At 34.7% G+C, this 230,435-nt stretch overlaps 3 protein-coding genes and 3 pseudogenes across 5 annotated transcripts; 3 read left to right on the top strand and 3 right to left on the bottom strand.

Moving 5' to 3' along the window:
* Window positions 1–628: 628 nt before the first annotated feature.
* Window positions 629–35,645, top strand: ERO1A (endoplasmic reticulum oxidoreductase 1 alpha). Its single transcript, XM_016120813.2, has 16 exons — window positions 629–968; window positions 8,992–9,111; window positions 9,933–10,016; window positions 12,731–12,769; window positions 16,680–16,756; window positions 16,850–16,923; window positions 19,520–19,640; window positions 21,570–21,616; window positions 23,775–23,786; window positions 27,356–27,382; window positions 27,488–27,580; window positions 28,530–28,776; window positions 29,227–29,296; window positions 32,697–32,783; window positions 32,871–33,004; window positions 34,188–35,645. Exons 1-16 carry the CDS (start codon window positions 855–857, stop codon window positions 34,246–34,248), a joined length of 1,407 nt encoding a protein of 468 aa, XP_015976299.2. The 5' UTR covers window positions 629–854; the 3' UTR covers window positions 34,249–35,645.
* LOC118601264 lies at window positions 27,648–27,766 on the top strand (annotated as a pseudogene).
* Window positions 35,646–37,006: 1,361 nt separating the features above from the next.
* GPR137C (G protein-coupled receptor 137C) lies at window positions 37,007–87,349 on the bottom strand. The gene is made up of 7 exons (XM_016120814.2): window positions 86,601–87,349; window positions 61,536–61,579; window positions 59,781–60,009; window positions 43,007–43,156; window positions 41,652–41,777; window positions 41,364–41,482; window positions 37,007–40,656 (listed from the first exon to the last, which is right to left on the bottom strand). The coding sequence occupies exons 1-7, from the start codon at window positions 87,042–87,044 to the stop codon at window positions 40,479–40,481; spliced, it is 1,290 nt and encodes a 429-aa protein (XP_015976300.1). The 5' UTR covers window positions 87,045–87,349; the 3' UTR covers window positions 37,007–40,478.
* Window positions 87,350–87,662: 313 nt separating this feature from the next.
* Window positions 87,663–164,743, top strand: TXNDC16 (thioredoxin domain containing 16). Of its 3 annotated transcripts, XM_016120810.2 has the most exons (23): window positions 87,664–87,839; window positions 92,191–92,254; window positions 94,873–95,174; window positions 96,150–96,232; window positions 101,072–101,145; window positions 101,941–102,015; window positions 107,768–107,889; window positions 112,608–112,698; window positions 116,312–116,462; window positions 119,658–119,824; window positions 120,213–120,270; window positions 124,775–124,898; window positions 128,195–128,338; window positions 128,886–128,945; window positions 133,187–133,355; window positions 133,702–133,838; window positions 139,405–139,489; window positions 141,157–141,295; window positions 145,502–145,662; window positions 147,873–148,063; window positions 152,042–152,257; window positions 164,166–164,244; window positions 164,538–164,743. In XM_016120810.2, exons 3-22 carry the CDS (start codon window positions 95,012–95,014, stop codon window positions 164,225–164,227), a joined length of 2,472 nt encoding a protein of 823 aa, XP_015976296.1. In that variant the 5' UTR covers window positions 87,664–87,839; window positions 92,191–92,254; window positions 94,873–95,011; the 3' UTR covers window positions 164,228–164,244; window positions 164,538–164,743. The 3 variants fall into 3 exon arrangements, with proteins under 3 accessions (XP_015976298.1, XP_015976296.1, XP_015976297.1); XM_016120811.2 differs by lacking the exon at window positions 92,191–92,254; XM_016120812.2 differs by lacking the exons at window positions 164,166–164,244; window positions 164,538–164,743 and having other exon boundaries at window positions 87,663–87,839; window positions 152,042–152,416.
* Window positions 132,545–132,663, bottom strand: LOC118601216 (annotated as a pseudogene).
* Window positions 133,867–133,985, bottom strand: LOC118601316 (annotated as a pseudogene).
* Window positions 164,744–230,435: the final 65,692 nt, after the last annotated feature.

Raw genomic sequence — 230,435 nt, 5'->3', positions numbered from 1 at the left:
CTGGCTCACATCATCTCACCCCTCAGGCCTGTTTCCTCCTATACAGTGAGAGGAAAGTCCCCACCTTCACTGTCCCATACAAAGCCACATTTGATTATGAATGTGGCTAGTAGTTCGTATACAATACACAATAGCTTTCAAAGATAAAAAGAAAAAAAAGTAAAATATTGATTGTATTTTGAAATATTTTGCATATTGTGTTAAATAAAATATAACGTTAAAATTAATTTCACCTGTTTCATATTGTTCTTTTGATGTGCCTACTGGAAGATCTACATTACATATGCAGCCCTGGTCTAGATGATCACTAACATCTCTTTCAGCTTTAAAATGGCCAGGGACACTGGGGACACGTACTCGTGCGGTGGAATACGGAAGGCCTGATCAGGGGTCGCGCGGTGGGACGCGACCCTGCAAGAAGACACAGACTCCTCCGGCTCTGGGTCTTAGAGTAGGAAGGACCCCGACTCCCGTGCGGGGGCTGCGGGCGGGGGGCGCGGAGCGGGCCGGGCCGGTCCGGCCTTGTCTCGAGGCTCGCAGCGTTGGTGGGGCGGGGCCGCGCGCGGCTGTCGGGCGGGCGGAACCGGGAAGCAGGTTCGTTTGTCAACCTCACGCGCGGGAAGGAAGCGGCGCGAGGACCCAGGCAGCCGGCGCGGGCGCCTCGGCACGTCCGCAGGCTCCACGGGGTGGTGGCGGCCGCTGAGAGGCTGGATCGCCTGAGGGCGGGCCCGGGAGGCGGCCTGGAGGTGGGGCGCTGGAGGGGGCCGGCCCGCGCTGCTTCATTTGTGGATGCACGGCCTGCGCCCCAGTGCTGGGTTCTCCGAGGTGCGCGGCGACAAGCGGCAGGAGCGGCTATGGGTAGCCGCTGGGGCTTCCTGATCCACCTCTTGGGCGCAGTGTGGCTGCTCGGCTTGGGCCACTGCGAGCAGCAGCCCGCAGAGACGGCGGCGCAGAGGTGCTTCTGTCAGGTGAGGGGTGTGCGAGGCCGTGCTGCCCATCCCTGTGCTCCCAGCCTTCTCTCTGCGCTCTATCCCGCGAGCCGAGGCAGGTGAGGGGCTGGGCGTACATCCCTGCATCTTCACCCTCCCGGAACGAGCCTCTTGTGCTTCCGCTCCCTGGCTGGGCTGAGTCCTCTGCAGCTCGCCCGAGTCGGTGTGGACGGGTTTCCTATCGCAGCCTGGACCTCGAAGTGCCCTCCCGCACTTCGGATCAGGCGTGGGGAGAGAGGTGTAGGTGCACTCTGTGTGTTTTTACCGAGTTGCTTTATGCATCTTTGTTGGTCTTCCCCACCCCGAGAGGGTGTGCGCAGTGTGCGTACACACTCAATATCTCAATATTTGTTATTTCTGCAGAACTTGGGTCTTTCTAACTTCTAACTTGACCTGGAACTGTGTATGCTGTGCCTGTACTGGATGTCTTTTCCAGTCTTTCTGGCCAGGACAGTTTTTTGTGGGGACGGGTTGGGGTGGGGTGAGGGGTCTGCTCTCAGAACTCCTTGTCAGGCAGGAGAATGGCTTCATGTGACTTTTCTGTGTCTAAGCCCAGTGCCTGGTGTCTTTGGGGTGGCGGTTGCCCTGTGTGGCCTTTCTTTTTCCTTACTGTAATGAGATTCTCAAACTGTGACAACAGTATAACTGGTTTGAATTGGGAGGATGGTCCTTACTACTCAGTGCACAAATTTGATTACAAGTATATTATGATCATTTCCTTCTGTTAGCAACAGATGAGCAAAAAATTTAAAAAAAAATCCAGGTTTCTGGATCTACATTGCTTACATTTTAATGTCATTGCTCTTAAAGTCATCTTTTGGTTGGCTTCTGTTGATAAAAATTACTTATACAAAATTGGGGGTAAGCATCTTTTTAAGTGGATTTACTATTCATTTATTATCAAAAATAACATTTTATGTGTGTAGGGGCGATGATACTATTTCACAGAGTACAGAAACACTTTAAATATCAGGAGAGGAAGAGATATCTTTCTCACTGCTTTATGTTCTTGGATTTTGTTGTTTTGCTGAGTAATTTGGCAGTTCTGTTATCTGAAAACATGTAAGAGAAGTTAAAAAGTAAGTTGATGCTTTACAACTAAGATTGAAAAGCTCTTTTACCTTCAGTGATTGTAAGTGGCACACAGAAAAGGGTCATTTTTCTTCTGATTACAATATAATGTAGTACAAAGTTTAAACATTTAAAGAGTTTAAACGTTTAATAAGTAAAATATTAATAAATGCCTTTAAAATAAGGTGTTTAGGACTTCACATCAAGATAGTGGAATAGGTAAATGCTGCACTTTCCTTTCATGATCACATCAAAGTTACAACTAGATTATAGAACACCACCCTTGAGAACCACCTGAAAACTAGCTGAACAGAACCCTTATAACTAAAGATATAAAGAAAAAGCTGCATTGAGACTGGTCTGAGGGTTGGAGATGTGAACCGGATTGGTCATACACCCATATGTGGCAGTTAAGAACTGGGAATGATGTCTTGGCTGTGGAGACCCCTCCCCTCTCCTGAGGAATGAGGAGTCCCACCCCATACCAGGGTCCCCAACACAGAGCACCAATACTGGGAAGAACAGTCCACACAACATCTGGCTGTGAAAATCAGCAGGGCTTCCATCTGGGTGAGACAGAAGGCTGCTGGAGTCCCAGGTGCTCATCTTAAAGGGCCCAAGCACAGACATTCACTGATGGTGGCACTGACTATGAGCTTCAGAACTGAACAGCAGCTCAACATGAAGGGCATACAGGAAGGACCTGAATTATCTGGTGTCTAGGCAAGGGCTGGAGAGCAGCTCTCTTTGCCATTTTGTTTCTCCAGAACAGCAAAAAGAAATATAATTTTTAAAAATGAGGGTAGTTTAAGGGACCTCTGGGACAACATCAAGCATAACAACATTTACATTATAGGGATACCAGAAGGAGGAGAGAGAGCAAGAAATTGAAAAATTATTTGAAGAAATAATGACTGAAAACTTCTTTATCCTGCCAAAGGAAATAGACATACAGGTCCAGGAAATGCAGAGAGTCTCAAAGAAGATGAAACCAAAGAGGCTCACACCAAGGCCCACACATCATAATTAAAATGGAAAAGACAGAGAAACTTAAAAGTAGCAAGAGAAAAACAGTTAGTTATGTACAAAGGAGAGCCCACAAAACTGTCAGCTGATTTCTCAATAGAAACTGCTGTCCAGAGGGATTAGCATGAAATAGTCAGTGGTGAAAAGCAAGGATCTATAACCAAGATTCCTCTACCCAGCAAGGCTGTCATTTAGAATCAAAGAAGAGATAAAGACCTTCCCAGACAAGAAGCTAAAGGAGTTCATCACCACAGACCAGTATTAGAAAAAATGTTAAAGGGACTTCTTTAAGAAGAAGATAAAAATATGAATAATAAAATGACAATAACTACATACCTATTAATAATTAGTTTAAATGTAAATGGATTAAATGCTCCAGTCAAAAGACAGGGTGACTGAATGGATAAGAAAACAAGACCTAGTGTCCATCAATAGACAATTGGATAAAGAAGATGTACTATATATATACAATGGAATATTACTTGGCCATAAAAAATGAAATTTTACTATTCGTGACAATAAGGTTAGACCCAAAGGGTATTATGCTAAGTGAAATAAATCAGACAAAGACAAATGCACCATGATTTAACTTATATATGCAATCTAAAAAACAAAATAAATGCACAAATCAAACAGAAACAAACACAGATACAGAGAACAAACTGCTGGTGGCCCTGTGAAAGTTGTGTTGAGGGGCTGAGTGAAAAAAGTGAAGGAATTAAGAAGTACAAATTGGCAGTTAAAAATAGTAATGGGAATGTAAAGTATAGCATAGGGAATATAGTCAATAATATTATAATAAGTATGTATGGTGTCAGGGGGATACTAGACTTATTGGGGGGATCACTTTGTAAGTTATCTAAATATCTAACCACTATGCTGTACACCTGAAACTAATAAAATGTTGAATATCAACTATAATTGAAAATTTTTTTAAACGAGAAAGTCTCCCCCTCCCCCCCCAATAAGGTATTTAGTATTGAAAGATGTCCAATATGGACATTTTCAACTGCATTCTAGAGGTTGGATAATGGAATAAAAGTAGATCTTAAGCTTTTCACTTTTTGCCCTCAATACCTTTTTCAGATATCTGACTAGAATTGGGGAGCTATTAAATTTTTACATTTACTTTCTTTTTCTTCTGATTTACGTTTAAACTTTTTTCCCCCTTTCATAATATTTTCAAGATTTAAATACTGCCCCAACACAAAAATTTGTTAGACCCCTTTCTTTTCCTTTTAGAACAAGAGTGGATATCTGGTTTTCTTTTCAGGGTCAACTTTAAAAAATAATAAATTGAGGGTCACATACTAAAAAACAATTTTAAGAGAAATTTAAAATGGTCTACTTAAATAAACTTAATAACAGAGGCCATCATTTCAATTCAATAAGTGAAACAAAAGTATACTTTAGTTCTGTTATGGTCAATAATGTATCTTAGCAGATTTCCTTGTCAAGTGTCTTGTTTAGGTCAATTAAAAAATTTTTTTATTTGTTAGTCAAGAGTGGCCCGGGCATGGAAAAGACACTTGATAATATGTTTGGTGGTGGGTGGATATAAGTCCAGGATTAAAACTTAGTCAACGGGATCTTTGAAACAGGTTGTACTAGAGAGATGTGCATTGACTCTCAGTGTTTGCTACATTCCAGGATTTTCTGAACAAAGCATGCGGAACAGAAAACATGCATCACATTGGTTGCTCTACTTTGAGTCACTTAACAGCAATTTAGACTTCTATCAAGACCGAAACTTAAAGCAGAAATAGCTTTTAGCATTCATTCCATATCTTTAGAATGGTACCAACTACCCAGTATGAAATCTTTGTTTTCATGCTTTTATTATTGAATGAATACTTTTCATGTTCTTTTTTATGGTCACAAAACACAATAAAATTAAAAACAGCTAAAGTTACTTGCCAAATAAAGCACACTTTGAGCACTTTTATGCAAAAAAAGGTATTTCATGTTTCGTATGAATATGAGGAATATATTCTTACAGTGCTTTGGGATAGAAATGGTAATCTGTGGAAGGGCTAGAAGTTCTTAGTACACAAGGAAACTATTTAGAAAGTTTTTTGTTTTGTCTTTCATTGAAAAGTAGAGAATACCTCTTACCAGAGAATAGTGAACAAGCAGGCCGGTGTTATTTTCTTTTCTTTTGCTTTTTGTACAGTATTTTGGCATTTGGTCCACACCCATCAATCAATGGAGAAAGTGATTGAGGCTTCTTCGGCAGCTAACTTTTGGTTATCTAGTTCTATGTTCCTTTGGAGCTACAAATGCAAGATTTTTGGAAAATTTTAACTACAAACTTGGCCTATTTTTTTTTTTTTTTATGTTCATTAAAAAAATGTAGTTTGCTTTGGGGACTAGTAAGATCCCTTTCACTGAAAGCATATAAGTGGCAAGGTAATAATCATCAACACTTACTGGTATTTTTAAATTTTGTATTCAGATTGGAAACTGAGGCCTAGAGAGCTTAAAAAATGTGACTAAGGTCAATAACTAATATGTAGTAGGGATGAGATTCAACCCTAGAAGGCCTGACTCTGGATCTTGCATGCTAACCATTGTTATGTACTGCCTCCTCCTTGAGGGTTTATTGGAGGGGGTGGTTGTGTTGCTTGGGAGGTTGCACTAGAAGGCCTTCAAAGCCTCTCCAGCTCTTAAGAAACTAGGACATTAAACTGGATGATGCTATGGTCAGGCCCACGTTGGTCCTTGTATCTACCATCCCTCGACAAGGGGCTTTAATTGTCTTCTATTAGTTTGGGCCCCTACCCCCAGCTGAGTATCACCTGAGGCCTAGAGCAGTGAGCTTCAAATTTTAGCATACATCAGTCACTTTGTGTGTATGGGAAGGGGGATACATTTTTTTAAATTCAGATTTCTATGGTATGACCAGAATTCTTTTTCACTTCAGGAGATAGGAGTAGTAATTATTTAAGCAGCCTTAGTACATTCTTAAGTGCAACATCAAGTCACCCTCTTTACAAATCAGTCCCTTTTGGTCTTAGCTTAGGTAATAGGACTTTGCTTTGTTCCTAAGATTCTGCTCTGTGTCTATTAATTGTATTTCTACCTTGGTCTTTTCCTGAGACTCTATTCTGGTAATGTACTTGGTTCTCAAGTTTCTAAAACTGGGCCTGGCATCATACCTGTCAAACTTCCTAGAAGGGACCAGGTTCTGCTGCCTGTTGGCAACCTTTCCAAATGGTCAGATGGCTTGGATTCCCAAATATCTTCCTTTCTCTCCTTTCCTGGGCTCTCTCCATCTACTGAAACTCTGGCCATCCCCCATTCTACCTCCTTAACTGTCCTTCTACCTGCTGCATAGTTGGGAATACTTCCTACTCAATTTCTAAGAAAAGGGGCAGGAGATTTTCAATTTACCATGGTCCTGCCTTCTCTTCCTCCGAGGTCTCTAGTTTTTAAGCCACCTCTGCTCTGGATGCATCTTGCATTCTTTTCTGCTTTGGGGCTTCTTATAACTTCCTTTGTAATTAAAATGTGGATCCATAGAATGTTGGGTCAATAGGTAGGTTGTTTACCTTTGCTACCTGCTTTCCTTGCTCTGTGAGTGCATTCCTGCCACTTGAGTTTTTGTGGTCCGGGGCACTGAGCACCACCATAGGTGACATGGTGATACTTAGTTATAATTAGATAGTATGGTACTGCTCTCCAGTGAATGAGAATGACAGTGGGCAGCACTCATTCATTAATTCACCCATCAATTCCACAAATAATTTTTGATCATCTACTGTGTGCTTTCTAAAAAGTACAGTGCAAAGTACTGAGAATACAAAGGTGAATAAACATGATTTTTCTCTCAAGGATTTTAAAGTCTAGTGGGTGGGAGTCGAATAGATACATTCCATACAGTGAGAGGTAATTCTCATATATGGGAGCACATAAGAGAGACAGTTAACCCAGCAGGGGTGAGTGGTATTGGCAGGGCAGCTTCCCAAAAGATGTGATTCCTGAGCCTGAATATTGAAGATAGATTTTTACCTTAAAAGTGAATTACTTATGTGGAAAAATGGGTTGCTTCAAATACTTTCTCTCAAGTTTTTTGTGTGTTTCTTTTGTGATTTAATGTATCTGGCATGTGTTCCTTTGGCCTTTGCAATCTTTGAACCTGTTATTGTTTGCATAATAATTTGTATCCAAGGGGAGAAACAGTAGCTATTTTATATCCTTAGAAATTCTGCTATTAAGGTTTAAAAGAAACAGGTGTGAAAAATCAAATTGTCTGGGTTAGAAGCACTTTTGTTAGCTAGAGTCCAAAATTAGGACTCTAAGGTTATTGTATACTCAGAGATCTTTTTTTTAACAGGAAGCAAGGATATATTTGCATATGAAATGAACATAGTCATTATAGTGACAAATATGTAGATCAGATTTCTAGAAACTGAATTAGTCCAAAAACAAATAAGACAAAGCAAATTGGTAAAAAAAAAAAAAAAAAAAAGCAACTTAGTTCTTGAATATTGCTGTCATTATCCAAAGTATTCTTGTCTCTTAGGTGAAAAATTTCCATTACTGTTCTGTGATGTTTTGAAATTAAAAGGTAGTGTTGGATTTTACATATTCCAAAAGGAAAACATCTAAGTTCAATATTTCAGTAAAGTATTATTTATTTGGTTCCTTATCACTAGATTAAAAAAAAAAATTTTTTTGTTGGCAGCAAGTCTTCCTAAAATAAAATTGAAAGTAGTTTATAATGCAAATATTCAAACCAAAGTATGATAAGGATTCCTTTTCTGCAGTGTGTTGTATATTTTTTTAAGTTTTATTTACTTTTTAAAAATTATGATCTATTTATTACTTACTTAAAGCAATGTTTAATTAATTCTGTTAGGTATTTGCCTAACCCCAAATAAACATCTAAGAATTTTAGTTTACAATTTAGTAGCATTGATTATAATATAATTTCCCTTTGTATCCTTGTATAGGTCTATTTAATAATTTGATTTAGTAAATACAATTGAGACATCAGTATTAAGCATTGGAAGATCAAGATTGGCAATTTGCTATCTCGGTGTTGCTAAAAATAAGTAATTGCTAAGCACTATTTCAAACCTTTAAAAATTGTCATAGCCCAATATTTGAGGGTCTTTAAATTTTTATAATGAATTATTGTTTGCCTTATAAATTCAGTATTAATTCTTTTTATACATTCACCAAGCTTGTCTCTGACCTATACATCCTGTAGGAAACTAAAATAAAGGAGAAAGAGATAACTGAATTATACGACTATAGTCTCAGAAAAGCCAAGGATGGGAATGCAGCTGGGCTTCAGGAAAGATGGGTAGAAGTGGGAGCTGGAAAACACTGGGGAGTCTAGGTAGCATGTGTTTCTAGGTAGCATGTGTTTTCTGTCTCCAATCTCTATTTCTTTGTGTATCTTTTAAAATCTTTCCTTTCTCTGCTAACTGGTTCATGTGCTCCTCAGTTCACATGATGGAATATGGTCTGAGTTTCCTCATTTACTGGTATAACCACAGGAAGAAACATCTCTGCCTCTTAGTCTCAATTCCAGATTCCTGGAGTGGGGACCATGACCTGGTTTGGGTCAGATGCTCACCCCTGGTCAGGCCTGGTGGGCAGGGTTACAAAGTGGCTGCAGAATTAATTAAACATTGCTTTAAGTAAGTAGTAAATCTTTGGGTTTGTGTGGATCATTATAAGCTCAGTATACCCTACAAAAGTATCCACTGCATTCTTCTAGGTCTATAGTAAGAGCAATAGCATTACTAGATTATTGTCCTACCTTATCTCAGAAAATTTGGGAGAGGAAGGAGAATAGGGTGATTTAGTGGGCTTTCATTATAACCATGGGAGGAAAGAGAACCCTGTTGAATCTAAGACATTTTGATTTAATACTTTGTTTTCTTTGTAACAGGTTAGTGGTTATTTGGATGATTGTATCTGTGATGTTGAAACCATTGATAAATTTAATAACTACAGGCTTTTCCCAAGACTACAAAGACTTCTTGAGAGTGACTACTTTAGATATTACAAGGTATTTTTATTTTTAATTCTTTGTAGAAGAGAATGTAAAGTTTAAATGGATGATTACATTTTTCTTAGGCATTGCTAAGCCTCCGAATTGTAATTATTACTTAAAATTGATTAAAGCTATGCTAGGAAAATTCATTTCACAAGAACGAACCATGTGGTTCTGAAACTACCCATTGGATACTTTTAATGTCAATAACTGAGTTTTGCACTCAAAAGTTAGAAGCTAGTTAGAACAGAAACTATTATATGTATTGCTATCAAAATTGTGAGTTGTTTATAATTTTCTAAAACATCAGATTTATTTCAATTAATTAAAATAATTAAATATTTTTGATAAACTCTTCTGACTTGTATTATTTTAGCAAGTCACTTGTCATATTTCATTTTTAAATATCTATTGAAAGAGTTTAGAAAACCTGATCATGGGATTGTAGAGTTAGAGTCTGAGTTCAAAATTGTCTAACTGTTCTATTTTGTTAACTATACTTGCTTAAAAAGAATAGAAGTCAACCAGTGGTGACCTGAGCTACTTTGACTCCTAGTTGCCATTGGTTTAGAGTTTGTTTAGTAGCATTCTGTATCTTTCTAACCAATGCTACCAATTTACTTACACTAGCTACACATTTATGTTATCATTGGAACTTGACAAGTAAAAGTGAAATTAATAGAGTTTTAAAGAGTTTCTGATAGGTAAGTGAAAGAAATAGAAAAATTGCAGCCAATAACATAACCAGGTTATAGCATTATAATTCAATATCTGTCAATTATAAAGTTTCTATTTTTAGAGATTATTTTTAAACTTTTTCTATTATTATTTTACAGGTAAATCTGAAGAGGCTATGTCCTTTCTGGAATGATATCAACCAATGTGGACGAAGAGACTGTGCTGTCAAGCCTTGTCAATTTGTAAGAACCATTTAAGAACTGTTACGTCTTTTTTCAAGTAATTGAAACTCTTTTAAATGGGCCAATAAAACTAAAATAACATTAGGCCAAATATAATGTTTAACATTCACATGTTAAAAACCCAAACTTACAAATATAAAACCAATTTTGAATTATACTACCTTCATAATAGAATTTAAATTTTGTGGTTAATATAATTCTTTTACTCATTAGTGAGATTACAACAAACAGTCTCCGACTTAATCAGTGGTTCAATTTATGGCTTTTTGGCTTTACGATGGTGTGAAAGCAATACGCATTCAGTAGAAACTGTATTTTGAATTTTGAATATTGATCTTTTCCTGGGCTAGCATATACCGTACTATACTCTCTTGTGATGCTGGGCAGTGGCAGCAAAATGATTTTGCCCAACCATAGGCTCATGTAAGTGTTCTGAGCACATTTAAGGTAGGCTAGACTAAGCTACGATGATTTAGGTTATTAGGTTAGATATATTAAATGCATTTTGACTCAGTATATTTTTAATTTATGATGGGTTTATTAGGGTATAACCCCATTTTAAGTGAGGAGCAACTGTAGTTTGTTTTTCTTCTTATATCTTACCTGAACAAAGTTATGCTTATAGTATAATAAAATGAGGATTTTTTCTTTAAAAGATAATTAGATGATGTTTGTCCACTTAAGTATATTATAGAAAGGAAGGAGTTGTGTCATGATTAGACCCAAGATTTTGGAAACATAATTGGCAATGTTGTAGGGGGTTGGAGGGAAGATGAGGAAATGAAGAAGAAACTGGTAAAAGAATATCAATTAGCAATTGAATGTAATTTGGTTCAATAGTGAATATATTTTGAGGGTCTACTAAGTGCCATGACTTGGACGTATAAGCTGAGCTTTTATATTGAGCTATGGTTTACTAAGGGAGAGAAACACTACGGGATTATTTCAATACAGATGTGATAGCCCAATAATAGATATACTGAACAGATATGCACTATGGGAGCAGAGGGGAAGGGGAGCAGAGGAGGGAAACATGAGAAACTACTACATTTCTCTTAGGATGAGCCTGGCCTCAGTTCTGATATTTCCTAAGTAGGGCAGTCCGTCGGAACCAAAAAGTGACTAGAGATCACTTCAAATACCTTGAAATACTTGCTTCAGCCTAGATAATCAGCTTTCATAGCTAGCATTTATATTGCACATTACTGATATTTCGATACCTCATTATTATATACTTCAGTATGCATTTTACCAAAAGGACATTACATCATGAACTCAGTGCAGTTATCACACCTAAAGCAATTAATAATTCTTTCATAACCTAATAGATGTTCAAGGTTAAATACAGTTAACTCTTTACATCAGGTGGTGTGCTGCTGTTTTGTTAATACCTTTTTTGAACTAAACAAAGAACCAACACCAACTTCATTTGTCAACAGTTTGATTTCTTTTCAGTTCATTTTTAGAGTTGGTTCATGTTATACCCTGGGACCCAGCAGAAGATAGAAAAATAATAAAAATAAAAATTCTCTTTCTCATACTTGGTGCTTTAAAGTCCATATCCTTTGATTTGCATCCCTGATTCCAGAGAATATTTGAATGTGGCAGATGATCTGCCCATAGAGGCTGGAATCTCACTATAAGCTGAAAAGCCAGTTATTTATTCCCTTTACAATGAATTAAAACAACGTTCTTTCACCTCCAATATTAATTGTTCAGTGTGAAAAAGAATAAAATAGCCAGTATTAATCTGGGAATAAGAATTGAACACTCTGGTGGTTAAGTCTTTCCGGAGATTAATTTGAGAAATGTATCAAAAAAATTAAAATGCTACATATTCTTGGACCTAGCTACTAGGAATTTCACTAAATTACTAAAATAATTAAGCAAATGTTTAAAGATGACTGTAAAGCAGTACTAAATTTTATAAAGTTGTCAGTTCTGTTGAAATTAGTCTATAAATTTGGTATAGTTTATTATATTTTAAAAAATGGAAATCATCGAAATATCTGGCCATAGAGAAAGAACATACATTGACTTAGTTCAGAGTCTGAAAGGGTACACAATGAAGTCATTGTCTCTGTGTGGGTCGTTCCCTTTGGGCAGGTGTAATCTAACTCAGGAATATAGTTAGCATTAGGCTCTGCAATTTACTGAGTTACTGCAGATACATCATTATCTTTACTCATAGCATCACTTTGATGATAGACAGATAGGTGATGTAGTTAGAGTGGCCAATGCACAACTGAAAACCAGTACCATTTTCCTCTGAAAAGAAGTAAGGCTCTTTAAAAAACATGATTGATTCTAAGACTAGAACAAGAAATATACAAGATGAGCTTGTAATATCTTATCATAACAGAAAACAAAATATGGTACTATCAAAAGGACACAGGTGCAAATAAGTAAGCAATTAGTGGGCCCCCTACTGGCCAAATGTGGATAATTCAAGCATCAAAAGAAATAATAGCCAAGTGGCATTTTTAAGTGGCATTTTTACATTTCGATGCTACAATGTAATATACGATCAGAATGTGTTGTTGAACTTTTTTGTTTACTTGTAAGAAATAATATTAAAATTGCCTATACCTAGTTTAAATAACATGTTAACTTCAGTAATTTGTTTTATGAATTTTTCTTGTAAATCATTGAAATTTAAAATATGTTTTAGAAGATAGAATGTCATATAAAAGCTTTTTTTTTTTCTTTTTCAGGATGAAGTTCCTGATGGAATTAAATCTGCAAGTTACAAGGTATGTACATATATTTATTAATGTGTCTAGCATCTTAACAAAAATCTTGAATAACTCTTTTCGCCTGCTAGCTACTGCTCCACTTCTCTGCTCCTCTTTAGAGTGAAACCCCTTGAGAGCTATTTGTACTCAATGGCTCCAGTTCTTTTGTTCAGACTTTTATTATGGAAAGCATGGAAGAGAAATAAAGGTAGAGAAATAAAAACATGTATCCATCACCCAGCTTCAGCAATTATCAATACATCATCAGTCTTGTTTTATCAGTACCTCCTACTTCATTCTCCCAGTTATTTTAAAGCCAATCTCAGAAAAATTATTTTGTTTCCAAATACTACACATATATCTCTACAACAGACATATACTTTAAAAAAATATAACCATAGTCAGGCTTCAGATTTCTCTAGTTGTTTCATAGGTGCCTTATTAATTTGTTTGAAACAGTATTCAAACATATTCTACACATTGCATCTGGTTGATATGTCATATGTCACTCTTTTTAAATACATTTTTGATTTTATAATACTTTTAGATTTGCAGAAAAATTGTACAGAGTTCCCACATACTCCACACCTTGTTTCCTCTGTAATTAACATCTTACATTAGTATGGTACATTTATTACTGTTAATGGATCTAGATTGATACATTATTACTAACTAAAGTCTATACTTTATTCAAATTTCCTTAATTTTCTACCCAATGCCTTTTTTTGTGTTATAGGATCCCATCCAGGATGGCAAATTACATTTAGGAGTCATTTCTCCTTAGATTCCTCTTGGCTTTGACAGTTTCTCGGAATTTCCTTGTTTTTGATAAGGTGGTTTTGAGGAGTACTAGTCAGGTATTTGTGGAATATCTCTGAATTGGGATTTGTCTGGCATCGTGCTCATGATCTGAGTATGGCTATGTGTTTTTGGGAGGAAGACCACAGAAGTAAAGTGCCAATTCATCACATCACATCACATCACATCACATCACATCACATCACATCACATCACGTCATGTCACATTCTATCATCATGACTTATCACTGTTAATGTTAACCTCGATCACCTGGCTGAGGCAGTTTTGTCAGGTTTCTCCATTGCAGGTTTACTCTTTTTCACCTTTTCCATAGTGTATTCTTTGGAAGGAAGTCACTATGCACAGCCCACACTTAAGGAGTGCTTCATCTCTTTGAGGCTATAAATCATTTGGAATTTTTCCATATGGAAGATTTGTATTTTTTCCCATATTTACTTATTATAGATTCTAGAGTTTCTCATTTTCGATTCTATGTTTTCTTGTTCGCACACAAAGAGTGAAATCATAGCCAATGTGTTGGCTCCAATGCAGAACATTGTACATAGTTAAATGATGCTATCAACTGTTTCAAATAGAAAATCTTTAAATTTTTTTTCATTCATTTGATAGACTCAAAGAAAACTTTTGGAATTTCATTTTGTTGAAGGAAAACATTTGTCACTATTGTGAATGCTAATATAAATTCATTTAAAGTTCAAAATTGAAGACAAAATATTTGTTTTATGGCAATAATACATATACAAATTTTGATAAAAACAATATCCTTACTAAATCAAGAAATCTGTGGATCAGAAATGAATTTGCATTTGGTTAAGATACACATAATTCATAATTGTGTCCAAACACACTGTGATATTTTACCGATTGATAGAAGTAGTAATTTTCAAATATATAGATTTTTATGCAAATACTGTAAAATTTTTGAGATGAAGCTAATGCTGAAAAAAACATACCTTTGGCATGGTAGGAGTACTTGTTTGCTGTTTATCATCAATCAGATTTTATAAATGTTTGAGCCCTTGCAGAACTGTTTTGAAAACAATCTAAGCATCCTGCAGTGGTATTGAAAAATTTTTTAATAAATGAGCCTTTTGAATGTTGATTATAATTTGTTTAAAATTAATAGAAAATCATTATTCAAAGTATCAATGAATAGAATGCTTAAGGCAAAAAAACAAAACAAATTTCAGCCTTTGAAGGTTTAGCAAATCACAATTTTTATAACAAAGTTTGTATACAAAGACCTTGAAATTTATTCCTACAAATATTTAAAAAGCTGAGGAAGGAATTGAATACATTAAGTGAGGACAGTTCAAATGGCATTCTAGGTTTAATTCTGAAATTTTATAATTGTCTTTACCTGTGGGAAGAGTCTTCTCTTGATGAAACTCTTGCTTTTAGTTTGATAAATTTATATTCTGACCTGAAGTGGAATGAATTTAAGGCTTGCAATTTTATAGCATATGTATTTGGAAAAAAATTTAAAATAATACAAAAAATAGACAACTTATTTAATAAGTTTTGTCTTAAAATTTTTATTGAAGCAATGTATTTTGGAGGCAAAAGAATAAATGTGAAAATATTTGGACTAAAATATTTTCACATGTTTACATGTAGACAGAATATCTTCACAATTAAAAATTATATCTGCAGAGAAGAGTCAATTGAAGGTATTGATAATTTCAAATTGATTAACCATAAAAACTAACTTTAAAGAAGATTATGAGATATTTCATGAAAACTTAAAAATAAGGACAAATTGAAAAATATTTTTCTTCCAGAAAATACTGATTACATAGTACAAGACAGATGTGACTCAATGAAGCTGATCGAATTATTACTAGGAACTAAAAATAGTTATTTTAATTTATGTTTTAATGTTCAGATAATTACAATAAAGTTAAAACATTTGTTTTAACATATATCAGTATATTAATATACATAGGTATATGTTCTTTTTTGAAAAAATTTTGATCATTTTCTGACATGTATTTTAAGCTTTTTATTTTGAAATTATTTCTTATGTAGAAAAAGTAACAAGTTTAGTATAAAGAGGTTTTATGTACTCTAATTCTTAATATTTTGCCTCATTTGTTTTAGCATGCTTTTTATAAGTGCATATTCTTATTATTTTCTGAACCACTTGAAAGTTGGTTGAATATATCCTATCCCTTTACCCCTTAATACTTAATTTTGTATAAAAGAACTTTATTTTTACAAATTATCTTTGAATTAAGCTATTTCAGAGGTCAATCAGTATAATGAAACAAAGTTTTTATTTAGTAAAAAAATATTTTAGAAAATTATATCATTTTCAGTTATTTTAATGTTCACTTTTATTCTCAAAAGTATCATAGTCTGGACGGTCATTTGTATAGTCATCCTAACAATAAGCTGATCATAGGCACTCAATGTATATTTGTTGAGTGATTGAAGTTGTGGCCTTCTGCTTCCACTGTTGCCTTCTAGCTATGTGGTGGTGATGACTAGTGTGTTGTGAAATCTTGCGATCCATACTCGCTTTCCCTGTGCCACATACACACCTAGAAGTATAAATGCATCATGCTTTAGACATTGAGAAGAAATGCGATTGGTAAAGAATATATTTTAAACACCTAAGGACATTGGACTACTTTTTATAAGACCTAGTAAGCCCCAGGAAATTTTTAGAATGATGACATTTATAGTGAGATGGACCTTAGACACACATCATCTAGTTCAATCACTTATTTTATGGAAGAGAAAACTGATGCTCACAATTAGGTCTTTCAAGAAGTGGGATATTGCCTCATGATTCTTTGCCTAGTGACTTCCTCATACTTTGAGGATTTTTTTAGTGAAGATTTTGATACTGAGTTATCAGAACTATAAACTATTCTTTTTTCGTGACTCTAATAGTAAATGTGTTCTTTGTTAAAAACAAGGGGCAAAGACTTCTAACTTATTTTTAGTTTCCGAAGGAATGTGAAGGCTTATTTTTTTTTTTAAAGCATTGAATCCAAGGAGATGGTGCCAGGTATGAAAGAACCTAAAATAACTTAGAAATTCTTTTCAAAAGTTTGAAAAATGCGGTAAGTTGTTTTCTATTTATTCCTCTTTTCGTTTTAGTATTCCGAAGAAGCCAATAATCTCAGTGAAGAGTGTGAACAAGCTGAACAACTTGGAGCTGTGGATGAATCTCTAAGGTCTGATTTTTTTTTTTTTGCGGCATTATTTCATGTTTTTTGTTTTTTTTTCATCTGAAATGTTAACTTAAACACTATTATCTTTGTTTAAAGTGAGGAAACGCAGAAGGCTGTTCTTCAGTGGACCAAACACGATGATTCCTCTGACAACTTCTGTGAAGCCGATGGTATAACATTTTTCATAGTATGCATTTTGTTTAAAATTGTACCTAAGGAAAAAAAATTCTTTTAAAATGATTTTTAAAAACTTAGTTTCTGTTTGACAGCTCCTCAAAAAAGCTAAACATAGAATTACCATAGGACCTAACAATTGAACTCCTAAGCATATACCCCAAATCCAAAAACTCTGAAAAGTGAATATTTTTCCCCCTAAGTTTAGTATAGATTCAGTCAGTGTGAATATTCATTCATGTATTTCACAGCAGAAATATTTATGGCTTTAATTAAAGGTTGCTGCCCTATTCCCTGCTGGAGTAATAGTCAATATGTGTTGCATGTACTGTATTACTTTTCTAAAATCTGAAAAGTTCTGAATTTCAAAATAATCTCTGCTGAAATTTTTGTCATTTCCTTTGGTTGTATTGAGGCCATTTTGGAATTCCTTTGGCCCCTGGGGTGTTGTTGGATAAGGAGATGCAGACATACCAAGATTTAGACTGGTAGAGGAAGGGGATAAATACTCTCCCAAACCCTTAATTTTACCATCTTTTCTACAAGGACTCTTAGGCCTAAACATTGCGATCTGAGATAAAATTAAACTTATAACATGCAGCACATTTTTTTTAGGCTTGCAATGTTAGAGGAAGAATGGTATTATTTTAACTTCTATTTAAAAAGTATCCTTTTGAGATGATCTGCTTATATTTGTTTAGCAAAGACTAAGAATCAATAATTCACTTCTTATATGGTGGAGTTCTGAAATCTTGGGTGAATCACTTGTCCATTTGCATTTGCTTATTCTGTTAAAGAAGGGTTTTTTTTTTTTAAGAACAGCTTTATAAGAAATAAATAATGTATGTAAATGGTAGGTGGATTATAGGAGGTATTTTATAATTCTAAATTTAAAAATTGGAGCTTTTGTCATCTGGCAAAGTATGATTATAGTAATTTTTTAAAAATAAAGTAGGGAGACATGAAGTATTTTTTATAAGTAAAATTATGAGGAAACTAGTGTTTATCTCTAGGCAAAATATTAAAAATATTAATCATTTCTTGGTGATTAGTTTTCTGCCTTAAAGTAGTAGATGCTGAACATTATTTAGATATTTTGAGAATCAGGGTTATTTTTATGAATTTATTATAATTTGCTATACTGTGCATTACTTCTGCATTAGACTGTTATTTCTGGATGCTCTCACAATGTTGCTTCTAGAAGTGAATTTCCCCCTAATTTATGCCTTTAATATACTATAAAGTGAGATAAAAATAACTGAGCTTAGTTTTATTTTTGCTTTTGTCTTTTTTTTTTTTTTTCAATAAGACGTAGTTTCTAGTGAAAACTTGATGACTCTCTCATAAGCACCTTTCTGCTGAAATTGTTGTCATTTCCTTTGGTTGTGTTGAGGCTATTTTTGCCCACTTCCTCATTCTTTGTTGGTTTATATTATTAAGCTTTTTAGATGGGTAAGGTATTGCTGTGCTATTAAAAAATTTCCCAGAGCCACTGGCAGACTAGAGCCTTTATTTTATTTTATTTTATTTTATTTTATTTTATTTTATTTTATTTTATTTTATTTTATTTTATTTATTTTATTTTATTTTATTATAATTTTTTGATTTTTAAGTTATAATGCACATATAAATTATAGAACATATGAGAAAGCAACATCCCACCAATTTTTATATATTTTCATATGTGTATGTCTGTAATTGGCTTTTCTAAATGTTCACCTTTTCATTTCATTAGATAGCCTTTGTACCTCAAGTGTTGACTGTAAATGGTCTATTAAAATACATCATAACACCAATACCACTAGCTAATATTTATTATTCTCTTATGATTGTCCTAAACTCTCTGAACATAAAAACATGTTTAAGTCTCATAGTAATACTATACTTATTATCCCAATCTTACAAATGATGGCACAAAGCATAGAGAATTGATATAACTTGCCCGGGGTTGCGCAGTGATTGGATAGTGGAGCCTGGATTCCGACCCAGACACTCTGGCTCCAGAGCCCCTGCTTTTACCTGCTCTGCTCTGTTGGGCAATGAGGTTGCTTCTAATTTTCCTTTTTATAAACAATGCTGACACAAATGTCATCTCGCATATAGCTTTTTGTATATTTAAGATTATATGTTTGGGGTAGCTTTGTAGTGGATCCTGATGGCGCTCCAGTAAGAAGTAAGTATTTGGTAATAAACAGTGTATGGTACTAACACTTCTTCATTTACCTTAGTTGCTACTGAACCACTGTGGTTTAATGTGGAGGGAAATGTATAGTATAGTCTTTGTCTGTATAGCTTATGAAAATTGAATAATCATGTTTCTTTGATTCTAAAGATCACGTATATGTATATATATATATATTTTTTACCATTTTTAAAAGCAAGATGCTTTTGTGTACGTTTAATGTGGCTGTGTTGGTTCTTTTCATTCTTATTGTTCTCTTGAAAAGTTGTTTTAAATCCCTGAGGCATTGATACGTCTGTGGTGCCTTAGAATCAATAGAATAGTCTTGTATACTAGGTTTTTACAGGTAAATGAAAAAAGAAAGGCTTAATAAAACATTTTTTTTTTTTTTTTTTTTTTTTTTTTTACAGACATACAGTCTCCTGATGCTGAATATGTAGATTTGCTCCTTAATCCTGAGCGCTACACGGGTTACAAGGGACCAGATGCTTGGAAGATATGGAATGTCATTTATGAAGAAAACTGTTTTAAGTATGTGTCATTTTCACTTAGAAATTTTCGGAATATGTAGTGGTTTCTCTTTGTAAACAAATAAACAAAATCCTAAAGATTTAAAGTGCAAATCAAATTCACCTTGTTAAAGGCTGTATTGAGACACAGAAACGTACTTATTTATTTATTTATCCAGTTCTCTGGAGAAACATGTAGACATGTTTCAACAAATATTCCTTTCTTCTTGAAAAGACTTAGAATAGAATTAGACTTTGATGAGAGCCTTGTAGGCACTTAAAAATGTTCCTTGAGTGGATGATCTCATTTTAGAGATAAGGTGAAAGGGAGCCAGAGAGATTTATTTCATTTTCCAAGATCACATAGTGGTAGAGAATAGAGTAGAATAGATTAACTCCTAATTCTCTTTTTGGTGCCTTATAATTCTCTTTTTGTGGCTTAGTTATTTTACCCACTTTAAAGTTAAAGTTAAATTAATTTCAGAGAATAATAGCTAACACTTTTGAGCACTCACAGTGTACCAGGCATTGTGTTTGCTAAGCATGTTACATATATTTTCTCCTTTAGTCCATGTAATTACTCTGTGTTGTAGTCGTCACTGTTCACAGATGGAGAAACAGATTTGAAAGCTGATTTTAAGTGATTTGTCCAGAGTCAAAGATCTAGTAAGTGGAAGAACCCACTTTATACTCAACCACCACAATGGAAGCAGTCAATTTAATCACTGGGTGACTGACACATGCTTCTTCAAGTTTACCCAGTTGAGAGCCTTTAGGCTCTAACCAAAGTGGTTATTGATTTTTAGAAAAAATTTGTATGTATGTGTGTGTGCATGTGCGTGTGTGTATTATGCTATCTCAGATGTGGGGGAAATTCTTGGAAAATCTGTGGAGTTTCCAGATATGGAGATAATACACTTCATTTTCTGTAAGTCAAATATAAATATGAGAAATCAGCAAGTAGGTTTATAACAATAAAATCAGAGTGTTCCTGTTTTTGACTTGAATAATTGTTCCAGTTTGGGAAGTGGAGAATTCCATTATTTATTCATTTCTGCCATGTGTTTCATTTAAATTCTCTTGACTATTATTCAGAATGTTTAGTGTATTGACTTAATTTAAAAGTTTTTTTTTAAATGTATGAACTAAAAGAAAGTTCTGCTGAAGCACTTGTTAGATATTGTATTATAGTTCTTTTCTAACTAATTTATATCATGATTCCTACAACATTTCTAAAATATAAACAATGCAAATTGAGTATGTTAAATTATAGCTTACACATTCTATTCCAAAATGTCTCAATCTGCACAAATTTGTAAAATTTAAATAATGGACATTAAAACAATCCCTACACTTTACTAATGAAACTAATGAATATTTATTTTGAGATTTAAAAGCACTTTGATGACATATTAACTCTTTTTTCTTATTAAAAAATACCTTTTATTGAAATCATCACAAACTTGATGGCCACAGGGCAAATCGATGTACCTAAGATTACCTAAGTGGAATATAATCTACCCACATTGTCTTTTTTCCTTTTTTATTTTAGTGTTTGTTTTGGGTATTTATATTTTGCTTGTTTGTCTTTTAATTAGGAGTGCACTTTGTGTCAGACACAAACAGGTATATATAATATATATAAAAACATACTAGTGACTCTAGGAGAAGAGCCTGAGTAGTATTTTTTTCCTTTGTTTGAAGAAGTGGTTAGAAAATGACTTTGGCTGCTACAATGGGAAAAGATCAGAAACTGTTATCACTAGAACAAGTAACCATCACCCACCCTTAAAGCAGTTAGAGAAAACTAAATAATATTTTATAAGCTCAATAAAACAATTTGATTTTGGATATAGTCATTCAGAAACTGAGATAATTTCACTTTTACTTAGATAATTACAACACGATAGGTGTAACATTTATATTTTATTCTTAATTTTTTTGTTTCTAGGCCACAGACAATTAAAAGACCTTTAAATCCTTTGGCTTCCAGTCAAGGTGAGTCATTTATTTGCACTGCTGTGTTATTTATCAGCTTTTGTTAGATGGGGAAGGATAAGGCAAGATAAGGATTGGCAAGAGCACATGAGATCATATAGTTCTGTTTCCATAGAAGCTATGCCTCACCCTTGCAGAGAAATTGGAGTTTAAAATAGTTACACTTCAGTGAGGAGTATTTTTATAATTAAGTTCATGCTATTAGACTGTCATAGGATAAAGATTAGGTTATATTGTTTATTCATTTTTTGCAGAACGTATATTCAGTTTTTCTACTATTTTTGTTCATTTTCTAGTTAAATGAATAGCTAAGAAACTTCTGCCTCAAATCTTTCCTAAAACTTAAAATTATTGTATATGTTGGGAGTCCAATTTCAAATTCACATGTCTTTATATCTCATTAACATTTTTCATTTTCTACTTATACTCAAGGTCTGGCCCAAATACATCCTTTTCTATAACACTTTCTTTGATCCTCACAACTGGAAGTACTCTCTTCTCCTCATGAAGTGATCTTAAGTCATGTTTTGTTTCTCTTACAGCCCTTTCCACTGTCTGGCATTATTTTATTATTATTTATATATCTATTGACCTGCCTAGTACTTTGGACATATGGACAACATTTTTTGGTTTCATCTCATAATCTAGAGCCTGGCACATCACAGATGCAGTTTGTTGGATAAATGATGTTGAAAATTGTCCTCCTTATTTAATGGTCTCATCTACAACAGTGAAAATCACTGTTCCTTCAACAAACGATTATCTACCATTTACAATGTGCTAGGTAGGCACTGTGTAGGTGCACAAGTGATGTAAAATTGAAGTTCACAAACCCTTCTCCAGTTTATAAAAAGCAGTTACACTATATATCCCTGTTCTCTGAATATGTGCTTACTGATAAAATCTTTGATGTGCTTTTAGCAAATGTGTAAGGTTTTTATTTTTAAAATTTATTTGAAAAGCTGCTGACCTTGTATGGTCCATAAACATAAATTTCCTCTTGGAAGGCAGTGAGATTGTATCATTCCCTCAATGTTGGCAGGCTGGTCTTTCTGAGATTAGAAATGAAAGAACATCTTTAAATAAGGCTTTTGGTTTATACAGAGTCACATATGGTATCAGTGGAAGATATTGATTTAATATCAGATGAAATGCAAACTCCTAGACGAGAAGTGATCTTCACTGTGAACTCATATTATGATCTGATAAGTTAATTAACCACTCTCACTTATCTTAAAGATAAATGGGAACAGTTTAAATGTTTATCATTAGGGAATTGGTTAAATGATTTATGGTATATTTACGTAGTAGAATATAGCCATTTAAATGTTGCTGAAAATTTGTATTCATTTGTATCAATACCACATTGAGAAAAAACAGGCATCAGAACATTATACAAGTCTGTATAACACATTTTTGTAAAAATACAGTATCTAAATATCTATACACGAAGAAAAAGTACATTTACCAAAATGTAAATGGTATTTATCTTTGGACAGAGGGAGTTATGGATGATACTTTTTTTTACTTTATCTGTGTTCTTTTTTCTTTTCTTTTTTTTTTTAAAAAAACATTTGCAATGAGCATATGTTACTTTAATAATCAGACAATGATGGCATTAAATAAAACTAGGCAAAATGAAGATAATTTTTCAGAGTAAATGAGCAGCTGCATACAAACTCTTGAATTGTGCATAATTTGAATCTTACAAAAAGCTCTAAAAATATTTCTGAATAGAGTAAAATTTTATGATGTCAGTCTGGAGGTTTCAAAACAATAACAAATCTGTAGCAGAAACAATTATAGCTTTAGGATAAATAAATGTGGAAAATAACTAACTGTAAGTCCTTAAGATATTTAAGAGTACTCTCAGATGATGAATTAGATTTTCTGTCTTGTTAGCCCATATTAAATCTTGTATGAGTCAAAAATACTCTTTATCCAGGCTCTTGGAGATGATGCCATTTAGTCGAATCAGGCATAATTTCTACCACTGATAAGAGCTCCAGTCAGAAGTATCTCACAGATTTTGCTTACGTGGATGAAATGATGAACTAAAACCAACCATTCTAAAAAGTCTTATTTTATGGAAGTGTAGCACTTTAAAGGGGCATCTGGAAGGAGTTTACAATAATAAACATTTTGTTTTGTTTTTCAGGGAAAAGTGAAGGTAAGTATAATTTCTTTATCATACATTATATATATGCATTTGCTTATATATTCAGATGTTTATTTGGCAAACCTTTTTCTTTCTGCATCTGAAACAAAGAAAAGGTTAATTTTTATTTCTTTATCTAAAATTCTGGAGGTGAAAGCAGATTAAGGAGAAATGAAAGTGCCTGGCATCAGGCAGTAGAAACACCCTGCCTTAGCCTCAAGTAATTCACTTGTACATTTTCCCTTGGCATCTAAAAATACCCTCCCCTGTACTGGTTGACTTCTAGAGTCTGCTGGGTTCTAGGCATGATCACAGTGTCAATCTGGTTTCCAAGGCTTATTATGCTGATTCTTGGGAGTAGGTATCACTACTAACCATTTAAGTTAATTGTAATTCTAAAAATTTTAACATATTTTTGAATCTTTTTAAGAATCTTTTTTTTTGATTTATGAATAAGATTAGAATGATTTTTGTTATTCTTAAGGTCATGTGTTTAACGATATTAAATAAAAGACTAGTACTTAGCTTTAGTCTAGCTAGATGAAATTGCTAAATTTGCTAAAGTGAAGTATCACTTTCCTCTTCTTCACAATTCTTGATCTTCTGAACATTATTTTTATGAATTGCTTTTGCATTATGTCTAAATAACAGAATACTAAAGTCCAATAACATTACTATTTTATTATTATACTTTATATTACAGTAATGATAGCAGCTAAATAAAATACTGAATCAACTGTACCTTTGGAAAGAGAAATAAATCTTTAACAGTGAGATTCTTTTTCCAAAGATACCTATTTTGTTACTGTTAGTGGTGATCCTATAATTATCAGTTTTAATATTCCTGGTTCTATGCTATATTCCTGGTTCTATGCTATATTTCAGCAACATCAGAGGATACTATTTCGGTTTTTCAATACTATTTGAAGATGTTTAATCAGAGAAAAGATTTTAACCTGTGGAGGCTGTCCTTATAGAAACTATCATATTTATGACTACAAGTATTCATTTGGTCAAATGTGAAAAAGTTATCTCTGACAGCTGTCATATTAGGTGATTATCTAACTGGATCAGAATCAGGTCAAGTTGAAAATAGCTACTTCAGGATTATAAAACTGAACTAAAAGTTTCATCAGAAGGCTGGGTCTCAAACAATATTATAGTTCTGGCTCCCCTCCAATTCATGGTCCAAAACTTGAAAGGAAATGCTAAAGGTTTTTTATAAGGGAGCACGTCACTTATAATCCCACAACCCTAAAATAATTGATAATGATAATGGGTAAGACAACATGCCAGTACTCTTCTAAGCAATTTACAAATATGATTTCATTTAATCCTTCTAATAATTCTAGGAGGTATTATTTTTATCTCCATTTTATAGACAGAGAAAAATGAGTCCTAGAGTGGTTTAACAACTTAGCCAAAATTATATGACTTATAAATAGCAGAATTTGGCTCCATAGTCCATGTTCTTAGTTACTAGGCCATACTGCCTCTCTATTAACATTTGGTAATAATTATTATTAATATTATATATTTTCATAATAGATATATTTATACATTTGTATATTATTATTCCCATGTCTACTTGCTTCCCTAGCCCATATCTTAGTCACCTCAGGCTGCTCTAACAAAATGCCATAGACTGGTGGTTTAAACTAAAGACATTTATTTTCTCACAGTTCTGGAGGCTAGAGATCCAAGGTCAGGTTGCCAGCAGCTTTGGTTCCTGGTGAAGACCCTCCTCCTGCCTTACCGATAGCCCACTTTCTTGCTGTATCCTCATAGGGCATAGAGATAGAGTTCAGGTCTCTTCTTATAAAAACACCAGTTCTATTATAGAGACCCCGCCCTCCTGACCTCAACTATATCTAATCACTTCCCAAAGACCTACTTCCAAATACCATCATTCGTAGGCTTAGAGCTTCAACATATGAATTATAGGGGGGACACAAATATCCATAACAGCCTAGATTTTTAGAAATGGACCTACTAGATCAAAGGATATGGACATTTTAGGTTATTAATACATATATACGACCAGATTGCTTTTTGTCATTGAAAAGATGTGCTAACTTACACCCACAATCAATGTGCCAGCTAGTTTTACCTGACCCTTGTAGGCATTAAATATTATCATAATTTTATCTTTACTATTAAAAGTGGTATCTCTATAGTGTTAATTTGTACATTTTATTAATAGTGAGACTGAGCAATTTCTCTTATTACCATTTGTATTTTTTCCTTTGTGAATTCTCTATATTATTTGCTCTTTTTGGGGGGGGAGGATCATTTTTTAATTGAAGAAATGATTAAATTTTTTTCCCCCATCTATCTCCCCTCTGGTAACCACTAGTCTATAGTCCATGTCCAAGAAGTCTCTGTTTGTCCTGTTCCTTTGTTGTTTTTAGGTTTATATCCCATACATAAGTGATATCATGTGATTTTAAACTTTTTTCTGTCTGAGTTATTTTCTTAGTATGACTATTTCAAGGTCCATCCATGTTGTTGCATTATTTGCTCATTTTTAATGGGTACTTTCACATTTTTATTTAGTTTATTAGATTTTTACATATTTAGGATATTCTTTGTTGGGTTGCAACATATGTTTTACCCACTTTGTTGTTTGCAATTTGTTTTGTGAAGTTTTCTGACAAACGGCTGTTTTAAATTTTCAAATAATCTGATTTATTGCTTATTCTCTTTGTTATTTCTTCCATTACTTTTATGCCCATTGGTTCATTTTTAATATTACTATAAGCAACTTCAGTCAAAAGAACTATATAGTACAATGTTTGCCACCTCCAGCAAATGCATATTTAGAATCTTTAAGTAGTTATAATTATTTCTTATGCCTTTTTATATATTATTTCGAATAAACATTTTCATGTGTTGTCATGTTTGACATTATTGTCATTTTGATAGTTTTATATCATTCTATAATGTTAACTACTGATATAGTATTCTATTGTGTAACTTAGGCATTATTGTACATTTTGATTATTTCATGTTTTAAAAATTACCTATAATAATAATCTTTCTACAAATTATACCCCCCCCAACATTGAGTTATTTTTTTAGAGCATAATTCTAAAGGTATAAGCATATGAACAGTGATCATTTTAGGTCATAGAATATGTGATATTTGGTTTTTGTAATATTTCTTTGATCTACTTTTTTGAAATATTGACTGGCATATAATACCGTGAGCTATATACAAATAATACACCTCCAATTTTACTTTATAATTTTACTTTTCAAATTTAAAAAACTGTATAATGAGTTTTTAATATTCATAGCATGTGCTGTTATCAAGGCTAAGTATTTTCCCATGTATTGATTTACTATTTAAATTCTGTTTTGATCCCCTGAAAAACACTTTATTCTGAAAGTTATGAGAGTGGGACTACCTAAGGCTATGCTAAAGCCTTCTAAAGACTGACCAGGAGAGTGATGCTTAACTGAATCTACACCAAGAATGTTTCTCCTTCATTTGGAGAAATTGCAAATAAACCTTGGACCTTTTGAAAAACATTTTGGCATTTTTACACTCTTGTGACTTATTTTTCTTTTAATTTCAGAAAACACTTTTTACAGTTGGCTGGAAGGTAATTGGAAACTTAAACAAATATAAATGATGAAATTTTTTTCTCATTTTTAAAGATATGAAGTTAATTTTATAATCTGACAAGTTTTACAATTACTTTTCTTAGGCCTCTGTGTAGAAAAAAGAGCATTCTACAGACTTATATCTGGCCTACATGCAAGCATTAATGTGCACTTGAGTGCACGATACCTTCTGCAAGGTATGTTCCATTCACTTTTATTCATTTTACTGTACTTATTTTCAGGTATTCTTAAAATTCATTTACCATCTGTGGCCATGCCACCCTGAACATGCCCAATCTCATCTGATCTCGGAAGCTAAGCAGGGTGGGGCCTGGTTAGTATTTGGGTGGGAGACTACCTAGGAAGACTAGGTGCTGTAGGCCTTTTTTAAAAAAATGTCATTTATCTAAACAAGAAAAAATTGACTCTGTTGAATATTAGGCAGAAAAAATTCATTATTAAATGGTAGCAGTCAGGAATGTAGGGACTACAGATACTATAGGGAAAAGTTCAGCATTATTTTAGCTTTCTACCTTCTTTTAAGAAGCTGCTCAAAATTTTACACATCACTTTGGAAATGTTCTTTTGTTGTGGGAATTAAAATAGCTCCTAACAGCACAGTTTGTTACTCATTAAAAATTACTCTTTCATTTGTGTGCTATGAGTTTGGAGTTTAATAGGTAAAAGCATTTTCTGCTGCTCTTTATGCTGTAAGAACGCTGTTGAAAAATGACACTATAGTTGATTTTCATCAGTAACATATTTCTTCTGGAATTAAAGTATTTCTTACCTCTTAGAAATAAAATACAGTAACTTAAAAAAAAGAGGGCTTGAAACTCAGTAATTTCAGATAGTCATTTTTAAATTGTATATTTTGTGAATATATTTACATTCAGAAATTTGATTTTTTTAAAAACCTGGTTTCTCTGTAAAATATGATTTTCCTTTTATGAATGGGTTCTAGAAGCTAAAATAATATAGAACTATTAAAGTCTACATTATATAAAACAGTTTTCATAGTTATAGTAGTGTGTATTTTAAAATATAAAATGACATTAACTTCTGCAGGCATAAATGACCTAAGTAAAATGAAACTTACTTAATTTAAAAATTAGGATTAAAAATTTAATTCTTCTTTCTTCTCAGATACATGGTTGGAAAAGAAATGGGGACACAACATTACAGAATTTCAGCAGCGGTTTGATGGAATTTTGACTGAAGGAGAAGGTCCAAGAAGGCTTAAGAACTTGTATTTTCTCTACTTAATCGAATTAAAAGCATTATCTAAAGTGGTACCATTCTTTGAGCGCCCAGATTTTCAACTCTTCACTGGAAATAAAGTTCAGGATGCAGAAAACAAAATGTTACTTCTGGAAATACTTCATGAAATCAAGTAAATTATATTATTATAACGTATACATTATTAGAAGAGCGAGAAGTGGTATCCAGATTTAAATTCTTAAATATTCACTTCAGAGAGAGAAAAACCATTTAAAAAATAATTAAAGCTAATTTTGTTAATAGGTCTTTTAGAATTCTTTTGTTTTTGTTTTTGTTTTCACATAGCTAATAAAAGGCATATATTTTCAGTTTTAGTACTTGATACCTGCATTATTTTCATATTTAGTCGAACAGGGTAGGTTTGAGACCAAAATTCTAATATATTATAGTTAGATTTTAGATTTGAGGGTAAGAATTTGTGTGGGGGCATCAGGGTGTTGATTTTACTGTATTTTCCACTCTATTTTAATTACATTATTCAACCTGACCAGCAAAATGTTATAGTAGCGAGACTTTAATATTTTATAATATATGGAAATGAATATTCTGTTTTAAAATGCAGGTCATTTCCTTTGCATTTTGATGAGAATTCATTTTTTGCTGGAGATAAAAAAGAAGCAAACAAACTAAAGGTAATTACTTTTATTCTATAATTTTAAGATACAAACTTTTATGCAGGTATGAATATAAGCCCATGTTTTATACTTAACAATAAATCTTTACATACATACTGAAATTCTAAGAAAGGAAGTCTAATGTCAGGTCCAACTTAAAATCTAGTATGTGTTATGTTCAAAATAACAACTGAAATCCATGTGTCACTGCACACTTTACAGATGGCTTTCATATCAATGATATCATGCAACAAATAGAGGTTATAAATTAAAGGAAAAAGATCTAGAGCATGAGTGGCACTATATATCTTTGGCTGATGAGAATTCTGAAAATGGTTTTGGTTAAATTAAAGGGTCTTTGTTAGGGAGAGAGGGCAGTATTTTGTCATTCATCTTACTCAGTGTGACTAAAGGCATTTAGGAATACTAGCATACAGTTGTGGAAAGAAGACCTGATACCCCACAAAATGGGGTTTTGTTTTGCCATGCCTCTTGTAAAAAATTTGTTTATTTATTTATATTTTTAATTTCTCAATTACATATAGTATTATATTAATTTAGGTGCACAGTTTGCCTTGCCTCTTAATAGAAGTATAACCTCAGGCAAGACCATCTTTGTGTATCTTTGCATCAAAATACTATAAATATAAAATATTACTAGATTTATTAAATGCTTATTATGTACATAGAGTATGATTTTTGTCATTAAATGGAGAGACAGTCCTACCCTCAAGGGATTTCTAGCCTATTTGGGAGTCAAGTAAAATTATATTACTGTTACAAAGCTGCAGGTAAGTAAAGGTGGGTGGGCTTTAGGAGAGCTGGGCTTGATCTAATGTCATCAGAACATTTTTAACAGTCTTCCTCTAGTTCTCATTCTTAGCTTCTTTCTATAAAGAACCTGATTTTATGCAGTTTGCAGACAAAATACTTTTTGCGCTCAGTTTTTTGCTGTTAGATAATAGTTATTTTTGACCTCACATCTACCTCCTACTTAAAGCTTTCTTGCTAGAAATACATACCTCAGTGCTTATATAACCTCCCCCAAAGCTTCCAGGAACTTAGAAGTGAGAGGAAAGATGCTGTAATGACTTTTTTCCCTACTATTTTCAATATCTTTCTTATTTTTAGGATACTTACTGGCTTATTGGAGAGTGTTTTGGCATCCACTCGTTTTATATTGTGCAGAATAGAAATATTTCTCACAGCATTTTAATTTTATCAGAATGGAAACACTCAAGTTTGATGTCCTATGGAGGTTAACAGATAATTTTTCTGAATCCTTATACAAGAAAGGAGTTAAAAAATAAGAAAACTTTTTAATATCATAGATTTATTTCTTTTAAAAAGTAGTTTATGGTGAACATCATTGATTTGAATAGTAACATAAGTTCATTTTAAAATCTCATCTTGTCTACTTTTTACTCCATCAGTGTATGGTTAGAAATAGAGGACTTGCATGAAAGAGAATTGTTTCGTGTTCAATTCAAAATGGAATAGGATTTCACTTGAAGGCTTATAAAACATTTGAGAATAATTGGATGAGAATTTTTGTGTGTGCGTGAGAACCACAGCAAACTGATTATTCTACCCACTGATTGCAATTTTAATTGTTGACCTAAAAACTACATAAACAAGGAGAATTTGTAAGCTATTTAGGTCTTGGTTATTTTAAGGGTCACGAAATTTTCTAATCTGAGATCACTTTGGAATATAATCACTTTATTGGATACTGATTATTATTGTGGAAGTCACAAGGTTTTTATCCTCTTCTGAGTTCCTAAATTTCTAGCTTATTAATTTGATTCTACCATATTAAGTTCACTTAAGCACTGTGCTTGGTTTTAATTTTACAGTGCTCTTTTGGCTATTGTAAGCAACCATGCTTAACTTTCTGTGTATACCATACAAAGATTTACTCAAGAGCTACTACATTCAAGTATTCAAAGTACCAAAGATTTAAATACAGGATTCAGACAATGTCTACAAAAGCAAGCACAATCTTATAACAGGTATCCATCCTTTTCAAAACACAAAATATAGACCATTGCTAACATTTAACATTATTACTATTATTAATAGTAATAATTTGGGCTTTGTAGTAATACAAAATTTGTATTAATAAAGATACAAGATCTGGGATCCTATTAAAAATCTTTTACATGTTACAGTTGTTTTAAAGTCTCGAGGTGAATGAAGCTTCTGGGAAAAGACTATCCCCAGAGTGAATTGCAGTCTGCTTTAAATAGTGGGTTCTAATCTTTGCAGATTTATTCCCATTTTCAGATATTTGGTACTCTTCTCTTCTGGTTGAGCCCAGTGTGTAGTTAATCACCTTAAAAAAAGAGAGAGAGAGAGAGAGAGAGAGAGAGAGAGAGAGAGAGAGAGAGAGAGAGAGAGAGAGAGAATATGCTTCCCAAATTATAGGACTATTGGTATAATGAATGTTCCATCTGAAATGTATGTCAAATTTCCTGTTTATAGTACTGTAAGCTTGGGATTCCAGTATAAATCCAAGACAAAGGGAGTCACTTGGAGGATCAATTATAATTACCATTGGAGTAAAAGAAGGATGTGTTCTTGGCTTTCCTTCTTTTTTTCCTTATTACTTAAGGACATATACTGCTTTTGGATAAACTGGATACATGTTGCTCTATTATAAACAATATAATACCCTAGCATTCATAGATGTATACTTATTTATAAAAACAGAGAGAGAACAAATTCAATGTTCAATATTACTTGTAATGGTTTCTTTCTAAAACTTGGTGAAAGGTACTTGGATGTTCACTATATTTTGAATATTTTTGTATGATAACAATAAAAGATCCGATTATTTTACCCAATTAATACCAGAAAAAAAGAGGGGGGCTTTAACTATTACGAAGCCAAAGGTTTTTATTTTTTTCTTACTCCCTCTCTCCTACTCTTTTTTTTTTTTTTTTTTTTGATAAATGATGCTATCCAATCCTTTTCCCCTCTCTTCCGATATTGGCATATAGTTAATAATAAAATACGATAGAAAACCTGAACTCAGTTACCTTTGTATATATTTGCAGATAGTTTAGTTAGCTTTGGAATCAGGCAGGTCTGGGGTCTAAGTTTTCTGTTTACCACATATGGGAATTTAGGCAAGTTACCTAACCGGCTGAACCTTTACTTTTTCTTTTTTTTTTTTTAAATTCACTAGGTATATATTATAATAATATCTCCTTTTGGATTTGTGGTGAAGAAGAAATGAAATTGTGTATATAGATTCTGGTGTGTAGTAGGTGTTCAGTGAATGTTGATTTTAATTCCCTTTCCTTTTTTGGTATTTTATAGTGCCTCGTACAGTGTTAGGCACATAGAAGACACTCAGAAATTAGTATTTGACCATATACTACAGCTTAATATAATTTTGTTAAATTGTTTTTAGGAGGAATTTCGACTGCATTTTAGAAATATTTCAAGAATCATGGATTGTGTTGGTTGTTTCAAATGTAGACTGTGGGGAAAGCTTCAGGTAAGCAAATCTAACTCAACTTTTATTTTTGAATTATTATTTACACAAATAATTTATTGATTTTTCTTTTTTTTATTTCTATTATAGACTCAGGGTTTGGGTACTGCTCTGAAGATCTTGTTTTCTGAAAAACTGATAGCAAATATGCCAGAAACTGGGCCCAGTTTTGAATTCCATCTAACTAGACAAGAAATAGTGTCGTTATTTAACGCATTTGGAAGGTTAGTTTGAATGTACTGCAATTCTTTCTGCTAGCCAAGTAGTCTAATGCAACATGTATACTCTCAGATAAAACTGGGTAAGGAATATCCTTTATAGTGAAATTATCTCACTATAGAATTTTATGATCTTAAATGAAATATATTAAGTATGTTGACACACATAATCATGATTAATTTACTGATATATTTCCATATTCATCTTTCTAAATTTGTATTCTTTTCCTAGTTATTTGAAAGTAATTTTTTGTGGTGCCCCCAAATTTTTTGAAGCCCCTGGGAAAATCATGTTGTTTAATATAGGTGTACATGTAAAGTTCTTTGTGAATTCACCATGATGTAAAAAGGTTAATAATTCTTTTAAAAATAATTTCATAAAAATGATTAGAAGATAAGCTTAAAAAATAAGGAAATTATAATATAAAATTTAAGTATAGGTGCATTTCCTTCTGGCTTATCATATGTAAAAAATGCAGATATTTATAAAAACTAATATCTTCTAAACTGCATTTCTTCACTGAACAATTTCGATTTTATACTTTTGATTTAAAATAATTGACCCTCAAAATTATTCTATAGTATGCAGTAGCTTGGTAGTTATATTTCATGGAGAAATCTACTTTTCTCATGATGGAAAGCAAAACTAAAGTACATTTGAAATAATGAATAAACTTTACTTTTTATAAAAATTAGCGAAAATAATTTGGTCACATGTTTACTATTCTTACTCTTTAAAGTCAAAAAAGCTTTGATTCTTTGTATATTTACTAAATATGATATATTGATTAGTTTTCAGTACTCATATACTTATGCATATTTAAAATGAATATTATAATGCTTATATACTTTATACTTATGTACTTTGAATACTAAACATATGAACATACTTATGATTACTTAAAATACTTAAATATTTTAATATTGATGTACTTTGCAATTCTGTATTTTAAAACTTAAACACTGAGTTACGAATACCTAAAAATAACTAATTTCTGAGCAATATTATCTTAATTTTACTACATCAAGTTAGGAACTAAAATACATTAAAGTAGATTAAATGGTTTATGTGCCTTTAAATTTGTTGAAATAAAGTTTTTTCTTTGCTCTAAAAATGCAAAGTGAATAACTTACAGAAAAAAAGTTATCTAAGATCGTTTTTGAGTGAAATTTTGTTTTTTGGTTACAGAATTTCTACAAGTGTGAGAGAATTAGAAAACTTCAGGAACTTGTTACAAAATATTCATTAAAGAAAACGAGCTGAATTGTGCATGTTTCTGGATAATGGAGGTCAAAGAGTGGAATTTCATTCAAAGGCATAATAACAATGACAGTCTTAAGGCAAACATTTTACATAAAGCTGCTTTTGTAAAAGGAGAATTCTGTTGTTTTAAGTAAACAAATTTTTAAAATTGTATTAAGTCTATGTACAATATTATTGTAAGTAAAAGTAATACTTGATAATGTGGTACACATTTTAAAGTTTAATATTGAATAAAATCTGGATTATTAAATTTACATATGGTAAAACTTAGGTAAATGATGTTTTAAGTCTCTCAAACTGGAATTTTGTGTAAAAAGATGTAATATAAGTAAAACTATGGCCAATGTGACAGATGTTTAATAGAAAAATGCTAAGGAGGCTCTTGAATAAACCATAATTAACAGCTTAAAATTTTTCAATACATTTAGAGCTAACAGATTTAGTAAATAAAAATACAGAGTGCCCAGTTAAATTTGAATTTCAGGTAAACAACAAATAGTTTTTTAATATGAGTATGTTGCATGCAATATTAGGGATATACTTATACCAAAAAATTTTTCCTTATTTAAAAGTCAAATTTAACTGGGAGTCCTGTTTTATCTAAAATACATTGGTATGAAGCAAATCACTTTTAAAATTATATTACTATTTTGACTGGCTTGTTTTGGTGTGTAGAAAGATACAATGACAACTGAAATGTATAGAGGATTTCCAAAAATGTGAGTTTAATAGATTTATATATTTATTCTCATAATACTTTACCTAATACTGAATAAAATTTGGGGAAAACTTTTTATTTTTATATAATTTTAAATTTATGGGAAAGTTTCCAGGATAGTACAAAGAACTCTTTTACCCAGATTCACTAAGTGTTCATACGTGCTTTATCTTTCATGCTCTCTCTGTGTGTATACACATATTATTTTTTTCTCAATCATTTGAAAGTCAGTTACAAGCATCATGCCCTTTGAACCCTAAGTACTTCAGTGTGTAGTACTGAATAATTTATTTAAATTTTTTTTTCAGAAAAAAATAGAACTGTAGTATAAGTCTTAGAATAAGGAATCACTTTGAGCTCTAATCTGAAGTTCTTTTTGAGTTTTGTTGTCCTTTTAATGCTTGATATGTATAGGACATGTAACTTTTGTTTTGTTGTACATGAGATTCATTTCCTTTTTCTCTTTAAAACTAAACTGTAATTTTGGGAGGATTCCGTTAGTAGAAGCTCTTCAATGACATTCGAATGGGTTGAGGAATTTATATTACATGGTAATTGAAGGGAAGAAAGAAACTGTATACCTCAAAATCATGTGCCTCTTTATATGTTCTTATTGGGTATACTATGTTGAGATGTCACATTATTAATAAAGCAGGGTTTACTTATATAATGATTTAGAAATGTCATTTTACACTGCTATATACTTCTCTCTGTCCCTAAGGACTGGTATATTGCCAAGCACATAGTGGGTATCCAATATTTGTTGAATGAATGTATGAATATGTAGTCAGTATATTTTAAATGAATAATCACAGAGCTAAGTTTAACAATATATGTTATAGTTTTCTTTCCCCCCTCATTTGAATAGGCCAAGAAAAGAAACATATTAACCTACTAGTTAAATCAATATTCTTGGAGACTCAAAGGACCATGAAGTGAGCACCATATATAAAAGTTTAAAGACATTTGTAGTACTTTGAAGATATGGTTGATCAGTTTAAATGGTAATTTTGTCTGTATGCCTCTCTCATGTCCCCACCTTTTTTTTTTTTTTGACAGCGAATGTTTTGAAAAGGATATTCCAGTCTTCACTTTGTAATTTCTCACTCGCTCCATAACTAAAATCTGGCATTTGGTTCCATAGTTCTTAAGAATCTCTTTCTTTGAAGCCTAAAATCCCAGTTCTAAATCCATAGTTCAGTCCACAAGGCATTTCTTATTTAACTTTTTTTTTTCTGCATTTGACACTATTTCTTTTGCCCCTGGTTTCCTTTTATTTCACTAGCTCCTGGATACCTCCTTTTCAGCATCTTTTCATTTATGCCTTAAATGTTATTCCTCAGGCTTTCATTCTTACTCTCTTAAAAATCACCACTTCTCACTTTTGGGTAACTCCAATTCAATGATTTCTAAATCCCTATCTTTGGCCCAGACTTGTCAATCCGTCTGTCTACCACATATCTTTAGTTGGTCGTCCCACAGATACCTGCATGTCTTAAAACAATCATTCTCCCCCAAATCTACTCTTATGCCTATTTTCCTTATTCTGGTTACATTCTGAACCATGAATGTCTAATTTCTCTAGGCTCACTCCTCTCCTCCATCTTCCTATCCAATTAGTGTCTAAGCACTACAGGTTTTTCTCTCCATATCTGATACATCACTGTCTTTCCATTTTCATTGCTCTTACCTAAAGTACTAACCTGTCTCCTTATAGCCAGCCTGTCTCTTCTTTTTGCTCCAAAATGCTACCAGAGTGGGTTTTCTAGAAGCACTCTAACAAGGTCCTCTGGTACGTGCCTCAGTCCCACTTCCCCTAGACCCCATGTTCTGGTAAAACTGACTTACAGGTTTTCAAATGCACCATGGTCAGCCCTCCACACTTAGGTGCATGCTGTTCTCTTTGCATTTAGTGCCCTTGCCATCCCTCTCCACTTGGAAAATTTCTATGTATCCCTGTAGGCTCAGCATAAAGCATTACCTCTGTGAAATCTCTCTTGTTCCATCCAAGGAGGACCATATTTAACTTTTGTGTGTCGCCACTGTAATGACAACCTACCTCTATTGTGTCACTTATTGTACTGTATTGTCTTTTTAAAGCCTCCTTTACTAGAATGTGAGCCCCTTAAGGGCAGGAAAAAGAACTTTATCCATTTTTACATCTCCATAGCATAGTTTTTGTTATATGAACACTTAATAAATGTTTGTTGAATAAATTGTTTTTAAAATGACTTTATTATGTTAGGTCATACCTTCACTCTAAATATTCTTTACACTGGGTCAGTAGACTCCCAAGGATTTGTGGACTTTAGGGGGTCAATAAAGCTCCCGAAATTGTATTCAAAATTTGGTGTGGTATTGGAAGGTTATGAAAGGAATCTATTATGTAAAAAAAGAGTAAGACCTCTTCTTTAAGGAGAAAAGGCAACATCACTGAGGAATTTCTTGAATAATCAAAGAATAGCTGCCCAAGACTATAGGCTAGATAAATTTATTCCTGTTTAAAATTCTAAGGGAAAGGAGAAAGCTGTTGTAAGTAATTTCATACAAGGGTTTTTCTTAGGCTACTATTTGAATAAATACACTATCTGATATCATGTTGATATTTTAAAGTATATGGCAGTTCATAGCAAATTCGTGTATAATACTAAGGGGACATGATGTCCAGATGTCAGTAATTATAAGCTCACTCACAGCAGACTATTATTTGTAATTCCTGATATTTTCTCTTTCCTTTGGTAGCACTAGGGTTCTTGTCCTCATATGATAGAAATTCAGTGTAGTCCATAAAGGAATTAAGAAAACCAGACCGCCAAATAAAAGCACAAACACTTTTATTTTTAACAGTAGTGTTTTGTTACAATTTAGTGAAACAACAAGTAAATACATTCATTGGCCACAGCTATACTTTTATAACCAGTTTGAAACTGATTATATAGCTGAGAAACACTGTTAAACAATTAAAAAAAAAAAAAGGCAACTATGCATTAAAAAGCCACTAGCTATAAATTACACCTTTCATAAAACTACAACCAGCTATAATGAGTGGTAAGAGTTTCAAAATTAATGGCCACCCGAATGAAATGATAAAAACAAGTACTGCTAATCACTGTAGAATTACACAGTGAAATGCACTGAAATGCACTGTTCTAATGAACCGAAAAGGAAAGTTTGAAATTGTCATCATGTGCTTCAGTGCAGGATGAACAGGGGATCGGTAGCCCTTTGATTTTATAAGCAACTCCTTCTTTCAAGACCAAACTTAAAGTGCTCCTAGTGCTTTGGAATTTTTAAGCAAAAACTGGGCCAGAAGCTTATCTTTGTCTTTGGTGATACATTGTGGGAGATGTGTATAAAGAGACAAATGCAAGAATTCAGGTACCCTAGTCAGTGGTAAGAGTAAAGTTATAGATCTCAAATTTGGAAGAATCAACTGATGCAGCTGAAAGAACCAAGTTACTTTATCTGATATATTTTTTAAAAAGTAATCTTTGCTTATCTGGTCAAATAGGAACATTATCTAGAGACGCTTTACTAGAAAAAAATTTACTTTATTTACTTTGAACCCTGAGGATTAACAAAGACAACACAGATCTCTTCAGATATCTCTAGATAATTAGCTACCTAACATTATTAGGAAAATAGTTGGTATTCTTAAAAGTAATCTAATAACTTCAGTTATTAGATATAATATACTCAGTTAACTGCACATGATGTTGTCAGGTAAATACAAAGTTAACTTCTGTATTATAAATTTTTAAATAGTTTGGTTATAATGAGAGAACTTACAAACAAACCTAAAGTAACATTTTAACTATAGGTTTATGCTTCTGATTGAATTCAAAGTCATTTTGTATGATAAAAGGAAGAAATTTCATTGGCCGTACACAAGCCTCCCAAAAGATTGGAAGCATTGAAAATTTCATTATTCTTGGGGTTTCACCTACATTATACTTTTGTGAAGTTACTGCATCCATTATTAAAAAGTTGAAAGGTATTTTAAGTAAAAGTAGAAATAAAACACTACTTTCCAAGCAAAGTAGACAACAGAAAAGACAGTTGTATTAGTTCCAGTTCTGAAGAAATAGATCAGCAGACAATCGTATAAAGTTAGGCATCTTTAGTTAAGCATGTTGTGACGACTTCCCAGTGTTGCCTGTTCCCTTGGCATCTTGAGGTATTCAGCATCTCCTTTCCATATAGACACTGATAGAAAGTGCATTTTAAAATTCTCTATTACCTTGGCCTACCATATATTTTTTTTTAGATTTGGGATAGGACATTCAAGGTAGTTTTAATGTAATTCTAACAGTATTCAAATATCGTTAACCACTGGTTTAATACTTACCTAGTTAGTACCTTCACATCAATTTGCTTATTTAATCTAGTACTGGAATTTGTATTAAATTTAATTTGGCCTTGCCCATATATAATATATAACAATGTGAAACTAAAGAAGGACTTACGTTTTACAAAATATTGCACTTGAGTTCACTGCAATAATGTATCATGATTAAATTTACCTGAGGACAATCCTGATTTTTTAGGTAAAATCAGTTATATCTTGTTTCAACTAAATCAAATGTTTTTGAAATTGTATTCATGTTTTAACTTAAAATTGTATATTTTATGAATAATTCTTAAATGCATCTATAAACTTGTTTAGTCCCAAGAAGTTTCTACCAATATCTCCCTATGCAAAAACCACTATTGCTTTCTTGAAGAATCATGCTTAAACTACTACACATATCTTAATCATACAAAATAATCACTTAACCAATTCTATTCAAAATAGCCACATAATTTTCACTGGTCTACTTTCTTCTTAAAGAAATGACTGTGGCTTTCCAAAGAACACTGCTGGTCATCACGGTAAAGGTTTACTACTATCATTTAAAAATGTGATTGTTTGAATAATTTTAGTTGGTATTTACAATCATGCTTAAAAGAACTATATTCAATGATTTTATATTTTTAGTAGATTTTTAAAAACAATAATACATTTTTATGCCTTCATTCTGTGCACTGTTCACTCTGTAAAATTTTTATTGGGTAAGAATTCCACATAGAGTACACCACTGAATATTCAGGCTTTGATTTTAATAGAAAAATTACCTCCTCATTTGGTGTACAACATAACATCCCAGTGTGAACCCTGAAGTATGACTTTGGGGACTACAGTGTACTCTTTAAGAACAAAGATAAAAGTGCAAATAGGCAAATATGCATTTGATATTCCAAAGTCAAGATGTCTGGAGGCCATCAAGTACCGTAAGGTCTAATCTCTCTTTTTTCCCCACTCCAAACTTTCCATTTTCCTTCACTTTACTGTGAAGAGGTCAAAAGTAATAGTCATATCCTCTGCTGAACACAGCCACATTTCCAGGCGTTGTTTTCAGTTGCAACAGATAATGGAATGTTTATGTAGATGGAATTTAAACGCATTGAACATACACATTCATGAAAAACAACTGAAGATTCACCACTTGGCAATGCTGTCAGTTTTGTGGTGTTACATATAAGCTATGATGATTGTTCAAATCTAAATTACTACAAGTAAAGAGCAAAGGAGCAGTATCTGTCAGAGGTCCATTCAGGCGGGGAGACACTGTATAACTGTTGCTGCCACACCCTGTCATGGTGCCATACCAGCCCAAACCTTGTGAATTTGATAAACTGCAACAACAAAAAAGCCATAGAACTATGATCAGGATATAAAAAGACACATTGACATTTTTAGCTTTCAATGAATATTATAAGAGTTAGTGTCAAATATACTGAAATATGTTCTTTGCTAAATTAACAAGATAACTTTCTACAAACTTGAATGACTTTTATCTAATATCCTTGATTCTATATCATATATTATAAAAAAATGACTAAATACCACTCAGAACTAGGACTTAATTATCAGATAATAATAATAGTATTTATTATACACTAGGCTATATTCTAAGTCATTTGTGTATACACACACTCATAGAATTATACACATACACACACCCATGTCATCTTCACGACAGCCCTATAGGTTCTATTACCACTCCTATTTTACAGATGAAAAGCAAGCTAAATAAGCTGAGGTTAAGTAACTTGTCCAGATGAAGTAAGGATTACAGAAAATACTATATCACGCTGAAAGCATCACACAGGTGTGTATTAAGGCTTCTACTTTGCCCTGATACATAACTAATGGCATCAACCAACCCCCACCAGCTTTGAACCAATAAGAGATCCTGAAATGAAATGGTGTCATTTTACCCCCAAGGCATTTCTCAAATAAAGGTAGCGTTTGGGCTTAGAGTCTGATGATAGTTCTTAAAGGTACAGGTCCCACCATGGGTTCCTTTTAATCTATTTCAGTGCTGATTCAGTACATCTACCTTCCTTCTCTTGAATTTCCCAGTCTTGGCAGGTCATCATCACTATCATATCGTCTTGGATTGTCGAAAAAGTAAGCTCTGGAACTATAACTGTGACTATTTATCATGCCAGCAGGTGCCTGTGAACAAAGTATTAGATAGCTCATGAAGATGTACTTTTCAACAAAGAAAGGAGGCTGAGATCCATAATGCTTTTTCATGTTACATTTTGCCTAAAATAGTAAATCAGTATAAATGTTCCATTCTTTTTAAAAATAAGAACAGGCATTAGGGAATATTATATCATACCAAATTCTGGTTTAATCTCTGTGCCCGGAAAAACAGTACCACCGACCATGCTGGCACATGTTCCCACAGAAAAAGGACCATTCCAAATACTATATACTCTTCTCCACTTATGTCTTCTACGTGAGCCTGTAAATAGAGTATGGCAAAGCAATTTTGAAATCTGTTTTATGTATAAGCAATCATCTTCCACAATCAACTTGCTTCAGGTAGGGTAAGCTGAAACATATCAAGTACAAACACATAAAACTCTAAAGTAATTTTCCATATTTTGTATTTTTTTTATATAATGATATTTATCCTCTAAAGAAAAATGCATTGATGTTAAGTAGAATAAAAAGGTATAACTTTTTTGAATGCATCAATTTATGAAAATTTTTTAATATATGGATAATATAGAGAGATCTCATTTTTAGTCCCCATAGTCAAAACAGGGTTATAAAATAGACTACCAGTTCCTGCTGCTCTATATACGAATAGCACTAACTCTGAGTTACAGCTCTAGAGAATGTAATATGTCAGTCACTCAGGTCTTTTGTTACTTAAAATATGCTTTGGGGCCTAAACTCCATATTGACGTTGTTTCTATTCTATTAGATGTTGGGAGACAGAAGTGGGAGAAAGAATGAAGAGAATCTGCCACATGGAACCACATGTGAAAATTCCTTCTTCATAGAAAGGTAACTGAAATTCTGATAAAAGGTGATTCCAAGATTCCTTAAATTCAGTACAAAGTTAAATGAATATAAATAAAGATATGACATAAAGTATGTCAAACTGCACTTATAGGAAGGGAACAGAGCATGTTGGGAGGTTAAATATGCATAGCTAGAGTACTGAGAATTACTATAGCAAACACCTGGACACCCAAAGAATGCTCTCCCATTATCAAGACTGATAATGCCGATTTTCATAAAAGTCTCTATTTAAAACATCTAAAATTGAACCAAATATTTGGGTTAAGTGTAGTTCTTGGGTAAAAGAGAATTAATTTCATCCTAAGAAATTAAAGACATACCTATATTCACTAGCTAATGACAGGCAATCAATTTATCTAGGGATATCTAAATATCTTTTAAAGATTTGGTAAAATAGGTTTATAACCAATAGATTTTTGGCACTATGAGTATTATTTACAAAAAGAGTAGAAAATACGCCTTTAGGAGAAGTGTTCTAAAGACTGATTTCAAGTACCACATGTAAATGACGATTTTTAAACCTAGAATTTTAAGTATGGTTTTTGATAGTAGCTAGAAATTCCATAAAAGTGTTTATAAGTCAGCACTTAAAAAGTTCTCCTAGTGAAGGCTAACTTCATTATCATATTATTAGAGTGGCGATACATGGTAAGTACTTACCTTAGCTGAAAGATTATCCCAGCCATAATTAAATGGACTTTCTAATGTATCCTGAGATATGGTGATCACCACCAAATTATAACATGCTCTTGAAGAATAAAGAAGAATGACTACAGAGCCTACAACAACAGTCTGGCACAGAGACATACCCTAAAAAAAATAAAAATCATCATCATGATACTCTGCACATTTGTCATGATAAGCTGTTCATCCACAAACAATATATTCACTCTTGCAATGCACTCCTAGAAAACACTGAATGAGCACCTATTGAAATAAACTCTTTAATATCTTGCTTTACAATTTCTATTCTTAGAACCATTTGCATTTAAACTATCCTATTAATACAAATAAATTCTTTGTCAACTTGCCCAATGGCAGCTGGAGGATTTGTTCTGCCACAGTTACCTTACTCCCTTAACATATGAATAAACAAGTTGGCATAAGGTCTAAGCTATAATTGATATTAAACAGAGAGGTAGTTTAGTCATAATGAGAAAAGAGTGGGGAATAGAAGCATTAGTCCATTTAATACTCTGAATTTCCAATAAGACAAAAAATTAGAATAGAAATACAGCTCTTAGTTATTTGCTTCGCTCTATTAGATTCTGTTAAAGGTATTATATTAATCCCCTACTGATACCATTACATTAATTACGAAGTATAATTATGAAGTGATATAGCCATCAAATGCACTTTTGAATCCATAAAATTTTAATACTAAGTCTTTTCACTGTTTCCTAAACATAGAAAATCCTTAACTTAGTGTGTATATTAGAAAGGGGTGTAGTATCAACTTTTGCAGGGGTCTTAACCTAGGGTCTGTATTTCAATACAATTAGTTTCTTTTGTAATCCTATTTATCTTAAGCATTAAAAACATTATTCTGAGAAGAGACACAATTGCCAAAGAGGTCCATTGCAAAAAAACACTCAGTATGGTATTTTGTAAGTTTATGTTTTGGTTGTCACAATGATTAAGGTGTAATGATGGCATTTTAGCACACAAGGTCCAGAGATACTAGATGACCTGCAATTCGCAGGAGAGTTCTCCAAATAAGAGAATTCTTCTCTGACCTTTATAACTTTCCAATGTCCTCCCGGACATTCATGAAGATGAAAAAAAAAACAAAACCTGTTTTTGATTATATCAGCCAAAACCTAATTCTGTTGTACATAGAAACAAAGTTTATGTTTGCATAGTTTTAACAGATGCCAGCATTTCAAGAAACACATATAACAGGTAAATTGAAGGAAACCTATCCTTTGTTTTGTTCAGAACTTTGTCAAGAATAGTCAAATATTTGAGAAAATCATGAAACTGACAGCAACACTGCTTGTGGTATGTAAGGCACCAATGCAACAGTCTGCATTTGTAGCTGTCCCATTCAGTTTCTATATATAGAGATGAGCATCTGACTACTGCATCATGTCCCAAATTTTACATGTTGAAATATTTATTGCTTTCCTTTTATTTCCTCTTTCTATTGCAATAAGGCAATTACACTGAATTTTTGAAGTTATGTGTGTAGATAGGCTAAATGATCGATTAATTTCAGGATAGAAACAGGTTATTAAAAATATTTGTTACTAGAAGGGTGCAGTGAGTTTGGTATGATTAAGACCCACCATTATAAAAAGCTTCTTTATAAGCACAACACATTTTTAGGTATATAAGAAGAAAGAAAACTAAAAGATGAAAGATATCTTTAGAAATGTTGGGGTAGTAACAGAGTACCTTCTCTGAGCTACATACAAAAAGTATGTAACTAAATTTTAAAAAAATTTACATACAAAAAGTATGTAACTAAAATTTTTAAAAATCAACGCTAAAATTTTCTACAATGTGCATTTTTATTTTTGTGAATTCCCCCCAAAAAGGTTAATAAAAAAGTGAATCTAAAATCAATTCAGATCCAATTTTAAAAGTACTATATTAAAGAAAAGTTAGGTAATGAGTTAGAATGTTCAATACATTACTATCCTTTAAACACAAGTAAGCTTACGATCACTCTTTAAGAAATAAAATGAGTGCTAAAAATATATCTTATAACATGGAGAGACTGCTTATACTTGTGAATTTTTTTTAGAAGGTTGTGAGCAAGGAGCAAAGAATTAGTAATACCAAAGCAATTAATAAAACAAAATAAAGCAAAATTGCAGGCAAATTACATACATATAACAAAGAAATAACCTACTGATTTAGAAAACAAAGTAAGATTTTTTCTGCAAAACACAGGATTACAAAACAAAAGATATACCAACATGGAACGTGTTCTCAAAAAGTTGAAGAAAACCTTCCCAAAATGAATGGTTAAGACAAACAATTCTACTCAGGAGCAATTCTCAAGGAATGATTCTCCCTTCCTCCATCTCTTGACATCTACATACCACTTTTTTAGAAATTTCACACTTGACAAGTAGAGTTACATCTCACTCTAGTATGCATATCATTAACACTTCAGTATGCACATCGTTAACCAGAATTCAACATTTGTTTACAGGTATTTTTAGAATGCAGCTAGTCAGAGACCTAAACTTACCTAATTCATTGAGTTCTGAAAATGTGTACACCTGTGTAACCCAAATCTCTACCGAAATAGAGGACATTACTATAACTCCAGAAATTTCCCTCACAACCCTTCCCCCAAATCCACAGAAAAAAAAATACTCTTCTGCTTTTGTTTTTACCAAATTAGCTCTATCTACTCTAGCCCTCATATAAATGAAATCATAGAATATGAACTCTTTTGTAAGCTTCATTCAATCAGCATATTTTGAAATTCATCCATGTTGTTGGATGTGTCAGTAGTTAGATCTTTGTATTGCTGAAGTGGATAATTAGGGTGACCAGCCCCTGCTTTGCTCAAGGGTTTGCCAGTTCTAGCACTGAAAGTCCCATGTCCTAGAAAACTTCTTAGTCCCAGTCAAATGAGGACAGTTATTCATACTAATTCCACTGTATAATTATGTGAGCTTGTTTATATGACAGTTTATCCATTTTTCTGTTGATGGGTAATTTCTATGAACATTCTTATACAAATCTTTTTGTGGATATATACTTTCATTTATTTTTTTGGTAAAAACCTAAGTGGAATTGCTGGGTCACATGGTAGGTATAAGTTCAGCTGTATGAGAAACTGCCAGATTTTTTCCCAAAATGGATGTACAATTTAACACTTCCAATAAAGTAGTAGAATTCTAGTTGCTCCAAATATCAGGCAACTTTTGGGGTTGTTAATCATTTTAATTTTAGCCATGCTGGTGTGTAGGTAGTAGTATCTCGTTTTAGTCTTAATTTGCATTTCCCTAAGACTAATGATATAGTGCATATTGGCCATTTGTATATCTTCTTTGTGAAGTCTATTTATATCTTTGACCACTTCCAAATTGAGTTATTTTTCTTGTTATTGAGCTGTATTTTTATGTATCGAGATCTCTATATACACTGGAAATAAGTTTCTCATCAGGTATATTTATAAGAATTTTTTCTTGAAGTCTGTGGCTTGCCCTTGCATTTTCTTAGTCTTATCTTTTATGAGAAATTTTCAATTTTAATTAAATCTAATTTATCAATTTTTTTGTGTGTGATTACTTGCTATGACTTAAGAAATCTTTGCCTATACCCAAGTTATAAAGACATTCTACCATGTTTACTTTTAGAAGCTTTAGATTTTTCATTTAAATTTAGATCTGTGATCTATTTTGAATTTTGTTGTTGTTGTTAAGTATAGTATGAGATGCAGTTAAAGGTTTATTTTATTTCATATGGATAGCCATTTGTTCCAGCACTAGTTAAAAAGATTTCGTTTCCATTTCAGATGGCTTTAACATCTTTGTCAAATAGCGAAAGACCTTATCAATGTGGATTGATTTCTAGGCTCTCTGTTCTGTTTCAGCTATTTGTCTATTTTATGCTAGTAGCACACTTTCTTTGTTGGTACTAAGCTTTGTATTAAGTTTCGAAGTCCTGTAGTGTAAGTCTCCTTTTTGCCAGGGTAATTTCCTGCACTGTTCAATACAATAGCCATTAGTCACATGTTGACTAAATTTAAATTAAACTAAAAGATCAATTCCTCTGTCACAAGTCAAGTTTCAAGTGCTCAATAGTTACATATGGTTAGCTACCATATTAAAGTGTAGATATAGAATATTTTTATCATTGCTGAAAGCTCTATTGGAAAGCACTACTTTTTTATATTTAGGTCCTTTGCATTTCCTTACAAAATTTAGAATCAGTTTGTTAATTTCTATTTTTAAAAAACCTCATTGTAGAATTATGATTAGGATTGCATTGAATCTATAGATCATTTTAGGGAGAATTGGTACCTTAATACTGCATCTTCCAATCCATGAACAACGGTCTTCATTGATTTGAGTTTGCTTTCATTTCTCTTAGCAATATTTTGTAGTTTTCAGGATAGAGGTATTGCTTATGTTTTGAAAATTTGTTTTTAAGTATTTTGGTTTTTGATACTATTGTAAATGGAGGGGTTTTTTTAAATCTCATTCTAATTGATTGTTCCTTCTATATACAAAATACAATGAAATTTGAATTTTGACCTTGTATCCTGAGAACTTGCTTAAAATTCACTTATTAGTTATAGTAGTTTAGTAGAGGCCTTAAGATATTCTATATAAACAATCATATTAGCTACAGAGACAGTTTTACTTCTTAATTTCTAATTTTATACCTTTTGTTTCTTTTTCTTGTTTTACTGGAATATTGAATAGAAATGGTGAGATTGGACAGCCTTCTCAATTTTAGGAGCAAAATATTTAATTCTACAATACTGATTGTGGGTTTTTAAATTAGATGTCTTTTATCAGATTGAGGAATATTCCTTGTATTCCCTAGTAGCTGAGAGTTTTGTTGTTGTTTTTTAATCATGAAGGGTACTAAGTTGTGTCATGTTTATTCTACATCTATTCATAGGATTATTTAGTTTTTCTTCTTTATTCTCCTAATATAATGAATTACATTGATTTTTCAAATGTTAAACCAATATTGCATTCTTGCAATAAACTCTTCTTGGTCATGATGTCGATTTTTTTTTTTTTTAACATGTTGCTTGGATTCTGTGTTTCTAAGTATAAGGAATACTAGTTTGTACTTTTATTTGTTTTGTAATCTTTGTCAAGTTTTGGTATCTGAGCAATGCTATTTTCATAAAACACATTAGGAAATGTTCCTTCCTCTATTTTCAAAAGAGTTTGTATAATGTTATTTCTTCTTTAAGTGTTTGATATATTTAACCAATGAAACCTGGAGTTTTCTTTGAGGGAAATTTCTGATAATAAATTCAATTTTTTTAAAATAAGGACTATTCAGGTTTTGTATTTCATCTTTTATCAATTTTATTAAGTTATATTTCTAAGAAAATTTGTCCGTTTCATCTAAGTTGTCAAATTTACTCACAGAGTTGTTTATAATATTCTCTAATTTTTCTTTTAATGTCTATAAGATGTATGGTAATAATCCCTCTTTCATTCATTGAATTGGCAGTTTGTATTTTCACTCTGCCTTTTTCTACACATCACATTTGTTGATATAGTCAAAGAATTAACTTTTGGCTTTAATTTCTCTTTACTGCTTCCTTGATTTCTATTTTTTATCTTTATTATTTACTTATTTGGGCTTATTTTTTAAAAAGTGGAATCTTAGGTCACTAATTTTATATCTTTTTTTCTGAAGCTATACTTTTCAAGCACTATTTTTGCTGCATCCCATTAATTTTGGTATATTGTATTTCATTATCCTTCAGTTTGAAATATTTTCTAACTTCCCTTGTGGTTTCTTCTTTTGTCCATGGGTTATTTGGAATTATGTTGCATAATTTCCAAATGTTTGGATTTTTTAGGTGTCATATTGTTATTGACACTTAATTGCATTGTGGCCAGAGATCACTCTCTGATTCCAATCTTTTGAATGTACTTGTCTTATGGTCAATAAACCATTGTTTGGTTTATCAATTGCTGAGGATGGGGCATTAAAATCTCCAACTATAATTGTGGGAATTTTTTTCTTTTATTTCTATTTGGTAAGTCCTTTTTTTCTACATATCTCTTACTATTTTGGTATCATGAACACATTTATGATTTTTATGTCTTCCAGATGAAATGTATCTCTTTATATTTGGTGATATCTTTTGCTTCTTGATGAAAGGTACCTTTTCTTATCTGGTAATATTCTTTGTCTTGAAGTCTATTTTATCCAACATTAAAGTTTTTTCTTATTCTTACTGAATGCATAGTATATTAGCATCCACCTATTTATCTTCAACTTATATTTGTCTTTATATTTATGCATTCTGGAAGTCAGCATATAGATGGGTCTTATTTCTATAGAAATCCATTTTGACAGTTCCTACTTTTTAATGATTGTATTTAGTCCATTAACGCTTAATATAATTAGTGATACCTTTAAATTTAGTTCTTTTATTTTACTATTTGTTTTGTGTTTGCCTCTCCTATGTTTTGTTGTTTGTTGTTCATCTGTCCATCATTTCCTGTATTCTTTTGGGTTAATTGACTATTTTTTTAGAATTCCATTTTAATCTATTGGATTTTTAACCACACTTTTAAATTTTGTTTTGTTTTCTGCCTTAAGTGGTTGCTATAGGACAGTAGTTCTTAAAATGTGGTACAGCACATTAAAGGTCAAAATCAATACGATTTTTAAAAGTACTAAGGTGTTATTTGTCTATTATACTCTCATTCTTTTTTGAATGTACAGCAGAAATTTCCAGAGGCTACGTGATATATAATGATGTCCATCCATACTCTGTATGCATATACATTCTTATGTTTTCTAAATACCTGATATAATAGAATTAGGGTATGAATATGTACATTTTCTAGGATTAACCCAACATGTTTTCTATACTTTTACTGGGTTCTTGCTTTTTCTTTGGTGATACCTGCTATACCTGCTGAAATCTCTTTATCATCCAATAAATAGTTATTTTAAAAACCTAAAATTTTCCCTGAACCCACATGGAGACACATTAAGAATAAGTACACCTTATAGATTTGTTTTACAATATTAAAGAATTTTCTCCAAAAACTTAAAAAAATTTTGATACTCGTAAATTAATCATATTTTATTCTGAAATAAAAATATAATTTTTTAACATTTAAGAATGGATTATTTCTTAGAAATAGGAAATATCATTTAGGGTACAAGAGTTTTAGTATGGGATAATGAAAATGTTCTGGAGATAGACAGTTGTAATGGCTGCAAAACAGTGTGAATATTCGACTGTCCATTTAAAAATAATTAAAATTGTAAATTTTATTTTGTGTATATTTTACAATAAAAAAAAAATCTTTCTCAACACACACCTTCCCTGTTTACCTATAAGACACTAGAAAGATGAAAGTGTTAGAATTTTGACTCAACAAAGAAAATAATCTACCTTACTGGAACTGTATGAAACTAATTTCTTGTTTTATCAAATGAAATGTAATGAAAACTATCTTTCAATAGGCTTTATAGATGTTAATAATTTACCTTATTGTGTGCTGTGACTGAACATTTTTAAAAAGCATTATGCTCCAACTATCATTATTCAGAGTTTAAAGCAAAATAAATTGAGATTTTAAATGCAGATGTGGTGAGAACTTTACATACCAAAAACTTTTTTCATAATTTTCCAAAATGGAAATGAAAAAGCCACTCAAGCATTTCACATACTAAGTATTATACTGCTTTGGCTGGTAAAGCATACACAATAGCTGAGAGACCAGTAAAGACTTATATACCTGACATTACTAAATGCCTATTGGATGGAAAGTCCATAAAAAAAATTACGGCAATGCTAATTTCCAATAATACAGAAATATACTGATTTAAAAATTAACTGAAAACATAGTGATTTTATATCTTGTCTACAAAATTATATATTTGCTTTACAAAAAATGAAACTGATATAGCAGAACTAATTTTGTTTGTATTCATATTGTATCAGCAGTACCAATTAATCATTCAAGAAGATATTCTTTTATGTCAATGCCTTAGTAGAAATACAAGTGGTACTAAAATATTCAAAATATTAAAAACTCTTCTGATCACTTATCCTGGGCCAACTGTGTTGATATTTTCATTAATGGTACAAAAACAATGGTGGATAAAACTTTTGTGCTTTAGCACAAATCAAGGAAGTGTCACCAAACTGCATTATGTTCTTTACTACTATGCACTCCCAGTTAAAAAAGAAAGTCAGTTTCACTTAAGAATTTCCTTGATGAAGCAGTGAAAACATTAAATATCAACCTTGGAGTATGTGTTTATTTAATACTCTGTGTGATGAGATGAGGCATGCACTTAAAGCAATTCTGCTGCATACTGAAGTACAATGGTTTTCTTGAAGAAAAGCATTTATGTGATTGACTTGCAAGCTGAACTAGCTACTTTTTTTCATGGAACGCCATTTTTTACACTTAATAGATAACTATGCCAGACTTGGTTACATATTTGGCATATATTTTTTCAAAAATAAATGAAATGAACCTATCACTTCAAAGAAAACATCTGACAATATTTATTGCCAAAGAGGAAATATGAACTTTCAAGTGAAAATTAGAAATTTTGAAAACTTGTAAGCATGTGTATTCACTGTAAGACTGACAGCTTCTCAAAACTTAAATATTTTTCTAATGATATTAGTGGTGATATTAACAAATGTAATTTTTGGATATTGTCAATAAAATGTATCAACTTTTGAAGATCTGTACCACTCTTTTCCAATGATCAGTGCATGATGTTACAGAATCATTTAAAGTGCAAGATAGACCAATGGAGAGTACAAAACTTTCACTAACATTGTTTTCAGATTCCGCATGGCAACTAACCTTTAAGAAACCTCCATTCGGAGTTTTGGTGTAGTATTAAAGAAGAATATCCACAATTATCTGAAAAGGCTATTAAAATTCTCCTCCATTTTCCAACTACATGTATGTGTGAGGATGGATTTTCTTCATATACTTCAACCTAAACAACATATCACAACAGATTGAATGCAGAAGCAGACATGAAAATCCAGCTGTCTTCTAATAAGTCAGACATTAAAGAGATTTGCAAAATGTAAAACACTGTCCATCTTCTTACTATTTTTGCTTTGGAAAATATAATTATTTTTCATAAAAACATGTTATTCATGTTAGTATATAATGGATTTCTTGTTATTTTAAATTAATTAATAAATGACTTTAGAATTTCTCAATTTTTACTTCTAATGTATATATAGAGAGGTAGATTTAATCTACATAAACAAAAAATCTTTAGGGTTCTCAATTATTCTTAGGCATAAAATGGGGTCTTGAGACCAAAAAGTTTGAGAACCACTGCTCTAGAAATTATAATATATCCTTAACTTCTCGTAGTCTAATAGACATAAAATATAAGACTTTATAACCATATAGGTCCATTTATCCCTATCTTTTATGCTACAGCCGGTATAGTTGTTATATACATTATATAGAGAATTATATATTATATATTATATCTATATATGTATTCCTCACATTATAATTTTTGTTTTGCATATTTATTTTTTAAAAATTAAGAAATTATATTTACCCACATATTTACTATTTCTTGTTCTTCATTCCTTTCTGAAGAGCTGAAATTCAAGCTGATTTTATTTTCCTTCAGCTGTAGAATTTTCTTAGCATTTCTTGTAGTGCAGATCTGCTGGCAACTAACCCTCTTAGTTTTCTTTTATCAAACAATATTTTTATTTCTTCATCATTCTTTTAGAATATTTTCACTGGATATAGCTTTCAGAGTTGACAAGATCTGTCTTTCAGCATTTTAAAGATATTGTTTCCATGTCTTCTGGATTCCATTATTTTTGATGAGAAGTGAGCAATCATTTGAATCAATCTTTCTTAATGTATGGAACATTATCATTTCTCTCTGATCTCAAGATTTTCTTTTATTTTTGTATTTAAGCACTTGGACTATAATGAACCTGGGTGAGATTTTCTTTATATTTATCATATTGAGGTTACTGAGCTGCGTCAAACTGTAAATTTCTGTCTTTCATCAAAATTGGAAAATTTAGATCATTTTTTCAAATATTTTTTCCCACCTCATTGTCTCCCTCTTTTTCTTTGGCTATTACAATGATACATAATTAGACCCTGAGACTCTGTTCATTATATTATAATCTTTTCCCCCTACCCTTCTCTGTTCTTCAGATTGGATGATTTCTATTGATTTAAGTTCATTGACTTGTTTTTCATCTCCAATCTGCGGTTAAGTCCAATTAGTGGCTTTTAAATTTTAAATACTGTATCTTTTAAATTTAAAATTTCTTTTTTTTATTTTTTATATAGCATCTATTTCTCTTGAGGTTTCTCATTTAGTTATTCGTCAATGTATATTTTCCTTTACGCCCTTGAGCATACCATAAAATCTTTGATAAATTTAACATCTAGGTCATTTGTGGAGGATTGCCTCCAATGATTGCTTTTGAGTTTCGCTTTTTGTTCCTGAACATAAGTTATCGTTTTCCTGTTTCTTCATTTATCTACTAACCTTGGATTGTGTGATGGACAATGTGAGTGACATGTGTTAAGAAATCTGGTTTCAGTGATATTCCTTGAAAAGTATTGATTTTTTTTTCTTTTTTTTCTTTTTTTTTTTTAAGCAAAAAAATTAACTTGGCTAGACTCAAATCCCAAATTGTTTCTTATGGATGGATAGCAGGCAAAATCTTTTCCCTTAACTGTGCTGCTTGGAATCTATCCTGCACATGTATAGTTTAAGTATCAGATAAAATTTTGGTAGTTTTATAATCAGAATTTGGGGTTTCCTCTATCTAGCTGTCTTCTTCCTGAAATTTCCCAATCATTTTCCACCTGTGGTAGTTACTTGAATTTTGTCTTCTGAATTCTTCAAGCAAATAAAACAGCAGGTTTCTCTTCAGGTTTTGATTGCCCCATTAATGTGACCTTCCCTCAGGCTAGAAGCTGTAAAAAACAGGAAACTCACTCAGTGTTATTTCCTCCTTCTAAGTGGTTGCTTTCCAGTGCCTTCAGTGCTTTTTATCTTTTGTCCAGAATTTATCATTACTATATTTGTGGAAAGTGTGTCCAATAGAAGCTACTCAGCCATTATCAGAAGCAGAACATTGCACATATTTTTTTGAAACCATGTCACAAATGCTATTTCCATTTCAAAAATAAAATGCCAAAGTAAGCCTCAAAAATAAGAAAACAAAGTATGAGTCTCAATTAGTGAGTTTAAATATATATTTTGAAAATTATAAGGCTCAAACATTTTCAAAATAATTTCATGCTGCTAAGACACAATGAAATTAGATCTCTGGCTCCTATGGTACTGCCACTATGGAGTATATGGCTTTTACTAGGTTGACCTTCTGGACATGGCAAAAAAAAAAATCTGAAAATGCTGGTTGGACTAGTAAAAGAATCTAGAATATAAGGAGAAGGCTACTTGAGTTTAGGAGTAGATAAAAGTTATAAATGCAAGATTGTAAGAAATTTTTCAATGGGGCCAACATGTGGTTGGTCAGCATATAACAACGAATAAGACTTGGGGTATAAGAACTGGAGTAATAAAGGGAACAAACTAAAGTGCCAGTTTAAGGTGGATAAAGTAAATCCCAGTAATCCAAGAAAGAAATGATAACAGAATATTGGAAAGGTGGCAATCATACCTATCACAGAGAATAATGTAGCCTCTTTTTCTCAATCATCATCCTCCCTAAATTCTGGTTAAGTTGTATTTCAGGGTAGTGGAAGAGAAACTCTAATAGTGTTTTAGTCTGTTTCTTTAATTATGGCCTAAGTTATCATAAGCCATTGCTTTAGTCTTATAGGATCAGCTGGTCTGAATGAAAGATGAGAAATATAGTTTAGCTGAATATTACTATCTCCATAAGATGCTGATGCTGCCTGCCATCCCAACAGATTAATTAATATGGATTAAGGGTTGAGTGAACATGGGTCAGAAAGGTTTACATAGTAATTAAAACTCTTAGGAAGTCAGGAGAGAAAGAACACATTATTGCAAATGGCTGATGAGGCTGGGACACAGCTGATCTTGAGTATCAGACAATGATTCCTTTTAGTTCTTAACTAGATATAAAATTGTGCATCTTCCTAATAACAAATATAAACTTAAAAGCTTAATTTTCACCCTACCTTAGTGTGAACTTTCAAACAGATAATCCCAATTTGCTGTTATAGGAACTAAGCCTCTATCATTGGTTTAAACAGTTTTGTGCTAAATTATTTTCTCTATTAAAAGTGATATGTCTTCTTCTATATTCTTATAAGTTTTTTTATTTTTCTGAAATACAAATGAATATTATAATACAAATAATTTTATCAATATGCATTTTAATGTTAATAGCTATGTCATAATTGATAAAAAGTGAATAACATAAAATATACCACAGATATCATACAGATGAAGGCAAAGCAAACCACAATAAAAAAAAATAGGAGAAAAAGATCAATACTAATATCCATGTCAATAAATATAAACTATTTGTTTACCCTATAAAGTTTATAAAAAACAAACTATTATTTTGTCAAAGTTAATGAGACACACTTAAAATGTTAGCAATAGACAAAAAGTTAAAATATAGCATTAAGTCTGATATAACCATGCAAATAAAACTGAGACTGTAATAAATGATACAGTAGATTTAGGAACAAAATATAATTTAAAAGTCTATTATATAAAAACAAACAAGCAAACAAATAAATAAATGGCTATCACATAATTTCAACAATATTTGTTTCAAAATTTGTAAGAAAAACTAGTTAAATATTAGATGAAATGTAATCTGTCAGAGATGTCAACCTTTACTAAAATCTGAGTGGAATAGTACATAATTAAGATAAAATTGAGTAAGATTAAAATAAAATATTTAAAAGAGAAATTCTGTTCTTCAGTGATTCTTATTTTATTATTATTATTTTTTGGATCACTGCTCCTTTTGAGAAGGTGATTACATATATAGGACCTCTCTCCAGATAAATTTTGCCAAGAGTTTCAGGTATTCAAGAATTTTCTCAAGCTACATTACCATCCCCTAGTACACATTAGGATCATACTAGCTAACATTTATAAGCACTTTATATGCATTTTTATTTAATCCTTATAACAATCTTATAAGGCAGGTACTACTCTTATCCTCATAACAATCTATGAGAGCAACACTATTATTTCCACTTTATAGATCAGGAGAATGGAGTTTAGAGATGCTATTACTTGTACAATGTCACACAGCCAGTAAGAAGGAGAGATGAGATTTACATCCTTTTCTCTCTGATCCCAGGTTTCCAGATCTTAATCACTATGATACACTGTCTCTCACTAAGGTCTTTCAAAACTAATTTTAAAAATCGATAGACCTGAAAAAAGGGATACAAACATATCCCAAAGTATATCCAATCCTATTTTTTTATTATACCACTCTCACCGCAAAAGAGAATTTGAAGTAGTTATAGAGACACAAAAAATAAACAAACAAACAAACAAACAAACAAAGGAGTGTGTGTGTGTATGGTAAAGGGTGGTGATGGGGTGCTAGTGGTAAGAAAGTGAGAAGAAACTAGAGGTGGAGCCAAAACCAAAAGTGGATATCATGTCACTTATGATTGATGAGCCACATAAATGTCTCTGAAAAACATAGTATCCTGGGGAAAGAAGGATTTAATCAATACTGTTTACCTGGTACTGAATCACAGAGAAAAGATCCTTTCTAGGGAACATTGTGTAGAGACAATATACTAAACACTATTATGCAATAATGACTTTAAGATAAATGTTTTTACAAGATACTTCTTACATATTTCTTGATGTAGGCCAAAGCATTATGTCAAAGTGTACATCAGAAAAGACAATTCTATACAGGGTACAATGTAGTCTTAGCACAAAACTACAATGATCTGGATTGGGCTGAGGATAAAATGTAGGATAGAGATATGGACAGACTGTACATCTTCAGGTAATCTTTCTGGCAATTAAGCTTTTGAATTTAACAGTTGAGAGTTTATTTTCTCTAATAACAATCTATAGTGTAGAAATTATACATTGTTTAGTAGACCAGATTCATATGCATGAACAATCAAATAGAGAGTAAAACTGGTAATTCTTTATGAAAGTTACAGGGCCTGAATAGAACAAGATGCTTGAATTTTAGACTTTCTGCTAAAGAGAGTTGAAGGAAGACCTATACAGAGAGATAATATCTAATTCACACTGATGCGTAAATATGTAATGTATGAGACATGTTTGAAATCCAAACAGCAAATGCTCTTTGTTTTTGTTAAATAAGAATGCTGCTACATTACAAGATTATGGAAAGCTGCCAAAGCAGCACTTGAGAAAACATATTGCTCTAAATAACTTTATTAGTTTACAAAACAATAAATTAAGTATCTATATAAGAACATGGACATGGAACAAAGAAACCTTAAATATGTAAGAAAATCAAAAGATGACAGAGCAGAAATAAACTATTCAAATTGACAGTAACATATTTAAAAAGCAAGTTAGAGTTGCTACTTTGAAAAAGAGAACTAAATCACAGCACTGTTCTAGGTGCTAAAAGAATAAAATAAAATGTTAAGAAAATTTAGTTAAGAGTTATTTTATTCTGGAGATGGAGAAGGGACCAAATTAAATTCCTAAAAAGGGGAAACATTAGAGCTATGCCTTTAAAATTGGGTAAGATAAGGACAAACATGTATAGAGCATTGGGAGCGGGGAAAGGCATTCCTAGAAGATGAAACAGCCTAAGGATATAGAGACAGTAAAGCATACTATGTGCGACTTAAAAATAAAGTAGGTCAGATTTGCTTAAGATAAATTATGGAGGACCTCATTATTATGAATATATAGAAGGAAGGAAAAATGAAAAGAGAAAAAAAAAAAAGACCCAAGTCTGGACCTTAAGGAAATGCTCTTAGGAATAGCAAGAAACAGTGTCAGTGTGAAAGTAAAGCAGGTAGATGGCTTAACAGACATTTGATGGCAGAATAAAAGAAATGGCCATTACAGTATATTGTTATAGAAGTCAAAAAACAAAAATGAACCTGGCGATTTTACAAGAAGAATATAAAAGCATGATGTATTCTTTGAATAAAGAAGCTTATAACCTAGTTAGGAAAGACCAAGAACTACATAAGAGTAAAAAATAATTAAATAATCTAGTATCTCATGTTATATTTACCTTTATATGTATATATTTGAACATGTCTCTCTGTAGTGTTGCTAGAGTCTGAATCTAGGTACTTTTTAAATTTAGGACTTAAAAAACATTAAAAAGTGAATACCTTTCATATGATAGTTAGGGGGAGATGTTTGAAATAATTCTGGAGGAGTTCCAGATGAACTTTTCTTCTCAGATTGGCAATTTTTCAATATTCAGAGAATTATCTATTTCAAAGCAAGTAAAACCAAACTTAGAAAGTTGCTAGGTATCCAGAAAAGAAGCCCTTTAAATTCTACCACATCTATTTATGCTTTATCGCTAGACAAGCAAGAGGTATAAATTCTATGGTGATGTTATCACACTAAGTGAAGATGTTGTTGCTATACTAAAAGATTATGTACCATAATAGTGACGGTATTATTCTTCACACTTAAACTGAAGCTAGAATTAGCCAAAATATTTAAATTTTAGGAACTTTCTAGAAATTGAATAAAATAATTTTCCATGTAAGATTAATAGGTGTGAAAGTCTAAGTCAGTCTCTCTCCCTCCCCCAACCTCTCCATTTCTCTTTCTCTCCCTCTCTTCCTCCCATTTATATATTATGTATTTTAAATATATTTCTATATTTATTCTACATTCTACTGATATGTTTAAAAAGTAAAATTAAAGTCTCCACCTAAATTTAAAGACAAGTTGATTACCATACATTTAATTATAATACCTTTCCTTATTAGGACTACTGTAAGACTAACAACAATATAGAAGTCTAAAAATATTTCAGAGAACTGTTCTGTTTAAGGATACTATCCTGCTTCATTTTAGGGAACAGGCAATGATGCCAAAATAAAGCAAGCTTGTGTATACATATAAATCCACACCCCGATATCCACAGATCTATACCCTCACACTCAATGCCACACATATACTGTGATGACCAATTTATGGCTCAACCACACTTTCAATCAACAACAGTAGAAACTTCAATGGTTCAGTTTGTCTTCTGCTTGCTTATCCAAAGTACAAGGAAAGGGAGAATCAAGCCTTTTATAAATTTAGTTTCATAACTAGCTATTTCAAATTTCACAGGGACTTCATATTATAGGGTGAAATAACATTTTCTAAACCTTTATACAAATAAACATCATTTCACTGGTATGACGTCTTAACATTGTTAACCCAAATGTATATAGACATAATCTGGTAAATCTGTTTAATGGCAATACTGCCATCCTTACTGAGGAAATATGAAGTTATTACTGTGGCTTTATATATTAAACTACTTGTGATACATTGAATAAATTCTGGTTTATTTAATTTAATTAGCCTCCAATGCAGAGGATATAAGTCACAGAAAATACCATCTGTTCAGTATAAGTTTCTTTTTTTAAAACCATTGTTTAGTAAGGGCCAACTTTTGAATACTTTTTAATTTCTTGTGACCATTCCTTTATGCTCAAAAATGTACCAACATTAGGAATACTTTTTAAAAATATAAGTTTTCCATTAAAATATGCTTCATATGATAAAGATTTGAACCTATATTTTCAAGTGAAAATTTAAGAGATATACTTACCTTTGATTCGAGGTAGACATTTGCTGATGACATTTTTGTAATTTTGCATATGTAACTAACTAAAGAGATGGCACAAAGAATAAACAGGCTATCATTAATTAATGCTCGAATAAACACAGTCCATTTCAACTGATTTTCTGGGACATCTCCATAGACTAGCATTGCACAAGTCAAGTTCACCACTAAAAAGAGAAGGCTTGCCAATATAAAGCCCAAATGCAATAGAATCCTGAAAGAAAAAGAATGAGCTTATTAGATGTTTTTAAAACTAATGAGAAATTAAATTCATTAGTGTGTTACTTTAGGTACAACAATTACTTCAATTTAAAATGTTTATAATTTCATTAAATATAAATTTAATAATCACTCAAAGTTAGGCTATCTTTGCTGTTATTAAATTAGCATCTAAAGCATTTAAAGATGGCATTAAACTTTAAAGCATTAATTTAAAATTATCTCATATAGACTTAAATTCAGTTGTCTCTACCAGGAAGAATAATAAAAGATTATTTTAATGCTAATTCAAGTAATCCTGAATTTTTCATTTTTATAACTACTAAGTATATTTTCATTGATCTTTTCATTCTAAAAATTACCAGGTTTTTATAATTTGCCTGGATAATTAATAAATTGTTTCTAAATTTAAATTGATCACTGATATTAATTTTAAGAGGTAAGGGAAATATGTTTTAAACAATGTTCAATTTTATGAACTTCTGATTATTCATAGCAAACGTTATTTTCAAACATGACTAAATTAGAACATAGGGACAGCAGACTTCCCAGCACTAATCAATACCTCGTCTTTCTATAAAGTTGCATATTTACTATGCATACAGAGCAACTCTGAGAACAAAATGCTACTTCCTCCTAAGAAAAATTAGACCACCTCATAAAAACCCTTCCGGGAAGGTGTGACTATCTGTATCAAGTAGCTGCAACAGCTACCTATGTTAATCCCGATACAGCTATATTATACCTCAAATTAAATATAATACAGAAATTTATTTGGCATCCTAATATCTTCTATCTTGGGTCACTTTCAATAGTAGAAATCATAAAATGTCGTTTGACTTTGTAAATAGTTTACATAAGGTAAATTGAAGTTAATGTGTAATCTGTAACAAACAATCTTTGTTAACTGTACATGCAAAGTACAAAGATTTTAATTTGGGAAGCCAATGTCACCCAGATAAATTTAATAAAAATAAATAAATAAATATTAAAAAGTTTAGTCCTTAACAGTCTCTCAGATTAAATAATAAAAAACAATAATTATACAGTTTGAAACCCAAAACAGATCTTGGAATTATCCATATATCCAGGTGATTACAATAGTCTAGATACCAAAGCATAGGGAGGTTAAACGAGTTGCAGAGTTGGCAAATTAGTGGGAGAAATGGCCTGAAACCCCAGTCTTCTGACTTCTCAGTTTAGCACTCCAATTTTTTAAGTTTAATTAGTACTGAAACATCACTTATTCTATGGAACTATACGATACATTCTTGCCCCCAAGCACCACAATCTAACTTTAGTGTTTGTGGACCCTACAAACACTACATCTGAAGTGGGACATTGGCAAAACAAGGTTAATATGACTGAAGGAAGAGTACTGTGGGTGACTCAATTCACTTCCTATGAATTAATCTTTCTACTGGCTTTTTCATAAAACTGCTAAGGCACCCTCAATCACCATGCCCTTCGACCTCGAGAACTCTACTGTGGAAAAAAGATCTTGCTACTCATGAAACTTACTTGTGTTTGTCAAGTTCAGTGGCGCATCTGACTTTACATATAACCTATAAAGAAAGTATAGAAAGAAAGTTTTGAAAGCATGCAATATTCTTAAATGTGTTTCGACTTTGTGTTTCAAACTATAGATAACAAGTAAAATTCAAATGTTAACAGTTGAACAACCTTGAAGCAAAAATAGGCAGGTTTTCAATGGCATAAAATAATAAATTAATAATTTTTATAGTCTTAAATTTAACTTTTTATCTTTAAAAATTTGAACAGAATTAATTCAGTTTAAACATTTTTTGAACATTTATTATCAGCCAGACATTGTGCTGAATGGCTCCCCACCTGTTCTAAACTTCATTATGCCACTCATGTTTTGTCCTAAAATGGAACTTCTTGCTATATGATTATGGCTGAGTGTTCTCCAAAGATTATTTTCCTCTACGATGAAATGAAGTAGTAAAAGGAAACAAGAGACCAAAAAATGATCACAAAGATATCTATTTATAAGCACATATCATATGCAAAAGGCAGGTCCTCAAATATCTGTTGAACAAAGTTATGTAGGTAAGTAAGTAGAATTTGAAATAAACATGGTAAATTTTGAGAGCATAGCATGGAAGGTCTCAATTCCTTACTGGTGAATTGGGACTTCATTATTTAGATAATGGAAAGATATTACAGGTTTTTATGTAGGCACTCTAAACTATGGAATTTCATTAGCCTGGTATCAATACTATAGACTAGAAAGACCCTACCTATTTCATAAGACTAATAAAATAGGGTATGAACTTTGAGAGCCTGGAAAGAGGCAAGTAAGAAATATTATAAAGAAAAACAGTGTAAGTACTTGATACGTTACTGATTTCATTCAAACATTTGCTGAGCACACACTATAAAAGGTGCTATGGATTCATAAATACGGTAACTGTTTTGGATCTTAAGGAGCTCAGTGTATAAAAGAAATAAACAAACTATTTTGACACAATGTGATATCAATGCAAAAGATGCTATCACAACATCTAGGATGGGGGAAAGACTAATTTAGTCTAAAAAATTTTAAGAGGCAAAAGGGGAAAGACTGTTTAAAGAGTTAGGGAGAATGAACAATAACAACGAACGAGCAAAAACAAAAGAAAAAAGAACTAAAAAAAACAAATAAAAACAAACAAACAAAAATAAGACAATCCAACAACAAAAAAATTAAAAAAAAAAAAAAGAAACCAAAAAAGTTAGGGAGCATTTCTCAAAAGAGGTTACATTTGAGCCAAGTTATGAAGGGTAAATGAGTGTTTGACAGGTAAATGCTTAAGCAAATATAGCAGCCTGTGTTCATCTATTCATATCTACTGTATCTTGGTTAATAGTATCACCATTTAGCAGAAGTTAGATGTAATACAGGAATCTAAAATATTATCCTATTAGTCTCTAAATTGTACCACTTAAATCATTCTCAGAGGTATCCATTTTCTCTGTCTCCATTACTACAGAGGATTAATACGATAGCCTTTTATTGTTTTTTGGTTTATTTATTTATTTTTTGCCCCCATTCTTAACTCCATCCATATCTTCAGAGGATAATTGTTCATTTTAATACTTTTCCTTTAACCTTGTCTCCAGTTAAAAGACTGTTGTTGAATTTAAGTGAGTCCACTCAACTATACTCTCAAATTTCAAATCTGAAGAACTAATAGAACAAGGGCCCCAGACACAATTTTTAAAAAATCAGGTCACAGAATTTATTCTTAGTTTTAAAATTTATTCCATACAGGCAGAAATATTGAGAAGGCAGGTAACTTTTAGAATATAAGAAGGAAATTAGAGTCATATGTAGAGGTGACAGCTGAAACTCAAAGTCATTTGAGGGAACAAATATGAATTTGAGAAGTCAACCTGTGATATGTTCACATTTAATAGTTACAGCACAAAAGCACAAAGAGTAAAGAAAAGAGAGATGGGCAAGGGAGAGAGATCTAAGAATCAGATTAGTCACAGAAAACAGTGGAGTAGTTTAGAGGTAAAAGGAAGAAAGTATAGCCCTTGTTAAATTCTGCAAAAAGTCAAGAACAATTTAAAAACCACTGAGTGGGTTACCAGTATGTCATTGGTACCTTGGAGAGAATAGTTTTCAGTAAATGACAGAGCAAAAGTACAAGGAGTTAATAGAAAGTAAGATAACAAAGGCAGTGAGTATAAACTATACTTGAAGATAAGAGAAACCTGGGAAATTTTGTGTTGGGAAACGATTCTCTGAATAATGCATGTTTCTGCATGGCCCAGGTCTTTTGAGCAAAGGGGTTTCCATGACAAACAACCCTGAAAACAAGATGTAGAGTCTACCTTAAGGTCAGAGGGAAAATTTTTTCCCTGACTAGTATAATATAGAGTACATGTCTATCCTTGGAGAAATTTCTTGGTGAAAATTTGCTTACATTCCAGAGTAAAGATAAGCCCTGTCTTTCTTCCTTATTTTGGAGTTCCTTTCCTATAACACACCCTGCTCCATGCACAGGTAACATCTGGCTCTCACTGTGTTGCTTTACGGGAATTGGGGCTTGGCACATAATGCAAGACACTACTTTGGTTGTTGTTTTTGTCATGAGTAATAAATGGCCTTTTTCTCTGACCCACGGGTCTTGTGTTTTCTGTCAGAATATGTTTAAAAAACTGTGACAAGCTAACCTGTTAGCGTACAGGTAGGGTAAAATCTCAGACCTTTCACAGTTTGATTTAATAATCTGCTGGTCAGAAACAAACTAGAGGGGGTCAAAGGGTAAATGGAAGAGAGTAGGAGAGTTCAATTGTTAAAGAAAGCTCTAGAACACACAGGTTAACCCTGAAAAGGAAGACAAATACTTCTGAGTAAACAAGGAAGAAAAGATAGTTGAAGGAAAACATGAAAGTCTGCAGAGAAAGTTTAAATAATCTACAAGTCTCTTTGTTAAAATAAATTTGGATATAGCATGGATACAGACATTTTTGATAAAGAAGATGAATGAGAACTTGGCAGATGGAGTCTATTTCTTTTCTAGTAAAGTGTAGGAGGCAAGGTCATATCCTGGGAAGGGATGTTAGATTTAAGCAATTGGAATATGGAAAACATTTGCAACACGTGAATAGCAGGGGTATAAATGAATATACTGTATGGAGAAGTAGAGAGGTCCAGGTAAAGTGAGGCAGCTGACAGTAGACACAGCCAGTAAGGTTTCCTGATTTTAAAATTGAAATAATTCTAATAGAAAAAAGGTTACATTATACAAAGTTCAAACAATGAGGTTGCATTTTCCTGTAATAATTTAGAACTGTAACACACGGAACTACTGGAGAGAAAGAAAAAGTAGGCGAGTTAACCATATTGGCACAGCAAAAAGTCAAGGGATGAGGAATACTAGATTGACTATTGGTTCTAAGTGGAAATGACATTAGCAGGGAACTAATTGAGTGAGGAAAGCAGAAAGAGTAAAGTAGTTAAAATATAGGATGAGAGTGAAAAACAGATAAAAGGATGAATTCAAAATATATAAAGAAAAAGTGAAGACACTAGTCGGAAAGAATTTTGCTTCATTCAAGAGCTGATCCAAAGGGTGGCCATGCTGTTGGGTGACTCAAATAGAAACGGAGAAAAGCTCTAAGCCCATGAATTGAGAGACATTGAATAGGTTATCAATATGGGTTTTGAAAAAGACCTTTATAACAGGAGACCAGGCCAGAAGAATGTGCTGATTCATACAGGAAAGTGGAAGTTATTATTACAGCCAATGATGACCTAATCAGATGGCATAGATTTCAGAGAGATGATGATGGTATCAGTAGTATAGGGAAACCTAAAATAGGCTGACTGTTCCCACAAATTGAGATGGAGGGCTTATAAGGCACAAAGTGTCATCTGGAAAAAAGCTCCATTTCAGTGACAGCATTTAAGAGGTTTAATAAAAAAGAGAATGGGGACAAGGTGGGAAGTAGGGTCCATAAGATTACAGGTCATGGGATGGGATAAATAACGAGTGTAAGAGGTTGCTGAGCAGAATAAGGAAATAATTAAAGGTCAGCTATTATGCAAGATTTTCAGACTATGTTACAATGCATCACATAAACACCATCTGGCACTTTAATCAAATTTAGATTACCTAGGGTTAAAAACAATCTGATATTAGTAGATTCCAAGTATTTTATAGAATTTAGCTAATAGGACATGACCCTGAGTAAAAAGAAATTAGTAAGATCAAAAATGTCAAGCAATTATATATTATTTGTTAAGACAGTGAAAGATAGTTCATGAAACACAATAAATGTGGACCTTAGGTAAACTTTTTGAAGAGTAAATGGTAAATAACATATATCTAAATGACTTTGTTGATGTCCATTTATGTCAGAAGAGCCTTATCTTTCGAAGTCTTTCTTAATACCAGGATAACCTGAATAAATGGGCCATCTATAGAGTGATATTATACTTTATTATAAAAGTATGAAGAATTATATGGACTGATGGCTATCAAATGTTTTTCATCATATAACCTACCTTTATATCATATACAACCTAGCAGTCCCTAATTTAGAAAACACTGATTTAGCATTTTTGAATTAATGAAGATTTTAACATACTGTTTATCACTAGAATACCTGATTTTAAAATATTTAATCTAAGTAATCTGAGATGATTTTTCCATTTAAAAGTGTAGACTTCCATATTTTTTCACCCTATATTTAGTTCCTCAAATAAAGAGGAAAAAGATGAGGATACAACAAACATTTTATTTGTAAATGTTGCCTAATGAAAGTTATTAATTAATACTGGTATCCCAAGGTTTGAGGAAGAGTTACACTGGAGTTGTATATCACTTGCTGTCCCCCATAGCATGTAGGCTCATGTTGCTTAGAGATGGTAGGGACTAAAATACTTATTAGAACAGATGATTTTCTATAGAATCTCTTTTTTTCAAGTTGATTTCCCACTTTTTAAAAATTTGAAATAGAAACTTAATTGGAGAATGTATCTATATAAAATTTGGAATTGATGCATAAATAAATGATGGTGAACATAATTTCTTCTTCATGGGAGATAGGCACATACAGCCAACTATGTAGATTGCTTTACAGAAGCAGTTATCCATAATTTCCATCTCAGTTGCTTAAATTCCTATGGAGAGTAGTACACCATTCCCAAGCTTACCATTGCTGCTGTGTGCATGTAAAACAATGATGCTTTTGGCTACTTTAGCTGTAAACTGAGGAGCCAGCCTTTTCTCAGATGTTCTCTTTCAATGCATATCATACATTTTATCTTTAAGAACACTTTTTAAAGAAAACCTTCTTAAATATTTTTTCTTTACAGCAGCCTGTTCTTTCTAGGATTCGAAGGATACTGTATCTTTTTTGTCTTTCTCTTGGAATACTAATACCTTTTTTTTTAAGTTTCTTCTCTCTGCTTAGTCTATTTTCTTTTGAGTTGCATAAAAATTATTTTTACATATCTAATTTTGTTCTCACCTGAAACTCCATTAAAACAATAGTAAAGAGATTTTCTTAACAGGCATAACCCCATATGCGTGAGTAGAATGGGAAAGGAAGCCAGAAAGTAGGTGGATGTGAGTGCAGAAAAGAATTAACATAGCAGGCCTGAGACTGCTATCCTTAGAAAAGCCTGCTTGTAAGGTTGGTCCTTGGTGGGCATTTGGGAACTTGGATTTTGAAAGGATTCTTACCATTCCCTGAATGATAAGGGTGTTTCACTGTGTCTAAACTGTTTGTGTAAACAATACTTTATATTCAACACCTGCTTTCCTTCTGGGAATCTGGAATTTGGGTATGTGTTGGCAGAGAGTGCTTACATGAATAAACTCCAATAAAAGACTTTGGCACAATTTCTAAAGACCTTCCTCAATAAATAATGTTTCGCATATACTGTCATAACTCGCACAGAAGGAATTAAGCATATCCTGTGACTCTACTGGGAGAGGACTCTTGGTAGCTTGAGCCTGGTTTTCTTTGGACATTACTTCATCTCTCTTTTCCCTTTGCTGATTTCACTCTGTCATTTCACTGTAATAAACTTTAATCATGAGTGTAACAAATGCAAGTTTTTCTAGCAAATCATCAAGGCTGAGGGTGGTCCTGGGGACTCCAGTACAATGTGTGTTTATCTGAGAAAGATAAATCTCAAGCCAATTGTGAGGAGGGTTGCAAACCAACCTGATGTACATTTCAGAATCTTCAAAAGGTGCAGGAACCAAGAGAACCAAGTACCACTGAAACTGAAAGGTGCAGGTGACTGAAACAGAGGTAGATGAACGCTGTTTAAGAGCAGTTAAATCCCTAAATTTCTTTCCCTAGTCCATGCCCTGGGCAAATGCCCCTTATTCTTCCTGGCAGATATCTAAGTATTTATTCTCTGGAGAGTCTATTCTGCCCTGGAGTATGACAGTTAGATGCCAGGTCCAGCTGATAGTTTGGCACCATACTAAAAACAAGGAGATTAGTGATGAATACCACGTATAGAGAGTTTCTCTTGCCTCAATCCTCTTCTTTGATTAGGTTCTCAAAATGCAGTAAATTAGACTTCCATTTTCTGAAGAATTAGAGTATTTACTCCCCAAGGAAACTGATCAGCGAAAAGACCTAAATATATCTGCATCAGGGGTTCCCTAACAAATTGTCCAGCCAGATCACCCTACATGCTTAAAGCTTCCACTTTTATTTATGAATATACAGCCAAGGATAACCAGATAGCTTAAAAATTTTTAATGAAAAAGAGATTAAAATATAGAAAAAAAGAAATCTGTACAAAGAGAAAAAACTTAACAAATGAAACTCTATCCTTAACAGACTCAGATACTATATTTATGAAACAAAAACAAGATGCTATTAATAAAAAATTTTGAATAAAAAAGAGCTAATAGAAATGAAACATGCTAATAGGAATGAAAAATTCAGGAGAAGGGATGGAAGTTGGGGAAATTTCCCAAAAATGTGGAGCCAAAAGGCATACAAAATAAGGAGAAAAGAGATCAGAAAAAGATCTGTCTTGGAGGTCCAACTTTCAAATGTTCAGAGTTCCAGAAAGAAAGGAGAGAAAATTAATAAAAAAGTTAAGAATATTTCCCCAAATTAAAGGATACATGTGACTCAATTGAAAGGGCCTGTTCAATGCCCAGCAAAATGGATAGAAAACAAACCCATATCAAGAGACATCATTTCAGAACACTAGGGTCAAAGAAAAATCTAATAGTTTTTAATAAGAAAAAAAAAAACAAGTCACATGCAAAGGATCAAGAATCAGAATGGCTTTCAAACTTCAATAAGAACACTGAAAGTGGAGCAATACCTTAAAAATCTCCAGGGAAAATTATCTCTAACCTAGAACTCTATTGCTGCCTAAACTATCAATCAAATATGACAGTAGAATTAAAATATTTCAGACATGAAAAACCTCAAAAAATTACTTACCAAGTACCCTTTTTCAAGGTAATACTAAAAAATTACTCCAACGAAACAAGGTATGCAGTGAAGGATTAACTCAGCAGGCCCTAGTTGTCTAAACATTGCACATTCCAAAGAAAGACCTGGTCATTTCCTCGCTCTAGGAAGATAATTTGTAAACCCTTGAGATAGGCTGCCTAAGAGTACCTTTGTGTGCCTGGGGCCTTGGGCCACACTTAATGGTCTATGCTAATGATGTAATTTATGGTGGAGGCCCTGGACCAGGTGGTATCAGTTTGACCTTTGTAGAGTCCGGAGACTAAGTAACTAGTCAGCCATGAAGGCACTCCATTGCTTACATGACTGACCCCCAATAAAAACCTTGGACACTATGTCTCAGGTGAACTCTTCTGGTTGTCATATACTGTTGCTAGGAAAATAAGTGCTGCCTGTAAGACTGCTGGGAGAGGACAATGGGAAGCTTTTGCCTCATCTCTCCTGGACTAAGAGAAACCTTAGAGATGTAATTCAATAACTTAATTTTACAAATGACAAAGCTGAGCTTTAGAGATTAAGTGGATTGTCCAGAAACGCACAGGAAATTAAAAGGATTAAAACCCAGGTGTCCTGATTCCTAATTCAAGGCTCATAGGTGTCCTCGTTTTCTCTGATATATTTGTACATTTAGATCTTCCATGGTATATAAAGTTAATTCCCTAAATTTTAAGGTGGCAAATACTACTTTATTAACAGTAATGCCACTACCTGTTAGTTATTCAAGATTTGCAGAATGAACATGCACAAGAAAAATATATTCAGAAATCACATTTTCTGTTTAGTAAAAGGTAATGTTCTAGAAGCAATTTAATAACTTCATTTTACATTGTTTTGCTGAATATCAAGTACCTTTACCATACCCTTTATTTAAATAGAAGTATAGTTTTAAAAAAGCATAAATATCTAAATTATTCAGGAATGAAATATTAATTTTATAAGTGAGAAGAAAAATCTGTGAGCTTTCATTATTGAAAATCAGCCTGAAATAAAACAGATTACTATGGACTGTTCATTAGTTTCCTATAGAGAGTTCTTTGAAGATAAGTTAACATTAAGGAATACACGGGATTTATTTCTGAACTGAATCTCATGCATTATAAATTTAGACTCTAGGAAACTGATTTAAACTGAATTTCTACTGAAACTTTTCTAATCTTTAAAGTTTTTCAAACATTAAATCCCCCATTGTATTTACTGATTTTTCATAAAATCTTTCATGCTTTTTTTTTCCTTTCATGCTTTTTGAACTAGGAAGATAGCAGAATTGCTTTTTGTAAAGATAAAGCCAGATTCAATAGAAAAAGTCTCACTGATAATGGTGTAGAAACAAAGGGCAGAATGTTTCAGAAGTATTAGAATATCACAGGGGAGAAAGAAGCAGAAGGAATGCTGCTTATGTTCTTTTCATATTGATTTTTTAAGGACAATAACAGCTTGGATGTAATCAGTGATGATCACTCACATTAGTTTAAAACATGCTAATTCCGGTGTGTGAAAGAAAGTTCCCTAGTGTACATGCTATCACCTCAAACCAACCCAAGTGTTTCAATCAGCAATTAGACAAAGTCCTATAGAATAGCTGAGAAAAGAGCACAAAAGTTTAAGAAAATATTACTTAAGCATTTTTATAGTGAGACTAAAGCTAAAACACTGTAGTGTGTGATCATTATGCTAATGAAAAATGGCAGCTAAAATTGAATTTTTGTAAAAAGATAGAACGTACAGATTTGACATCTTATTTTATAAAGTAGATGATCCTAAATATTTCAGTATTTATTTACATCCTAAACTTTGATTAGTTTTAACATGACATGTGTAACTTTTTAAAATTGGCATTCATGTCTCGGAGACAGAATTTAGAGACACTGTATTAGATCTCAGAACTAGGTCACAGAGTCTTTATTAACCCTTCAAATTCTAGATTGATTTATTAGTGTCAGACTATGAGATTTAAAGGTGTCTTAGATATCACTGACATGAACCACTTTATTAATTAAAGAACTGGCCCAGAAAAATAGCGATCTGGCAAATAACAATTAGCCAAATAGATTAGAATTTGAACTAAAACTCAGATCCCCAAACTCCTAGTTCAGGGCTATTGATGAAATTATACTACTTTAAACACATCCCTTATCAAACTTAAAATAAAACTATAACAAGGACATTTAATTTATAAAAATCTGTCTTTATTTAAAACAAAATTAGATGAAAAGTCTAATTTCCAAGTTAGAGATTCTGATTTTATTTGTGGAGCTGGAGAGAAAGCAGCTTTTCTTTTAAATTCTTTTACTTCACCACGAATTTACATAAACATCCAAATCGTTAAGCCCTAACCACATATATAACAGTGCCAGGTGCTGAAGAACATGTAGAATTTCCTTCAAAATAAATATACAATAGTGGCTGACCTAAAGCAATGTAGCAGAGGAAGGCAGACATTGATGGTATAGCATGTAATGAATGGTACTTTCTCTACATTTGGTTAGACTTAGAACACCATAAATTTTCCATAAGTTAAGGTGTAAATTACTCAGAGTTCACTTTAACTAATGTTGTTGAGTATTAAATGTAATTCAGTTTTGTTACATGGAAATTATAAGGACAAGATTGTGTTGATTTGTTTTATTTCTCTAAGGAAGATAATAGAGAAGTAGAGAGAGAGGAGGGGAAGATACAAATTAGGAGCTCTTGGGTTGGGTCTTATCCACAAAATTGTTTGGCTTAGTCACTGTTAGTCTATAGTATTATTAACAACACTTTGATACACTGTCATTATTTAAAAGTAGATTTCTTATTTTTAAAATCTGACTTCTGATTTCTCTTGAAAAATCAGGTGATGTGGCAATGCCATCTTATAGGTAGAACTAAATTGATGTGGCTGTCCTCTTTAGATACATGCTCTTTAGTTCACCAGAGTAACCACCACTTCCTATTATCTCTCAAATGGTAGTATCCACCAGGACCCTCTAGATATTTGAAGGACCCTCTAGATATTTGAGTTTGAGATTCTTGTTTTAAAGCAAACATTTTTTTTAAAAGGGAGAGGGCAGATAAGTAGAAAAAAAGAAAAGAAGGGTAAAGTTCTGCTGTAAAATTATACATTCAGGGATTCCTCGATCCCAGGATATATGGGCTATGAACAAGAGCTTCGTTCATTCAATAAATATTTACTAAACACCTTCTACATGCCAGGTATTAACTAACAGGTACTAGGGATACAGAAAGAACAGACTGGGCCTCTCTTCCTATAATGTTTACAGTCTAGTAAGCTCCCACAGAAACCACACAAATATACAACTATGAATGTGCAAATAACATGAAGGAAAGGAGCATAATGCCTGAGAGTCTGTAATTTTGGAATCTAATCTAAATGGAATTGGGTAAAGGCTTTCCTGAAGTGTCATGCTGGAGCTGATAGCTGACTCAGCAAAGAAGGAAAGAACATTTTAAGTAGTGGAAAAAGAATATGGAAAGGCTCTGTAGCAGAAGAGAACTGGCAAGTACAAAGTCCTAAAAGAATGCAAGTTTGGCCAGAGGGGCAAAGAACAAGGAGGAGCACAGTATGAGATGAAGCTGGAACCATAAGTATCTTGAAGTATGTACAAAAGTTTGTGTTTAGTCTAAGAGTAACCAGAGCCAATGGAGGAATCTAGGGGTGGAAACTTTATAACTAATTAGATTTTTGTTTAATAACTCTGGCAACAGTGTGGAGAATAGACTTGTGTAGCCAGAGAATACAGACACAGCCAACTAGGGGGCTAACTACCATAGACTAGGCAATAGATGGTAGTAGCTTGGACCAGGCATTGTGGAAGGGGAGAAGTGCATGAACTTGAGATGTTAGGAGGCAACATGGACAGGATTTGGTAATGGAGTTAATGAAGTATGAGGGAGAGGGCAGCACTGACAACTCATAGGTTTCTGAACTATATAAATAAATAGCAGTGCATTACTGAATTGGGGAAACAAAAGAGGAAGATCAGGTCTTGGGGGAGACAGGTGTGTGGTAGGGAGCGAGAAGGAAAGATCGTCAGCTCAGTTTGGAACATGTTGAATCTGAGGGTTTCAGATATCCTCAAGGAGATATCAAGTAGGTGTAAAATATAGAAAGGCAGAGCTCAGAAGAGCAGTCTGTGTTAGGATCATAGATATGTGTGTGAGTCATCTGCTTTTAAGTGACATGATGCATGAATATGGATGCAATCATTTGGGAAGAACAGGTGGCCAAGGCTTAGGTCTTGAGAAACTTCTACCTCTGATAGCAAGGCAGAGGCAGATAAACTTGAAGAGAATCTAGCTTAAGAAAGTTAAAAAAAAAAAAAAATCCAGGACAGTGCGCTAGCCAGTGGAAGTGTTAGGGAGACAAATATGAAGTTAATGGCTGTTGAGAGATTAGTTTGGGTGAGAAGTAAAAAATGTCTAATGAATGTTGACATGAAGGTCACTGTGAGCCTTAGGCAATAGTTATTTTGGTAGTGATTGGGCAGAGGCACATCAGCGTGGATGGAGAAGTGAGATGGAGAGCATGTGTGGGCCGCCCCTGAAAGTTGATTATAAAAAAAGGTAGGGGATGGCTTTTGGCTTTTGTCAAGTCTCTTGTATTGTATGTTTTCTATTTTATTAATCTCTACATTCATTTCTTCCTGTTTGTTTCCTTTGGGTTTATCCTATTTTCCTTTTCCTAACATAAATTGAATCCTTAGCTTGTTAAATTTCTGGATTTTTTCTATTGTAAACATTTAAAGTTCTAGATTTGCTTCTGTATGCCAACTTAGCTGCTTCATTCGAGTTCTAATATACAGTATTTTTATGATCATATTCCAAGTTTTTTCTAAATTCCATTGTGATTTCTTCTTTAATCATGTGTTAAGTGTTTTAAAATTTTCCAAATAAACTTCGCACATTATTTTCGTTACTGAATTCAAACAATGCTTCTGGAGTAAAAGAATGAAATCCCAATTCTTTGAGATTTAATATTAATAGGTAACAATCAACATATGCCAGGTACTTCTAAAGATTTTATATGAATTATATTATTTAGTCCTCAGAAAGATGCTATGAAGGAGGCACTATTATCATTCTCATTTTTTATAGATGGAGAAATAGGCAAAGAGAGGTTAAGTAATTTACCCAAGTAAATTTACAAAGTTACACAGAGTTGATAAGTGATAAGGTCACATTTTTTAGATTTCTTCCCAACCTCAGGTTTTACTCTTGGAGTAAATTACAAACAGAGCTTTGTACTGTGTGTGTGTGTGTGTGTGTGTGTGTAGGGGTCAATTTCATTAAAGTATAATATATTTATAACATACTGCATATATTTAGGGTGTACAATTTGATGGGTTTTGCCATTTGTATACAATCTGTGAAACCACTATAATAATCAAAGACAAAACATTTCCATACTCATTAAATTTCATTCTGCCCCTTTATTGTACATCCTCCCTTCTGCCCCATGCCCCAGGCAACTGGTGATTTACTTCTTGTGATTGTAAGTTAGTTGGCATTTTCTAAAATTTGATATAAATGTAATGATATGGTGGGAGCTCATTTTTGTCTGACTTCTTTCATTCTGCCTGATTTTTAGATTCATCCATGATGTTGTGTCTATCAGTAGCTTGTTCTTTACTTTTAGGGCTAAGTCATACTCCTCTGTATGGATATACAATAATTTATCCCTTTGTTTTTGATGGACATTTGGGTTAAATTCTATTTGGGGTGATTGTGAATAAAGATACTAAGAACATTCACATTCAAGTTTATGTATGGATATATGCTTTCATTTCTCTTGGGTATCTAAGGCTATAATGGCTATATTTTATGTCAAGTTTATGTTTTACTTTTTAAAAACTATCAAACTATTTTTCTAATATGGTTATAAAACTACATTCAGTGTATGTGTTCTAATTAATCTGCATCACTGACAATACTTGTATAGTCTTTTTAGTCTTTCTAGTCAATATTTAGAGGTATCTCATTATAGTTATAATTTTCATATTCCTGATGACTAACGATCTTGAGCAGCTTTTTATGTTTCTTGGCCATGCGAGTAAGTATCTTTTGTGAAAGATAAAATATTTTGTCAATTTTTATTGAATTTTCTTATTATCAAGTTTTAAGAGTTCTTTATGTATATTGAATATAATTACTTTGCCAGATACATGTAATTCAAATATTTTTTCATAGTCTGTGGCTTGCCTTTTCATTACTGTTTTGCAAAAAAGCAAACCTTTTTATTTCGATAAAATCTCATTTGTCAATTTTGGTTCACACTTTTTGTTTCTTGTCTGATAAATCTTTTTCTCCAAGGTAACAAAGATTTTCTCCTATGTTCTTCTACAAGTTTTAGCTTTTATATTTGGGTCTATAATCCATATCAAGTTGATTTCTGTGGCTGGCATAAGGTAAGAATCAAGAGGTTATATATTTTTAGGAATTTATCTATCTCTTATAGGTTATCCAGTTTGTTGGTATATAATTGTTCATTGTAGTCTGCTATGATCCTTTTTATTTCTGGTTATCATTTTTTCTTTTTTCCTTAATTAGTCTAAGAATTTGTCAATTTTCTTTACCCTTTCAAAAAGAACCCTCTTAGTTTCATTGATTTTTTTATTGTTTTTCTATTCTCAACTATGTTTATTTGTGCTCTGATCTTTGTTAGCTATTTCTTTCTGCTAATTTTGGGCTTAGTTTGTTCTTTTTCTAGCTTTTTCAGGTGAAAAGTTAGGCTGTTTATCTGAATCTTTCTTCTTTTTTTAATATAGGTATTTATTAACTCTTACTACTGCTTTTGCTGCATCTCATAATTTTTGTGATGTGAGTTTCTTGTGAGTCTCCATAGAATTCACCTATGGAGATTTCCTGTTGCTAGCTTCCTCAGGTTCCCTGATGCTGTATTCCTCAGCCCCCTGTAGGCAGGGCAGACTATGTTACCGCAGAGACCTTTAACATTATGTTTCCTGATGACTTCAAAATCTTCAGACTTTCCTAGAAGATCCCTAATAATATTGCTTATTTTCTTCCAAGAAATGCTGATATTGACCAGGTGGTATCCTTAGCTGCACCTAGAGGGCAAGTAAATATAGAACAAAACTTTCTTAATAATAAATTGAATACAAACACTGCTTATTTTGGAAACCTGATCCAAAGACTAGCCTCTGAATCATAACTACGAGGTAGTAAAAGGACGAAAAGATTATGCAGTGGTCAGAACATTATTCAGATGGGACGCTTGGAATTTCTTTCTGTATTCACTAATGTATTGTACCCACAGTCTTATATCACTATATAAGATGGAAACTTAAAGGAGATTTATATTAAGTACTTTTAGATTTTGGGGTAATATTAACTACATGTATTGTACATTAGGACAGTGTCTGATATGAAAAAGGTAGGTTTTCTCCTGTGCTGTCGGCATATGTGTGCATATATGTACATATGACTGTATTTTAAAAAATTTTATACATTTTGGATTAACATCTTTGTGTGTATGTAAAAAACAGTTGTTGTTGTTGTTTTTTTTTAATACAGAGATAAAAAGAAAACAATGAATGAGTTATAGTCTATCCACCCATGTAACCCCTGTTATAATACTGTTTTACCTTTAAGGGTAGAAACATAAAACAGCACAGAATGGTACAAAATGAAAAGTAAAAGTCTCTCACATCCTTCCCCTACCCTTCATCTATCTAAAGATAACCACAGCTAACAGTATTTTATAATTCCTTTGGAGGACAGAAAGGAATTGCAATAGACTTGAGTACACTTTTCCCTCCTCTCATTGATGCACTGTTAAATACTCCCTCCATTTAAAAAAAATTTTCACTAGTATATCTTAGAGACCTTTCCATGTCAGCACATATGTACATATCTGTATGCATGTACTTTAGTGGCCATCTGGACATGCTATAATTTGATTGATGGACGCTTGGGCTGTTTTGGGTTTTTTGCAATTACCAACTATTCCATGCTGTAATTAAAGTGTATTTTTCCCTCTACCATTTTTCTCCAGTTCTGGGCATCATCAGGCATTTTAATTTTTGCTATATCATGTATGAAAAAAATGGCATCTTAATCTTTGTGTTTCCTTAATTATGAATGAGATTAAAGCATACTTTCATATATTTTCATCTTTTAACTCATTTCCCGTTTAGAAAAAAAAAAGTGCAGCTCACTGCCAGCGTTAATTTAATTTTACATAAACACTCTCTTTGAGGCTGAAGTAAATCTGACTGATTTTCAATGAAAAAATGAAAACTGTTCTTGGAGTTATTGCTAACAGAACTTGTCTCTAATCCTAATGTAACAGAAATGTATATGATGATCAGTATTTAATAATATTTTTTGTGTGGTAAATTTCAAAGCATTGAACAACACAAAGTGGAACATCTCGGATTTGACATTTTCAGAAATCAAGAATTACTTATTTGGGGCAGTGAACACACGCTATCTATATCTATATCTATATCTATCTATATATATATAAAATAGATCACATATGTATGTATGTATATATATACCTTACTGTTAAATTGTACACCTGAAACTACCTGAAACTTACTAGATTTTATTAACCAATGTCACCATAATAAAAATAAATGTGATGTTGTAAAAAAAAAATTACTATATTTTATAAATGGAAATACCACTACTAAAACCAGAATACTATAAATAGATGTTACTTGTTTCCAAAGACTATCAACATAGTCTTTGTGTGATGCAAAAATAATAAAAGTGAGATATTTCGTGGCAAACTTTGGGGGTAAAATTGGGACTGTAATCTGCAAGTTATTTCAGGGTAAATGCTGCAGTTCCCAGTGCCACCAGTGAGTATTCTCTGGGCAAACAGGAAATGGGTTAAAAACAATTTTCCCCTTTTAAACTGACTATTCCCATTTTTTTCTATTGGCTTTCCTTTGTAATAACATGTATGATTCTTAGTAAATTAAACTTTTTTGCTTTTAGTAGGCATTGCAAATATGTTTTCCCAGTTTGTTGGCCATTAGACTTACTTTGATTTTTTTGTGTGTGATACATAAGTTTTAAAATTTATGTACTCAGACTTACCAGTCTTTTTTCTTTGTCGCTTTTGGGTTTATGTCCTTTCAAAAGATCTTTTTTGGAATACAATTTATCTAAGTTTTTTTCTGAAACTCTTTTGTTTTCATGTCTTTGCTCCACTTGGAATTTGCTTTTTAACATCCTTTTATTTTATAAAATTAGTAAATTTTCACTGCAAAAATGTGAAATATATTTTGTAATATGGTTTATATTCTTTTTACTATTAAAATGGCAATGAAAGGGAAAAAATATAGTGAGTTTCTTATAGACAACATATAGTTGGGTCTTTAAAAAAAATCCATTTACCCTCTCTATGTCATTTGGTTTGGGAGTTTAACCATTTACATTCAAAGTAACTGATAAGAAAGGATTTACTACTGACATTTCATTTTTTTTCCTATTAATTCTTGTAGTTCTTTGGTCTTTTTATCTCTTTGTGCTTTGTTGTTTTTATATTGCTATGCTTTTATTTCTTTTCTTTTTTTGTGTAATTTCTATATAAGTTGTGTGTGTGCACACATATGCGTGTATTTGTGTAACCTATGGGCCTTACAAAGTATCTTATGTCCATTTTAAGTTGAAAAAAAATTAAGTTCAACTGCATACAAAAACTCTACATTAACCTCTCTTGCCAACACTTTGTTATTGTCCTGTTTTATATCTATTTACCTTGTGTATCTTTTAACATATTTTATTATTTTTGTACTTTTTCTAAACTTTTATACTAAAAGTGACTTATTCATCATGGTTAAAATAATACAGTATTCTGTATTTGTCTAAAATTTACCTTTCCCAATGAGTTTCATACTTGTACTATTGTGTTACTGTTGAGCATCCTTTTGTTTCAACTTCAAGAACTCTCTTTTGCATTTCATGTAAGGCAGGTTTAGTGGTGATAAATTCCTTCAGTTTTTATCTAGGAAAGTCATTTTCCATTTTTGAAGAGTAGTTTTGCAGAATATATTATTCTTGGTTGGCAGTTTTTACTTTCAGTATTTGAAAAAGATCATCCTACAAGATGATCTTTTCTGGCCTACAAGATTTTTGCTGAAAAATCTGCTTATACTCTTAGAGGGCTTCCCTTGCATGTGACAAGTCTCTTTTCTCTCTGTTTTCAAAATTCTTTTTGTCTTTGACTTTTGACTTGATTACAATGTCTCAGTGTGGATTTCTTTGGATTCTTCTTTTTTTGTTTCATTTGGCTTCTCAGATCTGGATGTCCATTTCCTACCCCAGGTCTGGGAAGGTTTTGGCCACTATTTCTTTGAGTAAGCTTTCTGGTCCTTTATCTATCATGAAAATCAATGTAGATATTGGTCTTCTTGATGGTGTACCATTAAATCTCTCTAGCTTTGTTCATTCTGTTTTTTGTTCTTCTGATTTCCAATGACTTGTCTTTGAGTTCATTCTTTCTTCTATTTAATCTTTTGATGAATCCCTGAATTTTTCACTTTTTGTATTCTTTAGCTCCATGGTGTATGTTTTGTACTTCTTAATATTTTCTCTGTTGAAATTCTCATGCTTTGTTAAAATTATTTCTGCTTCATTTTCTTGACCTTGGTTAGCATCTTTAGGAGTTATTTGGAATAATTCTGTAAAGTAAATCATATAACTGAAAGATTAGGGTTTCTGGAGATTTTCTTACTTTGTTTGGAACACCTTTGTCTAATTCTTCATTTTCCTTGACTCTCTGTGTTGGTGTCTGTGCATTAGGCAAAACAGGCACCTCTCTCAAAGACTAGTCTCATAAAGGAGAAGGCCCTCACCAGTCAGTTTGTCCAGAGATTCTGGGGAGTTCTACCCTTTCCCTTCCCAAGAAGCAGGAAGTTTTTTATTCTGGTTCGTTCACTCTCTGCTGAGTTGAGGGAGAAAGGAAGCTATATCATCTATCTGTTCAAATTGCTGTTTCTGTTCTCCCCCAGGTGGCTAGACTGTACTGGACCTGTCAGAGCTCCAAGACTGACAAGACAGAAGCATGACCTCAGTGGAGGAGGGCTTCCTAGGAAAAGTTGGGCTGCTTGATGTGCAAACCAATCTCTTCCCTCCACTGGGAGGAACTAAGAGCTAGGAAGTCTCTTCCCAATTGTATGGTACTATACTGGGTCAGAAACTCTGGTAAGAGGTTGTCTCTAATCTACCATTTTGGGTGATTTTGATTTTGTATTGACCTGGGGTGCAGGAGCCTTTCAATTAGTTTCTGAATTTCTCACAAAGAAAATTTGCCTTTGAATTGTTGCTGAATTGATATGTTTTCAGGGGGAGAGTTCATGGCTTCCTACTCCGTCTTGCTGATGTCACTCTCTCAACATGGCTTTTATTTTACTCTTATTTTTCATAGTTTCATTGTGGGTAGAATTTTAGATTGCTGGTTATTTTGTCTCAGCATTTTGAAGACATTTCTCTGTCTTCTGGATTCCTTAGTTGTGAATGAAATGCCAATACTCAAACTAATTTTTACTCATTTGTCAGTAATATCTTCTCTGTCTAGTTGTTTTAAACATATTGTCTTTGGTATTTTAAGGTTTTATTCCAATATGTGCATTTTAAATTAGCCTGACTTGAATTTTTTGGGCTTTCTGAATCTGAAACTTGGTGTCATTCATAAATTTGGGCAAACTCTAAGTCAAATACTCTAATAACTCTAAGTCAAAAACTCTAATAATTTCTCTGAAATTCCAATTATATATATATTGAATCTGCTCATTACATCGTTATTCTCTCTTAATCCCATGTTCATATTTTCCACTTTTTGTTTCTCTAGGCTGTATTCTAGGTAATTTTTTCTTAGATCTTCTAGTTCGCTAATTTCTTTTTAAATATTTAATCATCAATTTCAGTTACTAACTTTAATTATATTTTTCATTTTTGAAAATAATTTATTTCTAAATGTCCTAGTCAGCTTTATCATATATCAATATTAATTTCTTATTTCACATAAATGAATACTTTATATATGTATTTGTTAATTCTGACATCTTCAATCTTTGTAGGTAAGATTCCTTAGTGTAATTTTTCATTGTGACACATACTCCTTGGAATTTCATGTGTCAGGATTCTAGGTTTAATGTATACTCCTCAACAGATAATTTGCATTTGCTCTTTTTAGGTGCTTGAAGTTAAACCAAGCCAGAGTAATATTAACCTACATCATTTTCAAATTTGTTTTTTTTCCTCTCTAAAGTCACAGAAATGGTGTGAATTCAGGCTCCAGACTTGTGTGAGAATAAGCTTGTTATGCATTTTTAGAGAACACTTTCCTTTCCCCAATTTGTATCTCCTTCATCCAAAGCCAAGACAAGCACAGATTCTATCATCTACTTCTGAGGACCTGTTCATTTCCCCAATAGTCCACTAAAGATGTACATTGAGAATTCTGGCATTAATTTGGAGAGGATAAGATCTGATTAGAACTCACTACAAGGTATTGCCTCCGATGTCACCCTCCCACATCCCTAACACATAAAATTAAAATAGATATCTACTCCTAATCCCAAGACCAACATGTGTGTAACTTTATCATTCCACATTCACTTCTTTTATGGTTTCTTGTCTCTGAGGTATTTCCTCACTTACCAGCTTAACCATTCATTGAAAAAGATTAAATACTCTCTGAATCATTTTAAGGCATCTCTCTAAATCTTTGTACAGCCAGATAGCCCTTTTTTATACTTTTATAAACTAGGAGATGAGGGTCATATACTGAATGTGAAGGAAGAAGGAAAGGAAGAGTTTTCTGGAGAGTGAATGAGGCTTGAAGTGGTAGAAGATGACAAAGCAAGTTAAATAATGAAGCACTCCCTATGAACTTTCCTGATGGTATCCAGGAAAGTTCATAGGGAGAGACCACTTGACAAGACTTTACAGCTCCTGGTTATAAAGTAGTCTCATATCTAATACATATTAGCCATATAATCTTGGATAAATTACATCTCATTTATTTCTACCTATATCATGGGGGTTTGTCAAGACAAGTGTTATAAATGCTTTGAAAATATCAAATCACTGAAAATATGAGGCATTATAATTATGTCTTCTGCTACAAAATTACATCTCAAACTTTTGTCTCACAGATGATCTCAGGAAAAATAGAATCAAGTTCATGGATAAAATAGTTTAGGAGATTCGTGGATAATATACCTAGTTTAAAATCACGGTTATGGATAAGAATCCAACATTTAAATAAACCACTATTTCAGTAAATAGTAGTTGACTCATGATGTGAGACATATTTGTTTTACAGGCTTCACTATTTAATAGAATTTGTTAAAACCAAATTAGCAAAGCTCTAATTACTATGAGCCATTTGCCATGATATAAAAATAGTTTTGCTAAGCAAAATTCTGTAGCATATTAAAGTGGTTTCATTAGGATTTTACCTATAGTAATCAAAATTAAATTTTATCTAATTAAACGAGGATAATCTAAGAGAATCTCAGCATTCATACCATAAGCAAACTTTTAGGCAGAAAAGATAAAGATCCCAGAAAGTATACAAATAATTTACCTCAAATGTTAATAAAAGCTAAGCTAATCCCCAAATTTTAAGTGGCTAAACATTTTCTAGGTTTCGGCCTTTTCAGGATTGTCATACAATGATATAGTCAACATTGTTCTAGTTGCTATGAGATAAAAATATGATAAAATAAGTTCTTATCTTTAAAGGAGTTTCTACTTTAGGTGATGAAAATACTTTTGTGAGAAAACACAAGATTATAACAAAACCAAAGTACTGATAAATTGAACTGCATGCTATTTGACATACCATCAATATTTGGAAGATATCCATTGTCTGAGACAATGATAGCATCCATAAATGTAAAAATTAAAATTGGAATTTAATTTTCCTACTTATTTTGGTGTTGTGATTAAGTCACTGTATTTTATTTTGATTAAGCATATGGTACTCACGTTACAAAAACACAAGAAAAAGTGTCATTACAGGTCTGAAAGAGGAACTGATTTTGGCATGCATCACAATACTCCAAAAATGGTATACTATCAACTCTCACTTTAAGTCCTATTACTTATTCCAATGGTAGATAGCAACCATTTTATCAGGTACATAGAAGCTCCCCTTGTCTGCAGGTTCAGTTACTCCCCCTTAAACTGTGGTTAGAAAATTCCAGAAAGAAACAATTCATGTTTTAAATTGTGTATCATTCGGGCAGCATGATGAAATCTCACGTTATTCTATTCCGTTCTGCCTGAAATGTGAATTAACTCTTTGTCCAGTGTATCCAAGTTGTATACCCTACCTGCCCATTAGTCACTTAGTAGCCATCTTGGCTAACAGATCGACTGTCATGGTGTCTGTGTTCAAGTAACCCTCATTTTACTTAATGGCCTCAAAGCACAAGAATTGTGATGCTGGCTATTTGGACACAACATGGAGAAGCTGTAAAGTGCTTCCTTTAGTGAAAAGGTATGTATGTACAAGAAAAAAAAAATAGTATACATAGAGTTTGGTACTATCTATCCACAGTTTCAGGTAACCGCTGGGAGTCCTCATAATATATACCCTGTGGATAACATGGGACCACTGTAATGTTTTAAAGACTAAAGTCTTTTCTGCTAAAAGTACAGGAGTGTGAACTCTTTTCTGGTAATCATATGTCTTACTGATCATGCCAGAAAAAGTTCAATAAGTGTTTTTAGATGAGTGCATAGGTTTCTCTTTTTCAACTATCTGATTCCTAGAGGCTAATTATAATAAGTTGAAAAGCCTAATTATTTCAGAAAGGGCTACTTCCCCTTACCTCAATTCTAATCAAGTGTAGTCAACGGAGTGGATTTTTGGAAAACTATGAGTTTTAGAAGGACCACCAAAGTGTGTGTAAAGCAGTAATGGTTGTTTTACTAACTTTATTTTTATACTGCTCTATGGTTCTTTGTAACTAAGTCCTGAAATTTAGAATTTTTTTTTTTTAGTGAGAAATGGATATAACAAATGCTTTAAAGAAGTCAAAAGTAAAATAAAATTGGTATATAATATGACAGTAAAGACAGTGAGTTGGTAATGAAGAACCACACCTATTCAAAACAGAAATCTCTTGGCCTTTTGGTTTAAAAAAATAAAATGTTAGGTAAGTTTTGTATTTGTCACCACAAAAATGTTCCCTATTACTTTGCTCACTAGGAATACAAAGAACTCACTGGGAAAGCTTCATTAATTTAGAATGACAAACGGAAAAGATCCTTCCAGTAACATGTAATTGATATAAAAATTTGAATGCAAATACTCTTATTAAATACAGATTACTCTGGATTTTTTTCTAATGAATAGGAAATTGATTTCTGGTTATCTCTTTTAAAACAGATTGGAAACTTGATTTAAGTACAGTTATGTGTCTTAAAAGTGGTACTTTGATTATAAAAAGACAAGCATAGACAAGCAATCTACACTCTTTGAGACACTACAAAAGGAAAAAGCTTTAGTCCAGCTTTTTTCCAAATTATATTTTCTAAGTTGAGTTTTACTGTTTTAAAGGTACGTCACACAAACAAGAGTTTATTTAATAGGAAGACTTTTAGACATTTAAATTTTTCCTCACTAGCTTGGAATATCAGCTGTCAAAAGTCTAGATACCCAATCTAGATATCATATAGTTTACACTACAGAAGCATACTTTTAGAATTTTTAGCTTAATTATAGATGCTTTTTTTTTTCCTATTGTGATAGTGTTTGGCCACTTTGTGTTTACCTTGGGATGAGAGTAAGACTGGGAGAGAGTACAAGGGAACTTTATGGGGCACTGACATAGTGTATATTCTAATCTGGGTGGTGATAACATGAGTGTATCCATATGTAAAACTTCACCTAGCTGTATACATAAGATTTATGCACTTTATGGTATATGCTATAGCTCGGGAAAAAGGTAAAAAGAGTGTTGTTACTTTATGAAGTGCCCACCAACTATTTAACAGTGAATCATTAATTTTATAAGTCAAAATATATAGAAAAACAAATTATATGATGCTAGTGGCATAAGAATTGCTAATAACTTTCCAGTAAATTAAATGTATCTTAAGCTAGAGTAAAGCTTTGGTGATAAGTCACTGGTATTCTAGCAGAAATGGTGTCAGGAAGAATACAGTGTATCAGTTTAACCATAAAGGAGAGTTTTATTAAAGCTTAAACAACTAAGTGACATGACTATGGCATGATTATTTGATTTATGACTACCTATGTTTTTTATTTCTGCATCTGTTTGGGTTTTTGTTACTGCTTGGACCTCTAAAGGATGGGGAAGGAAAATAATTAAAGTTTTGTTACTTATTTTCAACTGCTGTTTTTAGCATGCCAAAAGCTACAGTTATGACTGGATTTTAAAATTATGCATTCTACTTCCAATCTAATAAGTGAGAAATGAATTGGTTTATGTATGCAGGAAATACAAACTCATAATCTGCCTCAAATGTTTTTACTTTTGCTCATAACTATGATCATTCTCATCACCTCCAAAAGCCTTTGAGAGGATTAGCTGCTGCACAGACCAATATTGTTCTATATTAGTCAGTATTAAGCATATGATGTCACCTTGTTTCCTCCTCAAGCTATTTTTTTGCGGGTGGGGGGAGGGAGACTTTTTTTTAGGGGCGATTCTCAAAATTCTGTGGCTTAAATACCACGAGCTAACACACATGACTGACAACCTGACACTCCCAAACCTGTTTGAAATGGGTCAAATACATAAGTGGCACAGAACAATGCAATCTAACCAGTAATTCCCCATAAAAAAGAAAGGGGGTGTGATTAGCTTCCAGCTATTAAGCAAGTTATTGCAAAAACAGTTTGGTGGTTTGTTTCTGCAATAGGCACGAGCTAACACACTATTTTCTCTTAATTAACTCAAAAAAAAAAAAAGGCTAGGTCGTAAGAGGTAGGATAAATAGGCAAAGCATAAAACAACTGGGGCAAACATTAAGGGCTTTATGGAGGTCTTTCTATTGACCCTCAGCATTGGTTATTGATCATTAATCCTGCTGGGGAACTATCGAACGGAATTTGTGTGAGGCTTATCGAGCCACAGGAAAGGAGATGCAGGAGGGAATATAAGCTTCTAATAAAAGAAACGCAGCAACAATAGCAGAGGAACAGCTCTGCCTGGTGACGTAATGGCTGGCAGCAGTCCAGCTTCAGCAGAGCTGCTGCTACCTCAGCATCCAACCTCTCAACACGGTCCAGCTTCGGCGGAGCTACCGGGGCTGCTACTTCTTGCAATGCCACTTTGTTAGTGCCACCAACACCTTACCTTAGAGGGCCAGAACAACGAACAAAGGGTTGTCCTGCTGCTCTAAGTTGTCAGAACACACACTCTCACTCACCGCCCCCCCCCCACCCCATGCCCTCAGTAACCGAGTCAATCAGCTGCTTAAGTTTAGGGCGAGAACACTGGCGCTTCCTCCAGGCGTGCCTCGGTTTCCCCAGGCTGGTCTTGGGTCCGCTTTTCACCCCCAACCCCCAACCCCCATCGGTCCTCAGCCGGAGTTGGATCGCGGCGGCCCCGCTTGCCCGCCCGGCCCCGCATGCCGGTCCTCCCGCCTTACCTCCGCCAGGTAGAGGTTGAGGAGACAGAGTGTGGAGAACTGGAGACAGGAGGGGAAGCAGTAGAGCAGCCAGTGGGGGAAGAAGTGCAGGTGAGCGGGCGGCCGGAGCAGGGGCAGGGAGCCGCTGAGCGAGAAGGCGGCGGAGAAGAGGGTGGTCCTGAGCGCTGCCCACAGGAGACAGAGGAAGAGACAGAGGCTCTGGTAACTCAGCCGCCGTTCGCGGTACAGGAGCAGCCGCCACAGCTGCAGGTAGGCAAAGGCGAAGAGCGCGGCGTAGAGCAGGGCGTGCAGGACGCTCAGCGCCAACTGCACCGAACCCGGCACCGCCGCGCTTGAGGCGGCAGCGACGGCGCTCTCGCCTCCACCGCCCTCGCCCGGCGTCGAGGGCTCACGGCCGGCCGTGGGAGCGGCGGTGGCCACCGGACCCGGCACGGAAACCCCCATGAGGGGGCTGGGCGGCGGGCGAGGGAGCGCGGGAAGGAAAGGGCAGGACTCGGAGCAGCCGTCGAGGGGGAGAAGGATTTGTCCCTTACCCCCCACCCACCCCAACCTTCAACCCCAGGAAGCGCCGTGACAGGACCCGGAGCCCCGCGCAGAGCAGCGGCGGCTCCCGGACCCCGCCTCCTCTCCCCCTCCCCCGGGGGTCTCGGCTCCTCCTGCTGCGGCTCCGCTCGGTAGCTGCAAAAAACAACTCTCGGCTGGAGACAATCAGCTGAGAAACCCGAGCATTTGAGGCGCTCGCTCCGCACCGTGGGCTCGCGCCGATTGGCCCAGGCGGGCACGCCCCCTGCGCGCCGCACTCGGAAGCCCACGGGCCACGGAACCCGTCGTTCCAGAGCTCCAAGATCCGATTGGCCGTTCGCTTTCCCCGCTTTCTCCCTCCCCTGCACTCCCCACCCACGCTGCCGATTGGTCCAGCAACTGCAAGGCTCCTTCACAGCGGCGGGAGGATTCGGTTGTTGCCTGTCACCTAGGGCGGGTCTCGCTCCGCCCCCTGCTTTCCCCATTGGTTGGAGAGGTAGCACGTAAGGAGCACGAGGAGAAGGAGGAGCCTTGGGGCTTGTTTTTTTGCCCTGCAGGTCGACTTCACCGACTCCACAGACTCCACCGAGCGGTGGCGGCTGTAGGCGCTGGCTCTGGCAGGTTGGCGCATAGGTCCGCTGCTTCGGGCGAGCCAGGCAAGGCCCCGCCTTCTGCCTCTCCTTCACGTGGCGGGAGCGGTCAGCCGCGAGCAGGCTGGTAAGTGGTTGCGCGGGTCCATCAGGCCAAGGGCTGTGATTTGTGCCTGCAAGGACGGGGATTCAGATCCGGGGCTCTCCCCCAGCAAGAGCCGCACCGTTGGGTTAGAAGGGGCCTCACCTGGAGTTTTCTGCGGGGCATTTTGCTTTCTTTCCTGGTGTGAGCGGCGGGAAGAACGTGCGCCCTTTGAAGGGAGAAGGGATGGAATGATCATAGGTGAACCGAAGCTCTAAGTAGGACTCTTCTCTCCCCCGGGAGCTGTCCTTTAAGGAAGAATGGTGTTAGGATGATATGGATGTCCAAGCGATCTGCGGGTAGGGGGAACGTGGATCTTTGAAACTAAGAATTGGAAAGATGCTCTGGGCATAAATTCAGGAAAAAGGCAGAAATAGAACTGTATGTCTTTAATGAATGTCTAGAGAGGAAGAAGTAGAATAGTCTGTGCTCCTTACATTCCACATGTATTACTTTCAAAGTATTCGTCCAGTATGTGGTAGATGGTGGCTCAAGTACAAAACCAGTGCTCTATATGTTACTGTTTGTTATAAATAAGGGAAGAATAAATTTCCCGACGTGTATTGGACTGATACATAACATTCGTTGATTTTTTTTGTTGTTATTTGTTAAGAAAATGAGCAGAATAGTGCCAAATGAAGAGAAAATGATTCTTGGTCTTAGAATAAGTGGCACATCACAACTTCAGTATCTCTGAAAGACACTGCTACCTACATTTACTGGCACAGCCAGGACTTAGCCTTTCCTAACTCACTATTAGTTTTAATGTTGCCCAAGAAGAGTGCTGCTACCTTCTTTCTTAGCTAGTGACCCACAGGAAACTTAAAATTTATTTTGTACTGCACGTTCTGGGACAGTAGTTCACCAGGCACCAGCAGATGCTGGTATATTTTGGATTCTTTATAGGTGTGCTGACAAACTGTGATAGATGTTTAGCCCTAGCACTGTTAAGCAGATAACTCTCAGATGCAATATTCAGCTTAGCAAGTTGTGCAGTTCAGCCTAGAGTAAGATACAACTTGCTGTAAGAAGTTAACAGGCCTAATGCAACAATGCTTTAGAGAAGGATCTTGTTTATTGGATCTTTATTCTTATATTGTTATATAAGAAATTCACCTAGTGGATTCCTAGAGCAAGTGGTTAGGGCAGTACACAGTTCTATTTAAGAGGGAACAGAGTGCTCATGGTTACAGTGAGTTACCTGATTGCAGTAATGTGCTTAAGCACATAAATTAAGCATGAACTCAGAGTTATGTGATTTGAGGCACTTATCAAAATCAGGGGAACCTATTCTCTGGTATGACCTGTTTTTATATCTTCCATAATTAATGACATGCAAGTTTCATGTCATGAATAGATTTTCACCATGAAGGGTTTTTACTTTTTCTCCTGTATTCTCTACTCAAAGTGATAGTTGACATCTGAATGGTACCTATATATTAATTTTAGCTCTTTGCTTGTGAGACTTTTTATTTCACTGTCATCGCAAGTCCAGACACCCACCTCTTTCCTCCTTTTTATATGGGGATGGGGGGAGGTGCTTATATAGAGGGTGGAGAGAAGGAATTTTCCCCAACTGCTTTGAAGGGGCTGAAAAGTAGAGAGATGTTGAGTCCTTTTATTGGCTCCTTTGGGTCTTAAATGATAAACTATGAATATCTAATCAATGTTTTATTTGAGCCTGGTTCAGTGAGTGAGGCTCTATTCTCCATTAGCAGCATTGAACTGTAAGTAAGCTAATTTTTGACAGAATATTCTTATAAGCATTATATGCCCTTTTTGTTGCAAAATATGACGTGTCTTTTCCCAGAGAATGATGCCCACAGATCTTGGTATAATTTCTGTAATGTTCACAGTTGTTAATTTCTTCTTTTCCCTGAGAGAGAAAACCATAGGAAATTTAGGCCTATAAACGGGAAATGGATCAAGGGTCTTCTGGAAAGCTTGCTGCTAGATATTCTAAAATGTGAAATGTGTCTGTAAGGTAAACGCGTGACACGCCGAGAGAAGTTTTAAAAGCAAGACTTTATTGGAAGAGGGCTCCCGGGCGAAGTTCACTGGGCGAGGTTCACTGGTCTCGAGAGGAGAGGGGCGAGAGAAGTCGCGCCCTGAGACTGGAGGGTGTAGTTTTTATAGGGTATGTGAGGGTAGGGTATAGAATGGAGAATGTTAATTGAATGTTGAGCATCCGGATTAGGGTGGTGGCGCCAGGGCTTTAGGGTGGGCCCTTATCAGCTGGGCGTTCCGGACTTTGATAGGACTTCGATGTCCAGCTGGAAGGTCGGGATTCCAATATCAAGCTGGGAAGTCTCCAGGCTGTCCAGGCTGTCATCCGGCTGACCCTCCCGCCGACCTAACAGTGTCCAAATGAAGTGCTTCGATGTTGTTGTTTTAGGAGGGCAGATTACTTTAGCACAGTGATCTTTCAAACATTTAAAATGGAACTGTTTGCCAACTATTACATACTGGACCCAATCCCCAAATGGGATTGCTCCAGCTGAAGAGGGCCATCAGCTGTTCCACCTTTCTACGGAACACATGAAAGGCGTATCCTTGCCCCCTATCCTCAACAGCAGGAAGATCATTGTTTTTCTCTTGAAGTACTTCCTCCTCATTTTAGTGCTGAAAAAAAAAAAACGCATTTTTGTTGCCCTTAGCATTTTATTTGCAAATGTGTCAAGTTGCTAAAAACACTTCTAAGCATTTATACTCAATTTCTCTGTTTATCACAGAAATTGTTTTATTGTAGACCAGTAATAGTTTGCATTCTGGCATATACACTAGAGCGTAGTTCTCCATGGTCCTTGGCTTTGCCCTGTGAGAGGGCCTTCTATCTTTATTATCGCTGGCCACATCTGGAGTTGGCTTTGGAGAATATGAACTCTTTACATGGCTGAGCAATTTTTTTCAGCTTGCTTCCTGATTATACAAGGGTGGGGAATAAAGGATTGTTTTAAGTTTCGACACATTCTCTGTTTGTCCCAAGAATACTCTCCATCGGTGCTTGCAGCCTCACTGTTTACCCCAAGATAATTGGGAATTACAGTCCTCACTTTACCCCTCAAATTTGCCATGAAATATCTTGCTTTTATTATTATTTTCGCATTGCTCTAGTATATCGATAGTCTTTGGAAACAAATGACATCTTCTATTTATAGCATTCTGTTTTTGGTAGTGGTATTTCTATTTACAAAATATAGTAATTCTTGATCGCTGAAAATGTCAAATCCAAGATGTTCTGCTTTGTGTTGTTTGGTGCTTTGAAATTTACCACATCAAAAAAAAATTATTAAATACTGATCATCATATACATTTTTGTTACATTAGGATTAAAGACAAAAGTTCTGTTTAAAATAACTCCAAGAACAGTTTTTATATTTTATTTTTACATTGAAAACCAGTCAGATTTGCTTCATCCTCAAAGAGCACGTTTATGTAAAATTAAATTAATGCTGGCAGTGAGCTGCACATTTTTTTTTCTAAATGGAAAATGGTTTAAACAGCTAGTCTCTTGAATGACGGTGGTTCTTTGAGTACCTTTCTTTTAATACCTCTTTAAACACAACCAACAGCAACTATCACTCGGTACTTGCCTTCCATCTTCTAGCCTCCTAGAGCTATAAATAAGTCCATTAGCCGCACAAACCTGGTACATGCTCATAAATTCATTAGGTACGTGTCACCTTCAAATTATTGTAGTGACAGTTTCATTAACTGTTTTGTCACTCCTTAATGTGGATCATTTGGTGAGCTCCTGTCTCTGATTAGTATCCTTGAAGAAAATAATTTCCTTGAGTAGACCCAGAACAGTTTCCTTGCTGCTTGACCCCTGAGCTAGTATTTTGGGGTTCTTGTTAAGGCAGCATCTCACTTCTAGTTTGTATACCAGTGAAGATAAACTAGATTATTCTGCAGTAAGAACTCCTCAGATCTCAGTGGCCTAAGACAAGATTTATTTCTTCCTGTGTCACATGCTCATTGCATATCAGCTGTGGGTTCTCTTTGTTGCGCTCATTCTGGGACCCATGATGATGAACAGCAACCATTTGAGCATTTTTAATGACTGTGACAGAAGAAAACAAAGCCTGGTATATCACACAGTAGCTGTTAAAATTGTTGCCTGAAAGAGACATACATTTTTGTTCACATTTTGTTGGCCAGAATAAGTCACATGGTGGCTTCAAACTTCACTAGAAGTGGGAAATACAGGAAGATAAGTATTCCTACTTAATATCTGACACAAAAACAAACTATGTACCCCATGCTAATGAACTATCACGCCAAGATAACAAGGTCACATTTCTTCCAAGGTTCTCATCACTGTTTTGATTTTCAGGTTTGGAAGCAGTAAGTACTGTTTTCTATTCCATATTCAAATAACTGGAGAAAAAAGACACCAGGTACCTTCTGTGTTTTTGTCTTTACTCTGTTCTCACTGGGTGTTATTATTCCCCCACCACTTCCCATTCATATTTTGTAAAGATCTTTTTATGAGGAGACAAGTCTCTGGGAAAATTCGTTTTATTTACCTTGCATGTGAAATGAACACTCTTTGTGGCCCCACAGGGGTAGATGGGACTAATATGAGTCAAATCTATAGAAGATTTGATTATATAGAAGTAATAACTTTTAAATCAAAGTGAAAAGGTACAGTTTAGAAAGTCAGATGGTTTTATAATGTTTTAAAGCCCCCTGGGGTCTTCTCCCTTCCCCGCAGTTCTTATTCCTTAAAGACAGTTAGTTTCAGCTGTTCCTTTTCTTTTGGCATTGATCTTCCCATTTTCAATAAACTTGGCTTTTGGTCTTGTAAAAGACGAATATTTAGTTCTCTTTTATCCCTTTTCTCACCCTGATCACATACTTCCTAACTTTGTCTCCCCATCTTCTCAACTGTGGTTGTCATGGATTTGGTTAAATCATTATTCAGTATTTTATTATGACTATGTAAACTCTATTTCTAGCCGACCTATGCAGTATTCTCTGCTTTAAGTAATTTCTTGAATAATCAAACTTATCTCAAAGATGGAACAAACTGCAAGGTTACTGCTGAGTTCCTTTCTCTACATGTAAGAATAATCACCAACATCTCTAATTGATCAAATGCACAGTACTTTCACATGTATAATCTCATCTATCCAGTAAAATAGATGTGGAAAAGTATTCAAGCGCTGAATGTGCAGTTAGACACATTTGGTGCTACAAAACACATTCTAGGAGAAAAGAATCATATGTTAACCTTAATGTACAATTTAGTGTTAAAATGATTGAATTATAACCACAAAGACAAGAAAAACTATATTTTATACTTGAATCTTTCAATTGTGCTTTTAGATATTTACCTTTTAATTAGGTTGGAATTATTTCATTAATAACAAATTTTATGTAGTTATTCCCTTAGGCTCAAGATGCACGCATTTCCCATCCCCCAGAATATAAAGAAAATCTTGGATGACCTATTTTAAAGCATTCCCATCAATATAAAGTGGCTTTAAAATATGCCAGTTTAAAGTGTCTATAGTGTATAATCATTTTGAATGTCAAGGATACCCCTTAATTGTATCATTAAAATTACTTTTTTATATACCTCTCACAGTCTTCAGTGCTCATTCTACTTGAGTTTTTGAACTCTTGGCTTACTATTAAAATTGATGGCAAGTTTGTTCATTGTTTGATATAGATTAGCTCTAATGAAAAGAATATTAGGAAGTAATCATGAGTAATTAGCTGCTTTTTTTTAGGTATACCAACTACTTTGGGAGAGGTGTTATGTACTTATTGATAATATTGAAAGACCAAAGTAAATATCCAATTTAGCGTAATTTTTCATTCTTTTATCATTTTATTCATTACTAAAAAATTCTGCCCCTATCCTTATGAGTAATTTTTTTTCTTTGCTTCTCCACCCCCCCCCCGCTACCCCTATCCCTGCCGTTTCCTGTTTTAAGATTGTGATCTTTCGTTTGAAAATTTTGGGTTCTATTTGAAATTTTTTAAAAATTAGAACAAAATTCTCACCTATATCTGTGGGTTTATCTTTACCTTCTGGAAATATGACGTTTTCATATTATACAAATTTTCCTAAACTAGCTTCTTTTAAACTTAAGTAATATAGATTATCAGTAGAAAAGCTTCCTGAAAGAAGAAATTGTTTAAGATAAATTTGAAAGTAGCAAAACAGAAGAGAATTGACAGCAGATATAGAGGATACTGCAGAAGTAACCACAGCATGAAAAGATGAGAGGCGGTTATCTAGAACAGGGGTCCCAAACACCCAGGCCACAGACCACTACTAATTTGTGGCTTTTTAGAACCAGGCCGCACAGCAGGAGGTGAGCAGGGGTGTGCAAGCAAAGCTTCATCTGTATTTGCAGCCACTCCCTAACACTGGCATCACCGCCTCAGCTCCACCTCAGATCATCAAGCATTAGATTCTCATAGGAGCACCAGTCCCTGGTACCAAAAAGATTGGGGACCGCTGATCTAGAACAAATCTGAGTTTAGAAAATAGAAATGAATTAAAATATGAGTTGAAAAAGGTATTTGAATTTCTAAGCAATATAAATAAATTTAAGTCTGGGGTATTAAAAATGTGTATTCAAAAGGAATTTTCTTAAGTAGTTTTAATAGCTACTTTCCAGCAGATTTAAAGTAAAAAGAATGTAAACATAGTAGACACCTTTTTTGGATGTCTCACTGCCATATTAATGGTATTAAATAGCTCTTTGTGTATTAATTGTAAATCTACTCTTGGTAGAGAAGTTTAATATGCCCAATTTAAAAATGGATTGGGTATTTGAGAATTAATTTTAGGACCTTTAAAAATGACAATTAGCTTAACATACTTCGTTACCTATCTATCAAATTTAAGATACTTTGTGTTACATTTTCCAGATAATACCCATAGTATTATCAAATCAATGCCATTATATATAACTTATCAAATTTTTACTAGAAGGAAATAGTAAAGTACTAGCCAAATCATATATATAAGTAAGACCTTATATTATTTTTTTTGCAGATTTTACTTCATTCGGTTTTTCAACAAATTCATTCTGCAAAATTTTGTTGAGCACCTAGTCTTGGCCAGGTATTGTCCTAGGCAACAGAACACAGCAGTGAACAAAACAGAATCTCCTGCCCATAAACAACTACAGCTGATGATGTCTTCCAGTTTCAGTGTATTTACAGTTGGCATCTCTTTTGTCATGATGTGCATTTTTTGCAAGTCAACAGTAGACTCTCTACCAGAACTGAGTCCTCAGGAATATTTCAGTACATTGCAACAAGGAAAAGCCTCCTTAGCTTATTTTTGTCAAGCCAGTAAGTACTTCTTATTTTCTAATTTTTGTGATGTTTCCATTGCTACTTAATCAATATGTTCAGTGGGAATGTATTGTTAGGATTCATATGTGCTACAAAGCTGCTACTGTAAAATGCCTGCCTGAGTTTGAATCTGGACTCTACTGCTTGACTTCCTGTGTGACCTTGGTCAAGTCACTTAAGTCTCTCTGTGTGTCTTTTTTTTTTGTCATTCCTATCATTGAGGAAATAGTATTTGCTTTATAAATTTGTTGTAAGGATTAAGTGATTTTACTCATGTGACTAGTCCATAGTAAATACTAGGTAAAAATTAGCTATTAATATAAAAACATCTGAATTTTATCTAGTCATTTCTGAAAGTATACTTTTTGGTATTTTTAGCATGTAAGTATTTTGTTTTTTTAAACTTTAAATGTAGTGTGAGTAATGCTTTAGTTTAATACTCTGCTTAGTTAATTAGTAACATTACTTAAACTGAATTAACTAATGTAACTGTTGAACATAACTAATAATTGTAATGGTCTCATTTAAGTCTTTATGCATTAAAGGATACTATTGGAATTAGTAATGAAGTAAATCCACATTTCTATTGACTGTTGTGATTTGAAAATGGTATCTTAAAATCATTTTGAAGGTTTTGTACATGTGTACATGTCTGTTTTGTATGTGGAAAAATAATGCAAATATTAGATTTAAATTAAACATCTATTTACCTTATTATTTTAGAAAGTTTTTAAGGTCACTTACAAAGTTAATATATGTCATTATAAAGACATTAGAAATAAGAATAATGAAGCTTTGGAAATTAGGGTATAAAATAAATAACTAGATATATTTAATTACTAATTGTTGTTATTGTATACTGGTTGGTCAAACTAATATATTCTTCAGCTTGTAGCTTTGGGCTTTAATTTTAAAAATTCATCTTTCTTAAGGGCAAGTCATTAAACATTCATAAAACATTTCTTATTTTAGATTCTCCAAGTACCTCTATATTTCTTGAAGAACTGAATAAGGCTGTTAAACCTCTCCAGGACTATGGAATTTCAGTTGCAAAGGTAGAAAAACATCTATGTCAATAAGTTATTAGTGACAAACATTTTACATTTATATGACTTAAGAATGAGTATCTAAAAATGCTTATGTTATTTCACTTCTTTTTCCAAACTGGAAAAATATTTTCCTACCTTTCTTTTTTCATTAGGATTGACAGAAGCACAGAAAGGTAGTTCTAGATTATTGTATAGATTTGTACATAGAGAGAAAAAAAGCTATTTAAAATTCTTTGGCTTAGAATTTAATTTTATTTTGTAAACTGTTAAATTGGGCTCTGGTGTCATTTTTCAATCCTATATTTAGGCGTTGGTTTTGTTTTGGCTGACAAATATAATAGATATTCACAATTCAATTGTTTATTAAATTTCTATTAGCACAAATGGAAGTACTAAAATGGAGGTAATTCAAGTATTTTTTCTTTCCTATACTAAGTCTTTATAATTGCTTATATTGCAGTTTCTCTCATGCATGTTAAGTACAAAGTTAAGACAACCTAATTTGAACATACATAGTTAATTTTTTTCTCAGAAAATGTACATATTTGCCATGGAGTATTATGGAATATTTCCACAAGCATCATAGCTACCTGAGTCTTTCATTTAGTTTAAATTTAGAAATTGTACTTCAGAAAACTAAAAGAAATAATCCAGGGATTATTAAATTATTTCTGATTAGTGTTTACCTGACTTTCTGTCACCCACGTAAGAATCGTCCAAACTTGTAGAGAGATTTTTTAAGAATTTATTTGAGCCAAACCGACAACAGATGCTGGAGAGCAAGATCTCAAATGCTCTGGAGAATAACAGTTTTGCAGTTTCTTTTATGCATTTGAAATTAAAGAGGGAACATAAGGAAATTACATACATGAAGGTGGGAGAAAGCAAAGTGGCAACTGGATTACAGGATAGTTAAGATTATGTACTTTCTTGAGGAGTCTGAAAAGGTAGTCACCATGTATTAGAAGGAAGGGTCTGAAAAGAGGCATTTCAAAAGTGTGTTAATCTATATGCACAGAAACAATGGACAAGGCTTGCTTAAGGGAAAAAGATAAAACTTTTACTAAAGAAGTTATACTCTTGGGGCATGAATACCTACCGTGACCTGCCCAGTTAGGAACTTGTGATCTGATCACCTAGTGAGGTTACTTTTCATAGAACCACTTTTTCTTCCACATAGTGTACATTTATTCTTAGTTGATTAGCCTTCCTTCTCCGAGAGATGACTACTGTCCTTGGTCTCTGCAGCTAAGTTCCCAGGGCAAGAAGCATTGAAAGGTTAACTAACCTTGGCTTTTAAAGGGGTTCTGTTCTCTCTATCCACAGAACACTTCTGACACTAAATGTGTGAGTTTTCCACACCAAGGAATTCTCACACTAACTACACAAAGTTAGCACAGACCACACAAGTTAAGAGCTCAGTTTTATAAGACCGCGCATCACTTCAGATGCCAATCATAAGTAGTATGTCCTCAGGTTACCTGAGACTTCTACAGAACTTGTCTACAAATTGAGTTCTTACCACCCCTTCCTGAGATTCAGTAATTTGCTATAACGAGTCACAGAACTCAGGGAATTACTTTACTTACTATTACTGGTTTATTATAAAGACTATCTCAGGAATAGTCAAATGGAAGAGACCATAGGGCAAGGTCTTGAGCACAGGAGCTTCTGTCCTCGGGCGGTTTGGGGTGTGTCATCCTCTCAGTACTTGGATATGTTTACCAACCCAGAATCTCTCCAAACTCTTGTTTGAGTTTTTTATGGAGGTTCCATTATGTAGGCCAGGGTGATTAAATCATTGGTCTTTGTTGATTAACAATCTTACCTGGAGGATAGAAGGTGAGGCTGAAAGTTCCAACCCTCTTAATCTTGCCTCTGTCTTTTCTGAGGACCAGCCCCTCTCCGGAAGCTGGCTCGGGCACCCAAGCCACCAGTCATTCATTAGCATGGAAAAAGACACTCAGAGGGTTTTAGATGCTCTTACATCTGGATCTGGAGTTAAAAGACCAAATATAGAACAAAAGATACTCCTAGTATTCATGTCGCTCGGCAAATTATAAGGGTTTTAGAAACTCTGTGTTAGGAACCAGGGTCAGAGACCAAATATATATTTCTTATTATGTCATGGCTATATACCTTAAAGAAATTTTTTTTCCCTCACTTCTGTTTGTATAGAGGTACTGTGCCCAGGCAGGTGCCCACAAAGCTTAACATTCTACTCCAGTTATTAGATACACAGTTAGTTACTAGTTACTAGATAAATATCATAATTATCCCTTTTGAGAGTCATACCAACTTACTATTTCATTTCTAAATTTCTGTTTAAAACTTTATTCAAAGCTCTTCAGAGATGAGTGCCATTATCATTCCAGGGTATAATCAGTTGTTCAAAGTTAACTGAGACCTAGCACATAATATATACTCAATAAATGTTTATGAGATTGAAATAAGCTCACTATTTTTAATCTGCTATTGGATAGAAAGATGACAGTCTCAGTCTATTACTTTGAAGAGTTTCTATCTTAAATAGGGAGGACAAAACACATTCACAAATCATTTTAATAACAAGCAGAACCTGACCATTTAGTAAGAGAAATACAGATAAAATGCAGTAGAGATTAAGAGAAAAGAAAGCTCATACCTGATTGTTGGGGTAGAAGGTCACACATGGTATTGGGAAACACTTCACAAAAAGTAGCATTTTGAGATTTCTCAAAAGTTGAGATTTCAAGAGGCAGCGGTAGATGAAGAAAACACTAAAATATAAATGGACTAAATATTCCAATTAAGACAAAGATTGTCAAGCATGTGTAATGACCAGACCCAACTATATGAACCCCTCAAGTTCGGTAACTTTTGTACTCTCAAAACTTTCCAGATATGACCACTTCCAGTACCTTCACTTTTACCCCTTATTCCTTGTCCAAACCATCATCATTTCCTATCTGGGAAGTCACAATAGCCTTCTAATAATTGCCATTTTTCCTTCTTCACATGTAAGTCGGATGTGGCTTCTCAGAATGCTTTGCATTATAGTTATGATAAATTGAAACTTCACTTTTGTGGACACTCGCTTCCTCTTTAATCTCATTTTCTGTTCCTCCCCCTTGCTCATTTTGTTCCTGACACATACTGGTCAATCTTTCTGTTACTTGAATATCCAGATATGTTATTTCCACAAGGCCTTTGAAGGTATCTTCCCACTCTGCTTAGAACTGTCTCTTCCACATACTTATATTTTTGTATGCAGAACTTCATTACTTCAGTTATTTGTTCAAATGTCACTTCCTCAGAGAAGCCTTCCTTGATTCCTATCTAAAATGTCCTATTACACACTAACCCCTTAATATATATTTTTTATAGCACTTAACATTACATATTAGTTAGTTTTTTCAATGGTCTGTCTCTACTTTTAGAAGGTAGGTTCTAAAGGTAAAGATTTTTATTTGGAACTTAACAGCACCCCCAGTGACTAGAACAGTGACTAACGTACGGCAGGTGTTCAAATAGATGATGAATGGACAAATGGACTAGCTTATTGTCATAATGCCAACCATCCCCTATCCTCTGACTTTTAAACATTCTTTTAAAAATTAAATATGCAAGTTTTTACTTTTTTGGTCATGGCTATACTCTGACTTTTAACTTTCTCTTTTCCTGATATCTTTTCTGAGTATCACTTCTCCTTTTGTAGCTTTGGGGAGAAAAAAATGTAGCTTCCCTAATTGTCATTCTGATTATTCAAACTCTATTAAAATTAAATTCAACAACAACAACAAAACCCATCATAAAGAGCCCCAAAACTTAAAAATCCAAAACAAAGTAACTTCTTCCAGCCTTGGTTTTGGTAAGTTATATTGGTGGCCACCCATTTGCTCCATCTAATAACCTCTTCATTCCCTTTATTGTCTTTCTTCCACCACTCAATCCCATGTTGCATATACACGCTCAGATTTCTCCCTAGTTTTACTTACTGTATTTGTAAAGTCTCTGGAATCTCTTCTGTCCTTTTCTGCTTGAGTTCAGATCCCAGTCATACTTGACCTATATTAATGTGATATTCTTTCAACCTGCTTCCTTATCTTTGTGCTCTCATGCCTTTCATTTTATCTTCATGTTCAGGATTGTCCTTATATTTTTCAGATAGAGTCCTGATAGTGAGCTGTCAAGGGTTATGATGGCTGCTCTAACATCATCAGGGACTCAGGTTCTTTTTTTCTGTTGCACTGTCTGTTGTTTTGTCAGGAAGAAGTGAGAAGAGTAAGAGTTTTTATTTTTAGGCCATCCTCTTTTAAGAGCCTTCTAGAAATCCCAACGAAATGACTTAACACCACTTAGGAATTCTTGGCTATTGGGAGCCTAGAAAAATCTTTAAATGTGGTACTTGCTTTTAGTGAAGTTCTCTTAGTAAAACAAAATGAGAAGATGTATTCTGGGTAAGAAACCAGCAGTATCTGCCATACCTGTATTTAGGCTGCTGAGATGCTTTCATGGTCCCAGTTTACCACTCATTTCTGTGCTTCCTGGCTTTTGCTCATAATTTTCGTCCTGCTTTGTTTCCTTCCTTTTATACCTAGTTACCTTCTACTTGTTCCATAAGACTGAATTAAATGTAAACTCTTAGGTATAATTAAATATAACTCCTACGTGTAGAAAAAGTTTCTGGGTTACCTCAAGCACTCAAACAAATAAGCAATTACAGGATACAAATCAGAAAGAAAACTAAAATAAAAAAATTTAACCTGGAGATAACTGTAATGTTTAATTTTCCTTCTCGTTCCCCTAATCAAGAAACTTTACCTTTTGATATATATTCTAAGCCTTAAATATAATCTTTTAAAGGTTAATTGTGCCAAAGAAGAAACATCAAGATATTGTGGAAAAGAAAAGGATTTGATGAAAGCCTATTTATTCAGGTAAACTATTATTTTTAGTGTGATGGACAAATATAAAGCTATACTTCCAGAATACTTAAGTATATAAATTATCACTAATCTAGAATAAAGTTTTTTGCAGTAGGGGGTCACATGAAGTTTAGCAAAAAGTTCAAGTATTAGATTTGTTACCTGCACTTTAGCTTCTTTGTCTATGAAATGAAGAGAATAATACCTACTTCACAAGATTGTTTTGAATATTACATGAGAATCTTATGTAAATTCCTACTACAAATGTCTGGTAAGTAAGCACTTAGAAAATTCAGTATTCTAAGTAGATATGGTAGGCCCATACTCAGGTGTGAAATAAATGTGCCTTATTTTTGAGGAACCTGCTGATGTTCTGGTTGTAGACTCCTCTGTACTTGAGTCTATCAGAGGTTTCTTAGATTCTCTCTGCAGACCCCTGGGATTTGGCCTAGAAAATGGGGAGAGATCCTGTCTCCTCGGGGGCACTTCTTTCTCTCTCCTGCTTGTCTTCTACCTAGCCCAGTTTGAGGAATCTGTGTATGTGTGTGACAGCGAGGTTGGTAGGAAGCCCTGTTTGGACTCATGTTTTATTCTAGTCCCGCCCCTGCTAGGCCTAGAAACCTAAGTTAACATGGTTATTTAGTGTATAAATATTTGAGTATATATTATGGCTAGCACTCTGTTAGGTGCATGGGATAATGGATACAGGCTCCAACATTAAAGAACTAAAAGCCTAGTGTATTTGAGAAACAAGTAAATTGGATGCTAAGGAGATATTTCTGTAATTCCTTTTTGAACTTTTTACAGGGGCAACATATTACTCAGAGAATTCCCTACTGACACCTTGTTTGATGTGAATGCCATTATTGCTCATGTTCTCTTGTAAGTACAAGGAGTATCCATTCATGTCTTTATTACTTATATGGTGATTTCATTTTAGACAACCACAATCCATTAAAATATTTTAGAGTTTTAATAGATTTGTAGTCATGAAATTTACACAAATTGCTAGTCTGTCTTCCCACATAGAGGATCTAAAATTTCTTAAGCGACAAAGGATACAGAAATATATAGATACTCTGTATAAGAATAGGAGATGATACAACATGACCATATGAGTTATACTATAGCTTTTGCTTTTGATTCTACCTGAGAATTGAAGATTTTACCAAGTAAGAAGCTCATTTTTGCTATTCTCACTTGGATTTTTAAAGTTATCTAAGATACTTATCACCCAGCCTGACTTTTTTGCTAGAGGCTATAGCTCTGTGCCTGCTCACTAAGTGTAGAAACAGTCCAAATGGCCCCAGCACATACCTGAACGTTTACTGAGAGTGAGCAAGCAAATCTAATTTAAATTCCCTGCCATGGAGTCTTTAGGCCTTGGCCTCAGGCCTACCTAGGGTTCATTCCTGTGGTCTCCCTCGAAATAAAGTCTAGTATTCTCTTTGGTGACAGAGCTGGAAACCGTGACTTGTTAAGAACACAAGTTTACATGGACTTTCCCAATTCAACGTTGTTGTAAGTCTGTACCAACTAAGACCTTTGCTGACATTGGCTGTCTTTTTCTACTTGGCTCTCCTCTTCATTCTCTGAATGGATTTCCACACAAGTCTAGATTCACTAAGGATTTGAGCCCTCCCATTCCATTACGTGATCTGAGCACTTTGTCTTTTCCGATTGCTAGTTTTTCTCATTTCTAAATGTTATAATTGCAGCCTTATGAGATTATGGTGAAGATTGAATAAGGTGATGCATGTGAAAATTACATTGCGGATTTTACCCAGTGCTCTACAAATGTTAGCTGCACTATATATATCTAATAAATAAATAAATATGAGAAGTCTCATTTCGCAATAAAGAAAAAAAAGCAGTCCATATTCAGATATCTACCTATGGTTCTGTTCACACAGTGATGAGGGAGTGAGTCCATGTGAGCTCATGCTGTGTCAGTTGCTTCTGATATTTGCCATGAGGCAGCAATTGCAAAGAATAACCATTCTTCTTTAGTCATTGTTGACTCCTAAAAATCAACCAATGATGCACAAAAGGAAAGATTGTTCAGTATGTAAGAAACAATGGAATCTCATTAACTCTGGTTAATGGTACATGATATCCTTGTGACAATACTGTCAGAAACTGGAAGTTTTTTTCCCTTTAAATTAATGTACTACTAGTAATACAAACTTCAAATATTATAGGAATTATTTTCAGCAATCATAATTTCCACTTATAGTTTATTCTTCAACATATTATGACTGAGCCTGGGTATTGAGTCTTTAGGAGACATTACTTTAGAACCTCTGGGGAAAGCTACTCTTAGAGGTATCTTCCTCTAAAACACCTAGACTGTGCCCATGTTGGTCCTTTCTTAATAGGTTATAAGCTATTGTTCATTCTTTTATCTTTATAAGGTTTGTTCCTGCACAGGATTGTCAGGGGGGTTCCTGTTTGATAGTGATATACTTTTTACTGGGAAATTGTAATAAAAAATCACTTGTGCATTTGAATGCAAGACATGTTCTATGTTAATTGGTAGTAATAGTTATATCTTGAAACTGTGCTCCTTTATACAAAGTCCTATTACCAGTGCATAGCACCATGCATGATGTATGTTAGGTGCTCAAAAAATACTGCATTGGTGGTGAATGAATTTGGAAGCTTCACTCTTTTGTGTTAAAAATGGGAGAAACAGAAATCTTGTGATATAAGTCCATAAAATCGTTTCTGGTGATAAGAATTTTAAAAGAAGTAAGCTAGTAGGAGAATATAGAATGTATGACAAAAAGACAAAGATGTTTATGAATTTCGTTATTACTTGTACTCTTAGTTCACATTTTGGAAGTGGCTTCTACCTGCTCGTTTTTTAAAAACTGTATTAATTTAGAAAATGCTTAATATTGGGATATTTAATTTTATGCATGAATGTGGCCAGTCACAATATAAATTAATTAAGATAAAATTTGTTGCTCTCTGTTTCCCCCCTTTTCCCCATTTCCTTTTATTTATTTATTTATTTTTTGTCTTAGGGATTTTTCTATGGCAAAATAGAAAGTGACATTTTCTTTTTATTGGGTTTTTTAGAATTTGAATAACGACAGAAATATAATATAAAAATGGTCTTATTTTCTGAAAAAGGCTGAGCAGCTTGCTATATACTCTATATACTCTATGAGTAGGGTCACATAGACCTTTCAGTTTCTTTTTTTTTTCTGACAGTTACTTAGTTCTTGCCATGTATGTTATGTATGTAATAGTTGTGATAAGAGAGTTTCAGGAAAAGCATGCCAGGGAAAAGGAAGGCTTTTCTGGGGCGGAAGAACTCTCAGGTCAGAGCAGCCCCAGGCTGTTTTACTGCTTCATTAGAGCAAGAAAATCCCGAGACAGACTTTTCCTTTAGCCCATTTCTGTCAGTATTGCTCCCCTTTGTGACTGGGGTGAAGGAGCACAGGCTTGTGGAATGGATCCTAGAGATTTCTGGATGTGTCCATATTCTGGAAGTTAACATTAAAGTTTTGAAGCCATTGGGGAAAATCATAGCGATCATTAGATTATGAATGTCATTAGTTTTGGTTTATTATTACCTCATGGGTAACGACTGCTTAAGTAGTTTTGGGATATGAGGCAAGGTAACTTCTGAAAGCCCCATGACCTTATCTGTAAAATGGAGTTAGTGATCATACCAATCTCAGAAATTTGCCATGAAAATTAAAGAAAACATAGTACATTGCTGAGAGTTTTAGCTATGAACCTCAGAATCTGGGTCTGATTGGCTTAAGCAGAAAAGGATTTGGAGCAGAGAGAGGAAATCTCAGGCTCACTAGAAAAGCTGGAGGACTGAACTCAGTTTATATGACTGAATTACAGTCAAGATCATGACAAAAAAACTAGTCTGGAGAGTACTGCTGCATTACTGCTGAGAGTTGCATGCCACAGCTTGTATCTCCTGAACTGGGGCTGTCATCAGCACTTCTTTCACTGCTGCCTTTGAAGCTGACTCTTGCTGCTACTGCTTCTTGAAAGAATTCTGCACTGTTCCTAATTTGTAATTTACATCACTAGCTCCTGATCCAAAATGTCAGGCAAGTGATTCTGGGTCATATAGTTTATGCCTTGCATCAGGGAACTTGAGAAAGTAAGTTTACCATAATATTAGATTTTTGAGGGCACTCTGCCCTTTTATGAGGGGAGCTCTGCCCAATAGAAAGACTTAGAAAACTGGGAATTCCCAAAGCAAAAGAGAGGAGCTCAGAGCTAGGCAGTCCCAATACTGATAAACTGCTGTGCCTGACATGTGGTAATGTCCCCCAAATGTTAGCTTTTATTAATTTATATTTGCCAGTCTTTTGGGAAAAAAGGTTAGGGAGATTTCGTCTCCCATATTTGATTTTTGAAGCACATAGATTAGAGTTGCTAGAACAATAAGGGTAAAAGGCTAGAATTTACATGGAAGTCCAATTAAGTTGACTAGATAGCACCTCCAAAATGCTTTGAAGTTACTCAACAGTAATTCTGAACTTGTTAGCCAAAATGTATAAGCAGCTGCTACCCACACTGCCACCAAGTTACCCTTGCCTTTCATTAGTTGCCTCCCTTTCTACCTGCTTTCCCATTTACAAGAGCAGTCCATAATGTAGTTTAAAAGTCCTGGCCTTAGTGTCAGGAGGCCTAGATTTGAATCTTAGGTCTACCAGTGACTACCAGTGTGATCTGGAGCAGGTTACATAATCCTTCAAACTGTTGAATGTACGTGTTGAATAAAGAATATTGCAAGAATATCGTTGAAGGTTTAAATGAAAACATGAACTATCTGGCACATAGTGAGTACTGCTTTGTAAATATTTCTTTTATAAACAAAATGAACTGTGGGAATTGTAAAAGATCAAGTTTTACATTTCTTTTAAAAAGTTGAAGAAATCTGTAGTAAGTCAATATTTAAGCCAGTGTAATTTAGGGCAGCAGTTTCAGACTGTCCATGAAATCACAATACTTTTATAATAATACTAAGACATTATTTGCCTTTTACACTTTCGTTCTCTCAGGAGTGCAGTTTCCAAAGGCTATATGATATGTGATATCATAACAGACTGAATGCAGAAGCAGTTATAGAATCCAGCTGTTTATTTAGTCCAATATTAAGATTTGCAAAAATGTAAAACAGTGCCACTCTTTTCACTAAATTTTTCTTTTGTTTTGAAAAATTTAGTTTTTTTTTTAATAAATAGCATTATTTATATTAAGATGCTATAGAGTTTATTTTTAAAAGAATTTATTTTAAAATTTCTTTTTAATTTTTATTTTGGCAACTATTGGTAGATATAACCTACGTAAACAAAAGCTCTTTGAAGAGCTCAATAATTTTTAAGTTTATAAAGGTATCTTGAGATCAAAAAGTTTAAGAACTGCAATATTGGCAGAAAGTGCCATGTTGTCCATAGGAAGAAATCCCAATTGACTAATTTGTTGAAGATAGTTGAGTGAACCTTTGCTTATTTAAATATTTAAGTGGACTTGGGCTTATTTAAGTGGACTTGGAATAACTTTCAAGAATCTTTAAAATTGGCCTAACAAAAATATATACACACACAGAAAAGTGAAATGAGTTGTTAGAAGATTTATGTAGAAGTAGAAAATTAATAAAGAAGAGTCTTTTGAATGAAGAAATATTGTCAGTCCGATTTACACATTGACAAGATGATTTAGAAGAATTACAATCAAGTGGAAAGATCACTGAACTAGGAGTAATAAGGCCTGTTTTGTGTTCTGTTCCTGGTTCCTTGATTCAGTAAATGTATTTTTGAGTAACCGAGCTTTTCAGTGTTTTGAACTTTCATTTCTTCAAACAAAGAATGGTAATGATTCCCTCTCTACCTTTTATTTATTTAACAAACATTTATTGATTAGCTAATAATATACTAGGCTCTGTTCTTAGTTATTACAGATATAGTGATAAAATATGCAAGGTCCCTGCCTCACAAACATAACAGTTTAATGAGAGAGGCTGGAGTAAACAAGTAAACAAATATATAAGTATTTATAAATTGTGATAGGTACTATGAAGGGATCAAATAGTGTGGAATGAAAGAGGAAAATGCTATAGACCTACGTATGTTGGACCGACAAGGAAGGCTTCTCTGAGATGAGATGTATGAGAAGGAGCAGAGGGAATAGCTTTCAGCAAAGAGAATTGTATCTGCAGAGGCCCTGAGGTGTGCCTAAAATGGTAGACATGAGGGATGGTAGAACAAAATGAGGCTAGAGAAGTAGGCAAGGTCTAGGTCATGCAGGGCCTTCCTCACATTACAGGCCATGGAAAGAGGCGTGCAGTTTAGATGTGTGAAGGGCTCAAATGTATTCAAGCTGAGATCTGTAAGGGATTATTTGGCTAGACTAGGACATTAGCAAATACAGCATAAATACATTGAGAGATGGTCATGATGGAGAATGAGCATCATTTTTCACAACCATCCCTACTTGACGTTCTTAGGGACAGATTAATGATTTAGGAGTGATTTTAATTTAGTGTTAAAATGCTTAGGTTTTTACTAATTTTTTTTTATTAGGTTCTTTTATTTACTCAAATATAACTAAATTCATATCAGGTTTTTCTACTAATTACATCTGTTTATTTTAGTGCTCTTCTTTTCAATGAAGTAAAATATATTACCACTCTGGAAGACTTTCAGAATATAGAAAATGCTCTGAAAGGAAAAGCAAACATTGCATTTTCATATGTAAGAGCCATTGGAACACCAGGTATTTATTAACTTTGACTTTAATTTTGCTATGCATTTGTACGTATGTGATTATATAAAAAAAAATAATGATTTCGACCACAATCTTAATATTTTAAAATAAATTTACAGTATCTTTACTATTATATTTCCTCTTTTTAAATGGGCAGCATTGCATAATGGTTGAACAAAAACTCTGGAGCCAGACTTCCTAGATTACACTCCCTGCTCCATTAATTACTTATAGTGTGACTTTGGACAACTTACTTAACCTATTTCCTAGTCACTAACATGGTGAAAATAACCTTTTAGTGTTATTGGTAGGACCAAATGACTTTGAATAATTAAAATGGTTTCTGGGATACAGTAAGTACTTTGCAAGTTCACTGTAACTTTTTATTTTCTTATAGTCTTCATGGTACATGGTATAGTAGTTTATAGTATTTAGTAAATGTTGTTGACTCAGTGGCTTTCTTTTTAAATATTTTGATATTTTCTGTTTATGACATTTTTTTAATTTTTAAAACATTGATTTCAACAGCATCCCCTTGAGCATTAATATCTAATTTTGTCATGAAGTCTATAAACATTTTATGAACAAATTATAGTTGTGCTTTTATTTGTTTATAGTTATAACTTGGCTATGTGAGTATAAAACAATAAATACATTTTAAAAATTATAGATGCTCTATGAAGGAACATTACTTATTGGAAATCTCAGTTTTTATAAACATAAACCTTGATGGCTGCATAACCTACCACTAACTTAATACGCTTGTGAAATAATATTCCTTTTCAGGAACCTTAGATTATTATATTTTGTCCAGGTTATTGTATTATATTATTGTGTAATTATAATCAAGATGAGAGGAATGAGCGATAGAGGGCTTACACCGGCATATGAAACAGAACCCCCAGACTTATATTAATGGGATCGATCTGACCTCTATGTTTGGAATAAACTGGAAAGAGTAATGGTAAAATAAAGGAGAAAATTAGGAAGTTGTTGCAATAATACAGGCAAGAGATGATGATAAGTGGCTTGGACCAGTGTGTTAGTGATAGACATGTCAATAACTTTAAAAAAATCTGGCAGTATTTTGGATGTAGAACTTACTGAATTTGCTGGTATATTGGATGTGCAGTGAAAGAAAAATAGAAACAAGGGCGAGTCTGGAGTGTTGGCCTGAGCTACTTGAAAGTTGAACTTGCTTATAACTAAGATAGGGGAGACTAGAAATAAACAGTTTGGCGAGGAAGCTCTGGAATTCACTTTTGAACATACAACTTGCCAAATATCCGCTAGATATCCAAGTAGAGTTATCTGTAAGGTAGTTGGATATTACTAATCTTCATTTTATGGTAGAACTACAGACTAGGGATCTAAATTTGTGAGATAAAACTAGGAGACCAGAGAGATATGAAGGAGTGAGACTAAATGGGAAGAAGACTGAATTCATACTTGAACATTTTTGGATCAGCAAGGTAGAGAGGAACCGGTCAAGGTGACAGAAGGTATAGCCTATGTGGTAGGAATGTCCTGCAAGCCAATTAGGACAGGGTTTTAAGGAAGAGATAGGAACAATTGTGTCAAATGATGCTGAAAAGCTGATTAAGATAAGAACTGCCAGGTGGTCACTATGCTAGCAATGTGGAAGTTATTGGTGAAGTTGACAAGCGCAGTTTCTAGAGTGGCAGGGGTAAGTGCCTGATAGGGATATAAAAGAGAATATACAGTAAGTCGAAGACTGAATATAGAACTTCATTTGAGAAGTTTTGCTACTAAGGGAAAGAGAAAAATGGGTGAAGAGTTTTTTAAGAAGCATATTTGTATGTTGATGAGAATGATCCAGTAGAAATAGGAAAATGCATCATGTATGAAAAAGAAGGGAGAATTACTGCAACAAGATCTTTGAGTTAGTGGAGAGGGGGTGGTTCTTTTCTGGGAGCACAGCAAGTTCATATATGGTAATAGGAGAGAAGACAGAATATGGGCATTAATTTAGGTAAGTGAGTAGATACAGTGCTGGGAACTAGTGGAAATTGTTTTGGTTTTGTTTTGTTTTTTTAACAGGTTATATTTTCTCTATTAAATAGAAATAAAGTTATCAGGTAGTTTGAGGAGAGGGTAGAAAAAATAGTTGTTTAGGAGTCCTGGAAACAAAGAGTGGTTGCTAGGCAGCTATAATAGTTGTCAGTAATGTAAAGTGAGACCATTAGCCTGGTGATGCTAGCAGGCTTTTCGTTTTTTTCCCCTTTAGCCATATATACTTTTGTGGGTATAAGTACAGAATAGGTAGAATTTGATTTAACGTGGATTGTGTTTTAGCCAAATGGTCAGGGGAGTGATAATAAAAATTGACCATGGAATTTAAGTTGGATTAAGAGGAAAGAGGGGACCTGAGAGGGGTGACTGACAGTGAAAAATAAGAGGATCGTAGGTCCTGGAAAGTTAGTTATGTACTAGGCAGAGTGACCTTGTTAGATAGGAGTGTGTATGTGTCTATTTGAGTAGGATGATGCTGGACATTTTGATTCTAGAAGAGCTTGCAGTAGTTGGTACTTACAAGGCCTGCAATGAGATCATAGCAGTGAGTGGTTAAGATAGGGTTGAAGAGAGTCATTGGCATCCATAGAGAAGGCCAAGGACTGAGAGCCTAAGGTTTAGAAAGAATCATCTATGGGGATAATAAAAATTACCAAGGATTATATATGACAGAAATAGTATTGGAAAAAGTGACAGTGTAACAAAAACTAAAATCTTTGTGTAATGAGAGGGAGTGACCTTGGCTGGGGTGGTAGGAGACTCCAACAAGGCAGAGTGGTGAGTGAAGGAATCTGGTAATATGTAACATAAGTGGTAGGTTAAGTGGGTAGGTTAAGGGGAAGATAACTGCCAGGAAATGACAGTGAGAAGAAAAGGGAAAATAAAATATGAAAAGGAGAGAATCTTCAAAGAAGCACTTTCAGAAAATTTTCCAGAACTGAAGAATTTGGGCTTCCAGACTGAAAGGCTTCATTGTGTCCCAGCATCATAAATGACTATAGAGCCACACCAAAGCGTCTCATTTTGAAATTTCAGAATATTGGAAACAAATATTATTCTGAAATCTTCCAGAAGGAAAAAATGAGTTTGCAGTTAAAGGATCAAGAATCAGAATGGTGTTGGACTTCTCAGTTGCAGCTCCGGAAACTGAAGAAAATGAACAATGCTTCCAAAATTCTCAGGAGAAATGACTTGAACCTTGAATTCTATACTCAGACAACTACAGCTAGTTATGAAAGTAGAATTAAGACACTTCTAGAAGTGGGAGGTTGCAAAAATGTGTATTTCATATATCCTGTCATAGGAAGGTGCTAGAGAATGGGAGCAAGGGAGCAAATCAATTTAAAAAATATGCATATCAACTATAGAAATGATCCCTGAAAGTATCATTTATATGTGGGATATAAACCTAAAAACAACAAACAAACAGAGACTCATAGACAATAGACTAGTGGTTATATCAGAGGGTCGGGGGGAGGGGAGAGGTAGATGGGGTACAAGTCAAATATGTAGTGACAGAAATCTAACTATAGCATTCAACACACAACACTATATATATACACACACACACACACATATATGTACACACACGCGCGCGCGCACACACACACACACACATACACACACACCCCTTAAGGTTGAATTGTAAAATATATATATATATATGTAACAGGCCAAAGGATCAAACATATGAGAGAATTAGAGATCCTTTGGATGATGAAGTGAGTTCTTAGGATGAAAGTTGTGTAGCATACCAAGTAGCAATGGTATGTGTGGTACATTTCTGCAGAAATGTCTCCAAGAAGAGGGAATCAATAGTATACCTGATATATTTGAAATATTAAGAGGGTTAGACAACTGTAAGAGTTTAGGAGTAAATTAGGAAGAAATCTACACAAAAATAGATAGGTATGACTATAGTGAATAAAAAGTTTGAAAAAGAAAAAGTGTTCATTTTATACTGCATGGCTCATTTGTAAATAGTATTTACTGAGCCATAATGATGTAAGTACTGACTGTTGATCTAGTAAAAATTAGAACTATATTGGGAAAGTTGAGGGAATAGAAATGTATACATTTGTGGAGTGGGGTTTTGGAAAAGAGAGCCACTTTATATCATCTTCCAAAGTGGAAGGTCAGTAGGTAATACTAACACTTAAAAAACTTAGGAAATGAGTGTAAGACTATCATTTAAAGACTTGGAGATAATTAACCAAAGAAACGGTGAAAGAGTTGAAAGTTTTCCCTTGAAATTGGATATGGGGCAGAAGAACTATTGTTTTTCTTATTGTAAAATGATTTGTCTCTTTAAACTATATTTAAGAATAAGTTTGATTAAAAAGTAACTAAACCAGAAAGAATATGAGAGATATACATATATAAAATATAGCATGACAATTGTATGGTGGCTTCATATTCTCTTCCCTCTCACTAGGAAGAAACTATCACTGATTTTTCATGTTCTATTCTTAGGTAAAACTAATTTTCTACTCCCTCTTAATTCTTCTCTTACCTCGAATAGACTTTTCATAACTTCTTTAACTGCCTGCATTTTCACAACTGGGATTTCTACAAAGGATTTTTCTTTAAATACAATAAAGCATAAATAGGTGTAGGAGAGTATTCAGAATAGAAGTTTATGCAGAGTCACACAAACTAACTCTTCTTTCCCAACTCCCTTATGTCTTCTTCAGAGCACAGGGCAATCATGGAAGCTGCTTTCGTATATGGGACCACATACCAATTTGTCTTAACCACAGAAATTGCCCTTTTGAGAAGTATTGGGTATGTATAAGAGGCATATGTCAACAATTTTAAGTTCACTTCACATTACTTATTCAACATTTCCATTATACTCGCACAGCATGGACTTGTCTAAGAGAAATCAAAAGCAGATGTGAACAAATAAACCTGAAAACCTGAAATCCCCTTCATTACTATCATCTGTACTGCAGTCTGAAAATGAATTTAAATATGCAGAATTGATATTAGACTAAGATGAATGAAGACAATATGGATAAGCCACAGATGTGATCGTATGAGTGGCCAAGTGTATTTTAGGAATAGATCTCCCACAGTGATGAGATAGGTGATAAAATAACAGCTTTCATAATTAAGCTCCAGAAATTCTAGAGTTCTGTAAGTTACTTTTTCATAATAATCTTAAATATATATAGGTACAGTTTTTGAACAAAATATATTAGATGTTTCTTTTCTTATTTACTTCTAGCTTACAGTTTTAGGTAGAAGCCTTCTTTTGACTATTGTCTAGGCAACTGAGGGTTAAAGCTTTTCTTTACTTTAGTCTTATAGACTGGAGCCCCAATAAATAACTAGTGCATTTTAAAGACTTTAAGTTTGGGTTTAAAATGTTCTTCAGGAACTTTAACCCAAAGCAAGGCAAAATGGCGATTGTGTGACATTTTTATACTATGCAAGAGATTTTATGAGTCCTCTTGCCAACCTCTCAGAAAATGACTATTTGATATACCACACACAATTAATTAAATACCAGACATTTTACAACTCTGTAAATTTGGAGGTTAGTGCATAGAAAACTGATAAAGTGCAATGATTTTTGGGGGGGTTGGGGGTGGGGGGAGAATGCGTAGCAGAAAATAAAGTTCCTGTAAAAAGAAATTATGTTTTCATTGCTCTGTATGACAGCCAGCATTCCTTTTCCATTAATCTCTTTTTATTGAACTATCCGCTGGTTCCCTCATTAATGAGTTAAATAAAACTTTGATGCATGTTTGCTGTTCATGCAAGAATTTTAATGTTTTTAACAATTTGAGAGTTATGCTGACAGTACTGTAAAGATTTACTGAGTCTAAAATTGTAAGCTAGAAGTTGTTGCTGAGTCTCAAGATACAATAAGCACACATTTAGCCACTACTTTGCTACTCCCAACTGCCAATTTCCCATCTTGGAATCAGGGAGGCCTTGTTATTCCCCATCCCATGGTAATTTAGTGGGGACCTCACAGTCTCTCTGAAGGTTAGTTGTTTATGCTTTTTCTTTATTTTTCAGGTAATGAATAATTGCAAATAACAGTGACATGCTTAAAACACAAAGGGTGCTTATTTATTGGCAGAGTATATGTAGGTCCTATCATTTACCTTACAAATGCTGTTCAGCAAGATATACTGTGTGTGTGTGTATTTTTTTACCTATGACCAAACACAGTAATGTTCTGGAAGACTTTTTTCTCCATTTTTAAAATGGAAATTAAAGAGTGTGTATAGTTACCCCATTTTTCATATACTTTTGAGTTTATGATGTATCAGAGATGTTTGAATTCTCATTTATTCATTGATAACAACATGGTGAGGGTTCATACCGGAACCTGACGTGACAAGGAAAGACTGTGGATTCAAAATATAGTAGTCCGTGACATTACTTCTGCATGAAGTAGTTGGCTATGACTTTGGGTTGTCTCCTAATGGGGGAGAAGTGAATGTATTTTTTTTTTCATTCATGTGTTCATTCTTTAATTTAATAAGTATTTACTGAATGCCTTCTAGGTGCTAGGCACTATTCCAGTTGCTGGGGCTATAACATTGGATGAGACTAGTATATTAATTGCTATATAATGTTTGGCCTAAGTATGTTTGAACCTATATGTCAGTTAAGAAGGATGTATATTGACAGGTAGTAAAAGAAGTAGCATGCCATGCAGGCACCGGTACTTTCTGCAACCTCCCAAAATTTCCTTCTTAAAGAATCTGTGTGTAGGCAAAGAAGGGTGTTACCTTCATCCCATATATATCCAGTCAGTTAAATCGGGCAGCCACCTGACCTAGGGACATTGGCTTACCTGAGCAAATGATATTCCCTCTCCTAAGAACTTAAAATTGGGCATAGAAAAACTATTATACAGTGTTGTGGCTCTCTTGCTCACAGGAATGTTTTGCCCATGTAGAAGTAAAGCAGAGGGAGTTGTCTTTACATAGAATTGGGAGCTGAAAAGTGTTAATGGCAAAATGAAGTTCTTGCACTCTTGCTGTTCAGATCTCTACATTTACTCTCTGATCCAATTACTTGAATTTTATTTGTAGTCTCTGAGGTACTCTTCTAAACTTCCAGTATTTTCCCCCAATCCCTCTTTTTTGTGTCTGTTATCTATAATCAAATGATTCCTGATTAACTTTGCAACATTATTTTATTATTTCAGAGGTTATGGTATGAGTTTCAACATCAGCTGGGTCTTTCTGCTCTCAACACTTTCCTTTCAACAATATGTGACTACTTAGGGTCCCTCTCAAAGAGTTTTATACTTTCTGCCTTGGCTATATTATTTCTTTTGTCTGAAATACCCATTTGTCTTATCTTCTTGGAGAAGTCTTTCTCTCCCTTACTATTTTTAATCTCCATGGTGATCTTCCTGAACCCTTTCTTTCCTTCTCCTCTCAACTTGAGGCAGAATGAAATATTTGTTTCTCATACCACTTTGTATATTATAGCATTTATAAACTACATTTTAAATGTTTCACTAAATATATCTCCTCTAGTCTAAGCCCCTCATGTATCTGAATTGTTTTATTCAACTTAGTCTTTTGTATTTTAGCACAGGGCCTAACACACACAGTAGGTATTAAATAAATCTTTGATGATTTATTGAATCATTGACTCATTAGATATTACTTTATAATTAAATTTGAAATTGGTGAACCTTAGAGCTCAATTTAAATGTGTCAAGAATTAAAATAACATTTTAAAAATAAAAAATTGCAGTATTTTGCCAAATCCTACTAAGGCCATCTGGAGGTTTTTTTAAAATGCTATTTTAATTTTGGTAAATCTTACTCACTATAAGTTTATCTTTGAATTCTCATGTTGAAGGGAATGCCAAAACTGAAATTATAAGCCATATTTACTGAGTTTTGTAATATTTCAGATACAAACTCACAAACTCCCACAAAGTGTCACATGGTTTCTATCTTAAGGCATGTTTTGGCTGAAGTTTATTTAAAACAGATTTGGGTTTAAATTAAACCTAGAAGATTTGTGTTACAAAGCCTTATTTAGCATAGCTCTAGAAAAATCATATTTGAAGGTAATCTTATTGTCCTCAAGGTGACAGCCTTTTATTTTTAAAAAAAATTATGTACACCTGCCTATAACCTAATTTAGAAGCTACCATATGAAAGAATCCAGGGGAAAAATTGCTTATACAACTCACATGGTTTGTTAAAAATATTAAGGTTAATTTTCATTAATATTCTATATCTTTTTTTTTTTTTTGCCTAGCCCATTTTCTTTTAATGTTATACTCTTCCAGGCTTTTACTAAAACAGCAATTTGAAAGACAAAGAGATTTATTGTTTTGTCTTTCTGGATGGTATAAGGATCACACATTGGACTTCAAGTGGGTCTGTCTCTAATTTTTAATTTGCAGCATGGAGGATATAGAAAACGCACATCTCTACTTTTTTCATTGTAAACCAGTGTTGGATTTGACCCAGCAATGTAGAAGAACACTAATGGGACAGCCTTTGACTACATTGAACATTTATCGATTTATTAAGTCAGTGGAAGCACCACTGCTGGTATGTGTCTTATTTTAGATAACTCATACATTAAATTTATTAAGTTTTGATTCACAGATATGTATGTTACTTAGATGAGCTATATGTTTTCCCTTTTCCTTGGATATATGTCTTTAATTTAGGAGGATTTAGAAATAGTTACTTATTCAAGGTAGAATGGAAGGTAGACTTCATAAAATGATACTTTAATGTCTTGAAGTGCCATTATTATATTGAAACTCAAATATAGTCTTGTGTAGTGAAAGTATTCTGTGGTTGTTATAATGAACTGTGGTCACTGTAAGATTACAGAGACCACATCATGGTCAAGAAAAGGCCTCTTCTATGAATATTTCCATTACTATTTTAGAAGTTGATGAATATTGGAACTATACCATTTCCAGTGCTCCATTTTCCTTAGTATGAGCCCAGAAGAGTTTTATAGACTCAACAGGTGATGGTGATCAGCACACTTTTCTTTCTGAAAGTCTGAAGGGTTGTCCTGTGCATGTGTAAAATCTTCAGTAGGCCTTTTCATTCGGTACATCCTTTTAAAATAAAAATAGTACATGCGTATTATAAATAATTTAACCAGTGCAGCAAAGTATGAAGAAAAAATATTTTAAAGCTACCTAATCCCATCACTCGGAAATGAAATGTTAGATAACATGACCCAGTCATCTCTGCGCCTATAAAAATACAAATAGAGAGATGGATGGATTAATGGACATATCATATTGCATGTGCTATTTTATAGTAAGAAGCATTATATTTAATCTTATTTGATTTAATAGAAGAAAAAAACTGATGTGAAACCAGAGGGATTATGGAACTTTTGATAAAACATTTCATTAGAGGGCTCTTAGGAAATATTGTCTTAAGTGTTAAAAATGATTTTGAAAACATTAAGAAACTAAAATCATTATTTTGAAAAAACTACATGTTTCCATTTTAGATGGTATTGATTTAACCCTTGCTGTGAAAGATGAGAAAATTAACTTCATACCTTTATTTTCATCTCAGCTTCTCTTATCCTGCTGATTTTGGTCAGTTTTGTGTTATTTTTACATTGTTAAGGTTTACAATGTTTATATTGTGTTCTGTAACCATAATTCCAACTTTTTTTTTTAAGCCTTGCTTTTCTACATTTAAATAGATTTAGAGCTCACCAGCCCCAATTCTACTGGCTTTATTCCTAAATTCTTTGAGTCAGTTTTTGTTTGTTTTGATTTGGGCTTCAAACAATTTTTTAAAAAGGCAGTATTTTTGTCTTTTTCCTTTCCTTTCAGATGGAAGAAGGGCATTTCTCTTATTCCCACAGGGAGAATACCCTATGAATTTATTTCGATCTCTCATTTCAGCATAGAGCCCTGAGAGAGAGAGAACAATTCACTCGACAGTTCTTTACCATTTCTTTCCAGCCTCATTTCCTTTTCTTCCAATATTGAGATTATTAAGAATTTTCAGGATTTTGTCTACTTACCAGTACTGTTTTTGCCTTTGGGGGCAGGATTAGGACTAATCCCTAGCTTTACTAAAAACCTTCTGTTTTTCTCTTTGGCTCTAACATTCTGGTTTGAAGTTATGTACCTTTTTTAAAACTTCTGGTCATGAATTTTCTTTTGCTGCTTTTAAAAAGTATTTTTTGTTTGTTTGTTTTTGTTTTTTGTTTTTTCTTAGATATACTTTGCTTTACTTACAGAAATTATGTAATATTTTGAAATTAAAAAATGAGAACTTTTGGGACTTCATAATGACTTGGGATTTAATGAAGTGTGGCTGGCAAAAAATCAAGGACACCATTTATATTGTCATTTTTGTGAATGGCAGCCCCTGAAACATACATTTTATAAACAACAATGGGAATGGTGCTTCCTTGAATTGTGCAATGGTAGTGTTTACCCAAAAAGAAGATTTGACAATCAGATTCCCTCCTGAAGGGCGGTTTGTTTCAACACTCACACAAAATGATGCATAAGCACATCAGTGTCTCAGCATCTTATTTGTTGGAACTCTTTTTTTCCAAGACAGCTATGGATGGAACTGGGATATAGGTTTCAGGCAGAGGTTCCAGAAGCATGGGGTAGACACTGGGATAGGTAAGAATGGCCAGTAGCACAGCGCCAAGAAAAGTGTGAAAGGCAAACTTGAAGATCAACACCCTGTTGGAGAATAAGCTAATTATCTAAACCTTGGTGTTTGCCTAGAAAGGCTTGGCCGTCCAGGGTGCACAGAATAGTGGACTGACTCAAGGTTCCTCAGGGTGACTCAAGATGCCCCGAGAAGGACCTCCCAGTCGTCTGCTGGAGGACAAGATTCTGGCTGTTAGCGTTCTGGAAACTGAGTGGGGAGGACACTGAGAAGTGTCTCAGCATTGGGCTACCTAGTCTCCCTGCTTTTAGTATGATATTTACACTCTCAGCTGTTCTTGAAGTGTCCCCCACATTTCTCCTGGTACAGGAGAGGGGCAGTTGCCTCTGCAAATGGAGTTGGTTATCTAGGGATCTAACTGCTTCTCCAAAGCTTTTAGATTATTTCTCTCCCAGTTCCAGAGATACCAGGCACTGACAATTCCTGAGCAATTTTAGGATTCTTCAGTTATAATTAAATCGTTTCTTAGCTTTCCCTCTCATGGCTTAGAGTTTTGCTCTGTAGAGTCAGTTATTCTGTTCTCCAGCCTCCAAAATTTTGCTGCCTTTTCTCTTTTTGTTTCTTCACAGATGTATGTTTATCTCTTTTAAAAAATCTTACTGCTATAGTTTTCCTGGAATATTTGGGGGAAGTGAAGTTAGATGTGTGTATTCAAACTGCATCTTAACTCAGATTCCTCATTGTTCTGTAATGTGTCATTGTGTGTTAAATTCTTATATGAAAGAATGTATTCCTTAGTTCTATTTCATTTGAAATATATATCTCATTTATCAGTACCACACTGTTTTATTTATTTTTCTTTATAAAATGCTCATTCCTTATGGTTATAATTTTGTGTTTAATTTCTTATAAAATGTATTAGTTTTATAATGCTTTATCTGTATAGGCACATTAGGAGCATTAAACTGAGAAAATTATGAGACCATTTCTGTTAATGTTGGATTTATTTCACATACTTGTTTTTTAACTCATGATTTTATTAATAAGAATTAGCAGAGTTTAAATCCAAATGTTGAAACATTATTATCACACAGTAAAGACATTTTTTTCTTTTTTTCAATGGAGACGGAAGTTGCTGAGGATCCTCAACAGGTTTCAACTATTCACCTTCAACTCGGATTACCACTGGTTTTTATTGTTAGTCAACAAGCTACATATGAAGCTGATAGAAGAACTGCAGAATGGGTTGCTTGGCGTCTCCTTGGAAAAGCAGGAGTTCTACTCTTGTTAAGGTATCATAAACATGAAATATTCACTATGTTTAGCAAACACTAATATTTTTCTCATTTTTAAATACAGTAGTCTATTCACTTGTAAATAAATTCCGCTCTTTAATAGATTCTAATATTAGAACAAGTTGCTTAGCTAAAATCTATACATTAATTATTAGCTTGATTAGAATTTAGACCTTTGAGCTTTGCTAAATGAAATCGTAATTAAGCTATAGAGTAGAAAATCTAGTCTGCATTTATGTGTAAAATTTCTGACTCACTAAATTGTAAATTTTTTTCATAAAAATTTTTTAGTATAGGAACTTATAGTTCTATTTTAGATTGACATCCTAGATGACTGTTATTCAAATTAGCAACATAACACATTTATTTCCATTTTGAAAAAAAGGGACTCTTTGGAAGTGGACATTCCTCAGCAAGCTAATGTGGTCTTCAAACGAGAAGAGGTTAGTTGTTTTGTGTATTGGTCTGCGATGTCTGCTCATTTAAGGAAAATACATTTAGTCCTAAAGTAATACATGCTTATCATAGAAAAATTCTGTAAATTGCCACTATGCAAAGATAATTGCTATTAATGTTTTGGTATGTGCTTTTTTTTCCCCATTTGTTAGTCTTTTTTCCATATTCATAAATATATGTATATTATGAAAATTAGGATCATGCTATATATATCTTTTCACCTTAAATTATATTTAATTACTTTTTATTCTGCTTTGATGCCTGCCTCTTTGTATACTGTTTTGAATATCACTGATTCTGCTAGCTGAATTTTTGAAAGTGAAATTTGTCAGACAATGGGAATTTTTCAGACTTTTAAAATAAATCGTCAAATTGCCTACCTTCCAGAAAGGTTATACTTTTACTGGAAGGGTTTGGAATTCCCTGTTTCTCATACATCTTTGCCAATACTGAGTACTAATCTTTTTTTTTTTTTCAATCTTTTCTATAGACAGAAAACGTTCTTGTTTTTAATTGGCATGCCTTTGATTACTAGTGAGATTGAACTTTTGAAGGTTTTTTGGCCATTTATATTTCCTTTGTAAATTTCTGTTGATATCACTATTTTCCTTAAATAGCTCTTAATTTTTCTAATTATTAAGAACATTTAATTCTGAACATCTTCTAAATATATACATATGCTAAAAAATTGATTGATATATCTACAAACTGCCAGTTTAAACTTAAATTCTATTGCTTAAGTCTATGGCAGGAATACCGGGTTAAGAGTCAGAAGACTTGGATTTTGTACCTCTGTTTCTGGGACCAGATAAATAAATTAACATCTCCAAACTCAGTTTTCTCATTTGTGAAATAGTCCTACAACTTCCTCTTCTAACTTACAAGAAAATTTGACGACCAAATAGGAAAATGCTTGGAAAACTGCAGTATTTTCAGATATGTATAGTATAGAGCTAGTGTGCTCTGCTTTTTGGCCAGGTAATTGAAAGAATACTTTCTGAAGGTTTTTTTTTTTTCTTTTTTACTAGTAGATAAGGTCCTTAAACGAAAAATTATAATATTTTTTATTTGGAATTAGGTTTATAGAAGAATTAAAGTTAATGCTGGTTTCCCAGTTTAGATGTCTCAATTGTTGAAGTACAACTAATTTTATCTAGTGTAAGGTAAGATAGGTTATATCTTAGCTGTCTGTGCAAAGGTGTTTTCTGTTAAGGATAGGGTAGGCTTTTCTTTATTGAATTCAGTGCAAATCCTTTCTTACTTATTCATCAGGGCAATAATGTTGATCCTGGGATTGTATATTCATCCTTTCTTCTTTTCTTATACGTCTCCAGACATAGGGTTTGAGGCTCCCTTAAAGGACTAGTACTGGTTGCACAGATAGTATTGTATATTTATATTAGTATATCACAAACCTTATATAGTAAAATTATAAAATATTTTTATTAGTAATGTATTACTTGCTTAGTTATTTTTGTCCTATGGCAGTGATTAGCAATATAATGTTGAGTTTATGCTATAGAATCTTATTGCCTGGTTCAAATTCTGCTTTATATTTATATAGCTCTTGACTTTTTTCCCATTGTAAAGTAAAGATAATTATATTTACTTTAAAGAGTTGTTGGTCAGTATAGTAAAAGAAATAATGTAAAGTGCTTACATTGTACAGGGCCCACCACATTATAGGTGCTCGATAATATTAACCAATATCCATTTATTCATTCAGTAAGTGTCTGTTATGTACCTGCTTTGTTCCAGGCACAGTTATAGGCTTTGAGGATATAACAATGAGCTGAACCAAGGTTTTGCCCTTATGGAGCTAATATGCTAGTTGCAGAAGACAAATAGAAAACAAGTATAGCAAGAATGTCAGATAGTATTAAGGGCAATGGAAAAGAAATGTTAAGGTTAGAGAATAGTGATAGAAGATCTCATCGACTCACTGATAAGCGACAATAAGCAAAGGAATGAGCATGTGGCTATATGGGGAGAGAGGATTCTAGATAGAGAGCACAAGTGAAGAGGCCCTGAGCAGAGGAGTGGGCTTTTGTTTATTAGCATAATATCATGAAGAATAGTGTTAATATCTAGGATCTTTCATAGTATCTGAATTTTTAAAAGCCGTTTTTCTTTCTTTCTTAAATGTTTTATTATGAAAAAAGAAAACCATACTGAAAAGTAGAAATAAAAATAGAATAAACAACTGTATACCTACTACCTAGATTTGATAAGTAACATATTGTCATATATGCTTCATTTATAATTTTTTCTGAAACATTGCAAAGAATGTTGCAGGTAGGACATTTTATTCATACTTAGCATGAATCTCTAAAAATGATTAATTCTCTTATATATACTATCTCATTATCATATTTAACAAAACTAATAATCTTTAATACCATAGCCTAATCTCATAGCAAGTCCATATTCAAATTTTTTCATACTACAGTTATTATCTACAGATAGTTTTTGGCAACCAAAATTCTGTCAGAAGTTCTAATTGCATTTGGGATGTTTCTTATTTGTCAGTATCTTAGCTCTTCCTTCCCACTTTTCTCCATGACAGTGACTTTTTGGATGATCGGGGCCACTTTTTCTATATTCTAGGTTTGCCTATTTCTTTTTGTCATTGTCTGCTTTGTTCCTCTGTTCCCTTATATTTCTAAAAACTGGGTTAGATTTATTATTGCTTAGCTTCCTTAAACAATTTGGGTAAAAATAATGCATGCGCTGGCTTCTTTATGTTCCATCTTATCCTAAAGTGCATAATGTCTGTTTTTCTCACTTAATGATGCTACATTTGATCACTGAGTTAAAGTAGAGATAGCCAATTATCTCCATCATAAGATGCATTTCTCCCTTTTTAATTAGCAAATAAACTGGAGGTAGAATTGCAATTAAAATTATGAGATACTCACCCACCAAAATGGCTAAAATTTTAAAAAATAGCAGTACCAAGTGTTAACAAGGATGTAGAGTTATAAGAACTTTCAGATTCTGCTGTTAAGAGTGAAAATTGGTATAATGAAAATTGGAAAAGTATTTGGCAGTGCTTATTAAAGTTGAAACTATGTATGTCATAAGACCCAGCAATTTCATTCCTAAATATTGCCCAACAGAAGTACGTCTATATGTGCATCAAAAGACAGCTACAATAATGTTCATAACATATGTCCATGAGCAAGTGTGTGGATAAACAAATATATAAACACTAGTATATTCGTATAATGAATACACCTACAGGATTGAAAATGAATAAACTGCTTTTATATGTAACAGCTTGGATTGACTTCAGAAATAATGTTGAGCAAATGAAGCAGTCACAAAAAGAGTACAAAGAATATAGTTCTATTATATACATTTAAAAATTGGCAAAATTTATAGGTGGTGATAAAAATCAGGGTAATAATTACCTTTGGGGGAGGGTAATGACAAACAGGAAAGAAGATGGGCTTTGGGTAATGTTCTATCTCATAATCTGTGTGGTAGTGACATAAGTTTATCTACTTTGTAAAAACTTATATATAACTATGTACTTAAACATTGTGTTCTTTCCTGTTTGAATGTTAGACTTCAATAAAAAATTTACCACAGTAATTTTAATGTATATTTGGAATAAATTTAGTTTGACTGATTTTGATTCTTCTTTTAATTCCATTACTTTCTACAGGAGTAAAAGATTGCTCGCTTAGAATATAATAAAAATATGAAGATATGTGCTATCAAAAAAGAGACACTTAAAGCTCTTTTATAGATTTATTGTAATTTATAGTTACAGTCAGGGATAATTTGCTAAAATACTCTATTGGCCTAAAATTTCATGTTTTAAAAAAATGCGATAGCCAGCTATTAATGAAAGAAAGATTATTTTAGTGGAATAATCTCAGTTGGAATAGAATTTGCTGTTTTTAAAATTTCTGGGGGTAGATAGTGTTTTTATGTTCATAGCTAAACAGGTGGTTGAACTTTTTTAGTGAGATTATTTTAGATGAAGTATTATTTTGAATATTTCTGTGGAATAGTCAAAACAATTTTGATTGGCTCTGTTTGCAATAAAATTGTGTACTTTCATTTTTTATTGAGGTAAAACTTAACTGCTATATACGTGAAATACTTTAGACTTAAGTATAATGTAATAGTGACAAGAAGCAAGTGAGACTTTCAATTCCTCCTTTTTGGCCATCTTTTTATATAAAGTATGCTTTGGATACTTTTCATACTAACCATGGAGTTAATTTCCTCTTTTTGTTTTATTTAATTTTAAAATCGAAGTCAAAAGGAAGTGGACAACCAGGGGAGGGAGGGAGCAATTGAGGGGATTGTTTTATGAACATTATAAATGTCTAACCAAGTACTGAATACTTGAAACTATTTTAAATTAAAAAATTGATTTCAAAAAATGTTTAGTTTCATTTTAGTGTCAAACAAATAAAACATTTTTATGTAAAATTTCTTCATTATATTTTAGTTACTTTTTAAATGTATTTCTAGGGAATGCCAGTGGAATTTTTGGTGTTTCATGATATCGATTTAATAATATCCCATGTGGAAAATAATGTGTACATTGAGGAAGTAGAAGAAGATGAAGATGATGACATGGAAGGTCCAGATATGGGTAATATGTTTTGTGATGATAACCTTCCCCTATTCCTGCCCAGCACTCATAAGGTCAGTGAAATTTCAATGAATTAACTTTTTCATAGAATGTATTCACATTCAAAATTATGAGGAAACCTGAAAAAGTTTATTTTGAATCACATTTTATCAAGTTGATTAGGTGAAAAGATGTAAGGATGCTGTAATTTGTTTAGTGTGATACCTTTCAATGTTACATCTCAGGCTTCTAGCTTTCCACATCTGTGTCTTTATCTTCCAAATCGGTTCTTTCAGCTCTGTCGGCCTACTCCATGTTTAAGAATGACCCAGGAACCATAACATATTTACATATTTTACTTTTATTATTATTAGGAATTGAAATTCTAACAAATATTGTTATATTTGTAGTTGTAGATTAATCTGATTGTTAACATTATCGGAATAAATTTCAATAACATTCAAATGCTTTTTAACATGTTTTTCTTTTTATTGTCATTGCTTATATTTTTAAAGTATTCTATAGTTTTCAAGGCTATTTCTCCACACATTATTTACTTTTTTATCCTCTGAGTTAGCTGATGTCATCTTGATTTTGTAGATGAAGAATCTTTGATTTAGCAGTTACACAAGTGGCATGTTCTAGATCCTAGATTAGAAATGAAGCATTCTGACTCGAAATCTTATTTATGATCCTGACCATTCCTGATACTTCTTTCATAACATCGGTCCCTATTCTGTAATTGCTCATTTACTTTTCTCTCTTCTCCACTAGTCTGTAATACCTCTAAGGGATTAGGTCTTCTCTGTTCTTGTATCCCATTTGGTACGTATTAAATATTTTATATAGTGCTATTATCATGAATCCCAAGAAGGAAGGAATTTGCCTATTTTTTATGAGGTTCGTCATCATTACGATCAAAATCTGTATTATAAATGTAGTAAGGGCTGTGAGCTTTAGCTGTTACCAGTGACCAGTTTCATGGTTCGAGGTATGTTGCAGTCCTTTTCTGATATGCAGAGGTTAGAATTGCTCGTGGTTTAAGCCATAAATGTCATCATTACAGAGAGAGACCTGTGTTCTGTGTCCTTGGTCGCTCCTATCATGTCTCATATGTTCCAACCTTTAGAGTCAGGGAAACTGCCCAGTGTCAGTTTAGTAAGATTTCTGTCCTCAGTGGGAGTTGCCTATTTCAAGATTTCCTGTTTTTACACCCTCCATTGCTTCCCAATTCTCTGGCCTTAGTTTGCCCTTTCGCACTGCCTTTTCTGATTCTACCAGCCTAATTCTAGTATTTCTTTTACAATGCTATCTTGTTTTTTGTTTTGTTGTGATTTTTTTTTTGGGGGGGGGGATGTCCTTAATTTCCTATGTCTGTAATGCATATTGGCTCATAGTATTTTGTGATGTATCTATTTGCATAATTAACCTCTCCCCCATTTCATTCCAATTTATGTAGGAAAAACAGATAAGGGTTAGAAAAGAGTTTGTTACCATGTTAAGAGTGGAACACAAGGGAAAATGACTTCAAAGGAAATGGGCACAAGATGAATTAGAATAAACTTGGCCAAGTTCTGCAAAAGGACAATATGAAAAAATAAACATGTATGGCTTAAAAAAGAATCTGTATACATAGATGGATTGGTGAAAGGTATACTTAGGAGTGAGTAAATTTACAAATGAGGGTAGCGTATTAAGAAAGAATAAAAAAAGGAACAAGATAAGAGAAGAAAGGATGGACTGGGAAATTAGAAAGGGCTGGCAGGAAAATGAAAAAAAAATACAGTAACTAAGAAAATAAGCCTTTATTAGTTTGGGTATTGAAGCACTTTAGTATCATGGAATATGGTATTTAAAAGTACGTCAAATTTAATGTAGTGCAATTCTTATGTTTTACAGATTTGAACACTGGGGCCCAGAGAGTTACGTGATTGACTAGCGCATTACACAGTTGAGAATTGCTGAGATGTACCGACATTCAGATCTAGTATTTTATTTTATAGAATTAGAAATCATATGCAAAATAATACTTTAGTTGTCCGAGTGTACTGTCTTCCTCCCTTTCTTTTTACTATGTTATTATGGGCAATCACGAACTTACCATAAAGTAGACAAGATAGAACAAATCTGGTATCCATTACCTGGCCCCACCCAACAGCCATCATTCTATGGCTATCCTGTTGCAGTTACTGCCACTCCTTATTATTTTGCACCAAATACAAAATATTTAATTTTATCCATTAATATTTCTGCGTTTCAGATATAAGAATTCTCCTTTTAAAATTGACATAATTATTGCTATTACTACATCTAAGAAATTTACCAATAATCTTTAGCACCCTCAGATATACAGGCAGTATTTGCACTTGGCAATTGTCGTGCTCTTTCATGACGCTGTGCCTTTGCACATGCTGTTCCTTTTGTTCTGTATGCCTCCACTGCCAGCCTTTCCTTCCTACGTTTTATTTTCTTTAATATTCAGCTAGTGTCAACTCTTCTAGGAAGCTTTGTCTCTCTAATCAAGTTAGATGCCCCTTCATTGTTACCATAAAATCTGTACAAAATTCCAGCAAAATACTTACAAATTCAAATGTGTTTTTTTACCACATACTTGGATGGGCGGGTAGGTGGATAGATGGATGAATGGATGAGTTGGTTGGTTGCTCAATCTGTCTATCTAAATTAAGCTCTTTCACATCTCTTTGGTCTCAGAATCTGCATGTTATTGTTTTTGCCCAAGACATTCTTTTCTTGATTCTCTACCTGTAAAACTTTGGATCTCCCAATCTAATTCTCTCTGTTACAATCTATCACTGTATCCTTTTCCTTTCTTAAACTGATGATAATTTATAATTATATATTTATTCAGTGGCCAGGTTATTGTCTGACCTTTCTATAGATAGGAGCACCATATGGTCAGGGACTATGTCTGCTTTGTTTACTACCATCCTTAGTGTCTATCACAGTGCTTGTCATATATCGGAAGCTAAATAAACTCTGTCAAATATGTATGGTAGAACCTTTTTGGATTATAAATTAACATTTTATTAGAAACAAAACAGACATTATTTCTAGACAAGTTAAATGCTCCTGGACTTGACTAAAACATCACAGTTTCTGAGTCAGGAACCATCCCAGAGTCATTTAGGACAGGAAGCCAGGGCAACCAGAAGGTTTCTAAGTATCATGCATTTTAACTAATAAAATAGTATGAATTCAGAGTTTTTATAAAATACCAAATTTTCACGTGCTCACCTGGGAAAAGAGCTTAAATAGTTTAATTATACATTTATATAGTTTCTTTTCAAACATTTTAGAAATTCAAGATGATGAAGTAGCAGAAACTGTTTACAGAGACAGGAAGAGACAGTTACCTTTGGAACTCGCAGTGGAGCTAACAGAAGAGACATTTAATGCGACAGTAACAGCTTCTGACAGCATAGTGCTTTTCTATGCTGGTTGTGAGTATGAGCCTTTAGTGGAAACACTTACGTATTACGACATTTAAAGTAGGCAAATTTTATTTTTGCATTCTGAATATTGCACGTTGTAAAATGACATAGCTTTCATATGCACATAATGAATCACTTATAGCTGATTCTGGAGTCGTAAAACTGATTATATATATCTTACCTACAAATTGAAGGTTAGTGATTAAACAAGATATTCAGTTTATTAATTTAGAAAAATTATTGTGGTTCAAGATAATGATTTTTAATATATTGACAGTTCTTATAGATTTAGGAACAATACAAGAAGTATATTGCTTTTATCTTGAAATAATAGCCCTTCCACTGTATTTCTTGCAATATGAATATAGAAAATTAGTTGCATTTGGAACCCTCTTAAATGTTTGGAACAATATTGAGTACTGTCTTCTAGAATAATACTGATTAAGACATAACAATTTTGGAAAACCCCATAAATCTGTATGTTTGTTATGTATAAGTATGGGTGCTTTGGAGATTACATGTTGTAATACCTGTTGAATTTTTAATTTTCATGTAGGGCAAGCAGTATCCATGGCATTTCTGCAGTCCTATATCGATTTGGCAATTAAATTGAAAGGTATTGTACTGAGGTGTGCATGGTTATTTTCCTGATTCTGAGCTGCAGCTATTTGTAAAACTGGGTCATGCTAAAGATGAAGAAAACCACATAAAATTTCAAGTTATTATGTTTTTCTCTCCAAGGTTAAGTTAATGAACCATGAGTTTCAAAAATGCTTAGAAGCATTCATTTCAATCATCTTCATGGAACTGTCTTTAGTAGAACATTGAAAGTCATGTATTGAGTACTTGTGGCCACACAGTTAATCTATAACCTTTATGGATGAATTCAACAAACATTTATTGAGTGCCTACTCTGTGCCAGTTACTATTAAATATTATTAAATAAACACTAATTACAAATAAACATTTGGCAGACAAGATTCATTCTTACAGTTTAAAGAGCCAGGATCTCAGTGTTCTTAAAAGCTATATAGTTAGTTTCTCATGGACTAGGATATTTCGAAATAGCTAGGATCTTTTTATTTTAACTATTCTATGAAACCTGATCTAGTGATAAGCAAATAAGAACCCAAGGAATGGACTTTAACTCAAAATGTGTGTGCCACCATCCTAGCAAAGACATAGGGAGAAGTAGGGAGGCCTGTTAGTAAGAGAGAGATAATGATGGATTAGGATAATGTTTTATAATCATTCGAATAAGACAATGTATTATGCTTTGTATCTGAAATAAAATTTCTACCCACTTTTTTTTCTTTTTCTTTTTCTTTTTCTTTTTTTTTTTGGTAAATAGAAGCAATTATAGTCAAATAGGCTTGTTCTTGGATACTCTAGGAATGTATCCACTATTTAGTTTTGGGGGCACTGGTTTATAGGCTCGCTCATTATTTAGTAAGTTCCTAATGGGTAGGTCTTGTGCCTTATACATAGTTCACTAGACTTGACATGTTGCCATACTTTTAATAAGTGTTGAATTATTGGTTTTTAATAATTGTTGAATAAATGAATAGTAGAGTTTTGTAAATTTTATTATATGTAATAGATAATATGTATTGGTGTACAACTTATTTATATATTGGAGACTTTGGTGAACTCAAGAAATTGATTCCAGTCAATGCTGAATTTAACATGTTCTATAGTAATAAAAACAGCAGAAGTTTTGACAATCATTTTTGAACCATTTCTCCAATAGTCATTTCTCAATAACATTTAATTCAACTTTTGATTATTTCATTACCTAAGTGAAGAGGTGATTAAGTGTTTAGATACTGGGATTCCTAATTTTTTTTTTTTTAAGCAAATTCTGTTCCCTTTCAGGCTATTCTTTGGAATCTCTGAATAGATTTAAGTTTCATCTTTTAGGCTCTCCAATCTTATTGGAAAATTATTAGAAGAAAGGAAAAATGGGGAGTGAAATATAAACTAAAATGAAATAGTAATTGGCTGATGTCCCTGAATAATAGAATTATCCCCCCAACCTATTTGGTTAGTTACCAAATGAAAATGGAAAAAGATTTCCTTACTTTCTTCTCTATTAATGACCAAATAGAGAGAGACTACCTGACCCCTCAGTGCAAGGATTCTGAGTTATATGTGTTTGTAGAATAAGAAAGCAGATTACCAACCCACGATTTCATTTCCCTTTTCACCTAATATGTTCTTTATGAGTAACAGTTCTTTTAGTCATTAGATAAACAGAGTTTTGGAAGCTCAGGGGGCTTAATGTTGAAATGCATAATATAGGTAACTATAGTTTTGTGTCTATGTTGAAGGCCAAGCTATAACTTTGTAAATTAGGACAATATTGTAATAGTTTGGGCATTTAGTCCTATAACCTTTCACATTGACTTCTTGGTAAAAGTCACTTGTCATCTTTTAGTCCAAGATGATGAAGAATATTTTCGACTCAGTCACAAGGTGGCAGTAAATATCAAGTTTTTATACTTAACGTAATATCCGTAGCTAAGGAATCTTCTTTTTCTTTAAGTTAGGAACTCTATTTGAAATTACTGCTTTGATAAAGTATATGGGATATAATACAGGCATCTTAGAATATTAGACTGTTCCATTTGATACAGGATGAAATATTGAAACCATCTTATGAAAATAAAACTTTTAAATTGGTAACTTTAGTATAAGTAGCTCTTACAGTGTTTGATGATATGTATCAATATTCTTTTTTCGGTGTTAAAGATAACATCAAAGTTTTCTACTTGGAATTTAGGGACAAAGGAATAATGACATTATTAGCAGTGGTAGACCTGTTGAGGATGCTTATTGAAGGGAAAGAACTACATTTGTAATAGCAATAAATTCCATACTTGGGTAGCAGTGTATAACATGGTACTATGTATGAACAAGTATCACCAGATATTTATTGACTAAATAATTAAAATAAAGGATAGGAGAACTTTGCAGAGAAGTCAGCAGATCTAATTTTAGAAGGAATAGGATTTATCTTTGTTTATATGCTTATACAATAAATACAGGTTCATGAAGAAAAATTTGTTCATGAAGCAATATTAGGGTACATTCCACAAATTTTTATTGGATACATACTATGTAACCGATATTATGCTAGGCAGTGGGAATATAGTGGTGAATAAGACAGACCGTATTATCAGACAAGTTGCTAACACTAATCTAGCGATAAGTTATTGTATCTATGTGGTATAATCTGGAATCATTTAAAATATAAAAGTGAATTTGTAGTACTAAAACCTCGATAAAATATTAAAATATTGCATTTCACAATTTTAATAATATGGTTAGATTACATCCTAAATTAAATATATCCTAAACTGATATACAAAGATTCCTCCTTTCATATAATATATTAAAGTTTCCTATTAGAATTTATTCTTTCCTTTTATAGCTGAACTGTGTTGTGCTTGTTTTATTTGTTTTTTGATCTCTCTTTAGAAACCTAATGATTTACGAGTTTTGGAGAACTTTACATAAGTTATTATAGAACAAGTAGGCATTTCTTTTTGGTATTCCACTATGTTTTCTTAGGCTGAAAAGAAATTGTAGTATTTAGACAGGGTGGATACCCTTAGACCTGGATGAGTTTCATATGTGTCATTTGTTCACACACACATTTAAGGTGTTTCATTTGCAAGGACTGCTCTAAATGCTAGAAAATCAATGATGAGTAGAACAGACACAGTCCCTACTCTCTAGGAGCTCTCATGGTAGAAACAGACATTAATCAGATAAACACACAGTAATTACAGACAAGATAAAGAAAGGAGCTTGATTCCGTAAGGGCATAGAAACCTGATGTAGATCAGGGTGTCCAAGAAGGCTTCCTTGAAATGGCACATATTTAGAGATCTCAAGGGATGAGAAAGACAGAACTCCACAAAGGTCGGTGGGGGTGGGGTTGTAACAAAACAGATTTGAATTTCGAAAAGATACCTTTAGCCTCAGGGTAGAGTCATAGCAGAATTCAGGGAGATGAATTAGAAGCCTTTCTTGGTTATCTACAGGACAAAAAATTGACTAGAGTAGTGGCAGTAAAGAGAAATGGACAGGTAAAAAAGATATTTCAAATTTGAGTGGTAAAATTAAAAGGATATGCTGATTGATTTGATTAAACATTGGGGAGCATAGGAATGGGGAAGCATGAAAGACGATACTTTAAAAAAAAAAAAAAGCCTACAGCACTTGGTATTCCTAGGTGGTCTCCCATCCAAGTACTAACCAGGCCCGACCCTGCTTAGGTTCTGAGATCAGACGAGATTGGGCATGTTCAGGGTGGCATGGCCATAGACAAAAAAAAGATGATACCTTGTTTTTTGAGTTGTACAAGAATTGGGCTGTGTTCACCAATATGTCCAGGAAGGAAACCATATTTGGTTTTTGACATAACTGAGTTTTAGAATGTTTGCATTACAAAGGGGTATAGAGAAGGCAGTAAGGATACATGGGTCTGGAATTTTCAGGAGGAACCTGGGCCAACGATATAAATGTAGGATTCATTAGATTGTTGACGGTTTTGGGGGTCGTCTAGGATAAAAGTGAAGAGCAAGTAGAGAAGGCAGCATAAACTAAGGCTTAGGAATTCCCATCTCCACTGGCAGAAGAGCCTGCAAAAGGGACTAAAAAGGAGCAGCAAGAGAGGTGGGAGAAAAGCCAAGAGAGGAAAGTGTTGCAAAAACCAAGGGAACAGTGTTCAGCAGCAGTGTCATGCTGCTGAGAGGTTCAAATAAGAATGGGATATAAAAATATTACCAATACTCAACAACTGAATTTTCTACATTAATAATTATAAAATGTTCATTTTCCTTTATTTAGGCACATCCACTATACTGCTTACTAGAATAAACTGCGCAGATTGGTCTGATGTATGTACTAAGCAAAATGTTACTGAATTTCCGGTCGTAAAGATGTACAAGAAAGGCAAGAACCCCGTATCTTATGCTGGTATGTTAGGAACAGAAGATCTCCTAAAATTTATCCAGCTGTAAGTATTCACCTTCACCTTAAGATTTTTAAACTTCTAGGTCTGTAAAACTTCTAATTATATATGTTGTTGACACACTTTGAATAGGTTAAGGAAGATAATAGAATTGAGATCACAGGATAAGCGTTGATGAGGAGAGCTCGTTCACATTCCATCACTGTTCAGGAGATAGAAATTTTGTTTAATGAGGGCGATATTTTTTGTTTGTTTAGAATGGTATTTGTCTTTATTTTGTCAAATGTTTATCCTTAGGAATATAATGTTTGCTAAGTTCAGTATGTTGTATTTTTTATAAGCTGAAAAGTATCTTTAAAATTAATTTGAATATAGCTATATATTCATCTAGCAACAGGATATCATGTCCAGTGAATATAACATCTGTCCGAGAAGCAGAAGAATATTTAAGTGGGGAATTATATAAAGACCTGATCTCCTATGCTAGCGTGTCAATACTGGGACTATTTAGTCCAAACATGACAATAGGTAAGTAGAATTGAACTTTCATTTTTAACGCCTACAGCACCTGGTATTCCTAGGTGGTTTCCCATCCAAGTACTAACCAGGTCCAACCCTGCCTAGTTTTTGAGATCAGACGAGATCGGACACGTTCAAGGTGGCATGGCCGTAGACAGAATTGAACTTTTAAATTACATAACACATAGTTAAAAATTCATTTACTAGTTTGTTTGTTTTTTTAAAGAATTACTATCTTTTTTAAATTACAGAGAACTCATACAGGACTTTGAAAATACAGAGAAAGTTGAAGAAAAAAATCTATAATTAGAGTTGTTAAATTTTGATGTAATTCCTTTCCTCTTTTTCTGTACACCTATGTATTGCATATTTATATATGCTTTTACATAATTGGGCTAGTACTGTGTATCTAGGTTAGTTTCTTGCTGTTTTTGTTTACCTGGGTGCATTTTTTCCCTGAGAGAAGTATCCTTCATAAACATCATGGCTGTATAATATTTGATTGGATGACTCTACCATAATTTATTTAACTGTTTGCCAACAATATTTGTTGGGTTTTTTTTTTTTTGGTCTTTTTGCTGCATGTAGAGAAGATATTTATTATGAGTCTTTGCATGGATTTTAGTATATTTAATGAGTATAGGTCCCAATAGGGGAATAACTTTGTCTTCCATAAACATTTTAAAATGCAGTTTTAGTACTTCTCCAATAAATTACTGAGATTTTATATATTAAGAATATTAAGCTTTTATCATTTTGCTCTAATTCTTTTCTCCCAGTTCACTGTTTGCTTTTTAACTTTCTTTAACAATAATTTTCTATATAGCAGTTTAAAAAGTGTTTTCAAATTTATCGATTTTGAGATTTCTTCCAGTGCTTTTAGCTGTAGAAAATCCTTATATTCGTTATCAGTTAATATTCACTTGTATTTTCTTCTTGCTTTATTGGTATTTTCTTTATATTGTTTTTTTTTAGCTTTAAATATTTTTCCTTTTTTTGAAAATTGTGATAAAATACACGTAACATAAAGTTTACCATTTTAACCAATTTTAAGTGTATAGGTAACTAATGTTAAGTATATTTACATTATTGTGCAACTAATCTCCAGAACTTTTTTATCTTGCAAAACTGAAACTATACCCATTAAACAACTCTGCATTTCACCTAGCCCCTGGCAACCATCATTCATTCTACTTTCTGTCTCTCCGAGTTTGACTATTCTAGGTACCTCATATAAGTGGAATCATACAACATTTGTCTTTTTCTGACTGGCTTACTTCACTTAGCAGAATGTCTTCAACATTCGTCTATGTTGTAGCATGTGTCAGAATTTCCTTTTAAGGCTTAATATTCCTTCGTATGTATATAACGTATCCATTCATATATTGGTGGACACTTGCATTGTTTCTGCCTCTTGACTATTATGAATAATGCTGCTGTGAATATCGGTATGCAACTCTCTTCAGACCCCACTTTCAATTCTTTTGGATATACATCCACAAGTGGAATTGCTGGGTCATGTGGTAATTCTATTTTTAATTTTTTGAGGAACCACTGTACTGTTTCTCATAGTGGCTGCACCATTTTACATTCCTACCAACAGTATTTCAACCCTACTTGCTTTAGCACGTACTTATACATCTATCCATCCCTCCCTACATCAATCGATTTTATTTTTGATGCATTTCAAATTTTTTTTTTTCCTTTAAGCTTTGATATAGTACTTTTATAGCAATTAATTTTACTTTATAATTTTGCCATAGTATCAGACTAATGTAGTATCACAACTCTATTTTTAAATTCTTGGTCTTTATTTCTTTCTTGCTTCATAGGAATGTGTCTTTCAGTAAATTTTAAGGGAAAGGTACACAGGGAATTTTTTTCTGACCAATAGTATTGCTTAGAATGTTATTCTCTTGCCTTTGCGTACAGATAGCCTCTTAACTGGGTAATAAAATCCTTAGCTTTAGTGTTTTCTATATCACACAATTGCCACTTATCTAGCAAACTTCTCCCCTTCTTATTCTTTCTTTTATTAAGATGAATTTCAAATCCTGAATGAAATCTTTCAAGAATATTTGTATAGGAAAAGGATTCCAGTGTCTAGCATAGTATTTGTATATAGTGGATACTGTCAACTACTTATTAAATTTTGCTTCCTATACATTTCTGTCTAGTAATTTTTTCTTCTGCTTTTTCTTCAAAATCTTTAAAAATAAAAGCCAAAAGAACTTACTACAAAGAAATATTAAGAATGTTAATGTGTGCTTTGTGGCTTATCCTCTTAAAAGTAAAATACTAGAGAACATAGCTTTTTAGTTTGTATTTTCTTTATGAAAAATGGTGAAGTGAATGAGTCTGTGTTTTACTCCTTTGTTTTTCCCTTTCTAATGTTTTCGCTCCCACTGTTGACTTTTGTCTACCTCAGGTTCCTGGTGTCCTGAAGTTCTCATTTATTTCTACACTGGGCCTCCTTCCAAAAAGAATTAGTCTTCAGATAATAAAAAGCACAAATACAATAAAATCATTAAAACAAGGATAAGATTAAGCAATACAGGATGGGGTGTAATTATGTAGAATATCTAGAAAACACTGCAGTTGATCATAAAACTTAACCCTGAGCAATCTGGTAGTACCAGAAACGTAAAGATGAAATTTTTTTCCATCTTACCAAATTAGGATGCTGGCTCACCCATAGAGAAAACTTTCCCCTGATTGTAAATGCTGAAGAGGAATTTTTCATACTGTTTTTTATATGAGATCAATATAAGGAACAGTGTACACGATTATATTTCTACACAAATGATAAAATTTACAAGTAATTATATCTCAAAAAAAGTCAAAAGTATAATGTTAAATTATATCCAGGCAGTTCTGGTGTGCCAAAATGATACAATCTGGATATGATGCTTTTTTATTATTTCACCAGATTGACTATTCCCAACTATCTCAGTCAGGTATTAGTTCTTTTTTGTTGTTTTTACTTTTTGCAGACATTCACATGATAGTTACTGGACTTTCAACATATATTGATTGAGAAAATGTGTAACAATAAAAGGCTATTATGAATTCATTAACATTTTCATGTACATTTGTATTTTATTCATAAAAACTAACTCCTGACATTTACTGAGCACTAATTTTGCATCAGATATCGATTTGTCGTTTATATAGATTCTAACGGTTTGAAAACTAATATACTGTGAATTTCATGAGGGCTGAAATTTCTCTTTTGTCTACCTGTATATCTGCCAGTTCCCTCTACTGGAAAGTTACTATTTTTTCTTTTGCAATTAATAAATACCTTATGGGGATATAATTTAAAACTGTAAATGTCCTGTTTCTCATTATACTTTTGTTATTTAGTTTTAGAAATCATTGCCTGGAGGAACTATCACTATGAGGGTTGCCAAGTGGAAAATTTCTAACTCCATTATTCTTTCTACACTTATTAGCTATAAGAGCCTTCCCTTATCATTTGTTTATTAGTGTAGATACCTGAATTCTTATTTTATTCAATGAGATAGTCAGTTACTATCACTAGTTTGCTCAAATTAGGTCAGTGGGAGCCCCTTCAGTCTGACTGTTAGTCTTTCTGCCATGACTCCATCATTCTTTGAATATGTCCTTTTGGCCCAAGATAGTCCCAGCCCCATTCCTAGAATCAGATATTTCTCTAAGGAGTCCAGGTACCTTTTAGTGAGACACTGAATTTAGAAACCAAGATCTAGAGATTAGTAGTACTTTTAGTTACTGGAGTGTTCTTGCTTCTCAACTCTTGCTGACAGAGTTAAAAAGCAGCTTTGTGTGGGTGTGTGTGTGTGTGTGTGTGTAACCAGTAATATGTGACAGGAGAAAAAGGGCAATATTACTAAATTAATGTATTTTTATGCAATTAAAATGTTTATAGTTAAATAACTAAATATTATAGGTCACCATTAATATTACATCCAAGCATATTTATAGTCATTAAAACTTTTTATTTAGATAACAGATTATCTCCTTATATTTGGGGTTGCCATACATTCTGACATATATGCAGTTTTCATCAAGGAGGAGAATATTCCTGGTTTTAAACATTCAGAGGAAAATTTACACTCTGATATAGCAGAAATGGATATGCATTTGAGGTATACAGTGTTAAATGATCCTATCCCATAGGTAACTTAGGATTTATGAACAAGTGGATTCATGAAGAGCATTTCAAGAAACATTCATGAGTAGAGAGGCTTCTATATGTGGAAATTATATAGAAATATTAATGTAATTTTAGTGATTTTTCAAAAAAGAAGCTGAAACAGATTCTATTAATGTCATTGCTTTAAATCAATTATTGACCCGAATTTAGTCCTTTTTCCTCTTAGAAATAAAAGTATAGGAACTCAGTCCTTTCTTGTCGCTTAATTTTCTTATGAATCTTTTCTGCTTTTGTATAGCACAGGATAAAGAAAATATTTTCATGGGTTACTACTTTCTCATTAAATTCATGATTATAAATGAGCTCTCAGTGCTGCCTACTGGCTGACCGTGCCACTCTAGCAAGTTTGCTTTCCTATGGACAATGTTTCTCAATCCTGTGGAAAGTATTCATCCTTTTTAAAGAAAATAATCTTGTGGTTATCTGAAGTTAACACTGTAGATGCTCAAATCCTGATTATAGTGCTAAATGCTAAGGTACAGATCTTTTGGATTTAGCATGCCCAGACCGCTAGGTGCTTTATGACTCAAATCTTCCATCATTGTTTTTGTCTTTGAACTCCTGTGACCCTTTCTTGCCCCAAGCTGAGCCATCATTTGGCCTTCACTTGGCAAGAACACATCATTTATATAAGTCCACCCCTGCTCTTTTCTCATTCAGCCTACAACTATTTAATTCACACTTGCTTCTTGGTTATAAGATAGTCATTAACATGATCCAGAATATGCTATTATTTATGAAAATGTATTCAGAAATTTATAGAATAATTTAATTTCAAAAGCAGTATCCTAACAAATGAGAAAAGACTGATACACAAGTTAAAGTTCATAAGTAACAAAAACCATTACAAAAAATACAGGGAGTATAAAAAGAAGACTCATATCCCTCATAAACAATCACAGAACCCTAACACAGACATTGTTAGAGGACTAGAATGTCCAGTCTTCTATTTTCGTTTATATGTATAGGCGTTTTTAGATTTTGTAATTATAATGTGTATATCATTTTACATACCTGCTTTTTTTCCCCAGGCTACATATAGGTTAGTTGTCTCCATTTATCCTGCCTTAGGAGTAAATTTAAAAAGGCAACAAATATTTATTCAGTAGCTCTGTATGATTAGAGCTCTAAAAATCAATTACATTTAGAGTACATTTGTTTAGGGAACCATAGTTGCATTGTATCAATATACATGTCCGTGATAAATGTCATAAAAAGAACACAGATTTATTTTAGAACTACTAAGCTATATAAGGTCTGCACTTAAATGTTTATCTTTATAATTAATAACAAAGCACTATCATTTATAAATCTGTTCATCAGTTGAACAGCACACATAATTTTAAAGTTTTCATATTTTTGTCTGTGTGTTGATAGCAAAAGAAGATTTCATTGAAGCAGGAAAGTACCTAAAAGGATATGTTGTCACTGGAATTTATTCTGAAGATGATGTTTCAATACTGTAAGTTCATTGGTCTTCTAATTTTAGAGAGGAAGGACTTTGTAAAATAATATGTTGCTTATTTTTACACAGTTGATGAAGAAGATAGGGCAGCAACATAACTAATTTTTAATTTCCTTCTCTGGGAAGTGCCACCTGGCTATTTAGAATTTTTAGATATTCTTTTACTTTAGGCTAAAGCCTCCACAGGAGCAACCTTGGATTTATATTACTTCATATTCCTGTAAAATTTTTCTTTTTTGTGTTCTGTTACCTGAAATTTGATTCTTTGTGGAATTGTCATATTTTGGGCAAGTGAAGGGGAATTTTCTTTCTTGAGTGTTTGGGTTTTGATTCGCCACCAAGGTGTGTGTGTGTATCAAAATCTTTCCATATTTCCAGATTTCTCCCAGAATTTTAGTTGCAGCTATACCCTGTAGTCCTACCTAATTTTAAGTTACTGCTAACATACACTTAGTGGTTTTAGCCACTTAAATTGCTTTATTTGTAGAACTGGGGCCTCCTGTGAACTACCAAATATTTTAGTTACTGCAGAATGAAAGACTGAACTGAAAATTTGGAGATTATGATTAATCTGCACTAATGGCTCATTTTCAGAAGCAAGTGGAGTTGTTAAGCCCAGTAGTTTATCTTTCTTACCTGCTGATTGTAATATTCCTAATTATGATTTCCAAGCTTAAATCTTTCATCCTAAGCACTGGTAACATATATGCTTTTGATGATCAAGCCCCTGTTCTATCCATGAAATTAGTAATTTTTTAAAAGTAAATACCGAACTCTAGATCTTTGGGAAATATGACTTTTTCACCTGCACGTGGACAATCACCCACTCTCTTCTTGTCTGCTGTTATTGTGCATTTAATTGTGGCCCAAGCAACTAGACCAGTAGTTTTCAGGGTGTGTTTTGTTTATAACTGACTGGTCAACTAAAAGGGTCCTGCAGGTAGTCCGATGATGGCCTCTCTGTTCATGTTTATATTATAATGTCCGTTCTTTGTTCTAGCAAGAATTAAGTTTTTATGATGTAAATGTGATTACCTCACTGGTAATTTCACACAAAGCATTCTTTTTCCTAATTAGGGATGTTCTTTTAGGCTTAGTTAGCAAAAGTAGTGATAGGAGGGAGCAGATTTGGGCTCTGTTTCAGTGGAGAGAGCATAGGCTCTTTATCTGGAGTACCTCAGTTTGATTTCTCTCTCTGCCATTTATTACTCTCTGAGTCCTGGTTTCCTTGTCTGTAAAATGGGGGTGATAGTGGCTCTTTCAAACAGCTGTGTTGAGGGTTAAATGAAACCTTAACTACAAGTACCTGGCGTAGTCTCTGCAAATAGTTTTCTAATAAATTCCAATTACCCTGCTCAGCATATATAGCAAGCAGTCCAAAAAGGTTGAGAACCATTCAGTTTGTTCCTCATTCTGTTTCGATATTTCCTTGAGTAAGTTGTCTATAAAAAAAAAAATCTGGCTAGATTATTATCTGTTGCTTTCTTTTAAGCTAGGTTGTCAAGGCTTTAGAAGATAAATTTGTCTGTAAATTTAGTTTTTTTTACTTGGTAGTAGGACTTTCCATTTGCTGCCTCCCACTGTGACCTCTTGGCCTCATTGTTCATGTTTTTGATGACTTGCTATATTATAGTTGGAAATTTTAATACTATATTTCTCCATAGGTCAAATAAATATACTGCAACTCTTCCAGCCCTGCTGCTAGCCAGACACAAAGAAGGCAAAATAGAGAGCATTCCAATAGCTAACACCCATGCGCAAGACATAGTTCAAATAATAACAAATTCATTACTGGAAACATTTGTGAGTATATTTTATAATAAGGGTGTTATTTGAAATAAGGATATCTAGATCAGTGAAAGGTAGTTTAATATGTGATTTGCCAGCTTTTTTTTTTTTTGGCATAGGGCATGATGTTTGTGAGCTGAGGATTCTTTGGGTTGCTCTCTTTTATTATTCACTCATTATGTGTACTGCTTCTATAGCCCATTGCCAAAAGTTTACATGTCTTTGGATTATTTTTATTGCCAAGACTAGTGTAGCTGATGGCCCGTTGAAGTACTTAATCTAGGCTGAAAATTGGTATAAAGTACGTGGATTCCTGAGAGTCAGACTGTTCAGCTTTAAATCCTTGCCTGATTCCTTACTGGCTTTATGTGTAACTTCTCTGTGGCTCAATTTCCACATGTGTAAAATGTAGATGATAATAGCACCTGCTGCCGAGAGTTACTGTAAAGACTAAATGAGGTATGTGTACAGTGCATATGTTCAGTGTTTGGCCCCTGGTAACCATTCAACAAAGATTAGCTACTATTCTTATTATTTAAACAGTTTTAGAACAAAATGTTGACTTAATAAAAGTCCCTCTTTTCAATGCTTACTTTGTATAATAGTGGATTCAGGAGCACAAAAGATATAATCTGCATTTTTTGATTTCATTTGGTTTGTATTTATATTAAACATGGCTAGATTATTATAAATTTATGCTTTTCTACATTTATAAAGTGACATACGGAGCACTATTAGCTATAAATACTGAACAAATATCCTCTTATTTTTATGTTTTTTGTCATAATGTTCTAAATGACATATTTTAGGCTCAAATAAATGACAATAGTTCTAATCATTAAGTCTTTTGTCACTTTGGTTCTGTTCCCTCACTACCCCCTACCAATTAAAGTTACAGGTTATAATTAATCAAATTATTAATATTTTCAGGATGTAGTTTTCTAAATTATTTAGTAAAGTAACAATTTTGTCTTCAATAATATTATTAAATGGATATTTTTAAGCTTATACATAGTGTGATATTTTTGGAATTATTATAAGCCTTCAACTATTTTTTTCAGATAATACAAAAAACTATAAAGAAGAAAGTTAGAATCAACTATATCTCTTTAACTAAGTTTATATTTGGGGATATATTTTCCCAAACTTTAGAAAAATTCTGTGTGTATATGTGTTTATCTTTCTATATTAAGGGGTATTTTCATTAAGAAATAAAGATAGGTATATTATTTTTTCTAAATTGTCTTTAGTTTTGTTTAACTCAGGGGTCATTCTTGTAGGTAATCTTTGGGTATTTCCATGAGTCAGTATTTGTGGTAATTTGAATTGCTATTCCAAAGGGTAGGCACATTTTTAAGGCTTCTGATACTTATACCTGTTTTGCCACACAGAAGATTTGTATTATTTTACTCTTTTTGCCTAAATGATAGATAAAAATTGATGTCTTATTTTTTTTCTTTAATATTATATCCTTTAAGGCTGAGAAACTGTGGGCAAACTTATCAAAATCTGTTCATTGCTTAGGCAAACACTGCATTGTGTCAGTGTTTTAGTCAACAATGTTTTGGTTTATAAATGCTGAACAGCTATAATAAGAATTTTTCTGCTTTTAGTGTGTGACCTTTCCATAAATTCTAAAACCCTCAAGTGGTTATTAAATTTCTTAAAGCTGCCCTGTGTTGGGGGTTTAAGTCTAGAGCCCGTAGTGCCTGCTATAGCCAGCGAGCAGCACGCTCATCTGGCCTGCGTTTAGGTGCTGGGAAGACTTTGGTTCCCTCATTTGAGCAGGAAGGAGTGGGTGATGGTAAACATGTGTTATATGGCATCACATTTTTATTTAACAAATCTGATGACAAATTAGTCTAGGTAAATAATGCCCAAATGATAACTAACTACATAAGCAATGATGTATCCAAGGTTGTCACACTTTGAACTATTTGTTAGGAAATATGTTTAGTATTTTTCTCAGATACATTGAGTTCCTTTTTTTATGCTTTTATTATGAATAAGAATACCAGAACCCACATAATTATAGCCTCTTACATACTCAAATAACCAAAGGTCACCCTCCAGTTACCACATTTAATAACCTTTTCTGTTTCTCCTTAGCCTCTCAGTAACAATCAAAACTATTAACTATGCCATTCCTTTTTAAAAGTTTCTCTTTCTCTGGCTTTTGCAATTCAGTCCTCTCTAGATACTCCTTCAACCTTCTGGCCACTCTAGGGTTACATCCTCAACCCATTTTTTTTTTTTCTTTTCAGATGTTCTTCCTTTGGGAAGTTTTATCCATACCCATAAATTCTACCATCATTATACGAGCTGATGATTCCTAAATCTGATTTCTAATTTTAACTTCTAAACTCACAGACTCTTTGTCTCTCTTTTCTGACAGACATTGGAAAGAGCAGAGCCCGTCACTGGTCAGTCATTCCACAAATTCATATTCCAATCAGTCATCCTAAAACAGGCCTAACCATGTCACTCATTTGCTACAAAATCTCAGTATTCCTGGGAACTAGAAAACCTGTGGAATCATTTGCCCACCCGATCTGACAGCTACATTGGCCTCTTGGATGCCTAAGTCTGGCATATTTCACTTTCATTGTTCCCCAGATGTTATATATGCCTTAACACCTCTCTGCCTATCCTTATCATGCTCCCTATATCTGGAATCCCTGCTCCAACACATACTTCAGTCTGTCAAGATCTTGTTCCTTATCCAAGGCCCAGATCAAATATCACTATCTAAAATCATCCATGAGCTCCCCGACCTTGTTTTATAGCTTAGTTTTGAGCCAATAGGTTTTCTTATTTTTATACATTAAATTTTTTATTGGACCACAACAGTTTGTATACCCGTCTCCTCTAAAGTATGAATTCTTTGAAGGCAGGGAAAATATTCTATTTCGTTTCGGTTCAGTACCTAGCATAACATTTTGAACTTTGTCGTTCTTAGTGAATGTTTAAATTGAGCAGTGGTACCTTGATCTTAACCTAATGTTTCAGATCTGTTGAGTGAGGAGATCTGCTGGCTGGATAAGATCTGTCCCTTTTAGGAAGGGCATATAGCTCACATAGGAGGTTCAAGATTGATAGTTAACACAAGAAGACAACATAGAAGAATTTGGAGGAGGGATATAAGATTTAAGTCATGAAAGAGGAAGGTGTGAGAACTATTTTAAGTGCAGAAGAAAAAGAATTTGAGGAAAATAAGAATTGGCAGAGGAAAGTGGCTTTGAAAACAGATTTTAATGTTTTAGGATGATGAACTAAGTAATTCAGTGGTGGTTAGCACTATGAAAGAAATCAAATTGTTTAATGAGATTTCTAGTGGGATCCAATGAAATGTGAAGCTGATGAATAGGATGCCTAGGTGCTAGTTTCAACTCTTCTATTAGCCTTGTGACTCTAGCAAGTCAGCTTCTCTTCTTTGGTTTCCTCATCTGTCAGCTGGGAATTATGTATCTAATAGAGGATGATTTAATCTAGCTTATAAGCATATCCAGAAGATGAAATAGTAGATGTGGAACTAAAAGTGAAAAATGGTAGACTTTAATATTCTAAGTCATAGCTATTTTTAATTCTAAATATATTGACATCGTTAGATGCTCTTTCCAATTCTTATCAATAATACATTGTCTTTTACAACCATCTAAAAATGGTTTCTTTTAATTAAGAATAAAAGGATTAGATTTCTTATTTTTATTAATTTTTTGTTATTTTAAACCCCAAAATAAGCGACTGTTTTAGCATATTTTTGGTTATTTTAATTATGCTAAAAATCCACGATATTGAAACATAAGATTTTATTTTAATTTTAAGTAATCATAGATGTTAAAAGATATCTTTAAAGCTCACTTACATTTTTTTCAACAATTTTATGTTAGTTGAAAAATATAACAAGAGTTTTGTCTTATGTATGTATGGTGGCTAGTCCAGTCCCGATCTTAGCATAAGAAATCATTAGAACTGTTACATCCTTGTAAAATGGGAAGCTCCTTTAAATTAATTTACTTTCAAATTCTATTAGTAGTTTTATTTTGAAAATAACTAATTCATTATTAAGGTAAAGTGGGCTTAAATAAAAACTTGAGATATAATTATTAGTATAGCAGATCTCTCCTTAAATGAAAATATGTTTGAATTACATTTACAAACTAAAATTGCATGAGTGATTTGAACATATTTTCATTGCTCTCCATGTTGTTGTTTTCACAGCCAGAAATCACTGTGGAAAATCTTCCCACTTATTTAAGGCTTCAGAAACCATTATTTATTTTATTCAGTGATGACAGCATAAACCCTGAGCATAAAAAAGCAATACTGACACTGGTAAAAGGGAAACATTTGGATTTATTTACCCCTTGCTGGCTAAATCTGTAAGTATATTTTTATTAATATTTAAAAGGCAAAGAAAGTATAATTATCATTATTTCATTAGGAAATGAAGCTCTCTACCTTCAGAGTTAATATTTTGGGACCATTGTGTATGTCATCATGATATTTTAGTAACAAAACTCCCTCAGGTTGTCTAAAATGCTCTTGTTCTAGATTAATTCTGTTCTACAATAATTTTTTCCTTTGTAGTATTTTTTTCAGCTTTATTGAGGCATAATTGACAAAATCATAAGATATTTAAAGTATACATTGTGATGACTTGATATATGTATACATTGTGAAAAGATTTCTCTATCTAGGTAATTAATACATCCATCACATCATCACCTGTTTGTACACACATATAAATTTTGGGAGGACATGAGAACCTTTAAGTTCTATTCTCAGGAAATTTCAATTATATAATAGAGTGTTATCAGCTACAGTCAGCAAATTATACATCTTCAGACCTTAACCATCTTACAGGTGAAAGTTTGCACCCTTTTCCCAACCTTTGCCTATTTTCCCCAACCCTCAGTCTCTGGCAACCACTTTCTACTGTTTCTACGAGTTGAATTTTTTTTTTTTTTTTTTTACATTTCACACAAAGAAGATACTGTGCAGTATTTGTCTTTCACTTACTTAAACATAATGCCTGTCTATCCATGTTGTAGCAAATGGCAGGATTTCCTTCTTTTTCGTGGCCGAATACTCCATTGTGTGTGTATGTATGTGTGTATATTCATAATGTTGCAATGAATATAGGAATGTAGATGTCTGTTCTCTTTGATAATCTCATTTTCATTTTTTTTCTGAATCATATAGTAACTATTTTTAATTTTTTGAGCAACCTCCATACTGTTTTTCAATTTACATTCCTACCAACAGTGTGCACAAGGGTTTCCTTTTCTCTACATCCTCACTAACACTTATCTTTTGTAGTTTTGATGATTGCCATGCAAACAGGTGAGAGGTGATAGCTCATCATGGTTTTTATTTGCATTTCCCTGATTATTAGTGATGCTGAGAATCTTTTCATGTACCCGTTAGCCATTTGTATGTCTTTCCAAAATGTTTATTCAGTTCTTCTGCCTGATATTAAATTGGATTGTTTGGTTTTTGTCATTTTTGAGTTCTTTCTTTATTTTGGATTTTAACCCCTTATCAGATATGATTTGCAAATATTTTCTCCTATTCTGAAGGTTGGCTTTTCATTTTGTTTTTAGTTCCACTTGTTTATTTTTGCTTTTGTTGCCTTTGCTTTGAGTGTCATATGGTAAATTTTAAAAATAATAATTTTTCTGATTAAAATTTTTTTTTCTGATTGTCCATTGAGAAAATTTTGGCAAATATACAGAAAAATAAGCATTGTGATATTTTGGCATTTTTCTTCATTTTTTTTAGACCTCTGTATTTTTGAAATGTAGCTTAAAATGTTACAGAAAGTTTTCAGTGCATTCACCAACAGTATTTCTGGATATGTTTTCTAGATATATAGCTTGTGTTACATTTAATGTCTGTGAACATAGTTTGCATATATACACACTATCCATTCTTCAGATTCATCAGAAGAAAGACCTTTTATTTTTAACTCATTTGAAAAATTACAAGAATAGGGCAGTGTACATTTTTGCTGTGAAGAGTTCACTAACAGTTTAACCTACTGCTTGAGACAGAATTTTTTCAGGTAATTATCCTTGTAGGTATCTCAGAATAAAATAGTATTTTCTGTAATGTGGAATGTGCTATATTAGGAAAGCTAGGTTCTTAAACTTATGGTTTCCTTGTATGGACATGATTTTTAAAATATTTTTTATTTGAAATTCTTTTTCTTCAAAGAAAAATGATTTTATTTGGAAAAGAAGTATTATAAGTATCTTGTTATTTTATAGTTTGCAACCATTTAATTTTTTAACTAACATGTGACCAAGTACTTGGCTAAACTTTGGAAAGAACCTATTGATTATATTAATTGTGAAGCCTGTTTTTCATTAAAACTCTGGCTGCCTTTTTTTCTCCTTGGAGAAACACAGTGCCCTATGTTAAAAGAAACTTTTTAATATAGACCTTATGGTTTTTTAGGACATCTTTTCATAAAATAAACTTACTAGCATAATACTATATTTAAAGGTTACTGTTCTACAAACTTGTTTTCATTGTTTTGTTACAGAAAGAAATATCAATTAACATGTTCAATTGCTGCCTTTTGTAGGAAGAATACTCCTGTGGGGAGAGGAATTTTGCAGGCATATTTTGGTGTTCTGCCTCCCACTCCTCTTCTTGTTGTGGTGAATCTGCATTCAGGTGGCCAAGTATTTGCGTTTCCTTCAGACCAGGCAATAACTGAACAAAACCTTTTATTGTGGCTTAAGAAGTTAGAAGCGGGACTAGAAAGTCATATCAGTAAGTTTTGTTAAGACACACAGTTCTGTATTTTGTTTCATAGATTTTTAGACTTGAATTATAGCTAATGAATTGAATTGTAATATTTTTAAGTATCCTAAATGTTAATATGTTGATAGCATTGTCTATGGGACAGTCTCCTATGTGATAGGTATTATTACCCATAGAAAATAAGTACCATTGTATTAAACTTAATAATAGCTAACACTTATTGAATGCTTACTAGGTATCTAGTACGATGTTAAGTGATTCAATATGCATTATCTCATTTCATTTTCACAAGAGTTATATGAAGTATGGTTACCTTTAGAAGAGTTAAGTAACTAGTTAAAAGTCATATAATTAACCAGGAAATAAGGAAACTCGGATTCCAACCTGGATGTCTTTTACTCCAGAGCCAGAATTTTGAACCACCAAAAAATAGATCTCGATGCATAGAATTTATGATGCTGGCTTATCACATGCCACAGCTTCCATTTTTCTAAAACATATGTGAATCTATACTTGTGGTATACATGCATATGTTAATTTATATACAACAGGCAACAATAGGCCTGTTGCTATAATTTATAAGTAAGGAACATGTAATAATGTAGATCTTTAGTATATCAAGGAAATAGTGTGAAATTTGATGTAATAACAAGTCTTCTAAGGAACTATCCAAAGATTTTGTTATTGGATACCAGATAAACTATATTATAATATTTTGACACTGTCCCACGATAGAATCCTAAAATAAGGGGTGTGTCTGTATATGTGAATATATATGTATAAGTTTACACACACAGTTCTGGTTTACAAACTCCAGTGTTATATTATTTCTTAGCCAACATGATTAGTGTATATTTATATATATTTAACCAAATACTTTAATTTATTTTAAGTTTCAGTCATTGTAGCTCACCTCTTCTTCCCAGGTAGTCTGTTTCATTTCTATTAAGTTAGGCAGTTTAACTACATTATGTTTAGCCTATAGATAGCATTTTTATATTGAAATATAATTCACGTACCTTAAAATTCACCCTTTCAAAGTATATAATTCACAAGGCTTTGTAACCATTACTACTATTAAATTCATATTTTCATCATTCCAAAAAGAAATCTCATACCCATTAGCAGTCAATCCCCATTATTCCCTACTCCCAACCCTCAGCAACCACTAGTTTACTTTGTCTTTATGGATTTGCCTAATGTGGACATTTCATGTAAATAGAATCACAGCATAGGTTTTCAAGGATCATTTTTGTGGATGACTAATACTCAATTGTATGGATATACTATATTTTATTTCTCCATTCATTAGTTGATGGGCATTTAGATTATCTGCACTTTTTGGCTATTATAATAATGCAGTATTATTTTATGTACATATTTTAATTCTGTCAATACACAGGTGTCTTATGCCAGTACCACACTGTTTTCAGTACTTCAGCTTTGTAGATTTTAAATTGTGATATTTGATTCTTCCAAGTTTGTTCTTTATTTCCATGATTATTTTGGCTCTTTTGGGTAGTTTTAGATGATATTTTTAAGTCTCAATTTTCTGAGCTAATTCTTAACTCATCATCTGGAAAGAGGCCTTTCTGTGGTTATTACTCATCTCTGACTTCTTCATTCTAGCCGCCCAGTATAGGGGTCTTTCAGTTGTAGCTCTTGACCTCTAAAGATAGTGTGATCACTTCTCTATCTTCATTGCTATTTTACAGAGTCAAATGAGTGTTGTCATTTTGCAGCTGCTGTGATTCAGGCCCCATGGACTGAATAAGTCAAATAGGATTATATGAAGCTAGGGCCAGAGTACCTCTCAAATGGAATTGCTTCTAAAAAGTTAGTAATATTCAAAGACACACAAACCTGAGCCTCCTTGATTACTGTGTGGCTCCTAAACATGTCTTTCTTTGTTTCCTCTTCTACAACTGTAAAATGATATCACTAGTTCCTACTCTGACATCACATATTTATTTTAAAAAATCAAATTTTGTATACAAAAGTGCTTTGTAAAATGTAAAATCTAAAGCATTATCACAATTCATGTAAAGATCTTTTCCTACAAGGAACATCTTGAGAGCCTTTGATTTCTCAACTCAAAACATCGCCAAGAGGGAAAAAATAGAATTATTGTTCTGAGTTTCCTGAGAAACTGGTGTATCTTCCATTACAGTTTTGTTCATGAATGCCATTGCCAACTCACCTTGAGGGGTATTCATTATTTCTTGGTATCCCTGCTGCTAGTCTTATGTAATTCATGCAGCCTCTGCAGCAGGGAAGAAGCAGACCAAGCAGCACTTGTCCACATTGGATCCTGTTTTCTGTGCCAACAGGACCTACTCTCACCACTCTTTGGGAGATGGATATGAGACGAGGGTCTTGCAACTACCCCTTTAATAGCCCTAATCTGTGCATGGTGCCACAGCAGTCTGCCTTACCTTGATTGCTGCATGTCTTAATTTCTGTAAATTTGTGACCACTGGCTATTTTTAGTTGAGAATTACATTTAATTTTGGTCAAGACCTTTTTAGGCCTTGGTTTTCTCATTTTTAAAATTGGGATAATAATTGTACTTACCTAATGAGATCTTAAGGATTAAGTGGACAATGTCTTGTATACCGTAAAGGCTCAAGAAATGTTAGCTATTATTGTCATTACTAATTTCTGTCCAGTTTTAGGTGTTTTGTCATCATCTCAGAACACTAGGCTACAGTGTCTACTTTAAAAAATACTGCTAAATATGTCCTGTGGTTTAAATAGCACTTTTCTTTAAAATACTTTAAATTAATAAAGGTACTTTATCTGTATATTGCAAACTACAGTTATTCTTACCTCTTGCCCATTCATTATATTCAAGAAAATATTTTATCTCCTTCTCACTTTTGAATCTGCTAACCTGGGTGACAGTAATTTGAAACATCAGGTACAGTGGTAGCCTAAAGTTAATACCCTGCTGAAGTTCCAGGTACTAGCATTTTGTATAATTGAGTCCAAGTGAAGAAATATATATATCAGTGAATATAAATACACTGCATATGTGTTTATGCAGATTTTTGTTTGAATTTTAATTTACTCTAGGAAATTAGAATTTATATGAATTTCCTAGGCTTTTAAAGATATTTATATGATTTATGAGAGATGCTTAAGTCTGTATTTTATGAGCTTTTTTTTTCATGTAAGTTTATTTTCATTAAGTTCATTTTTGTCATATAACATCTTTCACTGAATTTATTTTTTAAAGGTTTACTTTGCAAATTTCCTTATAGTTATTTCTCAAAATAGTATTTTAAATGGACAATTAAAATTTTAAATTATTTGATAAAATCTGTTTACTAAATGGAGAAAAGTTAGCTAATTTATCTCAGGTTATTATATATTACCATGTTATCAAGCTTAAATCAGTTTTCCTCTTCCAATGACCAATGTTTTCAAATGATGTTTAGATTCACTACCAGAAAGCCCATCTAAGAAATTGTTAAATGCCTATCTGTTTATAGTACAGTTGATTCTATAGCAATTTTTAAGTATTCCTGTCTATAATTACTTTTATAAAGTGAACTTGTTTTCATAAAGTGTGTGCAAAGGATGTCAGTCAAAAGCTTCAAAAACAGAAAATCCTTGTTAAAATGTCAGTAAATACTTGTCTAAATAATAAAATAAGAAATATGAATGTGCCAAAATTTTTTTTTGGAATGATTCATAAGAAACAGCTCCAGTTCTTTAGGATAAAGACAGGGGTAGGGAGGGAATTTTAACTTGTATCTGTGCAGTAATCTCATAAACATATTGCTGTTTTTTAAAACCTCAACAAGAGTTAACTGACAGGGAGATTTTCCTATTAATACTAACCTTTATTTAGAATATGATAGAGTACAAATATAATATAAAAAATGAAAATGGCTAGTAATGAGAAATGTATCAAGTTTCTTATATATGATTTTTTAAATCTGTTTATCTTTAACCCTTGATCACATGTGTCTTTTTTTCTAGCAATTTTACCTGCCCAGGAATGGAAACCTCCTCTTCCTGCTTACAATTTTCTACGTATGATGGATGCTGCAGCATCATCTCACCATCCCGCTAGGAAAGATCCTGAGTGTATGAAAGAAACTGTTGTTCAGGAGAATGATAAAGAACAACATGAAGATAGATCAGCAAACAGAAAAGAACCAACTGAGACATTGAGAATAAAGCGCTGGAATAGAAGTAATGTATTTAAAGCAGAAAAATCATTTAGGCATGATAATAAAGAGTTATGATGCTTAAAAGTGAGCCATTTTCATAGGGCTATAGAAAGCTTTCCAAAGTCTTTTTGGCTTAATAGACTTAAGAATTTATTTCATTAAAAAATAATACTAAATCATATCAAGTTTCTAGACCAGTGCTATTCAATAAAAATATAATGTGAGCCATATATGTAATTTAGAATATTCTAGTAGCCACATTAAAAAAGGTAAAAACAATCAGGTGAAATTAGTGTATTTCACTAAGTGTACCCAAAATAGTTCAGTTAACAACAAAAAAAAAAGAGGTATTTTACATTTTTTAAAGATCAAGTCTTCAAAACCCAGTGCATATTGTACCCTTATGGCATATAACACTTTGGAGTAGCCGCATTTCACATGCTCATAACTACCACTGTATTGGACAGCTCACCGCTAGACAAAAACTGGTATAATTAACTTATTTCTAATGCAGTATATTTTGAACTCTAACCACAGTTGACTCCATAATGAAATCATACAGATGATAGTTGTGTTTGTTTTGTTGTAGTCATGATAAGACCAGTGTATCTTAACTAAGGAGCAGTTTGCCCCCCAGTGGACTTTTGGCAATGTCAAGGGACATTTTCTATTAGGGATGCTACTGGCAGCTAGTAGAGGCTAGGAATGCTGCTTAAATACCCTGCTATACATTGGGTAGTCTCCCACAACAAAGAATTATCCTGCCCAAATGTTAATAGCGCCAAGGTTAAATAACCCAGTCAGTATGCTAAACTAACCCGTGACAGAGCGGGCTCCCTGAATTATCTCGTTCTTCTCAGTTGCTGTATTGGAAAAAATCTTGGATATTAAAGATAAATATTAGGTAGACTTATTCTGATTATTATCTGGACACATCCTTATCTTTTCTTATAAATTATTTTTATAACATTTTTAAAAAGTAATGAAATAACCCTAAATAGGACTCAGTGAAATATATGTGTAATATATATTATATAGATCACTATATATTAAAATATATATAGTGTTATGTATGTTACATATTCTGTATATAAAGAAGTATATAATAGAATGATAGTTCTCATATATAAAAAGTATGTATATGAGAATCTTAGAAAACCTCCCATTTCTCTAAGGTATATTGTTAATTTTCAATCTGAACAGGAGTTAAACATTCTTCCATTCTCACAAAAAAGAGAGCCATGTGTGAAATCTACCCTTGTAAGCTTTGAACAGATCACTTGGTCTCCCTGGGACATTGGGCTTCATCTATGTAATGAGAGGGCGAGATTAGCTAAAAATTAATTTTTCATTCCAGCAGAACTTGTCAGGCCGATCTGTTCGTACCGTATTTTTTGAGACATTTGTCGAGAACATCCTATTTGGTTCTCCACTGTATTTCTCCTTGTAATATCTACTTGGTATATCTTGGTCTTAAAATTTTCTCTACATATGATTTGCCTAGTATAAATGACTTTCATAATAAATTTAAAAATAAACAGCTAAATTTAAGTAAATTTGTAACATAGGTCATTTGGCTACCCCTTTTCAGTTTTTTCTAACAATGGGAGATTTGAGAGTCTATAGTAATAAAACATTGTCAGCCTAACCATTAGAAAATGCTAATAACTATAAGCATATAGAAACATGAAATTGATGAGTCACTGTACCATGCCAACAGTTTTGACAGTTGTTAATATATGTTCTTTTAGCAATTTGAAAAAAAGTAACTGAATTTCAGGTGACCTTCTAAAGCTTCCTTTGGCTTTGGTCATGCCCTCTATTGAAGCAGTTACCCTGTATCAGTTGGGTTTCTTTGGTTGCAAGCAACACAAATTCAACCCTGGTTAACTGAAGCAAAATGGGAATACAGTTGTCCCTTGGTATCTGAGGGGGATTGGTTTCAGGACCCCTCCTTCCCTACAGATACCAAAGTCTGAGGATGCTCAAGTCCCTTATATAAAATGGTATAGTATTTGCGTATAACCTATATTTATATATAGGCTACATCAGGGTATACTTATATATCACTTCGTTCTTGTTGATTCAGCATAGTGCTTGGCATGTGGCAAATACAAGTTTTGCTTTTTGAAATTTTCTAGGGTTTGTTTTGATCCATGGTTGGTTGAATCTGTGGATGCAAAATCTGTGGGTATGGAGGGCCAACTGTATTGGATAATTCACAGAGTTAGAAGAAAAATTAAGCCATGCTTTGAAAAGAGAAACCAAGGATGCTGGCTTTATGTAGCAGGAACCAACAGCTTAGTGATGAATTAGTTCCAAATGTTTTTCTATCTTTTGTGATTCAGAGAGTCTCGGGAAAGTTGGTTAGTAGAAGAATAAGCACTTTAACTGGTAGCCCTAACCAATAGTGGAAATAAAATGGAATCATAAAAACTCATTCCAAAAGAAGACATGACAGTGACAAAAATGGCACAAATAGGAAACACTCAGCAAAATGGTAAACTTAAATCCACCCATAACACTATTTATATTAATGGTCTACACACCCCAAGTAAAACCAGAGACTGTAGATAAGATTTTAAAAGAATTATATAATCTCTACCAAAAATCCCAAATCTTTAAACATGAAAATGTGGATAGGTTAAAAATAAAAGAATGAAAAGAAAGATATCTTGCAAACACTAATCAAAAGATAGCTAGAGTGGTAGCTATATTAACAGACAAAATAGACTTCAGAGATAAAGAGGCATAATATATAAAGAGGTCAATTCATCAGGAGATGTAACAAGTCTAAAGTGTGCATGTTTCTAAAAGGAGATCTTTAAAAGCTGATAGATCTACAAGGAGAAATAGACAAATCTATTAAATATCTGGAAACATCAACATTCAGTTGTTGATACAAGTAAACAAAATCTATAAAGATATAAAAGACCTGAAAAACAATCAACTTTACCTAGTTAATATTTGTAGAACATTCCTCTCAACAACAAAAGAATATATATTCTTTTTCAAGTGTACATAGAATGTTCACCAAAGTAGATTATATTATAGGCCAACTAATTGAAGAGATTTAAATAATATGAAGTTTGCTTTCTGGTCTCAACAGCAAAACTAGAAATTAATAATAGATACCTGGAAATTTCCAAAATTTTTGGAAATCAACACACTTCTAAGTAACCTGGGGTCAAATAAGAAGTCACAAGAGAATCAGGCAATGTTTGAATTGAATGAAAGTAAAAATCCAACATATCAAGATGAGTGAAACAGGTCTTAGAGGGAAATATATAACACTAAATACTTAGATTAGGGGGAAAAAAAACCACAAATCTAAAGCCTTAAGAAATTAGAAAAAGAGTAATTTAGGCCCAAAATAAGCATAAGAAAGGAAACGATAACAGTAAAAGCATAAAGCAATGTAGCAAAACAGAAAAGTAGACAAAAATTAATGAAATCAAAAGCTGATTTTTTTTTTTTTGAGATGATCAATAAAAATGAAGCCTCAGGCCAGAGCAGACAAGAAAAAAAGAAAGACGCAAATTACCAAGAGTAGGAACAAGAGAGGGAACGTAGCTACAGATCCTATAGATATTAAAAGAATGCTAAGGTAACATGAACAACTTAATGTGTAATACATTTGATAAATTAGGAGTGGACCATTGCCCATTTTATAAATAAAGTTTTGTTAGAATACAGCCTCTTATTTGTTTATACATTATATATGGCTGAGTAGATTCAGCAGAGATTATTATATCTCACAAGTCTAAAATATTTATTGTCTAGCACTAAGAAAAAGTTTGTCAACCCCTGATTTAGGTGAGTTAATCAAATTCCTTCAAAATTTCTTCTTGACCTCACTTAAGAAGAAATAGATAACATTAATTACCCATATCTATTGAAAATTAAGTTTGTAATTAAAAACTCAACAAAGAAAGCTCCAGTTCCAGATGGTTTTATTGGCAAATTCAACCAAACATTTAAGGAAAAGTAATACAAATTCTGCATACGATCTTAAAAAAAAAAAAAAAAAAAATTGAAGAGGAGGATACACTTGGCATGATTTACCCTGAAACCAAACCCAGACAGACAATCACAGATTTATTACAAGAGAAGAAACCAGTATCCTTCATAGACATGCACACAAAATTTTAAACAATTACTAAATCTAATCCAACAATATATGAAAAAGATAACACATCATGACTAAGTAGAGTTTGTATCAAGGATGCAAGGTTGGCTCAGTATTGTCAGGCTTACTTCATTAATATTTTAGAAAATTTCTGCCAAATGCCCAAGTCTAAATAATCATAGTTTGTTCTTTCCAGTACAGATGTTGTTCTATGAAAAAACAAAACAAAAAACAGCTAGTTTAGCTCTCAATGCAATCACACAATTCTTTTTCTGAAGATGAACATAATACTTTATAATACCACAGAGGTTCTCTGTGTGCACTTCCCATTTTATCACTTAACATTAAAAAGACATGTACCCAAGGTTCAAAATTCAGTAAAATCAATCAAGTTAATAATTTTACTGCATCATCAAATATATTCTTAACTGACAATGGATTTTTTTTCAATATGGCAACTGTTAGAGTGCTCCTAAGCCTGCTGAATTAGGGGAAAGGGGAAACAAAAACCATGATGATTTTAAAGACATAAGACAGAGAAATTGCCCTTCTTCCACAGTTGAATCTATTAAGTCAGCAAAAATGTTCTGCCAACATTTTAGAAATATGGGAAAGTTGTTTATCTTGGCAATTGTGACTTCACAAACACAGACAAGTCATTTGTGTTTTCCCAAAACGTAAATTGCATAGACCACTGTGGGAAACGTGAATGTCAAAATAATTTGTAATTGATGGCTTATCTTTGAGCAAAGAGAGACTCTGTGGATTAAAGATCTCTTGTCAATAAATTGATTATAGTTTAATCTATTGTACACTGATTTGGTAGACAGAACCTAGGGTGGCCAACATGTTCACACCCTACATAATCCTTTCCCCTTGAGTAGGTGGGACCTGTGGCTTGCTTCTAAACAATAGAATATGGCAATGAATGTCACTCCCACAATTACATTACAATATGTATATATAATACGTATATATCCATCCAGCTAGCATGGATTTACATATTCTCTTTACTGGTTTAATGAAGTAAATAGGAATCTTCTAAGCATTGCAAGCGGCCTCCAGGATCTGAAGGAGACCTCTGGTCAGCAGCCCGCAAAAAAAAAAAAAAAACCTGGGGCCGTCAGTCATATAGCACAAGGAAATCAATTCTGCCAACAATCTGGATGAATTTGGAAATGGATTCTTCTTCATCAAGCCCCCAGATGGGAATGCAGCTTGAAAAACCCTGAGCAGAGGACATGGTAGATTTATAACTGAACTGACTCATAGGAATTGTGAGATAAAAAATGTCTAGAATTGTTTTTGCCAATGCGAATAAAACGTAGCCCCTTCTTTCATGGACTTTACATTCTAGTGCATGTGAGATAGAAAATAAATAAGTAAATACACAGACAATGATAACCACTATGAAGAAGAGTAAGTCAAAAGGAATTAGGATGTAGTATAGCAGATTTTTTAAAATGGATGGTTAAGGAAAGTCTCATTGATAGGATATTTGAGCAAACATTTAAAAAAGAAGGGAGCAAGCCTTAGGGTTCTTTGTGTGTGGGGGGGACACGGGGGGGGGGGCAGTTCCAGAAAGAGGGAATAGCAACTATAAAGGGCGAAAGGCTAGTGTTCGAGGAACACCAAGGAAGTCATTGGCTGGGATGTGAGGGAAAAAATAGTAGAAAATGAAGTTGGATCTGTAACTGAAGGTCCTATCATTCAAGGCCTTGTTAACCATGGCAAGGACCTCACATTCTAAGTGTGATAAGAAGCCATTGGTGGTTTTGTGTGTCCAGGAGAGGGATATGACCTGATTTTTTCAGAGTGATCACTTTATCTGGTGAATTGAGAATAGACTGTAGGTAAGGACAGAAGGAGGCAGAATATTTAGAAGGCTACTGCGACAATAGGATGAGAGCTGAGAGTATGGCTTGGCCTAGGATGATGAAGGTAATGAGGATTCTGGATATTTCTTGAAAGTATAGCTGATAGATTTGCCAATGGATTAAATGTGAGGTATTAAAGCAAGAGACAAGAATGACACCTAAGAATTTTGGGCTGAGCAACTGGAAGAATGCAACCACTATCAACAGACAGGATAAACAGTAAGAACAGGTCGGGAGGTGGGACAGGGAATCAGGAGTTTAACCCGTTAGGTTTGAGATGCCTATTAGACATTCAAGCAGCAGTATCAAGTAGTCATAGACTAAACAAATCAAGAGTTAAAAGGAAAGGTCTGATCTGGAGGTGTAATTTGGGAGGTGCCAGGGTACAGGTAATATTTAAAGCCTTAAGACTGAGTGAGAACACAAGGAAATCAGGGCAGGTAGAACAAGAAAGCATTTCAATTACTAAACCTCGGGTATACCAACATTTAGGGGTCAGAGAGATGAGGTACCAGCAAAGGGGACTGGTTTGAACCAGAGAGAGCAATTTGAGAGTCCTCAGCATGTGGATGTTGTTTAAATCATATTTGATTGGATGGGATCTCTTAAGAGTAGGAATGTAGAATGAAAAGAAACTAAATCCTGGGAACCCAAGCACTTTAAGCAGCTACCAGAGAGGTGGAGGAAAACCACCCATATGCTATCACTTTAGTGCCTGTAGGCAAGAGACAGGAGTGTCTCATGAAGACTGAGTATTCACTTATATCAGAAAAGGTTGAGAGAGCAAGCTGCAAAAAAATGATTTGGAAGCAAGGGTCGCTGGTGACCTCAAAACAAGTAATTTCAGTGTAGAGGTTGTGGGGAGAAGCCAGATTAGAGAGAGCTGAGATGTGAATTGGAAGAGAAGAACATTGAGTGGGCAACTTTCCGGATGTTTTGCTATTAAGATAAGCAGAGATATGGGGCAGTGGCTAGAGGGGCATATGAAGCCAGGGTCATTGTTTTAGATTGGGAAATACTTCAGCATAGAAGGGGAAGATCAAAAGAGGGAAGTCTTTTGTAAAGGGGCTGGGGCTGGGATACATCATTTAGGTGGAAGGATTGCTCTTCCGTAGAGGAGAGATACTTAGTAGTAAAAGGAGGCAAGAAGGAGAAGATGGGTGTAGACACAGGTGGCTTTGCAGTCAGCGATGGTGTCTGCCCAATTTATTCTATGTTGTCAACGAAGTATACAGAGTCATAAGCTAAAAATGAGACAGGGCAGTGAGGTAGAAAATTTGAGGAGGAAAAGCATCGTCACTTTTGAGAGCAGGAAACTAGAGAAACAGTTGGTTTGATGGGCTGTATTAAGAGCCCATTTGAAGTTGAATCATGAACTTAACATGAATTTATTCTGCCGTGTAATGTGATTTTTCTCCAGCTGTGTTCAGCTATCAGGGTACTTAATGACAGAAAGCAGATGCTTAATTTTTTCTAGCTTTGTCAAGCAAGCATGATGGGGTAAGAGTGGGAGAATAGGGGTACGGGGTGGTGGAAAATGACTAATTGAGAGCTTATATTATCTAGTGACTAAATGATATGGAATCTAAGTCAGACAAATAGGTAAATGAACACAAGAAGAGTCTAAATAGAAAGTGAGAAAGTGGTTACATCAATGGATTAAAGATCATGATATGGTTGATGAGCTAGTGTCCTTTCTAGAAGTTGTGCGTGGGAGTTTTAGTCTTAAAATGTTAATGTATTTCTGAAGACCTGATTCAATTCTTCTGTGATTCATGGAGTTCCCCTGAAGGAAGCCAAAAGGAAAGACCTGCTTCTGTCAGAATTTTATTCTCTGTGGAGTTTGATGTTTCTGGCTTTAAGGACATGCCAGTCTTGAAGGTCACACTAAGATTGGTTGGATCAGAATAATAGCAATTTCTGAGGCAGAACTCCAGTTCTCTGCACATTCCTACCCTTTTCTGCCCTTTTCTTGCAGTGGCAAATTCTAAGCACCCAGAAGGTCTTCCTCTTCTATCATTACCACAGTTTATCTGGAATATTTTAATGTTGATTCTCATTCCACTTCCTTTTTTGTAGTTCTAATTGTTCATCTAATCTAATCACTGTTCTGAAATAAAGGAGAGAGCAAGAAGGGGACTTCTACCCATTTATATTAAAATTTATGTTTACTAAACCTGCACAGAGGTGTCTTCTGACTCTATGTCTTTAATATATCTCTTTTCTTGCAAATCTTTTATTAAACTTGTTCTTTCAAAATAACTCAGCTTTTCTATCCCAGAATTTTATTTCCCATTCCTAGAGGTATAGACAATAGGCAGCCATGTTGTAGGTAGTACAAGTTTTACTACACTGAGTTCTGCTCAAAATCATTCCTTCCTGCCTCTTTCAGGAATTGCCACAGTGAGTGGTATCTTTCTCCCAGAAGGTGTGCTTTCCCCTCCACTGCAGATCTCATTATCACCTCTAAATGTCATTATCCTTCTTGGTACCCAAATTAAAATTTCTGTAATAGCACAAAAGAGATCCTTGCTCCATTTGAATTTCTCTTTTCTAAGTTGGAAGACCAGTCCAGCTTCATGTAAGACTCCATGTAAAACTATTTGCTGGTAATAATGTAATAGAGATAATACTTTGGGTACAGTTTGGCCAACAGTTAAATGAAGGGCCCACTGACATGTCCATAATACCATTGGACCAGAATGTCATCTAAGGCATTCAGAATTCACCAAAAGTAGGCACAAATCAAATGCCTGAGGCATATGTAATTGAAAACAATTACTACCAAGTGGTTCTAGGAATATGGCAGCCTATGTCATTTGAATCAATCCTGTTATTGAACATTTTAAATGCTAGATACTTTTTAAAAACGTTTTTAAAAAGGATCGAGGGGCTGACAAAAGATCAAAAAGTTACCAGGCCAAAATCTATGTGAAAGCAGGAAATGAGAGAGGTAAAAGAAGCACATTAGGTGCTTTCCCCTAAACACACTTGCCTATGTGTGTGAACTCAATGATTTTGAGCAGAACTCAGTGAACTTCAGCTTTGATCAAAGTCAAAGCCCAGGGCCCACCCAAGTTGGAAAGTTGGGACTCCAAAGGGCTGTACCTATGAGGTACAAGTGAACTAGAAAAAAACAACAACACTTCTCTGTGTCTGCATGCTCAACTACAAGGTAAGATGTTTTGATGCCACATAAAGCAAAGGAAAAACAAAAAGCAAAACCATACCTGAGAACCTGGAACTACATTCAGCCCTGGAGAAGATTTGCAAAACAAACTGACATAACCTACATGGTCCAAAAAGAAGCACAGAAGAAAAAGCCAAGCACACTATGAGCGAGAACTAGAATGAATTAACAGTAAAAACAAATCAATGAAGACTTCAGATGTCAAAATTTTGAGACACAATTATGCTTACTATGTTTCAAGAAATAAAAGGCAAGCTTAAACATATCTGCAGAAAATAGGCAGTTATGAAAGTCACCAGAGCCAATTCGAAAAAGAACCAAATAAAACTTGAAGAAAAATTACAATAACTTAGATGGAAATTTCAAATTAGATACAGCTGAAAAGAGAGGTAACTAAAAGATTAATGATAAAAATTATTCAGAATATAACACAGAGACAAATAGGTAAAAAATGTAGAAAAGAGATTAAAAGTACTGGGAGATGGAGTGAGAAAAATTAACACATGTGTAATAGGAGTTTTAGAAGGAGAAGTGAGTATGGGGCAGAGAAGACACACGAGGCGATTACTGAGAATTTTCCAGGATGATGAAAGATCACCAGTTTACAAATTCAAGAAGCTTATAAATTCCTAAGTAGATGAACTAAAAAGAAATCCATGCTAGATATGCAGTGAAACTAGAAAACATCGAAGGCAAAGGCAATCTTAAAAGGTGCTGGAGAAAGACAGATTACATTCAAAGTCATGGCAGTTAGGCAACGGGCAGCTGAACCAGAAGACAGGGCAATAGACTGAAAGAAAAATAATAGCTACCCCAGAATTTTACATCCAGTGAAAATATTTTTCAAAACAAGGAGCAAGGTAAAGGCATTTCAGAATAGTAGAAGCAGTTGCCAGCAGCAAAATAAGGAGATCCAAGGTACATACTTCAGGTAGAAGGAAAGAGATCCCAGATGATTGGATCCGAGAGAAGCAAAGAGGAATGGGGAGCAAAGTGGTAAGGATGTGGGTAAATCAGAATGAGCACTGAATGCATAAACATAAAACATGATGAAATCACAATATACAACAATAATATATAAGTAGGGAAATGAGTCAATTAAGCTAATGTATTTTATAATCCCTGGGACACGGATAAAGTTATTACTTTAGGTTATAAAAAGCAATAAGAATGTACTTTTGTAATTTCTAGGGTATCCACAAAAAGAATAAAATTTCAAACTATGAGAAAAAAAAATTGTACCTATAAAAAATAACACAAAGAAGGCAAGAAAGGAAAATAAAGGAAATTTAGAACAAGTTGAATAAATAGCACAAAGTAAGACAGCAATTCAAACTGAAATGCCAGTAAATAAGTGCAAATGGATCAAATATTCCAATTAAATGATTGTCATGCAGGATCAAAAAAATGTTGATTATGTAAAGTTTATAAGAGATATGTTAAATATACAGAAAGGTTCAAAGTAAAAGAATAGGAAAAAAGATATTCAATTTCTAAGTAAGAGAAAGCTGGTAAGATAAGGTAGAATTTAAGGCAAAAGGTGAAAGCTCACTTCATTATTATAAATGTTGAATTCACCAGTAACTATAATAGTTATAAATTTGTAATTACCTAATAACAGTTTCAAATTATATTCAGCAAAAAACATAATAGAAATTCATAAATTTACCATCATATCAGACTTTTAAGTACCTAAGTAATTAATAGAACCGGCAGAAAAAAATAAGGGAAGTTAATCAAAGATTTAAACAGTGCTATTGATACATTTGTCATACTGTAGAATACACATTCTTTTCTAGCACACACAGAACATTTTCTAGCACACACAGAACATGTATAAAAATTGACATGCTGAGCCATAAAGCAAGTCTCAATAATTGTTAAAGGACTAAAATCATACAGAACATGTTCTCTGATCACCAATGCCATTAATCTAGAAATCGATAGCAAAACAATAACGAGAAAAGTAGCATTAAGGAACTGGGTATGCAACACTAAGCTTGAGATTAAAATCTGGGGATCATAAAGAATATTTATGGCTAAACTTAGAATTAAACTTGAGTCTCTTTCACATTCACTTCATGGGTTGATAGCATTGAAAGTCTTTTCTGTTCATAATATTTCTTTCTGCATTGGAAATAAAATATACACAATATACAAAAATCATACTAAAATGGTTTATTACTGGATTATTGAATAAGCAGAGAATTAAAACATCTCTCCCATTCAGAGCTGATCCATGTTCTAACACTTTATGGTTGTAGATTATAACGTCATAGTCCCTTAAAATCAGCCTTATTTTTTTTTTTTTAAATAAGATACATTAATAGAAGCTTATCCAAGATTCCTGTTGGATAACTCAGTCAAGTCCTTATAAAGGCCTTAAGAGCTATTAAAAAAAAAAAAAAAAGATGCAGAATCTGGAGTCTTGTGAAATATTCCAGACAGCCCTCCTGACTTATAGTAAGTGAAATTTCATGTCAGCCTTTTAATCAAATAAAGCACTCATTTCCGTTGACATTAGATGCAGTCTGGGTTTTCTGTTTCTCATGGGGATATTTAATACAGTTAGGAAGCCTGTTTTTGAAGAATTAATTTTCCTCACGTTTAAACGTATTTCCTTGTTAGAGATACAACATAACCAGCTACCCAGTTCTTTGTGCCATGAAACTGTCTGAATGTCTGTTTTATTGTACTGAGAGTGACTAATGCATTTAAATCTCTTCCCCACTAGACTCTATGGACACACCAACCCTAAATGGTCTTAGCCAATGTGAACAGTACACAAATCCCTAATGAGACTCTAAAAGAAGGTAGGATTATTCTTGTTCTAAAGATATACTTGGGGCAGGGTTGGGAAGAGAAAGCTATTGGAAGAGAGTTTTCTTAAAAATAGTCGAATGAAAATGTAATTCAAAGAAACTCTCATGTTTGGTAAAGATAATTAAGAATAGTTATGTATCCAGAAACATCAGGGGAGGCAGTATTGCAGAGTGGTTAGAGAATGGGCTTTGAGTTTGAACTGAATCTTTAAGTCCTAATCTTTCAAATTCTCTGTGTGATATTGTAAAAGTTACTAACAATCTTTACATCTTTGTTTTTTCAGTGGTGAAGATACTGCTTACCACATAGTGTTGGGTATTAAACAGGAAAATTTATAGTAAGCCTTTGATAAATGTCATCTTAGAGGTGGGTTCATTTATTAGAATTTTTTTTCCTGTTAGCAAAGTAATACATTCTTGTAACAAAAATCCAAAGAATATAGAAATATACAAAAAATAAAAAAGCAATTGCTGCCTCATTTCCTTCCAATTCTAATTACAGTCAAGTGGTAATCACTATTAACAATTTGGTTTGTATTTGACCTAAATATTTTACTTCTTATTCTTAGGGTTTGAGATGTCTATGTCAGTAGATTTGTTTTATTATTCAGTTTACCTTTTCTTTCCATATATAACATAAAAACATTTGCCTTTACTTTCTGGTGTTAAGTCCATATTTAACATTCACACTAAGGTCAAGAAGGAGGGAGGTTGTGGAAGAATTGCACCATTTAATTGTTAATGTAGTCCATAGTTGCTTTTTTATACTGGGCTTTGCTCTTCAAACATGAATTTTAAAAAATTAATATACTTATACCTAGTGTCCTTTGTTTGGCTAAAAAGAACATCCCCCTGGTGTCCCAGGGGGTAGCGCGTGAGAGCACCATTCTGTACTGAGTAGCACTCAACCGGATGCCCTGCTGAGGGCAGGCTGCCTCCCTCATGTGTCTAGGTAGCACTTGTGGTTACTGATGCCTGATGCAGGTGTGAATGTTGTATCAGCTAAGAATGCTTTAATTGCATGTAGCAGATAATGTAACTGCTTAAACAAACAAACAAACAAACAAACAAAGTAGGTTTTTATTTTATTTAAGTGACAAAAAGTCTGAAGATACAGCGGCTCCCTGATAGTATCAATATCCTAGGTTCCGTCTTTTTGCTTTGCCATACATAACGTGATAGCTTGTTTACTCTTGATTACAATGTACTTGCTTGAAGCTCAAGCAACTGGCATATATTCAAGGCAGGAAGGAAGGAGGGAGGAAAGAGCCAGATATGTCTTTCATCATTTTATAAAGAAAAAATCTTCATCAGAAGTTCCCTGGGAGACTTCTGCTTATGTATCATGCTTGAGCAAGAGCTGGACCACATAGCCACCCCTACCTGCAAAAGAGCTCGGGAGCAAGTACTATCTTTGATTTCCTAACCTCTGCAGTGGGAAACAGCAACAGACAAGGGTGTAATTGAGCCATAGCTTCTGACATAGGAGCTACAGTAAGAGATGAGGGAGTGGGCTATGACTACTCTGTTTGGTTTCTCTTGCTGGTGCTGGTTTGAAGACATGTCCCAGTCATAGCAGTGAGGAGACTCACAAGCCCAGCACTGAGAAGCTTCATGCCAAGAGAAGGCCTGGGTTCCTCTATTACAGCTCTTAATGACCAACTCCTTTGGCTCATATATAGCTACTTGCCCAGGGAGCAAATGTGCCCTGAGGCCGTGTTGAAACAGTTCTGGCATATGCCGTTTCTCAACTCATGATCCCTGTTGCTCTTCTCTATCAGTTCAGTCCTGGTTCAATCAACAATTACAGTATCTTTTTATTATCTCCCAAAGTCCAGGGATCCTATACAAGTAAGTTCACTCCTTCTTGAAATTTTGCATGCCAAAGGGGAATAGTCTCCATGTGGCTTTTTCTGTAGGCAATGGAGCTTTGTTTACATTCGTGTAATGACTCTTTAAAGAACAAGTAAAATGGTCTAAGGTGACTTCTTTTATTACTTATTTGCTTACCAAAGAGATGGAGTTCACCTTCTTCCACTTCAAAAAAAAAAAAAAATTTTGGCTATATAATAAATTAGAAAATATACAGTAATTGCAATTCTTACAAGTGGCATAATTGATTCTCTGAGATTTTATGTAACATATCTTTTGAACACATCATTCACTCATTTACATTCATTCCTTTGACCAACCAACATCTGTAGTACCTGCTAAGTCTCAGACCCTGAGCTAAGTGCTGTGGATACAAGGTCAAATCAGGCACAGTCCTGAAGGACCTTAGCATCTAATGTGTGGGAGAGATGTGGAAATCGTTTTTGTCTCTATTGTGTTCTGAAGGCAGAGGCATGCATAGGATGATAGGAAATGTGAGGAGAAGCAGCTAAATCAGGCTGGGGGCCAGCTTAATCAGGCTAGGGGAGAGAGGATTCTTGAGCTGAATTTTGAAGTATGAGAAGTTGCTAAAGGAATTTTCACGGAGAAGAAAGAGAATGAGTGATGACAGGGTGCTCATGACATCATTTCTACATGCACCAGGTCACTTCTGCATGTGCCAGGTGACTATACAACCTGGTGCATGCAAAAAAAAGAGCAAGAATTCCATATGGAATGAAGAGTGTTTGGAGAAATGAATTCTAAGGGGCTACAGAGAACAGGAACCAGAAAATGCAAAGTGTTGTTGAACAAATGAGCTTGAATTATGGACCACAAGTTATGAATTTAGGTTACAAGTTTATTAGGTGACATTTTCTCCAGGAGTGAAAAAATAAACTTCAACTGTCTCTATTTTAATGAAAGAGGAAAATTAAATGTCTGTGATGGATTGAGTGTAAAGCTTATGGTGTTCCCACCATGATAATTACAATCATGTTAGAATAATAGTACCTTTCTACCATTCTCTCTGTTTGCATTAGCTTAAGTAGATTAAACCCTCTGAGAACTTCAAAGTTGTAGGTGAACATTTGATCCCAGAAATTATAAGGAATTAGAAAGTCTCTAGGGCTCAGCAACTTTTTGCAGTATTTTCTCCAGTCCATTAGAATTCCATTTATCCCCCTGCAATACGAAATGCACAAAATGGAGGCTAAGTTAGTAAATCTCTCTTAGCATCTTATTTATTATAGCTCCAGGAAACAACTTGCAAAAAGACAGAGACCGATATCTGCACATCAATTTTCTTTCTTTTCGTTTGGCTTCAAAGAGTTCCAATGTTTCTCTGGTTTTCTAGGAGACTGGGTTTTTGAGAAGCCAATTCCCACAATAAAGTCTTAATGTAATTCAAGAAGTCAGAAAGGGTGAAATTTATTTTTAGACTTTTTTATTTTAAAGTGCAGTAAAAACATTTTGTCTGTTGGTTTTAAAAGCCCTTTAAAGTGTTTTTAAACTTGTGTTCTGGTATACCTTAAGATTTTAGACTGCAAACATTTCAGAAGATCTTCAGTGTTGATATACTTGTTTCTAATTCTCTGTGTGTAGTGGCTGCTGCAGAAATGACTGAAAATGAACTTATTCTATTCTAAACTCCACGAAAATATTGATTCATAATGCCTTGTATTGCATTTGTTTTCCCTATTTCTAATGCCCTTTCCCATACATTGCCTTATTTAACCTTCATGATATCCCTATAAAATTGACTTGGCACTTTACAACTAGGAAAGTAATTCAGTAGATCCTAAACTTAAGCCTCCATTCTCATCACCTAGGAGAGCTTTTCATAAAATAGATTCACGAGCTTCATTCCCTGCTCAACCTCCAAGACTCTGCTTTAATAGTTAAAGAGCTGCCCAGATGATGTTGATAGACAGAAGCCCAGTTGGGAACCCCTATTTAAGGAGATTTTTCCAGAGCTCTTAAGAAACAGAACCAGAACTCAAACCAGAGATGCAAGTCAAAGGTGTTTTTCGTAGGCCACAAGTCAGGTAGAAGCAGTGGATGAGAGACAGGGATTGGGGGGAGAGATGTAGATGGATGTGGACTGATGGTAAAAAGATTAATCTTAGAGCAATTTTCTTTCAAAAAAGAATTTTAAAAAATGAAGATGATTCTTGTTTTCCAAGCCTCTAGAAATCACCTCAAATGCAATTATTAACATATATCAAGTCTAACATTGAGAATACAAAATTTAAAAAATATAATTTGTTCATAAGGGAACCCACAAACAAAACAATACCTATCATACAGTAATTTCTTTGCTTTCCTTGTTTTCCTCTTTCTTCTGATAATTATTGGCAAACGTGCATTGTAAAAAGAATTTAAGTATTGGTGGGAAAGAATTTGAGAGTTATTTCTAGTAATTCCCTTGCTCCCTTAATGGACTGGTATCAGAATTTTTTAAAATGTGTGTATCTGGCTTTATTTTGTTAACACTTGCTCTAATCTTAACTTCATGAAATTAAGAAGTTTTCCATCCCCACTAATGTAACAGGAAATCTTAAGAGTTCAGGCTCTGCCCATTGCTGTTAGCTCTTCGTCTGCTAGAGAAAATAATGATTTTTATGGCTCTCGAGTGTCTTTAAAATAGGGTTTCCTTTTCCTTTAGTGATATATATTCCAACTCACATTTTATATTTTCCGAATGAGTAATCCTGTGAGTAAATACTCTTTCGCACATATGTATAACAGGCAGTTGAATAGATGAAACTTCTAGTTAAAGAAACTATTGTGTACTTTTATTTTAAATTAAGAGTTGATTTCTAACTGAAAACTCACCCACAAATTCTTATATTTTGGATTTTTCAAATCTTGCTATCTGTTTAAAGAAATGCGTAGTCTTAAACAATATTCAAAATTCTATGTATGTTCATATAATTTCAGAGCTTGGCTTTGTAAGCCTATATATGTGCATGTGTATATATGTATGCCTGTGTGTGTATCTATGTGGTTTCCTGGTACAAATTTATTTAATAAACTATTTGAGAGAAAAAATACCCTTAATTAGCTTGCGCATATTTTACTTTTATTGTATGAAATTTAGCACACTGAGTGGTTTGTTCTGTTTGTGTTTTAACTTGTTTTCCTTGTCATTACTGCTCTCTAATGGTTACCAAAAAGAATATTTGTAAATATTTGTAACATGAGGAATCATATTTCATGTTTGGTTTAACAGTCTAAAGTTTGGGGGAATGCAAAGAAAAATCCCAGAACATTAAAGAGTGTTGTAGGAAGGGTAATTGAAACAGCAATTTGAACCCAGGACCACATTCTCTCTGCACACGTATATCATAGTGAAAGTACTAAACCAAGATGTAGACACAAGATCAGGTATCGGGTGGAATCTGTTTTGGCTGTTGCATTCAGGAACTTGGGAAGGAAGAAAAACTTGGACTGATGTTTACAAAGTTCCAAAGCGTTGGTGGTAGGTGTGAGGTGAGTAAAACCTGTGGTATTATGTGTCAAAGTACTGACAACATTGTGGTAGCAGAACTCGGTGGTATGCTTAAAGAAATTTGACCTTTCGGCTAGAACTTTTAGGAGATATTATGTTAGAATCCTCTTCACTTAGTTTGGTTGGGATTAATATAAGACACACCTTGTTGTGGAGATGGTCGTCCAGAAATAGCTACTAAGCTGAGACCCTACTATCCAATATTGCTTGGCCCAGGACACTATGAAGTTTTAAGATTGCTCTGATCTAGAAGATCATCATGGGGCCTTTGCAATAGATGGGGAAAGGGATTTGGTAGGCAAGTAGGATTCTGAGCAGAGACTTAAAATGCAAGTCTGACCATGTTTCTCTTCTTAAATCTTCAAAAAGTTCCCTTCCTACTAGAGGATAAAGTCTAGGCCTGTGTTTTTCAAACTGTAGTTCACATTGGAATCTCCAGTAGAAACATCAATTTTTAATTCAGTAGGTCTTGGACAGGACCTGAGAATCTACATGCCCAACAAATTCCCAGGTGAGGCTGATACTATTGGTCCATGGTCCACGCTAGGCTCCTTAGCATCACACAAATCAATCTTTTTAGTTCAATCTATGTCAACCTCTGTAGTCTGTATTTCCTATTTCACCCTGCACTCTGTGATTCAGCAATGTGGAACTTTATAGTGTACTCGGTAGTCACCATGGTATTTCATGCTACCATGCCTATGTTCATGTTCTACCCTCTTTTTGGAATTCTGACCCCCTTCCTTTTCCATTTATTTACCTGGCTAGTTCCTACTTAACTTTTATGGATCAGTTCCCATCATCCCTTAAGAGTCTTCTCTATTATTTAATTGCTTTTCCTCCTCCCCAACTCCTCATCTGGGCTAGACAGCCCTCTGCTAATGCTTCCATACAGCTCTGAACATATTTTCTACATAACACTTAGCCCATTGTATTAGGATTGCCTATTTATGTGTCTATTTTCTCTGTGACAATGAAGTCCTTGAAACAGGAAATACATCTTGCTGTTCGTATGCACAGTGCATTCACACTGAAGGTGCTACATAAGTTGGGGGAAGAGAACAGAGGAGAGAATGGGGAGAATAAAACTTGTGCTCTTGGTTACTGGGGCCATCTATGTGATACTCAGAGAATACGTGGCTCTGACATAGAGTAAAAAGCTTCAGGTGGCCATCTGGCAGTAAAAGGATTTAAAATTTTTCATCTATTCTTGATCCTATTATCAATTATAGAATTCCAGTACAAATCAAATAAAAAAAACAGATCAGGGCTATATAGCCAGCCACTTTCTATTCTGTTCAGCTGTGACCACTTTCCCTAGCATGCAGGCCTGAAATGAGGAACTATATAGAACTAGTGTGACAATCTTTAGCAGGTGCCACCTTCAATATCCCCTCAGTTGAATGAGGTACATCCCTAATAAAAATTAGGAGGAGTTTAGTAATTTATAATTGGAAGACATGGTTATTATCGCCTTGTTTTATATCACTCACAAGGACCATTAATTACATAGTGAAGCATGTAAAGGAAGTACTTTGAGTCATAGACTACTTTAAATAGTCAGTGTTTAGGCTTTTCGGTTTTCCCATTTCTTCTGTCTATCCTCATGGTTTATTATTCTTTTCCATTCATGGCTCCATTTCAGATGAAACATTTTAGCCAGGAAAGAGCGTAAAGACGATTCAGTCTGCTCTCATTTTACTTACGCAGAACACATAAATGATTGCGCAATTACAGAGTCACTTTGAATGGAGGACTGGGCCCAGGCTCCTGCTCTTACCACGGCACCATACTGCCCTTTATCATCTGTTTAAGAAGCCCCATTTCATATGTTCAAATTCTATTCCTGAAGCAAAGCAAACTCAATTGTTAGCTGCTAAAGTAGGATAGCGCAAATTCGAAGGTAAAATCCAGGAGCTACATTGCAAAGGAGGGTACAATTTATTACTACCAGTAATACAATCACAGGTGACAGTCACCTGAGGGTTTGCCATGTTGCAGGCACTGCGCTAAGTGCTTTGCATGTACTAACTCATTTGATCCTCGCAGGCGCCCCATGAGCAGGCCTATTATTTTTCCTAATTAACATCTTGGAAACTGAGGCCTTAAGACTACATAAGGTGCTCCAAACCTATTGTGTAAAACCAGAATTTAAGCACAGGCCATCTGACTCCAAAGCTCTTCCCTGCTACATGAATGGAGTAAAACCAGACAGAAATTCCAGTCTGGCTACAATAGTGACTGAGGCAAAACAATCGCTACAAAAGATAAATAACTGAGACAACAAGACTCCCATTGGCGCCTCCTCTTCCTGCCTTTCCTCACATTTGTGAAAATAAGTACATTGTGAGGGGCCGGTGTCTATATGATTTAACTTCTTGTCTTCCTTTGTAAATAAATTATATAAACTTACGGTTGGAAGGAAACAGAGTTTACCTATCCAGCTTTACCAGGTAAACAAAAACTCCCTTCAAGATCACTGATGAAATCATGCAGTCTTTATTGAAGACTAGCCTGTGATAGAGAGTTCACTTTTTGAGAGTCTGCTCAGTGGTTGCTGGTTTTCTCTCATCCTGAGCCAGATGGAACCCACCTTACCAGCCCCCTAGACGCTGGTTCTGGCCCAATTTTGTGAAGTAAAGGGAGCAAGTCTGCAGCCTCTGCTCTGTGAGGGCCTAGAAAAACTGAAGACCATGTCCCCCTCCCCTCCCCACCCCAGTCTTCATCCTCATCAAGTTACACATCCCCAGAAAACCTTTGATCTCAGTGTTTTCCAGATCCCCCAACATTTGGTCACTTCTTCCAGGACATAGTCTAGTTGTTGTCCCCCTACCACCGCCCCCCCCCACCCCCACACACATCTCTCTCTGGAACATAACACAAGATATTATCTCATCAGTACTGAGCTATTTTACTTTCTGAGCTCTGGGTATTATATTCCTATTAATACCTAAAGCTAAGTTAGCTAAAAAACAATCACAATTTTTTCCAACTGATTTTGTGCTTGTAAGTAACTATATATTCAGATCTATTGAACAAGAATTGATTTGAAGCCCAGAATTTCCTATCCCAAGGCTACATGTAAAACTTAACAGTTAAATTTGTTTAAAGTGTTTTTTAAAATTTTTATATAATTTTATAAGATGGGCAGGATCATTTTGAATTTCTGCTTCTGTTAATCAATCACATGTAATTTTCTTTCACATTATTAGTGGAAAATATTGTACCTAACAGGGCCAAGGACAAAGACTGAGTAGGTGTGTGCCATTAAGTAAACTTTCTTCAACACCAGTAATCAATATTCTTTCAATGTTTTATTCAGTTGGCTGCACCTCCACCTAATCAGTACATTAGCTTTCATCATTCTATTTGTACAAATAGCATGAGAAACTTTGTCAAACGTTTTGTAAAAAAAATCAAGACACAGTATGTATAAGAAATTGCATTAATTTCCAAACTGTTTTAAAATATGGTACAGATGACTCTTTTTAAAAATAGTCAAGCTTCTAGTTTTAAGAACTATGATGAGTTCTTAGTCCATGCTGAATCCCAAGGATCATGGATTTCTAAATCTCTCAAGGAGAATGGGTAGTATCTCATCACTACGGTGGTCCTTGAAAAAGGAAGGGTTTGGAAAGGTTGAAAATGAAAGCCTGAAAATGTTAGAGACAAAATACGCAAGGCTATATTTTAGATGTGGAAACTGAAATTTTCTTAAAATCAACCAGACACACAGACACACACACACATTTGCACACATGCACGCACGCACACATTTTTAAGGGGCAAGGACTATATGTGATATTTTGCATTCTTTAGTATAAGTTTTTGTTGATTAGTTACATTTTTACATTAGGTTATGTGATCATAAAAAAGATCTCTCTATCTCTGGCCCTGTGGCAGTATTTAATTAAAAGAAAGGCATCTCAAAAGAAAAGAACCTTCTAACTCCAAAAAGTGCTACCTCAAACTCACAAACTCTGGCACAAATTATAGTGGGATTTGTCCCAATAATATTAGTAAGTTTACAATAAATTCCTTGCAACAAATAACAGTTTGTTGCCAATAATGCTTCCAAACAAAGGCTTTTCTCCATTTCCATTTGTATAAACAATTAGTCATATAATTTACAAAAGACTAAAATAACAATAGCTAATGTTTAATGAGCCCTTACTTTGTACCATGCTCACTGCTAAGCATTCCGCATAGATCTCATTTTATCCTCTCGTGACCTGACACATAGGGTATGCTTCTATAATCCTCTTCTAAGAGGAGGGAATAAGGCTCTGTGGTTATATAGCTTGATAAAAGTTGTCCAGCTGGTGAAGATTCAGAACCATAACTTGACACCATATCTGCCTCTTGAGAGTGCATATATGGTCAGTTGGTACTGCCTTATAGAATCTCTGGTCCTAATGTGTTGCTTGACTGCATATTTTGCCTTGTTTTCCCAGATTGTAACCTATCTAAAATCAGATATTATGATTGCTTCATCTCACTGTTTTCAAAAACACCTAGCATGCTGTAGCCTCAAAATAAAAATGTGCTAATTGAACATTATTCCTCAGACTTACAGATCCCACATCTCCATTTGTCCTCTTTGGGGGATTGGGTATGTGTTGCTTCAATGAAGGATGGAGAGAGATTCCACAGATATTTTTCAAAGGAGTAGGCTCCTTTCTGACTGGAATACTTTAAACATAGCCGTATTTGAGGTTAAATATATCGACATTATTTCATTTGCCTGCTACTATATTTTATTATTTGTTTGCCCATCTCCAAATACCTAATCGAGAAGCATTAGTCATTTGCTATGTATAATTTGAATTATTTACATTCTATTTTTATTTCTCATTGCAGATTCCCTATAAACCAAATCTGGTCCATAAACTTCAACACCTCCATCTTTGGAGAAAACATACAAGGTGTGATAATTTGGTCTATTCTAAATATATATTTCCTTTCTCTGAATTTGCACTGTGTGGTTTTATCACAAGTATAAAGTAAAAGTCAAAAGAAGCTAATTGATTCAAAAGGTCTTTAAGAAAAAAAAATCGAATTTGTCATAACATGAAATTTTACTTTTAAATGCATAGTTGATTTAATATATAGATAAGTATAATCAATGGAATAACATGATATTATTAAATACAACTCAACTGGCTATTGATAATTTGTTAACTTAAATTCAAATTCACTATACAAGTAGTCATAGCATTGTTAGATAATGATAGAATATCAGTACCATTTTAAACATTTCTAACTTTGTACATATGACATTTATTCAGTAGTCAACAAATATTTGTTGAGCACCTACTATGTGTCAGGCACAGTGCTCTGGGGTTACAGACACAGTCCCCGCCCATATGGAATGAACATTCTAGAAAGACAAACAAAACAAAAGCATGTAACCAAAATGCAAGTTGTAATAAGTGCTTAAAAAAATGGAGAGTGGGATAGAGAATCAGGTTGGGGAGGAGATGGGTGGTGGGGTAAAAATATTTTAGATAGTGTGGTTGGTTTTGGCCTTTCTAAGAAAACGAAATTAACCTGAAAACTGAAGACTCGGTAATAGGCACCCCACAAAAAGGAAGCTGCAGATAAAAAGATTTTGAGGTAGGAAAGAGTTTTGGGAGTTGAAGCATCGAGAGAAGTCCAGTGTTGTTGGAAAAAGGTGAATGAATGAGGGGCAGTGGTTGCAGGTGAGGTTGGTGAGGTGGGCAGAAGCTGAATTGTGTGGGACCTTATGAGCCATTGCAAAGGAGTTTGGATCTTTTTCTAAGTACAGTGGACATAACAAGAACTAATTTACTGGCTCAGAAGGATATTCTCATTGTGGTGAGGAAAACAGACCTATAGAGGAACAAGAAAAAAGCAGAGGGGTGTTGGGAAGCCACTGTGGTTTCTGAGGCGGGAAATAGTGGTGGTTTGGACCAGGTTAGTAGGAGTGAAGGCGGACAAAAAATAGATGGATTGATGGTAGGATGAATGTGGAGGTTAAGGAAGAATGAAAGTTGACTCAGCTTTCTGACTTCAGACAAATGTAATTGAATGTGGATGTAGGAAAGTGATTTTGTAGGAATTGATGCTGTTTTGAACATGTTAGGTTTGAAATGTTTGTAAGTTACCTAAATAAAGATGTCAAGTTCGCAGGTGACAAGATTACTGGTATCGAGCTCAGGACAGGGTCCCAATTAGAAATATCATCTGAGGAGTAATCAGCTTATAAAGAGTATTTAAAACTCTGGGAATGGAAGAGATCACCTAGGAAAAAGAATTCAAAGAAAAAGAGAAGACTATCTAGGATAAATTCCTGATTTAGAGATTGGATAGGAGTAAAGGAATTTGCAATAACACTGAGGAAAAAGTGGAGAGAGAGGTAGGGGAAAAAAACCCAGGAATTCCCCCAACAAAGAACAATGTTAAGTAATCAAGATTTGGACGAGCAACTTAAGTTTTCTGTGCCTGTTTCCTCATCCTGAAAATAAAAATTTATAAAATAAATTTTTAAGTTTTTATGAACTAAAAAAAATTAGAATAGCGTATAAGTTTTCTATTGCTTTTACAACAAAGTACCATAAACTTAGTGGCTTAAGGTAATAAAAATGTATCATCTTACATTTCTGGAGGTCAGAAGTCCAAGATAGGTCTTTTTCACCAGGATAATACCAATGTGTTGGCCAGCCTGTGTTCATTCTGGTGACTCTAGTGGGAACTCTGTTTCTTTGCCTTTTCTAAATTCTAGAGACTGCCTGTATTCCTTGATTTATAGTTCTCTCACAACGATATTGGGCCGAGACTTGACATCACTCCACCATCACTTCCATGATAAATAACATCTCCTTCCGACTCTGCTTCCCCCACCCCCTCACAATTTTAAAGGCCCTGTTATTACAGTTATTACACCTGGGTAATCCAGGCTATTCTCCCTTTCTCAGTGTCATTTGATTAGCTACCTTAATTCTATCTGCTGCTTAATTTCTCTTTGCCTTATAGCACAACATATTTACAGGTTCTGGTCCTGTTTGGGAGGGCTATTATTCCATTTACCACTAGGAGTAATAATATACACCTTATAGGATTGTTATGAACCAATACACAAATACATTTGCCTGTCATAAAGTAAATATTCAGTAAATATTGGCTACTATTATCATTATCACTCTATTTCATTTCTTCATCAACCATTAGACAGTGAGCTTCTCCGACAAGCATTCTGTTATATTCATCTTTATAACGCAGGTTATAGATGTTCATAAAATATTTCATGAGTGAATACATGACACAGAGAATGTTCAAGAATGTTCAGTGAATAAAGGCAAACTGTACTAACCTCATTTGATTTAACCTTTGCCAGAACCTTTTGAGGTAGACTGATATTCCTCCAAACGAGGTTCCCTTTTTGACTTCTCCATCTAAGTTCACAGACCCACCATTTACTCATGTGTAAAACCTCAAAGTTCTTTTATGCTATTTATTGAATTGTTTATACTTAGTCTACTTCCTCTCCCATCCTTGGTTGTTTTCTGACACTTTCTCCCCTTTATCCACTCAAGAAACATGACTTAAGAGTCTTTTATGTGCCAGATGTGTAAGACTGGGCACCCCTAAACAAAGCTGAATTAGACACAGTCTTATAGAGTAGCCAAATCCTCAGCCTTCTTTTTTGGTAATGTATTCTAAATTTCTTTCTACTTTCTCTTCCTCCACCTATTGGCTGGTTCAGACCTTTATTACTTCTCTTGGCTTCTGTGGATTCTATCTCTAGCCCTCTGTGACACTCCTTTCCTACAGCACAGTGGTGACACTCTTCAAATATATCCAGTATTTGCCTTCATGCTTTTGTTCACACACGTTCCCTCCATCTAAAATGTCTTCATGCTCTGCCAGGTAGAACCCTGTGCACGCACCTCTTCAGCCCCATCTCCAACACCACTCTTCTCAGGAGCCCTTTGACCCTCTCCCTCAGTGTCACTGTCATTTGGATGTCCTGCATGTGCACCTGTGCTGTAAGCATATCTGTACACACTCTATTCCTCCCCATTTGGCTCTCTGCTTGTTCAGGGCAGTGACTACATTTTATTGCACCCACATAGACTCCAGATTTTGTGTTTGAATCCTGGATGTGCAACTTTCAAGCTTGTGGCTTTGAGCAAATTACTTGACTTCTCGATGCTTCAGGTATCTTTGTCTGCAAATGAGGTTAATGATTTACCTAGTCAATATGGTTATGGTGATTTAGGTAATAAAATGCAGGGATTAGCACATAGTAAGAACCAATTAGCATTTGCTGAACTTTAGCACATCTGGATGATTGAGAATTTATTATTACCATTTATTATAGGAGAACAAAGATTTAAGTAAGAAAAGAACCAGGTTTAGAAGTTACATTACTTCAACTCCACTTCCCAAATATCTCCCACTTCTGAGTTGGAAGAAATATATTTATTTCACTTCGAGTGTTTTGTCTTAAGTAGAAGCCCAGAGTCAGGCTACGCAACTTTATATACTCTGGTTTTAATATGTGGGAGATGATTGGGGTAAAATTCTCAGCCTATAAACATTTTCACATTCTGTACCAAATCTGCCCAAGCCCCAAGTCTCAGTTGTAAAGTCCTTGACCCTAAACCAATGAGCTACTAGAGAGCAGGCTATCAATTTCTCTCAATTACATGAAATTCCTATAGCATCTGGAGGGTGTCAGCTACTCCTGGGAGGTCCATGACGTTATTCCCAGTCACCTTGCTCTTTTACTTTGATTTGGACTTGCCAGGGGACTAGAATGTAAATCTCTAAAATGCCTTAGATCAGAGGTCCCCAACCCTGGGCCGCACAGCAGGAGGTGAGTAGTGAGTGAGCGAAGCTTCATCCTTATTTGCAGCCTCTCCCCAGTGTTAGCCACCGCCTCAGCTACTGCTCAGATTGTCAGGCATCATATTTTCATAGGAGCACCGGTCCCTGGTACCAGAAAGGTTGGGGACCGCTGCCTTAGATGATACAAACACCTGTTTTAAGATTTAATGGAAAAATAAAATTGCTCCAGAGCTGTAGCCAGCTGAGAGTTCTCAGACTGTACAATAAGTCTTCAAAGTTTGGTTTACTGTCATCCTCTTGGGGCAGAAAAGGAAACATCAGTGGTTTGAGAGTCCTTCTTTGCTTCAGGAAACCACAAACTGCAAATTCAAATCCTGTGGCGGTATCACAGAAGTAGAGCAGAGAAATTCTGGCAGCCTGAGAAGAAGGGAGATACTTGCACACCCCATTTGAACTTGACACTGGTCTGTTTTAAAATGGAAAAATGACCATATCATTTGTTGGCTCAAAAATTTTAAATGGCTCTCTGTTGCCAACAAGATTAATAGAGACTTTTTTGGCCTAGCCTATAAGGCCTGCCACAAAGCAGGCTCAACTTATCTTTCTGGCTTTATAACTGCCCCAGCCCAGCCAGCTGCCACACTACTCTTTCCGTCATTCTCTGAACAAGTACACATATGCTATGGCCTTGCTGAGGTGATGCTAAAATGTCATTTCAAAGAGGGAAATAGGGATATTCTACTTCTAATCTCCTGGGATAGATGATATTAATAATAATTACTATAGACCAAACATTGTACAAAAAGCACTTTATATACATTAACCCATTTTAATCTTCATCACCTAATCACTGTCATATTTTATCAGTAAGAGAGCTCAGGTGTTCAGAAAATTGCCTGAAGTCCTGTGGTTAGAATATGGTGCAGCTAGGATTCCAACTGACAGCCTGGCTTCTTAACCACATTCTAGAAAAGGCTTGTTCCCAGAAGGCATTGTTCTGTTGACATTTGCATGAACCTCCAGGAACTTTTACTGCCTCTATGAGCTTCTGCCAACTTTATGAGACTTTGCTGGCCTTGGAAAGGAGAAAATGGACAAGATCTCCCTTAAAACCAGTGTGCTCCCTAGAGCCACATTGTGCATTATAATTCGATAATTGTCTCTCTCTTTTTTTTTTTTTTTTGGTCTAAAAAGGACCAAACGAAGCTGGGAGGATTTCTCTGTATCATCTTCCTTGCTGAGAACCCTTACTGAATTACAAGTTCATAAGAGAAATGTTTATGTGAGTTGTATAATTTAACTAAGCTTTCCACAAGAATGCACTGATTAATAAATAACAGCTGTGGGCAGTATTAAAAACAATGCGGCCATACCTGCAGAGCCTTTGCAGTGAGAGAAGCTGGTCCCCTGTGGTTCTCCACCTCTGCTGCACATTACAATCACAAACAAAGCTTTTGAGAAATACCAGGTGACTGGTCCCCTCCCAGACCTTGAATTGTATTCCAGTGTGCATGTCAGGTGGGTGGGTAGGAATTGGTTGTTTTGGAAATTTCACCGGGTGATAACCAATGTGTGTGGCCAGGGCTAGAACTAGTGTACTAGAGAAAAAAAGTGTGTTTACATGTTTGTTTGGAGTGATCTGTAATCCTTCATAGTGATCCCAATCCCTAATTAACTTAAAACTTGGACAATATGGGTCTTTCTAATTTTCTAAAATATGGGTTTTTTTTTTTTATAAATGTGAACAATGGCAGTACTCTGAACACATACGTGTGTTTATGAGACAGAAAAAAAAAATTCAGATATGAGCTGTCCCTTGGAGCCTTGTTACTCAAAGCGTATTCTCAGAGTGTGATTTGAGGTTGTGCATTATCGGCCTCCCCTGTGGGCTGGTGAGAATGCAGAGTGCCAGGCTCTTTTCTAGCTCTCCCCGCTTTGACAAGATCCATACATTCATGTGTGAGAAGCCTTGACTTGAGATCATCTCTTTTGGCCTCCTCATTTCACAAATGTTGGAAGAGGAAACAGGGTATGAATAAGCTGATGGAATTCACCCGGAGACTAAACTCCCACGGTAGGAGCCTAGAGACCTTGTCTCCTGATTCCGGAGCTTGTGACCTTTCCACTACATTGTGCTGTTATGTCATAAAAATAAGTTATTGTGGCTTTTTTCTTTCCCTGAGGGGGTCAAGATTATCTTCCCTCTGTCTCAAGGATGTTTCTAAGATGTGGGATGGAAGATGGAGTTTTTAATAATCAACTCATGTTTGACAAATGAGGAACGACTCCTATGACAAAATATACACATTAAAAGTGGAGTTCATCTGTAAAATCTAATTTTCCTTGGCCTCAAGAAGAAAACCAGTAAGACTACTGTAAAATCTTTTTTTTTTTTAAGGAAAAAAATGCTTTAAATATGAAGCCATAAAATGGAATTATTTTCTTTGAAGTGTAGTGAGTAAAAACAAATTTTAAATAACGAAGGTTGGGTTTCACTCCAACAAAAGTTTCTATTTCAGCTCTGCTTAAAGTGATTTGTTGCTATAAAGAAGAGCAAGGGCAAAAACTTGGACAATACATTTTTAAATCAAAACACAATCCTGCCAAAATCCTGCAGATTAAACCATGTTTTAAGTTCAGTATACTGTCTTTCAATTTCTTAGGCTTCTATTTGTGAGGCAGAGAATTCAATCATAGAAACATTTTTGAGTACTCTGGGCAAGACGTTTTATAAGGTCCTACACAGGATATACACATAGTCACTGCCTTCGGGTGTGTATTAGTTATCTATTGCTTCTGGAACAAATTACCACTAACTGAGTGGTTGAGCCTATAAGATTTGTGTTATTTTAATGGTTCTGGAGGTCAGAAGTTCAAACCCATTCTCAATAGGCTAAAATCAAGGTGTTGGCAAACCTGTGTTCTTTCTGGAGGCTCTAGGGGAGAATCCGCTTTTCTTACCTTTTCAAGATTCTAGAGGCTGCCCACATTCCTTGGCTCAGGGCCTCTTCCTCCACATTTAAAGCAGGCAGTGTAGTGTGTCTCCTCTCTGACTTCTGCTTCCATCCTTAGGTCTTCTGTCTCTCTCTGACTCTCCTCTTAATAAAACTTGTGATTCCATTAGGCCTACCTTGATAGTTTGGGATAATCTCCTTATCTCAAGAATTTTAATTTAGTCACACCTTGCAGGTGCAAAGTCCCTTTTAGGATGTAAGGTAGCATATTCACAGATTCATGGATTAGGGTGTGGACAACTTTGATCAGGAGGCATTATTCACCATAGGTGTGCCAAGAGGATAGGACAAGGATGAAATACAAATGGCTGGGAAATTTTCTCAGATACAAACTTACATTTTTTTCCCCTGTATTTTGTCTTTTATCTTTCCTCACTTAAGCAGGGAGCCAGGATCTGACCTTGTCTCATGAAGGACAGAAAGCAGAAGTTGCTGGCAAGACACTTCCCTCTCTAACTTTCGATTTTTAAAAGCCTGAGTGCATGGAGGAAGTTGTACTGGGTGTCCTAGAGGGAGAGGAAAGAGAGAAGCTGGAGATGGATGAAAGGGTTTCCCTCGCCTTGGGGGCGGGGAGGTGGGATGAGGAGTGGTGTGGAAGCTCTTGCTCACCTGGAAGCAGTGAGACCTCAGAGAAAGGATTACGTGGCTCGTGACTTTGCTGGGATTCCAGTGCCCACAGGCATAGCCCAGAATCAGCACAGCTGATGACCAAGAGATCATAGGGGTATCCTGGTGACTGAGGTCCAGAGGAACCTCCCTCGGGTCTCAGTCCCGCAAGAGGGCCAAGATTCCCAAGATCGAAATACACTCCAGCATGGCAGGATGGGGGCTCGGAATGAAAAAGATCGGTTTGAGGAAAATAAGGACACCCAGTATTTCTTGCCTAACTGTCTAAACCATAAATATAAAATGAAATACGATCACTGCAAAAAAAGGCATGTAAAGAAGATAGCTAATTTCTTCACTCCTCCCAGCTCTCTTTAAATATAGAGTGAAGTGCAGTCAGCCGGGGATTATACTACAGTGCGTGACCTGTAATAGGGAGGGAAGAATGGGATGCAGAGGGGCACCCACTTCTAACTCAGGGGGTCAGGGAAAAGTTTCTGGGAGAGTGAAATCTAAATTAATTGGGAGATGTCATGTCTCGATGACTGGAAAAACAGTGACAGAAAAAGGGAAGATGAGAAGAAGACTGTCCAGCTCAGGGAATGAAATTCGGCCTGCGTTCGGGTAGCCAAGCTGAGTGGCCTGGCCTGGAGATCCACACCCCTATTCCCCTGGATTGAGGGGAGGGCATTTTTTCATGTCCCCCCGCACCCCCCCCTCCCGCTCCCGCTCCACCTTCCCAGCTCTGGGGAGCTCCTTACTAAATTTCCCATAGGTCTCCCTCCAGTAAAACTTTTGGACAGACCTGGCTGAGGTGTGCCCGAGGGTGTGGAAAGTGTGTCTGGTGCCTAGAGAAGTTGTACTTGTTGTCTAGGATTTGGCTCATCTGTGTAGAGGAGTGAACTAAAGCTGTAAGAATCAGTGGGCTAAATGAGGGAGAGAAAGGAGAGATGGAAGAGAGGAAAGCGGTGAAGAGAACCATGGGTTTGATTGTAGGTTGGGGAGTTTAAAACTCCCCAGTATTTTTTTTTTTTTTTTCTAAATCAAGAGTTGGTTTAGTTTTTCAGGCCAGGACTCACATCATGATTTAGTATGACCAAACTATAATATTCACAGTAGTAGAGAAACAAATCCCTCCTTATGTTGTTTCCATTTGTTACAGGTTCCAGCTGGGGATTCCAGGCACTCATTTTTCTCACAATCCCTGGCATGGAAGGGCTTCCTTCCAGCCTCTTGTTGCCAGCCTTTCACTTACAGGGGCCTGCCTTTCACGTGTACCCTGGTAGCAGGGGTGGAAGGTGAGGCGGGGGGCTTCCTGGCATGGGCAGGGAGGGAGGGGAAGGAAGCAGCTGTGGAGTTGGTGGGAAGAGATAACAGGAACAGTGAGGCAAAGGCCCCTGCCTGCCCTGGGCAGTGCTGGGGAGGGACTCACCAGGCCTGGGTTCTCGGAAAAGCCTGGCTCTCAGGGGGCCGGGACAGAATGCCTCAGCTTTTCCTATAAGGATTACAAAAAATAATCTATAGTATTACTTATTCTTTAAAAACAACAACAACAACAACAACAACAACTCAATTTCATTTCTGATGCTGTGTCTCCATTCACTGGTACTGACAAATAAAAAGCACAGGGCAGGTTCTCTGGGGCATCTTGTCCCCTCACCTCTCTTTTTTTAGTTCAGTATCTATGGCTCTGGGTCTGAAGAAAGGCCTTGGAAGTGGGAGATCTACACTGGCGCCTGTGGAGAGATGCCCGCAGCTCCTGCTACTTGGCTCATGCTTGGAGCACAGGAACTGCTTTGTGAGGCTGCCTCTTCTACCTGGATTAGTTCCCACATGTGTGGACTGTACATTAGGTTTAACCCACAGGTACTGTGATGGACCGAAATGTTTTTTGCCCCCTGCTCAAGTCCTCAGTTTCATCTGTTGGAATCTTAACCCCCAAGGTGGTAGTATTTGGAGGTGGGGCGTTTTGGAGAGGCTGAAGTCATGAGGCCGGATCCATCATAAATGCGATAAGCGCCCTTATAAAAGAGGTCCCAGAGAGCTTCCTCATCCCTTCCTCCATATGAGGACGTAGCAAGAAGACAGCTATGAGCTAGCAAGCAGGCCCTCACCAGACACTGACTCTTCTGGCACCTTGATCTTGGATTTTCCAGTCTCCAGAACTGTGAGAGAGACATTTCTGTGGTTTATAAGCTACCCAATCTATGGCATTTTTGTATAGCATTCCACATGGACTAAGACAGTTAACATTTAGTTTAAGCTAGACAACTGAGTCAATTAAGAGTTTGTAACAAAGTTTAGATTTGAAAAATCAGAAGGTCTGGCACCACTGGGACCTTGCTGCTGCTGGGCAGTGGTCAGCAGGCCCTGGGGAACAGCCATCCCTCCAGGTGGGCCATTTCACTCTAGGACGCCACAGCCCGTCACTCCTCAGTCTTCTACAACCATTTGTGCTACCTCATTTACATCACCTGTCTAGCCTCTGTAGGCATATGAGCTGTAAAGAGACATTTATTTTTTGAATCTTATCTATTCCTACCATTGTCGTCTGCCCCACCTGCCAGCTACTGATAATGATGTGTGGGGTTTTCTTTTCTTTTTTTTTTTTTCTGCTCTGGGAACTCAAAGGATCTTTTCCTTCCTCTGGCAGCCTCTCACACTCGCCCTCATTACCTCAGTCAGGTGTGAATCTTTTCCTAGTCTGGCGGAGACTTGGCCTTCCCCTTGCCATTAAATATAACATTTTGTTTATGCACATAATGAATTCCCCTCTCCTAAGGGCTTATGTTTCCAGAACAGAAAAGCCAGAAAGCCTGGAAAAGCTATTTTTATTTTCTGGTACATACCTTGAGGAAGTGAAGGACAGCACCTGCTCAAATAAAGGGAAGAGAATAGGAGGGGGAAAACTCCATTCTAAATATATAAAATGTCGTACAGCCACAATTACTTGTTTAACAAAATAATATATGCTCACTATGGAAGTTCAAACATTAGAGAGGTAATGCATCAGGAAACAAATATTCACAGTTATCCCACCAACCAGAGAAGATGACTATTCACATATTCTTTCGGAATTGCTATTTATGATATTTTTCAGAAATAGGATCATAGTACTCTATTGTCTATATCTTGATTTTTTCTACTTACCAATATATTGTGAATACCTTTCCATGTTAATCCATACTGATTTATTTTATTTTTTTTTATTGGCAGCAAGTATCCCTGTATGTGATTGAACCATTGTTTATTTCTCAATTCCCCTAGTGATGGACTTTTAGGTTCTTTCAAATTTCTATTACAACAGAAACAATGAACATTCCTCTATAGACATCTTTACACAACTGTACATGTATGTTCTGGAAGAGGATCTGCTGGGTCAAGGAGCATGCACATTTAAGATTTTGTCAGATACTGCCAATAACTTCAAAATTTTACAGTGTAAGTAACATTGAATTAGAATTTCTATTTTTTTCATATCCTTGCCAACCTTAACCTTTATCAAATAAAACTGATTTGAATCATCCCTTGCTATTAAAAATATGAATACGATATATTTTTCTACCTTAGAGAGAATATAGTGAGTACATTAGCAACAACAGAAACTTTCTTTAATGAGTAAGAATCTTGATATGTCTCACTAAGATGATGCTTAGTGAAAATTAGCAGGAAGAGGAAACAGGTAGAGAAGCCTACAGAAATCAAGTTCAGCCTGGGGTATGGCAGATGAGGTCAGCCCCAAACTGAAAGATAGAGACCAAGAAGGTGTTTGATTTGAGAGAAACAAAGAGGAAAGAGGGGCAGGGGAGGATGTGTGTCCACGGAGAGATGGGGAGAGTTCTCTCTCAGAAATGAAAAAGATGATAAGTAAGTAAATGTAACATATCACTCAGATCTAAGTTTAAAGCTAAGTATGTGTATTTTTAACACTCCAGATCAGATCAGATCTCTGGAACCTGTGATCATAACTCTCCATGTTTTTTACCTTCACAGAACTCATCACAATTTTGGATCATTTTATTAATATCCATCTCTCCACCTAGGGCCTAATGTCATGTTTTTATACCTTCTCTTGAGCTACATTAGAATTTACCCAGGAATCAATAAATACATATTGAAACTAGAGTTTGGATGTGTATTTGATTTTCGACAAGTGTAAAGATGCTATTAGTGCAAAATTGGCCTTGCTTCTTCCCCACAGACTGGTGCCTCCGTGGACACACGGAGTTATATGAAGTACAAGAAATGTTAAAATAGTTTATTTACTTACAGTTTGAAATCTAATTGGAAGATAGGATTTAAACACAATAAAGTTAAATAACTTTACAAGATTAGAATATTACAATGTATTTTCATTAAGAAAAAACCCTCTATAGTGGGCATTTCAAAGATGATGGGAAGTTGGGGCAATTATTGGCATGTGCGGAATTCTGGGAACTATGTGCTATGAATTCTGGAATGATACTGGCCTGATAAATGTTAAATGATATTTGTCTGCTACTGCTCACATTGATGGCTCAAACAGTAAGAGAGACAGTAGGCCATATTATTACCCAATTACAGTTGAAAATTGTTTGATTTGCTTGGATTTATGCATATGGTGAACATGTGAACATTGCAGACTCACCACCTGCAGAACATTTGAACTAAAAGCAATAATATATCAGACTTTGGACTTTTAATCTAGATAATTTTTCTGCACACATGGCCATTTCTGTTAAGAGATTTAGCTGACAATTTTAGGAAGTTTGCATGAGAGTAAAGTTGACTGCAATAGAGACTTGGAGAACGTGAAAATCTGTGTCCAAAGTTCAGCCAAAATGAAGAAGTCGTTCTATGTCAGCATGAGTTGCCAATAATAATGTTATAAAAAATGTTTTCTGGAAGCCAATAGTTTTTTTCTCTCTTTTTTTTTTTTCTTGTCTGCATTAGTAAACAGAAGTTCTGGATGTAATTTAAAACAATGGATCTCTGTAGCCTGCCACATACACATGGAAAGTTAAATATTGAGAACTTACTCATGCAAAAGTCACTCAGAAGTTTTCCCACAAAAACAGAATTTGAGTAAACAAGTCTTCACTGAATGCCTTTTCTGAGGGAATGGGAAAGGAGACTAATGAAGGACCATACCTGAGACATGGTTAATGACTTTGAGGAGCTTTCACTGATTTGGAGGAACAATCAGGAAACACGTGAAACTGCTAAGAAATAATATAAAGCAGAATGAGGTTATGCAATTTAGAGTAGTGAAATACCTCTAAGTGTGATGGGTGATCATGGAAAGTAAACATAACGAAGACCAGAGGAGGTCTCCCTGGGCTAGACAGGGTGTGGAGAGGGAAACTGAACAGAAAGGGCATTCCAGGAAGGGACTAGCAGGAAGCAAGGAGGACGGCATGTAGGGAAGGGGGAGGAGACTACTCTGGCAGAATGACTGGGGCAGAGTAATCAGGTCACTTTCTAGCAGGTGGATACCTTTGCTTCTCTGTCCGTACCTGCATATTGTATCCATCTCTTTTGCATTATACCCAGCTCCTCTCTTAGTGCTGCCCGAACCACTTGCCTTTTCTTGAGTACTGTGTTCCTCTCTCTCCACCCACCTTTTTGTTTGTTTGTTTGTTTGTTTTCATACCAACTTAGGAGTTAGACTGCTTGGGTTGAATCCTGGCTCCTCCACTTACCAGCTGGAATACTATGCAACTTCTTTGTACTTTAGTTCCCCCATCTTTAAAGAGGAGTTAATAATGATCAAATCCATTTTGCATATGAAGTTTTTACAACAGTGACTCGCACATAGTAAGCAATCGATAAATGTTAAACAGGTGGCACATGGGGGATTATCTTTGGAGGCACTAATTATAATCTAGAGTTTGGGCAAGAGAGGCTGAGTGACCTGGGACATGGCGACTTAGCTGTGATGCATACTCTATAGCCACTGCCAGTACCAGTGTCATCCCTAGACACTGGCCCCATCTGAGCTCCCACACCATCAGGAAATGCTTTCCCAGATGGTGATAGTTGGGAGTAGAGAACTGAAGAGCTTGGTTTTGATTATGGGCAAAGAAGAAACATTGAATAGAGTCGAGATGAAAAAAATCTTCTGAAAATAATTTAAGCAACTAATTTTATAGATAGAAGAAGTCAAACTTGGACTTTGGGAATTATGTTGATAAACATGGAATTTAAGAAATGGGAAGAGAAAGAGAAGTTCAAGAACAAACAACCAAAGAGAAGGGAAATGAACCAGAGAAGATTCCCTTATGGAAATCGTGAGAACAGTTTCAACCAGAAGAGTGTTTTATTTGTGACCCAAATGAATATTCAATTCTCACATGAGAATCTGTGAGTCCTCTGCCTATGGCTTACCAAATATTTCTCACAAGCTCTAATATTCCGTGACTCTGTCAACTCTTTCAGGAGGCTCTTGTGGTTTTACTTATTACTGGTAAGCTCTCCTGCCCACTCACTCTCCTTCAACACTAGACAGAGCTGACCACTAACCTCAGCCCCAGTTCACGAAGTACCCACTACCACCCATTCTTTCTGCCACTAGTTTGCTTACTTCTTTCTCAGGGCAGAAAGGCCAGTTTCATTTATAGTCATGATGATTCTGAAATTACAGCTATGTATTTAAAACTCCTTACAATTTTTAATGGTGTAGTTCTTGTATGTAATCTGTAGCATTTCAGTTTTCTTTCCTTTCTCAGCATCTGCATTTCCAGTTTGATTTCATGTGTGGTGGGCTGATGTGTAGCTGCTGATTCATCATGGTCCCCTGAACAAGCTTTTCACCCAGGAAATTATCAATTAATTTTTAATAAAATATCTTAGAATGATCCTGTGAAACAAACCTATTCCAAGGACTTCTAAATTTATTCAAGACTTTCCTTCTCTGATGTCATATTTTTTTCCTTTCCCTTGCTCTTTTTGCTGCTCCCTAAATGTAGGCAGACCCAACGGCCCATGCTGTGGCTCTCTGCTCTTCTTTCTCATAGTATTAATGTATACTAAGGGCTTTATATGTCTTCTCTAAGCCGATGTCTTCTAAATCTATATTTCTATTTTCCCACCTAAACTCTAGTTCTGTGACTTTCATTGCTCCCGATGGGGTGTGGCACTGTCAGTCCAAGTGAAACAGGTCTAGACTCAGTATAGCACTATCTTCCAGTCACTGGGACTCTCGTCTCAATGTTCCTTTTCTCTCATTCTTCTGTACATTCAGTTGACGAACCTTAAAAATTTTGTCCACTTTGAACAGAGAGCATCACATTCTGCCCTGTAAAACAGTCCCTATTAGACTATAATTTTCTTTTGGTTTTAAGCTTTTTGAAGTTAAGGATTATATCTTGCTCGCTTTAAATTACTATAATTCTATATGTTTGAAAATAGCAGACATGCAATAAACATTTGTTTGAATTTAGTAGTTGAGTTGCAAAGAGAGTTTTCCATGCTCAAATACAGTTATAAAGCCCCGAGGTGACGTTAATCAGGATTCCTTATTAGATTGCTAATGGTTACTATTAATTCCTAAAAGAGACATTATAGTATGGAAGCTGGTCCAAATGTATTTGATTTTAAGACCCATATTTCCACAGCACCAATTTGTATGCCCCTGATAAAGGTCCTCAGAACAAAGCTTATGAAATATTATACTAGGAAAACTGGTTAACTATTCACGTACAACAATACAAAATACAAAAATAAAATTCACACAGATTAAAATGTTTTATATATATTATATACATGACATACATATACATATACACATATGTAACAACTAAAAAACTGTAAGAAAATATAGGCAAATATTTCTTGATCTTGTGGTGGGGAAGACTTTTCTAAGCATAACATGCATAGCATAAATGATAAACATTGACTTATTTGACTATATACATTTAAAAATTTTTAATGTTTTTATACATTTAAAAAACTGTATATACACCTGAAGATAGAAAATTATGAATAAAACATTTGCAATGTGTGTGACAAATAAAAAATGACATTCTTACTATATAAAAACTCTTTAAAAAGAAGAAAAGATGAATGTCCCCTAAAGAAAAATGGGCAAAGGACATACGCAAGCAATTCGCTAAGGAACAAATGGTAATAGTCAACAATAGTTGGTAAAAAATTCAACCCAGCTATGAATTTGGTGAAATATAAATTAATATAAAAGCTTTGATGTCATGGACAATAGACAAGTGGTTTACAGAGGTGGGGGAGGGGAAGTAGATGGGCAAAAGGGGGTCAAATATGTGGTGACAGAAAGAAATCTAACTATGAGAGGCGAACGCACAGTGTAAATATATATATGCCTTACTGTTAAAATGCACAGCTGAAACTTAACCAGATTTTGTTAACCAATGTTACCATTAAAAAATAATTAAATAAAGGGAAGAGAAGCAAAAAAAGAAAAGAAAAAGATTTGATGAGAATGTGGGGGAAAATAGGAACTCAGATTGCTGGCAGAGGATCAAATATATATAATTTATATAAATTTATGTAATTTATATAATTATTGGAAGAGGAATTTGGCAGTATTTATCAAAAACTTTAAAAAATGTGCTTCTCCTTTTGGCTAACAACTCTACGTAAGGGGATTTTGGTAAGTAAGTATTCAAATAAGTATTCAAAAATGAATGTATAATGGTATTCATCATAATATTGTTTATAAGAGTAAAAGATTAAAAATAGCCTAATTGTCCAATTCCAGGTGGAATTTTATATACCAACACTTAACAGAAGTTTCTCCGGATTAGGGATTAGAGGTAACCTGATTTTTTTCTTTGTACTGTTTTGTGTTTTCACACTTTCTAGGTTCAGGGTGCATTACTTTCTTAGAAGTAAGTGACTTTCAGTTATTTTTAAAAGTGGACAATTCACATATAATGTAATAGGAAGTTTCTGAATTAGAATGCACTAACAAGTATCTGACACATTGTCTTCATTTCTTAATTCACCTTTTAATTTTTGTTTTTGATTCTTTCCCTTCTCCTAGCAAAATAGAGAAGATTGTCCTCTCAATGTGGTTTTCTAATCGCCCTACCAGAAAATTCTCTTTTTCCCTAAATAATCTACCCCTCCAATCTGCCTCTGTGTGAACTTCCTTTCTTTGAATCTCAAGTTTCTTGGCTCCCTTTCCTCCGGCCCCCACTCCATTCGTGAGGAAAGGAAGTCCCGCAAAGCAGTGCAGACCCTGCCAGTGAGGTCAGGGCCTGCCCCCTTTGCAAGACAGGGAGGTTCTTTTTTCTAACTCATATGACAAATGCACTTCTAAAGTGCCAAATCTTGTTAAACTGGTGGCACGTTTTCCATGCAAATTGCTACTCCGCCTAAGGATCTGCCCCTGTGAGTTGAGTAGGGATAAAAGACTTACTATCAGTTTGCCACAAGGTAACTGTTTCTCTGAAACCAGGTTAAGCAACATGAAAGATTTGGTTGATGGTTCTTCAGCTTCCCTCACAACCACATTTTCTCTTTTACTCTCTGACCTCTTCTTAGACTCCAGCTCTGACTCCTGCTACTACCTGAGTCCTAATATTGCTTCCCTAGGCTCTGATCGCAGCCCTTCCCTCAACACTTTCTGCCCAGTAATCTCTTCTGCGGCCATGTCTCCAGAGCTCACCTGCTGACTAATGACACCCTAAGATTTGTCTCCAATCTAGTGGCTTTCCTGGTTCCAATTCCATATGCCCAACCTCCTGCTGAAAATCTACTCCAGGCCGTCCTCTTGGTGCCTCAGACTCAATAAACTATGTCTAAAACCAACTAACCATATCTTCCTCAAACCTTTAGACCTTCCTGTTTTTGGAGTAAAGCCGCCCTTTACATTTTCACTAAGCTCAAAATCTCAGTCACTTTTGACTACTTTCTCGTTTCCTTCCTCTCTGAAACTCTTCCCTCCCTTCCTTCAGTCTGGCTGAACATTTCTTCATACCCTATCTTCCTTCCACCCTTTTTTCTCTAGCTCAGCTCTATCACTTATGCACAGAGGGTGTGGTGACCTCTTGACTCCACTCTCCAACACTTCCCCAACTCACCACCGAGGCAATCCTCCTAAGGCACTACTTGGAGCCCCTTCCTCCACGCAAACACTGAGAGATGTCCTACCTGTTTCAGTCCTTCAAGCCTAACATGCGAGACTCTCTATCACCCGGCCCCAATCTACCTTTCAACCCCTATATCCTACTTCTTTGTAATACAAGTTTAAAACCCAGTTTAACCGATATTTTGACCGTTCTACAATTCCACCTGGTCCTTCCTGTCTCCATACTTTGGCAAAACCTCTTATGTCTTTCTTTTTCTCCAAATAATTATCACCACCTCCTTAAGTTATCACAGCCAGGTTCCTAGAGCAGAATTTGTTTCAAATGGCACTTAACACATCTCTTTTGTATTACTCTTTATGTTCTTGTCTAAACTCCCCTACAGGATTAAACTCTTTGTCTTATATATCTATATCTAGGCTATATCTCCTGGCACATATTAAGTACCTAAGATATACTTGTTTAATGAAGAAATGAATGAACATTTAGATCAAGTAACCAACTTATTATTCAGCCTTCCTGTCTCTAAGTAGGAATCACCAAGGGCTGTATCATCAAACTCAGCTTATTTTGGCAAAGATGTCTACATAGAGCTATCATTTTTCAGTGTCACTTTTTAATAAAACAAAATGCGTATTACTGTAATGTTTTAGTGGAGAAGATACCAGAAAAAAGTTGTCATATTGGTAGAAAGGCAAATTCTCCTGCCTTTGGTGTTTGTTTTTGCTGTTTGTCTGGTAATAGGCCTTGCATACTTCCTCTGGCCCCCACTACCCCTAGCCACAAGAATGGAAATGTGACAGGTAAAATCCAATCATAGGAGTCTATTAGCACTTGGACACTGGGTCCAAGTCATATCAATCAGATCCTTTGCAGAAACTTTCTTTTGGAGTTATCAGGGAAGTAGCTGTAAGGATATAACCCCAGAATCATGAAATGCACCTTTAGTTGGAAACCAGTGGCTTCCTTATTGCCGAAACCCTTTATTTGGCAAGCTATATAATATTCACCTAGGTGTCTTACACTTTATAGATTCCAAATGGAGCTCTTTATCCTTTTACTGTGTTTCTCTGTCTTCCACATCGAAATAAATGGTGCCAGTATTCACCTGATTACTCCAATGGAGGGGCTAAGAATTCTCTTTGATTCCCTCTTTCCTTCATTTCCCTTAGCTAATCTCTTAACAAAGTCTATTGATTCTAATTCTATATCTGGCCCTTTCCTTATCTTCTTTGTAAACAACCAAGGCCAAAGCAAATCTTCTCTCTGCTGGACCACTGGCCATTGTTTCTTCATTTCATATCAGTCTTCTGCCTGTCCAGTGAGCTCCAGCCACACTGGCCTTCTCTCAGTTCCTCTAATGATGCTTTCTAACAATGCTGCCTTTTGCACTTGTTCTTTCTTCCTAGAACACTCTTTCCTCTGTTCTGGAATAGCTAACCATACTCAGGTCTCAGTTCAAATGTTACTTTCTTAAGCGGTCTCACCTGCCTGCCCTATAAAGACTTCTCCCTCTCTCCAGCTCCTCCTTGTTGTCTCGTCCTATTTATTTCTTTATGGTACTTATGACAGTTTATTTTTACTTCATTTTACTGGAACGTAAACTCCTCCAGGTTTGACTTTTTTCTTCTGGTATTCTGTTTCATGCTTAGCAACTTCAGGGCACTTAATAAATGTCGATGGAATAACTAGAACAAGTTCATTCTCTCTGCAATATTTCCACTCTTTCTTGAAATGTCTCCTCCTTTGACACCTGAGACATAGTATTCCATTTGTTCTGTCTTGCTTTACTTTTCCTTCCATTTTGTAAGAGTAAATGTCCCCTAAAATTCTGCCTTTGGCTCTCTTCTCTTTTAGTTTATATTCCAGAAAATAAATTCCATGAAGGCAAGGCTTCTGTCACCATTGCATCTCTAGGACCCAGAACAGTGTTTGGTACAGAATAAGAGCTCAATAAAAATTAATTGAATGAATGATTTATTTCCCTTGGCATTCTCATGGCTTCAATTCTTCATGCCTGGGACACACCCATTTCTGTACATAGCGCTGACTGATCTTCTGATCATCTGTCCAACATTTTCAATTCCTATGAGATGCTTACCCCTGAACATTTTGTGAACACTTATGTGTTGATATATTCAAAATTGAACTCATCACTTTCCCTTTGAATCTTCTTTTACCCCAGTTCCTTTTTGAGTTCCATTATCATTTCCAATAATAATACCACCATCTTTTCTAATCATTCAGGCTAAAATCTTGGAGTCATTTTCACTTCTCTTCTCGCTTATTCCCCACATTCATTCATTTGCTAACCTTGTTAATCTCACTTCCCATCTATCTCCCTCCCTTTACTCCCTCTGCTCCTGCTCTAATTCAGTTCTCTACTTCTTGGCTGGAGTTCTCAGCCTCCAGAGTCTCCAGCCTCCCTAATGTCTTTTTTCATGCAGGCAGATTCACTTTCAATCTTCACCACAGACCATTTCCAGACATTTTTTTTTAAAGCACTCTCTTGCTTAAAAACATCCATTATTCTCTGGGATGAATACAAATCTAGGCTGAAAATTTACAGTTTCCATAATCTGCCTCAAACTATCATTCTGAGGATATCTATCTCCTCCTTCTTCCTTTCAAGCTTTCTCCTCCCGAGCAGTCCTGAATTATTCAGCATTACTGGTGTCCACCTTGCGCTTTTCTTCTCTGATATCTGTACTCAAACTATTCACTCTGTCTTCAATTGCTATAAATGTTTAAATTTCTTATGGCACTTAATTCTGCTTTGTATTATACCTATTTGACTAAATCTTATATATCCTATTAAATTATAGTAAACTTCAGCACAGGAACTATGTTTAATTCATGTTTTTAACCTCTATAGGTACAATATGGTGCCCAGCATATATCTATTGAATGTTGAGATGCACTATAAGTGAGTGTTTAGGGACTTGGATCCAAATTCTAGCTAGCTTGAGCAAGTAATAAACCTTGCTAAAACTTGGTTTCCTGAAAAATTGGAAGAATGATGCCTGTCTCATATTGTGACAATTAAATGTGATAGTGAAGGTAGAAAACCTGGTGCCTAATAAATGTTATTGTAAAATTTTACTTTAACTCTTGATCACATGAAAGCATAAAATGTAAAGAACCAACTAAGCCTTCCTTTCCCCTAGTCTATCTGTACCTGTTCAATGTCTTCTGTTTATGAAGAGTCCAAGGAACCTGATGTGCCTTATGGATGGACTAAGCCAACATAGCAGGCCCAGGAGGCTGCCTAGCCACCATACTCTTTGGCATCCTTGTTACTTTTGTTTTGTGGGCCTAAGCACTGGAGGGTATCTGGTATCATTTAAAGTTTCCTGATTTTCAGACTTTGCTCCAAGTGTGGTCCCCTTGCTGACTCTGCTATCATGTTTGGTCAGTCCATGCTTTTGGTGAATTCCTGAGCTGATTCCTCTCTATTATCACTTCATTTTCAAGGCAAGAGCCTAGACCTTTCTTTGCCTGTAGTGCAAGCAGCTCTGGCTCAAAGAACTCGTGATAGTGAACTCTGAGCTGGGCTCATAGCAGACCACCTGAAGGTCAAAGTCATGACTGGGGTCAGGTGCTACTTCTTCAGAAAGGGCTATTTTCTTTTGAAAGAGCAACTGATGCTCAAAACTCTTGAGACATGTACAGAAGGCTCAGAGAAAGGAAGAAGACTAAATTGCATGATGTCTCAAGTTATAGAGAGATCAAGAAGAATAAGAATCAAGAAGAGGCCATTTTGTTTGGACATCAAGAGGTTAGTGGACTCTGGGCGAAAAGTTTTAGTGGCTCAGTGAAGGCAAGAATTTTCTAAATACTAGCCCCTCTACAAAGCCTGGAGGCCTAGTAGAGATCCAAACAGATATGGTACAAGATGCTATATGAAAAGGTATAGGAAACGGCAGTTATAGCCCCTGCCCTTGAAGAGCCTACCATTTCTTTGAGGAATTTTAAGAGGAACTCACATGAAAAGTTCAATACAAATTATGTGATGCTACAAAATTGGTCATTTCCAACTTACAATAGACTATGGTATATTTGTATACTTCCAAGCTCAAAAGAAGCTTAATGAATTTTCTTCTTCAATTCTCTCTTTTGATATGAGACAAATAGATCATAAAAACAAAGAACTCTAGCCAAGGTCAGATAGTTATCCCCCTTTCCATTGTGCAGATTTCACTTATAGTAACAGCTTTAGGTCATTAAAAGTTTCATGTATTTCTTATGAGAATTATAGCTTAACAAACACAAAATAACACTAACCATTTTCATGATTTTTGTGGATAGCATCATAGCAATAATGTGATCCATTAATCCCACTTCTGGGTATATATCCAAAAGAATCAGAATCAGGACCTCAAAGAAATATCTGTATTCCCATATTCATGGCAGCATTATTCACAATAGCCAAGACATGGAATGAACCTAAACATCTATCAACAGATGCATGGGGGGAAATGTGATGGGTGTGCGCACGTGCACGCGTGTACACACACACACACACACACACACACAAATATTATTCAGCCTTTAAAAAGAAGGAAATCCTGTCATTTATGACACTATGGATGAAACTGAAGGACATTATACTAAATGAAATAAGCCAGACACAGGAAATATACCACATGTAATCTCTTACACGAGGAATCTAAAACGGTCAAACTCATAGAAGCAGAGAGTGGAACAGGGGTTGCCAGGAGCTGAGGGGAGCAAAACTGCAGAGGTATTAGTCAAAGGGCACTAAGTTCCAATTATGCAAGATGAGTAAGTCCCGGAGATCTACTGTATAGCATAGCACCTACAGTTAACAATACCATAGTGTACACTTAAAAATTTGCTAGGAAAGTAGATCTTACATTAAGTGTTCTTCTTCTTCTTCTTCTTCTTCTTCTTCTTCTTCTTCTTCTTCTTCTTCTTCTTCTTCTTCTTCTTCTTCTTCTTCTTCTCCTCCTTCTTCTTCTTCTTCTCTCTTCTCTTCTTCTTCTTCTTCTTCTTCTTCTCTTCTTCTCTTCTTCTTCTTCTTCTTCTTCTTCTTCTTCTTCTTCTTCTTCTTCATCTTCTTCTTCTTCTTCCTCTTCTTTAAAAAGTTTAAAAATAAAATGTGGGAGAAAACTTACTTTAAGAGGTGATAAATATGTTTATGGGATAGATTGTGGTGATGGTTTCATGGATGTATACTTATTTCTAAACTCAAGTTGTATACATTAAATATGTATAGCTGTATATATGTCAGTCATACATCAATTAAGTGGTTTAAGAAAAAAAGTTAATCCTAACTCCCACCTTCCCTAGCAATTGAAAAAGGAGAACGTGATGAGGATGTCATAAAACAACTTCACTAGCCTATGTGTGGTTCTGCTCCAGTATGATAAACATCCTAATCAGTTTACAGTTTTAAAATGTCCTGAGATCCTTGATTGGATGAAACGGTAGATACCTGTAAAGTGGTTACTTCTTGGCTTGACGTTTTTTAACAGACTACGAACTAGATGCTGTGCTTGGCCACAGAGGAATTTCACTTTCTATTAATTGTGTTAACAGCAACTCATTTGTGGCTTGCCTTGTAATTTCCAGGTTTCTCATACCCTTAAGGAACGCTGTAATATACTGTGGGAACAAACGTAATTCAACTTGGCCCCTCTTTGGAGAAAAGGCCATAAGGACAGCATCACTTTGTTCTATTATTACCCAGTTGCCCCTGTCCGTAATGGATGTTTATGATTCATTGCTGATCGAGGAACCACTTATATGGAAAGTTGCCAAAGATCTTCTAAAAACCCAAACAAAATGTCTTGTTTCCCTGGTTTTGGAATCAGAACTGAATGGCTCATTTTCAAGTTGGTCAGGGCCACACATGAAGACATTGACAGAGGAGTCCAAGCAGATTTAGGAAGCTAAGCCTAAGTCTGGGAGTGTAGAGTGCCAACAAAGGACTCGGGCTCTGCCAAAGTTCTCAGAGGAGAAGGCCTTCCTGAGGCCACGCTGGGAGGAGGGGCGATGCAGGGGCTAGAACCAACCCCCTGGGATGTTTTCAAAGCAAGGTGGACCAGAGAGCATCCATATCTTTCCATACCAGTCTTAAGGTGCCACTGGCCAGCTTCATTCTGGAGCACCGGTTCCAAAAGATGTTCCATGGAAATGTTAAGGGTTATACATCCGGGAAATTCCAGCTTAAACAAAGTTAAATGTGTTTCTTTACCGCAGGATTTCTACGAGCCTTCAATATATTCATAGTTATTATGATTCGTACTTAATCATCTGTAGAATGTTACCTTTTACGTATTTATTTGACCAGGAGGTGTCTCATCACCTTTTAGTAGTTCGACTATTAGCATTTGAAGAATTATTAGTGGGTTTGTAAAATTATAGATTGGAGAAAAACCCAAGCCGGTCTTGCTCCAAACTGGCTTTGAGTTGAAGCACCTCCAGGACATTTTGATGTCCACCTCAGAGCAAATGGCAGGGCCAGTTCTTGATTTCCTTGATCTTTTCTGTGGTATTTTGGGTCTGGCAGTGGGGTCCCAAAACCTAGAATGGTTCCAGAAGAAATCCAGGCTCCATGAGGGCTCGAGACCACAGCCAATGCATAGCTGACTGACCTTGCTGGAGCCACGTAAAATATGCAGTGTGGTCTATCACTTGCGAGTAGAAGCTCTGGAGCTGTGTGACTTAGGTAAGGTACTCAAGCTATGTCTCAATTTTCTCATTTATAAAATGGGGATAATAATAACAGCATCTTAGCCATGTAGTTATGTGAGGGGAAGATTCAATGAATAAATATATGTGAAAACATGTGAACAGTACCTGGAACACTGTTAAGTGCTAAAAACCATGAGCTGTTATTGGGTCAGGACTTAAATCTCTGATGTTGCCCCATAAATGATGATGGTGGGGAAGGAAATCTTTTCCTCAGCATATGCCCAAATCAGTGGCTCTCAACTGGTACATTTAGTCTAAGTGCAAATTAACAACAAAATTTTCTCCCACCTGCAATCTTGCCCTTCAAAACTGACTACACATAAAAAATATCATTAAGGGATGCCTGAAAATGTACATTTTCTTCTCAGAAAAAGTAAACTTTTGTTTTTATCTCATGAGATTGAAATATTAACACTTAGCTTATGTGATGATTTGTGTAGCTCTACCATTTTATTTTTGAAATGTTCAAGATGCACATATCATATGTATAGAAAATAAAAGCATCCATAAAGCTGAGTAAGTTTTCCTGATTTCATTTCACTATGGCCCTCAGAACTTGCTTATTCAATTTAATACTTATTGATGCTGTTATACAAATTGTGGGTTGCTTCCTTTTGATCTAGGTCCAGCAGTACAACTCAGAATGGAGGAGAATCCCGGGTTTCTGGCCCATTCTGGAATGATATCAGGTCATCTAAAATTTAGAGGATATCTATGAAGTTAGGAATGGAAAACAGACTCTCCCTATTCCTGCTACATTTGGCTGAAATTTAGATTTTTTTTTTTGTGGCCAGATAATACCATCTTGTGATCTAAGCTGAGATAACCTGATTTATTTTAACTAAGCGAATTAAATTAATTCAATAAATCTGACAATTTAATGAGTTTGACTAAAGCTACATATCAGCTCTCACATCTTTCAAGCAAATGTGAATAAAAGAGTCATTGGATTATTTCCTTTGTGGATGGAAAACAAGACAATGACGAAAAGGAAAAAATATCTAGTTATGAATCATCATTAGAGAACTCATTGATACATAATTTGCACTAGTCATTGATTTACTTTGCTTCTAACATTTGATTCTTTTCTCTCAATATCCTAGGTAATGTATGATTTACACATATAAATAGTTGAAATGAAATGTCTTAATATGTTAGTATCTAAAATCATGTTTATTAATTCAAAAGTTTAGATTTCACAGCTCACTGGGTTCTAGACCAGAGGTGTTATTTTAGCAGGTTTCCTTGAAGAAACCATGGGATAGCTAAAATGCTAAGATTTTTGGCTTAAAACTGAAAGTAGATAAACACAGTATGGCAATACTAGCTATTATCTAAAGATCTAAAACTTGCATTGAACAGTTCTCAATATATTTGTTTTCTTATATTAAGAAAACTAATTAATTTATATGTAGTATAATAGAAAAATACTACATATAAATTGGGTTTTGAAAGATGGGAAGAAGATATAATTCTGAGATTTCTCCAGGGAAACTAAGGTTTGTTTTATTAAATACCTTAGGATAAAAGGAATAAATACTAACAAAATAGAAACTTATAATCAAAGTCATTTATGCCAGGTAAATAATAATTCACAAACCTAAATCTATAGTCATTAACTGATTAGCAAAATTATAATAAATAAATGAATAAGTAAAGCAATGTTTATTAATTATTCCACAAGATGATATCACCTTTTAGCAATCCTTGGTCTTGCTAATATCTTTTACCCTCAAGGTCAAAGCTGTTTGAAGATAGATTTTGCACCTAAGAATCATAGAGTCATATTTAGACAAGTCAGAAACACAGAAATTCCGCTTCTTGGTATAAATCTTAGAGAAACTCATGCATGTGTGTACCTAAAGTAATGCTCAAAGAGATTCACTGCAGCAGCATGGTCTGTAATATCTGAAAATTTACAACTTTAAAATGCCCACCAGTAGGTGAAACAGATGAACGAACTGTAATGTATTCCCAAAATGGAATATAATCAATAGTTAAACCGAATAAACTAGATCTATATTTATGAATCTTGGAAAGATAATATTAAGAGACAAAAACAAGTTACAGATATCTTATAGTATGATGAAGCTTGGTAATTTATTGTAAAAATTGTGTGAAGATGCACAAAACCATTCCATCTGTTATTTGTAGATGTGTACTTCTCATATGTATGCACATAGACTTTTCACATATATATACTCTATATGAATTAATGTGACATGTCAATATAGGAAAGTAGTTACCTTCAGGAGGGAAGAGGAACAGGTTTGGGGAGGGATATAAAGGGGACTTCAACTGTATGTGTAATGTTTTATTCTTAAATAAATATATTAATCATATGTTACAGTTTTGAAATTCTGTGTGATAGGTATCATTGTATATTACTCCCTTGGTTCTCTTGTACTTAAAATGTTTCATAGTTTTTTTTTTAAAGGCTCAAGTGATAGGTTCAGTCTCTTTTAGATTTATCACATTTGTTCCGTCTTAAAGAGAACAGAAAGGTATGTTCCACCTTGGCTTTTCTGAGGAGGATGCATTTACCTAGCCAAACCCAAGAGATAATGCTCTCTTCTTATAGACAGAAGGGACAGGATGCTTTATAATTGCTCCAAGAGAGGTTTACAATCTGGAGGAATTTCTAGTTAATAGTTAATGATCCTCCAGCAGTATTAGTTTAGGGAATTCAAGTAATACACTGTTGTTAGTAAATAAACTGGAGTCTGATCTTTCGTCCAAGTTTATGTGTGCTTGGGTGAGCCCTGTCCAATTTCCCTGGTCCTCTTCCCCAGCTTTTCCCAGCTGGCTCTTCAACTCTCTCCATCTGCAAATGGAGCTCTGCTGATTCCAAGCAGGAAGTCCCTAACCAGCTTCTCTACCTGCCTTGGCTACTCTGTCTGGTCGGGCTTGGTAAAAAGCCATTTTCTTGCCATATTAACACCAAGATCTCTGTGTGAATCCTTAGAGATTCTGTGCCCTTGGACACTGTCCGCACCTGACTGACCCCTGAGCTAATTTGGAGGCTAGCTCTAGCCCCTAACCTTTAAGTCCTGTCTTGCGACCAGTTATGCAGCCACTTCTACTCATGAGTTCCCTAGGTTCTATTGCATTTGGGAAACAATACATTTGTTTTCCATTTGGCTTGACCATCACTTCCCCAGAGGTGGCTGGATCTCCTGGTGTTAGATGCTCTCCTCACAGCCTGGACTTCTCCTTTGAGTTCTCATCACAGCTGCAGTTAAATAATAAATTTCGTAATTCAATTAATGTTTGCTTTCTTTGCTCTAATGTAGGGTCCATGAGGGCCTGGACTTTGTTCCCGTCATGACAAGCGGCACCAGTCATAGAAAATATATACTGATTAATAAATGAGTGAGTGAAAGTAAACTTTCTTTATACACAGGAAATTACACACACATATATTTTAAAAACAAAAATGGAATGTACTAATATTTTACTTTTTACAAGTTGTGCCTTTTACATTTTTTTTTTGAAAAATTTCAAACATGCATTCAGAAGATAGATGATTACAATAAACTCTTCATGCAAGTATCTCTCTGAGTGTGAACAGTGATTAACATTTTGCCATATTTCATCTTTTTTTACCTATTTTTTTCTTTGCCAAAGAATTTAAAGCAAATCCTAAACATCAAAACATTTTACCCCTAAATACTTCAATATACAGCTCCACACATGCACAAAAGCTCATTGCACCTAATTGCTCCTAACAAAATTGACAATAATCCTTCCATCTAATATCTAGTCCATTTCTAGTTTCCCTGATTGGCTTTTTACAATTGTAAAAAAAATAATGTCTTCCTACAGTTGATTAAATTCAGGATCAACGTTTGGCATGAATGCTTTATAGGAGGGACCACATCCTTTAGATTGCATCTCCTGAGGAGATTTATCATCGCTAATTGTCCCACTGTTCCTGTCGACAAGATTTATCATTGAAGTCAAAGTGACAGCCTGGTCTCTTCAGCACAAAGCTTTCTTTTCTCCTTATAACCAACAAGTAATCAGTGCTTGACACCCTTCAAGTATGTAGTTCTCATTTACCTTTTCTCTAGAGTTTTAGCATCTGATAATGACCATAGTCTGAATCAATTATTTCATTAGGGACTGTAAAATAGATGCTTTTGTATTCTATCATGCATCTACATTCACTGATCAGCTGGAAGTGCTCTGTAAATTGGGACTTTCCAACATCAGTTAGGGCTATGTGGATACTTTGAAATATAATTTGTATAGGAAAGGCACAATAAATGCCTAATTCTGCCCCTTTAATTACCATTGTAGAAATAGAGTTCATGCACAAGCTATTTCAAATGGACACATTATTTTTTGAAGGTTTTCTCTATTCTGAGTATCATCATAAACTTTTGGAATTTTAAATGTTTCATGTGATTTCAATTAGTTTTGTTTTGTTTTCTTTTTGTTCTTAAATTGACTGTAGAGCACCCCTTTAAACTGGCTCCCCTGTCCTTTATTTACCACTCAGTTCATCTTTAAAACATTTTATTACTTTCTGGCTCAATAAAATGTCTTAGGGTCATGTCATACATTATCTTTCTTTTTTCTTTTTTTTTTTCCTCTGCAAATCTGGAACTTGTCATTCTTCCAAGAACACTAGTTAGTGTTTCTGGTTTTTTTCTAAGGAATGGGGATGATATTTAGACACCTAAATCTGGATGTCGCAGATGCCCATTGTTATTGGACTTTTCAATGGTGAGCGGCAGAAAAATATATTTCAATAATTATGAGTTCATACTGATATTTCCAATTAAAATATGATTATAGAATTTTTAATTTGTTTGATTTTATTCTTGTGTCTATTATTCTAAAATATTGGTTCTCTATAATATTAACATAATTGCTTATTTACTTTGTCCTGCAATACATAAAATAGTTTCAAAATAACAATAATAACAATATGAATATTACCACTACTAACAAAGCTACAAAATGATGTTGAAATTTATTTGTAGTTATTGACTATATCTCACTAAGATATGTGGTCAAACTACTGTGTTCTGAAGTTACCTGAAATTTTTTTTTTGTCTGTGAGGTTATGTTACTAATATACCATACAATTAGTTTCATTTCTTTCAGTTTGCTGTCAGTTTACAGAGATATCTTTTTTTCATTTTGACTTAATTTTATTTTTCGAATGAGTTTATAACAAGGTATCTTGAGAGAAATATTGCCTCCATCTCTGATCCTTCCACTCTGTTTTCTATCTGCTCTATGCATAACCATTTTTAGTAATTTTTAAAAAAACTTTTCATATTTATATTGTGAAAATAAAATCATGTATATATGTAGTCTCCTTTTTGAAAAGTATAACATTTACACTATTCTGCATGTTCATTTTAAAAAATAAGTCATCTGAAGATAATTCTATATCAATATATAAGGACTACCTTAATTTTTTTTAGAGCTGCATAGATTCTACTGTGTGGATGCACTATTTTTTTTTTTTAAACCAGTACCCTGTTGATGGACATTTGGGTTAGTTCTAATCTTTTGCTTTTATAAATAATGTCACAATAACTTTGTGTATACATAATTTTTTCCTTTGGGATACATCTTTGAAAGTGAAATGACTAGATCAAGGAGTAAATACATGTAATTTTTCTAGTTACTACTAAATTCCCCTTGACAGGGGTTGCATAATTATGCATTCCCACCAACAATGTATGAGTATCTGTTTCTCTGCAACCTGGTGAACGAAGTAAATTGTAGACGTTTGGATTTTTGTCAATCTGTTGGTAGAGAAATAATATCTCATTGTATTTTAATTTTTATTTTTCTTAGTATGAGCGATATTGAATTTTTCCTGTGTTTAAATCTCATTTACTTTTAATTTTTTTACAAACCATCTATTCATGTCTTTTCCAAATTTTCTATCAGATTGTCAGTCATTTCTCACCCCCCAGCTTCACTGAGATATTATTAACATAATATTGTGTAAGATTAAGATGTATGTGATGATATGACGCATGTATATATTACAAAATGACTACCACATAAGATTAGTTAATATCTCCATCACCTCACATAATTTCCATTTTTTGTTGTTGTGAGAGCATTTAAGATCTATTGCTTAGCAACTTTCAATTATATAATACAGTATTGTTAACTACAGTCACCATAGTGTACATAGATTCCCCAGAATTAAATTAATCTTAAAACTAGAAGTTTGTACCCTTTGATCAACATTTCATTTCTCCCACCCAGGATGTCAGTCTTCTCTTCTCAATCTATAAGAGATCTTCATATATCACAGAGATAAGCTCCATGATAGACATTGCAAGTATTTCCCCCAATTTGTCTTTCATCTTTTGCCTTTGCTTGTGAAGCTTTTGGCTGAATAAAAGCTTTTATAGTTTATTGTGCCTGAATATTGAGTCCTAGGTTGGAAGGTTTTCCTCACTCTCAACATTTAAATGAATTCACTCATGTTTTTTTTTTTAATACTAATGTGAGTTATTTTTGTATATTTAAACCCTTGATCCATTTGAAATTTATGCTGGTATATGGTATGAAATATGGATCTAATCTAATTTTTGTTTAAATGGCTATCCATTCCAAAATTTCTAGGTCAGAAACCTTTTTAATTAAAAAGAATGTTATAAAATTTCTTTCCTTCACTGATTTGAAATGACATCTATAAAATTTATTACATTTTCATATCAATTTGGCTCTGTTTTTGTACTATCTATTGTTCTACTTGTCTGTCTTTTTATGTATCAGTACTAAGCAATTGAATTACAGAGGATTTTATATGTTTGAATATTTGACAGGGATGATCCTCCTCCATCTTCATAATTGCTTGTTTTTTTTTCCTGTGGTCTCCTGGTTATTCTTGTTTATTTATTTATTCTTTAGCATGAAGTTTAGAATTAATTTATTTAACTCCAGAAATGAAATTTAATGTTATTTTTCTAATTGAGATTGCACTACATTTATTAAATAACTTAAAACTGATATCTTTGTCATGTGAGTCTTCCTATTCAAGACACAATATATCTTTCCTTATGTTCTTGTTTACTTTATGTGTATAATTATTTTAAAAACCAAAAAAGACATTTTTTGTAATTTGCCTTTTTATTTTCTTAACAATATATCTTGAAGCTATTCTTTCTCTCTTTCTCATATATACATAATGTCACAATAACTTCGTGTGTGTATATACATCCATCTCATATTTCTAAGGCTATAAAGTAATCCCTTTTATGAATGTACCACAATTTATTTGTGTCCTTTATGGTCATTGTATTATTTTGCTATTATAAATATCTTATGATGAAAAATTCTAGATATACATATGCAAGTATTTCTGCAGAAATAAATTCCTAAAAGAGGAATTTCTGGGTCACAGTGTATGCACACATTCAAAGTTTTGACAGATATTGCCTTCAAAGAATTATATTGTTTTTTCACTCCTAAATGAGAATGGCTGTTTTCTCACATACTCACCAGTATTGTATAGAATCATTGTTTATAATCTTTATAATCTGATACTTTAACTACATTGGCCTGAGACAATCTTCTCCTCTTCTCTAGTACCCACTAAGGCTTCATGTGAAATGATAAAACAAGAAAACTGGAACTCCTCTGCCTAGGGGTATGGTTGATGGTATTACATGGATTGACAATGGCACTCGGGCACCTCTAGATGACAGTGTAGAATATACCTCAGAGTTATATTAAGGAAGTTAGAATATTTATCTTTCAATTTCCTATCTATCAATGGATTAAACTCTGCTCTCAGGATCATCAACTCTGACACTTCTGGCTCAGCCTGTAAGTTTTCTCCCTGATCAGGAAGAAAGCCCTAAGGTGGAGAGCCACAGGTTTCTCAGTCAGTGAGGTGAATGCCGGGAAGATATGCATGGAGGACCAACCTAGATCTCTATCAGGAAACCACATTTCATGCCCAAAGAAGCAAAATAAAATCATTTTTACATTCTCACAGAGAGCAGAATGAAGCACAGAAATAGATGAAAGATATAGAGAGCTCTTGAAACAGATATACAAATGAAGTGCTACAGGATTGTGCAAATGGGGCACGGGAAGAAATGAGCAGGACGGAGAGAGAGAGAAGTCACTTACTGAGTTTAAAAAATCTACGGCAGTCACTTCGCAATCTATTGATGATAATTTGGTACTTAAAGTCAACTTTGAGCAATTTCAAATCGTCTTGGGGCAAGGATACCATGAGATAAATAGAACATGAGAGAGTAAAGAGTGAGGGGAGCATTTAGACTGGACAAAATGAAAGATAATTTTCTTAATGCCACCTGGTGAAAGGTTTTCATCAACTCCTCAGAGAGGAGAAAGTGGATGTTTACATAAGAACCTCACTGTACATTTTTTATAGTTTATAACATATTTTGAATTAAACTCAGTCATTTTCAACTGATTCTAAGATTTTTATATAAAGCCCCAAGCTAATGAACTTTTGTAGGCATTGTTCTTGTTATTATTTATTTAATTATTATTATTATTATTATTTTCTTACATTCTTTCATTCTGAAAGGTAAGCTACAGTCCAAAATGTGGCTAAGGGCTCAGAAGTTAAGTTGCTTACATTTTAACCCATCTCTATTAAGTGCTAGCAGTATGACTGTGAACAACTTTCTGAACTTTTCTGAGCTCCTGTTTCTCCATCTGTAAGATTAGGAACCTACCCATAGGAATGTGGTGAAGATTAAATGAACTAAGTTTATACAAATGCTTGGCATATAATGAGTAATCCTTAAACATTAGGTATTTTGTTAGAATAACAATTCTGGGAAGCCTTAATTATGGAAGTCAAGGTTCTGTGCTCCAAATGAATACAATTCACGGAACAGCTCTTCTTACAGAGGCTGCTTTATCAAGCCTTATTTCTTCCTGAGTGTGCCCACACTGAAAGCAGGTACAGACCATTGGTTCAGGGTATCAGTATTTCACATTGTTCTTCCAGGTCTGGGGACAAATTCAACATTTTGGGATAAAAGATTCCAGGGCTGTGAGTCCTTAAAGAATAGAGACTCGTCCTTAAGCAAGGATACCCAAAGAGGCCTAGAAACAGCATATGTTATGAAAACTGGCTGAAGAGATACTTGACTCCTGCAATAAACAGTCAGGATTGCTTCATCACCTAGTGAAGGATTCTTTTCTATGCATGTAAAAATGCCAGTAATGAAAATAAAAGGATTGTACCATGAGCATCAAAGCACAGTACTTCCTGGCATATTTAGCACTTAAAAAAAAAAAAAAAGAAAGAAAGAAAGAAAAAGAAAAAGACAAAAATAAACAAACCCTACAATATTCCCTGCATAATTATTGCAAGAATAGAATTCTTTGCCATTATAATTTTTTGCCATAAAATTCTTGCCATTAATTAGTCTCTGGCTTATTATAGAAATCAGAAGGAATGGGATCTGTTTTCTTTAAAACATCATGCAATCTAAGAAATAGGCCAACCAAGAATGTGGGCTCCTTGGAAGTAACAGCTGGTGTAGAGTCCAAGGCTTTCATGTCTGTTCTTTCATAATAAATAACTTCGATTAAAGCTTCAGCACTTGGATCCAATTCCTCTCGTGCCAATTTTTGTTCAGAGTATGCCTCTCTCTCTCATTTCTGCTGAGTAAAATGATTCTTGGGGCCAAGAGAAGTTATAGAAAGATCACAATTTAGTTGAAATGTATCAAAGGCTCGTTGCTGCAATGATAAAAATCTTATCAACGTCAGCTTTTTTTTTTTTTCTATTCAACTCCTGAAAAGAGACATTTGAATAACTAACTGGATAGTTTGTCATGGAAGATAGTTTACAATGTTAAATGTCACAGACCATTTAGGAAAAAGAAACAACAAACTGATTCATTCAGAAATGTAATGTTTAAACACTGAAAAAAAAATCTTACTTTTTATCAATACATACTTTATATTAGATAGTTCTGAAGGTCAGATAGTGTGAATCTCTAGAATTTAAGGCATTAGAATTTAAGGTAGTGGGTGAGATGCTTAGGGAGACAGATGTTTAGGAAGGAGGGGAAGTTTTTCTTGACTCTTTTGAAAGGGATTATGTTTGTGATAAGTCTATGAAGACTAGGACACCAATTTGTAAAAAGACCACCCTCATGAAGACATCTTTACTCTCAATACACAATCTCTACTTAAGAAGAGGATAAGTACCACAGCTAAGAGAAGAAAAGAGAGTAAAGAAACTCACCAGTCTTTTCTTTCTGCTGTATTCTCTCTGGGATATAAAGAGTTAATTAGTTTATAAGAAACTACTATTCTTGAACTACAGTTTTTCTACAAAGAGTGGAAATATAGAATCTGTTCCTAATAGTGAGAGTTTGTTGCTACTTTTTGGTTTGTTGGATTTTTTCCTCTAGCTTATGTTTCAGATATGAATAAAGGTCCATGAATGAAATTTTGTAACATTCCACATTGAGTCATGTACTCAAATCTCAGTTCTCCCTTGGCTGTTAATCTGAAGTTTCATTTCCAAATGATCTGCTGCCTTTCTTGCTCAGATGGTCAGTCCTATGTCTCCTTTCTTCTCAGGATTTTATGTCATTCGTTCCTGCAGTCTTGGGGGGCTTTATTCTCCATATTCTTAGTGGATGTGAATAGTTTTATGAATAAGATCTGGGCAACCTGAGTCCCCCTGAATTTCATGCCTTCCAAGTCATAGTATTGTATGTATGCAATGGCTGTTGTCCAGGTCAGGACTAATACTGAATTGGGTCCATACTTGGTGAGCTGTCATTGAATCATAGCCTTCTTCAAAAGTGAACAGAGCTAGTAACCTGGGCTAGAAAGGGCTAGAACGATTTATTATTTGAATCATCATATCCCCACAAATAACTTGTGTCCCTCAGATGAGAAATTAGGCTTAAGTGGAGAATCTGGAGGTGAAAGAAATTTAAGGAAAGGAAATAAAAGGAAATGTCACAATGTCACATTTGGTTCTCGTGGGTATAGATTGGAAGACTTCTTGGTGAAATTGAGAAATGCAGAAAACCGGAGGAGATGGAAGCTGGATAAGGTGTCTGCAAAGTCCTGCTAGTTCTTTAGGGCTAGAGGGAGGTTATTTTAGGATCAGAAATATGTGCTTTGGAAATGTGCCTCTTTCAAATTTGGATTTTCCATAATTATTTTTTATGTTTTCCCTTATTTAGTCAAGTTTTTTAGGGTCAATGATAAACCACAATAACGAAATAAAAAACAACATGAATATATGCATTTACATGTATGAAAGAAAATGCTAAATCAGTTTCAACTGGGTTAAGGAGAACTAAAGAACTAGGAGGGCGTGTCTATTCCTGAGTCAGTTTCAGTGGAAATTGACAAGTGGAGAACTTAAGCGGATCTTGTTCTGGAGTGACTTCCTGTGGAATTTTATTTTCTGCTAAAACCTTGAAAGATTTGTGTTTTACTCATAAGGGAGTCTGTTTCCCATTATAATATACTTTGTTTTACTTAACACACATAGTACTAAAATGTATTTATAAATTGCTTAATGGAAGTAGAAAAATCAGATACTAAAAGAAATGTTATTTCATGTTATCAAAGAACTCTTTCCTAGGTTATTGTATAAATCCAAGTTCTGGTGTATCAAGTTTGCCGAAGAAAGATGGAAGGTAATTATTCCGAAGCGGTTTATCACCTGAAAATCTTAATGATAGATTTCAATTTGTTTGTATTTTACTTTTTTTTTTCTTTTTCCTGAGATAAACTTGACTTGCTTGGTTTATTAAAAGCAATTTGAGTTTGTATAACTACTTGTCAGACAATGAAATGGGCAAGATCATGACTTTTCATACCCTTTTATTTATAGTTTTATGGGAAAATATGTCTACAATATTATTAACAAACTAAAAATGTTTCCCCAAGATGTTTGACTTTTCAAACTAACTTATAATCTAAAATCTACAATGTGAAATTTTTATTTAAAGTGTGAACTACAGTGTCACAATAGTGCCAAATGGCCTACTTTAGTCATTCTCTGAAGAGAGGTCTCTTTCTTCCTTTTACTCTACCTCCCAACCACAAGAATTCCAAGTAGTAGTCTTACTTACTGTTTATTATTTAGATTTATAGGGGTGATTTATAGTGTACATTACTCTTTTTCAAAAAGGATCTGTGGTGACCGCTTTTTTTTGTAGAAGATTTGGACACAAGCTAAATAACGAATAATGAGAAATGTTTATTTTTTATTAAAAGGTAGCAGTGGGTAGAAGGAGAAAGAGAAGAAGCTGTTAGAATTGAACACTTGAAACCTATATAGTTTATTAACCAATGTCACCCCAATAAATTTAATTAAAGAAATAAGAATTTAAAAAGAAGATGAGACTAACTCTTCGTGTAGGGCCTCATCTCTTGCATTTGTCCAAGTTCCTGAAGTTCAGGGATTTGTTTGGTTTCCTGGTACAATGCTTTGAGATGCCTCTCTTCCAGGAACCCACAGTTCAGAAGAAAAGTGAGATAAGCACATGAGCAACTATAGTTCTAAGCAAACAAGAAACTGAGTAATTTTATGTAGGCTATTTAAAAAAAAAAATACAGCTGTAGTCTTGTCAAGTACCAAGTAAATTGAATGAACTGCCAAGCAATATTATCAAATTTTAGTTACTGATGATAATTCAAGTTTTTGCTAAATTCGATTTTTTTTTTCTAACGTTTAAATCAAGTTAGCATGTTTTAAGTAACTGAAAAAAAACCAGTCTTAACTTTGGGTATATAAAAAATTTTAATTTTCTGATAATTGGCTGGTTTCGAGCGCATGTCACAGGAAAAGAAAGAACAAAGAGGGTTTGTCAGAATCAGGCCATTGTGGTTGTTTTTCTCCCAGTGTGAAATTGGGAACATACATATAGAAAGGTGAAGGGGAAAAAATCTTAAAATTACCAACATAAGAAGTCCCCCAGTTGCTTCACGGACTGTAAAACTAGGACATTACCTGTTAACGGATCATCAAAGTGCTTACTGACATTTATATAAGGCCCAGTGAGCTGCAGGGGAATCAAATCAGTCTTTAAAGCAGGAAAAAGAACAGCATAGTTAAAATATAAATGTCTTCCTTAAAAACTGGTCATTACCAGTGGGAAAACATCAGATTACTGAGAGATGAAATGTCTCTGGACAAAAACTGAGCCTCTGTCGGTCTGTGGGCATCTGGAGAAGCGTAGAGATGGAATTATGTGACTCTGAGCATCTCACTTCAACATCTTTCTGGTGAGTCTTGCAGAGCCAGAGGATGATATCTCCCAGAGTCAAACAGCACAAAAGGAGAAAATTCACCCCAGGAGAAGGCAAATGTTTTATAATAAGTGTGAGTAATTGGCTGAAGGGAACAACTACTTTTATCTTTGCTACTGGGTCTCTGGATTCTGCCAAGTATATTTATGCTCCTTGGCAAAGACCAGATTTTAATTTCTTGGCAAAACATATGCGCAGACATCTCTTTTACAATATCTAGTAAAAGATCCCACTTTGTAAACACTCATTCTACAGGGTTTAAAAGCTGCAGTAGGGGGATTAAAGTACATACGCCTCCTTAAATCTTCAGAGAGAAAAGAATTCTTGATGAAAAGAGAACTTCAGGGCAGTTAACAGGAAGGAGTCTCTTTTGTAAAGGCTTTGGGTCTGTCTCCTCTCCTTTCAAGTGTTTCAATTGATTCTGGGAGACAGTTTGGATTTTTGATGCCACTTAAAAAATAGAGCAACGGCCCCCTCCCCCCAGAACACCTTTTGGTTCCTCATAAATTTGGGGGCATAACGGGCTCATCTTATATTTGTTCCTGTCCGGTGTTAATGTGACAGTGTAATTTCAGCACTATGAAGTCATCGAGAACACTGGAGTGAGTGATTAGTGAGATTATTAAGTGTCACTTCAGAGCAGAATTCCCTATAAAAGCCAGGCCAATGATCCAGGCATAAGTGAGCTCCTGGCACACGGTGCTAAATAAAACTGACAGAAATAAAACTTAGAGTTCCTGAAATCAATGACCTTACCCTGTGAGAAAGTGCTCTAACATGGAAAAATGTGTTGCTTAGTGATAAGGATTGCCTCCTGGCTGCAGCCTCCTGGCTGACTAGGAGGAGGCAATAGACTGCCATGGCCATTTGATGCGGGGTCATGATTGGGCCTTGAAAAGCAGCTATTTCGTTCAAAGGCAAAGATATTGGATAGAAAAAATCACCAAGTTGAGTATTTTCTTCCCTCTAAGTGCTAAGTATCTGGTCCATGGTAAAATGCAGCCTACCCACAGTCTCCAAGTTACATGTTACAGACAGTCTCCTTAGGGATAGCTCTTAATTCAGGTTCTGCTGCCATTAGCAAGGATTTACATTTTCATAGTTTAAGCATCATTTTAATAAGAAAAAAAATTATTCTTCACATTCAGCCATGATGCTTTTACCGCTTCTAATCTAGAGCAACGATGGTAAATTTGTGACACATACTGTATGTAACTCTCCAGTTTGATTAGTACCCATCATTCATTGATTATGCATTCCAATCAGCCTTTGAAATTCTTCTCAACAGAGCTCTCCAGACAGTTATCACCCACAAGACTTATTATACAGATATAAGAATGTGGAAACTGAGGGCATGAATTCAGGAATGTCTTGACTAGGTCAAGAAGCAGAGGCTGTAGGAACTCTTCTTTTTTTTTAACCTTTCATTTGTTGTTGTTGTTGTTTTTCCATGAGTATATGTGGTAGGCAGGAGAATGGCCCTCAAAGATGTCTCAATCCCTAGAACGTGTTAAAATGCCACTTTACATGGCAAATGGGACTGCCACTCTAATTAAGTTAAAGATCTTGAGATGGGAAGATTTTCCTGGATTATCCAGTATGATCACAAGGGTCCTTAAAACATGGAGTTAGGAGGATCTGAGTCAGAGAAGTAGATGTGGCAGTGGAAGCAGAGGTCGTAGCGATGCAACCATAAGCCAAGGAATGCAGGCAGCTTCTGGAAGATGCAACAGGCAAGGAAATGGAATTGCCCCTAGAGTATCCAGAAGGAACACAGCTATGTCAAAGCATTTCAGACTTCTGACCTCCAGAACTGTGAAATAATTAATTTACTTGTTTAAGCCATTAAGTCTATGGTAAGTTGTTATAGCATCAATAGGAAATTAACACATCATTTTCTTCATTTGTCTCTCTCTACTGGCTGAGAGACTGGCTGTTTTTTTCCTGCTCCTCAGTTAATCTGGCAAAACACGGCCTCCCCAGAGTGCCCAAGGTTACACGTTACAGGTACTGTCACACACAGATTCTGACTCAACTCTCATGGTTCCATTCCCAAATTCCAGAAAAAGAATATGACCAGGTCAGCTTGGGTCAGTGGTTCCGCCTCTGGCTGGTCAGCCAAAACCAGAGTGTAGGGTCACACGGCATAAGCAAGGCTGCCAGGAACCCACCCCTGTGGGTGGGCTCAGTAGCTCCCATAACTGTGGGGCAGGGCAGACCTCTCAACAGATGTCTACCTTGTTCATGCCTTCATTTATTGACTTCCTAAATTTGAAATTTTGCTCTACAAATTACAAATCCATGTACTGGGAGTACTGTAGATTGTTTCGTGCCTCTATAATTGATACCTTTTGGGAGTGCCCATCTAACCTAATTTGACCTTGGCTGCATGCCTTGCTTTGGCCAAGGGGACAATAGCAAACTTGGCAAACAAATGGTCTTGTAAAAGCATTTGCATATATCTGCTTCTTATCTTAGATCTTTAACCCTGTCTGAAGAACAGGCGCAGACCAGCCTACTGCAGGATGAGAGACCATGTAGCAGAGAACTAAGTCATCCCAGCTGAGGCCATCCTAGACTAGCCAGCCCACCTGAGAGCTGACCACAAGTGTGTAAGTGAGGCCCACTAACCTGGCTCAGATTAGCACAACTCTGAGCAACCCTTAGACTCATGAGCAAGAATAGATGTTACTGTTGAATGCCTCTGAGTTTTCACGGTTGCTTGTTACGCAGCATTATTGTGGCAATAGATAACTGAGAGAGGAGAACGTAATGTTTAAACATAATTTTACTTCCTTAATTCAATTGTCCTCAAGATTCTAATTATCCTAGAAAAAAAATGGCTTTCAGTGTCTTAGGCAGAGATCAGACCTAAAGCACCAGAAGGGAAGGAAAGCAAATGAATCTTTTTTGCAAGTCTCCTATTTATTCAGTCCTCTGGCTCTATGCTAAGCGCTCTCACAAAGCCTACCTCATCAGAACCTCATAAACACTCTGTGAGGTAGGTTTGTTTATAGACCAGGAAATTGAAGCTCAGTGAGAGTTAAATAACTTGCTCAAAGTTGCTTCTATGCTGCATCCAAGAATTCAGATTTGATCCCAGATCTGTCTGTTGCAAAGCCAACTTTCAGTGCCCAGCATGTAGATTGTAGTAACTAAAAAATAGGACTCTTAGTTAAATCTAATTTTCAAGTAAAAAAGAAAAATTATTTGTCGTTCATCTGAAATCCAAATTAATTGGTGTTCTGTATTTTATCTGGCAAGTCTACGAACACGAAGCTTACTTGTGGAGATAGCCCTGTATGTAGTAAGATTGTCAGGTCTCGTTCCACCCTAATAAGAGTGTATTTGAAAGTAACTGACTGTTACACCTGCAGAAGAAGTCATGCACTCTCTGAAGGCTTAAAAGGGAAGGATGCTGAGGCCCTGTTTTCCCTTCTAAGAGTCAACTCTTTATAAGGTCTGTGACCTCAAATGCCTCTGGTCATGTGCTGTTGGGATATTCTCCCAGCTACAAAGTGGGAGGGAACATCCAGGCCCCTTTGCTGACTCTTTTCTATACTGTTTCAAAGAATAGTAGAAAGTATATAAATCACTAAATATGTGGTGCTGGGTGTAAATGAATTTAAAAGTCTGAGGATGCAGAATTTTTTTCTACCTAAAAAATTTAGGGCAGATTAGAGTAAAAAACAATAGTCCATATGGTGCTTATAATGTGCCAGGCATTTCTTTAAGCATTTAAAATATATTAACTCATTTAATCCACACAGAAACCCTATGAGGCAAATGCTATTATCATCACCTCATTTTACAGATGTGGAAACAGAGAGGTTAAGTAAGTAGCCAAAGTTTGCACAGCTAGTAAATGGCAGTGCTGCAGTTCAAACCCAGACTGCCTGTTGCCAGAGTTCAGATGTTTAACCACTATGCTATACTGCCTCTCAGCAAGTAACCACTGGATTTCTACTATGTGCTGGGCATTGTCCTGTGATATGGTAGTGAACAATACAGTTTCTACCTTTGCGAGCCATGCATTCTGGTGAGGAGAGATAGAACACGAAGGTGGAAAAAAAGTTCAATAGTGATAAATGCTATGAAGACGATAAAACAGGGTTATATGATAGAATTTCTAGTGGAAGGATGGCTGCAATAGAATGCGAAACCATTTTTTAAGGAAGTGACACACCAGCAAAGGGAATGTTCTTGTGGCAAAGGTGACTGAGTAACAGGAGTAATGCAGTGCCGGTGAGGTGGATCGGCAAGGGAGAAAGAGGATCGCTACGGATGCTGTGTGAAGAAGAGACCATAAGCCAGTGCAGGGTGGGTGTGGCTGATAACAGCAGGGATAAGGGTGCTAGTTAGGAGCCTATTGCAGTAGTTTCTGAGAGAGATGGGGGGTTTTGGACAAGAATGGCAGAGTGGATGGATTTGGGGAATGTTTGCAAGGTAGACCTGGCAGGACTTGCTGATGGATTACAGCAAGTAGAGAGTGAGAAGAGGTGAATTAAAGCAGATACCTAGGTTTTTGGCTTAAGCTGCGTGGTGGCTGGGGTACCATTTAATAACATGAGGAGGCCTGAGGAAGGATCAGAATAGACTTCTGTTTTGACCATGTTAAGTTCGAGATGCTTAAAAGACACCCAAGGGGGGCTATCAGGGAGTCAGCTAAACACCATTTGCTATCTCCTTTGTCCTTATGTCTTCTCTCTCTTTTGCTCCAAGTAAGTCTAGAAAAAGAGCTCAGTCTATCTCTTAGATTCTTAAATAGAATTCATGCATACGGAAAATCACTATGGAGCAATGTAAACTGAAGCGTTCACTTGAGAGACAGGGGAGGCATTTTATGTCTTAAACCTCATAGCAAACAGCTTAAACACTAATTAGACAATTATTTCCTAAAGCCCCTCCCTGGTCCTTGGCCCTGTCTTCTATGCAACGCACTCAGTGTTTCTGGTCATTCTCTTTTTCAAATGTATTTCTGCTATGCGATGACCTCTTTCAGATCCCAAATGCCTCTTTCAGCTACTGCAAAGAAATAATCAGTTACGCCACTGAGCTTGTACCCAAATTTACGTGCTCAAACCCATCAAGCTGTTTAGCAGAAAAAGTCTCCCTTAGGTACCGAGGCCCATCCACCTCATGTTTAGAAGTTTGAAATTATAAATAAAAGTAAATGTTTGCTGTCCTGTATGTGGGTGTATGTCTACACATGAAAATTAAAATCTTGGTCCTCTTCCTGCAATATAAAACATTGTTCTTTAAAGATTAATGGGTTTGTGAGCTGTTTATTATCATAGATTTCAGTGTGAGATTATCTTTTTCTAAAATCACAATCACAGTAGCTGTACTTATGATTTCTTCACATGTAAAAAAACAGGTTTTTGTTCTTGTTTTTTTGTTTTTTGATTGAAGATGATTAGAATTCTAGTATTTTCACTTTTTTGTTTGTTTGTTTGTTTCTTTCTTTCTTTACTCAGTCTTTGAAGACCAGAGGATAGACGTGCTTCTTGCCTCTTGGTGAGATAATGCAGTCCATGATCTCCATGATCATCTAGTGTTTGCACTGTTCTGAACAGGGACCACCTAGGTGCCAGGCCCCGTGCTAAATAAGTAGGACCAAGTCCCTGTTCCTGAGAAGTTTATATACCAATAGGGAAGCCTGTGTTCTAGAAAATTTTGTGTGATGAGATGTAGAGAAAGGATTATGAATTTTATTGTGTACTACCCTTATTTCAGAAAGCCTGCTGTGCAAATAACAGTCACCAATCTGGCCAAACAGAAATCCTATCTTCACGTAGCATTCACTGACATGTAATATTTATAAATTCGTGATGATTCTTAGGAACAGAATTCTCTGCCTTATCTCCTGTGGTAGGGTTCAAAAACCCCAAGAACACTAAGTCAGGGCTTCTGCCAGCAAGCTCTGCCTTAGGAAGGAGTGTTTATTAGTTTTAAAAAGTAGCGTTCCTGTGTGATGAGCAAGCAGGCAAACCGGATGCAGCCTACCAAAAAAGAGGTCTGAACTGTGGTGTCACTAAGCCTCTTAGCCCTTTTGTGGAGAAGTTTGTCATTTCTGTGTGGCTGTTTGGATGTTACCTCAGAATATGTAGCCCAGATGATCGGTGATAACTTTCCATTTGTTATTCTTCAGAAAACATGAACTGATATCAGGAAACAGCCTCAAAAGTAAATAGGTTGGAGATCACCTTTTATTTTTTTCCAGTTGTAATTGTAGTAGCAATGGTAATCTAAAAAATTTTGTTTGATTTCTAATAACATTATGTCTTGTGTCAGATTTAAGTCAATAAGCAAATAAATAAACAGGAAGTATATGAAAAATATTGGATGAGCCAGGAATGGGTGATAGTTTTGTTCTGGATTTGTCATTTGGCTGCCTTTTCTGGAAGAGCAACAGGAAGTACCCTTATTCTATTGCAGCACACATTGTCCTGGGCAAAAGTACAAGTCTCTGGGCACTGCACTGTCTAGGGATCCTGACTGGGGAATGTCGCCAAAGTTGTCATAATGAGGTCTCTCCTTCAAAGAAACACAACTTGGCTGCTTCCATTGCATGAAACATTATCTCTTTCTCCCTCCCTTCCCCCATACACCACACACACACCACACATGCACACGCACAACTTTTTAGTTGATTTTCTCACCACAGCAAAATCTACACATTTGTGTTGTCTTTGCAGAGCTGCTTCTTATTTTTCCATGTCAATAGACTATTAGTCGTTTTAGCCTGAAAAATTTCAGACTTGCAGAAAGCATAAAAAATAATATACGAAGATGTGGGTGCCCACTATTCAAAATTAATACGTATTAACAGTGTATTTTATTTGCTTCAGAGTTTTTAAAGAAATAAAAATTAGAAACAATGTCCACTTTGTGCCATCCCATTCTCCTTCTTCCATCCCCAGGGACCACCACCATTGGGGTATTCTTTTCTTCTAAGTTTTGTACCTTTCTACAGATGTCTGCATTCATAACATTTGGTTCACTTCTGTTGTTTTGAAATTTTACACGTGTCATTTTATTCTATAAATTAGTCTGAAACTTGTCTTTTTTCACTTGACATTGATCTATCCATAAGGAAGCATTTATAGTTTATCCATTAATTCTAACACAAGTGAGACCATGCCACAATTTATTCATTTATTTAAAGTTCATATCTCCTTCCTCTTTTGGCAATAACAAACAATACTATTATGGGCATATGTACATATATCTCCTGTACCAAAATAATATTCTCAACGGTATATTTATAGAAGTGGAATTGCTGGTCAGTACACATCCTAATCCCTGGAAACGTTGTACCCTACATGGCAAAAGGGACTTCACAGCCATGATTAAGTTAAGGATCTTGAGATGGGAAGATAATCCTGGATTATTCACGTGGGTGTAAATATCATAAGGTTCTTAGAAGAAGGCAGGGGATTCAGAATTAGAGAAGATGTGATGAAGGAAGCACAGGTCAGAGTGATATTGCCATGAGCCAAGAAGCTGGAAAAGGCAAGGGATGGATTCTTTCTTTGAGCTTTCAGAAGAAATTATCTTTCCATCTCAAGACCCTTAACTTAATCACAGCCGTGATAGTTTTTCCTCCTGGTTCTGATCAACTGGCTTTGTAGTTGTATGTGTTTGTTCCCTACACTGAATAATGAAGCAACCTGTACTGTTCTGGGGATAGCCTATCCAAACCATGGAGACTAGGTACGTTTTTTACACTGTCAGTTCTACAAAGATCTTTCTAGAATGAGCCTCCATCTCTGTACCATTTGTTTTAGCTAGTTCAAAAGGCAGCCTTATTGGGAAAGTTGGTAGGCTCGCCCTTAGAAACGCCGCTTATGGTATGAAGCTAAAAATATCCCCAAAGGGAGCGATAACCCAAATAAATCTTAAAAAATGGTATTATCTATTTTCTAAAGATTTCTTTAATCAGTCTAGGATATCTAGGCTAGAGATCTACAGTATATTTTATCAGGCTCCCATTACCTCCTTAACAATGTGAGTGACAGTGAGTGCAGAAAATCTAGTGCACTCTTGGAGCAGCACAGAAACCTGGCCCAGGGTTGGAGCAAGCCAGAGGAAAGTGGGCCCTGTAAGAGGTGAAGTGGGCCCAGTTGCTGTTCCAAGGCCATCTGGAAGGAGGTGGGAAACTGTCAGCCCAGCCAGTACCTTCCCATGCCAACAAAGTGAGCCACAAATCCCCAACAATTTGCATGACTGCAATGGTGCCTGACCTAATACTAACACTCTAAGCTTAGACATAGCTGCTGCTTCACTTCTGCTTTCCAAATTTGTCAAAAAACTCTCCGGTGGCAAACCTGAACAATGCAGAGAAAGGGAACTCTGGGAAACGTAGTTCTGGCTCGACTATATTGACATGATAGAAAGCCACCACAATTGTTGTCTTAGTAGATAGTCAGAAAGTATCTTATGTAGGTTGGACCATCTTGATTATACAGAGAATACTTTTAATGAGTCAAATTTTTAAATGTTAAATAAAGTTTATTAAGGCTTCATTTGAAAAATATCCCTTTTGTTCCAATATCAGACATTGTCCATTATATTTTCCAGAGTCCTTCATAGTTGACAGTGGTTTTTCCCCGTGTATTCATATTAGATACCAAATATCTACCACATCATTAACACAAAAGACAGGCAATGCGATATTAGAGAAAGAGAAGCTACTTTTCATTTTTTGTTTAGATGTCTGTATATATATATATATGTCATATATATAATTATGCATAATTTCTGTGCTGCATATGTGACTTACCACTGTAACTTTACTCAAATCCTTTTGGAAGCATATAGGATACAAAAAATAAAAATGGAGTATTTCCACAAGTATGTTTGATTTTCACATGACTTTCCAAATAAAAGTCCAAAGAAGAATCCTCTTAATTTAACACTTGCATTTCTAGAGAAGAATCCAGTTAGTGAACACTTTGATTTACTAATGTTTAAAAACAAGATATACAGTCATAATGATTTCTTTACAATAAAAGTACAACTTCTATTCTTAATCTGTGTATTTGCTAATCTCTCTTTTTTGTTTGTTTTTCAGCTAATACTAGATGCCCATGTTGGTACCGATTCTTGGTTAAGAATTCTTCATTCAGTCTATGGCCATGATTCCGAGGAAGCTGTAAAAGCCCACAGATTCAAATAATCTTAGTATGGGGCTGGGACCCTGGTGAATAAACTATGTTTTCTTTTGGACAATTGTGTTTCCTATAGTTTCTAATATAATTAAGTAAATGCTGAAATCCCCCCCCCCACCACCACTAAATTACTCATGTAAATTTAAATAACAATTCATAGTTATAAACGTGTTTAGTTTCTTTTCCCTAGTGGGAACACGATGATAGGTATATAAATTTTCTAAGCCAAACTATTAGTTTCATATTAACACTTAGCCTGACCTGGTGAACAGGCTAGAAATATTAAGGTAATAGCTCATATGAAAAGCAGCTTTATGGACCTCATTCTCCGGCCAGTAAAATATTCATCATTAGCATCTAGTTTTGATTTTCATTTCATAGATGCTCACTCATTCACAGCTTAGAAACAAAATAAATGAGGAAAAACAAATCAGTGATAGAAATTAGATTCTGATTTTAGTTTACCCTTGTCAATTTCTTCCTACGTACAAAGAATATAATTTTTTGTTTTCTTCCTCTTGCAAGGAGTGTGCCTGCTGTTTTATTTATTTTTTAACTTTTAAATGTTAAAGCAATCGTAAACACAGAACTTACTCAATCACAGAAACAATCACAGAAACATTGGAAGCACAGTACACATAACTTTTTTCCTTGAATTAGTTGAGATCAGGTTTTGGACATGATACATCATCACTCCGAGTACATCAGTGAGTGTTTCTAAAGACATTCTCCTACATAATCACAATATAATAACTGAGGTCAAGAAGTTAACATCGATGCACTACTATCGTCTATTTCTCAAAATCCATTTATATTTTGCCTATTGTCTTAATATTGTCCTTTATAGGAACAGGATCTAGTTAAGAATCACATGTTGCAGTAAAGTTGTCCTTCCTTTTAGTTTCCTTCAGTCTGGAATAGTTAGTTCCACACTCTTCTTTTCTTTAAAATTTAATTAAGGTTGACATACAACATCATATTAGTTTCAGGTGTACAACATACCTCACTCTTACCTTGACTTTCATGACCTTGACTTCTGAAGATTACGAGCCGGTCTTTTTTGTAGAATGTCCTTCATTTTGGGTTAGTCTGGTGTTTCCTCATGATTACATTCAGGCTATGAAGCTTTGGCAGCAAGAAATACCACGGAAGTGTTCCTGTGTTCTCATTGCATCCTATCTTCTGACTCACAATTTAAATTGCTTCCATTACTGATGATGCTTACTTTGATTCCCTGATTAAATTAGGGTCTGTCAGGATTTCTCACTGCAAAATCACTCTTTTCCTTTTGTAATTAATGATTATTTTGTTGGAAGGTACTTGAAAACCATACAAATATCTTGCTTCCGGCACTCTCATTCGTTGAGCTTTTTCTTATTCTCTTGTACCATAAGATGTCCCTAGTTTGTCTTACAATTTCTCTGTCCCAGGCCTGGACTCAGACATTTCTCCAAGGAACCCTGGTTTCTTTTAGAGGAAAATGGCATTTAGAAATCAAGATCTGTATGCTAGGTGTGCCCATTGTTATTGGTTGGCAAAGGGTTTACTAATCCCAATCTTTCTCCGTGGGCAAACTATGACACATACACACATTTGCATATATATTTATTTCTATATTTATCTCTACACATTGAAAAATGAATTAATGCCCATCCCCACAATTCCAACGCTACAGTATTTGCTCTCTAACGTGACAACCCTGGGTTCCATTATCCTTAATATATTTGCTTGTTCGATAATGCCTCCGTATGTGACCAACCTCCCACTCCTGCTATCACCCGCTTCCCCACACCTCCATCGTCCTGCTCCAGCTCTAGCTCCCTAATCTGAGCCCCTGACTGCCCCACGTGGACACCATCCTCACCCTGTTTGGGCTCTGACAGCCCACGCCAAACCACCCCCTACAATTGTACATCCATCTTATTCTGCTCAGGCTCCTAAACCCTGCCCCTGGGCCATCTGCTTGCAAGGATGCTCTACCCTTCCACTCAGGTTCCAACGCTATACCAGTTCACCTCCTCTGTGGAAAGCCTCCTCATCCCCCATGGGTTCTGATAACCCAAGCTCTGAATGGACACCCTCCTTACTCCTCAATCTGTTCAGGCCGTGGCAGCCTGATGTCAGGTTACCCCCTCCCACTCACTTTGGGTTCTGACTCCCCACACTGGATCGCTCCTCCTGTGTGGATAAACTCCTCACTCCCTTTGAGCTCTGATGCTCACTGAAAGCTGCCTTTCTGCGGGATACCCTCATTAGTCCACTAGGGCTCCACATGCCACATACCACCACCCCCTGTGTGGATACATCCTCACCTTGCTTGGGCTCTGACACCTCACATCAGGCTCCCCTGCATGGCTTCCTCTCCTGCTCAGAGTCTCATATTCCCTACCTGCAAAAACCTACTTTTCTCTGCCCTACAAATGGGCTTGGGATTAAGTTGTTCAGAGAAGAGGGAGAGAGAAAGAGGAGAAAGAAGATGAACAATTTTAAGTCTTTCAGGGATAGAGATTATATCCTTGACATTAGGCTTTCATTAATTTCTTCATTCGTTTATTCAACAAATACTTATAAGCACCTACATATACCAGACATTCTCCTAGGTAGTATAATATGATGGTGATAAAGATAGGCATGGTCCATGCCCATGGAGTTTTTATTCCAGTGGACAATTGTCAGAAATAGAGGGCAATATAGATGTCCGTTCTGTGGGATCAGTAGAATGATCCCTGGGTTTGAAATCAGAATACCATTTAATTTCTTTTTAACTTTTCCTTAAAAGCTGTGTAATCTTGAGCTATTTGCTTAACTTGGAACACCTATTTTGTAAAAGGAAGACAATATTGATCTTACAGTGTTGTTTTGAGGATTAAATGAGATTGATATCATGAAACATTCAAAACGTAGTATGGGATCGTTTAAAAATATCCTAAGAATAATATTCTGAACAAATAAAAAAAAATAGAAGGCCCTGATATCAATAAAATACAATTCTCAGTGTATGAGACATCTGACAACTGTAAGACACAGTAACATTAGCCGTCAAAACAGAACAGACTGCAATCTCTCTATATCCTGGAACTCACATTCTAGTGCAAGGAAACATCACTAAGGTTATAAAAACATCAACCTTGAGGTATATTTATTGTTGTTCACATTAGAAAACTATAGAGTAGGGTGAAGGGAATGGGGAGTGCAGGGGGTGCACTTTTAGGAAAGCTGATCCGTGAAGACCTCACTAAGGAGGTGAAGTGAGGAAATGAAGTAGTGAGCCATGGCTGTCTGGGAGAAGAGCGTTTATTCCAGACAGAGACAAAGCCAGAGCAATGACCCTGAGACGGGAGCTTGCTGCTCTGTTCTGGGTACAGTACACTGGGCTGGGTGGCTGGAGTCAAGGAGCAGGGAAGGGAGGTGGGAGAGGAGCCCTCGGGAATGAGGACATGTGGAGAGGCAACCTCACTGGTTAGATGTCTGCATTCCAACCCCAGTTTCACCAGCCTTCCTTCCTTTTTCAGTGTGTTGGTTTAAAAATAAAGCTATCAGTTTTTTTCCCCCATGTGATTTGTCTCAATCCAAAATTCTTGTTACAAAGCATTCCAAATAGTAGTATTTTATCATGTTCAAGGAGATAAATTAAGAGCAAGACCTTATTTTTAAAAAGCTTTTAATACTGATAATATGGGATAATTATTTCCTCACTTAGTATTTCTTTGAACCACCGTAATTATAACTAATGGAGAACACAGTAGATCTCTGTAGAAGACCGGAAACTGATTTGCCACCTTCCTTAGTCTTCCAAAGTGGCATTTTATGGAAAGATGTGGCCATCTGAGCTAGTGTTTCCCCAGTCGCCATAATAGGTAGTAAAGAGAATAAAGGTCTCTAGTTGATAGTTAAGCATCCTCTTCTTTTACCGGAATGCCTACTCACACCAGAAAGATTTATTTTTACAGGTCAAAGAGTAGTACACCACAGTATGCAGCTCACCGTGTTTTGGTTACTATGTCTTTCATTTTACAAGTAACATGAGGACATTTATTTTTAAAAACATAAAAAGCTAATCTTGAGTTTTCAAAAGTGTTGGGCTTTTTGGCTTGTTCCTCTGAGCTCTTCCCAGTGTGGACACTTTGAGAGTCTCCCTAAGGGCTGAAAAATAGCCTCGTCTCCCTTCAAAGGTTAAATCGTGCAGCTGTTGTCATTTTTAAATGTTTAATTTATCACGACATGTCAGGCACACTTTTAGGACTGAGGTCGGTATCAGTCAGTTAATTCTAGCAAACATGTCATTTGCTAACTAGAATCAGTGAGTTCCATTTTCAAGGAAAAAATTTTTTTCTGAACTCTGGCACTGGCATCTACGTTCCGTACCACTTCAAGGGCCATATTATGAACACAAAAGGCCAGGGCAGCTGGTAAACTCAAAGCTCACAATCCTATTCTGCAGAGTCAGTCCAAGAATTTGTAGGTAAATGACTAACAAGAAACCCAGGAACCGTGTGGTTTCAGGAGGTAAGATCAGCACCGTAATCCTAAGGGTATCTTATAAGGATGTCCTTAGAGACCAACTCACTGACCGCTGCACATTCACTTTTCCTCTATGTAACGTGGAGAGTTATTGCTTCTTTCATTTACTAAAGATTATAAAACCACAACCCAGTTGCTAATGAAGCTTTGTAATCTCTCAGGTTGCATTAATGGAAATATAACATTCAGATCATGCCAGCAACTAACATATCAGTACTCAGTACTGATAAGACTAGTTTAGAATTATTTTTTGGTGCTTTCTCCTGGCCCAACATATTAAAATGGGCATTAATACTGGATAAGATCTAGACAAGGGCACTGAAATGGTGAGGTATCACATAAGAGACAGATGAAAAAATCAGGAATGTTTCGCCTGGAGAGAGCAAGTCTTGGGTACTGGTTTCAGGAACATGAAAGGTCATTTGTGGCACATGACTTGGATTTATTCTGGGGATCTTCAGAAGATGACGTATAAATGAAATCTGCTTAATGTCAGCGTCGTGATACTGTTATATTTCCCAACACACAACACATCCTGTTTGAGTAGTGTTTCAGATGCTGCTCCCTCTTGCTTCTTTGTCTCCATTGAGAAAATATGTTTTACGTCCTGTTGTCTGTCTCTCTTGGATTCCTCTCTTTCATGCTTATACATTTCTCGACATTGTCCCATGTGTGCTAATCCTCACTTCATTTTCTGAAATACAAACTTGTCCCACATGCTTATTATCATCATCTTTCTTGACAGTTCCCTAGAGTTACCAAATAGATACCACAACGCTTAGCATCATGACCCCCAGAGGAATGAGCAATTTGAGCCAGAGGTGTGTGAGGTCAGAGGGGCCACTAAACCAGGCAGCTAAGATAATACTAATCCCTGACCTTAGCATGTACCAGGCATTGTGCTGAGCATCCTGCATGCATTTACTCATTTAATTCTCAAAAAATTAAGGAGATGGATAATTTTTTTATTCTCATTTTAGAGATGAGGAAACCAAGAATAAGAAAGGTTAAGTAACTTGACTGAGAAAACTCCAAGAGTCCGACAAGTCTTTAATGCCCCCCAGATAAATCTAGAATTTGCTGAAAGGGGAAAGGTTGAATTAATGCAACAAAGACAACAGGTCCAGTGGTGGAGGGAGAGGGAACAGTCTATGCTAGGAAAAGGGTGCTCTGTAAGGGCGTGAGTAAAGGAGTAAAGATGAATCCTATGTTAGCCGAAAGGGCAACATGGACAGACGGCCTTGGCTAATCTTTTCCCATTTTGTTAAAATTTGCTTTTTTCTGGTATTTTTTAAATCAGCATTTTAAACTATGCGAAATGGCTGAGTTGCTACATATACTCTTTCTTTACAATAGCTGTATAGACCTATCTCAGCTTATGTTAAATTGAGGGATATGGCTCACCCTCAGCATCTTAAATGAGCTTTTTCTCGATTTTTCTCACGTTAGCAGTCCTTCTTAAAAATAAAGCTTCAGTTCATTTCTAGACCAGTATACATAACTATCATCCTTTGTTCTGCTTAGAAATAGCTGTTGTGCTGTACTGCTATGGTCGGAGGAAAAAAAGATGGTCGATCTGACCCCTTGCTCTTCCGTGATTATATCAACTGCCTCCAGAGTTGGACAGATGTAAACACTGACCCTCAGGCTGTAGAGTCAAGGACAAATATTTTGATAAAGGAATCTGTAGTATTTTGCCCTTTTCCATTCAGATGGGGCTGATTTCTAATACCCAAACTTGCTAGAGAATATTGATTTAAGTAGAAACCACTTCGTGGTTTCAGTTTTTGTGTTGGGGTAATTAAAAAAAGAACATTTTTAATCTGCTTGTGCTGGATATTCTCCATCTGCCCCTCTACTCTTCACCTGTACTACAGGCTTCATGGACTGCATCACCCAGGTTACCCTGACTCTCTGGATTACATTTGGGTTTGGCCGATGGGAGGAACAGGCAGAAGAGTAGAGAGGAGGAAGGGAGGTCCACCAGGAAGGTAGACCCCTCATTCCCTCTCTGTGATTTGGCAGCAGCTATGTGTCCCTATTTAAGGCCATAGCTCTTGCTGAGTGGCATCTCCTACAGCCCTCATGCATTTCCAGTGACTGCTATGCCCTTGTGCTTTGCACCCTAGGAGTGGGGACAGCTTCCAAGGGATCCTTCACCATCCTTGTTGATTCGCTAACCCTTGTCTATCACTCTGTTAGTATTCCTTTCATTCAACAGTCCTCAGTTTCTCTTTTGAGTGTACAGTCTCTTTCTGCTGGAATCCTCACAGATATATTTGACTCTTGGCTGATTTTTAAAAATAAAACACAGGGATCACAGAATTAAACCACCCAAACTGAGCTTTAATAGTATGTACATTTTACAGGAAATAAAAAAATAACTCAAGAAAATTTGCTTACAATAAAAAAACAAATCACAAAATCTACCAGAAAAAAAAAAAAGAGTTAACTTTCTGAAATAAAAATTAATGTCCAGTGCATGACCTTGGGCCCATGTATAAATTAGACTATAGCTTTTGCAAGTTGTTCAAATAATATTTATTTCCATAGTATATTTCAGGTGATCAAAATGCTTTGTAAATTAAAGAAATTACAGTGCTGTTAGTGACTGGAGGTATGCTATAAATGTGCACTCAGAGAGGAAATCCAATGGAGTTAAGCATTTGATGAAGATGGAAGATAGTCATCAAATATTCAAGTTGCAACACCGCTTTCATGAGTAGGCATTGTAAGTTCACATATATAAATCACTAATTTGCAGACAAGACAGCTTTTCAGTCCGTGAATGGCTCAAATAGAGGCTCTTCCCAAATTCAGAAAACCATTAGATTTGGCTCAAGCCATTAGATCTGGCAAAGTGAAATAAAGTTCTGCTTAAGTGCAAGTTAATTGTCTTCCCCTGCCTTTCAAATACGTCACATTCTAAGCTTAAATATGTTTTTTCTTTATTCAAATCAGAGCTGACATTGCATAAACATTAGGACAACCCCTTCACCATGCACTGATATGAGCATCAAGTTTAACTGAATTCCAATGAAAATGTAATGACAAGGGCTGGTTTTGCCCTCCCCACTGCTCAGGTCTTGCAGCCTCTGTCAGCATGGCTGTTTTGGGTTAGTGCTGTTTTTAGAGCATTGGTCTGGCTTTAGGCGGTCATGGGTCCAACCAAACCATTTTGAGTTTAGATCTTCGGAGGCTTTCTATAGCATCTAAGCAAACTTAGGTCTCTATCAGATCTTTGGAGAATCAAGGCCACAATTTAGTACCAGAATTTCCCAGTGCTCTCTTGGGAAAGACGACCTGGGGCCATCCAGGAATAATTCAGCTCAGAATAGATTGCTTTGGCCCATCCCATTTCTGGATACCTAAAGTTAGGGCTGGCATTTTGAGCTCAATTAATTGCTTTCTCCCTTTCCATTCCACTGATTGTCAAGGGTGAAGAATGAAATCTAGGTCTTCTTTCGTCACGGTTCAATTCTCTAATATATAAGACTAAATTCTGTGTTTTTTATTTAACTTCAAAATGACTCAGTAAACTTCAACAAGTATGTCAGATGAAATGGGATTTTTAGAAAGAAACTATTTACATATCTAATTTTTTCTGTTACCTTTAAATTACCATTAATAATAGTCGATTGACTATTACATAAGATTTTTACCTTCAATTCCATCTATGTATATATCAGTGCAAACAAAATAATAGGATATAGTCATTTAACAGTGCAAAGAACAGTAGTAAACTAGGAAATAAAGCTCTAGGAATCTACCAGTTCTTAAATAAACTGCTATATTTTAAGCCCCCAGAGTGAATCATTTTGTTCCCACTAATGATATTATGTCCGAGTTCATTATTATTTTTTTAAGTTATCAGGCACTATTTCACAATTTTGGGGGGTGGCGATGTGGGGTAGTTAACATTTGCATTTAAAGAAAAAAAGTTATCTGATAAAAGAAATCAATCTTCCAGATTCAAAGTAACTTTAGAATTTTATGTTTAAGAATTACCCATGAGCCTAATTAGTTCTATTTAGAACAATTTCTTAACTTCAGAATACTCAGTGGACAGGGAAGATTTATTTGCATGTCAAGATTTTAGTTAAGTTAAATTTTTCCTGGTTTGTTTAAATTAGTAAAAAAGTAAACCATTGATTTATTCTTTTTAAAATAAGCGCTGATTTGAAATAGATTGTGTCAACATACACTGATGACTAGAATAGTCTGGAAAACTTTAAGCGATCATCTAGTTTGATAACTACTTATAAGACATGGTTTTACGTAAGCAACTCAATGAGACTTTGGAAAAAATTAACATCTCTTTTTGTTTTTCTTTATAATAGCTATCTTGTAATAACACTCATTAAAAATTAAGATGGTTCTACTATTTTGAACATCATGTTGTAAGGAAAAAAATCCTCTAATATCAAGTATTATATTGAATACTTTAAACTCTAATTGACAATGCAAACATACTTTAAAAACTTGCCAAAATAATATATAATTTTTCCACTTTTATCTTATTTTAAAAAATTATGTCTGCACTAACTATAAAAAGTTATTTGGGGAAATTCATCAAATACTATTCCATTTTCAAATTTTTGTTTTATAGTTTATTTTTATAATAGTTTAGATGAGTTTA

This window comes from Rousettus aegyptiacus, unplaced genomic scaffold (genome assembly GCF_014176215.1).
Source record: "Rousettus aegyptiacus isolate mRouAeg1 unplaced genomic scaffold, mRouAeg1.p scaffold_m13_p_3, whole genome shotgun sequence".
NCBI lineage: Eukaryota > Metazoa > Chordata > Mammalia > Chiroptera > Pteropodidae > Rousettus > Rousettus aegyptiacus.
This window is presented reverse-complemented; position numbering and strand designations above follow the sequence as displayed.

What these genes read in the sequence shown, in the direction of transcription:
- ERO1A (XM_016120813.2), top strand. Translation starts at nt 855, where the DNA reads ATGGGTAGCCGCTGGGGCTTCCTGATCCACCTCTTGGGCGCAGTGTGG. An exon ending in CGCAGAGGTGCTTCTGTCAG is followed by an intron (nt 969 to 8,991) that starts GTGAGGGGTGTG and finishes TCTTTGTAACAG; the next exon opens with GTTAGTGGTTATTTGGATGA. An exon ending in TTATTTAACGCATTTGGAAG is followed by an intron (nt 33,005 to 34,187) that starts GTTAGTTTGAAT and finishes TTTTGGTTACAG; the next exon opens with AATTTCTACAAGTGTGAGAG.
- GPR137C (XM_016120814.2), bottom strand. Translation starts at nt 87,044, where the DNA reads ATGGGGGTTTCCGTGCCGGGTCCGGTGGCCACCGCCGCTCCCACGGCC. An exon ending in GGGATAATCTTTCAGCTAAG is followed by an intron (nt 41,778 to 43,006) that starts GTAAGTACTTAC and finishes CTCTATTTACAG; the next exon opens with GCTCACGTAGAAGACATAAG. An exon ending in GGAAATTCAAGAGAAGGAAG is followed by an intron (nt 40,657 to 41,363) that starts GTAGATGTACTG and finishes TTGTTGTTGCAG; the next exon opens with TTTATCAAATTCACAAGGTT.
- TXNDC16 (XM_016120811.2), top strand. Translation starts at nt 95,012, where the DNA reads ATGATGTCTTCCAGTTTCAGTGTATTTACAGTTGGCATCTCTTTTGTC. An exon ending in AGCTTATTTTTGTCAAGCCA is followed by an intron (nt 95,175 to 96,149) that starts GTAAGTACTTCT and finishes TTCTTATTTTAG; the next exon opens with ATTCTCCAAGTACCTCTATA. An exon ending in ATTATTGCTCATGTTCTCTT is followed by an intron (nt 102,016 to 107,767) that starts GTAAGTACAAGG and finishes TGTTTATTTTAG; the next exon opens with TGCTCTTCTTTTCAATGAAG.